Source organism: Echiichthys vipera, assembly GCF_963691815.1.
Source record: "Echiichthys vipera genome assembly, chromosome: 21".
Classification (NCBI taxonomy): Eukaryota; Metazoa; Chordata; class Actinopteri; order Perciformes; family Trachinidae; genus Echiichthys; species Echiichthys vipera.
The window spans coordinates 9,029,314-9,317,671 of NC_139846.1; the positions used below are offsets into that span (position 1 = coordinate 9,029,314).

At 41.9% G+C, this 288,358-nt stretch overlaps 8 protein-coding genes across 12 annotated transcripts in view; 3 read left to right on the forward strand and 5 right to left on the reverse strand.

Annotated features, from left to right (window-relative positions):
* Positions 1-48,422: 48,422 nt before the first annotated feature.
* tmx3b (thioredoxin related transmembrane protein 3b) lies at positions 48,423-85,331 on the reverse strand. Its single transcript, XM_083936463.1, has 16 exons — positions 85,278-85,331; positions 84,962-85,019; positions 83,552-83,591; positions 81,405-81,528; positions 80,213-80,258; positions 77,888-77,968; positions 77,361-77,460; positions 77,046-77,123; positions 76,394-76,460; positions 71,072-71,170; positions 68,101-68,158; positions 67,828-67,881; positions 62,923-62,979; positions 59,283-59,412; positions 57,316-57,384; positions 48,423-51,957 (listed from the first exon to the last, which is right to left on the reverse strand). The coding sequence occupies exons 1-16, from the start codon at positions 85,309-85,311 to the stop codon at positions 51,688-51,690; spliced, it is 1,365 nt and encodes a 454-aa protein (XP_083792589.1). The 5' UTR covers positions 85,312-85,331; the 3' UTR covers positions 48,423-51,687.
* Positions 85,332-86,929: 1,598 nt separating this feature from the next.
* pxdc1b (PX domain containing 1b) lies at positions 86,930-99,908 on the reverse strand. Its single transcript, XM_083936352.1, has 5 exons — positions 99,250-99,908; positions 91,805-91,896; positions 91,521-91,638; positions 91,320-91,431; positions 86,930-90,007 (listed from the first exon to the last, which is right to left on the reverse strand). The coding sequence occupies exons 1-5, from the start codon at positions 99,503-99,505 to the stop codon at positions 89,884-89,886; spliced, it is 702 nt and encodes a 233-aa protein (XP_083792478.1). The 5' UTR covers positions 99,506-99,908; the 3' UTR covers positions 86,930-89,883.
* Positions 99,909-112,541: 12,633 nt separating this feature from the next.
* Positions 112,542-121,769, forward strand: prpf4bb (pre-mRNA processing factor 4Bb). Its single transcript, XM_083935699.1, has 16 exons — positions 112,542-112,623; positions 113,996-114,083; positions 114,519-115,657; positions 115,901-116,077; positions 116,266-116,424; positions 116,956-117,037; positions 117,213-117,414; positions 118,513-118,586; positions 118,778-118,868; positions 119,138-119,285; positions 119,447-119,584; positions 119,700-119,853; positions 119,945-120,059; positions 120,139-120,290; positions 120,388-120,474; positions 120,635-121,769. Exons 1-16 carry the CDS (start codon positions 112,565-112,567, stop codon positions 120,836-120,838), a joined length of 3,069 nt encoding a protein of 1,022 aa, XP_083791825.1. The 5' UTR covers positions 112,542-112,564; the 3' UTR covers positions 120,839-121,769.
* Positions 121,770-122,986: 1,217 nt separating this feature from the next.
* gli3 (GLI family zinc finger 3) lies at positions 122,987-216,047 on the reverse strand. Its single transcript, XM_083936270.1, has 15 exons — positions 215,751-216,047; positions 199,490-199,663; positions 180,485-180,712; positions 165,508-165,613; positions 147,077-147,282; positions 143,920-144,081; positions 140,024-140,225; positions 138,357-138,576; positions 137,176-137,289; positions 136,081-136,221; positions 129,798-129,947; positions 129,537-129,701; positions 129,145-129,432; positions 127,629-128,022; positions 122,987-127,125 (listed from the first exon to the last, which is right to left on the reverse strand). The coding sequence occupies exons 2-15, from the start codon at positions 199,620-199,622 to the stop codon at positions 124,757-124,759; spliced, it is 4,878 nt and encodes a 1,625-aa protein (XP_083792396.1). The 5' UTR covers positions 199,623-199,663; positions 215,751-216,047; the 3' UTR covers positions 122,987-124,756.
* A 13,098-nt stretch (positions 216,048-229,145) lies between these two features.
* On the reverse strand, positions 229,146-231,938 carry LOC310963521 (C-C chemokine receptor type 9-like). The gene is made up of 3 exons (XM_083936383.1): positions 231,865-231,938; positions 231,677-231,735; positions 229,146-230,374 (listed from the first exon to the last, which is right to left on the reverse strand). The coding sequence occupies exons 1-3, from the start codon at positions 231,866-231,868 to the stop codon at positions 229,313-229,315; spliced, it is 1,125 nt and encodes a 374-aa protein (XP_083792509.1). The 5' UTR covers positions 231,869-231,938; the 3' UTR covers positions 229,146-229,312.
* An 8,052-nt stretch (positions 231,939-239,990) lies between these two features.
* Positions 239,991-245,765, reverse strand: lztfl1 (leucine zipper transcription factor-like 1). Its single transcript, XM_083936554.1, has 10 exons — positions 245,606-245,765; positions 245,194-245,318; positions 244,879-245,073; positions 242,511-242,568; positions 241,962-242,033; positions 241,786-241,851; positions 241,625-241,702; positions 241,170-241,346; positions 240,937-241,040; positions 239,991-240,790 (listed from the first exon to the last, which is right to left on the reverse strand). Exons 1-10 carry the CDS (start codon positions 245,606-245,608, stop codon positions 240,772-240,774), a joined length of 897 nt encoding a protein of 298 aa, XP_083792680.1. The 5' UTR covers positions 245,609-245,765; the 3' UTR covers positions 239,991-240,771.
* A 4,119-nt stretch (positions 245,766-249,884) lies between these two features.
* On the forward strand, positions 249,885-278,771 carry dnajc13 (DnaJ heat shock protein family (Hsp40) member C13). Of its 5 annotated transcripts, none has more exons than XM_083936502.1 (57): positions 249,885-250,012; positions 252,842-252,922; positions 257,763-257,838; positions 258,977-259,126; positions 259,557-259,598; positions 259,693-259,893; positions 259,977-260,183; positions 260,377-260,472; positions 260,728-260,819; positions 261,037-261,203; positions 261,573-261,652; positions 261,738-261,907; positions 262,012-262,044; positions 262,788-262,887; positions 262,991-263,098; positions 263,225-263,380; positions 263,949-264,005; positions 264,124-264,245; positions 264,373-264,448; positions 264,569-264,664; positions 264,773-264,913; positions 265,870-265,887; positions 266,670-266,752; positions 266,950-267,103; positions 267,301-267,404; positions 267,506-267,665; positions 267,748-267,810; positions 267,910-268,011; positions 268,154-268,258; positions 268,701-268,903; positions 269,016-269,100; positions 269,217-269,371; positions 269,648-269,693; positions 269,787-269,941; positions 270,075-270,276; positions 270,376-270,491; positions 270,615-270,693; positions 270,784-270,919; positions 271,039-271,223; positions 271,354-271,428; positions 271,514-271,633; positions 271,953-272,348; positions 272,452-272,565; positions 272,773-272,889; positions 273,208-273,385; positions 273,504-273,595; positions 273,676-273,775; positions 273,869-273,943; positions 274,028-274,140; positions 274,439-274,608; positions 274,719-274,761; positions 274,849-275,022; positions 275,146-275,325; positions 275,825-275,965; positions 276,061-276,204; positions 276,321-276,420; positions 277,725-278,771. In XM_083936502.1, exons 2-57 carry the CDS (start codon positions 252,855-252,857, stop codon positions 277,820-277,822), a joined length of 6,819 nt encoding a protein of 2,272 aa, XP_083792628.1. In that variant the 5' UTR covers positions 249,885-250,012; positions 252,842-252,854; the 3' UTR covers positions 277,823-278,771. The 5 variants fall into 5 exon arrangements, with proteins under 5 accessions (XP_083792628.1, XP_083792631.1, XP_083792629.1 ...); XM_083936505.1 differs by lacking the exon at positions 277,725-278,771 and adding an exon at positions 276,720-276,811; XM_083936503.1 differs by lacking the exon at positions 265,870-265,887.
* A 1,698-nt stretch (positions 278,772-280,469) lies between these two features.
* The window catches only part of topbp1 (DNA topoisomerase II binding protein 1), a gene marked incomplete at both ends in the record, with an annotated part of 11,835 nt that continues 3,946 nt past the window's right edge, over positions 280,470-288,358 (forward strand). The window contains 19 exons of the mRNA XM_083935740.1: positions 280,470-280,556; positions 280,666-280,800; positions 280,908-281,051; positions 281,398-281,579; positions 281,790-281,983; positions 282,062-282,238; positions 282,388-282,554; positions 282,657-282,820; positions 283,250-283,494; positions 283,605-283,927; positions 284,358-284,530; positions 284,710-284,921; positions 285,114-285,430; positions 285,539-285,724; positions 285,855-285,976; positions 286,205-286,328; positions 287,018-287,176; positions 287,372-287,468; positions 288,099-288,300. Of these exons, the coding sequence (XP_083791866.1) occupies positions 280,470-280,556; positions 280,666-280,800; positions 280,908-281,051; positions 281,398-281,579; positions 281,790-281,983; positions 282,062-282,238; positions 282,388-282,554; positions 282,657-282,820; positions 283,250-283,494; positions 283,605-283,927; positions 284,358-284,530; positions 284,710-284,921; positions 285,114-285,430; positions 285,539-285,724; positions 285,855-285,976; positions 286,205-286,328; positions 287,018-287,176; positions 287,372-287,468; positions 288,099-288,300 (3,410 nt within the window). The remainder of the gene's footprint in view (positions 280,557-280,665; positions 280,801-280,907; positions 281,052-281,397; positions 281,580-281,789; positions 281,984-282,061; positions 282,239-282,387; positions 282,555-282,656; positions 282,821-283,249; positions 283,495-283,604; positions 283,928-284,357; positions 284,531-284,709; positions 284,922-285,113; positions 285,431-285,538; positions 285,725-285,854; positions 285,977-286,204; positions 286,329-287,017; positions 287,177-287,371; positions 287,469-288,098; positions 288,301-288,358) is intronic.

A 288,358-nucleotide genomic window follows, 5' to 3' on the forward strand; every position in this document is an offset into this window, starting at 1 on the left:
AAAACCAAGCCCCCACCACAGTGACTTCCTGGTTGATCCAATAAGGAAGTTCCAAAAACTGCAGTTCTCAAAGTGCCCAGTAAGAGCAGTTTCCACAATAGAGCAGTTTCTCATTGACCTCCATGTTAAACAGGCCGTTTTCACAGCATAATTAAACCCGTTTAAGGCCTGGTACAAAACAACATTCTGGTCTGTATGTTTAGGTCAACACTGAGGGGGGTGATTTTTTTTGTACCAGGTTAGTTTTTATTTTATTGGAGGTTAAAGTTTATGAATAATTAGACAGCTAGCCTCTGGCCCTCTTCTCCTCGGAGGCTAGTTGTCAGGATTAGCATGCTAACTCCTTCATCTCGACCTGGACTGCGGTCATTTGTGTGTTGGTGTTTCCATAACTGACAAGATGGTTTGCTCTTCGAACAACTGAACCAACAGATGGTTTAGGAACACACCGTGTTAACGTTAGCTCTGTTATGTTAATTAAATTGCGGCACTTGCACAATGACTTGCACTATAGCCTACTGACATACACTAGATACTAATCTGGAGCAGTGGGAGGATCCGGGCTGTGTACTGAGCCGGTGTAATCTCCGCTAGAGACACAGGAAATTAAAAAAAAGACTCCCATTGACTCCCGTTAATCTAGTAACGTGTTCTGTTAGCCTAGCTCCCGGTCGGTGGTGCTAATGTGGCTAATTCAGTAAACGTCAGCCAGATGGACGTATCTCCCTCCCCCCAACGTCACATCAGTGCCCTTTTTTTGGTAATAGGAAATGAGGAGGAGTCAAAGTCTGACAAGATGGCGGCTCCCAGAGGCGAATATGATTGGAACAGGCCCTTGACAGAGAGGATACGTCCATTTTTATACAGTCTATGATGAAAACGTAGACAGTGACAAAATCTGACCTCAGACAGACACCTGGCAAAGTACTCAAATCACTCTGTGGTATATCACGCTACAGTAGAGGTCTCCGGGACTACATTTTGCCATGATGACACTCACCATGTGAAAATAACATCAGTGTCGCTGTCGTTGTCCATAAACACATGACAGACTAGCAGCTATCCTTCGAAGTCAAATCAATATAAGCTTGTCCCCATGTGTCTTATACCAGGATTAATTCCAGTCAGGAGTGAAATGTAAATAAGCTCTTTGCTATTCCAACACAAAAGCCCTTCAGTAGTCTTTACATTTCAAAAGGATATGTTGCTTTGTGTCTTGGTCACTAGGCAATACTGCAGCATGTCATTAAAGAAAAGGTAGCTGCAGGATTGTCTGCTATTCATTGCTGAAGGTGATGAGAGACACACAATAACGGCACTGTTACAGTAAAAGGTCGAGAGCACATTGTGCTGCTGATGGAAATTGTGAGTGTTGGTATAATGCAGGGAGAAGAAAGCTGAGCATATTCACTTCATTAGCAGGTTTACCAGGGCTGGCTCGTTTTCAGATTCAGTAATTACTGGGGACACAGTGATGATTAATGGTAATGAATGTTGCTAATGTGTGGTATCTGTCACATGCATTCTTTAGATCTGAGAAACCTTTCCTCTCCGACTCTGTGTTGACATCTGATCTCCCAACGATGAGTACACTCTTTTGTATTTGCAACGTCGTCCCCTAGAAATTACACTTCTAATCTGAAACAGCAGATATGCTTTGAGAGAGATGTAATGTCAGCTCAATAACATTTTTACAGGTTTTACTGTATGTACACAACCAGCTCAGGACCAAACAACTGACATTCACAGTTCTATCCAGTGAATATAGTGCAGAATTTAGAAGAGTAAATATTGGACTTTCATTCAATTTAAAGTTTAAAACAATACAATTTAAAAAAGCAAAATGAAAGATACAGATATATATTAAAAAAAGAATAAAAAATATTTAAAATAATAATGTATCCGGTAGTTGGTTCCAGCGCTGTGCTGCATAATGAATAAAACCTATCTCTTTGTTTCGATTTTGCCCTGGGCACCACTAACTGTCCACTCCTCAGTGATCTAAGAGGTTTAACTCATGAATTTAGTGCCAATTCCACGTAGCGATTTATAAATTATTAATAAGACTTTAAAATAAATTCTGTTTCTTACTATAAAGAAACTTTCAAGGAGAAAGTTTGAATCTGATGATATACAGTGAGTCAATTAGTGTTTACTTTTTGCTTGCTTTTTTTGCAATCCTGACATCTCTAGAGATTTTTTTTATCTTCCTATTATTCTCAACACAGAAAAAGAAATGATGTAAATCTGAAACTATGAACGCACAGCAAAGAGAATGGAGTTAATGCCACATAGTATTCAGATATGCAAGGAAAATGCTCGTGAATGTATTTTCCCTGTGATGCAATTGCAATGAAACATCCCCAGTCGTGGCAGTGGTGGGTGGTTGACATTTATGTCCATAGTGACGTATGGCGCCATTAACAACAAAAGCTCCACTCTGCCAGGAGAGGCATGACAACAGTATCACCACAGATCTGACGGGAGCACACATCTTTCCAGTGTCATCTCTGACCTCTATATCTCTTAGCTCAAGATGGATGCATTTTTATGCCTGGCTTCAGGCTCTAATAGACCATTGATTCATTCGCAATATGGCCCACAGTCACCCGGGTCCCTGATTATTTATTTTCCTCTCCAAAACCCCCCTCACCCTCTCTCTCTCTCATCTGTCTTATTAAAATGTAATGGCAAACAAAACCCCAGTCTTCCTCTATCTGATGGTGAAGAGAAAAACAATTTTAAGGGATTCGCGACGGTTTATAACCCATGGCTCCAAGTGGAGAAAACACTCAGAGGCCTAAGATGAGATAGACCTCCAAATCAATCACTACCGCCAGAGGAGTCCTCACATTGATGCTGGAGGTGATTGACAGACCTCAGATCTCCTCAGTGCCTGTCAAACACAGGCAGTCTCGCCTTCATGCCCCACTGAGGTGAGGTTAGAGTGAAATCTAAGGTTGTCTACACTACAAAAAATGTGGTAAAAACGAAGATGAGGTTATTATAACATAGAAGTTAGATTAATTAACCAAGCATTGATTGTGGTGCGGGCAAACTTCTGTGAAATATGTGGCCATTTAAGCAAACTTCTTAAACTCCTGTCAGAAAAATTATACTGACTCTTAATTTGTTGTATGGAATCATTTTTTTACCAAGGCCATTTTGGCTTTTTCGTGGAATATTACTTATATACTTGACTGGCATGTGATCTCAGATTTGTAGATGTTTTTTCCAGACTCTACTTGTGCAGCTATTGTTGAAGTTTGGCCTCTTTAGGCCCCTATTCTAGGGGGGACAGCTGACCACATTGTTTGGGGCACACCCTGGCAGTCCTCAAATGACAGATGAGGAAAACCTGTGTCCCCTAATGCCCATCTATCGGTGCGAGAGCTCGCTGGAGGGTGGAAAAAGTTAACTTAATTGAAACCTTTAATTTTGCAGAAAGGAAAAGTTAGAATGCATTGACTTGAAAGTCTGCCCTTTACACAAAGTCGGGAGAGATGTAATGAGAGAGGAATGTGATAGTTTAGCTTCAGAGATACAATATTTTGAATAATTCAGTCGGAAAAATGGGGTCAGTGTTGATTATAACATGTCATTAATCAACAGTTTGTTGAGGTTTTTTCCCCTTTTACAGAAATCTTTGAATCTTTAAATGGGTGCTTTGCAAAACATTCCTACATCCCTTTTATGTACCTGTTACTTATTTAACATAGATTGAACTATAAATTAATTTTGAATTTGTTACTTTTAAGAACATGAACAATAACACGTACGTCACAACACTAGACAATTGTTTAGACAGTTTACACTCATTCTGAGCACACTCGTGTTTAGCAGGTAAAATGTTTATCATGTTGACCATCTGACTTTAGCATGTAACAATACTGACATTTGCTAATAAGCATTGAACACATATTACGGCTGAGACTGATAGGTATGGACAGTATTGGACAAAATGAGATTTTGACCTGATGATGGCACTGAAGGTGAAGTCAATAGATTAAAGTTATTCCAACCCATCCTCTGGGGACCATGAATTTCTGCACTGAATTTCACAGCAATCCACTAATCCAATACTTTTTCTCACAGTTAAAAACTGAAAATGTTGCAATTAATCTAGAGTAAGGGTCATTTAGTTGGCTTTAAATTAACTTTTTGAGGCAGTTAATTTACCTTTTTACTTTACACAAGAATAACTTGTCTGGGTAAAAATAACACACACTTGAAAGCATCCAAATGGAGTCAATATATTAATAAATAACTGTTGTTTTTTTAATTGGTATATCAAACATGAGGGATTATTGCTAAAACTCGGTTCTTTCTTCATCCTTTTTGGCTGCTCCAAGCACCCGTATGCAACATTATAAATAGACAAGCACCAAAACCCAAGCAGCTTTTCGTGTTGTAAACAACGGCTCACTTCACCTCAGCCTGTGGCGGGTGATTATCTGACAGGTGCTGCTCGCTGCCACTGACGTATTGTGGGGAAATAGTGCTGAGTGCTACACAACGTGAAGACACATAATATTTTTCTTTTGTTTTTTACTCTTGATTTGTCCGGTGGGAAAAGTATATTTCTCTTCCACTTGAACTGCAATAAATCCACTTCCACTTGTCCTAGACAGGCGGACAAACCTTATGTCGAGCCGTGAGTGCCATTCTATCTTGTAGATCTTGTTATATTCTAAAAGAGAGAAAAGAAAATGCAATTTCCCAGCTTGGGATCAATAAATTATTTCTATTCTATTCTATTCTAATAAAATATTTCACTGAATAACTGAAAACTTTAACCTGTTTCATGACCAAAGTCAGTAGAACTTAACTTGTATATCTGCAGTAAATTTCATGGCAATATATTCAATAGTTGTCAAAGATATTTCACTCTGAGCCACAAATGGCAGCCTCCTGGTGACACTGAAGTCAGGGGATCACCAAAAGTCATTTCAATTCATACTCTGGGAAGAATAAATGTCATTGCAATCCATCCAGTAGCTGTGGAGATATTTCAGTTTGGACCCAAGTGACATTTCCATCCATGCCACTAGTGTGGTTAAAAATAAGTAGGTTGAGGAACAATGGAGGGCTCGAGGGATTAATTGAATTAAATAAATTAATTAGACAAGGTGTAATATAATCCTTGGTCTCTAAATATGATTCATTATTGTTAAAAGCCCTCCTCTCTGCTGAGAATATCCCACTTTATCTTGATACATGTCAGATGTATGTATGTTGCAACTGTATTGTGTGTATTTGCACATCAAACGTAATTAAGGACTGTTTCAAGATCATTTTACCTAAGCTCCATAACACAGACCATGTCTCTGCGATGCATGATAGCTGTGTTGACATTGCTGCTTTGTTAATAACAGGTTGTCTAATTTATTACAACCAGTAGATTTGTTTTCCAAATGTAGAGCTCATGGGAGGGAGGGCTTCATGCCAAGCCTCAGCATGACATCCACATCTAATAATTCCAGTTTGTGCACCAGCAAAATAATAAACAAAAATAGATCAGAATTCCTACAAAGAAACATCTGATGTTTTGAAATGCAGATGGTTGCTATTGGCAACATAGCAATGGACACCACAGGAAATCCTTTTGAGGGTGGTTTGCTTCCCTTCCAAGAGCTGTTTGGGTTATTTTATGTATAATTGCTGGGCACAGTCATGGGAAAGGATGGTGTATTTTTTTTATCTCTAATTTGATGTAGAAATTGTTTAGATAATATTTACATAAAATACATATTCAATGATTCAACTCGTGAACCAATTCGAGCCAGCCTTGGAGTGATGGAACCAGGAACTGCCTCAGCAACATTCTGAACTAACCCCCACAACTCAATGACTTTATTGCCCTATAAATTCTTTGTGAAGGAGGGGCTCTGTGCTCTTTCTGCCTCGTTGGTTACAGCAACAGCTTGGCTGAAAGTCAAGATGCCTGAGACTTCTGACCCCAGAGAGAGTCCCTGGCCAGGCTGAGGATTCTTTGCTGTGGTTTTTATAATAAACTTTTTCAACTTTAAGAAGTACTCTGCCATCCCTTGAGTAAGAACCCGACACTGTCTATGTGTTTAGCATAATCTGCTGATAACCACTGCCTAGTAACAACTCTGTCAAATGAACCTGACATAATGCTTTATTGGATGATACTCTACAGGGCCCACACAAAAAGACACGGACGGAGTAATAAATGTATTCCTATCAGCCATGAATCTGGGGTTTCCTGTGTTTGTTTATTTGTCTACGACCTGTGAAAAGAAAGGTTAATTGCTGTCCCTGCGAACCAGTCAGAGATGGTTAAGTTGGCCAAACACGCCCCAGAGGCTAGGTCTGAATTAGAAGAGAGAAAAACAACAATAAAAGGCTGTGGATGAGACTGGATAACTTGTATGTTGCATACGTTTAATTACGCTTGTGTCCAAGGCTGCCCACATTTCCCTCCCATAGCAGAAAGACAAAGTAAGCTGTTCCCCCTGCTTTTTCACCCTGCTCACTGTCACCAGCAGAATCAAACTCCTTTAAATCTCACACACAGCAGTTAAGATAATCAACCTCCCCGTCCCCAGCCTCACAGAAACAAATGACCTGGCTATCATACCTGGCTCGTGTGATTGTTAGAAGCCTGGATCACCCCCTGAACCCACACTTCACTCTACACCCATGTGGCCGCAGATACAGGGTGTTAGACTGGAGGAAAGCCAATTTTAAAAGAAGTTTTGTTCCCTCAGCGATCCCAGCGCCAAACAAAAATATGTAGATCATGGCTATGTGCTGTCTATATGTTGTTCTGGGGGTATGTGGGAAGAGGGTCTATCCGTTATTTGTGGGGGGAGGGTGTGTTATCTGTATATGATGTCCATGTGTTGTGCCTTTTTTTCAATGTATGCTGCCATGGAAAAGAGAACTGACTTGTGTGAAAACGATTATCCCCTTGGGGAAAATAAAGAACCTAACCTAACTTACACAGTACTGTCAGGTTTCCACTTGTTGTCACCGCTCCACTCCGCCCTCAGGCTCTGGTGTCCTCTGTTAAAGTCTCATGTTTTGTTGGTTCATCCAACCCCCCCGACCTTGTGGGGTGGATGGATGTCGCCTGACTTCGTCCTTGTCCCTGTCATAATGACTACGACCACTAGAGGGCTTTGTCATTTGAACATAAATATTTAACATTATTAGGCACTTGCTGTAACAACTGATGCTGTCATTCTTCTTGGGACGACACTTCCAATTGCATGCAAGCAAGAACAACAAAATAGGCAACAGTGACGAGGTGATCCAAGTTAGTGAAGTAAGGGTTTTATAAGCAAAAGTGACATACAGTATGTATATGTACTGTTCTTGGCATACCAGTCTCCAGTTAGAGGTCCTACAGGAACAACAAACTGGCACCCCAGTCAAGGTTCAGTTAGCTTATATATCTGAATGTTAGGATGTACTGATGCAAAAATAAAACGAAAAAAAAATAATCCTAAAATATAAAATCACCTTCAGTCTAAAGGGGAAAGTAGCTTTTGGTTTTTGTTATCAGCCTTGCTGCCAGCAGCGAGAATTACAGCTCTCCCTATGAGGCATGCTGCCTGAGGCAAATTCGGTATTCAGGACAGTGTTATGGAGCACAATAGACACAATACATCCATCACTGTAGGCACCTACTCCATATCCAAATTGCATGGTGCAGCCACAGCAAGAGACACCTGTTGCTAAGGACACTGCCCTGCCTTGCAGAGAGCTTTTATGACACCTCAGTATTTTTATAACTGAAGTAAAAAAAGTACCAACACGAAGAAGGACATTCACCTGGGGCCTACTGGGGGAAAGCTTCCAGTAGATGCTGCACTGCCAGTGGGATTTCTTTCTCTCCCAATCAATTCTCTAAACCCTCAGGTGGCCAACAACTAGGTTACAAATGTCCCCAGGCTTTTCTCAGTTAAATGTTTGCAAATTTAGAAAGGAGTTCCCAACACTGTGGATAATTTATTGTGTACAAAAAAAGAGGGCCGTTCATTTAAAGGACAATACAGTTGGCCATTTATCAAAAGGTACACCTGACTGCTCTGCCAGACCTTCCCTTAATGTTAGCCTGAAGCTCAGTCCTGTCAGGGATTTTCTTGGATATTAAGCCTTAAAATTGTTTAGGTTTCGAAGTCCTGCTGAGGGTTATAATTACTACGGCATCATCTCCACAGGAGGTAAATGGGTTAATAACTGAAGGTTAAACCACTTTCCACATGTCTGTGCTTCAGCTGAAAGGGATCAGGAAAAAAATAACCCAAATATGTAGATTATTAAAGATTAAGTCATTCAACATTCTCAAATCCTAATCACCTCCCCATATGGATAAGCTAATGCCAGTCTTCACATGTAACAAAAGACACTCGGATTCTTTCATATGGAAATGCCACTGCCTTTCCCCTGGAATCATTTCCCTCTCTGCACCTCCGTTTTACATTATGCACAAGCTAATTCCAGGGGGATCAGACAGTCCCTTACACTGCAGGAAGACCACTTACTGTAATGACATCATGTGCAAACATAATCTAAAACACAGAGCTAAGCACATCCATAATGTAAACAATTACATTGTTATCAGCCGCAACAAAAGCCATGTTGTTTGCAGTGTTTACATTCATTAAAATGTTCTATATCAAGGAGCTCACTGTCACTGATATCAAATCCATCCCCTGAAAAATGAAAGCTTTTGCTTACAGAATAATTTGTTTGCAGTGGTGGATTATAACTTTGGATGGCTAAACTTTTCAGCAGCGAACGCTAATGACATGCACATATTAAACAATGTACAAAATCTCCAGATAGTTTCCCTTCAATCTAAATGTGATGCCCAGCTTCCAGTCATATATGATGTCAGTGCTGATGCAGAGCACCACACTGCAGTAGATATGAAGTGACAGACAATGCTGACACTCAGACGTCTGTGGTGTGCGGAATTAAGTCATTTTGATTTATATGCAGCAAAATCTGCTAAGATACAAGAAAGGCGGACATAACTACCTTTCTAATATGTCAATAAATCAAATATTAGCCGGTTCATGATCACGATTTTGGCTTCCCACAATTAAATGAACATGATTGACAACCTTATTAACATTTAAAATGCATGCTCGCTTATCGAAACTCCAGATGAAAATCAAATTAATTCCTTCTTCAACTAACAACCAGCCACCAGGGGGCTACTGAGATGTTTTGGCTTCACTTTTAGGGAGTTGCCATGCTGCTGAATGTTGTCGCAGCAGTCAAGAGCTTAAGAGTGATATATGATAGAGAGCAGATTGGCAAAACAAAAATCAAATTTCTATAGAGCAGGAGGAGAAGAGCTGGTCTCTTTTGGATACCATTTTATTAATATTTTGCTTTAGATGCACCTGAATTCCGTTGAGAAATAACTTTATTTTCAGTCTTGTTGTGATGCAAAGATGTGTCCATTAGCAGGAATGCAGGACAGTATGGAAGTGAATGCAGTGCTGTTTATTTAAATTTGAAAGTGCGATAAAAATATTTTGTCCCTAGAATCAATTAATAAAATCTTGTCATCATTAATGTTCATAACTAGATGTGAATGGGTTATTAGAAACAATACATGGCAGCAAAGTGAAGGCAAAGTTCGGCGCAGAGTGACTCGACCTGACGGTAAAAGTGATGTAAGTAAATAAATGTAAATCTCACTGTGATATTCTTATCTTTCTTTGAAGTCATTTGAAATAATGATTTTCTGCACTTTTACAGCACTCAATTTATCCTGCTATCCTTAAATACTTTATAAAAACTTTTTCCATCTGTCCTTATAACAAAAGTCTGTCTTCTCCTGCTCGCAGCACCTGTTGCACACCCACATGCTGAATTAATTACAATTAATTAAAAGCTAACAATTAATGAGCTTGAGCTTTTTTAAAGAAACATGGAATTATTTTATTATTACACTACATCATTACTGAGAAAAAATAAACGGGTTTCAGTTGGGGCACTATTTTGTTGCAACAAATGGGAATCAAATACACTTGTACTTGGGTGTAATTCTGCTCCCAGTAAGTTCAAAGTGTGTGCAAACATGACAGACTCACATTGTGCAAAATGCACATTAACTTATTATAATGACTTAACCCAGGCCTAATTTTTGTTATATACCATGAATATACTGCATATACAAAAATAGTATGACTTCATGAATACTAATGCATGCGGAGGCTTAAGTGTTGAGAAGATTTACAGCACAGGAGGAGCATGCGTTGGTGTAGCCAGGGATATTTTACAAGTCTGTTGATGGACCACCCATAACCTCTAGATTGCCAGAACTACTGCAAAGATTTATTACATTTATCATGACACGTGACTAGAAATGTTCAGGCAAACCTATTTACAAAAAGGCATTCTGGTAAATTCTGGAAATTCACCAAAATCATGAGAGAAATTCTGCACCTTAGAAAAATGCCACTTTCTTGACAATAGCCCTGAAATGCAGCGCTGTTAAAACTACTGTCCTGAAAATACGCTTTCATGGAGGATAATATGTTTTATTCAATTCACTTTGACTATAATCTAAAATGACAAGGCACCTTCCTTGCCTTCACTTTGGTCTCTTGTGACAGTGAAGATTTTGACGGGAGCAACAAAAGGATGGAATGAAACAAGCATCTTTCTATCCATATGTTGTCAACACTGTGGTGTGGGCGGACTCTAAGGTCTGGATCCAGGAAAACCCTCCCTAGCATCAGAAGAAGCTATCCTGCTGCTGTTATCACTGTTAGACCGGCAGGAGGAAGCGGAAGTGCCACAAAGCACTTGTGCGAGCATGAACCCAGCATTGCAGATTCAAGAAGGCATTGAAATTCGGGTTCAGTGGTACAAAGAACAGCTATCAAGAACAGCCATTCAAATGAACCGGTTATTGGAAAATGGGATTACAAAAGGTTCTTATAATATATGCAATATTTGTTCTGACATTATTTCAATCTTATAGATTACATCTTGCTCAATTTTGACTGGTTTCTAGTATTAGAGGAGAAACTAGTTGCTGGGAACAAGTTAGTATGTTGATGCCTATGTAACATGGCTTTCATATAAATCATTTAAAACTTAATGCAAATGCTCAGTTTGTCTGTGCCACTTAACTCTTAAAATGATTCTTAAATGTCTTAGTTGCTCCTCTTTCCCCTCTCCTTGTTACAAAGTAGCAACTTATATGAGTTTTTGGCATCAATGGAAAGCCTTCAGATTTCCCTGTGTTTTCCCAACAGAGCATTGTGAATATTACACAAACTAACATTGGGAAACCAAACCAAAGTAATACCTAAAAAGATGAGGCATTGCTTCTCTAGAACTTTGAATTATAGCCTCTCTCTACAGTTCTGTCAGCTCCTGTTTGACAACCACTTTGAAGTGGCACTTTTTTTAAAAGTCTCTGGTTTGCAGCACATACCAGTTCAGACTTAATTGCGAGCGCCCCAAAGGAAACCACAACACATTTCTGAATCATTTTTATGTGCAAGCTCGTATTTCCGGGGAACCAAATAGGATGAAAAGAATGTGTCTGGTACATTGGTTTACTAATGAATCTTTAATGGGAATTATATTTTCTGTGAATAACTATACTCAGACACCCTATTTGCTGCAAATAACCGTGCTGGGTGGTTTGCACATATTCAGAGTGAACAAAAGAAAAGCTGTTACAGACACAATACTGGGTCCCTCTCATCAAATACACAGCAATCTATCACACTGAGTAATATGATACTTGCTCATTTGCATATTTGATGCTAATGTTTTGTTTGTTTACGGTAATGAGCACTTGTAATTGGATTTTAATTTATTATAAAAGAAATGGACAATTGGTGGAAAATACATTTGCTGTATTTATGTCAGTGAAGGCATCAATCTTAATGTCAGTGTGTTCCTTATGCTGCAAGGTGCCCTGAACTAATCTGATTGCAGCAAATGCAATATCACTTTAAAGAGATGTTTAAGGTTGTCTGTGACTCAGTTCAATCAAATTAAATTGTTAATCTCTCACTTTAAGTGTCTCCCACTTTGTCTTGTGATCCATGCATCATTTGTATGTTCAATGAATCCTCATCTGTCGCTCAATGGATGTAGCTACACAGCTTCCAGCGGCTGCTAGATGAATATCTCTCACCGCTCCCCTCCTCACCACCATAGTTTGACATATTGGATATTAGTTGTTCCTGGTAACTGATGACAAAACTCCAGTTTAAACTCAGATTAGCCATCAAGTCTAAAAGTAAGAAAACACTCAGAAAACAGCCTAAATTTAGCACAATTTAAACTCAACGATTGTCCAAAAAACCCACTGTATATATTATGAGCCGTTTAAAATTGTAAATCATATTTTTAAATAATCAAATTGTCGTTTAAATGCAGGTGAAATCAACAGCTCCCCAGTGTCTGTAGCACAGTTAGCAAAGTGTCACACGAACCCTCTGTAGTGTTACATGAAACGGCAGAGGGGACTGTGGTTAAAGAGGAGTCATGGTTTGGCATCGCTTATACCATTAGTCTCTCTGATTCAGGAGTTTTAATGTGCTGCAGTGCTGGCCAATCAAGTCGATCCAGAGAGAACCAGACCGACTGCCGAAGCCAGCCGCTATTTCAAGAAAGATGAGGTGGTGGCAGGCGGGGGGCCGGGAGTTCAAATCTGGGTGGAAGTGAGCTCAGATCAGCTTCTTGAGAATTTGGCGCTTAAAAGTTGTGTACATAAAAATAAAAAAGGAATTTAGTAATACATTTAACCTACTAGTATTTCTGGTATTTTCCTATTGCTTCCAGGAAAATATGTTGCTGCACAGCAATGTTTACAAACTCTTTCACTATTCATGTCTACAGTAGTAAACTGCTAACCTGACTCTCACCAGATGAATTTCGTTCCGCCTTGACTCCGCCTAGCTCCACTCAACCATCTGGGCTCGCTCGGTAGGAAAGTGATTTCAGTTGGTTGAGCCAATCAGGACCGCCGGGCGGGGTTTTATAGATGTGACGTAGCAGAGAAGCGACTGTTGTGATTCAGACAACAATGGTGGCTCGCATCGAGGAGGTAGGCGTCAACATCGATGCTGATGTTTCATCCGTGTTTCCAATGTAGAGAATATTTCTTCTTTAAAAGAACCAGAGAACGGCTCTGAAGGCTTTTGATGGTAGAAACCATGTCTTCTCCCGTCTCATCTGGAGAGAGTCAGGTTAGATGACTGTTTATTTAGTCTTAGCTATTTTTTCTATGTCTTTAGCTATTTTTTCTGTCTATATGTCTTTTTGGAAACCTCAGACTATTTGTCTTGATAATGCCAAACATCAAACACCTCAGAAAGCTCATCTACAACAGTACATGAGCTCTATGGCAACCTCAGTGTCAGATTTCCTGGCATTTTACCTCCTCTTGTGATCAATTACCTCCTAGTTTTTACATAGTTCTATTGAAAACGGAAACCTAAAAATAACACCTGTATAATCTACTTTAAATGTTGAAAGTACAAACACCAACTGCCTGCAGCTAGAGCAAATTTTTGTCTGACACATCCCGAATGCAGCATGACAAGACTTCAACTTATAATAACTATGTATTGTTGCAATCATAGACTGGTCTCTCCAGGTCAACAGCTACAGCTAACACAAAAATGTGATTAAAAGTAAATGTTTATTGAATGTTAACCGCAAACAGAAACCATTTGTGAGCTTTGTTTATACACTTTCTTTTTACTATATTTATTTATTATATTTTTATTTTATTTTTTTTTGGGGGGGACTGATTCATGACTTAAAAGCAGAATGCTCCAATCAGACAGCAATACCACCCAAAAAGTAGAAAATGTACCTCAATGTTCGCTCTTATTCTGGCACCATCATAGCCACCTTTAAATGATTTTTCCTCATCCTTTTATTTCACTTTCATTATGAGTAAGTATCAATGAAATCTCTCTTTTTCTGGCTTTAAAAGAAAGTCTATATCTTCTCTTAAAGCACAGGTGACATGTCTAGGTTGAAATTGAGTGTTATACCCCTTTAAAACATCTCTAAAAATCTAAGAATCAGCTTATTTACAAAACTCTGCCACCTCTCATAGTTCAGATTATATCTCCTGAAGCCTTGCACACAAAAAAGAAACAATGCTTTTATTCCATTTTTTTCTCCCAGTTACACACAATGGTCTGAACCCCCCATCCTCTTAACAAGAGTAAACTTAGGCTCCTCCGAGTGCAATATCATACTGGCAGCTCACAGCTCATGTTGCCATGGCGATACTGGTAGAATCCAAAGTCTCCCCTTTGCCATGTTGGTAATTCGGTTATTTTAGCGTGAGAAATAGACCTTGTCAGTGATACGGCCGAGCTGCAGGGACCACAATGAAACGGTGAATTAAATTCTAATGATAAATGTGTTCACTCACTACATTCAGCATGATTGAAAGATAGAGAGAGTGTGGAAGTGTAAATGTAAATGACTTAGAAATAACAAATTTCATACTCCATGAATCACCTTCATATCTTCTTATTATCGATGCCCATTCAACATTCTTTGCAAACACAAAACTCACCCCTCTTTACCTCGGATATTTACAGCTATTGAAATTGAAAATGTTGCAATGACCTTCTATATTGTGAACAAAATCATTCATCCTGTCCATCACATCCTTGTTATTTACTACGTATATACTTTCCTTGAGCACAGTAAATTAACCCCTTAACAGTCAGAGGCTGTAGTGGACTCTGGAACCTGAATGAATATGTGGCTATTAGATTAGCTGTACTAATTAAGTACATTTATATCCGTATTAATTTGTTACCTTTTTTAACAGGGCTAAATGTTAGGTGTCGAGCCTGAATCCTTCACTCACATGGCAAAGTATACGCCTCATTCATTCAACAGTAGGATCCGATCGGTATCAGGTACGGGCCGATACGCGCAGCCCAGGTTTCAGTATCTGATTGGATCGGAAATACTGGATCGGTGCATCTCTAGTGGATATCATCTGAAACTAGGAAAGGAATACACTGGTACCAACCCTGACGTGTTTGTCAGGAAGTGGACTAAATAACTCTTCAAAGTCACACCAGAAAAACTGGCATGACTAATTTCCAGTTGGTCCCTTGACCTCTCACCTCAAGTTATATGAATGAAAATGGGTTCTCTTGGTATCCAGGAGTATCCCTTTTACAGACACTTTATGAGTCAATTGAATTCAATTCAATCCAATTTTATTTACAGTGTTGAATCATAACAAAAGTTATCTCAGGACACTTTACAGAGTAGGTATAGACCACACTCTATGACTTAATTATGATTTACATAGACCCAACACTTCCCCCGTAGAGTACGGTGGCAACAAAAAACTTCCCTATTACAGGCAGGAACGTCAGACAGACCCAGCTCCATTTGTCTGCACCGGTTGGGGAGGAAGAAAAGGAGAGAGAAAGACAGAAAGACAGGCAGATGGACAGAGAGATGCAAGGTTAGACACAAAGAGAGAGACATCCAAATGATTACATGATAATCCCAGACACGTGGTCTCAATTATAGCAAATTAGCTACCTGCATCTAATTTCATTATCTTAATAGGAACAATCATAAACACCATCACAAATACAATACTCCATTTTATAAAATCTCCATTCAATGTGTTGTTTTTTTTAAACTTTATATATTATAAGAGGTCATTGCATACAATGTTTCAAATATAGCATATTGCAAATATGAATACTCTAATCATGTCATTTCATGATTTATTACCAAAAATACTTAATTAATTTGCAATTATGCAGAAAATAAAACCTAAGAAAGAGAGTAACTATAGTTAGATAGTGAAATAAAAATGATGTTTTCTAATAACATATGTCCCATTAAAGAAGCTAAAAACACTCTAACTTCTGTCCCACTGACTGTGACATTATTGTGTAATATTCCATACAACAATCACCTGTTCTGGCTGTGCATTTATGTTTAGTTTGTGGTTGAAGAGCCCAGTGATGTTAACAGTTATACTGCATGTTCTCCTGGGCCCCATGCTGTATGGGATGAAGAGCCCCAGCGGAACACCCTACCATATGCTTGGAAAACAAGGAACGCTCATAAATGTTGAATCAGCAAACGCAAAAGTTCAATTTAAAATAAATCAAGCAGCACTGGAGCTCTGCTACCATGTTCCTACAGTACATGTGTAGAATCTAGCTCTCTGGGGGGAAGTGTAGCTCTGTGACCATTGTATGGTTGATCTGTACGTTGGCAAGAAGGGTCAGCATATTGTTTTACTTATTATCCTCGAGTCTTTGCAAGGAGAGCAAAATCGCACTGTAAACATTCTCCATTATGTACAGTACAATAGAAGTCCTGCACTGAAAATGTTGCTTAAGTAAAAGTACATTAACAAATTAGCAATCTGAATTGTAATAAAGTATATAAAGGCACATTCAAGTACAAGTACCTCAAATTTGTAGATATTCATATTTTTCCTTCCTGATATCGCTTCCAAGATCGGAATTCGGCTAGCGGCTAATAACGAGTGCTGATTTGATAACAAGGGGGGGGGGGGACTATATACTATTATTTTTTAACAGCTGTATACTACTAACCCTGGATGTGATTGGATGGCCTGGATCAGGTTAAACCCTTTGTAAGATTATGTGTATAACTTAACCTACACAAATGCTGGCAGTATCTGAGGCATTTCCAAGAATGTAGGTATCCGAAAAGCTCTAAAAATAAGTGTACGACCTCCAACAAAGCAGGTATGGGACACTATCCAAACAGAGGAAATTTAATAGTGACATGCTCCAATGGGAATCACATTGAAGCATGAAACATTAAAGCGCATATTTTAATCATACTTTTTATGTAAGAAAAAGTTAAATACAGTAACTGATCCAAAATGTGCCAGCGCTACCAATAAATTCTTCACATTTCATATTCTTAATTTAAAAAATTACCATTTCTGAGCCAACCACCATCTCTGAACAGCTCTTTCCAATGATGAGGCCCATTAATCTCAGCTCTCCTTTCCAAAAAAAAAAGCTTCCGGATGATTCAGATACAAACTGACAATGCAAACCTTCCAGTCAATATTAAGACATTTATCCATTCAATCTGATTTTAGCTGTATGTACAGAATTGTGGCTAGCCGCCAGACGGGCATTTCATAGCCTTAACTTGGACGGTAATAAATCAAGAAATGACAGCAATGGACTTAGATGTTATCATTAAGGAAGGCTGCAACAAATTCTGAGAAGTAATTCAATTTAAGTGTAAGAGTTCTCGAGAAAGCCTACCATGGTTATATTCCATGACTGATGAAAAGCTGTAAAATAATTATTTTGTTAAGACCTCAACCTTTAGAGACTGCACTCTCACAAAGGCCAGTGAGGAGGCTTGAAGATCAAGCACACTTGATACTTGCCCCCTGCTGCATGCTGTACCGGCTCTGTGAAGGAGGCAGTGATGACAGTCTCCTTTTCCCTGGGTGCACTTAAATCATCTGGCCTGATAAAGCCAGCACTGGATGGAGCCTCATTGGAATTTTAAAACTGCAAGCTCCACAACCATAAACAAGGAGTATGCTACTTTTAGAGGTGGCAGTGGAGACATGGCATGAGCTATTACTCTAGGGTCCACCACTAACTGGCCGGCAGTCCTGTTTCTCCTCAATTATGTTCAACCCTCGCTCCCAGTTGGGAAACAGCAAGAGCATTTTTACCCCATGAAGCTTTACAATACCCCACATGCATAGCTAGCATGTAGAATATTAATGCTTCACAGAAAACAGTTGCACTATTGATACAAGGTGTAACTTTGTGATAGCAAAGAAAAGCGTGGTTAAAAAAAGAAACAGCAAACGTGACAATCTTCATACACAGCTGCCACCTTGACTGCGTGGGATTAATGAGAAATAAATAAATAAAGTCGGTGTTTCGCTTGTAACCTCCCCCCAAGGGACGTTATCAGTGTGACAGGCCTGGCTTCATGTCGCTCTGAAATGTCAGACACGCAGACACCAGTGCTGTGGTCCATTCTTAATGACTGGAGACACTAATCAGGCTTGCTCAGTACATGCCATCTTCATAATTTTCCTCTGAAAACACACAATGGGCAGAGAGCAGATCGTTGCTAGCGGAGGATAAAAAGAGATGGTGTGCTTGTTTCAGAGCTGACATGAAATATCTGGGATACTGCGACCATCTTGCAGACACTCTCAGAGCAAGGAGGCGCAGATGCAAAAACTAGCGCTGTCACATGTTTACGGTCTGCCTCTTCTCTGACATGATACACTTTTACAGCCTAATCTGTGTGGTTTTGAATGTATAAACAGGCAGCATGATGTAGGACTGCTAATTTGGGCAGTGTGTGGCACATCTGGGAGCACGCCATTGTCAGTAATGAGAGCTGTCGTGGATTGACTGAAACTAGGGGATGAAACGTGGGTTTCCAACGCTGTAATCATTCTATTTTGTCAAGATTGAGGTGCATCCTGCGTCTCTTCCTCCTGTCGGCTCCATGACTTGTCTCTAATTCAGGCCCATTGAAGGAAGTGCTCTTAGATGCTATTTCCAACACACTGAGCCTAGAGGCCACAGCAAGTCTCTCTGGTTGAGAACCAGGTGGATGAAATTATGTCACAGTGTTGTCAAAGAGAAAAATGACCAAATTGAGCCTTAAATCTTGAAGCTCTCGGATGACACGTTCTTTGCTCACACCCACACGATAATGTATGCTCCCAGAGGATGCGTAAAGTGGAGAGAGTGGCTGGAAATGTTGGGCCTGCATCAAACAGGGTGACAGGATGTGACCTAGTGATTAAAGGCATAATCAGTAAACCAAAAAAGGGCACCTGCCAGCAAAATTCAAGACTGGTACCTTCCTTGACTCCTAAATTGATATTTTAATACAGGGAGGAACACTTGTTATAAATGCCATTAAAGGAGGACCCAGCAGTATATTATCACACTTCTTTAAATATGGGGGACTGACAAGAGGAAGATTAAATTTATCCTGACTTTGAGTCCCTAGATTTGGTAGGCTAGCTGGAAATATGCTAGATACTTCAATAATTGGATTGGAGACGGGTTAAAGGAAAAGGTTGACATCCCAATAATCTTGCGTTCTTTCCAAGAGTTAGACGAGAAGATCGATACCACTCATATCTAAATATGAATATGAAGCTACCACCAGCAGTCAGTTAGCTTAGCTTAGCTTAGCTTAGCTTAGCACAAAGACTGGAAAGCTAGCCTGACTCTCTAAAAACCATTGATTCACACATTATATCTTGTTTGTTGAATACAAATACAAACCTACAAAAACTGAACTGCCATACTATTTATTTGACCGGGCGCAGTAGTGGAGTTATTTTCTCGAGTCTTGTTGCCAAGCAACAAAAAAAACTCAAGAAATGAACTCCACTCAGATGTTAAACAGTCCCCACCGTCCCAGGCCAAGATAAGATGACACCAAAAAGGATTATTTGATACAAATAAATTAATTTGTAAATTTGCACGGACATGACAGGTAAATTTATCCTTGTGTGTGAAATCAATTAAAAAGGTATATGTTTCAGTTGTGATCATTTGAGCAATAATTAAAATGCAGATTTTTCATCAAAAAGTCAAATTAAACACTATTGCACAAGGGGGTATGCTTTACTGTCATTGTTGGCCCAAGCGCCTCAGTCCTGGCCAAACACTGTCGTGTCAACAGTGATGGAAAAAATACAACAAAATAAGATATATAAGCAAAATGTTAGCGCCTGACCTATATAGGATCCTTGAGACCGATACTGATACTGATCTTAGAGGGAAAATTTCACTGATTTCCAATATACGGTATTATGGTTTAGTGAATTTTTGAATGAAAATACATCTTTTCTACTTCTTTTTGTGCTAATAAAACTCTCCAAAAGTACTCAAGAAGGCTGCTTTGCTGAATCAAATAACTTTATTCAAGTATATCAGATACTGATATGTCTATGATAGGCCAACAAATCGGTCTGGCAGATAACAGCTATGACGTCTAATTCCTCTGCACAATAAGTATCACATCTCCACATCTGAGAAAAAAACGTTACTTTAACAAAGTGATAGGCTAACAAAGTTAGCTATCTAAAACGGCAACATGCACGTGTTGCTGGACATCTATCAAACAGAGAAGCGCGGATTACAACACACACACACACACACACACACACACACACACACACACACACACACAGACACACTAACTTGTTATTTATATTGTTTTATTTTGCGATACTTGATCTTATAGAAGTAATAGCTAAGAGGTATTGTTTGGCCCGACGTGTTGCTTCAATATTCTTTATATCAATGTGTTGAATGGTGCTTTTGAAAAACAAGAAGAGATTCCTTTTTGGCTGAGATCAAGGGCGACTGTTCTGTAGTCGACCCTGATCTGTGCTCTCCCCGGAGGACAAAATGTCTGACTTCTCTGCAACAAGGACTTGATCCAACAAGGCAAATTCAGCTCAACTGACTCAGCTGGTTTTAATGTTTTAAGTAGACTTCAGCTTTACCTGTCAAGACATTCATCGTTACTGATGCCATGATGCTACATATGTCAGAATGACATTCAGATATTCTTGCATTTGCCTGTTATTACCCAAGACAACGCCACATCTTGTTTCAAGCAAACCACTCAGGAGAAATATATATATATATATATTTAGATAAAGCGAGCAATATCTGAAGCTTTGAACATACGATATAAATAAGCAGGATATTTTTGGAAGTCTTCTTCCTCACATCATCCTTTCAGGTGCCCTCAAACAAGAATTACTTGTGAAAGTCAAAGGTACTCTTTGACAGAAGTACAAGGTGAAATGTTCAATGTGCAAGACGGTAAATGTCAGACGACTGTTTATGAGGAAAGTAGCGGCACATCAGTCGTCTAATGCTGCTTTTTCACTGCAGTATTTTTGTGCTGGTACCGAGGGAGTACCGTGGTGATGTTGGCATCAAATGAAGGCCCCTTTTTTAACGTGCATCGTGAATGGCGTATTAGTGACACTTTGTGATCACACACACCTGAGATGCAAAAGACATGAGAGACCTTGACGCTGTTGCCAACTTTTTTCCCTCAAGTGTATTTTCTACATGAGGAGCCATTTCAAGTGTTTATCCCTTAACAATACACAAGTTTGAATATTGTTGGTTGTCTAGAATATGCATTATGCATTATTCTGCCAAAACAGTGCCGCTTTTTTTGTCTTTAGAAGTGACATCCTCAGCTGCAGCACATCTTATCTGATCATTGAAGCTTGAGCAAGTATCACATTTTAAACCCTCACTAAACTGTTTTTTTAATTGTCGTCAAAAAGGTAATTAGTGGTCTTTGTAACAGTATGTAAAGATTAATACCGACATACTTGTTACTGTGGCCTTTTCATTAATCATCCCAGCTCAAAAGAACAAGACAGACATTTGTTCAAATTCTACCTGCAGCACTGGGACAGTGAGAGAAACGTGGGAGTCTTCTCTCTTATGCATAACCTCCATTAACCTCCAAACTGTAAACTGCACTTTCTGCAGATAATGTTTTTCCTACTGGAAAATATGCAAATGTGTGCATTTACAAACAAAAAAACAACCAGATATCTCATATTTCATCTGCCTAAGGTATGTGTATCGAATTCTCTACTGTAGGTCTATCAGCATATAAACACATGGGGGAAATCTTCCTCTCGCAGTATGCAAACACGGAAATAGCTGACATTTCGAGCGCTGTGTTTGCTGTGAAAGTGACAGACTGCAATAAACATCGGAGGGTAAATACTTTCCAATCGCAGAAAGAAATATCTGTTAAGAGCTATTCGTTTTCTTTTCCAGCTCACTCTAAACTTGCTTGCCATGATATCCATTGCTGGCTGAATGCTGTCATCATGATGTCCTCAGGCACCGACACCACAGTTCACCCTTTAAAATACACTACAGTTGACCAGCTGGCCGCAAGATTGTTAGAGTCACTTTTTTTGGCCAAACGAGGCTGTGCTTTACTCTAATCCGCCTGGCCCTTGTGTGTGCTCCTTGGCCTGAAAACTGGGTATGTTATCATTTCTCCTCAGACCGCTGACTAGCTCTGCAGTCCAATTGCAGCAGGATCGCTGGGCCCTACATTGCTCCGAGTAATACCACTAATGAGCATGAGGAGGCTTGGTGACAGGGATCAATGTTGGCAGCTGTGAGTCAGAGAAGCAGCTGACCCAGTCTGACCTGCAGGCTGGTGCCCCTGCATGCACCACAGCCCTGCTGACACCAGCACTGCTGAGACTGTCTGGGTGACTCTGGGCCTATGGGTGTAGATGTTTCCATAATCACTTGTTATCTCTCTCACAGCAGCACCTGAGCCACTGTTACTGTGAACCACTGCACAAGTACTAAAGCAGCTTTCATATACTGCCTTCTCCCCCTGCTTTCATCATAGCCACAATATATTCTGGAACGTTTGCTACAGAAGTACTTAGTAGTTTTATGATACAATGACTAACCTGTACACCTTTTTTTATTATAGCAGTGTGCTTAAGCCATGAGTGCTCTGCTCATTCTTATGTTGCCACACTGCACACCTGAAAGCTACAGTGTCTCTGCTGCCATTTCAAAAGCCCCACCTCCATACCAGCATCCATCCATAGGGTCTGGGTCTATTTTCACCTGGAGGAGAGTTATTAACGTCACTCCCTGCTGTCCTGAACTTGGTGTTTTATTGCAGGGAGTGAGCCTAGACTCAGAAACTATTCTCAACTAGAATATCAACACAGTACGGTACAGCACATACCATACTTTACTGTGCGTTCAGACAGAATGTGACAAAATGGTGTATTTGCATGCTTCAACCTAGCTGACAACCTTCCCAGAGCTTTATGAATCTGTTTTATAATTGCAAAGAGATGAGACCTTACAGTAATCAGTGACACTTACATCAGGTAATCAACCACAAAACAAATTGTTTCAGTTAGATTTGGCAGAAAAAGGCTCTACTTTTTGAGGGAGCTCTTAAAGAAGCCTAGAAATAATTGCACCCTGCAAAACAATACCATAAAACTTGTGCATCTATGCTGCTAGAAACCTGCAACAAGGAGTCATGGCAGAGAGAGAGAAAGAGTATTAAGTGTGGCGTTATGATAACATTAGCTGCACACAGGCAGGCTGATTGACTGATTTCCTTTTGGTGCCAAGACTTCTTCTCTGAAAACCTGAAGTCCTTGATTAGGAATCAATAAGGAATTGATAAAGAATCCGACCGATCGATACCAGTAGCAGAATCAATACCAGTACTGGTATCATTAAATTCCTATCAATTCCCATCTCTACTTAGACGTTTTGTTCAGCAACATAATCGCCACAAGTAAAAACGTTAATGCTAATGTTAGGCTATGAACAAACTTTGTAGTAGTGTACACCACCCACTAGCTTCAAAAGGATTTCACATGTAGACTCATTTAGCCACTTATTAGCAATGGCCTTTTCACATAAAAACTTCAAAATTCACAAGTGGGCTATTTACAACATATTTTATGTTCAAAAATCTAATCAAAAAACCCATTCACTCGGAGACGAGGGATCCAGATGCAAAACTGCTAACTTCAGTTTTGGGACACATTCCTGTAGCATGCAACAAAACTGCAATTACATGACCGAAAAAAGAGTTGAGTTGTTAAACCAAAAAAAGCAAGAAAAAAGAGCTCAAAGAAACATCCAAAAATAAACAACAATCCTTTTGTACAGTATTCTTTCTGAGATGCTGCAATAAGAAAAAAACATGCTTAGCACCATTAGCTTAACGTTCCAGCATCCAGATTCTCCTTGTGGTTGTTTCTAAAGTATGTCTTAAAAGAAATAAATAATGCATTAAATATGAAAACTACTGACATTTCTTCACAAAATCCAATAGCCTTTATATGAAAGTTAGTAATGTGAAAACTTTTAATAAATATGATTGATAGAGTTGTCCTCATAGTTGCATCATTTGTTGTTTAGAGTATTTTGCACAAAGCAAATATCTGACTTTGAACACAGTTTGAAACCATAAACAGACTATTTGTCACGCCACAATGAAAAAAAACTTTTGCATCAGGGACAATTTCACAATGGATTAAGGATCTTTAAGTGCCTCTCCAAAACAGATTGTGATTTCAGTGTGTAGCGCTGCTGAGTCATCGAGCAGTTGAAGCGGCTCACATAAGTGGGTGGACGAGCGCTCCATGAGTGGACTCTCACATGGAAATGAGATAGGGAAGAGAGTGAAGATTGAAATGGTGTGTAGCGATGATTACTCTGTCAGGTCACCTTTGTTCGTGACATCTGTTTAATTGTGTAACATGTGCTTTCACGTCGGTCACAATTGCTAGTGATCACAGCACATAGATCATTAGGCCAATTACAAGAGTAGATAACATATCTAAATACACTGAATCTGTTCTACTAGAAAGTGCCAAAAAGAATTGTTTTCTACCCACATACATCCTCGTGAAAATAATGACAGTTTAGTCATGTTTATAGCAGAAATAATGATGTGTATTACTAGCAGCTATTATAACTTGAATGTAATACACAAAACAATTGATTGATATTAGGGACTTCGATCACTACGGCTCGGAACCTGACTCCGAAATTACAAGATGGTAGCGCCAATATCCCGGATATTTTGATTCACTTTTGTACAGTTTAGTGACGCATCATCCATCTTTATATACAGTCTACAGTCTTACGGCTGACGTAACACCCTTTCAAAATACGATTTCCGGGTCCAAGCGCTCCATTGAAACAGAACAGAGAACAACGGCCGAACATTTGAACAATTACGATCACCTCTTTCGTCAGTTAGACATCTTTTTCATCCATAAGAAAGAGGTAAAATGACAATTACGTTGTTTTTTGAAAACTCAGATCTGTTCAAGCAACGGGGATCACAGCACTGCAGCGTTGTAGAAATATGAGACTCGGACCGACAAGGAAATCATATTTTGAAAGCGTGTTACGTCACGTCTTGACAGCCAGATAGTTATTTACATCAGGAGGAACAATTGTAAACTCCTTTTCTATAGATGGACATTTGCAGCCTATTCATAAAGCTAAATGTCGATTATGAATATCCAACTGTGTAGCCTGGCAAAATTACCCGGAAAAGAGGACAAGATAATTACACTAAAATTATCAACTATAAACAAAAGAGCCAGGGATACGGCAACGGGTGCAGGAAGCATTATTAAGGTGCATTCAGACCGCGATGTACGTGACAAGACTTCATACAAAGTTAACATACAGAAGCGATTATACACAATTTCAAGCCGGGCAATGCGGATCTCGCGTTACACGCAATGTGAAGCACAGTTGAAAGTACTGAACTTTTCAGGCGAATTCGCGTGGCTCTGTGTCGCAATAGCCAATCATACCCGGACTGGATATTGGCTATGATATTGACTATTTAGCTGGTTCGGACACATACACAACAACTTAATTAAGCCATTGTTTTTTGGGGTTTCAGGCAGCTGCTGTATTTTATATTAAATTTTAAAATATCTGTTTGCAGTGCACTTTACATGTAAGTGTTTTAATTTTGTTTTGCTCCTAATGTACACTTTGTTATTTGTTTATAAATAATATTTCATACATATATATCTGTGTTAATTTGTTACCTTTTTTTTAACAGGGCTAAATGTTTATGTCAACCCTGATGCCTTCACTCACATGGACAGGTATACGGTTCATTCATTCAACAGTAGGACCGGATCGGTATCGGGTATGGGCCGAGTCTCAGCCCAGGTATCAGTATCTGATTGGATCGGAAAAAACTGGATCGGTTCATCTCTAGTCTGAAGGCATCCGGAGCTGTACTATCCCTCATTTATATTTCACAGGGTTTACTGTTGTCATCCAGACAGAGTTCCTGTCAGCCATCGCGGATCACCCAATTACACCACCATACACTCTGTATCTTGTATCTATAGTATCTAGATGGAAAAATGTCACAACTATGTCTTCATTTAGCCAGCTGTCCTAGATTTATATCTAGCAGGAGTTTAAAGGGATGGAAAATATAAAAGGGGTTTCGACATCAGTTCACATGAAACAACATGTATCTAGAAAGTGTCCTCTATTGTGGTAACAGCCATGTTAGTTGACATTTCCCATCCATTGATTCCCATCATTGGTCCAACCTTTCCAAGTGCATTGGTCTGACCTACACAGGCTCCACAGGGAGGCACAAGGCCACTGAGCTTCACACAAAGTGGCCTCCTATCGATCAGCCGTTACCTAAAAATAAGGCAGGGCCTTGCAATGACAGAGAGGCAAGCTAAAGCCCTTGTCTGCTAATCAATGGCGACCTAGAATTTTATGCCCTGAATCAATAAATCATGCTTTTCTCCCATGATCTAATGATCTTTTGAATGTTTCGGTCTATGACACTCTTGAGGAGTGTTAGGACAAAATGTCAGGTGGACAATAAGTGTCATTTTTGCTTGTGGGTGTGCTGTATTGGAGAGTGAATTGTTTGTTTTTTGCTGTTGAGCTCACATATAAATGGGTTTAGGGAAGTGTTACTCAAGCTTTCTAATCAATTTTCGAACAGATGTGACCTTTCCAGGCCATGTAAAATGTAATAGGCGCTATTCCGATTTACAATTTTGAGTTGTTAAGTACCTACTGGTCAACTTTTTTTTTTATCTGCTCTTCAATAAATCTCTTTTTACATTGCCTCTCACTTTCCATTTTTCCCAGTTTCTCCCCATCTTCCTCCATCTCGCTCTCTCTCCCTATATTTCACAGCAGGAACCCGGCTCGCTCAAGGCTATGCGCTATCTCCCCATATTTCTCTCTGGTGAATATTTTATCTCTCCTTTCAAGTATCATTTTCTTACTGAAAGAGGGCCCGTGTCCCGCAGTGGTTTTACCCGCACTCTTTACGGTGAAACATCTCTGTTTCAGACAGAGTGACAATCTGTTTGCACATTTCAGGAGAGCTTTTGATCAGAGAATGCAGATCAGGATTATGAATTTTTATCAACAGGGGGCTCATGAAAAGGGATGAAGCCAAACTGTGGTCATCTGGCATAGAGCCACAGATGACAGGCTTACATTTAAATGCTGTTCATATTTACTGAGGCCTTTGTGGCCCTACAGATAGACTACTACGGAAAAACTCATTATTTCTCCATCCGTTCTTTCCATTTCCCTCTCTTACTGTTTCTCTCTGCGCCATTGCCCAGAGTGACAGTGATTTAAGCTGTCAGACATTTCAAGGACCAAAATTCTCGACTTAGTGACTCACATTTAGGATCAGCGGATCCCACTTGTTTGCATTTGACCAATTTATATCCCCAGGCTGCGTTTCCTGAATGCATGATAGTAATAGTCAAATGCATTCTTGCAGATAGCAAAGGGGTGAGATGAAAAAAGAGAGATTGAGAAATATGCTAACGTCAGTGATTATGGAATAATAGGTAAAAGGAAAGGAAGGGAACAAAATCTCAAAGGCAATCTATGGCGTATTCATAGAGTTATATTTAAATAGATATATGTGTTTATTCGCAAATGTTTTATTCATCGGGCCTATTCTCTACGGAAGAGAGAATAAGCAATAACTTGCATTTGCAATGCTGTGGCCTGTGCATTAATTCAGTTTGACACTATCCTGTGCATGTGTGTGTTCGTGTGAGTGCAGGTTCATGTTCATGCCTCCATGAATACATGCTGGGATTGACGTGCGTCAGTATTGTGAGGGAGTAAACGTCACATACCTCCAGTTTCTGATCAGTCGTAAGTGCTCATTCAGATCACATCCCAGAAATTCAGCATGTATCGGAGATAGCCATCAAGTTTTAAATTACACTTCACCGGTTTGACCTCTAAAAGGGGAAGAGACAGAAACCAAAAGAGACAAGAAGAGAAGAAGAGAGAGAAGAGTCAGAAACCCGAGACGGCAGCAGTGACATAAATAAGATTTGGGTTTTTTAAAAAAGGCATAAATCATTTAGTTTCTCCCCACTGCAAGAACTGATAAATCACCCATTCAGCGTTCTGTGCTGTGGCTAGCCAAGGCACCAGATCTGGGTTGGGATTCAGTGGAGACCAAATCTGGGTTAGCAAGAAATTTAGAAATGCTGAAACCACTGGAAATGGGCCTTTGATAGAATCCCATGCTCAGCACCTACTGTGGAGGAACAGGGATACAAACACTGTCTTTGCACAAACTGAAGTCGAACTGAAATTGGTCCTAAAATGTGTCTTTTATTTACTGGCTTAACTGATGCACCCTTGCGTTTTGTTGACATTTGATGTAGGCATCCCACAGACCTCACAACTGTTTTGTGTAAAAGTAATAAATACAAAATCAAACAATTTCCTCCCTTTTCTTCTGACCTTATTAATACATACAAACTTGTGGGGGTATTATTACGGGCGTGAGGCTTGTGCGTATTGGCAATGAGGCTATGCTTCTTTCATAGAAGTGTCACCCAGCCTCCCTGGCTGTCAGCACTGCCAAGACTGTGTAGCAAGTTTCATTGATTATAGTGGAAACACAGCTTTGCAGCAGCTGCTCGCAAATTATTTGCAGATGTAGTAAATTCAATGTAGCCTGCCTGTAAGACTGGCGATTGGATACCCTATCTGCGATCTCGTTTAACCACGATTTGATGATATGAAAATAGAAGCCATCATCCAACCCTACTAGTACAAAATAAAAGACTTTAATTTTGTGAACAAACCGTTCTGAAACTCTAATCTAAATAGTCTTATCTACAGACAAAATACTGTCAACACTGATCACAGAGCATATGAAAATACACGTATTTAACCAGTATTTAGATGACTGACATAAAATTAAGAAAAGTCATGGAAGTATAAACAATGTTTAATATAGTAAATATAACTAGAGACACTGTTGTGATGGGATCACAGTAGCCAAGATGCCAAATTAAGCCTGGGGCATAAAGTGGACACTAACCCCCTACTTGGACCACATCCATCTTTAAACTGGGCCTTCATATTATTGTTAACTACAAACCTGTACATTTTTGTGACTGTATCTTGCACAATTCAGACAGAATTATAAACACTGTGCAAAAAACTCAAAACTGCCTATGGGGTCTATAACACACATATCTGAACTGTTGCTATCTTCAGGACCTCAAACACAAGATACAGGTTCAAATAACATGAACATGCTTTTGATAGAATGACTGCACTTACACTGCAAGTCCCAGAATCCTTCTGTGCTGAAATATGAGTGATTAGGGAGTTATTCAGACCATTTACCTTAATTCAAAAGAAGTAGGAGTACCACATTAAAAATACTAAATTACAAGCCTTGCATTCAAAATGATTTTTAAAGTACATAAATACTGTAATCTAAATGTACTTTAGTATTAAAAGCAGCATTATTCCTTATTCACAATGGCCCTTAGCTGCACTGCATTCTATTTAAGAAAGATGATCACATGTGTTTTGTAATATGCAAACTTCATTTGCTGTAGCTATTAACTGACAAATAGATGTAACCCTAGTGGGGTAAAAAGTACAAAACGAACATTCGTGAAAACTCAGTGTAAGTTAATTACAGAGGTGTTCTTTCTTTCTCGACTTGCTGTAACACTTGTCAGTTCGCCATCAAGGGTGTCCGTATGTGTGACGGTAGCCATGTTTGTTCTGCCAAACAAGGCCAACTTCATGTTTGGTAGTCCTCTCATCGTTCTTAGTAGCAGCAGTTGCTAGAGTTTTTTTTCTTTATTTGCAAATTTTAACAAATATATTACAAACAGAACAGTATGGAATCATGCTTGACAAAGATAGAGGTATGTAAAGACAGTCAGTAAACAATACACATTCAATTATAATGACATTACTTTAGAATACTTAAATACTTAATAAGATACAGAGGTTTAAAAAAAGATAATAAATGAGGAAAAAATAAATACATGGAAAGAACTTAAATTAAGACGTGGGCTATACTGTTATAAATCTTTTAGAAAGTCATGTAACTTATCTGTGGTATAATTACATTTCTTATTATTAATAATCTGGACAGACTCAAAATAGTTACGGAATTCAATTTTGAAGGGATTCAAATTTGGGATTGAGATTTGGAGAATTTAGCTTCATGGATGATATGATGCTTCCCCTGTAGAACTACTAAATTGACATTAATCCACTGTATTGTTTTGTTTTGGTCTTCCTAACATGTAATGACGTCTTTTGCTTTCAATTTAATTAAGTGATTGTACTGAACGCTAAAAAAACTTTCAACTTTTTTCCAGAACTCCAAAGTTACACTGACACTCCAGAATAAATGCATCATAGTTTCATCTTCAATCTTACAAAATTCACATTTGTTGTCCACATCTGCAAACCTTGAAACAAATTTATTGGTGGGGTAAATTTTATAGATTTTATAATGGAATTCTTTCAATTTATTGGGCATAACAAATTTATACGGAAGAATTCGTGTTTTAGAAAAATAAGAATTCCAAACAAATTTCCCCTGGAGTGATTGTCCTTTTGCTGTAGAAGTAATTTCTTTTATGTTTATTAGAACATTTATGGCGGCAAGTTGAACGCATCAAAGCGGCTTTTTTAACCATTAATACTGCTCATGATAGAAGACTTACCAACTGGCCTTGGTACCAGCTCCTCTCATAGTAAAGTCTGTTCAAGTCAATAATCAAATACAATCCAAAAGGAAGGAGCCCGTTGATGCTTTATTCCAGCAAAACACGTAAACGTTGTGGTTTGTGGCAGTTTGGCAACAGTCGGAGGATGGGACAACAGCCGGCGGAGGAGGTCGAGCAGTCTTTGTGTGCAGGAATTTTGTGGTTTGTCTGTGGGTACCATGAGCCCATCAGCACCGAAGAAGAATGTTTAGGAGGAGCTGGTACTGGGGAAAAGTTGGTAAGTCTTTCAAAACACTCTTTTAATAAACTCTGGGTTCACTAACTACGTTGTTGGAGCTTCGGTTAATGTGTAAGGACTCTTCTCATGCTACTGCAGAGGTTTGGTGTTATTTTGAGCAGTATTGGTGGATAAAAATGACGTTTTAATGCATTCAACCTGCTGCCCCAAGCTTATTCGTGTTAGCCGCATTTGGCTGTTAGCGACTGTTAGTTAGTGTCTCGGATTTCTCCGTTAGTAGTTCGTACACAGAATAAATGTCACGATGGCTTATTTGATGACTGCATTTGACGGGATGATTTTACACCAGAATTTCACTTTAAATATAAGTATAAAGTACAAGTCTCAGTTGTTTTGTTACCACTGCTAAATATAAAATAGCCTATAAAAGGATAACCCTTATGATGACTTGTAGCTCCTTTTTCCAAATTAATGTCAATGTTCTGTGTTAAAATGTTTTATTACTTTAAATTAAATCTAATCAAACATATAGCAATTAGAAATAATGTTGCCAGGATAATCTTCATTTAAATAATTATGATCCCTAATAATTCCTTAATTTACTGTCCATACACTGTGCAGCCATCATCTTGCCATGCAGCCATCAGATTTAGTTATGTCCTGTGAATGGAGGTCTTCAGTCACATCGGTCTGATAGCCACTGAGGCTGTGAAAACCATCATCAGTGGCTCCGCACAGACACACAAAGATTACAGCTGATATCTGCTAAAACCTGCTGCTTGACTTGACACAAATCCAATGTTCTGTAACTGTGAGCGTACACTGAAGTCATCAAGGCACCCGGCGGGGCTGACAGCCCACGCCTGATGTTCCCTGGACACACTGTGTGGAACTGGGCTGGACCGGTGATGACAGATGGGCACTGAGATACCAGAGTCGCATTTCCCCCACAGAAAGTGTGCGTTGACAGCAATGAGCCACCTTTAAAGCACAGGGGAGAGGAAGGAGGAGGAGAAGAAGGAGGGACAGGTGGAACAAATGATGTGTAGATGGTACAGTGCTAGGCAACAGGCTTATGGATCACCCAGGGGTAAGTCAGAGAGAAGCTCTGGATGGGAGACGGTGCCAGAGGAGGGGTTCAGCATGACATCCAAATTGGTACCATCTGCAATTTTGACCCCAATTTAACCATCTTTTCATTCTGATCAAGGCTGACTCAATGTTTGACAAAGCTTTTATTCAAAGGTAGATGTTCAGAGCACCCACAGGGAAATCATACTGTGAGGTGACATAATTGGACAATTACTTATGTTGCCCGTGAGGAAAGATATAATGATGGACACAAAGTCAAAGCTGAGGTGTTGATTGCAGTTAGTTGGTGCAGATTATATTGTTATGAAGCTTAGCATAAATTCATTAAGTTGTGAGCTGATCACATTTTTGCATTCAGAGTTAAATCTGTTCTTCTCTCTGCTGCTGTCAGTTGTCATTTCAGGCAACATCGATGTGACCCTCCTCCACACCATTCCCCTCCAGCAGCCAGGGTTCCTCCATCATCAGAATTGCCCTGCTCCACGTCACATCCATCCAGATCTCCAGGCTTTTCCCTCATCCCTTCTTTACCACCACCAGAGTCTAGAGCCCATCAGCGGGGATATTCCTGTCTTCCCATGACTTCTCTAGCCCTTATACATTTTACATAGCGATGAATTGCTAAAGACTCTCGCATTTTCACCTAGTGTGTTAAAAAAATTAAAAAAAAAAAAAAATTTCACTTTTAAATGAAGTCTGTACTTATTGAAATATATTTTTATTGTAGAAAAGCAGGTAAAGCATATGGACGGATTCAAAATTAAAGATTATTTTTGAAGTATGCAATTCTCTCTATTTTTAAAAGCATGTTTCCCTTTTCTTTGTCTCATACATTGCATATCTTCTTAGTCCACACAGGCCAGAGGAATACCCTTGAGTAGTGTGATCTTCAGGGATACACAGTTCTGAATTGAGGCAAATCACTTTAAGAATGTCCGAGGCCACATTTGTAATGTTGAAATAATAAAAAATGAAAAAGAAAATACTCAAGTAAAGTTTCCGCTCCTTAGTACGTCCATATATTTTGACGTTTCAACCACTTTGCTATCCCAGACTCATCTGCAAAACCAGTCAACCCCAAAAGCTTCCAGAGCTGCTTAATGAGTTGTTGCAACTGGCTGGTAATATGTGAATGAAAATGATTTAAAAGACATAATTGCTTTGTGAACACTTTCTCTGCAGCTGCCTACATGCCATTACTGTGCCAAATAAAAACAGAAAGTTGTCAGTATGAATGTAAAATTAAATATTCGTTATTCATTACAAAGTTAACATGGGCATCCTCTGGGTGCTTTTGGGGGTTTAATAAAATTGTCCACTGGCTCTGGAGCAATATGCTTTAAGATGAATGAGGGGGGAAAGAGGAAGTGCAGAGCATCCTAACTCTGCTATTGCAGCTTTTCACATACCAAAGTGTCAGCATATTCACTGTGTTACCTCTATCAGTGTGTTTTATTGCTACAAAAGCTCAAACAGACCTGTGATAGCTTATCATTACACCCCTTGAATGATTTCACAGCTCATAGATTCATTTGCTCCAGTGAATAATGCCACGACGTGTGTGGCGGTGCAAATACAATTCCTGCTGAGGCACACGATCCAACATTAGTGGAGTGGATACAGGAGTCAATCTCTCGTGTGTGTTATGAACTAAGAGGGAGTGAGAGTGTCCTGCTATGATCACAGAAGTGTCGTGGCGTGTCTGTTGCCAATGAGTCATTATTCACACAACAAGCTAAGATGGAGGCCTTCTGATAATGTGCTGTTCAGTGTGAGAGCGGCGTAAGTCAACGGTGAGGGAGCGCTTGTTAGCGAAGACAACAACACTTCATTATCACTGGCTGAGACACTCTCGTATTTGACACCGCAGTGATCATTGTGTTTATCTCCCACAGGCATACTGATGTCTGAATTTCAAAATTCAGAGCAGCAGACATATTGGAGGGGGCTTCATGTTTGAAGGGAAACCGGGCAGTTTACCAGGGCTGCTGCCTCAAGCCTTTCCATCATCAACACTTCCTCAGTTTTTGACAAGTGGAAGTCTAAAACCCAGACAGAAGCTTCACTGGCTGTTCGTCTTTGTCGTCTAAGTTATGAGTAGCAGTTTTTCAGCTCAGGAGCTGAACGGAGACTATTTCAAAGTTTCCACATCACTCAGAACACGCAGGAGTTCACTAAGCTTCGCAATACGTGCGAGACAACAATTCACATGAAAAGCACAATGTTAAAGCTGGGGTAGGCAGTTTATTTTTGGCATTTGGGGAAGAAAATCCATAATAATCTTTCATCATATTGTAATTCATGCGTTGGAGTGAAAACTAGACGTCTACACCTCCTCTTGATTCTCTTTTCAGGCTTTAGAAGAAGTAGACAGGAGACTTTAACCAATCAAAGGTCATTTCAGAAAGAGAGAGAGCGTCATTATATTAGGTAAGAGACTTCGTTGTTATCCATCTACAGTGTAGTACAGTACATAGAGGGACAGAACTGTTGGTGGCCTGCTGCTGGGGTTGGCCTCGCCGCCTCTTCCTGCTGTGTACGTTACCTCTTACTGCGGCTCAGGTGTCTGCTCGGATGGCAGCATTACCCTGCTACAAGGCGGTCATCTCTATGGTACCCGGGTCCTATGTTCCGGAGCAGGGAACATCAGATCCTATTTCCCCAAGAGGGTCCTATGTTCCCCGGTCGCATAAGCCTATGCCTTCGCTGATTTCATTCAGCATTTTGTTAGGGTTAGAGGTTACAGTTAGGGTCAGGCTTCGGGAGTAGTGTTGGAGTCTACATAGGCCTATTTGCCGTGGAACTCAGAACTGATAACAGGCCGGGGAACATGGGACACAGGACTGTGAAAAGTGGGGAACATTTTCTTTCTTTAAAAAAGGGTCCTATGTTCCCCCGGTCACATACAAAGCGGGGAACATAGGACTCGGGAAACATAGGTACACAAGAACCAAAGGCCAAAGCCACGGCTGCTACCTACTGCTGCCATCTGAATGAGGAGAGTCTGAGCGGAAACATAAACACGGCAGAGGAGCCGGGGTTCACGGTGCGCTAAAGGCTAACCCCAGCCGCACTGCTTCTCAATGAGAGTGGCTTCAAGATCCTAAATTCCAGCAATGTCTGATGGATTTTAACAATCAATAATCATTAATAAAATAACAATCAACATTTATCACAAAGTTTTGAGACCGGAAGTGACTGCTGCATACATGCAGGCTTCTCCGTGAGCCAACAGGTAGCAGGCTAAAACATTATTACACTTTGCCAGTACTGACACATTTATTGTCAGATTCTGAAAGAGGGTCTGTTAGAAAACAGAGTCTCACAAACCCAATAAAACAACAGACTATAAAATAGATCAAAACAAGTGACAATATCAGTGTTTCATAGGTGGGTATAAAATGTTGCTAATAGTTTAGATCTACAGACTCAGGTCAGATAGTGGAGCACATAGTGCAAACTAGACATTGTGAAGCAGCATTTAGCTGTGATGCTGCACACGACTGGAGAAGACTACCAGCAGATCTGAAATCAGCCCAAACTGTGAGCACTTTTAAATCCAGGTTAAAAATATTTTTTGAGCTCTTTTTAATGATTTTAAACTTTATTTTCTTTTATGTTACTTTTTTGTTCTTCTTAGTTGTGTCTATGTCTTCATGTAAAGCACATTGAGTTGCCTATGAAATGTGCCATATAAATAAAGATGCCTTGCCTAGCCTAGCCTTCTGCTAACCATAAGCAGAGGCTCATGTCTGTGGCTAATTCAAGGAAGAGGTCTCGCTCTACTTCACATTCTGGCCTTTTTTTTTGGCATTCTGCCTCCTGCAGCTTTAAAGTGTCTGTAATCAGTATACTGATATTAACAACTGTTGGTGAGTAGTGAACTAAATGTAATTAAACTTATAGATTGATTACATTGTGCAGTAGCTTGATGTCAGTTCAGCTATATACTGAAACAACACACTATTCATTTGGACCATAACAGGAAAGGATATTTTTATTACATAGGCTACAGTATATACTAAATAGGTTTAGTTTATGTTCATACTTGGTTACACTACATATTGACCATAAGAGAAGCCTGTACAACAATGCTGAAGGTCAAACATGCAGTGCTGCAGCAGCAGGACTGATGCTCACCAACATGAGGAGTTGAACACGGTTGAAGGTTATCACTGTTAAGTGTGTCACCCAGCTGCCTAAAGTACCTACTGTATTCTCGTGAGATAAAAATAAACACTTATATCTGCCCTTTAAAATGGAATCACAAAGTGTTAATCAGTGTAACCTTTTAATCGGTGATCCTCTGGAGATTCATTCAGTTTTAATAACTGTTTATTCACATGCAAAAATATGGTGTCCCTCCTGCATGCTAATAGGCAAAGAATAGCAACTTTTCAGATTAATTTTGACATCAAATGCCGCTGAAAAGAGAGAGTGTTTTTCTCTCTGCACCTGTGCATCATGAGTGGGTTTGGGGTAATTTGAATTGCTTTTTGATAAGCAGTTTGGAAGTCAAAGAAGACAAGGTTATTTCTGCATGTGTAACAGGAAGCTGTGTGTGTGTGTGTGTGTGTGTGTGTGTGTGTGTGTGTGTGTGTGTGTGTGTGTGTGTGTGTGTGTGTGTGTGTGTGTGTGTGTGTGTGTGTGTGTGTGTGTGTGTGTGTGTGAGTGTGTGTGTGTGTGTGTGTGTGTGTGTGTGTGTGTGCGCGTCAGGGGATAGTAAGTGTTAAAACAAGTATAAAGTGGATGTGTCACCATAAACCAAAGAGAAGTCCCAGTTGCCTCGGGTTTTTTGTTGTACCCATGTGAATAAGGAAGTGGAAGTGCTTTCTCATACCTGCATAGACGTAGTTATGGGTTTCTCAGCACTCTTCCATTTCCCTTCACACTTCCTGGAGTCAAACCATAAAACATAGCACCTAAACAGGATTGATGCATGTCTGCAAAGATATTTTTAAGAGCAGCAAAACCTGGTGGAAAAAATAATTAGGTAAATGACCATTCACTAAAGCCCATACCCAAACAGTGATTGTCCAATCACAGCTTAGCAACCATTACTATAGATTCAGTGGGCCATCCACAGAAATAGAATGAGTAGAAGGGATATTCCCATTCAAATAAATGTAGCAGGATGGTTAGAGCGGGCGCCATTTCTATGTGAGCCGTTGCCATTGCAACAGTCTAAACTCCGTGGTAAGAGGCGATGTTTTGCAGTAACGGCCAATCGAGCAGCGGCCTCTTTTCTATGAACGGTGTGACATGGAGGCATGGTGGAGATAGCCAGCCTGCTAACTAACTAGCCAGCCTTTGCCTTGTTGGCTTATTGGCCCGTTGGCTCCTTAGCTCGTTGGCAACAACAATCTCCATGTTGTTTTGTGCTAGTCAAATTACCACAGCTCAATGTCCTTTCAACCAAATTTGATTTCCATGGGACCTTTCTCCACCTTTCATCTATGTTGAGTTTCGCCTCTTTCACTTCGCTAAAGGATTTAATCTGCAATGCGTTGGATGTATGTGTCACTTTTTTCCCTCAGTGGCACCTCCTGGGTGCTCTGTACTTTCATTTTGAGGTTTAAATTAGAGTTTAACATTCTAGCTGATCAAATATGCAAGGCAATGAGAGTTTAATTATAGGCCTATAGCACATTTCAGCAACAAGGCAAAGTGCTTTACATAAAACATTAAAAGGACATTTCAAAACAATAAAAACAGTAATTAAAGAGAAAAGACAATAGAACAAGCTAAACAGAATAAGACAAGGATACAAAAAAAAAGGTCACAGTGTAAAAAAAAGAATATTATTTGATTGAATAAGAGGCAGCGTCAAACAGAAATGTCTTCAGCTTTGTAGCTGTTTTCTGGGACTTTGTTCCAGATATGTGGTGCATAAAATCTGCTTCTCCATGTTCAGTTTTGACAAAAATGCAAGTGACACTTGTCATTTCAGCTGACACTGATGGAACACAGCTTCAAAACAGAAGCGGCTTCTTATTTCTAGAAGCTTTTGTTGACTTCTGAGTGAAATTTAAAGACCAAAGGGATTCAAAAATGACTACAAATTTCAAAAGAGAATCCTATAAGTCAAAGTGATCCGTACCTCTAAAAGAAGGCATTGGATTCTGAAGGTTCTTGTTTGTGATAAAGCATTGTTGTTATTAATAGCTAACTAACCAACCACCAAACTGTTAATGATACTTAATCATATTCAGGAGGGCTTAGGCCATCCAGCGCTATGGATAGTCGGACCTGCCCCATTTGGTCATGTATCATGATGAAGCAGCCATCTTGGATCAAACAGGAGCTTGAGCTGAGCTTTACGCAGCCGCTGCTGCTGAGCCATCATCTGTTTGGAGACCACTAACAATGAAACATGCACATTTAGATAAAAAAAACATCAGTCAATCACGTAATGTGTTATTTTTCATTTTGTTGAAACATTTTTCAGTCAAAGGTTAACAGATGTGATGGGCCACCCCATTGACTTCAGTAGAACTGTCACCATAGCAACATTCTATATTTTATTTTTTCTTGACGCTAACTAAGGTAATGGGCTAAGTGAAGCGTTAATTATTTAAGACGTTCTCTACCTAAACTTCCATGTCAATATTTAGTATGATTTCATATTAATATGCATTATATTGTATCTAGCCATCTGATTCTCATCAGCAGCAGAACTGAAAGATTTAAATGGCCTGTTTCTCTAGTTCAGTGATTCTCTGTGTTTAAGGTTTGCTTAACACAGAGAGACACGTTTGTTATTCAAATTAGCCCTTTTCTCTTGGTTTATGTTTTATTATTGAATCAATATCAGTTGCATTATTTGATGGGCATTTTGTGTGAAGATGGAGCAAATATGTTTAATACCTGTGTAATCTCTCTCTTCTTCTTTTGTTCTTTCACATAACTAAGATTAAGTATAAGAAATGGGCGTACATGATGGGGGCACTACCGGTATATTCTTCATGTTGTAAGGGGTCCGGCTGAAAATAACAATTGAGAACCTACGCTCTAGTTGATGGAGAGGGGAGAAAATATCAAAGCAAAAAAAAAAAAAGTGTAATCTACAAAGAAAGATAAATGGATCAAGCAAAAGAGCAGGAGCATCAGCATTCATCATTTTGTAAGATTGTCATCTTAATTGTATTCTGGTTTATTCCACATCACAGAGAAACGTACAGCTCAGCAGTACCAGGCTCTTCTTTTTGTTTTGTGACTTTGTCTTGTTCCGAGAGATGAATAAAACATCACTGTAAAGCAGATTCTACACAAAGAATATAAGTTGCAGATGTAAAAATTATGCTTTTTATTGCTTTGTAAAATAACCATTTGCAGTAGCCACCATTTGAAAACATACTCAAACAACATGATTCAAGATTCAAAACTTCATATTTACATGACTGGAATTTGTCTTACTTAAAAAAAGACAGAGAAAGACAATAAAAAAACAGTGATGCCACTGACTCACAGAGCACATTATGCATTAAACAGTATAAAACAGGTAATAAGTAAAATTAAAGGAAATGTCTTTATCTCTGATTCTGAAGTGTTTCAGGTGCACAATAATTCCCAGACAAATGAGACTTTGTAAAGAAACCTCTTGATAAGAAAGGAGATTGCAAACTGTCCCTCTCTCATCGATGACTGCTGATGTCATGTGCACTTTTTTTAAAGGCTGGGACAGTTGGCATCTGTTTCTCTTACTGTCTCATGCTGCTGTCAGAGGACAAGCTGATTGATACAAACTGGTGCAGCAGAGGACTCTCTAACAGGTAACGCCGCCTGCTCGCTCCCCGTTCTTTGCTCATGACAAATGCAGCTTCTAAGTGGCTGTGGCAGGCTGTGATCCTGCAGGACCCTTCATGTTGCGTATGAGCGTTACATTTTTTTCATTAACTCCAGGTGCACTATCCCATCTTTCCCCCCTCTGTCATCATTGGTCAGAACTGCACATCCAACTTCAAGCAGCGCTTTACTTTCCGCTCTGTTTAAACCAAGTCCAGATAGGCGGAAATACATGACAGACAATCTCTGCCCTACTTGCAGCTACACCACATGGGCACGCACATCATACACACGGAGAGAGACACACGTAGACGTGAAGCCACAGAAGACAGCCCACTTCGGGAAAAAACAGGGCTGAGGGCCAGTTCTGAATCTGCCTCTGGCTGTCCTTGACAAACCTCCGGGCCAGATCCTCCTGGGTGGTCTAAAGCAGCGCGGAGCTCTGAGACGATTTATCTGGATAGTTGACAACTTCTGCAGCAATCATCCAGGCTGCTCGTGTCCCCACAGAGAGCACATGTCACTGCCTTAAAAGCAATGTTGCTTTACAATGACATTGTGGGGTTGTTTTTATGTGGTATTCACTTTATTTGGGAGCAGTTCTGGGGAAGGTTTGAGGAGGCTCAGTTTGAGGTTTTTATTTGTTTGCTAGTATGATTACAGAGATATTCCTATTGAAACTTTGTAGGCTACTGTTAGTCCATAGCTGCTGTGTCACATAAAAAATGCACATAATGATAAAACAAACACTACACACACACACACACAAACCACAGTTACATGATGAAAACACTCAATAGCTACTGATATTTACATCCCATATTGTAAAAAATTTAAAAGTAAAACAATAGAAAGTATCAAAATGTTCAATCCACAGAGAAATGCACACAGCCCGTAATGAGAAACAATGTCTTTAAACAAACTGTCATGACTTCCTGTACAGTTGTGATGTCACAACCCGACTATGCTGACCAATCAGAGCAGACTGGGGTTTTTCAGGAGAGCTTCTTAAAGAGACAGGCACTAAAATGGAGCGTTTCAGTCAGAGGGTGAATACAGCTATATTCAGGCAGACAGTGAGAAAAATGATATTTTTTTGAACATTACAATATGTAAACGTTCGACCATAAATGCAAAATATAGGTATGAACCTGAAATTTAGCATCATGTCCCCTTCAGAATGACATGATATCCATATAATTTACAATATAACATTACAACATTACACTGTAAAACATCATGAATGAATTTAGCGGAACGAAAACCAAATACAGTATTTGTTTAACGTTAAATATCAATACTGTTATGTGTATCAATACATCAATACTAAAAGGGCAAAAAGTACAATATATATTAGGCTTTGATATTTTTAAATCAAACAAATAAATGGACTACATTTTCAACCTGTTCTCATCCCATCTAGTCATGTTTTGTTAGGGGCCTTTGATATAACTCGTCACTGCCCTCAGCAGCTCTCTGTGTCAAAAGCATGATGCTCCCAGTCACTGTTTTTAACAAGCGGTTAACATGTTGTTTATGTTATTACTCACATAAAACTACGTGGTAAAGTTTAAGCAACAAAACAAATTAGTTAAGGTAAGGAAAAGATTGTTGGCACTGTTAAAATAAGTGGTTTTGTAACGTTACTACAGTGATGCATGGGAAATGAACAGGACACCTCAGAGTTTAGCGATGTTAAACCTGAGCTTCTTATATCACCGCATACTAGTTAACATCTAAAAGCCATGACAAACCAATGGTATTTGATAACCAGGGAAAAAGAACGGGCTGGCATTTTTTATTATCCAAAGCACTTTTTAGCCTCTCATTCACGGAAACACGTTACCACAAAAGGTCCTAGCTGACCACCATCGGGAGCAAGTTGGCATTCAGTGCCTTGCCCTTCCACATGTGGACAGGAGGAGTCAGGGATCTAACCACCAACCCTGCAATCAGTGGACAACCCGCTCTACCTCCTGAGCCACAGTCTCCACTACAACCATACAGCAATTAAGACAAAACTCTCTTTTTAACTTCATCTGGGTCATCTTGCCCTCATGAAAATGAATAAGCATCACTGTATGTGTACTACCATATCTAAAAATGTAGTATAGCAGAATGAAAGCTACCTAAGTAGCACTTCCCAACCCATAACTGACATTACTAACAATAAAATGTAGTGAATATGCCAGGACAACCACTGTAGAAGAAACATGTTGTGGATACACTTGATTGTCAGTTAACTTTTGACTGAACTTGTGCCTATTTTTTGAAGTGGCAGCAGATGTTGATAACAGGAAAATGACATTTAGCTGTCTTAGGGAATGTCTTATTATTTTCATTTAAATTTATTGTATTCTTGAGTGAAGCTGTGTACCAAACAAGAGCTATTCAGGTGTATTTGAATGTGTGTTTCCTCTTGCCCGCAGTGAACACATATTAAAGACACTTTTCAGTGCAGTCTAATGCAATTACAATAAATCAGTGCACCAACCAGTGTAGTATTATTACAGCACAGAACGTTTCTATCAGAAGTATCAACAGAAAGCCCAGAGGAGTCTGTTAGACTTGGTGCCGACAAACAGAAACAGGCCTCCAGCCTCATTATTGCTTGTTTTTAAATATGTTCCTGGACCATCTACTATCAATAAGAATGTATTTTAAGAGATCAGTTTGCACCTCTGGGTCGTTTTAAACCAAATAACTGCTCACAATTATGTTTTCCTAATTATGATTATTTCATGATTACATTACAAAGCTCCCTAGCCACAGCAAACACCACACGGTCTCCAGGCTATTGAGGGAGTTGAGGTGACGGTGTCACTGAAAGCAATTAAAAAGCTATCAGAGGCTGCTGAAAAGAAAACATTTCCTATAGATTGCACAGTTAACTACTGACCTGAGCCAAATGTGGCCACAGGAGCACTAAGATGTTATTACTCTCTGCAGGCGCTGTGCTGTTATTCCTCCGTGGTGTTGGATGCTAAATTGGGCTCAGTAATGACCACAAACAGCACTTTGCACCGCTGTTTCAAAGAATAGCACATCAGGAGCGATTGTCTCCACTCGACTTGTCATTGTTCACATGAACCCTCAAAGTCATCTGGTAAATTTTAGATGCGTTGTTTCACTCCAGTGTAGGGGTGCAGGGGTGTCTGCAAAAGGGGGTAAAAGTGGGATTATCATGGGACCCTGCATCATTCCTATATAATATTCTTAATACCTGTCCCCCGGTCCCACTCTAAGCAAAATCAGACAAAGCGATTTACAGCACGCAGGTTCACCAGAAACTCCTTCAGCACAGGCTCCAGCCCAGGCTCCAGCAGCGACCAGTCCGCCAAAGACAGACCCAGATCCAGCTTTGCCGCCTCATTCAGCCTGCAGTCAGAGCTCCAGCAGCTGCTCAAGGCAGCAGCAGCTCCTCCTCTAGCCTGGAGCAGCTGGTCCCCGCTGATCCAGACAGGACCAGCCAAAAACAAGGGGGTGGTCCAGGACAACCTGTTCAACGACTCTGGCAGAAAATACTGCTGCGTGTGCCGCTGGCTAGACACAGGCTGCAGCGGGGCCGCAGTGTTTGTCCGTGGCTGCAGGACCTGGAGTTCACAGTCCTCTTGCTGGGATCCAACACCACCAAGGCTGTTTTACTGGGCCTACAGAAGGGAAGGAAAGTACGAGAGAACCTGGAGCAGGATTGAGGTATTTTTCTGTTATGTCCTTGTAGGGAACACATCAGGAGAGTGGTTTAAGTGATCGGATTGCGTTGCGTTTACATTTGCATTTAGTACTGTCCACTTGTGATCCGATCGCTGAAGATGCAATTTAAAACCAATTGCTTGTTTTCGATTCTCTGTGTACACAGTATTAGTAGAGATATTTCAGCTAATGATTATAAGTGTGTCTGTGTCCCTCTTTGGATTGAATCTGTTTTTTTATTCAATTCAATTCAATTCAATTTTATTTACAGTGCCAAATCATAACAAAAGTTATCTCAGGACACTTTACAGAGTAGGTATAGACCACACTCTATGACTTATTTATGATTTACATAGACCCAACAATTCCCCCGTAGAGTACGGTGGCAAAGAAAACCTTCACTATAACAGGCAGGAACGTGGGACAGACCCAGCTCTGTGGAGGACGGACATCTGTCTGCACCGGTTGGGGAAGAAGAAAAGGAGAGAGAAAGAGAGAAAAGACAGACAGATGGACAGAGAGAGACAGAGACAGATACAAAGACAGAGACAGACACACTTCCAGTAACTATAATAATATCTATAGTAATGTGAATATGACTTACATGTTAAGGCAGTTAATACAGCAGAATAGTAGAAACAAGCACAGCTAAGGTGACAGATTATAATAGTAGCAGGAAGCATCATGCAGGACCACGGCAGCAGGCACCACCACGATTTATGATGTTAATACTTCTTTTCTTGTGTTGTTGATACTTGGAAGTGTGTTTTTTTGTATGTTTAGAACAGAATCAAACCAGAACAAATCATTTACAAACATAATAAGAAGACTGACGCTAAAAAACTGCAGAAGAGTAGATAGTAATAAAAGGAAAATATCAGACATTAAACAAGCAATGTATAATTTGATGCACCAGTGTGGGTCCAAACCCTAATTAAGCCTAAATGCCTCACATACTCTTTTAGCTACATGTATATTATTAAAGAAGTCTATTAATAGTTTAAGACCTGCGTCAAGGAGATGAATTGATCTGATTTCCCGCTCTCTACAACGAGCCAATCTTGAATCCTGTTTGTGTTTCCGTACGGATTCAATATAAAGGTCATGTGTTTATGTAGACTCTTTTATATTGACTCTATATAACTACAGGCCTCTCTTCTGAGCTTGTGACCCCACCCATGAAAGGATTATTGTGCAAAAGCTCTTCACTTAAATAAATCCCACTTTCTTCACAGAATATTGCGCTCAGCTCCTCGTGCCCCAGTAGTATTTCCTGAGATATCCCGTTTTTAGGGGTTAAAGGGATTCAGTTCCCACAAGCTCCCACTTCTACACTTATTTGCCTGAGCAGCAAAAGGCCCTCACTTCAACTGTGTGTGTGTACAATATAAGTGTGTATGGGTGTACGTACTGTAAGTGTTGTTACTTTAGCAACATTAAAACCCAGCTGGCTACAGTCACTGGGGGGTTTCGGGGTAAGCTCTGGACCCAGCAGGCCAGTCACGTAACGTCCCTGAACATCTGTGTGAAGACTGAGGACCAGATTAAACACATAAGGCTGTAACACACACACACATGTACATACACTGCAAAACCCTGGTCCATGTGTTGACGCACCTAATGTCTTCCTTGACAGCTGATTTTTAAGCTCTTTGGGTAATCAGGTTGGAGGGTAGAAACAGCCCTGCGGGCAAGTGGATGACGGCGTCGGCAGCTGCGCTTGGGCACGTCACCTCCTCCAGAAACCGTCGCTTCTCAGGTATTGTAAGTCACCCTGACCTCCCCGAGGGGACAGGTCCATTCAGTAAATGATCGCGACCCGGGCAACATCATTAGGTAGCAGCTCCTTGGCAGAGTGATAAGCAGAAACACTCCAGTGGGAAATGCTTACAGTGCACTTAGAGGTTGACAGGGATAATATGGGCCACGCTCTTGTTATTCTTTGCAGAGCTGTGCATCATTTGTACGCTTCAGCTAGAAATACAGATTAGTCACAAACCGAGATATGGAGCAGATGAGGCGCTGAGCTGCGGCCGTGCGGAATTTTATGATTTCTTATTGTCCATTTCTTAACCTCTCACCCGGACAGTGATTGTCCAATCATAGCTCAGCAACGGAGGCATGGGGGAGGGGGCTGTGTTGGGAGGGTTACTTTTTTAATTTATTCCACTACTAGATTACTGAATACATGCCCTAAAAAGTAATTTGTAACATATTCCATTTGATTACTCAAATTACATAAAGTATTCTAAATACTTTGGATTAGTTCAAAATGATCTTGCTGAGCTAATTTGTCCTGGTCTTATATTTCCATGCAAACCAAAATCTTCTCTGACATTGTCATGTGGCAGGTGCACAAATTTGTTGCATTTTAAAAGATGATGTTGTTGGCATGTGTCTACTATATATTTGACAGCAAAACTTAACATTGACAGGAAAGGGGGGAGAGAGAGAGAGCAAGACATGCAGGAACCCGAGGCCACTGCAGCACAGACTCAGGCCCTTTGCATATGGGTTGCACGCTCTACCAGTTGAGCTGGGCTGCACCCTAAACTATTGCACCTAAAAAAAATGTTTATGAGAACTTTGTTTGTCGTGAATTTTAGAGAAAATAGAGCAGAAAAACTAAATAAAAGGGCACTTGGAGAACGCAGACCTCCACAAAAGGCCATGCCGCATCTCGCAACGTTTATGAAAGTGAAAACTCATTTGTAAGTCCTCCCTGTAATCTGGATCTGCTCCAAAATTGAATGGGTTCTTCTTTGGCTCAGGATATACAAGAACACAACCTCCGTGGTTATGTTCTACTTTAAAAGACAGTAACAATATTTAATACACCAATAATTGGAACTGGAACAAAATACAGTGACTGGGCGATGCCACAAAACTTGGTTTCCAGAGAGAGAAATATGTTGTGATTTATGAGGCTATTTCTGAATACAGTTTAATCAACACTAAATAATTTGCCACAACAACAGGAGGAATTTCTTTGTAATATTCTCTGTTAATTACTTAATCACATGCATGTTTAAACACAAGACAGTTTTCGATTATAAATAAATGAACTAAAGAGGTGATCTGAGCTCACAAGCACACAGTAACAGCAGCGGCAGAGATGTAAATATTGCATCTAAGCAACAGTAGTAAATCTGTGCTTTTATTGTAGACTCCATGTGTCCCATGAGAGAATGGAAAGCATTAAGCATACAATCGGGGGGGATGGATGAACGGTAATAGATGCTATCTGCAGATGTGATTGAACGCTATGTTGATTTGTGGTGACCCTTAATCATGTGTAATCACAGGGGAGCACTAATGGAGAGTTTGCGGTTACATAACACTGCATCAAAACCAAAGTTGTCCAAAAAACTGTCTATTGTTTGTTTTTCTTATGGAAATAATTCTAAATGCAATTGAGAATTATAGAATTTCACTTTCAGAAACTGTGTGTTTGAGTCTTGTGTTGGTTTTCTCAGCTTTCCTACTGTTCGTGTGTATAAATCTGTTTATACAGACACATTGTGGGGACTCACAACATTTTAAGGTTAGGGTTATGCAAGCAGCGGTTTGGATTACAGTAAGTCCCAAGGAAATGAATGTAAGTCAATGTTATGTCCTCTGAAGTGATGGAAACACAAATGTGTGTGTGTGTGTGTTTGAGGAATTTGCGTTCAGCTTTGATGGGCATCTTTGCACACAGTCATTTTCACACAAGCCTGAAGAAAGGTTTTCCAAAATGTCGGGTCAAAACAACAGCAACAAGTGAGCCCCATCAATTGACTGACGAGCTGACAAGCGTCTATTAAACCCATTTGAACTGGTGACGTGAAGGCACAGCACTAAAAATAGTCTGACAGGGGCTACGGTAAGTTATCTTACTGCTGCTGATGCAAAAGCACACAGGAGGCGTTTGTGGAGGGGAGGTGACATCTCAGACAGGGCAAATTTGCCGACATTGCTCGTGTGATTAGGCAATGAGGTATTTCTGGCAGCAAACAGATGGATTTTAGCAGCTACCGCCATTTATCAGCCGTAATGTAAAAAAACACTGCTTTTCTAATGGGATCTGCAAACACTCGCTGTGTGGGTTGGTTTCCATGGTGAGGAAAGCTAATCAGCCATTTCTCATCTTGAGTGACACAAACGGCGCTTAGAATACCCCTGAAATAGAGGCTTGAAGCATCCACTGTACCATACATCTCTCTACCTTGACCCCTCATGCGACCCCATAACATTAAACACCGCCTGTGTGAGTCAGAAGCGAGAAGATTACCATCTCACCTTATTACGCCATTTAAACGAGGCAGACGTCAGAATGAGCAGCAGTGTTTAACTGCCCTTGTATAGAGCGCAAGATTGTTGGTTCTCTTAAAGAATAGAGACAGCCGGCCTTCATTTGCCACGAGATGAAACTCATTCTCAGAGTATATATAGCGAGGTAATTGAGCGTTGAATTACTTTTTGCATCAGCACCACTCAATGACACTGATTCTGATGTAGTAATATATTATCTCCCTCTTTGCGGTAATTTATCCCCAAAATGACACCTAATGGAGAGTGAACATTCTCCTTTATCTTGAAAAACAACCTATCAAACTTGTTAAAAGCAACAAAAAAAAAAAATTCTTTCTCTAACCATGTGAGGGTCAGGACTTCAGAAAGCCTGCCGTGACATTGTGCTTTTTCATTATGTAAAGTCACGTCTCCCGAGTTTGACTTCTGAGCGTTGCCATTCCCTATAGAAATGAAATAAATGAGTTTCACATCAAGTAATGCAATGAGCCGCGGTTATATGTAGATCTCCAAAAATTTGATTACATCTGCTATAATTGAGTTGACACCTCTACCTTGGATTATACTGCAGAGAAAGAAGAAAAAACACATTAACAGGCTACTCGTGATGACTGGAGAAAGATGGAGCAATAGATGTCTAAACGGAAGACGGACAGATTACATCAAATGGAAAAACAGATGCCAGTCAACGAGAAAGAAAAAAAAGAGGACAATCTTTATTTCAATCTTTCAAACCTGTAATAAAGTGTGAGAATGCAACTACAAAGACCAGAAGGCAAGGCGAGGGCACGGTTTCCTTCAGTGCAGATTCACAGTAAAGACACAGATAACCTCTGCATTTGAAAAACAACCGGTGTGCTTAGGTTGAGGTGCCTAAGTCCATCAAATGACAAGATTCACTGAGCTACAGAAGCACGATGAAATGAAGAAAAAACAATCTTATTACTCAGTTACACTTTGTTTAAAATAAGAAAGGGTGACAGAATAGGGAGGAAGGATGACACAATAGCATGAACAGCTCAAAACATTTGAGTCCACTTAGTATCTTAGTGGTTTGCTCAGTTGTCATGGAGTTGGCTCAGCTGCCACTACAGTACGTGAGATGTGACTGAAAGCAAGTAAAAGTTTGGATGTGTAAGAGTTTGTTGGGTGTGTTCCAATAGGCGTACTAACATACTATTTCATATGCCAGAAAAATGATAAATATGTTCGCATTTTGCAGTTTGCAAGCCAGCGTGCTTTTCTGGCTATTCGGACCCACAATCCTCTGCACAGCGGAAGATGCGTCATATTGACTGAGCCACCGAGAAAGTACTACGAACTGCGACAGATGTGTAAGCAAGAGGGTCAAAGTTCAAAGAACAATGTTATGAGAGTATTTTGCATGCATGCAAGGGTACGTACTTTGTAAGGGCAGCTGCAGTACGGAAGTATTAGATACGGAACGCAGCATTTATCAGACTACTCCTCCCAAGGTCAAGCATGAGCTCGAGGCTCATTCATCACCGTGTGTTGGAAGTTCCCTCGAGAATAAACCTGTTTCAAAACCTTTCATTGCTCATTTCAAACTCATAATTACTCTGCAGCTCTGTACGTTAAATATAAGGCATGAGTGTTTCGGATGAATAATAATCCACTCTAGAGGAATAGTTTAATATATTGGAAAGTTTGCTTATTCTGGATTCCTGCTGAGAGTTAAATGCAGCCAATTAGCTTAGCTTAGCATGAGGACTGGAAGCAGGGGGAAACAGCTAGCAGGGCAGTGTTCAAAGAACATCCACTGATGTACGTTATATCTTGTTAGTTTAATCCGTACGAGAATGTGTAAAAACAACGTGTTCTGGCACCAGCTTCATATTTTCCCTTCAGCCATGAGTCAGCTTTTTCATCTAACGCTTGGGAAGAAAGTGAATAAGCGAAAGTCCCAAAATGTCAAACTCTTGCCAACATGTTGTCACTTTTATCTGCCATCCTGGTTAGTTAAGATTTAATACAGTATTTGTGTTTGTTCTGTGCTCTCCCCATATGTTTGAAGTGGGTGGGGCTGCATTGGGAAAAAGATGATTGAGTAAGAATTCACAGTTGAAGAAAAATGTGCTTTTGTTGCCAGGGAAACACCACTGTAAATCAAATCTCAAAATTTCACCCTAGGTTTTTGAGTGTTAACGTTTTGACCTTTATTTTTTTTCTTTCTTTTGTCACAACTATTACATTTACACTAAATAATAATAATGAAACATGTTCTCAGGTGCTTTAACATGCCTCAAATCTAACAATGTTGTCGCAATTGTGCATCTTTCATATAAACGGCATTACACTTGGCTGTAGCAAATTTTAGGAACACTTGCTCTATTTATGTACTAACTCAGAAGAAGCCACGACCCCTGCTTGATGGAAGCGATTACACGCAAGTCACGAGGTATGAAAACAGGAGATAGATGGATTTCTACTTGAGAAAACTTACAATAGGACGTTTTATGACAGAGAAAGGGGATGAAACTAAGTAGTGGAAGACTGGCTTTTTTTTTAAAGCTCAGTGTAAGTCTCAGTGCATTGGGACTTAAACTTCAACCTGCCTTCTGAATTCAATATTGCAACCAGTGATGGAGGATAGATTGAAATATGGAAACAGACAGAGCCAGTCTATCTGAGGAATAGGAGTTGTTAAAAGCTGCAGGAACTACTGAAGCATGTTATGGGTGTCTGCTGCACAGGTGCAACACATCTATAATAGGAATTTTGAGCAGGTTGGTCATGAAATGAAAAAATAAATATATGCATTTGCCATATTCCAGGATCAGACGGACTGATACCATTTACATTCCAGCTCTTTTCATCAAGCCTCCTCATAAACGGACACTTAAAGAAATACGCTGAAATGCATGACCGTCTCGGCACTTTGCACCTCTTCTAAAAGAAGAAGAAACATTTTCAGGCATTAACGTACAACACAAAAAGCACAATTCATTTATGGCAGATTTTCCTTCTCGGGCACTTCCTTTGCTTTCAACACATCAATCACTATCAGGGGGTGTCACGATCCTCCAAATCCATCCAATTTCATTTGAATCGTTAAGGTGATCGTAAGGTCACGATCGATGGCTATGCCACAATAAGAGCCACGACTTGGCAGAGGGGTACTTTATCTCAACATTTTGAGTTTCTCAGAGTTTACGGGGGGCACCTGAACTCATCACAAAGTCCCATCAGGAACCTCATTCTTTACCCTTAATTGTTTGTTTATATAACAGGAAGGCAAAATGTTCTTCTCACTGCAGCAGTGGCCATGGTGTCCAGAGAAGTGAAGCTGCAGGCAACTGGTAAGCTAACGTTACTCTTTAGCTGCATGCTTCCGGCCAGTAAGCTACGCTGTTTCTTTTGTGAATTTCTGATCCTGCTTTTCATACGATGATCGTGACACCCCTAATCCCTATGCATGATAAGCCTACACTTTGTGTTCAGGGTAGAGGTGAACAAAATATCTCAAAAAATGTTGTATTTAGTCTGAAGGCAAGATTTGGGATATCACAGTAAACTGGAATAAAAAATAGAAGAGATTGGGATACGACAAAAAAAAAAAGATATAATGGGGGAATTTAAGTGGTTACAAAACAATGAGAGAAAGGGTCACACGTTACATTGAATAAACCACTGGTTGGTTCAAAATCACAATAAATAAGCGGTGTGTTTGGTTCACAGCCATCCCTCGTTCTCTTGAACATTATGTGTTCGCACTCCGTCATTTAAAAAAGCTGTTTGTCTGAAACGTGACTCAGTGGCTTCACTGAGCAGCTGACCTTTAACACAGAAAGATGGGGGAACAGTCTGTGCTCGAGGGGCTTTGAGGGGAAGTGATATGAAAGACAAAGAAGCAGAATAGTAATACATTGATATGTCTTTGAGTTTCATGTCACTGCATTTGACTAGGCCTATCATCCTCTATCCGGTGGGAGCCCCTCTGTTAATCGGTTTTCTTCTCCTCAGGATCCTTCTCCCCAACATCGTCTTCCTCGTTCTCGCCCTCTTCAGGGCCCTCCAGCTCAGCGGCGTGTTGCCTCTCCTCCTCCTCTTCCTCCTCTTCATCAGTCAGGCCCTCCCTCTTGAGCGCATCTATGTCATCCGAACCATCATCCGACTCAGCTGTGCAGATGCCATAGCACATCAGGCTAATTACCCCCAGCGGTAGGCCGAACAGGAAGCAGCCCAGCAGCGGAGAGCTGCGAAACACCGACTGATGTGGGGAAGAGAGACAGCAAAAGATTAAAAGAAGACTAAGCAGGGGTAGTGGGAGGGAGAATATGGAGACAAAAGTAACGAGATCCAAGTGGGTTGAGGGAAATAATGGAGTAAATGAGAATAGCAAGAAAGGACAGAAAGTAGAACGATATATGACTTTTCTTTCACAATTAAGTATTTTGCATTAGAAACTCAGTCTTATGCTCTCCACTTGTCTTAAAGCCACCATCCTCTTGATAAACATATAAATACAATTTAAAAAAAAAATCCATCTACAAACATCAACATCACTCAGAATCCCTTTCAAGACCTCCTTTTTTCTTGTTCTATTCAAGTGTGGATTACCAACGGGGGGAAAGTGGGCAACTGCCCAGCAGGACGCCAGGGCCGGATTATTATCTTTGTGGTAATTTGATTAATTGCAAACTTGCTCAGAAGAAAGCAAGTGAATAAGTATTGATGAGGGCCAGAAGGGGGATCCCAGCAAGAGTAACTTCATGTGGCTGAAGCAAGCTGCAACCTCTGGGGCTGGAAAATTAAGCAAATGTGGAAGCCTGTGAATATTCTCATTTGTCCAGGTCATCGTTATCCCCAAAGCAATTTCAGTCAAAAGCAACAGGACTTGGTCAAATAACCAAGTCCAGTTGCTTTTGACTGAAATTGCTTTGGGGAAAGCAAATGTGGAAGTACCAAGAACTATAGTTCCTCCAACGGCCACTCGAGTCTGGCTCCAAAACTGAGTTAATCCCCATAGACCCACATGGTAAAATGCCCAACTTTACAGCTGAAATAAACATGTTTACAGCCTGGCACAAAACAATCTTTTCTCCTTAGCTAATTTCCCCATTCATGACAACTGTAAGAGAGGTGAGGTTTTATAGAACTCACCCGTTCAAATTATATTAAGACTTAAAGTTCTGCATAATTCAAATATGTATAAATATGTCTGGTGTGAAACCACCGTCTCTGATCTCTGTAGAGGTTATTGTTGGTCACTTTAGAGAAATAAAGGAAACTCCTACATCTGAATATTCACTTAACTACACATTGTAAACACGACCGCAACTTCTGCGTCAACGGAAAATGAAGTGGGTCGAACGATATGTCACTTAGCAACACAACAAAATCATCCACCATCCACACCCTCGGACCGAAATCCACTAACATGGAAACCACAAACTGGGGTAAGGGGTAGTATTCCAGCAAAGCAGTACTGGCTCTTGGCAGAACACAAAAAAGGTGCATGATGTGTAGTCTGCCATGTGCACTGTCCATGATGTGTACTTAAAGGCAAAAAGGATGCATGCACTAGTGGGGTTCAGTAGGGTCCACCAAATGGGTTAATCCGGCTCGATTCACACATAAAAACTACAAACACACTAATGATGAACCTCTTTCTTTCATTCTTCTCCAGTACAGTACAGTACCGATGTGGAATGGGTATCTGTCCGTTTAAGAAAAGTGTTTACATCTCTCTCACAGCCAGTGTTTGCATAATAACAGTAAAGAGCCTCTCATTAGCTATTAGGTAGAATGAATTCCTATTTACAGATCCCAAAAATATTTTTGAGGAAAATTGCACACACGCTTTTCATGTTTTAAGCGGAGACGCTGCAGTTTTATTCATTCATGTATTCGTTCATTTGCATTATGCCATTAAGGTTTGAGAGTGTGTTTAGAAGGCAGGTCACAAATCATTTGCAGGAACCTGACGCTGCCTTTAATATTTTAGTATTAATTACATTTCTGTCATGTAGCTTCAGGATGTCTGTACTATATTATACTGTTTGTTTCTATCTTTTAATGTGTCGTCCTGTTTGTTTTGTTTTACACTGATGGCAATATTGGAGAGTTTTTACCCTTTTATCTATAATCCTTTGGGTTTCTTGTACTTTTCAGATTGTGAACTGAAATAAAGAAAGAAATGTCAAACTTCAAACACAAGTAACGGTCCACCTTTACACACAAGTCTGTCTGAAAATATTTTCTGTTCCTTTTCTGGCTTCCTATAATAGGCTCAACTCCCATGACTACACACTGATGTGCGCAAACAAACTGAAACACATAAGCCCTTTTCACACTTGCACTGCAGACCTGAAATTTTCTACAGATTACCAGACAGAAGAACGCAAATGTCACGTGTTATATATATCTGTGTAATGTCCGATTGAGCTCCTGCGTGAATAGAGCAGGTCATTGTGCACACAATGATGATGTTTCTATCATGTGGTTATCATGCAAAACCATGACTGTATGAAAAATGGACGTATCATATCAGTCGGGTTCCGTTCTCTCAACTTGATCCAATCGTCCTCGCCTACGGGAGTCGCCATCTTGACTTTGACTCCGCCTCATTTCCTCTTAACAAAAAAGGCATGTATGTGACGATGTGGGGAGGGAGATACGTCCATCTGGCTGACATTTACCTCCAAGGAGAAGTGTGGGCCAGGGGCTAACTAACTGTTCATAAACTTTAACCTCCAATAAAATAAAAAACTAGCCTGGTACAAAAAAAAATCCAACCCCCTCAGTGTTGTCATGGATATATGACCTAAACATACAGACTAGAATGTCTGTATGTTTAACAGGTTTAATTATGCTGTGAAAACGGCCTGTTTAACATGGGGGTCAATGAGAAACTGCTCTATTATGCAAACTACGCCTAGTGGACACTCGGAAAACTGCAGTTTTTGGCACTTCCGTATTGGATCAACCATCTCCACACTCAACCATCGATCGCCTCGGGATCCCCCAGTTAGAGCTGGTTAATGTGGCCCGGGAAAGGGAAGTTTGGGGTCCCCTGCCAAAGCTGCTGCCCCCGCGACCTGACCCCGGATAAACGGTTGAAGATTAGATGAGGAAGTCGCTGTGGTGTGGGCTTGTGCAAAACAGGAAGAAAAACAAACATTCACAAAGTCACCAGCGACAATGTTTAAATGGAGCGATGAAGAGATTCAGGAACTTCTGTCCTCATTGGGCCGATCTCGAAATCAGACAAATTCAAGGAACGACAAGAGACCAAAAGGTAATTCATGGCCAAATAACAAACCAGGCTATGCGAGCGCTCTGTAATCCATATCCATGTCCTGCCTCCTGCCTGCTCTACACAGGCACCACCCCTCGCTAAACTAAACAGTATGTGTGCAAAAGGCTGCATGCACACACATGCCGTCATGTTTTTTGAGAGTGATTTACAACTTAATTTTTCTTGCAATGCTGCAGTTAAACTTTTCTTTCTCAGTTTATTTTTCAGTTCCACTTCATTTACTACCTGTAGATTGTAGATCAAATATATTTTGTGGCAGACTCTCCAAGGCCTCTAACTGACAGAAAACGGCACATTTTGGTAAATGTAAGTGTCAGTGCATTGATCCCTCCAAAACTTCCTTCACATCCATGCCCTGAACCTGCATGTAAAATTGGAACATTTTTGTGACACGTACTACTCCACTCCTGCAAAACACGATCCCTGCGGGCACAACAATGCCTGAGTCACTGAAGGAGAACTTCTTCTTTAAATGATCTCGGTGACAAATGAGTCATTTGGCCTTAATATAGCAGGATACATCAGAGACAATGTACCTAGCAGGGAGTAGTCGGTCACAACTTCTGTCAGCCACTGAGCTGAGAAATATTCATGCTCCCTCCAGTCACTGCCACAGGAAGAGGGATGGTAATTGCCGGTGCTGTGTGATGCTAGATGAGGTAGAGATGGGTATGCTTTGCTAACACAGCTGGCTATGAGTCATTGGGCCTAATGTGGCTGGTTCCCCGTGCTCCTGTCAGACGTGCATTTAGATGGGCTCTCCGGGGGCAAGGTGATGGCTGCTGCCTATCTGCCTCGTATCATATCATGTCAGCGTAAGCAAGACTAGCCGTGGTGAAGCATACGGCTCGCTAAATTTAGGCAAGCAAGAAGAAAATTGCTTTTCCTTTTTCTTACAGTCGTTAAATAAGCCTTTCACTCACAGATTCTAGGTTTGTGCCGTTACTAATGAGAAACAAATAAAATACTACACACTTTGTTCTTACACGGCCCAAAGAAAGAATTGTTGTTATTGTTTTTTTTGTATTTCTGGCAGGTTTTATTCTCCCACTGATTTAGAACTGTCAAACCAGACCTGACAGCTAAAATGGTAAACCTTCAAATAAAAAGTGATTCTACAAGCCTTTCTTCTTACCTCAAGGTTAACTTCCAGTCCTGACTATACCTGAATAACATTCCTGAAAAAAATCCATGAATTCCCTTTTGGAGTTCTCTACATCTCTCTAAGAACAGCGTTGATCTTTCACTGTGGTTACAGTACAACTGGAACATTACAACACAGCTGTATTTACATTCCAATCTCACCCGGGGTAAAATAAGCACCCGTTACCCTTACAGAACCAACTAGTTAGAGTAAAAGTGGGAGGGGAAAGCAAGTTCAGCCTCCTGACCCTGTTTACTCCTTCACCACCTCCTCCTGTTCCTGCTGGTGCTGCTGCCGGTTTCTCTTTCCACATACCGTGTTTACCGCTTGCATTGCATATTCTCACTTGAACTCCCTGTCTTGTTGTGTGAATGTTGTTTTTCTCCCACAGGGAAAGAGCAGGGCACTTGGGCATGGGTTTTACAGTATTAATGAACTCGGTGCAGGTTTTCAGGTCTTTTAAATGGTGGTTTATGTGAACGATGGACAAATGATCATCTGCAGTGCGAGAGGTCACGGACGAATTATCATCCCAATCTTGTTCCTCACAACTCCATACTAAAGGACCCTTCTTATGCTCATGTTCAGGTTCATACTTGCATTTTGTGTTTCTACTAGAACATGTTTATTTGCTTTAATGTTCAAAAATACATTGTTTTTCTCTTATTGTCTGAATAAACCTGTATTCACCCTCTGTCTGAAACGCTCCCTTTGAGCCCCTGTCTCTTCAAGTCCTCCTCCTGGAAAAGCCCAGTCTGCTCTGATTTGTCAGTGTTTCCAGGTATTATTCTGCATCTACGCTCTCGGTGTCTCTGCACCACCACTGCAGTCGGAGAAAGACTGTAACTGCACTGAAACAGCACTTTCGACCTATTTATAGTAAAGTTGTGACGGTGAGTGTTTTTATGTTTTCACAGTCTTTATATAGCACCTCGATCTGCTTTACAAAAAAAAGAAAAGACGTGGAAAATTATCTTTTTAAAATGTGTGACCTAAATCTTCAACCAATTCAGCACACTTATTGTGCTAATTACTTTATTATTTATTTTGAACAATTTATTAATTCGACACATTTGAGCATTGTGAACATCAACAACATTGTGCTTGGGAAATATTCTGACTATTTAAATGAAGCAGCTTTCAGTGAACTCCCACCAACTTACCATAATGGTGGATTTGGCATCAAAAGCCACACGTTTGATCCTCTGAATGAAGCCGTCACCTCCATACGCCTGCAGGGGGACAGATCAGTTAATAGAGACAGATGAGCTGCTGTGTCTAGTCTTGTCCAATTCTTTACAATTCCTTGGAGGCCAACCCGTAAATACCAAAACAATTATGAATCATTTTGTAAAAACTTCTCATCTTACTCACAAAGTAACACACAGAGTTATCCAAGTCTCAGGTATCCCGTCATCTGGTCAGTACATCCCAGACATTTAAAATATTGGTTAATTATCCGCTTCTCTGCACAAACGATCAGAAGTGCGACTCTAGTTTGTTCACTGCCCAGCAGCTCTACTCCGTCTGCTTCTCGTTTGTTGGCAACGGCACCTGCGCGGCGAATGAGTGATCTGTCCTGGCACTAATTCATCAGGACGGCCAATTAGTGAGCTCTGACTGAGCAGGAGTTCTGTGAAGGGGCGGGAGGTGGGCACGGGAGGATTTTGTGGAAACAGCTGTTGCACAGACTTATGCTCATGCTGCGTGAGGACTGCATAAGTAGTTTGAGAAGTTTTTACAAACATTTTTGGAAGCATGTTGTGGGATTCTTAGGGTAGAGGACGGAGACTGATGTCAGCATATGTGCTACAAGAGCAGTGAGTGGGGAGACGCCTGCCAACTCTAACCTCCAATGAAGCATAGCCGAGGACAGACGCGTTGGCTGTGTTCTTTAAAGGTCTCAAATCATGCTCATGTTCAGGTTCATACTTGTATTTTGTGTTTCTACTAGAACATGTTTACAGGCTTTGGTGTTCAAAAAACACATTCTTTTTTTCATACTGGCCACGGCTGCTTTACCTGTATTCACCCTGTTTGAAGCACCAAAAAACCCAGTCTGCAGCTCACAGCCAACCCAATTTAATTAGATTTATATTAAGGCAGACTTTGTGACATCAGTAAATATCGTTTTGTTGTCCAAAGAATTATTATAATATCATATCCTGATTTACACCCCTAACATACAGTATACCTCATTATTTGAAACTTTGGATATGTTTAATGTGAACATCTGATATTGTAACATTATAGGTATGTCAGAAAAGAAGCGACAGCACAATAGGTCCCCTTTAACGGTCATGCTTTTTATGAAAAACACTAAAAAAATCAAGAATTTTATTCATGCCATGGGGAGAAAATCCGCTCTCCAAACCCCCGAAAAAGGAAAAAAATATAAGAAGAAAAACAACCTTTCTAACCAACAGCAACTATTAGTGTTTTTGCACTATCATCTGCAATAACTTAAATAGAATTATTGCTTTCAACGCACATTACTCTGCATATTTCTGCATGAAATGAGAGCCAGCCTTGAGACAACTCATGACACATCGTGAGGCTGACGCTGAAACTGTCCAGGCTTTGGCTGCAGCTATACTGCAGAAACATGGAGGTTTCTGTTGCTGCTTATTTGGTGAGAGGTGGTTTGTTTTGCCCAGCAAAAAATAGCCCAGAACTCTCATGGAGAGAAAAAAAAAAAAAAAAGGGAGGACAGGACCTCTGGCTGTTTGGCTTATGGTTTCATACATCTGGTGACTTTAGTGTAGTGCAGAGCCGAGGCTTTGGCGTTTCTCTTCCAGATTAGTGTGCACACTCTAATACAGAGTCATGTAGTAATCTCACCGTTTGACTTGTAAAAGAAATTATTGTCGATAATCCATTCAGGATTCAGGACAGCAATATGAAATCTAAACATGCAAAAGGGAGATTGCAAAAATACCTCATCTGCTGAAAATATTTTCCAGGGAAGACTTAAAAATGCAAGGCAACATAGTTGATTAATGAAGACTACTGGTGTGATTACAATGGTACAACACAAGGGGATGGGAGGGGGAAAAGGCTACACTGAGCTGAATGTATAAACAGGAAGCAGGAGAGGGAGAGGAGGGAGGGAAGAGGAGAAGATTTGGACCTGTGCAGAACCGTTCAAAACACCGGTGATGAATTGGACCAGCTGCTCCGTGGTCTCAATCGGCTCACTGGGCAGGAAGTACTGCTCGTTGGATGTGTTGAGGATGATAACGGATGGCACTGTCACTTCCCTGAGAAAAACAGGAAACAGATTTTTAATCTTCTTGACCTCAGCACCTGGACTGCCATTTTCAAAGTGCATCATTAGATCGGGAGCAAATTGTGGTTTTCTTTAAGAACAAATTGTAACAAAGAACAAAATAGCAAGATAAACAAACCCTTTGTACTTTGGAGCAACCTAACTTTTCCCATGGGCATTATTTCAAAGGGGATTTTTTCCGTCTGAGGAAAAAAGGAGATGCGGCATGGCCTATTTCAGAGTGGCATTTCTTCTATCTTTTATGCATACAGTGTGCAACTCAGGGGCTTTATGGGTCTGTGCCAGTCACATTTAAAGAGACCTTTACAAATTACAGCTGACAAGTGAATCGCAGAGAGTTCAAAAGAAAGAAAGTCTGTATCCACGCCGAGAAAACCTATACAAAGAAGCCCAGCAGTCCAGCGCCAGAGACATAGATGCTGCACGCTCTCCAGCCCACTTATTTCAGCGGAGGAATTACAGAACTCAGCGAGATAACGAACAAGGTCATATAAACAAGGCGATCCCTCTATCGCACGTCTCGCACAGCACCAAACCCAGGCTTAGATAAAGTATCTTAGTGATTAGACACACACATACACACGTACACATACACATACAGTCCATCACGGCACTGCCACCTCACATCCCTGCAGTGTTACTCAACGCGGCAAGAAATTGCACACACGTATCCATCACTGTCCCAATCCACCACCCAGCTGAGACCAGGAATTCAAACACACACACACAAATGTGCTTGTGCGGTAGAGTTGTCAACGCCTCACTACTCTGTCCAGCTGAGAACTGCAATCACATGTACACGCAGACACACATGGAGTGTGTAGTCCATCTGACATCCAGCCTACTCCAACAGATGGCACCCATTTAAAATAAATATGGATTAGCCTATCCACCTCTGTGAGCAGAGACTACCGGGGGTTTGCGGCCCATAATGAGGGGTCATATACTGTACTCTGTAGAATTAGAGCTGGCAGAAAACACACATTTAAGTCATTTCCCTTTCCGCTGCCAAAAACGGCTTCACAGTCTGTATAATTAGGGCTAATTCCTTTTTTCATTATGTATATGTGTTCATGTTTATTTAGATTATTAATAGTTTTACATTTTAATAAATACACTTACTTATTGTTAGACGAGAAATGTAATACAACTCTCATATGTGTGGTTTAAGAATGATTCATTTAAGAAAAAAAAAAGAAGTGCCTAAAGAACAGTTCAACATTTATGGAAAATATGATTATTTGCCTTCTTACAGAGTCATATGACATCACTCTCATGCTATGCATTTACTATGGAGGAGGAATATTAAAATGACATCCTCCTAAAATAACACAAACATGAACACAACTTTTTTTAAAGAGACCTTTTATCTTATATTTATTTCTTCTTGATTTAAAACGTACTATTATTATTAGTATTATTATTTTGTTCTGTCTTTGTTGTTTAATAGGAAAAAGAACACATATGTTTTAATATTCAAATATCTATTTTTGCACATTATGTCCATAAGAGGGCAAACTTGCACAAAGGGAGATATACTGTAGCTACTTGTACAGGTATACTTATTTCAACATAAACATGTATTTTAAAAGAGCTCCATACCAAACATTACAAAATAAAATGTCATATAACATAAAAAAAATCAGGCAGGACATGATGCAGTAAATTGGTCAAAAACAACCAAGTTTCATAGAAATTGGGCCAGTAGTTTTCCTTTAATTTGGCTGATCAACAAACAAACAGAGAAACTGAGGCGAAAACATAAACACCTTAGTGGAGTTCTGTTTTTTTTTTTAAACTTACTCAGTGGGACTCTAGCTCATTATCAGCAGTTCATTAGTATGTCTTCCCCAAGTTTTCTTCTCACTTTCTGTTACCAGAGGCATTTCTTGAGCTTTAATTAATGCACGAGGTCTTAATTAACAAACCTAACTGTAAACTGAGATAATTACTATCACAGTGAGTCCAGGAAAGACACATTTTGGACGCTTGGGGACATACAACCTGGCTGAAATCAATCTGCCCCTTTAAAACAAACAAACAAACTGGTATTTGTCGGGGAAAAAAAATCATTAAAAACTGTAAAATCGTAGAACTTAATTGGAAATCAACTCTATTTGTGTGTGAGCTGAGACTTGCCATTGGCACACTTGGAAATGGCATCCATGATATACAGCGTACCATATATTTATTTGAAGTTTCTCAAAAACCATCTTTAGTCCAAAAAAATGAAATCAATTTCTTTTCACACCCTTTTCAGGCACCTCACGTCTCTTTTTCAAAGCCTAGAACGTATTCCCTATTAGCGGTTAGCTATAATCCCACGTTTAAAAAAGAAAAAGGAAGCCTCGGGGTAGGAGTGGTGCTCATGTTGTATGTGTGTGTATTCATGTGCGTCTATGTTTCTCTGGTGAAAGCAGGGGGAAGCCTTACGCCAGACAGGCCGCTGCCAGAACACAGTAATCGCTGTGATGACAGAACGAGGCATGAAAAGCCATCAGATTTATTTCCATGGCTCTCCCAAGGGAGAGAATTAGTGGACATTGACAGGCCAGGATTTCATTCCTCAAAAGGAGGGCAATTAATCCCTAGCTACAGCGGCCAAAGTCCCGTAAAACCCAGTGAATACATACTGTATCTACTCATACAAATTAAGGAAGGCTAATCACCTCTTTTATACTTAAATATAAACACTTCCTGTCTAATATCAACCACGTACCAGGAGTCTATTGTTTGAACGTCGTCATCTTTCCAATATGACTTCTGCTGTACTACTGACACACTTTTAATTACACAGGACTTTAGAGACCATGTCTTCTATAATCTCATACAAACAATAAGATGCTCAAATTAAAATAACATCCTGCAGCGGCCTATTACGCTCGGAGTTTCTCACACAAACACACGTAATTAGACACTGTACGTTGGTAGATACAAAAACAGACCCACTGACTGCTTCAGCCCTGATGGCCTGTAACACTAGCGAGGTTCTGTCTAATTAAAAGTGTGGGATGTCAGTCGCGGGGGCCTCTCCCGAGCATGACACACTGACAGTCGGCCCCGGTGCAGAAAGCTCCTGCAGTAGGCCTCTCTGCATCATTAACACTGCTCTTTGACCATTAAAAACACATGAACGCTATAGATTTAATCCGTGCATGGCCTTATCCGTAAATTCCTCATATATTCCTCTTCGTATCATGCACTCTTGCAAGCAGATTTGCAAGAGCTTGTGTGCTCTTTTCGCAGGCGTGTGTCTGTCTGAGGGGGGGGGGGGGGGGGGATTTCCAAGTGCACTAAAAAAGAAATGACAGTCTGTCTGTGTAATTGACTTCTCCACAAGAGAGCATCTTTAATGGCAGAGGCTGGCATTACAAGTCAGTCCAGACCTGGATAAGGAGCTGACAGAAGGTAATATGAGGCAGAGTAAGAGGAGGATGACATGATGAGAGAGAGAGAGGTAGGTTGGATTTGGGACACTCACCCCATAATAAGGCTGTTAATGTAGTCATTCCCGTCCATGTGGCCAAACTGGAAGTCTCTGGAAGATGCAAGACAAATCAGTGTCATGAGAAAATTAAACAGTACATCAAACATAACACACAAAAGAACAAAATGAGCATTTTTTTTCTCTTCTCCTGTCTCAGTGGACTGCATAAAACTGGGACGCCAACTTTCCTGCACAGATATGACAAACGCATTGAATGGAATTGCATGTTTTTCACTACGGAAAACTGAGATTTTGTCATTGCAGAAAATAAAATGAGAAAAAAATCTATCCCCACGTCCTGTGCTGTCTCCTGTTTCTCCTCATCTTTTACCACCACAGAAAAGACTCAGGTGATTTATCTAAACGATAAGGCACAAGGAGGAATTCAATTTGTATCTCATTGTGCTGCACTATGTCTGAGCAGAAGGTATTGTGGGTAGACCAGGGAAAGAGGGAAGGGGGGAGTGGGGGTTGGGGGGTGGGCACAAGTCCAGGAAAGCCCGTGACTTCCACTGAATGACTGATTATGGGAGCCGCTACATATATATTATATTCATATTGAATCATGGCTACATCTTGCACGCTTGTCCCCCTGGGTGCTACACAATGAGGCCCGCGCTTACATCAATGACATGATTATGAAGAGACTGAACTATATAACAAATCCACAGGATGCAATCCAAACTCAGTCTGTGTTAGTGGTAATATTGCTGACAATAGTGGGCCAAACTGGGAATAAAGCTCATCAAAAGGTGTGTCTGAATACTCTGAAAGCTGCAGCAGTGAGAGTTCTGGATCACACGTAGCTGGAAGAAAGAACTACATGTATCGAGATTAAGGATCATAATCCCTTTGTTGTTGTGTATAATTTTAATATGTAGAAGTCTGTTTCCCATGTGTGGCCATCTTCCCACTCCCGCTGACACTTCTTGGCTGGACGGCTGAGCAGACCGGCCAAGAGGGGTGAGTAAGACACTCGTGTGTGCATGTGTGAGAGGATTATTTCTGCTAAATACTCTCAGATTTGTCCATAAGAGGCGGATACTTGAGCTGTTCACTTAAATGTTCCCTTTGGAAATGTGTACATGTCTGTGCATTCATTCAACTTGAAGACATTTTAGAACTGAAGGTGATATTGATTGACGCACCCTTATCAACAGGAGGCTTTAAGCTCTCAGAGATAAACATTAAAACACAGGGGCCCTCATTTATGAATCATGCGTGAAAACGGGCGCAGATCTGAATGCAGAATTGGCCGTATGACAGGACCCACGTGTGATTTATGAAACATTCGTATCCGACCAATCTCAGCGTAGGAATGAGCGGGCCTTGATAAATGCGGCGGCTGAATTCGATCGTCTTTAACATGTTACGCCCTTAAATATTCCTGGTTCAGAGGCCTCGCCCACTGAGGTCAAACATGGAGAGGAGAAACGCTGGTACGAAAAGAAACTTTTCCGACACACAGATCGGCATCCTGACATCCAAGATTGACAAAAAGCACGTCCTTATTTTGCTCCATCTTAAGAGTGGAATAAAAGGGGCCCATAAAAACGCTGTATGGAAAAGAATAACGGAGGCAGTCAACCCGAAGCAGCGCTCCACTGTGACCCGTGTGCGCCTGTGCGCACTGTTGGACAGGTGTGCCGTATTCAGCACCCCTGCCGTGAAATGCACCCCCTCGCATTATAGGTGATATTCTGGATCAGAAGGCTGTTGTTTCGACCTATAGGAGTAGCTTATTTACAGGTAACCCAATTAAAAGCACACACTTTTGAACCTATTAATTGCAAGAAAAACTGGGATTATATTTAGGAAACGCCGAGTCAAATACATTCAACTTGCTCAAAAGATCCATTTCATTCATCTGTAATTATGGCTGCAGTATATTTCCACAGAACATACAAAAAGGTGTTGTTTTGCGTTCGCTATTATCCAAGTTTGTGATTTTAAACTCTTTAAAATAGTTTAAAGACTGTAAGTAACCAATGTTCTGACCGTTGTGGGTTAGCTGTATATAAACTACTCCTATAGGTCGAAACAACAGCCTTCTGATCCAGAATATCACCTATAATGCGAGGGGGTGCATTTCACGGCAGGGGTGCTGAATACGGCACAACACCATCGCTATTGCTCTGTAGCGGGGTTTTTAGGTATTCCGTAAGAGGATACCTTTGTCACCTAGAACCATACCAAGATGTTAATCATCTGATACCTTGTTTGATTTAATGCAATTTATCGACGGTAGCCACTAACCGAGGAGATGACTTTGGCTCTGCAGTGCGTCTTGCTGCAGCCACGCGCCAACACATTCGTCCATTAATTCATCTTCAACCGCTTGTCCCTGTCGGGGTCGCGGGGGGCTGGAGCCGAACTGTTTTGATATTTAAAAGAATTGTGTGTGTCCCCCCCTGGCCACCTGGCCACCACGTTTAAAAGCAACAGCTTGGCATCACAAACCACCTGTACATTTATCGAGTAGTAGTTTTGGCGATTGATGAGTGCGTAATCATTCATGGATGGTGCCTTCAGACGCACATGAGTACAATCAATTGCTCCAACCACAATTTTAATTTTTTTTATCCGTTTTAAGAATCCGTTTTGATCTGTTCTTAATATGTGACTGCTCATGCTTAATGACAGCTGAGGTTTGATCATTATTTTCAGACAGATTTTGCTGTGCTGCACCGCAAATCCACAGGCTCAAATGTGCGTACACGATCTCAGACCTGACGTGAGATTTGATCGTAGCTCCCGCTCACGTCCAAATTGATAAATGCCAAAGTTTGCCAGGAAATGGTCGTATGCACGTTTTTCTGCCGTACGTTCGTTTGATAAATGAGGGCCAGGGTGTCTATGCGGACAGGAATTATTGAACAACCAGTCATCATATAAAAAAACCTATGTGGATCTGAACTGGATTTAAATCACAGATTACCCCAGCAACACTCTAGAATATTTTTTGTGATTTAAGCATTTTCAAGTTATTCAGATTGCAAATGGCTCTTTGGCTGCTCAATTTTGCAGGCATTATACAGTGGTGGAGGTGGTTTGTTTGTTGCTTAAAACTGCTGTCTAGAAGCAGTGGGCGGTGAAACAGAACCAAAACGGTTAAGTTGCAGACCACAAAACCAAAACAACGAGCTGAAATCCACTATTTTATACACACCATCTATTGCGTGACTGTCTGTCCAGGAGAGATATCCCTCCTCAGTTGCTTTTCCTGAGGGCTCGTGCATCATTTTTCCCTGTTAAAGATTTTTTGGGAGGCGAGGGAGTCCGATGCAAGGGTATAAGGACAGAGGGTGTCGATATTGGACTGCATAAATAAAAATTGACTTGCTATGAAGCTCTGTAGAGTTGAGGTGAACTGCAGAATTGAGTGATAAGCCAACTACAAATGACAATTTTCACATTATATATTTGATTGATTATTTATATATATAATATTGATTAGAACAGCTTTAAGATGTCCTCAAATAATGCAAATGTTGCTCAACATCTAGATGCCTCTGGGACAATTTATGGACAGAAAGTCTGTGAAGAAGCCATTTGTGACGAGACTTGTCGGTTCTTGTTACACCAACATTCTGTGCACATAAAACTGACACATAAAAGACAATAATGACTGGTGCAGAATTATAGCACAGCACACCCACTACCAGACTTTCCCACAAGTGCAATTTGAGTGCAATTTGAGCACATGTAGGCATGCCCCCCCTCCGCTTACAAATGGTGGGCGAGCTGAACACCCCGACATTTATGACTGCATCAAACAGCATCACAAAGTCAGCCATCACCTAAAATATGATCTGTTGACTCTGTGCGCTTCCGCCGCCCACCTTCGGGGGCGTCACTCCAGCCTGCGACTTGTAATTACAAGTACCATTTAGGTGTGTCAGAACACTGCAGGCAGCTCTGATCCCGATGGGGATTCTCAGAATAAAAAGTCTTCAAAAAAAAAAACAGCAGTACAGTAGCGTGATAGTAGTCCGATTGATGATAGGGATCTGTGTAATTCAATCAGTCCTAATGGGGATGCCTGGAGAGGGAGAAGGAGAATCACTTTGATCGTGGCGGTATGAGATACACCTCTTCAATGAACAGCAGAAATCTATCTGATGAAGCAAGATGGTCAATGATGGGGCGCAGTGAGCAACTTTAACATGCCGTAATGATGAGAACTCTTTTTTTATTAATCGTTTTGAGGAAATCTTCTCTGGCGCCTAGCCGCCCTGCTGAGATGATCAGTGGTAAGGGCCTTCTACAGAACAGCGGCCTTAGAGCACATCTGAATTCATGCCACTTCAGTAAAGCCTGTTTGCTTTAACCTGGGTCCTGCAGCTGAAGGATGACCAACCATCTGTACTCACTAAATCATCCAGCTGCACACCACAGCATTTGTTCCAGGAGCCCTACATTAAACATTTGTGCGCTTGTATCATCTGCTTTCCACCATCTTTCTTTCGCGACCTTTACAGGCCACTGAATAACAATAACACTGTTTTGAAATTAGACATTTTATTTTGTATTCACTGTCTTGTTTAATTGATTCCTCTCCAGTAAAAGAACAGCTTGGAAAAGGCGGTACGTAATAAAAAAACATCCCATTTCCAGTTGTCATTGCATAATTGGAGCGGGAGAAAACAGAAATTTATGCATTAACACAAACCTGAGCTGAGGTTTTTGACTGACAGCTGAAAAGAACACCTATATTTGGCAGCTGACATTTTGCATAATTACCGTTCTACTGAACCCCAACGAAAACAGACGTGCCCTGACAAAGGCATAAACTTGCTTGTGAATAGGCGGGCGGCGCTCCCCGGTGAGAGAACCATCCTAGAATAAATGTATAAATTGGATATTCATCTCTGACCTCATCGCGTGTCCGTGCCTTACCTGTTAAAATGTTCTCTGTATTCCTTCGACACCCTCTGAATCAAGGCCTTCAATCTAAAAGCAAATGAGAAGAGAGTGAAACACCACATGAGTCGGAGTCTAACCTTTTTTTCAGACCGAAGCCTATAATTTGTGGGAAGATCTAAACAATAACACAAAGTCTTATCTTCATTTCAGAGCCGTGCACTTGAGCACAACTATAGTGGTAAGTGTGGGAGTATGTGGGAGTAATTTATATAAAACCATGCTTTTTAATTTCAGTGTTCTTTGTACCTGCCACTTTCCTCTGTGGGGTCCTTCTCATCGATGACTGCTATCGCCACCAATTTGCCTGGAGGTGGAAGGCAGGGATTACAAATCACAATCACACACAAAAAGAGGGTGAGAAGACAATGGCAGGCAGATAAGAGGCTCTGGAGGAGACGAATCACCTCTCAACGCCGGGAGAGAAAGAAAGAGGCACCGAGAGCGCTTTAGTCATTCATCCCTCAAACATTAAGCTAGCTTAGGCTTTCTACTTGGTTGAACAGGAAACAAGTGGTCAGTTTCTGGTTGAACAGCCATGTCGGTGCCATTCAAAACTCCAACCCACGACACGACAAATAGATCTACTTTAAAAAAAAAAAAACTGTTACACAACTTAAAAGGTTTGTTATTCATACTTGTATTGGTTTGAGGCCAGAAACCCTTTGTTGCTTGGATGAGAGTACCAGCCTGCCCCCTGGTGGTCATTGATGGTGGTTATGTGTCAGGGTTGTAAAGGCAAGTGGGCAAGCTCGGTGTCATGAAAAGGAAGAATATTTCCTATGCAGATACAGGCTGTGGTGTAAGATGTAGAAGATGGAGAGTAAGTTAAGTCACAGAAACTTTTTTTAAATGTATAAATGTGTCGGAGGGTCAGTCTTACTGTATATGAGAACACTTGCAGTCTTTCCATGTGCAATATCCACCTCAATATGGCATTCTCAAAATACCTTTGAGCATTGTTCTGTGGCTGTCTTAAAAAAAAGAATGCATGTAACAATAGTTTATGTATGGTTTACTTTTTTCAATACAATACTTCCAACCTGCTGAAATGTGCATAATTAAGTCACTGTAGTGCCTAACTAGAATCTGTTGGTGTAGCTGCCTCGTTCATTCATATATTGTCAGAAAATGTAGATGTATTCTGCGATGTTGCTAAATCACATTGCCTCTGATGGCAAGTTCCCACTGCAAGACATTCAAAGTCGTCGGTTTGCTGCACAGTTTACAGTACAACAACATTTGGCTTATGTGAAACAACGGAATAAAAAGCAATCTCAACAATCTCAGCTTCAAACGGTGCACTTTCTCTCAAGTCACAGTTTATGAGTTGCAATTAAAGGCTTAACATTTTTTTGTTGTTGGCATTTTGGCCTTCATTTAAAGAAATTAACTCAGGAGTACCCCAAGGCTGTGCTTTGAGCCTCCTGCTGTACTCCCTGCTCACACACGACTGTGTTGCCACTTTCAAATCCAACACCATCATCAAGTTTGTTGATGACACAGCTGTGGTGATCACAGACAAGGAAATTATCACCTCAAACACTGAGGAGTTTCTACTCATGTACCTAGAGCGACAGGAACGTCACTGCCTGCTACGGACGCAGCACTCAACAGGACTGCGAGGCCCCGCAAAGAGTGGTTCTTTCGGCTTAACATACAATAGGTGGTGCCCCACGCTGTCTAAAGACATTTACACCAGGTGCTGCAACAATAACGCTAGGTAAATCATTAAAGATCATAACCATCCGGGTTACAGCCTTTTCTTCCTGTTGAGGTTGGGAAGAAGGTACCGGATACACCAGGCCAGCACTGAGAGGCTTAGGAAGAGCTTCTACCCTCAGGCCACTAGGATCCTAAATGAGGTCACTGAGGTAGAACTAAAAATAAAAAGGTACGAGATACAAGGTACCATTCCCAATTTTTGCTGATGGAAAAGCAAAAAAAGAGCGAGTCAAGTCGTACCATGCAGTCAGAAGTTTAATGTTTTTGGTAAAAATTTTGAGAAATGCATGAGGAAAGAAAGAATTTTCTTTAAATTTTGGTGTGGTTATGACAATTTTTAACTGTACATCTGTACAAAAGTGTGGTTTAAGATGATGCTAAAACTCTGCCATGCAGTGTCTCTTTTAAAGGAGTTTGGTTATCAGACATTCTATCCACTGTGCCGCTAAAGAACAAATGTTTGAATGTTCCTGTACTTATCTTTGCCTCTGTCTGGGTTCTGCCCCTGAACAATAACTACATCTAAATTACAGCTTTGTGCTATTCATTGATTTTGGTCACACTGGTATTTAAACATGGGGACATAGATTTGTGTGGGATGAGGCTTTTGGAGCATTAAAATGTCACTTCACCACCCCACAATAAGCCCAAGGGCATGGAACTTGAAACTTGATTGAAAAGCCTTTGGAAACAAGGCTGGATGGTTCTATACTGTTTTCACGAATTGACTTGGAACAGACTGAAGCCACAGACTGTGCCATCTTTAATCAGTTAGTGATTATCCAATTAAAGTTCTTTGGAGACTAGTTTGTGCTCAGAACTAGAAACTGCAAATTTGATATAAATGGGTTAAAAACTGACGTAAGCAGCAACAAATGTAAGCAAAAACCAACCGCTGAGCATCTCTGATCTCAGCAAACTGCACATAAAGAGGTAAAATGCTGTATCTAATATTAGAAAGCAGAGAGCATCAATTTAGTGCAGTTTAAGAGACAGTTTGTGTTTCACTCTTGAGCTTAAATTTCATGTGGGAGAGAAAGTGGTGTACATCTGAGCAAGTAGAGCAACAAAATCGAGTCCTGGCACACAATTAACATGGATATAAATTTACAAGGAACCTTTAACAAGAGAAGCTCTGCTTTTTATTTGGGGATGGGGAGCTAAATATTTGGGATATTAGTGTGAAATGACATTAAAGAGATGAGATGCACTTCAAATTATATGGGCTGGTAATTATCCTTTAATCAAAAATGTTGACTTTTGACTTTGGATCCATAATCAATAGAAAAAAAGGGTAGGAAAATAAAACCTACACAAAATATAATAATTTATATTTCCAAATAATATAAAGCTGAGAAATAATACATGAGTTAATGATAGGATACTTTGTTGACTACTATATAAAGATGTTATTTGGAATAAGTCATGAGTAGATTAAATGCTAATTTGGGAGTGAAGAACAGATGATGGATGACACATTTTATGCATACGCCACCTGTTTCTCCGAGTTCATACAGTGTGAAGCCATCAATCTGAAGGTATCCTTGGAAGCGCTCCTTGTTCACCCACGATGACAAACTAGCATCTTTGTACTCTGCAACACAGACACAGAATCGACATTCAGCACACAAACTGCTTTTGTTAAAAACAAAAGCACAACAGCGATGCCTGGTATTGTGAGATTTACCACCTGTACGCTTTCTCTTAGGAATAAAGAGCGGGACACAAGCTGAGCATTGTGGACAAGAGGTCCGTTAAACATTGGTCAGGAATCGTTACAGCAGGGGGGTTAAGTAGTCGGGGAGGATATTTTTGGTCTGAAACAGCCTAAATGGATTGTGAGTCAGAGCGAGCAGATTGGGAATCAATCCAGAGGTAAACAATGAAACGTATCGAGACATACATGAAAGAACATTTCGTTTTGTCTGGATTGTCACCAACAAGCCTTCATGTACTATTTATCAAATAAGTGGTTGTCAGGGTATCAAAAAAAATAAAAATGTACTACTTCATTCACAATAGATGTTTTATTTCAGGGATGCTGGCTCACCTAACCTCATTTTCACAGCTATTATGCCTTTCTGTCTTTATGGGAGGGAAAAAAAGCACATTTGGTTTGTAAATGATTCTCCACACATACATACATTCATTTTAAGGACACAGTTTTGGCAGATTTTTTACACATTTGCAATGAATGCATAATTCATCAGATGCATTAGGCAAGAAAAAAAAAACAACTAAAACCTGCAACAAAACAAAAAGATAAAGTGCAACACATAAATAAAGTGAAGCAAAATAAAGGATTGCTTCCTGAATGTGAACCACATGTTGTTGCTACCCTAACATCTGGAGGCAACATGCAAACGGCAACCACAGTGTGTCCCTGGAGGGTATAAATAGGGTGAAGTGAAGCTGCTTCAACAACAGTTTTCTCTGGCTGAAAGAGGCTACAGGATGCTCATAATTGATGTCAAATGTAGCTGGGACCTCATTATGACATGTTAATAAGTTATCATGACCTTTCTGCTGCTATTACAGCAACTACAACACCGCCGATGACTTCAACAAGGTTCTGTAGCTGCTCCCCAAACGAGCTGGGTGCACAATACTGAACATGACAACCTTAAACCTGAACACGCTTCTTAACTCCTCGAGGTCTTCGCTTTTACCAGGCTCAAAATTACCTTAATGCAATGCAATCTATTCCACTGCTACTGGTGGGCAAAGGCAGATATGTTCTTAAAGCTGCTGAGTCAGTCATCTGGTAGACATTCCAGAGAGTTCTTTCCACGGATGTTCTGGCTTTATAGACAGCATGCAGCTGCTCGACTACCAGAAGTTACTGAGAGAGCTGAAGGCCCCACGCTGGGATCGAACAGCCCGATGAACCTCTTACACAGACTGAATCTGCTTCACCTTGAAAAACAAATTAGAGCTGCTCTCTTCCTGGGCGCCCACCTCACAATCTCCATGCAGGCCCTACAGGAGCCTGTCAGCCCAGAGTTCACACAGCGGGAGACAAGAGAGAAGAGATGAGGGGCAAGAGGCGGAATAAAAGCAGACAGAGGGTGGAGTGAAGATGATCCAGTGTCAGGGTTTTGAGCACAGGGAGGAGGCAGCTCTGACACGTTTCAAGGATGAAGGTTAATAGCACAGAGGACCTCCAAGACAATGCAAATAGCGCAGAAACAAAACCAGAGGGAGAAACATAGAGGAGAGGGAGAGGGAGGAAGGAAAATATCAAAGAAGATTCCAACAGGGCGAGAAACAGAAGGGAGCCAAGGATGAAAAGATGGATGAAAGAAAGCTCAGCGAAATGACAGCACAACACGTCTTGCACTCTTACTATATAGACAAAAGAAATCCTTAAAGACAAACAATGAAAATGCTTTAGCTAGTTGCCAAAATGGGAACAGTAAGGGATGGGAAGCAGCTCGGTTGTGGAATCAGTTACTTGAAATGGAGGAAAGCAGGCTGGTTGTTTATCCCGTTCTCCAGCTTACTTTAGCATGGGCAGTATGATAGATCAAGGGGTCTGTACAACATTTCATGGCAATCAGCCAAATGTTTGCTGAGGTATTTCACTCAAAACCTCAAATGTCAACCTCATGAAATGGCGCTAGAGGAAAAGTCAGGGGATAGCTTACGTCAGTAAAGTTGTTTTCCGACATGAACTTCGGACATTGTTTAGAGAAAGCAGGTCCGGTCATTGTCCGAAGTTGCCCTGTCTCACATCGATACGGTACGATATGACTTTATTGTCAAAATGAGTCTGAAATTTGTTTTGCATCATAGACGCTCCATTTACAGCATCACAGATAAGACATACAAGAAGAGAAAAGACAAGCATCAAGAAAATGCATACATTCAACATAACATTACAGTATCAGGAGACAACATTTAAAGGCCCCTCAGAGTGCATTTGACATGTAGCACAAGCCAGGAGAATGTCCTTTTAAGACACATGCTCACCTACTGGAAATACTCTGTTTGGTTTAGGCGAAGGGTGGCGTGCAGGAGGTAAGACATGACGCATAAACATCATAAACAACTGAGTCTCCTGCTGTTCTTTGAATTTGTCCGGTGATTTCTGCCTCAACCCTTCCCAACAGAAGTTTCAAATGTTGTCGTCTCTCCAGTTAGACATTTATGTTGTCATCTTCCTGCAAATGGACCTTCGTTTGTATTCTTCTGGTTGACACGTTATTAACGCTCTCACTCGCTCTCTGAATTCTCCGCAAAAGCAAAACTTTTCATCCACACATGGGCTCAATCGCACATTACACAGACTTTTTTACTATTGGGATGGTGGGGTAAAGTCTGTTTACTGTCTGATCCAACCGATTTGAACGTTTGCGTTCACATACAGCTTCTCCTCGTAATGTTCAGGGTTGCAGTGCATGTGTGAAAGGGGCTTAAGATTCATCCTTTGGAGACTGTGAATGTTTCAAAGACAATCCATCAAAGAGATCCTAAAATATTTTAGTCTAGATCAAAGTCGTGGACTAACAGGCCAATACTTAAGCTAACTAACCAACAACACAGCTGCATTATGATAGAGCGGGGATGTTACATGTGTGAATAACACGGTCGCCGTGTCATCTGCACTGACCTTGTCTTTGCCTATTCAAATAACCGATGGCGTGAATGCGCTCCGCGTGCACCTTCACAAAATGTCATCAGTGCGTTATCACCTTTTTAAGTGTGATCTCCTCTTAACGTTGCATTCATAGACTGTTAATAATTCTGACACTTAAGTGCTACCAATAAACACATTCAAAATAGTGACACCTCCCAGCTGGCTGCGTTATGTGCCTTTCTATACAAGCAGTGGCGAGGACAAACCCTTAACCACTGAAAGAGACTAACAGAGAGCCAGAGATGCTGAGCATTAATGTGTATTAAACACGTTTGAAAAAACAAACAGCATACTGTGTAGAATAAGATGCATCCTAATTATATTTCCCTGTCTTCTTAGAGCATTAACGTGTAGCCTAGTAGATTCCACTGCTCACATGCGATGATCAAAACCATTTGGCCCTTGAAGCAGAATAACAGTGCAGACCTGTACTGAGGATTTGAGTTATTAAATATGTATGAGCCGCTCTGCTGTACTATATTTTAACACTGTTCATCAAAAGGGATGCTGCTGTTTGTGATGTCTCCTAAAACCAATCAATGCTCAGCGAAAAATGTCAAGTATCATTTTTACACAAAGTGAGAGGCTGTGTTTGGACAGTGCGGCTTCGCTCAATGGCACCTATTGTTTGAAAAGAGCAACGCAGGAAGAAGAGTAAATGCACTCTGAATTTGTAATGAGTATTTTGAATCTGAATCACAAAGTACATACAAAAACATACACGAGTGGAGGGCGAAGATGATAAAGTGGTATATTCTGAGAATATAAAAATCATCTGTAGCTGGTAGATAAACAATACAGACAATAAAAATAGAATATGTGCGTTATTCATCCGCACATAAACGTCACAGTCGGCCATAAAACAGTGTGACTGGTTGCCTATGCAAAAGTTTAGCCAGATAACGTTCAATAAAACATCTGACAGAACATAATGCAAAGTGAGTGTGAACGAAAACCACATGAAGTTCCTTAATCCAACTTCTAGTCAGCGGACTTTGTGTTGGACCAGGCCCCTGGAAAACACTGCTGGAAAGAAACCATATGTCCAAGACCGCAGATGGTAAAAAAACTACTTTCTCTAATGCATAGTGGGATCATTTCTTTTTTTTGCTGTCAATGTAGGTAAGAGCTTAATGGGCTTTACTCCCATTATTTCTTATCCATTTTTACCTGCAATAACCAATACAAATTACAGCGCTTTTCTTCAACAATTTCCAGAGGCTTGAAAAGGGGAGGAAGGGAAGGACGTGTACGTGTCATTTTGCCATGCTGCTTCCCAGTCTCAGTCCTTGACTAGCTTAATATGCCGTCACCATGGCAATGCTAGACATTCACCAAATCCTCCGCATCAAGGTCCTGGAGGAGTCTGCAGAGTGTGGAGTTTTCATCATCTGCGTCTGCTGCGGCGAGCCTCTCCTGCTGCGGTTCTTGTGCAGTAAGCCCCCCTTCCGGAACGGTCAGGTGGAGCAGATGGATGTGAACTTGCGGTCGGCGGCCGAGGTGGATTTTATTCTCCGGGTGCTAAACCGTGCCCCGAACCTGCCTAACAGCCACTACTGGGGCCCCTTTGTGTTGTCATTGTGCCTTGATGCTCTCCCCTTCCGTTTCCGCCTCCCAGCTCCGGCCCCAAACGGCAGCGAAATAAAAGACATCATGGAGAAATGTGGCGAGCTCACTTTGTTGCGGTGAGAAGCTTGGAATTGGGAAACAGAAAAAAAAAAAAAGCAGTTCCTCTGAACCTCATGTAACATGATTCTCTTTCAGAGACTCGACGGCTGCTTCGGTGATTCACTCCTTGGCTTTAAATGACTGTATATACAGGAAGAGCTTTGCACTGTTTTCTCTGGCCTAAACTGTGGTCTCTCACGCCCTTCCACCCTGGCCTGCTATGCATGTCCGCCCAAAGACTAAACCGCCACAACATGACTGGCCTCACCGCGCACACAATAGTGGGCAGCGCCCTGGGTGCTTTATGATGGGCCAGGCACACCATAACTCAATGTGGTGAGGAAGATGAAAGAACAGCAGCAGAGAACGGAAAACTAGAGGAACACAGTCGGAGAAAACAAGGATCGCAGCGAAGGAGAGAGGAATACGAGTGAATTCTACCGGCACCTTAAACTCAACAAAAAAGCCTCAACACAACAATTTATGAAGACAAGGTAACACAATACTCACCATCATAGGAAAAGTAGGCGCCATCCTTAAAGACGACGACCGCAGGAAGCTCTGGCAAAGTTACTGACTATTCAAAACACAAAGGATATTCAAAATCAAGTTCCATGAAACATATTTCTGAATCATTTTTACCTACAATAAACAATAATAATAATAATAACAGCGCTTTTCTTCAACCATTTCCAGAGGCTTGCAAAGGGGAGGAAGGGAAGGACGTGTACGTGTCATTTTGCCATGCTGCTATTAGGTTTGTGGGATTCCATCGAAAACGAGTTGGTACAACTCAAGGGCTTTATCCCAACAAATGAATACATTTCAAACTTATTTTACTCTATAAATGTGTTTGCACCTGCTAAATGCTGGTGCTGTTGATAGTAGAGCTTTGCAGCAAATTGTGAAACTTATACTGTTTTGCATCAAACATACACCGGATGCAAGCCTGGTGTCTGAATAAGCAGTTGTGGGAGGATAACTAAGCTAAAAGAATGTAATGATTTATTTTAATCTTAAGAGCGACAACAGAAGGAAAAATCAACTGGATGCACAATACTCAAAGAGTATCAATAATATATGATGACAAATATATGGAAGTCTCCACAAGGAAGTTCAGTATTTTTCTGAAATTCAAAGGGAGGCCAATTCAAAGAGTTACCTCTGGAAAGACTTCCTCTGAAGCGGAGAAGAAATAAGTGTAGACAATGAGCTCAGAGGCGACGTCGTTGTACTTCTCCTGAAATGGCAAACCAGTCTTTCAGCATGTAACCAATAGATTTCAAAGAGATCAGTGTCTAAGTTGTAAAGGCTGAGTCATTACAAGGTGTTACACACAACTTGTTCTTTGTTCAAATGTATTACAGCAGCAGCTTCTATCATTCAATCAATACACAGTTTTGGCATTGTGGTAGCTCTGAATCAGGTGGGTGCTCAGGATCCTGCTGCATGTGTGGCTGACATAAATGGTGCTTACTTTGAGAGGAGACTCCCCACCGACATACACAAAAAGCACATCATGTCGTTTCATCATGTGCTCGAACATTTGCTTGCTGGGAAGTGCCCTGACGGCTGGTCTGGAGAGGGGAAAAAAAACCCACGCGGGTTAGTTCATTTTAATGAATAAAAACCTAGTATGTACAAAACTGGCACACAAATGCAATAACTGACAAACTCTTAACAATGTTGTTCTGGATTGCTGTGCTGGTGGCACCACCCAGTGGAGGTCCCACAACTTGCAGCCATGAAGTCTGAGCCAAGCTTTTGATCAAACCCCTCTGCTACGGATCTAGCCTGATTTCCCTCAAGGAGGGGAAAATCTGTCAGGCACAGTTGATACAGTGGCTTAAAGTGGAGCATCAGAGGGGAAACCCACTGAGCTATGCTACAAATATGGCCTGCATTGATAAGCTTTCTTGGGTGGTGCCTATTAGCACAGCTTTGAAATAAAGCAACGCATATATGAAATCTGATGTCATTTTGAAGTGGCGTTTGAAGGCTTACCCTGCCACCCTGTTGGCAAACTCGACGATATCATCTTTTGTCCTGGGTCCCTTGTAGTTATAGGCAAGATCCCCCTTCAGCCTGAGAATGGGAGACAGGAGGAAAACAGGAGTGAGAGGCTGATAATTGTAAATGTAAAATCCTTCAATACCATTCATTGTTTTGTGCTAATCGTTTGCCACTTAGTGAAGACATTCGTGTGAAAGTGAAATGGAAATCAATTATGCGGCGGTGAAATTTGCATTCAGGATATTGTATTGTCAGGGAAACCCTCATTCAGTGAGCAAAAGGGAAATTAAATAGTTTGATCAGTCAATGGACAAAAAAATTAACCCGCCACTATTTTGCTATTTGATTAATTGTTTTTGTTAAATGAAGCAAAGATGGCAAATATATGTTAATCCCAGCTTCTGAAAATGTGATGCTTTACTCCCTTTTATACACTCTTTGGACACTTTCTTCAGTAATGCTTTCTAATACTGGGTAGATATCAGATTCCTCTTTGCATCCAAAACTGAATTATTTCGTAGCATGGATAGAAACACATCCTAAAGGTGCTCTGTTTGACCACTAACAAATGAAAAACTAATGACTTAACAGTTCATAAAAAGTCAAACAAAATTAAATAAAAACACACAGATAACATTTACATGCCCCAGATTTACCGTCCCTCTCCCACTGACTTTCTCTCGATGTACGAGCACGAACGCAGCTGTTGCCGTTTGGCTGGAATAGTGTTGTGAAACTGTTATTTACAGAGCCAAGGCTTTGTATGAACGTCAGACTGTGAGGAGATCTTTGCTGAATTTGACAAAACTGTAGTGGATAAGGACGGCAGACTCCAGCTTTGATCGATACTGAAAATAATCATTCCTTGCAGCCCTACTTTAGTCCATTAAAGGCAGCACCCGTCTTTGGCACAATTAAAGTCTCAGCCTGACATCGGAGCACGGCAATGACAAGCTGTCTCTTACAAGGTGAGCTGATGAAACAGCAAATCACTGAGGAAGAAAGCTCCTTCATCACAAAAGGTCAACTTAATCTAAATCCTCTCGCCTCCAATGACAAACAAAAACAAATGCCCCTAATTGAGTTCCAGCCAAAGGAAACAAGCTCCTACAACAAGCAGAATGCATTAAGGATTTCTACGGTTGCATCAGCCCCACAGAGCTTAATGAACTCAGGGGGAAACAGGACTCTAAATCAAGTCTCCTTCTGTCACCGAGGGAGGTATCTTGGGTTCTTCGATGGATGTTTCATCACTTGCTCGGTTTAATGTTTTGAACCCTGCCGTGATCCTGTGGCAACTTCCCAAATGAGCTTGATGAAACTAAATGGGGAGCCCATTATGGCAGCATGCAGATAAATGACTCTGTATGAAATACATGGAGGAAAGTGTGCGATGTAGGATCATTATTCCTCTCAAGTCAACATGAGTTCTGCTGTTGAGCAGCTGGTGTCTACCTAAACTCATTCATTTTATTTAATTTATTTTTTTAATTTCACTTGCACGTCAAGAAAAATTAAAAAGTTGATGTAGTTCACAAGTGGAAATAGTACCAAACACTTTTGATTTGTTCAGCAATAAATCATAAGATCAGTTTAAGTGATTTGGGACATCCCTGAGAAAAGATCATTTTAAACAGTTTACCTCCCAAGAAATGAATAATTAACAGCATCCAGGAGCGAAGCTAATACAATTTCAGATTAAGAAATTTGAAAAAGTGTGAACAGGGTTTGTCACTTAGTTATGCTTTAGGGAAGCAGCAACAACACCTTGATCCCTGCTGAATAAGTCATCTAACGGCATCTCAACAGGCCAAACCTCAAGAGAAAAAGACAATCGTAAGGTGAAAAGATCCTGATAGTAACACAATAAAACCTTACGTTAATACACTTACATAATAAAATATATAACAATACCAAATTACAGCCTCAGGGATGACTGTAAGGTTGAATGAGTGCCTCTCTGACACAAGCTTAACGGATACGTAACACCAGAGGCTTCACAGAAAGTGTAATCTGCAGATATATTAGACTAATTATCATACTGTGTCCAGGCCCTGTAGGTCCATACAAAATTCAATAAGCCTTTTAATCTCATATGGATTTTCTTTGGGCGGCACTGACTGGTTAAGAAAATTTCAGCAATTAGCTAAAAAGGTTAAACGTGTGTGTGTAATTTCATATATAATTACGTTTTGAATCAAAGTAAAGTCAACTGTGGCGTTTAAGTTCAAAATGATGTTAACAAAAGTTGAATTTAAAGTTCAGAAAGTGGAGGTTGGGAAGAATCTGTTGTAAAAAGCTTAGAGAGTCACTTACAGCTTTATTGTGGGGTAACCACGGACACCGAACTCTGAAGCCATTCCTGCAACACAGAAAACAAATGAAGCACCTCATCCTGAGAATCTTCTTCCTCTTCACAGGTCTTAAGTCCTATTATCCTCTATTTCAGACAACTGTAGATCAGGAAAATTATTTATGATTAAAGATAGAATAGTTTGACATTTCAGGATAAAAGCATATTCTCTCTTGTGACCTGATGACCTCACTTTGCTACAGAAAATATGATGCCAGACTAAGCAGCTGTAGTCTTGTATTTTAGTATTTCAGTACTTATTTAGCAGTAAAATGTGTAAAAACATATGGATTTATGTTAAATATATTTTGTTGCGTTGTGTACTTGCATTATACTAAATGTTCCCAACAATTTTCAAACCAGAGAAATCTGTCATTTCACTCCACGGTCCGTTACATTTGCTCACCTGTCAATGGCGTCGTTTACCTTTTGCACATGTCAGCGCTTGGTTATTAAATACTGTTTTAAACCAAATTTTTAGGATGCTTTTACATTTACAACTTTTTAGATTTTAGTATGGATCATGAGTTGTCAGAGAAACAAAATGACCAAACATTAGCAGCAGCCCGGCTCGCCCCCCCTCTGAGAAGTCGTGTCCACCAAAGAAACACTGATTTTTAACGTTAAACTGCCGTAAAAACCTCCTGAATAAACACTGAAGGAATCCTAACCCACATAAGCTGACCCGATGATCCCACATTACTTCATGTTAGCCGCCTAGCAACAGAAAATGACACATTTAACATTGTTTAACAGATAGATAGTGAGAGTTTAACCATCTTATAAGTTTCCCAAAATGTTGAACTATTCATTTAAAAGCCCTGCGGAATATAAATGACATGTGTCCATGTATTCCTCCTATGGCACAGTTTTGTCATACTATAATAATGGATTATTGTAATCTGACCCAAAGAACTCATCTTTCATTGTATTATTATTGCATGTGGTATTGAGATAGAATGATAATGTCACAATAAAAAGACTGAATCCATCTCAAACACTGTTAATGGTGTGCCCTGAAAGCCTTTAGCATGCAGGGCCCCATCATGTTGTTGAACAACACAGTCAATTAGTTTGATCTATCTTTGTCCCTCCATCACCTGGGGACCGACGGGCTTCAGGGGAAGACCTTGAAGTGTTTCATCGTTTACTCACCAGAGTAAGCAGTGGCATCCATCTTTCCCACGCGGACCGGCGACCCGGAGCTCTTCAGCTCCGCTCCCACATCGTACCATATTGGCTCGAGTTTTTTACAGTAGCCGCACCATGGCGCATAGAACTGAAATTAACAGGAGAAGGAAGCAAATTTTTAGATTGTGTGCAACATTGGGTTTAGTCCTGCAAAATATAATGTTATCTATTCCGTAAACAACCAAATCTCTATTCAATATTCTCTTATAATCACACGTCTTTGTACATTACTGCCGAATACTGCTGAATTTTAAGTGTGTCATGGCTGATTTTTAAAAATGTCATCTTACACCAGAGAAAATACTACATTGATCAAACTTAGTTTAAATGTATTTAACAGTGTGACTTTTATAAGCACAACAACCAGATGAAATTATTGGTAGTGGTGTTGTTTAATGTCGTGTGCTTCTGCTGAAATCAATTTAAGACTGTCTTGCCTTTTTGTGTATACGACCTTGTTTGTGTTGTATTGTACCTACACACTACCTGCTGATGTGTATGACTTCTTTAGGCACAAAACAACAACACTGGGAACACTGGAGACTAAAATAATGGTCACCGCAGCAGCTGTGTTTATTTTGAATGCACTGCTGATAATTAGGACCAGATGAAGGGCTTATAAAGACACGTCTTAAACATGTAAAACTGACCTGGGGCAGCAGAAACAAGTTGCGAACACAACATCGACCCCTTTTGGGTTGGTGAACATGTCAGTTGTTTATTTACACACCCAGCAGTTACCGTGTAGGTTGTCCAACTGACAGATCTAAGTCCAAAATGTTTGAGGGAAACATTTGCCTCTTTAGATGCTAATGCCCGACTGTGCTCACCAGGTGCTGTTTGGTGCTGAGCAGGTAGTGTTTAGTGAGTTTATTCTCTATTGTTTTGCCGCAAACAGCTGACGGCTTCTGCTGGTAACAGGACTGACAGCAGCGGGGAGACTAAACCGTATAGTTTATGTGCTATAAAACCAGAACCATTAGCTAAACAAGGCTGATGCACAGATGTCCGCAGAGCAGGCTGATGATTCAGTAGGGGTGGGATTTTTACACAAACGGCATCATTGATTCTGCTTTTGCCTCCAGTTCTTTATCGATTCTCTTTTTATTCTTCTGATCACACTTTTCTCTACATTTTTTCTTTGAATTATAATTCTACATAAATGACAAGCTGAGCACTCCTGTCATCAATAATTATTTAATGAAGTCAAACTTTGGAACATTTCTTCCTCTTCCCCATGACTCCTTCTTGTTGCAAGCTTTCAGCAGTGCAGATGCATGAGTTTTGCAGCGTGCAGGAAAAAACATGCAGACATCAATAAAAGGAATTGATAAGCTCGGAGGCTTACGATTCCGATTCAAAGTCGTTACCGGTTCTCAGCTGGAACTCGTTCTCGGCTCCCATCTGTATAATCCACAATGCCTTGTACATTCCGTGAGACATTTGATTCATTGTTGTTAAAAAAATGCTGATGCTGAAGAAAACGCTTATACAGTATGTAACCGGCAATAATTCAGGCCAAATAATAAAATTCAGTTCAACATAAGTTCTTCATTCCCCAACAAATTTATTTTCTAGTGGATGAAGTTCCAATTTGAACTTTGTGAATTTAGTTGCAAAATATTCCAGAATTACTCAGTTCTGAACAGAGATTTAGTGACAACCATAAAATCCGTTAACACGGTATTGAACATTTCCTGCAGCCAGAACGGGCAGTGAAGGCAGCTTTGGGTGATAAATTTTGGATTTGCTTACACGGACCCACAAACTCTGATATAAACCCCTCCGAGCCCCCTGGCTTTGCCCGGCATGCATGACTTCTCATTCTCTAATCACAAACACAGAGGACAGTGTGCACACACCCTCCGGCCCCCGCCCTTCTGTGTCCCACCCCGACCGCCGCCACTTCCGTAAGGGATGATCCGGACAGTGGCGTACTGGATATGAAGTAAAGCATAGCTGAATGGACCCAGACTGGTGTGTGTGTGTGTGTGTGTGTGTGTGTGTGTGTGTGTGTGTGTGTGTGTGTGTGTGTGTGTGTGTGTGTGTGCGTGTGTGCGCGTGTGTGCGTGTGTGTGTGTGTGTGTGTGTGTGTGTATAATGTCACTCACATCAACCAGCCAGACATCGTTCACTCTGGTGTCTTTAAATCTGTCAAAAAGAAGAATGACTGTTAGCTAAAGTTCATCATAGGCTTTACACACCGTAAACTTAAAATCTCAGTTATAAATAGAGATGCACCGATCGGACATCGCATAAATGAGGTCGATCCAGCATTCCGATCCAGTCATTTCTCTTTATTAATATCATACAAAGCAATACAGTTACAGCGATTTAATCACTTACATAGATTTATTCTAATTACACACTTACACAGTACACTTTACACGGAAGTGTTATCTATTAATTTTTGCTGCTAATGTACACTTTGTTATTTGTTAATAAATAATATTCAGTATGTTTATATCTGTGTCAATTTGTTACCTTTTTTTTTAACAAGGCTAAATGTTTATGTCAACCCTGATGCCTTCACTCACGGGGAGGATCACATCGGGTATCGGCCGCTCAGCCAAGGTACCATTATCTGATTGGATCGGAAAAAAACTGGATCGGTGCATCTCTAGTTGTTAACCTCAGCATCTATATATATATTTGTTTTACTGTACATAGTTACTCCGTATCTCTTTTTATACACATTCTTTAGTTTAATAATAGTATAGTGTTACTAAACTCTGTAGCTCCCATAAGGTTAGGCCAAGGTGTTTTATTCATGTGTGCTGAACAAGCTGTAGAAGATGTGTTCTGATTTGCATTGTTTCATTTGGCATAAAATTTTCCCTTTTTAGTGCTAATCAAATATGACGACTTATAGACCAGGTCAAAATGCTTTTACATTGTAACCAATGCGTTTACATTGGTACAAACAAGCACATTTTTCTGAAAGGAGAAGAGGTTACCTTTCAAATGAAGCCTCACATGTGCCTTTTAAGCCGTATAATTCTTCTGTTATAAGCCTTTCTATGAGGGTATGCCAAATAGGTGAATATTCACAGAAGGTGGGTGTTAAAAGGTTAAAAGAAAAAGAAAACGACAGATAGAAAAACAATCACTATTCAAATTATGTGGATGTGAGAGATAATTCAACAAAAAAAAAGAAAGTTGCACAAAATGCCTCCCAATTAAATAAAAAACACACTGATCCACAAAAGACAAAACTCTCTACAGATTTCCCACTGCAGGCATCCAATTAAAAAGCACCGTGCAACTATGCTAGAAACCAGAGATAAATGCTTTTTCCTGCTTTAAACAGCCCTCTTTTGTTTATGCAAATGTGATCCACGCTTGAAAACATGGTGAAATTGCATTAAAAAAACGCACAAGTTAGAAAAATGCCATTCTTGTCCTCTAACACAGAAGAAGTCAGCACTGAACCCCCATCAAGGCTGTTACTCGGAAGATGCATTCAGGGGCAAGTCATAATGTCAGAAAGGTGAAACACTGAGGCTGGGCGCATCACTTACGTGTCATCTAGATCTTCAACAAATGCAAGTACTGCTGAAGCCAGGAAAGCCGCAATAACTGTAGCATTAAAACAGACAAAAAGAACATTTAAGCTAAACGTTAACAGGAGCTTTATCCTGCAGCAGCCCTCCAGCCCTCCAGCCCTGAAACCTCATGACTGAAGCATCACCAGCTACAGCTCGTCCCCAGCGAAACCGGAGCATCCATTTACCCTCTCGGTTTCGACAGCAGGAGCAGTAAGGGTCGTTCGGACAGAAGCTGAGGTAACATAGACACTGCAGCGTTAAATGTACATGAATTAAAGAGTGAACTTACCGCCAGAAATCAGGGAAGCTTTCACTTCTGCCATCGCATCGACTGGAAACAGTAAGCAGGAAATACAGCGGCTAAATGAGCCGCTCTGCGCATGCGCGGGGTCACGCAGACTCCTGACGGGCCCAACGGCCAAACGGCTGCACATCAGTGTAAACTTGTGATTATTTATCCTACATGTTAAACACATAATGCAAACTTACCGCCAATTTCACTGGATTGTTATGGGAATTTAAATAATATACTCAAACTTCCAAACGCTAAAAAAAACAAACAAAGAATACAATTGAAGGTGGTTTTTTTCCATGACAATTTCAGTTATTTACAAATGTGATTCTATTTTTTATCACAATATTACGTTTAATCACGTAAAAACAATCACGTCAAATGTATATTCGTGTTTCTCTATATCATTATGTTGAGTAGCCTACATGTCTGCAGTGTTTGTATATTTGAATGTTTTTTTAAATAAAGATTGGGGAAAAAACAGCTGCATATAATTTATTTTTAAGTCTTATATTTAAAAAAGAGAATGTAAAATGTAAATATATATATATATATATATATATATATATATATATATATATATATATATATATATATTTAACTGGTGCGTTATAATATATACACCCAAGAAAGCATATATATATATATATATATAGTGTGTGTGTGTGTGTGTGTGTGTACTATATATTGTATTCTTTTTTTAGCGTTTGGATGTTTGAGTGTCCTGATATATTGTTTAAATTCACATAAAAACCCAGTGAAATTGGCGGTCTTTTTGCATTATGTATTTACAATAAGTTCACATTGATGTGCAGCTGTTGGTGCCCTCTGTGCCCTCTGTGCCCTGGCACTCCAATGTTTGACTCCAGAGATAAACAGACCTTCATAATACTTTGCTTTCTTGTGTGCATTTAATAATATTATATTTATAAAACAATAGGTGGTATTAAACTTATACGTTTTGACAAAATGATACTGCTGTTGAGTATCAGTTTTACCACAAGGTGGCGCTCTAAGATAATTAAAACAGGCAACAAGCCAAGCCTCCGCTGCCTGTGTCCTTCACTTACTGTAGGTAGGCTAAATGTAATACTACAGTATACAAATACTACATTACAAGTACAGTCCTGCATTCAAACTGATCAGCAGAATGTGCTATGTGTTAATTAAAGGACTCAGTGTTGTGTTCAGAAGCATTTTTTTACTCTTTCACCCATCCCTGTCTTATGATTTGGTCTGTTTTCATTTTGTCTATCTCTCATTGTGCTGCATATTTCAATTTGACCCTTCTTTTTTACTTTTTCTATTTAATTTTCGTGTCTGTATGTGAATTACTTTGTAACTGTGTTTTAAAAAGTGCAGTATAAATAAAGCTTTACCTACTGACTTACTGTACTTACATGCAGTGTTTTATCATTACATATAACTATTTATATCAATATTTCATTAGTGATCAACACCACATTTTATATATATATATCATTTATATATTTATTTTATGTTCTACTGTAAATTACTCGGCAGATGTAGTGGGAAAATATTTCTCTTTGAAACAGAGCGAGAAAATACTCCATGATATGGAAATTCTAAAATGAACTTTGCAATTGCACTCAAATAAAATATTGTGCAAATCAATTCCACACAAAACATCACATGAACATGTCTTTTATTGGAAACATATTTGTTTTGAGAAACTTTTGGGAATAATCATTTGTATATAATACTGTCTGAACAGCTTTAAAGTTATCAAACATGTTACCACTATAACTTCATTTTCAAAAGGTTATAATTAAGATTCATTCATTCCTTTTGACGTATTTACACGCAAAAACACCTCACAACACACGAGCCCGCAAAAACATAATTAAATTACAAGGCATAGAATGGTTAGGGTCACAGAGCGTAGCTGAAGATGACAAAATAAATAAAGTCTTTTGAGTCATTTTATTTTTATATTATCTGTCGGGCTGTTGTCTGAGTCCTCACAACCATGACACTGATATGTTTCACACCTCAGCTGAGTACCGTTTTAGAACCCGATAGAAAGAGGTCTTAATAGATATGTGATCTTTAAATATGAACTCACACAGCATTTAATAAACATTAAGCTGCTCTTTGAAAAAGAGAGAATATCTATCCTGGGTATGAACATTTAAATCAGAGGTTCCAGTTTATTTTTTTAATCTTTTTTATGAAGTCATATCAATCATCACTATAATGTATGCTGGGACTTTTTCCAACAGACACTTTCATGTTCGAAGAATATCCTTCAAATCATTCTTGGGGAAAAGAAAGGAACAAAGCATGAAATAGTTTTACATCGTGAGAAAGAGCTGTACTTTCTCATGGGGTGAATGGTGATCATGACTGTGTTACTAAATAGACTCATGCGGAGGATCGTCCTGCTGAAGCCCCCGCGTGCCAAGTTTGTGAGGGTTGAATGCCTTTTGTGTTTGGAGGGGCAAGAAAGTGGACACAAGCTGTTAAGTCTACATTGTAAGGTCACAATGACTTCTGCATTGACAAGACTGTCAAAACAGTGAATATAGATGGACTTCCTTACAGTTAACCCAACAAAGACATACATTATTTGCCTTTCAGTTGCATTCACAGCGTATTTAACGCTCCTTTGAGTTTCATAAAATGCCTTATGAGACGTGAAAGTAACCCAAAAACATACAAAAAACATGACTTTTAATTATTTCACACGACTTTTTCAATAGAAAGCTTTAGTACAGCAAGGTTGTTTGTCTTCTTAAGATGAAGAGAGGACTTGTTCCCCCATGGCAGGCCGAGCTGCAGACTCCCACATTCAGCTGTCCGACTGAACCCACACACGTCATCTTACAGAACGGGTCAGATGTGACCTCAGCTGACCCATAAAACAAAGCTTTCTTTGCCTTTTTTTAATCACTCATCTCATGGCAACAACAAAGCAGTGAGGTGATTCAGCAACACTTCATCTCCACTCTGATATATCAAATGATTTAGTCTCTAAACACAAAATAAGCAGCGTTACAAGCTACATTACAAACATATCACATTCTAATTTATTATTCAGACAAAACTTCATTAAACATTTCTCACAGACGTTTCAAAAAGGCAGCATGATGTTCTCACTTTGGAAAGTTGTAACAAAATGTACACTTAGCATTTCTTTTATAATCTTTAATTTGATAGTAATTGAAGAACCAAGTGAAACATACTGTATGTTTTAAGCCTATTTGCATAAATGCTTATTCTTGCTCAAGTTGCAACATGTCAATGACTCCCAAAACCACATATATGACCGTTTTAAGTTTAGGTAACAAAAATACTAGGTAAGGTTCAGAAAAAGATCATGGACTAGCTTAAATGAGTCACGGACGTAACTACGCCACACATTTACGTCTGTCACAAAGTTGGGTGACTTAAAAGAAGTTGACTTTTGCTTTAACGCAGGGCACAAACAGCAGTCTCCTGGGTGAGAGTCCTGTTTGTTTGACCATGATCCCTCCACCCCGCCGACCTTCCTCCCTTCGTGGACTTACGCTACGTCAACTTCCTCGTTTGTCCCTGCGCTAGTTACAACAGCCACTAGAGGGCTCAGTCACACAACAAATGTAAATGTTTTTTTAGTTAGGACAGTCTGTCAATTTACTATAAAGTTTTTGTTTTACTGCGTGCTAAAACAGGAAGACTTTGGATGAAATTTGCACCAATGACTTTTATTCCTTTACCTTAGCTGGTAGCTAAACATCACACTTGGATCTTAGATTACTTCCAGGCCAAAGAACCGACCGACTGCATATCACAGCAACAAAACAGGAATCACCTCATTAGTTTCAAGCTGGTATTATAACAAAAAACATAAGAAGTTCCTACATGCTGGTGGAAATCGCACCATAAACAAATACATCATACATAAAGCTTTGTGACAGCACCCAACAGGAATAAACCACCAGAGTGGTGACTCATACTGCACGTAGCGGTTTACATGAGAAGACAATCTGCAGTTGTATCACATAACAAACAACAGAGATAGAAAAAGAAAGAGTGCTGGTCAATTCAGCTACGTTTTCAAGTAACAGCGAGCTCAATATTGTCATTTGTCTCCACATTAAGGTCGCCGTGTGGCCCTCTCCCCTCTGGTTGTACTCCCACGCCAAACCACAGACAATGATGTGTTTGATGACTTCTTTTGAAGTGGTCGAGCTGCATGTTTTGAAATCCCTCCAGCCGTTTGCATCTGCCTCGGGACTGAAGACAACCTCCATTGCTGTTTCCACAGGTTGTGTTACAACACCTGGAAGCCCTCTGTAGACAGCAGACGGACGGTCCTGTCATGTTTCTTCTTCACACACTCGAGTAAGGCTCTGAATGAGGCACACTGGTGACGTCGCTTAAAGTGGAAAAAAATGTGGTGCTGCTGTTGCTTTCTTACAATATTTTGGCGCATACTGTAAATCTGCCCAACTCCAAAATGGGCTACATGCAACTCTGTAGAGTTTTCTAGAATACGCAGCATTTACTCGGAGCAGCCATGTGCAGCGTTGCATAGCTAGGTTCCATTTAAAAGTACTCCTCGATGATAGCATCATCCATCACCAGGCATCAGTTTTTTTCACTCAAGGATGTCAGTCTCAAATGGGACCAGATGGTAGTAGGAAAGATTGGTGACATATGCTTCTGTCTCCTCATCACACAAGTCTGATTCCATTGGCAAAAACTCTGTTCCATCCTCATACCTGGCAACAAAATGAAAGACAAATTAAATTACCCCAAGGACAGAATGGGCCTGTTATAAGTATTTAAGGCCCTGTGTGGATTTTCTACATAGTGTACACCCATGGAGCCTGTATTTGCTAGTACAAGTGAAAAAAAGCAGAGTTACGTAAAGTTGTTTTGTGTGAAGTACCAAGAGGAATGTGTTCCTCTTTTGTTTCCTACACACACACCCAGGGAAGGAAGAGGTGCACAGACACACTTCCTGCGGGGGTGGAGGGTCCTGGGGTTGGGTCACATTCAAGGACTTCCACAGTCACTAACTGTACACTCGAGAGCAAACATGGAATTCCTAATATTTGTGAGAAATCAAGCAGGTAATTTGTGTAATCAAGTAATATGGATTTACACACTACTGATTATAATCAGGCTTATGGCATGTTTTTTTGAAATATGGCCAACATCTTCTAACCTGATATAAGCCATTTAATATCTTGATATTAATAGATAGTGTGTTTGGTATATTGTGGTATATCACTGGTGATTTAATAAATAAAGTCTATATGAAGTAATCCCATGGTCAAGCCTATTTGTGTATACTCCTGCACAAATCAAATACTTCATCAAAACCAATAGAAAAGTATTTTTTTCAGATCATAAAGTTTAGTGCAAGAATCATAACATAAAGCATCATCCAAATGACATAAATATTTTTTTGGCTGCTGGTTTTTCACCATGTCTTTAGAAACAATTAGGGTTGAACCAGAATATTCGACTATTCAGATATTTGTTCGTTGGGTAGCTATTCAGTTTTCCATTTTTCAGATTCGGATATTCGTTTTACTTTAAACTGTAGAATAACAGAATCCTTAAAAAACAGTGCTGTACTTTTTTCCCATTCCAGCTCAGTGTGAGAAACTTTTTGCGCTTGGTTGTCATTTACGGTCACTTTTCTCTCCTCTCCTGCACCTCAGCAGTCAGCAGTGAACTTCGTGCATGCAGGCTGAAATTCACTGCAGCATTCTGAGCAGAGGGAGTCCGCTAGCTGCTAATTTATTAATTCCTGAGACTGAAAGACTCTGTGAATGTAAAAATGTTTGGCTGAGTAGCACATTATAACCCAGCAGTCTGCTGTGTGTAGAGAAGTGTATGGTTATACTGTAGCAGTTGTTTTCAGGCGATTTAATGAAGATCAACACAGTTTACGGCCACGCGTTATGTCAGTGCGCGCAGAGCTGGCTGGATGGCTGGCTTTCACTACATCAATTCTATTGAAAGACAATAAATTCTCATGTTAAATTATCCCCCAGCGCTAGGAGTGGTTTTAATACTCACGTATGTTCCACAGAGTCGGTGGATGAAGGTCTCTCTTTTTCTTCGGGGAGACTGTGATCAAATACGATGGTCTCTGTATTGGCCAGACAGAATCCATTTGAGCGCATGATTTCTGAAAGGTACAGAGTGTCTGCTCAGTCATCATGACTTTAGTCAACAGTGGCTCTCTCTTTGTGTTACAACAAAATACTAGATAAAAACCTGATATCTTGATTGGACTTTGAAAGCACGGCTGGATTCGGTGGACTTTGTCATTCCTGAGCACCTGGTCCAGCGGTGATCGCTCAAAGAAAGTCAGCATCACCTCTGACCTGGAATACTGTGGAGACACGTTTTTAAGTCTACATAGTTAAATTCCCAAACATCTACCTTTTAACCCCAAGCATGGAAACCGTCTAATGCACAGTAAACATGCTAATAAAGCACTGATATGAGGTATTATTTAATTTTAATTTTAATTTATTTGTAATTGATAAATGACTGACCTTGCACGGCATGTTGATGGCATTCTTCAGTAGACGTTCCACCTCATTCAATTTCTCCTCAATGTCGTTTGCCTCCTTTATTTTGACCAGACCTGAAACAAATAAATGTGAACATCTGAAATCATCAGCTCTAGTGTGAAGATTTACCACAGTTTATTGTATCCACCTGTGCAATCGTATGTAACTCAACAAAGGAACTGCAATAATCCTCTTGTGAAGCTTATAACCTGCAGAATTTACATGTTAATGTCGGAGTGTGTCTCAAGTATATGGTGTTTGTTTTTCCAACCCCCAAAACAATACAATAGCATCAATAACTACAACCTAGAGAAAAGCATAAAATATCTTAAAATATATAAACAATCAAATCTGAAGTACAGAGTTTGTAAGACCAACCAAAATGTTCTAACTATTAAGGTGCCTGTGTGAAAAAAAATAGGGCCACTGCTTTGATGTTTCCTGTCACCAGACTCTTATCTGACAACACAAAGAGCCCGACAGGTCATGAAAAGGTTGCCACGAATGCAAGTAAAAAGGTAGTAGTCTGTTTAATACTGTAACCTTTATATTAACAATGCCATGATATTTACCCTAAATTAAAAGGAGGGAAAAAATTGACTTTTTAATCATTGTCTTTAGAACAAGAAGACAGCGTGACGCTGTAAAACTGCCAGTGTAATTGCAAACATTTGTACAATAGCAGTAATAACAGAGGTCGAGAGAAAAGCTACACAATAACATTAATCCTGCATAACACTGGGAATGCAATCTAAGTAGCAGTGGGAGTGTAAAATCAGCACTTTTAGCAACACAAGGTTACCGCCCATGTGAGCGAACAGTCAGCAAAGCATCATTTACGGCCATGCTGACAAAGGGATGTGGTGAGGAGAATAATGATGAAGGCCTCAGCCACACTGATGAGTCTCTGTCTCATGTAAGTGCTACAAACGTAGTCACACAGCGCTTACTGTTACATGGAAGTACTGAGTAAGAGAGCCTAAAGGAACACTGTGCACAGTCACAGTCTCATCCATTTATAATGGCCAGCAGTGATGACATCATACCCAGGGGGATGTGAAGACTGGCTTGGCGGTTAAATCATCACTAGGAACCAAGTGAGACTACCACCCAGTCTGAACCTCACACCGCCTCCGGTTCATTTGAGACTTGTTTGCCAGTTTCCGCTGTATATGTGACAAATGTTTAAGGCTCATACTGAGTAAGGCTGCAACCAGTCTGGGAACCCAGCGGCTATCTGTCTGACGACAATTGGCAAAGGCTAATATTTCAGCTTTGGCTAGCGGATATCCAGGCCAAGACTTAGAGGCAGTTATTGTTTACAGCCCGATTAGCAACTTGAGACACGATTATGGAGTCGGAGTTGAGAAAGGGTCTCTCTATAAACAGATTTCTGCATATGAATGCATTTAAATAATAACATGAAGCCAATGAAAAGCTAAATATTCTGTCTCGTTTGCTCTCCACACAGTTTATCTGTATTCAACCAAAGCCCGCTCAAACCTGAATACTACTCGGAAACCTATCAGCGGAAACCAGGGCGCTTCTGCTCCCCAAATCCCATTGCTTACAGGTTGTACATTCCTATTAAGAATGTGTTTATAGAGATTAGGCTGCAACTAACAATTATTTTTCATTAGCGATTTTTCGATAGTCGATATTTATTGTGATAGTTTGGTCTATGAAATGTGTCCAAAGTGATGTCTATAAATGTCTTGTTTTGTCGGTCCAAAACCCAAAGATATTCAGATTTAGCGCCTGTCTCTTTAAGCCCCCTTTCCTGAAAAAGCACAGTCTGCTCTGATTGATCAGTGTTTCTGAGTTTTCAGCATCTGTGCTCTGGGCGTCTCTGCACTGTCTTTGCATTAGGGGATTGACTGTAGCAGCACTTTCTACCTCTATATAGCAGGGGTGGGGAACCCTGCTCCTGGAGGGCCACTGTCCTGCATGTTTTAGGTTTCCCCACCCATGCTATATATTATAGTTGTGACATCATAAAAGCTCAGAAGTCCTGACAGTTCGATTAAAGGCACAGTTTCTGAATACAGTGTGCATTTCTCTTTGGATTGAGTATTTTAATACTTTCACTTATAATTATATTATATTTTGATTATAACGCAGGTTGAGAAGCTCCTCAACCTGCGTTATAATCAAAAGAAGACTAGGAAATCTCACTTTTTACAATATGAAACCTTTAACACAACTCCAGTTCATAACTTGGACTGGGAATCATCTATTTTTATTACATTAGTTTAATTTATGTTGTGACAGTGCACAATTCTTGTGGTTGAGAGATTTAACAGCAGTTAACATTTTAAATAGAAACAAAGTCTGGATGGTAACTTCACTGCAGAGACTTTCAACCACAGCCAGTCTGGTTAGCTGATAAAACAGATTCATAGAGTAGATGTACTGGCGTGTAGGGCGCTAATGTCAAAAATCAAGTGCACATTATCTATTATTAGGTGCAGGCACACAGTCCACCCAGGGTGCACTTGGAAACAGGGTGGAACTAGGAAGAACATTTTATAATATTAGAGTGTGTGAGAGACTGTTAACAATCATCACACATCTTCTCGTCCCCTTGAAAAACTTTCCTCCTCCATAACCCAACAAAAGCTCAGTGTGGTTGGTCAACATTTAAATGTGGTAACCACAGTGGATCTGGTGTGTGTGGCAAATATTTGATGATGCACACCTCTCCAATGAGAGACAACAGATTCAACACATACCTGCAGCTATGAGAAAGATATAGGATGGATGTTAATCAGCGGAAAGACTTTCATATACGTAAACTGTTGTTGGTAACAGATGATGGTTAGAATAATTTATAAATATTTATTCTGCCTCCAAGCATCACTACCATGACCATAATAAAACACTTATTTTTTGCAGTTACACACGTTGAAGAATCTTTCATGAGGGTAATACAGCAAATAAAAGTATGTGGGTGATTTTGGAGACGTTATTGTGGGCTCCATCCATCAACTTGAGTGTAAGAAAATGCAAAAAAACTGTACGACTTGGTCTGAGCAGGAGGGCGGCACAAAACTCAATGGATCTCGACACCAAAATTGCAGTGTGCCCATGGATTGGTGGTGACACCCCTTGCTACTGCACCTCCCTTCCCACTGGGGCAACAAATCACCAAAATACCAAACAGCCACAGTGAGCTTCATCTCCAAAAACTTTGAAATATTCATATGTGTATATCTCAACTCAGATTTGCTGTGTTTATGACAATTACAGGGACAATCTTCTGAAAAATGTCTTTAAAGACACAACACTAAATGTAGCTATGTTTTTTTTTACAAGTATTTCCTCTAATTTATTCTGAAATAGTTTATTTCCTGCGTGGGCTTCCTGCAGTGGTCTTCTTTCTGAGATTATATAAGTCTATTTGGGTGGTTTCTTTTTAGAAGATCAGCTTGTGGCAGCGTTTATCTTCTTAGTGCAACAAGTTAGTAAAATGTAACTAAAGAGATACTATATGAAATTTTAGTGTATGCAACGACCCACCTCATAGTTTTTGTAATTACGCACTAAAGTTACCCGCGTGTTAGTTGCCGTGTTGACAAGTTCCTTCATCTAATAGCTGAAATAACGCAGAAGTAGATGCACAACAGGAACACATTATCTAAACAGTCATCAGGTGTTGTAAGCACCAGCTATTTCACAGCTATCTTCTGCATGGATCCGATAAGCACATGTCAGCAGCCTAACGCTTTATCATCCAACCACTAACTCTCAACATGTTATTTCTGGACGCCTCAGTCAACTAACAGAGGACATTAGTGAACATCCGGACACCTATTGTACATGGTGTTTACAAGTAGGCCTACCAATATTATCTGTGGAAGTGTGTCTAAAATCACAAACCTAGTGCACTTTATTTACTTAATGACATTTTGTTTAAGTTTGCATATTCTGATAAAATCCATACTATTTTACAATGGTCACATTCCCAAAACGCATGTGAGTAATAACATGACAATATTGGCTGCCCACTTACCAAACCAACCAATATCACACGTATAAAGTTGAAACTTAAAGATTGATACCACGCTCATATCTGTCGGTTAAATGTAAGGCTATAGCCAGTTAGCTTAGCTTCGCATAAAACTAACTAAACGCCAGACACACCAACCCAACGTCAAAGAACCAGTGGTGGCAAAGGCCGTGTTTTTGAACACACTGCAAAGACTTCAGCTGACGGCCAACTAGCATGAACATTCTGCGCCTGTGTGAGAGGAAATAACTCTCATAGCAGCAGGTGGCAGTAGTATGTATCCACCATTCAAAGGGGGAAACCGGGAGACTGCCTGGATAGATTCAAGACCGTAGTTAGCTAATACATTAAAAACCCAACCCGATGTTAGGTGCGAGCAAATAAGAACGTAGAAACAATCAGGAACCGTTTCTGCTTAAAGGCATGATGGCTAAAAGATTAATGTTCCCTGATAAAACAAGTTTGTTCTTAATCTCACGGACTGTTGGTTTCAGCCGTTTCTTATTTCCTCATTTCTGTTCCTCTTCTTGTGACAGCTGACTGTCGGCCTGGTGTGCCATGGTTCATACACTGGTTTTTGGACTGGTAACGTTGTTTAATCGTACCGTACAAAAACCGACGTGTACCAAAATATGTTTTATGGGAGGTACTATTTCTTTCTATTTCTATTAAGATATGCTTAATAGAAATATGCTTAATAGAAATATGCTTAATTGGCTTTAGAAAGGCAAGTAGTACTCATATAAAAATGAAAAGCAAAGGACGTACCTTACATGAATTAGGCCAAAATGTCAACATGACGTTTTTTATGACTTTTTTGTACTGATTGAACGAATGCCATAATATTAAGTCAAGTTAGATAAGCTGTACATTATTTAAATCCATCTATCCCATAATTCTGTAAACAAGTCCAGAATGTTTACACTTCAAAAAACATTATCCAGAGCCCCTACTTTGATAGATCTGTGAATTGGCGACAACCAACTCCAAGAACTACGTAATATCCAGAAATACACTCGTGAATATGAGTTAGTGAATGAGCGTGAGAGGGAGTTTGTGATTTCAAAAACAGTGTGAGGAATCTGTCTTACAAGGAATGTGAGCCATGTCTTCCCGTCTGTGTTCACTCTGGGGTCACATGTAAGGTAAGTGTTAAGAAGCCTTCGCAGACCAGAGGGACTAAATATGGGAAGTCGACTCCTCTCTCTCCCCCTCATCATGACATCAGTCTGAAAGCTCTGCACGCCTTCCCTGTTGCTTAGACGCAGCACAGAAACGGGAAAACATGAGTGGAGCTAGAAACTGGAGCAAAGTGGACTGAGAAAGGCCAAAGCTACAGTTTTTCACAGGGACTTTTAATCTGAGTGGAAATTAAAGGGGATGCAAACTTAATATTGTAGCAGAGGTAGGAATTACCTAAAGGCCATTAGGGGAATGTTATTAAGACCGTGGCTTGCCATCCATCCATTAAATTGTCAAACCAGCTGGACTCACTAAAGTAACACCGATGTCTCCTTCAGTGCTTATATCACAGCTCTATTTATTTTTAGGTGTAATCAGGATATAAAGGTGGCAGAGAGTAAGAAAAGAAGTGAGTCATGAGGTCCAAAATTTCTCTTCCCAAAATGCTCTGCAGACTGCGCTGGCAGCGTCAGAGCAGCGAGCTGTCAACAAGCTCGTCAGTGATTTCGGGCAGGAAGAGAAGCGCTCCAGTCGCCACTAAGGGGATGTTTCCAAAATATTCGTATAGGCTCAGTGGGTAGAGACAAAAGGAAAGTGCCAAGGAACAAGGAGAAGCAGGGAGCTCTGCCAAACCTGTTGGCAGTGTCACAGCACCACAGTGTCACAGATCCAAACCCCAAGGGCCATAGGTTTGGGCTACATATGGCAGAAGAGTGCTCTTTTCGAAAGCCTGTCTAAAAATTTGCTGTAGAAAGGTCACAACACGTTTTTATAGCCTCTAAACTATTTTTTCATGGATGGTAATGCTAATTCATGTTTCCTAAACTCAAAGTAAAACGGCACTGGACAGATTAAATTTAATTTAAAAAAGGCAAATCAGGCAACTTAAACTTAAAAAAACACATTTCAAATTCAATACCCCTAAATACAAAGAATGTATCACATGGACGCCATCCCGTGAAGCTCAATGTGTTTTGTGTTTTTATTGTCATTTGTCTATTCTTTATGTTTCTTGATTTTTACAGCACTGTCCTTTAATTTTGTTTTGTTGTTTATTGTATGCAACAAACACCTGGCAACTGTCCCCTCACTGTGGCCTCAGAACAGTTTTTGGTTCCCTCTAAAGACTTGTTATTCTCCCATAGGAAATCCAACTTTTAGGCCACAAAGAGGTGAAAATGCACCTTACATATCTAACAGCTTTTTAGCGCCATTATATTGAGCAGAGTTGGTCTTGTGGTCTCCGGGCTGTGATAGGTCTGCTAATGTGACACCCGAAAGTGGACTTTGTTAAATATTAACCTGTCCAAACAAAAGGATGTGAATGTAGACTATGAGGCAGTTTAGTTCAGATTAGCTCTAAAGCCCTTAATGATTACATCAACTATGTTTTCCTGCTTTGATTTTGCTGCTCTAAACATTTATAATCCAATCATCTTCGTAGTTAAGCCCTATATTGAAGTGATGACTGAATCCAAATGTCCAGGGTCGCAGGCTTGATAACTTTGCAGGCACTTTTCCCAGGAAGTCCAAATCCACAATTCATCCAGTCCTCAAGGGACCTCGAGCGTCCACTTGGGGTGCAGACTTCACTAGACTTCACTAATTTAATTTCTGTAATAAACTGCAATGTGGATGTGACATTGCAGTCTTTCCAATTTCCAATTAGAGAAAAACAAGAGCACACACAAACACACACACACACACACACACAAAAGGGGCGACCGATGGTTCAGTAGTTAGAGCAGTCACCCCATGTTAAGAGAGGCAGCGGCTGTGGGATTGACTCCGACCTGCGGTCCTTTGCTGCATGCCCCCCCCGTCTGTCCTTTATAATAAAGGTGTGGAAAAAATGCCCAAAAAACACAATTATGAGTGTGTGAGACAATTGACAAAAAGACAACTTGAGTCCGGCAAAGATGCAAAACCTTAACTTTACAATAAATTTTAAAAAAGATGCGTCATGATTAAGGTGCTGTATTAAGGAGCGTTTATGGTGCAGCGCAGTTGAGATGGAGTTTTAGTGATGAGCTATCAATTGATTTAAGTCGTTCATTGCAGCCCTATAAAACTAAAAAAAACTAAAATATAGAGAAAATAAAGAAAAGGCTGGGAGGACGTGCAGCCACCCCCTGGCCCCATAATTTGCAGCTACGTTCCTGATCAGATTTGAAAAAACTATTAGCCTGACATTTAGATTATTTGTGATCAGCTGTCAGCCTCCCGCGGGACCCACCTTCTATCAGTGGAGACTTGGAGAGCTCCCTTCTGTCCTCAGGAAAGGACTCCGTCAGTCTATGAAACAGCCGCCCCAGATCGGAATAACTCCGATGCAAGTATAAAATGTTCCGGTCAGACCACTCCGTCCTTATCTCGAAGAACTCCTCTTCCTCCCCCCGCTGGCTGATGATGAGTCTCCGGATCCCGTTGACCCAGCAGTCCCGGACAAACATGTTGACCAGCGACGTGCCTTCAAACACAGCCGATGCCATTCCTCAGACTGTCAGTCCAGCATGCTGGGGCAGGGCCGGCGGAGCGCAGCAGGGTGACGGGCAGAAGGAGCCGATGCCACAGCGGGATGTGGGGATTAAAAAGAGATCCGCAAAGACAACTTCGGCAACTTTTTGGACTGTCTGCAGCGGTGTTTTACGCAGGAGGAGGAGGATGGTTGTGCTCAGACCGTCACAGGCGGGATCTCAAACGTGGCATCTGGGTTTAAAAAAACAAAAAACAGACTTTGGAGTCATAGACAACGCCCCCGCAAAAATTGATTCGTCTATCGATCCAGCAACAGTTTCTTTTTCATGTCATCCTCGGGAAGACGCCGACAACATCAGAATACAAAGTCCAAAGATTTGTTAAAGTAGCTCGGGCTTTAATAAAGCGCTGCTGCCTCCTCCTCCAGTCTGCCGTTAGTTTCCTAAATCCACAGCGCGTCACTTCACACTGTCTGGATCAGCTTTTCTTTCAGCACAGTTTCCTCCCCTCTCCTTCCTCCCCTCCTTCCTTCCTCCCTCCTTGACAACAGGGTATTATTATGCAAAGAATGCAAAGGGCCGCAAAAACAAAACTGTCCATCTCCTCATTGATTTGAAGAAATAGCTTGTTTTGCCCCTTTTTCTTTCAGTCAAACAGCTTCCCATGGATTAGACTGTGGGGGCAGAAAAACATGAATTGTCCTCTGTATTTTCAGACTTCTGCACATTTTAGATTCACATCTAAAAAGAAATGATTGAAATGGTGGAAAAAATAATGTTTGGCAAATATATTTCTAACTCCACATTGCATCTCTGGCCTCCACTATAAATGAACTGGTAGTTTCTTACACGGACGCTGATGATCAGCAGGCTTTAAAAACAAAGGGCTTTATATTTTTATACTCAGCCACATCAATGAATCATGCACAAAGTAGTACCATACACTGGGAGCAAAGGGAGATGGTGAGAAGAACTGGGGATGAGTAGACATTAAATGCCAGAGAACCTGAAAATGATGATTTCTTAATGTAGAAACAGTTGAGTAAGATCACACAGATCACTTTTGTTTCCCTCCCACTCCTGACATCGGATATGCACCCCGGATTTGAAGCCATGCGCCACGTCTTTCCTCAAATCAGTACAGTGTACACTTAATCTTGAAATTAGATGTTTGGAAATAACCACAGGAAAAAAAACATTCAAAAACTCAAATCCAGCCGCTCGTGTGCCAGCTAAGGAATTTGCCTTTGCAAGAGTCCCCCATTTCTATCCTCATATAACTCAGACTCATATTTTTTTGCCAAAAAGTCTCCTGTCAGAAAATGTGCAGTTCCTCAGCACACTTAATGTTTCACCGGTGCAAAGAGCTTTACAGGAAGTGGTGGCCTTGTCATGAAGATTCAGCTGTAATTACCTACAGCGATGTTTGCGAATGGTTCTGGTGAAAGCAATTCATAGCAATACGAGTACAGGAAGTAGGCTAGCGTGTTAATTGCAAGTAAAAGCAAGCCGCATGAATCAGTCATGACCCGACACGCACATGCACATAGATCTGGTTTCTGAGAAGTGATTGTACTGCTGTAATGTGCACAGTACCTACATTTTGTGAGACAGCAGATGATTGCTGCAAAACAATCTGTATTCATGCCCCTCTCGGGCTGTGAGCGTTTCAGTTTGCAAAGGGGAAATGCAGCCAGTCAGGAAAATATAAAGTTTCAATCTGACCAAACAACTATCCTTCACATGTCACAGCTTCATATTCAGCTCATGTTCAGTCCCTTGCTGTGTTGTAGCGAGGAGACATATCGGATGGTGATGGTGATGCTGTCACACTGTCTGCATTTAATATATGTTGCTATAGAAAATAGGGGAATATATACGTACACAAGGAATATTCTGAAGCTCTAAACTAAGTCAGAGATCTCTGCAAGTTGAACACTGCCAACCACAAATACAGTTTTCTTATTTCCCCGTTGTTCTTTACATTTGTTTGTTTAGAAATGTAAACCACTTACTTACAAGTGTTTTAAAATACACTATTGCTGAACTGTGTCTTCATTTTCATACATCGATTAGGAATTAATTAAATCTTGCTTCATGGGAATAATATCTGAAGTAACATGCATAGCTAATACTAAACATACAATCATTTAGTGGTAGATAAATTAATGACATTTACATTTTCAAACTCTTGGCCATGCACTCGGATCCCCATTGCGCTCCATGAGCTGTTGTATGTTTTAAATATTAAAAGGGAAAGAAGGCTGTGTAGCAAAATGATATGATCAGTCATCTCAGTGTTTGTTTGCACAGCAGAATCATATTTGCCTACATAAACTCCTGTGGTCCGTCCACACAGTAACCTGTGTCATTACAACACAGCAGAAATGATACAGTGGGGTAGACAATAACTATGTGATGCACTGTAATGATAAAGTAGCTGTTGTTGAATAGTCATGTGGTGGTGATGCTGTTTTATACAAAAACAGAGGCTGAGCCGATTCATCCTGAAAAGTGTCCATCTGCTATCGGCTAGTCTTTGGTTAAAAAAAACACTAACCATTAAAAGGTAGATGGGTCATGGGGAAGTACAGATTTGTATATATATATGTATGTATGTATTTAATATTGTAGTGATATTTAAAAGATTGCTGTTACAGTCAGACCCAGAACCAAACCACACGACACTTGACAATCCTACGTGTGTGTTGGTGTGTTTACTCGCCTGTTTTAGAGACATTGGCGAAGCAAGTTAAAGTGAAATTCCGACGTAAAATCATCCCAGGGTCTTTTTTGGCAAATGCAGTCATCAAATAAGCCATCGAGACCATTTTTTTTGTAAATGTACTATTAACGGAGAAATCCTGAGAGTCGCTAACAGCCGGACGTGGCTAACACTGATTAGCTCGGGGCAGCAAGGTGAATGCATTAAAACGTCTTTTTTAACCACTAATACTGCTCGAAATAACTCCAAAACTCTGCAGCAGCATGATAAGAGTCCCTACACATTAAACGAAGCACCAACAACGTAGTTAGTGAACCCAGAGTTTATTAAAAGAGTGTTTTAAAATCTTACCTACTGGCCCCTGTACCAGCTTCTCTCATAGTAAAGCCCATTCAAGTTGTTTACCAAAGTCAATCCAAAAAGAAAAAGCCCATTGATGATTTCTTTAGGAATCAGTCACCTCTTCCAATTTATTCAGGGGACATGGAAAAAAGTGTCCAGTACAGTTCGGCTGATGAGGGATGGGGAATCCTCCGTAGCAGTCACACAGCGTGTTGCGATATTCAATTATTCCATGCAACGGCGATAAATGTCCCTCTGTTGGCATCATAAACATTCTTCTTGGGGGCCCATTTGCCCACAGGACCCACAGGCACCATAAAATCATTTTGTACAATTACATTAATAAAGGTTTTTGTGAAGTTTTCTGGATTTGGGTGTTACTGTTTACTATGTTTTTCCTCCTGTGTTCCTGCGCTGCCTCTACCTTCTTTGCCATCACACACCTGCTCTGAATTAGCCTCCTTAGTCTGAGTTTTTCCCAGCCAATCGACTGTTGTCCTGCTTAATTACCTCACTCCCCTCACCTGAGCTTCTCTGCCTATCTTTCCACCTGCATTTCATCCCCTCATCAGATTAGTTTGTATTTGAGTCCTGGTTTTCACTTCAGTCTCTGTTTGCTCCTTGGTTATTGAGATATTGCACTAAAAAAACAACAACTATAATGTCATCCTCATGGTTAAAAAAGAAGAGTCATTTCAATATGGATCAAAGTGGTGGACAGGGCATCAGACAGCCCATCCAAAACATTTAAATGTTAGAAAAACAATGAAGCATGTACAACTGTGAAATAATCACCTCCTTACTGACACTATAGTTACGTCTCAAGAACAGAGATGCTGTAGGCTGCACATTTAACTTTAAGCATGAATGATTAGAGAAGGAATGTATCGCACAGAGAAACCACCTCAGTATTTATCTGAAAACCCCTTCTCCCCATGTAATAATAGGATCTGTCTGTTTTGAAACGGGCTTCAATCTGTGGTTCAGCCACATTTACAGAGTCAGCACATTCTGCCACAATACCTCAATCCAGTATAATTCCTCTGAAAGAGTAAACTTTAAATGGAAAAATCCACTTCTGCCCAATCATTCTTAGACGCTTTCTTGTGCAGAATTCTCAACACATTTGTCTCTTGTTGCAACAGAGCAGAGGCCAAAACTCTGTTGGGGGGGGGGGGGGGGGTAAGAGAGCAAAGGGATTGTTGAGGGTTGGTTTGTTTGAGAGACTGATGTGTTCACAAGATAGAGGACAGTTTGTTTGTGTGATAGAAAGATATGAAAAAAACATTCAAAATGAGGAGGCATCCTGCCACTCTGCACTTTTTCAAATAAGACCTTGGAGTTGTCTCAGCATAAGGATTACTTCAGTAGAATTGTATATGAATAAATGTATAAATGTAGGAGTTTTAGTGTAGAGTTCGCAACATCTGCGATCTACATTTAAGCTTTAAAGGAACAGTTTTCATTTTGGAAACATTCACTTCCTCGATGAGAAAATTGATACCACTCTCACATCTGTATGTTAAATATGAACACAGAGCCTGGAGACAGTTAGCTTAGCATAAAGACTGGAAACAGGGAAATCATGAGTCTGTCTATATCCAAAGGTAAAAAAAGTCAGCCAGAAGACTACTTATCAAAGAAAGCAACGGAAGAAATGGTAAATGGACTGGTGAATGGACTTGTACTTATATAGCGCCTTTCTAGTTTTCTGACTACTCAAGGCGCTTTCACGCTACTTGTCACATTCACCCATTCACACGGAAATTCACACTGATGGCAGTGGACATCTACATACCATCTAATCTTACCATTCACATCACATTCACACACACACAAGCAGCACAGGGAGCAACTTGGGGTTCATGTCTTCCCCAAGAACACTTCGACATGCGGACCAGAGGAGTCGGGGATCAAACCACAGATCTCTCGAATCGAGCGCTACCTCCGAGCCACAGCCATCCCCAGAAGAAACACTGACAGCAAATCGGCTTATTCTGTTTTAACATAAAAACCTTGCATTGCAAACCCATTCTCACTCCCAACTTGTCAAATACAGCAGCTTGGTCACTGACCCTTAGCCTCTGTACGATGCACAAAGCATCCTTTAGTTTCTGTATGAGACACACAGGCCTTCCAGCCTCTTTACCGCGGTTCAGTGAGGTGACGTAGTATAAAGACTGACAAAGTCCGGGTAGCGAGGAGGTTGCGGTGGATACATTGGTCAAACAGAGTTGTTCCAATACCAGGATTGGAAATTCTTCAGATACTGCCTGAAATGCTGGTATCTGTGGGTACACGGGCCTAGTACTGATCTGATACCATGTAATATAGCCCAGGAAAAAAATCTGCATTAAAGTTGTTTGATTATCATCTTTTTCTGATAAAAAAGATAAAAAAAGTTTTATGGCTATCATTCTCTGTCTGTGTTGTGGTGATTCTGTTTTATAGAAACAGACCTAGATAACTCCTTTCCTAACCGGAATTACATAACCGAACATCTTAGCTGGATTATCACTGGGTTTCTCGTCTGCGCATGCTCCCCACTCTGCAGCAGTGGCTTTTGACCCTGAAATAGAATAAACCAGGAAGCAATGGCGCCGAAAACACATGAAAAAAAAACAACAATAATGGAGCGTAAACTTTAAACCGAGGGATGACTTCACAACGGCAAGTAACATCACTACCATGAAGACCCCTTTATGTCATAATTCTGTCCAAAAGTCGCCGTTTGTGATTTTGACAAAGGTAAACCGGAAAAAAAGCAGTATTCAGTCCATCGTTGGCAGAGAGCCATCCACTGTACTGGAGGTCAAGATACTCTGTCATTCTCCCATTCAACCCTCTGGCATGTAAACGAGGGGAACTTCAATAATCCGATCATTCCCTTAACCGAGGTAACTGGTGTTCATGTAAACGCACTGAATGATAGCAATCCTTTACCTTGTAAACTGAGTAGTGGACCTACAGCATAGTTAAAAGCTGACATTTGGAGCCTTGATTATCACTCTAGTAAAATTTTACTCCCATGTTTAATTATGCAGTTAAGAGGAGAGATGATGGCTCCTACAGCTCCTGTTTACTAATTTGTCACTCCCTCAATGCCAGACTTGAAACTGCCACACCCTAGACCTGCGTGGATTGACACAGATGTCTTCAATCAAGCTCCAAATGATAACCCAGCCTGCCCCAAATTAAAAGAACTTCTGTCCATTTAAAATCACCTGTGATGACAACAGAGAAATGATCGCCAGTTTCAAAGTCACTCTGCTCCAGAACTTTGCTTACAAGCCATGACAAACCTGCTTCCTCATCCCTTCACTTGAAGGAAACATAAATTTCAAACTCCCAACAAGGCCATATGCTTTGGTTGTCCTCCCAAACCTGCTGCCTTGCCCTTGTAAATCTTATACCAGCCCCCTGTTCTTTCAGAAAATCAGACATCAGATGCTCATAAACCAAAATTGTTCGAAGGAGGAGAAAATAAAGAAAAACATGAAATGGACACATCTGTCAGGGAACAAAGAACATCTGCGGTGATGGAAACAGGCGTTCCCTTTTCATTGAGAACCATTGTGAGCTTCACTCTGAGTCAGTCATTCTGAGCCGTAACTCTGTCCTCGTCCACACCATGCAGACAAAACCCAATATAGAGTGCAGGAGCGAGGGGTGAAAGTGGATTAGCGAACTGCCGGAGTGTTTTTAACAGGCTGTATAATGGACTGTGGTTGTCTTCACGGAGCATCTGTTGGACCTCGTGTTTTATGGCCTCATCCTTATTGTGTCTCCAATGAAGCTTGGAGAGCAGAGGCCCTGAGAGTCAAGGCAGACTGAACGTCTGTTTGCTTTATTTCCTCTCTATAGAGATCCAAGTTCCAACTACAAGTCGTAAATTGGTTTTGTGGGTTAGGGGCATATACAAGTGTGTGTGTGTGTGTGTGTGTGTGTGTGTGTGTGTGTGTGTGTGTGTGTGTGTGTGTGTGTGTGTGTGTGTGTGTGTGTGTGTGTGTGTGTGTGTGTGTGTGTGTGTGTGTGTGTGTGTGTGTGTTCATTCTTGTTTCAACACTTTATGTTTACTTTAGTTATGCTAGACAATGGAAATATCCTAGATGTCTTGCACATCGATTTTATACACGTTTCACCTAAACCTTGGCCTGATATACATGGCACATGGGATCTGCATCTTCTATTTAAAATAAGGTTTTGTGTGTTTAATACACAAAATGACTTTGTAATGATAAACCCACCAATGGACTCCCTATAGCTTGAGAACGATGAGGAAGAATTGTGACAATTTGGGGGTAAGGATGGTTATTTTAGCTCAGCATAAAGACTGGAAAATGAGCCTCACATCTATTCTAGGAGGGGCTAATCATAGTTATACAGTAGGCTTTATCACAAAACTACCACCCCACTGGTGTGAATTGTTCCTCTCATTAAAACAAAAGCAACCGTCTTACTTACCACATTATAGTTTTAGTTTGAATCCATACAAAAACCAAAGTGGAAAAACTCCAAGTCATGGTTTTTATGGGGATTTATGTGCCAGATTATTTCTTGGTTGGGAGCAGATACTTCCAGGAGTCTCCACTGGTTGCATGGCAACCTCACATTGACAGCATGACTCCAGTCCAGGCTAAGTGTCCCCGTACGTCCCCGTCCCCCCGGCTGTATCTGAAATCGCACATGCAATACATACTTACTATGTATCATCTAACAGTGTGTAATGGCAATCAATATCTCTATTGAAAAGATAAATTATTATATATTGCATGATTGTATTAGTTTTTTTTGGTTCCTGTAAACTTAATTTACACAGATTGAAAAGCTTTTAGTGAGGTAGTTGTTTCCTTGTTTAATCCTTGTGCTGTTTTATTTTCTAGCACATCTGAATTATGCCAGGTTATGGCTATTTAACATTGGAATGAGGATACTCATTACAAGTTACAGTCAGTATGTGTGTGTGTGTGTGTGTGTGTGTGTGTGTGTGTGTGTGTGTGTGTGTGTGTGTGTGTGTGTGTGTGTGTGTGTCTGTGTCTGTGTGTGTGTGTGTGTGTGTGTGTGTGTGTGTGTGTGTGTGTGTGTGTGTGTGTGTGTGTGTGTGTGTGTTAAAGAGGCAGTACTAAGACTCCATGCACTTTGTTATACATTGTTTCATGTAATTTGTTCAATTATGCAAAGCTGACACCACAATGCCGTGAATAAATACATAATGTCGTGATACTATCGTGGGCAACGTATCATGATAATATTGTGTCGTGAGCTACTCCCACAACTGCATTGTGGGATATTTCTGCTGGTGTAGTGTCCAGTCTGTGCATACTGTCGTACTTTACTGGAAATAGCACGCAAGTCATGTACTTTTGGATTCATACTAAGGTTTCTGACATACAAAAAAACTCACATACCTACTCAATAGCATGTTAGTGTGGACCTTTGGATGCCACGATGTCTCCAGCTTCCTACTTAAAGTGAAACTCCAGGGTAAAATCATCCCAGGGTCTTTTTTGGCAAATACACTCATCAATTAAGCCATCGAGACATTTTTTTCCGTGTAACAACTATTAACGGAGAAATCCCGGACAATCGCTAACAGCGAATGCGGCTAACATTGGTTAGCATCGGGGCAGCACGGTGAAGGCATTAAAACGGCTTTTTTAACTTCTAATACTGCTCATGATAACACCAAACCTCGTCAGTAGCATGATAAGAGTCCTCAAACATTAACAGAAGCATCAATGGGCTCCTTCCTTTGGATTGCATTTGGTAATCGACTTGAATGGACTTTACTATGAGAGAAGCTGGTACCAAGGCCAGTAGGTAAGACTTCAAAACACTCTTTTAATAAACTCCGGGTTCACTTACTACGTTGTTGGTTCTGTGGTTAATGTGTAAGGACTCTTATCATGCTACTGTAGAGGTTTGGTTTTATCTTGAGCAGTAATAGTGGTTCAAAAAGCTGTTTTAATGTGTTCATCGTGCTGCCCCGAGCTAATCAATGTTAGCCGTATTCGGCTGTTAGCAACTGTTAGCGACTGTCCGGGATTTCTCCGTTAATAGTTGTTACACGGAAAGAATTGTCTCGATGGCTTATTTGATGACTGTGTTTGCCGAAAAAGACCCTGGGAAGATTTTACGCCAGAATTTCACTTTAAGGGAAAGACATGATAGTGGTATCAATCCTCTCATGTCACTAGGCAAGAGAGTGAATAAGCTCATTTCCTAAAATGTCAAACTATTGCACTATGACTACTTTAACTGCCAAGTTATTTGATGTGTTGCCTTTTGCTGTCTACTAAGTTAATACAGTAAAAACATAACACAAGAAGGAGAAAAGGAATATTGTACAAACATAAGAGAACAAGCATCTTAACAAACTGGTCATGCAACATAATAAATCATAAACTGTATGACACATACAGTCAGACAGCAGCACACAACATTAACCACATACGGTAAAGGTCTGTGATTTACAGGGCACACTGGGACAGTGGTCTCAACTAATGGAATATCTAATGTCTCCATGACCGACACTTTAATCTGTGGCAGGACCTCCAGCTGGCAACTTTATATAAATCTGAGATGCAGTGTAGAGCCCAGACTGTGAGTTACAGCCTAGACCCTCTGTGCATTCACACACACCAGAGGCCCTTTGTAATAGAGTCTTATATCAATTAAAACCTAATCAAAGGAAACATTTTAACATCTTATGTCTAGCCTACAAAAAGAAAGATTTTATTAAAACACATAATGATAATGATAACACCTGCAGGACTGCCATCTGCCAGAAGCCCTTATCCCATCTGCCAGGATGTCAACATTTATGCTGCTATATCTCCCGCCTCCGCTACTTTCACACGGCTGTGAATAAGCAACCACAGGTGCCTCACAATAACACGATTTACTGCTTCATATAAAACTGTCAAGTGTGGATAATAACCATCCCTTGAATGCTTTTGCATCCTTGAATTGCATGCCATTTCACTGAGCTGTGCTGGAAGCAAGATTTTACATATTTGCAGCTTTGACATTGCAGCATGATGATGTCTCAGATCGGTCTGGTTATGTTTTCAATTTTAATACGAGGCACAATCAGATGTGCCTTTGGTATTTTTAGCCTTTCCAGTTAACGATCACATTTTGTGGTTTCCCTTCTGAGAAGGATTAACATATCTGATAATGGACTTTGCATGTGCACATCTTAGGAGTTCTGATGAGTATTTTAAGGCAGAGACTGCAAACACTTGCAGCATATGCCAGAAATGTAACTTGCATATCTCATTGAGTGCCGTGCAAATTAAAAGTCGTCTTACTGTTACAAATAACTAAATTCTTTCAGAGCTAAGTATTAGGTTTCTTCTCTTCTGATGCTTGTTTTTGCAGCATGAAAAACTGAATTTCATCTTTAAAATCTGAGATATCCGTACACCATTTGTCTCATGCACAACTTAAATAAACTGCATCAGTTTTACAGCAGTAAATGTAATAAAGGACAGAAAAATCTGTTCCAGCCAAAAATTAAACTCCTACAACTAAAATTTTAGAAAAGTGCTTATTTCTTTCCAGACAATGCTGCTTAATTAATCATGGGGGATAAATGGGATGTAATATTGCAGTATCAACAAACCCAAATACTTTTTTTCTTTATCAATCAGACAACTTAAGAATCAGAATTATAAATACTTTAATAATCCCAGGGGGAAATTGTTTTCATTTCAAAGTCCAGCTATACAAAAAGCATATTTAACAATAAAAGTATTATACAGATAACATATATTTATAAAAACAGAAATATAAAACTATATATATATATAAAATATCAAAATGGCAATGGTACTGTTTACAGATCAAAAGTACTGTAATATCATACAAAGTACAGTAAAAATGTGCAAAGAACAGATTGTTTATGATTGAGTCCGTATTAAAGAGAGGGGGTGACAGACTCTCCTAGGGATGCGTTGTATAGTTTAATGACCACAGGCAGGAAAGATTTCCTGTGGCGCTCTGTGGTGCATCTGGGTGCAAGGAGTCTTCTGCTGAAGGTGCTCCTCTGCTGGGCCAGTGTGTCGTAGCGAGGGTGGGAGACATTGTCCAGGATAGACCAGAGCCTGGACAGCATCCTCCTCTCTGCCACGGTCGTCAGGGTGTCCAGCTCCTCCCCCACAACATCACCGGCCCTCCTGATTAGTTTGTTCAGTCTGTTGGTGTCTGCGACCTTTAGTCCACTGCCCCAGCATGTGACAGAGAAGAAGATCGCACTGGTCACAACAGACTTTGGCCGTTTTCGTAGACAGCCTAGGCGTTTCTAGTCCAGTTCAACTTATTATTGAAGTACACCCCCAGGTACTTCTACTCCTCTACCGTGTCCACAGGGACCCCCTGGATGGAGACAGGGGTCACAAGTGTTTTCACCCTCCTCAGATCCACTACGAGCTCCTTTGTTTTAGTCATGTTGAGCTGTCAATGATTAAGCTCACTCCAAGTGACACAGTTGCCCACAACAGTCCTGTATTCACTTAAGGTCCTGTACTGACTTCTTTTAAGTCATAGTTAAGTGCCCTACAATTAAGGCAACAGGAAAGTTTAATGTTTTACACAAGAAATGGGCTAAAGAAATACAGATAGTATGGGTAAAAAATATACATGCTGCAAGATAAATTCCACAGAACAGAATTAGAACATTTTACATTTTTACTGTGCCATCATAACAGTGCAAACTACTGTAAAGTGCAAAAAAGAAATGATCTTTTCGGATTATAATATTTCAAATCACCTTGAAATATATTCTTCTGGAGGAGATACTTTGTCAAATGTGCTGCTGTTACAATACTGAGGGAAGAAATTAAAATCAAGCACTCATGTTGCATTTTTGTTGAGCATACCAACGGGACAGTGAGGAGCACAACCCCCCTGGGGCTCTCAAAACCACATGATCCACTAATTGACTTCCAGGGCCATCCTGTGGTACAAGCAACCTATGCAACCCCCAGTGTCTCTCTCTTTTTTTGTAACATTTTTGGCTGACTCTCAAAGGCTGCACCAAGGCTCCGGATGGTGTGATAGTTACGTGTTTAACACTATACAGCACTGCATGCTTAAAGATAAACTCTAAAAACTCAAGTGAGATCTGAACAATCTATCGGTTATGTGTTACTTTCCATAGAAATACTAGGATTAATTGTGATGCTAAAACATCTCTTTCCCCCAGTCCAGGGGTCTGCAACCCGCGCCTCTCGGGCCTCATGCGGCTCTTCAGTCCCTTTTCAGTGGCTCCCTGTAACTTTGCCAAAAAATAACATGGAAACAAATGATGTGTGTTTTGCAGAGTGGACAATCTTTCAAAGGGAGCACCTGTTATCTTGGAGTTCAAGGGGATTTAAAAAAAAATATTATGTTGTTATGCTAATCTTGAGTTTCTGACCTACACTGTCAGTATACTAAACAGGGATACATTCTTTATTTTTGTTCAATAATTTCATAAATGCAATTTTCGCATATATCATATAACTATATATACAACTTTATAAGCTGTGAGATCAAATATGTTTTGCGGCTCCAAAGACATTTAACTTGGTGAAGAGGGGGCAAAACGGCTCTTTTGACAGTAAAGGTTGCAGACCCCTGCCCCAGTCCAATAACATGGATCACCGTGGAAGGTTTAGAAACCCACCATAACCAAAACCTACTAAAGACAAGATATTGGAATCAGTAGAACCATGTTTCTGTGTTAATAATTAACAGGAAATAACAAAATAGGTTGTTTCTGTCTTGTTGTGTTAAAGTATTGACGCCAATTATGTTGTTGTTGTTGTTGTTGTTTTATGTATGCTGGCCTGAAAACTTGAGGTTACACAAGCACACCCCCTGGTGGACAAAAAGACAAACACGCACGAATCCGGATTGCAGTGAGGGCGCCAGCGCAACAGAGGGCACTACACTATTTTGATATCGTGTTACTTTCGTAGTCAAAATAATCGAGGAAGACAAGGCCCCCTCGGCTGAGCAAAATGGCCGACGTTGAGATGGACATCTCGTCCAGTAGAATGAATAATGGCAACGAACACGTGTAAGTCATTAAATTGAATATAAGACGCTCATAGCAATAATGTGTAAGTGCACTTTCCGTCGGATATCAAAAGGGTTGTGTTCTGTAAGTTATGGCTGCGGGGATGAACAGAATAGCGGCTTTACGTTGTTGCCGGGGCTACCTAAATTACTTACCAACGGCTAGCAAACGTTCTTACCAACGGCTGGCTAACGTTCTTCCCAACGGACGTCCTTACCAACGAACGTTCTTCCCAACGGACGTCCTTACCAACGGCTGACTAACGTTCCTACCAACGGCTTTCTAACGTTGCTACCATCGGCTAGCTAACGTCTTACAAACGACTGGCTAACGTTATTACCAACAGCTAGCTAACGTTCTTAGCCAACTAGCTAACGTTCTTTAGCACACTTAGCATTAAGTTTCGCTAAACATATAGCATATAAGAAGTGCACTTCTACAGCACGATTGTGTATTCACTTTCATAATATGAACATACCACACCATATGCAGTCAAACACTGGCATTTGCTCACGGGCGTCGATCATCTAATGTTACAGTTAGCGTAGCCAGAAGCTACCAGAAGATAAAGCTCGCTAGTTAGCCCAAAGAACGGGTTAGCTATCCGAGCTAACGAGAGAAAAATGTCTTGGCGGTCGTGCTCACAGTGATTATCGGACAGTTCAAGTGTACACGGTGACAAACGAGTGAAGTTGATGAAGTAATAAACCGTATTATGTCACTAAAAGTTGCGGCCATTATTCTTAGCGTAACTGCTCGGTGTTTCTGCAGTATTATCGCTAAATTCAGCACGTTACGTAACCACGGTTTATCTAACGTTAACTGCTTAGCCAACGTGTGCTTGCAGTGATGTTAAGGCTGATTGCTTTAACTTTATTTCAAACTTGTTAAAATGACTAAGACAATAGATTTATATCACAACATACTTATTTTAATGAAAAAAGTCGCTTTCACCCCGGCACAATAAGTTGGGATTTCCATGATATAAAATGATGGCTCTCCCTTGTGTCCAGGTTGCCAATGGTTACTAGTGTTGGGGCAACAACAGCTTTGGGGCCAGCTCGATGCCCTCAGTGTTTATTAAGGCTACATCAGGGGATTATTGTCATATCAGTTAATACATAAGACCCCCCCACACACACAGTCATTGTTTATATGGTATTATAGAAACCATATTTATTATTTACAGTGTATGTTGTGGCAGGTACCTGATCTGCTTAATAAGACCTAGGTTTGCATCAGCCCTGAATTTCTTCCAAATTTTTGACAATGAATCCTGTCAATCACTATATTCTGATTAACTGACTGGTCATTTTAGTACCACTGCGCATTGTAGACTTATAGTATTTAATATTATTCTCTTTTTAAACAGGAAGCAAGATCTGGAGAGCCATGAAAAAAGTGCAAATGAGGACAGCGGAGACATGTCTGAGGAGGAGGAGGAAGAAGAGGAGGAAGAGGTAGGGGTGGACAACAGCAAGACCTAAATATCTTCAGTGGTATGCTGCCATGATTATGATATAAACTTTCTACCTTAACCTTTTTTTTAAATAACTAACATAAGCAGTCTAAATCTTGTTTGGCTCAAACTTTAAAGGGAATGGTGACTCATCTCATAATATTCTAACATTTTTTTAATAAATGACTACAACATCACAAACGCACAGGGACGAATATGCATAAAAAAACTAGCATATACACAGAGAAAAAAAATCCTAATTTAAATTATACCCATTTTCATGCTGTTATGATCACGTTTCGTCTTGTCATATTTTATACCATATCAAATAGATCAAATATTAAAGCTATGTTCACAACATATCTATACATTTAAATAATAATGAGATGGACGACATCTGAATGAGTTGTCAAACTGATATTTTGTCTTGACCTAGGAGGAGGCAGAGACTAATGGTGAGAAGACGGAAGTGGGGCCCAAACATCACAGCAGCAGCGGTAAACACAAGAGGAAAAAGCATAAGCATCGTAGTAAGCACAAAAAACACAAGCATGCCTCTGATGAGGACAAGGACCGCAAACGAAAGCATCGTCACAAACACAGGAAACACAAACGCAAAGAGGGCTCCTCTCCCTCTGGTGCTGCTCTCTTTCCCCCCTCCGGCCACAGAAAAGTTGAGTCATCTCCCTCCTCTGGAAATCCAAGTCTGGATGACAGGGCCTTGCTGGAAGATTTGGAGAAACAGAGGGCCATGATCAAAGCTGAGCTGGACAGCCAGTTGATGGAGGGAAAGGTCCAGTCAGGCATGGGCCTGATCCTTCAGGGTTATAACTCTGGGTCTGAAGAAGATGGAGAGGCTAGGATCAGAAATGGAGAACAGCGTCAAAGGGGAAGCTCAGGTAAACCCATATCTCCCAGAGGGGGAAAAGGTGGGAAATCTAGACGGGACTCAACAGAAGGCAGTAAGTCCAGCACCAAGCGTCGGAGTAAGTCTGCGGACAGGCTAGGACAGGCCAAGGAGTCTAAGCAGGAAAAGGTGACCAAAACCACTAAGGACACAGCTGTTAAAGACAGAGGCCACGGCAGAAGCAGGTCAAAAGACAGAAAGAATTCCGACAGCACTGATAGGTCCAAGGAGAGAACCAGGAAGTCCAGCTCCCCCACCAGCTGGAGAGGAGAGCAGAAAAGCAGCCGCACTGATAAACGTCCCTCTCCACAGCGGGATTACAGACCAAACCAGGAGAGAACGGGCCGACGGTCGAGATCACCTGGACGAGAACGACCAAGTCGCTCGGATGCTGACAGGGACAAACGGCCAGCCAAGTCCCCATCCAAGGACGCTTCTTCGGGAAAAGAGAACCGCTCTCCTCATAGACGTGGACTTCACAGCCCCATGAGGAAACGCAGTGCTTCCCCTCGCCACAGAGATCCCCACCACCCCCCGGCAGGTGCCTCAGACAGGACATCGAAACCGAGCCACTCTCCATCCAGAACAAGGTCCCCACCCAGGAGAGCCCGCAGCCGCTCGCCGGACGTCAGGAGGAGGGATGTTGACAGGCAGGACTCACCGATGAGGTTGGTCAACAGAGCTGTTTTGACTTTTCTAACTTTTCTTACAAATATGGCTTGACTCAGACAGATGAGTCAGTCAGATTCCAAAAGATGTGCAGGGATCAAATATTTGACGGTTCATTTATGAAATTTAGGACTTGGAGTGGCTTTGTGAAACATCAAAAGTCTTCATAGATAATGCACCGTAGCACTTTTGTTCAAATTACTAGAATGTAGAACGTCATGTTCAGTTTTTCTGTTCTACAGGAAGCGCCCCCGGCCAGATTTAGGGTCAGGCAGAGGAGAGAGGTCACGAGAAACCAGTCCCAGATCAGCCGCTCGCCGCAGGATGAGTCGCTCCCCTCTGAGACGGAGGTCCCCATCACTACCACGACGCTCCCGCTCTTCCCCCCGCAGACGGAGCAGGTCTCCTCTGGGACACAGGTGATGGCACTTTTTCCACTTTCTCCACTTTTATTTACATTTTGTCTCGTCTTAAATCCTATGTTAGTGTTTCTCTCTGCAACTGGAATCTGGAACTGAGTGTCTTGCTGTGTTGTGGTAAGACCTTTTTCAGGTTGAATAATTTACGAGGAAATAAACCATCCCTCCTTGACATCTTGGCCTTGCAGGTCTGGGGAGAGAGACAGGTATGGTAGGCTCAGACAGTACCGACGCTCAATGTCCCGCGATCGGGGGAGGAGAAGACGTCGCAGCAGAGACGAGGACAAGTTCAAGGGCAGCCTTTCAGAGGGCATGAAAGTTGACCAGGAATCCTCAGAGGAAGAAGTGTGAGTAACAGAAGACATTGGCTTTTTTTTGTTTCCCTGAAGGTCAAACATAAGAGGCAAACCACAGGCATCTACTATACATATGGAGGCTGTTATTTTAATATTGCTTTAAAGAAATTACAAATGAGGAAAGAGGTCATTATCATTAAAGTCACAGTATGTCATGTAGGGTGCTGATCTGATCATTTACAATTAACAGCGTACCATGAATGCTAGCAAGCTGTCTAACGTTGGATAAAGCTTGTTCATAGCAAGTGCTTTTGATTTTATATTGTATTACTAGTAGGGCTGTGACGAGACATCGTCCCACGAGATCTTGCGATGTTAAAATGTGACGATATTTCTCATCGAGTTGAAAAGTTAAAGATATAAATATGGAAACAGCAATGGACCCCCACAGCTTCTATTGAAAGTTAATAATTTGTGTTAAAATTTCATCTCGTTCTCATGAACTCAATATTGTGTATGGTCTCGTCACACTCTTAATTAATAGCCAGGAAAAGACTCTGAAAACCTTGTTTGTGTTTGCAGGTTAGAAGACTTTGATGGAGAGGAGGTAGATGAAGAAGCTCTCATCGAACAGCGCCGCCAGCAGCGCTTGGCCATTGTCCAGGTCTGTTTAGATCTTTACTGAACCAAATCTGCTGTTTTTTTTAGTTACCATATTGGTTTAATATTAGTGAAGAAGCTATAAATTATGCACATGATATAGTTGTCTGTCTATCTGTCAATTACTTTCTATGTTTGAAACGTATTCTTATGGACACTCAATTATTGTCATTGTACAGAAATACAAGGTTGGGAATGAAGACACCAACATGGTGTCAGAGCCCAGCAGCCCTCAGAGCAGCACACGCAGCCGCTCACCCTCCCCTGACGACATCTTGGAGCGAGTAGCCGCAGACGTGAAGGAGTATGAACGCGAGAACCTCAACACCTTTGAGGCCAGCATCAAAGCCAAGCACAACCTCATCGCCCAGGAGAAAGACGGTAATGTCTTGGTCAAAATGATCACATCTGTTGGTATACAAGGCCAACTGAATGAACAACACGGTCAGGCGTGTGCACTCTGTAGTTAACTACGAGTGTCAACATGCAATTAATTTTTCTAAACATATTTGTGGAATATTGCGACAAAAATATCTCTTTGATAAATGCACAGGAACAGATTTATATGTAAGTTGGCACCCACATCATTCATTAACACTTTTAGAAGGGATGCTTCCTCATGTGGTGGACACTGTTTCTCTCACCGTCACCAATCAGTGCCTGTTCCTCCATCTGCTGGCCAGAAGTATGATCACATTAGTTTCATTCATGCTTGAAATCTCAGATAAAATGAGAAAAGGAATAGACCGAGCACAAAAGCAGCTCCAAGTATGCTCTCTGTGACAGAATGGGGTTAGCTCAACCCAGGTAACTATAGAATATTGCATTCTATCCTCCTGCTCCAGCTTCACCAGCCAACCACTTAAACCTTTGAAATCTAGCTGAAGAAAAGAGACATGGGTCACCTTCATCACTGAAGAGCTCTGTCTTCTCTGAACATGAGATCAGAACGTATGCAGCGAAAAGCACAATCAAGGATAGCAATCACTTTGAATAGTCTCTTCTCAATTTTCTGTCTTTGATTTTTGTAGGAAGCCAAATGGCAGTTTTTTTGTGCTCAAAGTCCAAATAACAGAAGTGAAATCTGATTGGTAGCATTTTGCACAACTTTAAATTCATTGAACTATATAAGTGCATTATTATTTGCATTTTGCTTGACTTTGGCCTATTTCCCACTGTGGACAGGCCCGTAGACAGGCCAAAGATGGTCGGCCTATACAAATCGAACATTTGGTGGCTTGATTTGTGTGAGAAATGCAGAGTTGTGAAATGCAGGGATTGTAATTTTGTGTCTTTCTGTCATGTGTTCATTCAGTTGCTGGCTTGTAATCCAAAGCGTGGGTGTCTCTGCCACCTGCAGCATGTTTTGATCTCTGCAGAGTATGTGAATCAGACACATGTTCCACATATTCTGTTTTACAACTTGGTGTATGACTAGAAACTCATGCTGTGTTGGTTTATTGTTTTTGTTTGTTTCAGGAGCCAACCCAAAGAAGCCTTCAGCCCCTGACATGTTTACAGAGTCAGACGATATGTTTGCCGCTGACTTTGATGTGAGTACTTTCTGTTGGGAACTAGGAAAATTAAACGTCAAATTTGGCAGTGCGTTTGAGCGTTACTCTTCTCCTCTGCGTTTTAGTGTGTACATAATTTTCCCTAGCTTTGGCTGCAGTTTCAGGAGCCAGTAAGATTGTAATAGAAAACACTTCAAGAATCTGACCTCATTTTTGTGCCATTTCTGCAGAGTGCCAGGATGAGAGCAGCAGGTGTAGGGAAAGACTTCAAGGAGAACCCCAACCTCAGGGATAACTGGACTGATGCCGAGGGTTACTACCGTAAGTGCTGCCTCTCTAATCCTTTTATTTTCTCAGACAGGTGTTGTCTGGAGGCAATACTCTGATGGACTGTGCCCTATCAGTGTAAACACTCATCAGTGATTGCTCTAGGTCATGGCAGTGTTCCTTTACAACTAAGTACAGGCGGTGTCTCTTGTCAAGGCCTGTCCTTATAGTGGTTGCAGTGCCTTAATCGCACACATCTACTTGTACATTTGTTACAGCCTTTCTTCTTCTAACAATTGTGTGGATTGGATTGTGTTATTTAGGGGTGAACATTGGGGAGACACTGGACAAGCGCTATGATGTTTATGGCTACACTGGCCAGGGTGTATTCAGCAACGTGATCAGAGCCAGGGACACTGCCAGGGCCGGCCAGGAGGTGGCAGTCAAGATCATTCGAAACAATGAGCTCATGTGAGTCATACCTTCTTTACTTTTTTTTTTGACTTTTTCATACATTTTTCCATTCCATGTATATCCAGATAAGTATAGTCCGAACAACACTCAACAACAATCCAATGGATGTTTCACTGATTTTGTGTTGATGAACAGTACATATGATTTTTGGTTAACAGGCAGAAGACCGGGTTGAAAGAGTTAGAATTCCTCAAGAAGCTGAATGATGCTGATCCTGATGACAAGTTTCACTGCCTTCGCCTCTTCAGGCACTTCTACCACAAGCAGCATCTTTGTCTGGTGTTTGAGCCGCTCAGGTACTGAAAAAGGAAACACCACTTCTTACTTTTCATGGTTTGACATCCACTGCGGTTTGTAGCATTCATGTAATGGCCTTCGCTTCCTGATCACCTGTTCTGTTCTCATCCATAGTATGAATTTACGAGAGGTGCTGAAGAAATACGGTAAAGACGTCGGGCTCCACATCAAGGCTGTGCGCTCCTACAGTCAGCAGCTTTTCTTGGCCCTCAAGCTGCTCAAACGCTGTAACATACTCCACGCTGACATCAAGCCAGACAATATCCTGGTATGCACCGATCTTAGAATCAAGTTCATTCAGGTCATAAAATGATCAAAATGGCATGATCTTATGTGTTCTATATTTTTGTCCTTAAAAGGTGAATGAGTCAAAGACTATTTTGAAGTTGTGTGACTTCGGTTCTGCATCTCATGTTGCTGACAATGATATCACCCCTTACCTGGTCAGCAGATTCTACAGAGCTCCTGAAATCAGTGAGTTGCATTGATCGTATTAATCACTAATCTCACCTGTTTCAAACTGGACCTTGCTGACAATTTCTTTCTGTCTCAGTCATAGGAAAGCCATATGACTATGGGATTGACATGTGGTCTGTTGGCTGCACTTTATATGAGCTTTACACTGGCAAAATCCTGTTTCCTGGATCTTCCAACAATCACATGATCAAACTAGCCATGGACCTCAAGGGCAAGATGCCCAACAAGGTAAAATTGCATCATATTAATGTTGCTGTCGTGTTGCTGCTCCTCGCAGTGTTTAAGAAGTTATGGCTGATGCAACATTGTGGCTTTCTTTCCTCAGATGATCCGCAAAGGCTTGTTCAAAGACCAGCACTTTGATCAGAATTTGAACTTCTTGTACATTGAAGTAGACAAAGTGACAGAAAGGGTAAAGAGCATTTTCACCTGATGAACATTATTTTTTTAATAACAAGTATGAAATGTGATTTTATTGGCTGTTCAGATCTTACAATAATAGTATTTAATCAAAAAAATGTCCAGTAGTTGAATTAATCTCCTGTCACTTCTCCCTTTCTCTGCACCATCAGGAGAAGGTGACGGTGATGAGCACCATCAACCCCACCAAAGACCTGCTGGTAGACATGATTGGAGGCCAGCGACTACCTGAGGACCAGAGGAAGAAAGTGATGCAGCAGAAGGACCTGCTGGATGGCACCCTGATGCTGGACCCAGCCAAACGCATCAGCATCAACCAGGCCCTGCAGCACCCCTTTATCCAGGAGAAGATCTGACACCCTGAACGCCAGGCACTCCCAGAGCAGACAGAACCAACCACTAAACCAGCTCTGACAGGAACTCTGCGGTGAAGCAGCCAGCCCACACACAGGACTTTTGTTCTTCCTCAACATTATTTTCTTTATGGATACATACTTGTGTTTTATTGTAAATAGATCATTGAAATGGTAGCCATTCTTGAAGACATTGATTTTGTGATTTATCACTGTAAACTCATACCCGGCAATGCAGTTATGAACTTTTTTTTTTATTTAACTGGCATTGGAGTGACAGATGTTTAAAAGAAAAAATATAATTCCTGTAAATACTGTATGTCTATTGCATTAACAATCTCGAGCAGCAGACAGTTGAGTTGTGCCGTAGTTGCAGATTACTAAATACATCAGTACTTTTTTAACCACAATTGTCATTGTGGGGCGATGCATGCTTCTGAATGTGCACCCTTTGTGCTCTAGATTTCTGTGGTGCAGGCCTGTGTAAATGCTCTGTATGTACATCAGTGTCCACATGCGACAGCAACCCACCCCCACCCACGTCTTCAGGCCTCGAGGTCTGAGCTGAAGGAATATGTACTCCATTGACAAGTTTTTTTTTTCTAAGCAGTTAGTCATTGTTTTCTGTTGCTGGACATTTCAATGTTTTTTACCTTCCTCCCCCTCCAGCACTCTGGCTTAGGTCCTGGCTCTTAAGGCTCTCACATTCAAGTGCCTCCTGTGTGAGCCTGATTTGTTAAAACACCCAACAATGCGGGCCTGTTGAAGTCACACCTGTGACCCTCCTCTCCCATTGTTGTATATAGTCCATAGTTACTGTCATTTCATGTGTGATTCATTTGTTTTGTTTTTTTCTCCATTAAGTGGTAAAAACAGCAATTTGTGATTTCAATAAAGAATAGTTGTGGAAACGCTGCTGAAAGAGCACCTTCAGTATAAGACAACTTTTAGTAATAAAATGTTTCCTATTGTATACCAAACGCCCTTTCTTCATTTTATCCCCAACATCTCTGCATGATGAATGACACGATGTCCTGTGCCTAGTCTTAAATGTTGGCTGTACAGATTTCACACCTGGATGCTCGCTGTCCAAGAAATGGTCTCTCTTGATCCTTGTGCTCCACTAAGTGTAGTCTGAAGATGACGAGAGTGAAAGGGCATATTGCGGCAGCCTCAGAACATTGAAAGTAAGAACGGTCTATCTTGTATCCACTTGGTACAATTTACGGCTCTCATGCTCCATCTCTGCAGCGGAAAGTCTAACGGTTCCCTTCATTTCCGTCCCATGATTGTGCTTGTGTTGAGCTGCTATACAGCGTAATGGGAGACTCGCTTAGAAAGGATCCCCATATTTCTCTCTGGGAAGTTAGGAAATGATGCAGGAGCTCTCTGCTTGCACGAGAAGCACTAAAAGGACTTCTGATATGAGCTGATGGTCTGTCACCATGGAAATACACGATGACTAACCACAGTGGAATAAGCACTGGTAAAGATGTCAGTATGAATGAGTAGGGATACTAATACATACTGGCTTTAATCTTTAAAGAGACGAGGGCTTTTAATGTGAATATGTAACCAAACAGATCATTTGTAATCATGCTACAAAATTCATCCATCCATCTTCAACCGCTTATCCCTATCGGGGTTGCGGGGGGGCTGGAGCCAATCCCAGCTGCTATCAAAGTCATGAGGATGGAATTCAAACACTGCATAGCTCACACACCATATGATGCAGTTGTAATTTCTTGAGATGATCAGAAGAGGGCATCAGAAGCACAACGTATTCTCCATGAATGAAGTGACTGATCTTGAAACTCTGATTTTTTTAATAACAGGAGTATGTTCCCGAACAAACGTGTGAGCTGTTTGGTACAGTTAAGTTGCATAACATAGTTTCTTTGGATGTGGTTCGACGAGGTAACCAGTTTGATTTATATAAAAATAAGGAGTGTGTGCACAATTACAGAAGTAGTGATACTGGTTATCCTTCATCTTGAATTGTTGTCTATAGAAACAAAACCATAACTCAAACCACTATGTTTCGTTTATTATCAAATCCAGCAAGCGAAGAAGAAAAGAGACTTAAAATATAATTTCTTTTTAATTTCTTTTGTCATTTTTATTAAAACCATACAAACATTTGTAGTCAGTTATAAAAGAGCAAAGTGGCTCTTCCGGCAGAGGGGCAGTGCTGGGCACTTGAAGCTCCGCTCTGAGCCAGATCTGTCTGGCCTCTACCCAGGGCCTGGGAATCCCTGCTTTAAAGTCAATTCTTTATTGGCCCCAGGATACGCCCCATTTCGTCTGCTAAACCTACAGAAAGAGTATTGTATTTACACATTATATATATAAAAAAAGCACAATAAATGTGAAAACTTAAAAAAAAAAAAAATCAAAGAAAAGTAGAATGCATTTCGCAAATCTTAACTTTTCTGATAGTCAGACTTTTCTTATATAAATGTTCTGTCATTTTATCTTTTTTCCTCACTTTACATGTTTATTTTTCATTTTTTTCATAATTCACAATGGAAGATTGGCAGTGATCTTTCTCTTTACTGACAGGACGTATAAGGCACATACCTCAATGTTATTTCCTTCTTTCAAAGGAAATGATTTCTACTTCTTTGAAGAAAAAAAAACCCCACCATCAATACACAGCTACAAAAATGACAAAAGTACCAAAGAACAATAAAACAATTTGTACCTCATTGCTTTGATGCTGAATAAAAGGTAAACTACTCAAATGTCTGTTCAGTCACATCAGACTGCAAGGCAATACTAACACTGTTGACAAAGTCACTGCAATACTCGATGGCAGTACACATTCTGAATTTAAGAGCTTTGGAGAAAACAATACAGGTGATTTCCTATCAAACTAAAACACACCACTTTACAGCATTTATCATCATGAGAGGGAAATTCATGTGCTGAGGACCACTGTTGGGTCATTAAAAACATGAAGTACTCATATCTATTTATGTAAGCATACATAAAGCACCAAATGGGACCTTTTGATCATTAAGGAGAAAATATCCAATTCCATATCAGCTCCGAACAACCGTGCAATCCGACGTCAATAATCATTATCACAAACAGAATATAAAAACACTGTTATATACACCATTGTGAGTACCTTACCAGACTAACTAAATCAAACAATTTAGATACTGTATCAAGGAAACGACTTATCTACGGTGCCTTGAAGACTTGGATGTTTGATACTCTGACAAAAAAACACCACTTGGTAAATCAAAGTAGAAGCACTGAAACATTTACAGATTCACAAAAGTAACACGCAAACAAAATGACAACAAATGTAAATACGCCACTTGTTAAAACCTATCATATATAAAGTTATCATCAGGGGCCTGTTAAATTAATGACCCATGTCTGACCTGCTGTAACAAGAATGGATTTTAGCGTCTTTGTACCTGTGGGAGCAGAACGGTAGATACTTGGCACACGGGCTTGTCTATGTACTCGTATGGACAGAGTTCATGTTTAACCTTGAATACATGCATTTTTACTGACAGTGTGTACAGCAAAAACAGTGATGATACACAGAATACTGTTTTGAAGAAGTGAACTTTTGTCCACCATCACATAGAAATACAAAGAGAAAGAGCTTCCAAAAATAGCCTACATTCCAGAAAAGGAATATAACTATTTATCTGTACATAATTTTGACACATCCCATTTCTGTGTAGGATGACATTTTTACAAAATAAATGGGTTTGGCAACTGTCTGTTCCAGAACACTTTTAAGTACATAATAAAGTTCTCATAATTGCCACTTTGGTCTTAATCTTCACATACACCAGAGTTTTTCTCTTCCTTTTTTTCCTTGTTTCCTAAGGGAGGAGAAAGCAGAGAGAGAGAGAGAGAGAGAGAGAGAGAGAGAGAGAGAGAGAGAGAGAGCAGCTACTGCATGATAGCCAGGAACTTGCTCTCCTCAGCCAGTGTGGTGAGGAGAGAGCTCATGTCTCCGATCGCCATGTTGTTCAGGCCGGGGGCAACACTCTGGAAGGTCGCGGATGCTCGAGGGGTGGTGAGGCGTGATGAGGTCCTGGACAAACCCTGGAAGATGGAGGGACTCAACACCCCTGAGACCAGGCTACCCTGGTCATAGCCATCCTCCAGCATAACACCAAAGTCCAGAGTTACCCCCTCATCTAATATACCAGGCACATTCCCATTCACTGTGCTGGTCACCTGGTCTGCACCAGGGGAGAGAAGGGCAACAGAGTTCCCGTTGCCCACAGACTCAGCCATGGAGTCCAGCAAGCACTGGTCCTCCAGGACAGGGAACGATGAGGCCTTGAGATCTGCTGGTTCGTAAGACAGACAGTCACCAAAGCCCTGCTCTAAGTATCCATGGTTTGGGGCCTCCAGTTTCAGCCCAGATACCTGATGTGCAAGGGAACAGTGGTCCCCGCTTCTCTGTAGTTGCTGTTGCTGGTTGAGACTAGCCTGGATTTCACCGGAGTTATCAGGACTGAGATACTGCTGGGACCTGACCGAGTTTCTGTAACTGTTCGGTGGGCGAGGGACATGGACCTGCCGATTGTGAAGGAGAGCAGTTCCTTGGGGGAGGTCGGGGAGGTTGTCCATAGAGGCCCTGCTAAGGATTAGGTAGTTCCCGATCTGGCAAGAGGTGCTACCGTTGTGGTTCTGCTGGAAGTAGCTCTGCTTTTGAGGTCCGTTGGAGGCCTGCTGTTTGAAGCCCTGAGGGTGATGCCCTTCGATGATCTGCGAGAAGTTAGGCCTTCCAAACGGGTTTGTAACATTGTGAGCAGTACTTCTCATCTCCATGCAGGAGTTCGGCGATGTCTCAAGCTTCACCCCAGGATTGACGCAGCAAGCACTTTGAGACTGATTAGCCTGGGCACAGCTGTTTTGGAAATCAAGGGGCACTTGCTGCTGAACCACCATGTTTCCAAACTGGCCAAAAGGCGTAGATACAGGTCCATGTTCTGTACCCGACCACCTTCCACACTGTGTTTGGTGATTTTGTTCCCTATGAGGAGACCTCTCAGCACTCCCGGAGCTCACTTCATTCCACTGGATGGGAAGCTTACTCGGGCTTGTTCGCTCTGCTATCTGCTGCGGCTGGAGACTGTGGGATCCAGGGAAGGCCATGTTCAACCCTGAAGTCTGGATCTGTTCTATCTCCTCCAAAGATGGATTGGAGGTGTCCCTTTGGCTAGAAGCTATTTGGTCCTCAATGTGCATGTAGGAACCACCATTCACCTGAACCTGGGAGTGGAGATACTGCACCAGGTCATCTGGTAACATATCCTCATCCCCAAGCAACAGGCCAGCCTCCGCATCGTCCTCCATGGCCAGTGCTTCTAAGGCTGCATGTTCTGCGATGCTAGGAGTGTAAGGTGAGTGCTGCAGGCCTCTCTGCAGGTTTCCCTCTGAGCGTGTGTAGTTCTGTAGGCTAAAGCTGCGGGTTTCAGGTGTAGAATGATGGGACAGAGGTGGAAGTGGGTGGAGGTTGTTAAGGCTATTGAAGCGTTGCACTGGGGGCAGACTGCAAATGTCACGAGCCTGTGTCCGCACTGGGTCGCTTGCCCTCCGGTTCCCATTTAGCGGTCCCTCGCCAGGATAGAGGACCCTCCTCCTGTGACCTGCATGTCCCATGTACCCATTGGTGTACCCGTTGGTGCCATCACCGCAGCAATGTGGCCTGACAAGAGGCGGCAAAGAGTGGTTGCTTCCACCCTCATCCATCATGGCCATGCGAGTCTTCAAGCTCATGCGCTCCATGTTGGGAAGAGGCGTGGGAGGTGGGCCGCCAGTTGCTGCTGCGTACTTGGCTTTCAGGTGGTAGTGCTGTGCTGGGGTTAACGTTAGCATCCCCCGTGACCCCCCTCCTCCTCCGATACCTACTCCTCCTATACCTCCACAGCCCCCACCTGATAGTATCCCTCCACCCCCTCCTCCCATCCCACCTCCATACTGGCTTGCCTCACTGGACCTGCGGGAGGCGTCAGTGGAGATGGGATCATAAGAGTCAGTAGAGCTAAGGTTGTGGAGGCGGCGGTGGTGGGTGGCTGCCATCGTGCCCTCGCTCTGGGAAGCCTGGCTTGAACGCCGACTGGAGAAGCAGGGGGAGATGCCTGAGGAGCGCCGACTGCTGCTCAGGTAGGCTGAACTGGTGGCACTACCACTGCTGTCACGCCGGTCTCGGAGCAAATTGAGCACTGTTAGCTCTGTGCTGCCCAGCTCAGAATGAGCAGGTGGCTGAGGAGCAGATACCCCCCACTGTCTGCCCAGACAGGATCCTGGGAAACACGAAACATAGAAAAAAAGGAATGAGGCAAGTTTGGACAGATATTATGTTATGAAAAGGAGATTACAGGAGAAAATGCCAAATAAGTTAAGCGCAAATGCGGAGAGATCCCTCAAACAGATGTTACCATAGACAGCAGGCAGCATTTGGCCTTGAAACAGTGTTACATGCTATTTTCTCCGATATGATATAAGACTTGATATGGTTCTGATATAATTTACAGCGTAACAGTAAATTTTAAGCTTTTGTTTTGCCTGAATGCTTCAGCCAAAATGGGCAAGATAGAATTCAGGACAATTTATTTCTCAAAGCCTGAATCAAACAGGCATTTGTGGTGATGTGAAAGTTCTGAGTACAGGTGCTTTTAAACCCACATGAGCTCAACCACATGTCAAAATAAGCAAACTACATGCTGAGGATTGTGGTAAAGCATTTTAAGGACCTCAAATTCAAGGATTTTCGAACAAAATAAAAGTTTAAAAAAGTTAAACCTACCCTTCCCCAGGATGTTGGGTAGTGTGGAACCTTTTGGGGGCGGTGTAGGGGACAGGGGCCCCAGCCTGGGCAGCGCTCCATTCACCTGCTTCAGCCTCTCCATCTTGATGTGCTCCATCCAGCGCAGGGGGCGGCCGACACATCGCCTCGCCTGCAGGGTCAGCATGGCCGCGGTTGCCGTGGAGACCGTGGAGTCCATGATGGGGGCTGGCTCACCCTCACACTCCTCCTCCACCTCCTCTTCGTTTTCCTCTTTCCCCTCATCCTCCTCCAGCCCCTCCCCTGGCGAGCGTCCGGCGCTCACAGCAAGCTGGACTCCACTGCTGGGATAGGTGCTGAAGGGGGACTGGTCACTGCTGCATGTAGACTGACCGCCAGGGCTTGGCTGAGACGTCTGACGGACAGATCAGGGAAGGAGAAAAGATTGATAGAAGGGAGGAAAGAAAAGAAATAATCATCAAGTTTATTTAAGGAAACACAATATATGGTATACACTGTCATATGTCACAAACAATGATACAATGTAATCTTTTGAAGGATGTATTCCCTATAACATCAGGCAATGATCATAAAAAATGAAAGAATGTTTTGAAAGATACTTCTATTCATAAGCTCATATAACCGTCTTGCATAACAATTGCAGTTTGACCCGGTTGTCCAAACCACAGAACCAAATGCTGCATTTATTCTGTTACTAAAAGAAAAAAAAGGGAAGTTTGGAAGACATTGCTTTGTACATTATTGGGGCATGAGTAATACCTCCCCCTCTGAGCCAGTCAGGACAAACACAAAAAAAAGAGAAATCATGTTTTGGGTTGGTTGTTGGGACAGGCAAATAGGATAAAGGCCTCTTTTGAGACCAGCTAGAGCCTAATTAGGTTGTTTACTGAATTTTAGGAAATATGTTGCACTGAGGAATAATGGAATTACTTTTTTTGGCATCAAGCGTCAACAGTGTTTAGAGGGTATTCACTCTGTTTACTGTTGAATGAATTTGGCTGCATAATGGAGCCCTGGGCAGTGTCAGGCATATTTTCAACGCCCTCAGAGTTCTGTCCAAAGGCATAGACATTGTTCGGTAAATATCATTGTCCACTCCATAAAGTGTTTAAATGTTTATGAATGTGAGGGATGATGGAAACCTACAATGAGTACAAATCAGCTGTTTTGGGTGAAGGTCAAGCAGTTGTGATGGGATGAGAAAAGACAAGCCAGACGGTAAACGTGAGACTTATATTTTACAAATGCAATGTGAAGGGATACCTATCTCACCTGATTACCCACTGTCCTTAGAAAGGGAGGGAGAGAAATGCCGAAGCATTGGATAGGAAGAAAAAGTTCACTTATTAGAAGAATTCAATGTTAAATGAGCATGCCGCCAATTCAATGCTAAATCACACAATAATCTAAATACTAGGCATTTGAATTACTATGTTAAAGTGAAGGAATAAGTAGTAAAAGTATTAGAAAAGAAAATACTGTTAAAGGTGTGTGATTGCCTTGAATAAAGTCTCACCATAGGCTTCTCTGTCTTGATGGACTTGACCTGCAGACATTCATCCTGTTTTGAGGTAGCATGGTTGTACTCCCTTTGGTCTGTGTACCCACCCAGGGGCAGCTGCCCTGGTGACCGACCCTGGCTGTTGCCCCCAGGCTCCCGTTGTGGCGGAGGGCGAGGGTAATCTCCACGCTGTTTCTTGGTGACGTGCGCCTCTGGTCCATGCACTGTTTTTACGTGTTTGCGTAAGGAGCTAGGGTCTGTGTAGCGTTTGGTGCAGCCTGGGATTTTACACACATATGGTTTCTGAAAAGAGAAAAGATGAGCTGTGAGAAAAACATCTGCTTGTGAACACCACGCTCAAGCAGCAAAGTCAAAGGAGCATAACATGAAATTACGTTTGTCAGTACCTCATTTGAGTGTGTGCGATTCTGATGTTTCGCCCTGTCTGAGGCGTTTGAAAAGGCCTTGTTGCAGCCTTCGTGTTCACAAACATAAGGTTTCTCTCCGGTGTGTGAGCGTAAGTGAGTTTTAAGGTTTTCCAGACGGGAGTAGGCCTTGGCACAGCCCTCGAACTGCAGGGACAGAGAAGAGGAAGAGATGCAGGTTAAAAGTAGAATAGCCTGTCATCTGCAAATAAATGCAGTCAACTGTGCAAAAAGTTTCCTTACTGTGCACTTGTGGGGCTTTTCCCCAGTATGTCTGCGCATGTGGACCACCAGCATGTACTGTGCCTTGAAGGGCTTCTGCTCTCGAGAACATTCCTCCCACCGACACACAAACTCCTTCTTCTCCCCATGGATGTGGTCATTGTTGATGTGCTAGAAAAGAAGATCAAAGAATTTTAACCGTAGCAGTTGATGCAATTATTATAAGCTCTGTTAAATGTCATTCTGCCTCAAATTGATTTTGTTGTTCAGCTTGAGGAATTTTGCGCTGCAGCATAACAGGCAAATATAACATTCTTTCCTGTTTTCCATTTCTTTTCATGTGTGCTTTCTCAATTTAATTTATTACGTCTCATCTTGTGTAATTATTTCCTTTCTTTTCCTCTTTCTCTACCTCACTCTGTTCACTTGTGAGTCTCAGTGTCCTGATCTGGACAGGATTTTCAAATAAAACCCTGTCACTTCACATCACATTGGGGCCCTCGCCCCTTCATGACAAGTGCTGACAGTTGTGCTGCCGTGGCAACTTCCAGTCTGAGGCTTAGGAGGGGATGTGGGAGAGGAGGTGAGGAGATAGGGCACAAAATCAAAACTTCAGTCGTGGCATCTGAAATGCAAGGGCTTTACAACTCCAGCCAAGCATTATATCTGTGAGCACCACCTTTCTCCTGCTCCCTCCACTCCACTCTTGTTTCTACTTTACTCATCGACTGTCATAATACACTGGGTAAGTGGTGGAGGTTACAGAGGAATGAAGGAGGCAAGGATGAAAAAAAAAAAGTCATGCAGACCCTCTGGGGACGAGGTCAACATCTGGCTCTCTCTTTCAGAGACAACACTGTGGTGGCCTCTGAATTGCCTTTCAGGGAGCAATTTAAACTCAGGGAGACAGACAATATCCTGACCAAAAGGAACCGGTATTATTACATTCCTGGGCAGCGGAGAAGAGTCTTTTTACCTCAGGGCTAAATGAAGAGGGACAGATGGAAACGGTAGAAAAGGGAAGGGAGATAAATAAAGACTTGACTTTGAATGCTCCTAAATGTCTGGGGAAAACGTGCTTTCTTTGAGCATTTACTTGCAAGACTGTCGAGCTATAAAACATGCAGGACCAAAGCAAATAAAGCATCCAGGGTCAGTTCTCCTCCAGGCATGACAGTGCTCTGACAATGGCATCTTTGTATTCTTCCCGTGTCATTGGACCCCAGTCATGACCCCACATATAACCAGAACCATTAAATCCAACAGAAAACACCCTTATTTTTTTATTCTTTCTTCAAGACATTTTGACCCTAAAGTCGGCCACTGCACTCACTTCCCAGCAACACTAAAGGGGGAGTATCGACAAATGAGTCAGAGCAGTAACAGCACAGTGCGACAGCAAAAGCAAAGAGCAAAATTGACATTAATATATCCGCAAGGGACCTCCATTATTCTTACTTGACATTTTTTAATTCTAAAGTGACAAAACAAGACTAATTCCACAGAAAATGATTGGGGACTGGATGACCACAGACGTTAGTGAAGTTTTCCCAAGATTGATCTCCACCACACCTCGGCCTGAGCCTCAAAAAATCGGACTCGTCTTTTCTTTTTCTCCCTTTCTGCGAGGGAATCCCTGTGGCAAGCAATCGGTCTGTTGCAAGCAGCATTCAATATCCCCCAGCTGAGAGCGATGGGAGAGCGCCATGGTGTTGGATCATGCGGGTGGCTGGCACAACACGAGCGCATGCATGCACTTACACACACAGACGGATACACACTCGCACCCTGTTTGTACAAATGAAGGAGGCCGTTGACGGGGGTGATGCATGAGCCTCTGAGCTGACAGAGAGGGGGACAGACAGCACGGGGAGAGGGGCCGCCGAGAAACCTAATGGCATGATCTAATGGCAATTCTTATTGAATCAATAATCTCCATGCTGAGCAGACAGGCCGGCTAAATCGACAAACAGGTGCTGATAGCGGCGGCGCGGCAGGTTATTCATCTTCCCCCTGCCAGCTTATCGGCCAACAACTGTAAAAACGCCACCAAGATGGATTTAGGAGGGAGTCGCACGACAGGGAGCGCCGGGGACACGGACACAGGGGACAGTGAAGCCGTCTGTGACGTATGAGAGGAGCACACACACACACACACACACACAGGTGCAGGGGCTGTTTTCTTGGTGCAGACCCCTGCTGCTTGGGTGCATGGTAAAAAGATCCATAAACAAATAGCACTAAATCATACAATTGTACACTTTGATTTAAAAAAATAAAGCCTTTGATTTCAGATTTTGTCCCTCTATGCAAATGCACAAACCTGTGCATACACATGACTGTAATACACAGAATGGGGTTTTTTTATGTGCTATTTCTCAGCATTTGCCCACTTCAGTATCCATCTCCATGTCCCCTTATCAAACTCTCTCTGGGACACAGCCCTCATGCATTAGAATGCAAGCGTGCATAAAAAGAGGGCCTGTTTACAAGGCAATTTCACTAAGCTGTGGGACCCGCAACACCGTTTAGCTTTATCAAACACCGCCTAATAAATCATATGCTCTTTTGTGATGTCAGTTGCTGAAGTGCTTTGTGTAAAGAGAGGGGAGAAAAAGAGCATGAAAAAGGCAAGAAGGGAGGGAAGGAGGAGGGGAGGAAGTAAAGGGGGGGGGGTTGAGTGAGCGAGGGAAGGAGGGAGGATGAGAGTAAGTGAGTGAACGAGCAGGGGGCAGGGAGCCAGAATTGGCATGTGTAATTCAGCACAGTCTTTTCATCTTAGAGTAAGATACTCTTGACAGATAAGGGGCCTAATCCTTCTCCTGATCAAAAAAAATCTGCATTTTACCAATTAAAAGCCTGCGCCAGCAGCCAGAGAGGGGGGCTGCCTTCAGACTGCGCCCGCATTTATCTCCCTTTACCACGGAGGAGGCACACAGCAGCCGACTCAACAAGGCTGCACACAGGGAGAGCCAGCACCCCCATCTAAGAACAAGGACATCACAGCGCCACCTATGTAGATGACCTGAAACAGTACGATAGACTGTGGAGGGCGGGAAAGACCTGATGAGCAGAGAGAACACACACAAGAAGACCACAACCCCATCAGACGACCCCCATATACTGTCTAAAATATCCTTGGAAATCAGTCTGTTAGCAGGCCGACAATGACAAGACAGAACCCGAACTCAGCTTACACACGAGATTGCACATTTCTTGTAAGTAGTCAAGGAGATATTTTTCAAATATTACTAAAGAATAATAACTGCTTCTCCACACAGAGGACAATATGCATGCATGTTTTTCATCATACAAGGGCCCTGAAAATGCATAGCTCCATGGCAAAGTATCAGTAATAGATCAATCAGAAAATAATAAAAAGATTGTTGAGCAAGGCCATATTAGGGAGTTATGGGAGAGTGGGGTTGGCATCTCCGGCGACAAAACGGAGTGAAAAAGCCCACTTCAAGAGAGACATTAAAGAAGCCACAAGGCCTTATCTTTAAAAGTACTCCCTTCAAGGGGGGAGGGAGAGAAAATGAAAGAGAAAATGAGAGAGGGAGAGGTTTGTGCGCAAAAATGGGGAAGCAAAAGAATGTAAAGCCGAGTGGAAAGAGAGAGAGAGGGGTATAAAGAATTGAAATGTAATAAATGAAATAAATACAGCAAACTAAAATTGACACCCGCCTAGCTTTTGCTGACTGGGTAGGCTAGATAAGTGAGCTAAATTGCATAGATCTGATGTTTATCTTATCGGCTGCACCGAGAGCGCTTAAACGCAGATGATAAAGGAACGCCGCGGCACGTCATGGTGAGAGCATGCTTGAAAGTGTAAAAAATATGCATGAAGAGCGCGACAGGAGTGCTTTTGAACAAGGTGGAAAGCGATCAGGGTGGTGTGAAGGCTTATTTCTAAATTTAGGCCAGCCACAAAGGAAAAGGGGATATTTGGATCAGTGCAGCTGTTACTTTTAATTCTTCAGAAAAACATTTATTTTCATGATCTGTATGCACACTGTGTTTTGAGTCACCGAATATGAATCTATGTACAAACTTTGTGTAGAAGCTGGTGGTTAAATTGGTTACAATCAAGGAGAAACTGGTACTTTTTTTCCTCCTCATGTCGTCCCCCCCGAAGCCATTTCAGAAGACAAGTACAAGGGGGAAGGGACGCTCCATTGTTTGGTTATATGGAAATCCCCCCACCCCCAAACCCCTCCCAGTGAGTGAGGAGAGCCACTGTGGTCCAAATACTGTACTTATCCTATTACTGAGGGGGGTGGGGGTACGGAGAGATAAGAGCATTTTCTCGTCCGCTCTGCTGAATTAGAGGGCATGGATTCTGTATGCGAGGACTTTTTATTGGCATCTCTCTGCATATCTGCCTGTGCACAGAAAATTAGAAATAAAATCAGAAAGTCAAATGGCAGAGAAAAAAAAGAAAAAACAATTCCAAGATGGAGATATTGGAAAAACTAATAAGGATTTTGTTGGTGTCTGTCGACACGGCAATCTGATAATAAGAGCAGCTTGGCAAGGTTAGACTGGATGGTGTGTGTGGAGGGATGAGAGGACATTGTTTTGCTCAGATGGCCACCTGGTGTGACTACAGTACAGGGGGAGGATGAGAGCAAGCTTTTCCTCTATTAAGAAGCCATCCTCCCTTCCTCGCCCACCACCCCTAACTCATCCCGCCCCCTGAAACAGGGGCAAGAAGTTGTCAAGATTCTCAACCTTTGAGCCGAGCCCTTCAAATACGGGAGGCAGCCCATTCCGCGCTGAGGATATCAATTATAGATAGGGGTTACCACCGCGGCTGAGGATTGCAATGTCAAGACGGCAAATAGACAGCTGTGGAGAGCTGAGGATCTTTCTATCAGATGTGTGGTGATGTGTGTTTTGTGTGTGTGTGTGTGTGTGTGTGTGTGTGTGTGTGTGTGTGTGTGTGTGTACACTTCTGCGTCCCTTGTTCACAGCATCATATTGGTGTATTTTCACCACTTCTCCAACTTCAGTGTGCTCTCTCAGTTGGCTGACGGGTGAGCAGTTCACAGGCCGCAGCAGAGCTAATAGTGTCAGTAAGTAGCGGGGGGTGACGCGACCGTAATGTCATTAATATTTAGCTTAATAGTGAACCCTCTGGCACGCTACGATGAAAGCCATCCATCTCCCGGGCTGTGTGAGAGTTCTGATAACAGACAGGAGGAGGAAAAAGGCCGGCCCAGTGTTGTACACAAAGCTCACATCCCGACTCTGGGAGGCTTAACCCGCCAAATCAGTTAGCACCGTTCAGCTGTGCGATGTGCTCTCCAGCTTCTGAGCCCATTACCACCGTCCCTGGATCCAATCAGGAATCCAGCAGCAGTATCAGTCAATGCCTGCAGCTCTGACTCTACTGTAGGTTTGCTGCTGCACAGGGGTTGTGGCCTGATAGGAGGCATTGTGCAGAATAGCACAGCTGCAGATGATGTTGCTCTGCTCTACTGAGCTCCAGGAAAGAAACACTGAAAAACTCTCACAGCAAACAGAGAGACATGGTAGTTTGGGTGTGTGTTTTATGCGCTCTTTTCTGTACTTTTTCACCCATCTTACAGTCCTTAACACCCTGTTGGTACTCCATGTTTCCCTGCAAGAAACTCTGGTCCTGGAGAACAACTCGGTTGTGAAGAAGTGTGAACACTTCTCTGCCCACAGGAAAGAGTGAAATGCATCCAAGATCAGCACGCAAACATTCGGTTCAGAGATGCCTTTCTTGTTTATTTTTCTTAACTTAACTTAACTGTTTATATCAGAACTCTTCAATGCTTTTTAGACGCAGCAGAGACCCCTTACTACATATGTTGTATAACCTTGAGCTGGGCAATTATGGTGCATAAAATAAGCTTTTAAAAATACTAATTATTGACATTCAGATATGTATACATTATGTTTTTAATGTTAAACAGTGTATCCTTAACTATCTGTGGATAGCTTTGGGCAGTAAGCATATGGTCAATGTTGTTTTTATTCTTTTTACAAAATAGAATTTATCTTGATTTTTTTATCTAAAAAAAAAAACCTCTATAATTTGGTGACCCCCTGCAGTAACTCTGAGGACCCCCCAGAGGTCACGGACTGCCTGTTAAAGACCTCCGTTTTTTCTCTCTTTAAAATTTAACATTCTGTACAATTTACTGACACCATTACAGGATGTCTGGATATTCTCGGATGCCATTTGGAGTTGTACAGAAATGTGGAAAGCATTCTGTGCTGGACTTTAAATAAGCAGCTTGTGCCACTGTTTCAGTTAATGTGCAATACTCACTTGTACTAGCTGCTCCTGCGTGTCAAACTCGCGGCAACAGTTCTCCCAGTGGCAATTTGTCTCATAAACCACCTCTGGCTCCTGTTTGCTCTCATCCTTGTCCCCTTCCTCTTTCACCAGGGTCATCCCATCCGGATGGTCCTGAGAAACAACAGTGGGGGAAAAGCACTCGTTCAACAACTAAGCATGTTAAAATAATGTGAATAAATGTGCCTAATACCAGGCTTGATGCAAAGTGTAAAAGCTACAGGAACCGCCTTCCTCTCCCCGACATCAGTCCATCCAAATCTGTGGTGAAAGTATTTTTTTTATGGCCCTGCTGGTTTACATCTAAGACACAGCCAAAAGTGATTTGGTCACAGGTCTAAGCCACAGTGCCCCTGTGAATCTGGCCTTGTTTGGCTGCCTGGGAGAAAAGTGCACACAGCGGAAATGTAGCGCTGAAAGCCCCGCTCTGTATTTGGGGGTTGTTATACGACAGGACCGGGGCGAGTATTTGAGGAATCTAACCCCCTTTTCCTGCTGTAGGTTGCTCTATTAGCTCAGACATATTTCACTGTCACAGTTAGGAGAATGAGTGGAAGCAGAGAGCTGGTGTGGGCTAATGCAGGAGAGAGTGGACTTCCACCACACACCTCAGGCTGAATCTGCTGCAGCTGCCGCCTGAATATCGACTCTGATAAGGTTTTTCCTGCAGATACAAACACTTGCTGTTCTCTTTCCTTTTTCCAGCCACTTAAAAGTCTGATTAAACAAAAGCAAAAACAATTTCCTTCTAGTCTCTGAAAGATCAATGAAATGTTTCGCTTCGGAAACAGCGACTGATAAGAGGAGGGTTGGAAACACAGAGAAACAGCCGAATAAATACAAACTGTGGCTGGTAAGCTTGTCTATTGTTGGAGCCACTTTGGCAGGTGACCAGTCATTACACAGGCTTCCTATTCTAGAGAAAAAAATCTAAAAATAAAAAACAGGCTGGTGGATTCTAGGATTGACCAACCAGTCGTATGGTACTTTTCTGCCATAAAGATATCCAATGGAGCCAGTGAGTGAAAATGTATTTTTATGTTGCTGATAAATGTAGAGCATCCTGACCTGCACGCTCACTGCGCCCGGGCTCGGCAGCTCCTCCTCTGGTTTCATTTTGGAGCGTTTGTGGTGCATTGGGTCTCCTGTGCTGCTCACTGCAGATTCACTCGTTGGTTTAGTCTGTGGAAACAAAATATTTTTCATTGTTTCGAGCTTCCTGTGACATGGATATAGCTGTATAGATGATTTAATGTCTCATTTTGCAATGTATTTTTATGTTATCCTGTATAGAATCATTAAAAATACATGTGATGCTTATAAGTCAATCCATCATTTACCTAATCAAGCAAGAAGAAACAACTGGGGTTGAACAATAATGATTTCCGTGTGCTGTGCAAATGAAAAACTATGCAATTCACTGTATCACATTAGCTTCTCTAATCACAGCAATTAAAACAAACTCATGGCCCAATTCAATGAACCATTCACTTAATCAATGCATGACCTGACTTTGGCCCTGGTTTAAATTCGCCCTTGGGGGAATTCTTGCTACATATCAAGCTCACAAGAATAAAAGAGTTAACATGTAGATTCTGGAAAAGGAAGTTTCCCTGTTTGTTCCTCTAATGTGGCTGTTTTTTCCCCCTGCCTCTCAGTCTTGTTGTGATCCTGTCAGTCTCTGTAACATGTTACTATCTTCACTGAAACATATCAGACTCAGCCATGGTCCCCAAAGCAATATGCTGTTCATTCAGCAGAAGGAAAAGACAATTTTGCCATGCCCAATTTGAAGGAGGCCTCATTTTGATGACACAAAATTCGAGCGATGGAAAACAGCAGGGAGGACGGAGTAATAAACATTGAATATTTACTTCAAATGTGGGCCCGCACATAGAGTAAAGGTTGAGAATGGAGAAAAAAAAGCCCCTTCGGATCCATCCATCCATGTCAATATTCCCTCTCCATATCCTTGTTCTCTCTCTAGTGATTAATGGAGTCAGCAGTGGGATTCTATGCTAACAAGCCCCTTGTTGTTTGCTGCAGGCACGTTCTGTGGCGTGCGCGGCAGTCTTCAAACAGGAGACAACACAAGTAGGAGGAAACTCCCAGGAGATGAGCGCGTGGAGGGGGGGTCCTGCCTGTACCGTGTTAGCTCGCTGCGTTTCCGCTGAGATGTGGCGGGCGTGTGACGCAGCCATCTATTACCTGTGATGATGAATCGCACAGGCGCCTGCTGCTGTTCTCACCTGTGAGGAGTCGTTGGAGAGGGCTGAGCGCTCGCTGGCGCTGAGCCCAGAGGGGGGGATGCCAGGTATGGGCCTCTGGGTAGCGAAGGCTGGCGACGGGTGGATGAGGGGCGGACTGTGGCCAAAGGCGGAGCCCACAAGGCCCGGTTGACGGCCAATCAGCTGCTGGTGCACGTGCAGAGCCACCGGGGTCGGAGGGTAGGCGAAGCTTAACGCTGGGCTGGAGAGAGCAGAAGGGTAGAATAATCAAAAACTTTACTAAGACATCAGTTCAGAGGCAAAAAAAGGGAGAGACAGTGAATAAATGGATTGTTCTGGATAGGCTCTCCTCCCTGAGGACAATTTGACAGGAGATGGTGTGGTAATGCTGGAACCAATGCAAATCCCTGCCAATGAATGTTCAGCTTGTTAACACACTGTGAATTATCATGTGGTCTGTGTAAGGCAGTATGTCATTATTCCACTGGGCAAATGATACAGATGATAAACAATCTGGAGTGTGTCGTACAGCCATGCAAATAGAGTTAAATTATTTCCCTGTTACCTCAACCTGAGCTAACTTTGTTTACCCTAAAATATCCCAGAAGCCACCAAACCTCCTCTGGGGTCTGCATTGACCACAGGTGAACCACCAGATAAACACAGCTCTGTGTGGCTCGACTGCAGCGGCCTCCATTCATCCTGAGCTCTGACGCTTCGCTCTCGCCGCGACCCATATGTCTGCTGATCTTATTACGAGCCGAGTGGAAATCAATGGGCCAAGACACATTTGGGGGCCCCTTCGCTTGTCATATCACTCATCAGTCTGTTGGCTCTGGCTATTTGGGTCCTGTCACCGGGACAGTGGCCGAGCATGCGGCGTGATTGATCAGGCTCCTCTTGCAGATCGCTGATCAATGGCTGTGGGTGGGGCGATGGATCTTTCCTTTCCCCTTCTCTTTCTTTTCTTTTGCTTCCCCTTTGCTTGCCTCTGGTACCGGGGCGTGATGTATGTGATGTTTCCACGAGGTGTACCGGATGACTGACACGAGCCGCCGGGGAGGCAGGCTGACTTGCTGGCTGGGAGATCGTCACCCACATGGGGGTTTGACATGGACGATACACACGTACTTTCTTTCTCTCATACAGAGTGCCTTTTAACTACAGTGATGCAGTGGTGCTGTATGTAAAATACTAATCAATGATGAAAAAAATAAATTACAGTGTCATTCCCCTCACGAAGATGCTCCCATTTGTGTAATCATCGGCAAATTTTGGTCCCTGAATGAGCGGCAGTCAATCAAAGCTCCTGAAAGACGTCTTGACAGCATAGGAGTTGATTTAAAGAATTTTAAAGGGGTAATCCAGGGATTTTTTAATGCGCTTTCATAACATTTAGGATCAGATTTTTAAAAAAAGAATTGAAACCAAAGCAGCAAATGCTGAAATATTGTGATTTTTAGTCCATAATATGGATACTATGGGGAAAACTGGATATTACATTTCCCCTAATACAACTAAATGTCTTTCATTACACCTCCTACATAACTCCTCAAAGCTCACTTCTTTAAAACCCCACACTTTCAGTTTGTAATGCAAACTTTCTGTCAAAGAATTTACATCTCAAGCCCAATTAGAGATACATATGTAATAGATAATAAGCAGAATAATCATTTTCAGTCAGCTACCTGATGGCTCCAGCAGAGAGGTGACCGTAGGAGCCACTGGTGGAGGAGCTGGAGCGAGAGTTGTTGAGCATGGTGACGAGAGAGTTGGGCGAGTTGCGGATCATGGTCTGCAGGTCAAAGCTGTGCTCAGACAGGGGCGAGATGGGCAGGGGACGCTTCCTGCTGGGCCGCGACGGCAGTCTTGGGCTCGAGAAACGAGAGTCTGCAGGATGAGGAGGGAGGAGATCAGAGGAAGGTACTGGAAAAGAATGACTGTGAAAGGTTAAAATGATGTTTAAAACTGACAATTAAACACTTATATGTGTCCGCATTCAATGATTTTGGAGAAGAGCATCTACTGAATTTATACAAATGGATCAAATAAGAGCATTTGCTGGTTTATACGTGATTTCTGTTTGACTTCATCCAAACTCTAACCTAATCTAACCCTAACAGATGACATTTTTGTCAATCATCATACAAAGGGCTCATCTGAATGAGTGTTCAGCTGTCACTTGATGCACTGCTTGCATTTCATCCATGAGAAAACATGCCTTTTATGTTGGAGAAATGCTCTGACTGTGTATGGTAATATTTAATCAAGTCCAATTTGACTCGTTATTCAAATGCAATCAGTGTTGACTGGAAATACTAAAAAGGGGGTTTGAAAAGGTAAAAGGCGGAAACGGCACAACCATTCTCTCTGCACATACAATGAGCCACGGGTAGAGATTAAAACATGACTTTTGTTGTCTTTTCACATGGAGATGTCACAAACAAGACAGGGAAAAACAGAGGGAGATGGAGGGAGGGGGGAAAGCGCTGAGGGGATGTCGTGCTTTGTGCGTGAACTGACACAATGACTTTGTGACTCAAGACTTGGAAATAAAACATTTTGAGTTATTTTATAAAGGCAAACAAAACCAGCTTACGCAGCCCCAATAACCCCCCTCCATATTTGCGTCCCCCACAATCCATCCATCTCCCAAACGTAAATGCTCCATCTCTCATTTGACACATCCAACGATTACAGAGCGCTCCATTCACATGGTAATCGGAGTGTGTGGATGTGAATGTGTGTGGATGCCTCTGTGGTGGCAGCGGTGGTGTTCTGGCATACACAGGCCTGAGTTTCGACTACCGCGTGAAGCTGTATGGAGAGCAACGCCCCCTTTACATTGTCATTGTATGGGAAATCTGTCTTTTTTTATGTCTTAGTGAAGGGGGTGTTAGAGAGGTGGCACACATACATACATACATACAAATCCCTGAGCGCACACAATTGCTAAATACAATGCAGTTTGTCACATGATGCTCCTCGACATGTCTGATTTTTCACTATTTCCTTCAGCTTGAACCCAACGTATAATCCTGCAAAATCAAAAAATCCTTTCTCCTCCTGCTTTTAGCAAAATTTGACACACCTGCACTTTTTCAACAAGCCAAATCCAAGTGCATTCTCCTAATTCACCACAAGTGAGAGAAGAGTACTGCCGTGGAGCAGGGCCAGCGTCCCACCACAGCACAGCCTCATGGGAGTGGTGTTTATTAATGCACAGCCCAAATGATAAATTGGCCAACCGGGGGAAACGGAGAGAGGAGCATCCTGGCTCGTAGCAGGACTGTCCCTCTAATTTCCTCTTGATTTATGGACGGGATGGCTGGTTACGTGCCGCGTCATTAATTCTTGTGGCCAGGGAGGGTTCAGACACGCAGGACTGACGGAGTAGGAAATAAAAACTGGCTCCAAAACTGAGGTTGAACCCTCGCCGACACACTTTGGGGCCAACTGAGTGGGACGCTATGACAGAGGAGGACTGAAGTTGGAGTATGAGATCGGATAGATTTTTTCGCTACTCATAATTAATTTTTCCATAAAAAGACTGTGTCACTTTTTGGCATTTAAGTAAATTTTGCCAAACAGAGACAACTATTGGCTCTACTTTTATTACAGCACCAAAAATTGTAATCAACAATTACAATTAAATGGTTTGTTTGTGTCAAATCCAACTTCAAAGTGTGACTAAAAGCAAACCTATGATTGCAAAAAGCACCATATCAGTAGACAAAATAGAAAGGTAATTAAAACCAACTAATAAAGACCACAAATGCAGACTTTAGTATAGCGATCTATGAGAGCTAAGGCACTAATTAGGCAGCAGGAACACAGACAATGGCCCATTAAATCACAAATAGGCAGGACAGGCCCATTGTTTCATTAACACAACTCTCTCTGAAGGTAATTACACTGATGTGAAATAGACTAAAATAGCCGCAGTAACATGGTAGCCCAGATTATCAGCGAAAGCCTCTTGATAGACTCTTCTCTTTGTATGTTTTTTTTTCTGAACTCCAACAAAGCTTTAAAGTGTTAATTTTTCCGCCGTTGGAACACACATTGTTGAAACATGATGAGTTATTACCAGCAATGATCACAGGCGTTTTTTTAAGTGAGGACCGTCGCATCTCCACTTAAATTTGCCCCTAATTGTTTTGTTTCAGTCTATTAATCTTAAAAAGTGACACAGAAGAAAGGATTTCTCCAGTGATGAATGGCGGGACATTCCAATTCCCACTTAATAGCAATTAATTTTCTGATACCCGCACAAGTTTGGCTAGTTTTAATTAGTTTGTTCAGAGGAATGGAGGAACTTCACCCCGGATTTCCATGAAAGCGGCGTCTGCCTGACTAAATACATTCTCATCAAAGGGAGCGGGGTGAGGCTGTCTGACCTTTCTAAGATTCACAGTGCGTTTAATTTCCTATTTACACTTTAAAATAACTCATTAGTATAAGTCCTCTGCACACAGTCCTGAGCCCAACACATTAAGACAATAGCTCATTTAAATGATGTCAAAGTAAAGTTGCAGGTCCCTCCTCGCCGTCGTTGAGCTATAGCTTCAGCTATATATAGCAGGTGTGTTGTAAAGGTGCACTTTAGAGATGGAATTCCCACTGGGGCCACCCATGCTATAATGTGCAGGTATGCACTCATAATACTTAAAGGTGTAATCCCAGGAGGCACGGATCTGGTGGGTGTCTTTTCACCAGCTGCTTGAAAAATTCTGTTCTTTAGCTGTCTATGTTATCTAAAACTGAATAAACATAACTTCAGTGACTACAGTATAACGTGTAGTTAGAATATGCTACATATTGCATGTTGCTGTTGGTCGGAAACCTGGTACGTCCAAAACCGTAGTTTTTCAGGAATGTAAGGTTTTGCTGAGAGTTTGAGGATCCAATGGTTTTACACAATTAAGTCAAAAGCTCGTTTTAAAAACTTTATAGAACTCTCACACACAGTGACCTATAGCACTGATTTATGAGGGAAAATAAAAATGACCAAATATGGAGGTACAAGGTTTCCGCTAGACAGCGACAATACTGAAATACAGTGATATAAATGCTGTTGTTGCCTTTTTGTTTTGTTTTTTCAGAAATTGTTTTTTTTATATCAATGCTTCATTTATACATAAAAGAATAAAACAAATACAAATCAAGAGACATTTCTCCTACCTCTTACGTCAATGAATCATTTACCCTTTTTGTTATCATCTGAAATATGCATTATCACAAAGCTGAAAACAGGGCAAGGTTGACCATTTGGAGATATGTGGTTCTGTGACAACAAGGCTGGCCACTATAAATAAGAAAATTGAACGTTATCATAATATTCATCCACCTTGGTTGGGAAGAACTGATGCATAAATTTGAACTTGTCATCATCGAGGTTAAGTTCAGAAAACTCCCATGGTCTGTAAATCTCACAAACAAACAGCTGAACCTGGACCTCATGTCTGTGGAAAGTAACCAGTCCTCCTGGATCAGCAGTCCTGAGACGCTTAAAAACAGGCTTGTGTGCGTGTCATAAACGGTCATCATATCAGGCGTGAGTCATGTGTGAGATCAGACTTACTTTCCATTGCCTGCAGATATTCCATGTGCAGAGCGCTGGCACTGGTGGCTCCGGCTGTGGACGCCACAGAGGGGAGCAGGTCGGTCGCGTAAGGGCTACGGTGGCCCGCCAGCAGAGCCATCTGGTGGTAGTACTCGGCCGTGGTCAGACCTGTGTGAGGGGCTGGAGCGGGAGAACAATGGGGTCAGCGAAGAGGAAACGAGGTAGAGGGGCAGAAGGAAGACAAAATGTAGTGCATTACACAACCCTGCGTTCATTTACATTAGATGATAATCAGCTCAGCAGAACAGTAATGAGCACATTAGCAACACCATCAAGTTAAGCAAAACAGCTGCACAGGGAGCATCACCTGAAGTGGAGAGCCTCACTGGGGATTACCGGATGCTTGCTCAGAGATTACAGTGAGGTTGCATTAGTGTTTGATTGATGCACAGTATAACTGAACGTGTTACAATACAATTCTTTAACAGCCTCTTCTCTTCTTCTCACTGTTCCTTGATCACTTTGGAGAGACTGTGTATGCCTGTGCGTGTGTGTGTGTGTGTGTGTGTGTGTGGTAAGAGTATGTGGGCCGACACATCTTTTGCCAGAGATGGTGCCCGTGTGTTGTACACATCAGGGCTGCAGTCTGCAGATATGCAACCTGCTCCTCGACTGTGCTCCTTTAAACTCTACAGGAAGACAAAAGGCCTAAAACGTATCTGCATGCACAAAGACACCGCAAACGATTCTGCCTCCACTTCACTTTCTCTCTTTTTTTTCTCAAAATGCCTCTCTTTTCCAAGTCCTTCCCTTAGTTATAGAGTGTAAGTCCTTGAACTGGAGCCTAAAAATAAACATCTGGTGGTGGGCTTCCTTATGCAAATATCCTAAGAAAGAGAGAGGAAAAGACTAACACTGTGGTTTTGGATGCAAATAGAGAATCGGTTCAGACCCACAGAGTGCTGAAGCTCTTTTTTCCCCTCACTGAAGAAATAAAGAGAAAATAAATAAAGAAACGCTGTATGAGGAGATTTCCTCTTAAGGTCTGTATGCCTGCAATATGCATCCATGATTGGTTGAATGAATGTTAGAAAAAAAAATCTAAATTAATTCGATCTGGGTATTATGTCTTCAGTAGAAGGGGGGAGTTTCTTAATTGTCTCTGCTGTTCCGCCTTAGCTTTGCTTTTGCATTCAACCGTAATATGGCCCATTCATTATCCAACACGCACAGAAAAAGGGCTTTGCAGAATTTCTAAATCAGAAATGTTGGCATCTGAGATCGATCCTGAGGGCAAAAAGAGGGAGTGGGGGCAGGCTGTCAGTGTGGCACTCGGGCAGAGATGTGCCTCAGGACTTGGTGAGCCACCGGGTGCTCTTCAGCATTACAATAGGATCAGGGGCAAGCTTACCTCTGAACCCCACCTCACATAGAAAAGAGAGAAATATTGTGTAAGGAAAGAGGGAGGGGGAAAAAAAGATGTGAAAGAAAATGTGTGGCAGCAAGAGGGTGGCACTAAATCCCACCCACTTTTAAATCTCCATTAGATTCTGTTAATTAATTCATCATTATTCAAATGTACATTTTGGTAGAGAAAAAAAAAATTGCATATTGAAGACGGAGGCTCCCTGTTAGCGCGGTGATATACTAACAACACAAAAGCTGATGGGTTAATTAATCACTGGATTGATTAAAGGAGTAATTAGGTGCCTCATTCACAATTCACAGCATTATGAGCTGAAAAGGGGGATCGTGTGGTAGGTTGGAGAAACTATTTTCATTTAAAGCAAGCCGAGACTGGTGCACATTATGTTGTGGTAATGGAAAAATTGGAGGGTAGAGAGTTTGAGTATATACAGCACTTCCTGTTTGAAAAGAGCGATGTTGGAGAGCAGGAGGGCAGGAAAGGAGTTGAGTGAGACTCTTGGTCTTCACTCAGCTTTTAACAGACCTGGATGAGATGAAGTCGAGTGCTCTGGTGGAGGGGAGATGCGCCCTGCTATCTGCGTTTCACAAATACACTTCAACAGAAGGTGGGGAGCTACAGTAAAGTGGGTCTCTGTTGCTGAAGTGCAGGAAAGGTTGACGGCTGATGACATGTGGGCCAAAACAGGTCATCGGGCTATTTCAAGACCTTTAAGGTGAATGTAGAATTAAGCTTACTTTTACCTCTGGCTGGTACTTTGTTTTGCAGCTTTGTTATTCTCATTCTTGATTATTCTGTCACATATTTCTGCAATCACACATTTAATTATCTAGTCCATACAATGTCTAAAAAACAGGGAAAATGCCAAAGACAAATTCCAGAGGCCAAAGCAAAGTTTTAAAACTGCTTGTTTTGTCCCTCTAGCAGTCTACATTTGTATATAATAGAAAAGAGCAACATTTGCAAAGCTTTTTTTTCCTCAATATATGATCTAATCATTTCCTAAATTCCCACAATCTAAATGCTATCATTTCATTACACGACACTAACTTGCTAAATGTTTGTTTATATTTTTAAATCATCATTTTAAATAACTGAACTGATTTTGGTGTCAACTTTAATCTATTTCTCAGTCCAAATCCATCTTGAGATCTCAGGAAACAAACGCTCCCTGTAGGACGCCACAGCATATCTCCCTCCCGCCCTGAACTTGAATCCGACCCTCCCTCTGTGTGAGCGCTGTAACTGTACGTGACCCTGCCGCTCACTGATGCATCCTCCTGAGGTCTCTGACATGACTCACAGATCAAAAGGATTAGCCTCCCTCCAACCTGCACCCCCACCCACACGGATCGCTCCATGCTCATAATACTCCCATCCACCACCTCCCTCGCTCAGATAACATCTCACCAACCCCTAGGTCTTAATAGAGATGGATCTAGTTGCCTCTCACCTGACCTCTTCTGATCTCAAACAGGAATTAAAACTGATACAGAGAATCCAGATTCCCTCTAATAGCGATCGAACCTCACTAATCAATTTCAACAATCATTTTTAAGGGTTGTTGTCACCCATTTCTGCTCCACTGGGGTTGTGTGCAGACATGTGTGTGTGTGTGCGTGCGTGCGTGCGTGCGTGTGTGCGTGCGTGCGTGCGTGCGTGCGTGCGTGCGTGCGTGTGTGTGTGTGTGTGTGTGTGTGTGTGTGTGTGAGAGTGCTTGCATCATGGTGTATGTTTCACTTTATTCACCATCTGCAGGGCTGAGGCCCCGTGTGGCCGACAGAACCGAGATGGAGGGGCTGCTGTGAAGCGAGCGGATGTAGTCCATGTATGGGTTGATGTAGGGGTGCGGAGGGTGAAAGGGCGACTCCGCCCCCACAGAGGGGTTCCGCTGCGGTGAGATCCGGATGAGGGAGATGTCGGAGAAAGCTGGACTGCCCGCCAGCCCAGGAGGCCTACGGAGACACACAGAGAAGAAAATATAGAAAGAACATGAATACATATTTATTCAAAGTCGAAGTTTGAGTAAAACTTGTGTCTTGATTTTAGGATGCCACTTTACATCTGACCACGGACAACAAACGAAAACTAGCTTCTTTGCTAATTTTGGCATATTTACGGCAATGTTCATCAATATGCACTGTCCCTGACAAATAAAATGAATAAATAAATAAACTTACAGCATTCACACGCATTGACTGAGGGAAATGAGTGTGAATGCTGTCAACATTGATGCTCATAGGACATATATTTGGATGATAATAGATTGAAAACTTGCTGTTTGATAAAGTTTGATTGAGACTAATTAAGTCACCACATGTGGGATAATAAGATCTTCTGATTTGATTCAGCTCTTATGACACAAACATCAACAAGTCTTTGATCAATGATTCCACAATTTCAACATCATGCTTATTTCATTAGGCCTGACAGGCTCTCCTCATCCAGATTTTACTACCGTGGGTGGACTGGCAGCGGCAGAGCCAGACAAATGCACTGTGACACTATCTCTCTCCCTCCATCTGCAAGGCAGAGAGGAGAGCGCTGCATTCCAACTGCTCCCTACGCAGACATTTCCTCAGATCAAAGGCAGCTTTCACCACGGTGTCTTAATCAGAGGGAAACGTTAGACCGAACTCACCGCTGGCCAGCGCCAGACAAGCAACGCTACACCACTTTACTCAGATGACTTCAAACTTGGCTTTGAGCAGAAACCGTGTACAGGATTGCACATGACGGATACAATGTTGTACAAAATCTATCAGCAAGTCTCAAACAATCTTTTTCTTAAAATAGAAAATACGATCAGGCTATTTTTCTTTTCTTTTTTATCAAGAACCTTTACTGTGAATCGTTTCTGTGGCATGAGATGTGAAATAAAGTTGAGAACAATCAAGAAAACTTTTTAAGGAGCCAAGTTTGAGATGAACTAATTTGTCTCCCTTCTTATAATTGGCTAGGAGGGCAAGGAAACTTCATAATGATGGCCTTCACCACAAAGGCCTTCCCCCGAGGATGTGGAGAAATCCACATATCAGCCAGACATTAACAGGCTAAGAGATTAGACTGAATTAGCCCCTCCACTTCTCTGTGGCTCCCCAGTGGACCAGTCTACTGTGACAAAAGACCCCAGGAGAAGGAGAGGATGAGCGGAGGAGGGAGGGAGAGAAAAAGTAGGGGGTGGGGGTTGAGAAGGAGGTGAAGGAGGGTGGGAAAAGATGAGAGAAAGGGGAAGTAAGAGTGAGAGAGACCTGGCCCAGAGTTTGTCTCACGGTGACCTTGAGCAAGGCCGGGGGAGTGGAACAGCCCAATTACGACCTCCGCCCTGTCCCTTGATCCCCTACCAGCCCCTCTGTCCCTCCACCTCACAGCCCCCCTAATGAAAGAGCTCAGGCCAGGACAAATAATGAGCACTGAGGAGCGGAAACAACACACACACACACACACACGGACAGACATGTGTACACAGGCATTCACACATACAAACTTTCTGTAATGAGCCCAAAGGGACAATGGGACAATAGTTTAAAGGCTTTCACAAGTGTGTGACAACATGTCTCAGTGATGCTGAAGCAGGTGTATATGGAAAAGGACAGTCGCTCTCAGGAGGGGAAGTCTCATTGGTAAAGAGTGCAAAGGTGACAGATTAAGGGGTCGTATCTGACAATGCAACACAATAGTCCCGGAATTTTTTTTCTTTTTTCCATTTGATCGTTGTTTCTGCACGTCTGCTGTCAGAAAATCCACCAGAGATTTTTTTTTACTTCCTCCACACCTTCAGCAGCAAGTCACGCAGAGGGCAAATGATGCACCTCCAAACAGGTGTGTGTGTGTGAAAGAGTGTGTGTTTATGATAAGTGAGTCATGTGCCCACACACCACCATTACATGCCTCATTTACACACATCAACAACACAGCTGCAGAGTGACGCTCACTTTGATGTCACATGGTTGACCATGCATCTCACACGCACACGCTCATGCCGCTGAGGGAGGACACAAAACAGAACATGCTTTGTCATTGATGACATAGGGGCACAAATGAAATGTGAAATGCATTTCAAATCTTGTAATTCCCAGATGTACAGGGGTCCATTTAATGGCAAAGTGCAAGGGACAATTTTTATTTCTGTGTCCCTGAATATGACGTTTTAGAATTTTTTAATGTTGAAAAAAGACCCAAGAAGAGAAGGTAGAAAAGTTTTATGACTTCTTTTCCTTGTCTGGCCCTCCAAATGCGTCTTTGAGGAGAGCCAGACGCCCACTGTGGCTGCCGTGACACTCATTAACCCTGTCATGCATTGGCTGCATCTCCCTACACACTGACCCTGGCTAAATGCCTCTGCTTGGCTTGTTTTTCTAATTAACTTAGCGAATAAGAGAAGAGGCCTGGAGTACTGAAAAAAAAGAGAGGTGGTTAGAAAACAAAAGAGCACACATGTTGATTGGTAGGCAGATGATGGCGCGGGGGAACAGGAAGAAATCAGCCTGATGAAAGGTGAAAAGGGAAAGAAAAGAGAAAAGAGGTGTGGAGAGAGACTATAAGGGAGGGAAGACAGTTAGAGCGTGAACAGTAGTCTGGAGAAGAAGGAGGGAGAGTGTGAATATATGGACTATGAACTGGGAGGGAAGGGCGGACAGAAGACTGAGGGAGAAAGGGGGAGCCGGTGAAGGAAGAGGAAAAAAGAGGTCTCCAGGGGTGCAGAGCCAGGTGTGTGGGGGATTTGAGGAGGACAGCAGAGAGATGGATTGTTAAGAAGGAGTGCGGTGCGTCTCTGTACTTGAGAGAGAGAAAAAACAAGTGTCCGATCCTCCGCGTTCAGCCGCGATCGCCTTAGCAACTGCCAGTACGCATTAATCAACATGACGAAAGGAAGTAATCTGACATTGTGCCGTGTGTGTGCAGGAATGTTCACCCTGTGTGTGTGTGTGCTGAGAGAGGTGGCGTCTTAGTTACACCTGATTTAAGATTTACATCAAAGCCGTACCGCAGGCTTTCGCTGCCTTACCAGAGAGAAAACTTTTCCCTTCACTCCTCTACTTCACTTCATAGTTTTATAATTCCTAGTAGCCCTCAAAGAAGACATCCTGCAAACAGGGCACAAGGAAAGACTGAGCTCCAGACATATGGAAGCCATTTCCTTTCACGTGGCCTCGCTTAAACCAGCCAGAGCCTCTTTAAGACATCGCATGTTTACACGGGGGCGGTCTGTGGATTTTAAACTGTCGTCTCATTTCACCGGATGAATACACACTTGCCAAGTGTAAATATGCCCCCAAAAGATTTTGAGGTTTTGTGGAGTTGTGTGTGTTCATGTAAACAGGCCTTGAATCTTTGTTTGGAACAAGGTTATATCAACACTAATATTTTTTCGGGGGTGAAAGCTTCAGTAGAAACATACAGTTGCGGGGAAGGTTGACGACTTTACTTAGGACAGAAGGTATCATTGTGGTGCGGCAGTTAGACCTGGTGGTATTGACACAGCGGTCCGCTAAAACAGGATCCGCGCTTTGCAAAAATACTTTTAGCATGAGCATGAAATAGTTGCACATGAAATGAAAATCAGAGTTTCTTGATGTGTGCTTCACAGAAGGGTACAGGAAATTGGTGAGGCCAAATCCAATAATCCAGCAACTGTGAATGTTCATAGACCATCATTGTTTCATCCACAGCTGCCAGGAGTGGTCCAAGAAGGAAATTTGAAAAGGAAAAACAAATGCTGGGGAGTCACGATACCAACCAAAGTGCAACATTAGAAATCGCCATTAAGAATCACCAAGACAACTAAGAGTGGAAGGCAATGGAAAAACTTCCAACATCTTTATTTTGGACTAAACAAAAGGAAGCATTAGAAATGGGAAGTGAGGTTTTTCATTTGGGAAACAATCACAATTCCCAACCATGTCTCCTAGAAAATGAAGTTTCCAAACAACAAAAACTGCATTCGCAATTGTGTTTTTTGGGAAACTTATTTTCAAGGGGACATTTTGAAAACTTACTGGTTAGGTTTAAAAAGAAAAAAAAGATGATGGTTTACGTTAAAATAATCATGTTGTGTATGTTACTTAGAAAAGTTAACGTTGACTTTTAGTTCAACAGGGGACACTAACCAACCGCCACCCTACACAGACCCTCACAAACTTTGTAATCCGGGCCAATATATGTTTTTTCATTGTTTGGGAACGTAATTTTAAGGAGATAGGGCTTAAATTGACACCTGCGTTACATACCATCAATAAATACTTTGACTTGATCCCATTTGTTCACAACAACCAGGTATATAGGTATATAAAATAACATGCCATCAGACTTTTTGTGAAGTTTTTTGCTTTGGGGTTTTCTAGGTACTGTGTTATTCCTCCGTTGTTCCTGCCTTTCCCTCCTTTGCCCATCTACACACCTGCTCTCAATCAGCCTCCTTAATCCTCCCCACCTCTCAGGGTTTTTCCCGGCCAATCAGCTCCCTGACCCGCCCCCCCTTTCCCTAATGACTTCATTTCCATCACCTGAGCGTCTCCCCCTATCTTTCCACCTGCACGACATCCCCTCATTTGATTACTTTGTATTTAAGTCTTGTCGGATCCTTGGTTTTTGTTCTGTTATGATCAGTTGAAGAGTTACTTCTTCCTGTTGCCTACTGCGTTTGGGTTCAGCTTCTCCACTCTTTGTGACAGAATAGTTATGTCACAGGCCCCCTTACTAACTAATGTTTACAGCCAATTACTTCACTGGCACTTTTGTTGTGTCAATTGTTGCTAAAGATGCTGTTTAAGCCTTTAACCATGGCTTTTTGAGTTGGTGAATTACACACTCAAGTTAACTTGGTCATATGCAGGTGATGTCCCCCATATTTTTACATTGGTCAAAAGTGAAAATGATGGGGGACCGCCCATTAGTCTGACAACAAAAGACCTGCTCCGAAGTCCCTCCAAGGTCCCTGGGATCTGTTGATTTTTTTTTTTTTCACAAAAAAGTCACTACTATGAATGGGAACTTCCATAAATAAAACATTCACAAACGCAAATCATAGTATTTATTTTTATTGTAGGAGTTTTATTGTAAGAAGTCAAGCTAAGTCCTTGGTTGACAAATTCATGCTATTGCAGTGAGGTTGCACTATATTTCAAGGTGATGATTTTGTACTGGAAGGATGTGCATCTTCACATATATGAAATCTACAGAAAGAAAAGGTTGTGCAACAATACAACCTATGTAGACCTGTCTTGACACATTACACCTGTGGCCACAAGGGGCTGAGCGAGTTGGGAACTGGGGTTTAGGAGGAAGCTGGGATCAGTCAGGTGTCAGGTCCTCTCCTGACCGAGGCTGACAGCATCACACACACTCATTCCTGCTCCAACCTCAGCTCGTTCTCACCACCTCATAGAAACCTGTGCCCCCCCTCTGCTCCCCTCCCCCCTGACCCACCCAGCCACAGCACAAGGCTGCCACCGCTCTGAAAGCCTAAACCAGAGAGGAGCAAGAGAGGGGGCTCCTGACAGCGGAAACAGAAGCACTTTAAAGCTCCAAACCTTTTCACTGAGATCAAAGGGCCACAGGAACAGAGCCAGCTGAGACCCAAGGAGAGAGAAAAGGGAGCTGAGACACAAACAGAGGAAGGTAGAGATATATTCTGGGTTCCTAATGCTTAGATGGGAAAGTCATTCCAATGATTTCATTTTATTCAAACCACTGATTAAAATTGTGGTTTGATCACCACTGGATCTGGCTGCTTTGGCAAATAATTAATGAACATGGCGCTACAAAAAGTGGATACATATTGTACAGGCTGTCACACAATACAGGTGCTGCCACTGACATGTTCTCTCTTGTCAAATAGAGTGCTGCAGCGTTAGCATCACCCTGCTTCCTCCCAACAAGAAAGCTAACGTTTCGGCTCAGGGCTGTCGTCAAGATCAACTCCAAGTCCAAAGGCAGTCAAGACCAAGTAAAGACTGAGTCCAGAGCAAATCCAGTCCTGTTCAAGAATTTTATAGACAATAGGCTCTTTTTTATTCTAATATAGTAGTTAAGGACTTTGGAGGGATCTATAAACAAGATAACATCAAACTAATCAATGCAGAGGATTTAGGCAATGTTTTGTACAACTGATCCTGAATCAACAGCCAGGAACAACCCGACCAGTTCTCTATAGCCGAGTCCAAGACCATTCAAGAGTCCGGACGCAAGCACTACAACCCTGGTTAGGTCATAAACAAACTACACCACAGTCACGACCGCAGGATTCCAAATGATTTCACAAGTTCGGCATGGTGAAACCACACGTTAGCAACCGGCTTTTTAAAAGACCCATAAAAGCTTCAAAAATTAACAATTGGGGTACAAATTCTATGCCTTTAGAACTAAACGTTAAAATCTCAGACGTTAATTCAGGCATCCAACCAAAATCCCAACAATGACTTTAAGACACGGCAACAGGAAAATGCAAAAATGGGAACTCATGTTCGCGTTTTAGGACTCATTCCTGTAGTTCTCTATAGGCTACTGATTTGGGTTTCAACGTGAGAGCTCACCAAGGCTTTTGCCAAGGACTGAGCCTACACACATTCTACCCAGTGAGCTAGAAGCCGCCCCCTAAAGCCTCAAGTCACTGTTACCCACAAGGTAGGTTTACTTTCTTGTAGCTATAGAGCTCCCACACATGTCCAATGGTCTTAATCAGCGGATGTTGTGCGACTTTAAGCGTCAAAACTTTGTCATTTTTCTGAACCCTTTTTAGGATCTGGCATCCATGCTGACCGCTCTTAAGAGTTGAGCTTGACCGTTGGATTTATGGTTACCGCAGTCCCTCCACTAATATCTGCAGCTCAGGTTTGGATTTATAGTTCACTGATAGATCTCACCCGTTGATAGCACCACAGTAACACTAGAGGGATGTGTTGTAGATGTTGGGTGCCTTTAATTATATTCCAAACACATAACTGTGTTTCATTCACTCACGAGGAACGGTGAACGGTCCGCCTCGTTTCATTTAGAATATGACCCTATTCAATGCAGTCTCCACATTTACAGTACGTTGTTTCATTCATTGTAACAGAGAGTTTGGGGTCATAAGCAGCCTTCATGATGGGGTCAGTTATCTCTACCGACCTCATTAACTTCTAAAAGAAAATACGTAGAATAGAGAAAAGTAGCTGACCAATCAGTTTTTAGCGGTTCAGGCTCTATAGCTGCGTCGTAACCCTTCACACACATAACGAATGAAGATTTAGCTTTGCCCCATTAAAGTTAAAGTAAAAAGGATGTTAAAGGATGAAGTGACGCTTTAACATATTGTCTTGGCATTCCAGCACCAGCATCAGACTTTTATAAAACACACGTGACACATTTTTGATGCTTACAAAAACACACAGGATGCAGTTAATGTATTTAGGCTTTCACCTTGTTAGAGCAAACCAAAAAAAGTAACATCACAGCTGTTGCAGATATCTAATCTGTCAATTTATGGCTGCATATTTGTAATCAACTTTTTCCAATTCTTAGAACTCAATTTGTATATTTCTGGAACTTTTTTTCATGTGATCTGAGTTTCCTCCCTCTCTGGCTTGGCGGAGCAGACCACGGGGCCGTGCCATGGCTCAGTGAGGTTGCCAGGCGTTCAGGGTAACTATGCTCCCCCCGGAGCTGCGAGGGCTCTGTGTGACCCCCTGACATCAAAGGCCTGGGTGGGTTCAGGGAGGTGGGGATGTGCTTTCTATTCATGGTCACATCAAGCAGGATTCCCTCTCTGTGGGATACTTCTGGAGGCGTGCCAGACATTCCCATACACTGCACAGTCAGTTCACACACATAGTCTCTCACTGTCCGGTTGAATACCCACGACTCTCCTTCAGTTTCCCCGTCTCCGCCCCTCTGTGTGTTTCAGTCCCACTCACATTGTCTACATATAAGCACACAGTACATCCCCTTAGGCACGTATCATTTCCACGCCGCTGGAGTGATAACGTGTTTATCATCAGGAGTCAGCGAGTGTGACAAGCTCAAGTCATAACAAACGGGTCCAGGTGTCGTGAACCCGCTGAAGGTGTGTCACACATGAACACCGCTTAGATCAAGGCTCGTTGGCCCTCCTTACACAGAGTCATGGGATTGTGCTTTATCAAACACATCTTTTCACCACTTGCGTTGGTTCCAAATCATGAGCGCAATCGTCCTTTTAGAAAAGTTTATGTTTGCCTTTGCCACGCAGCTGGAGTCTTTTTTTTCCCCAGCAGACTGTTTCGAAAACCATTTTTCCACACTGCAATTAAATGTAATTTCAGCCATCGAGATAAGAATGTCTACCAAAACGAATCAGCAGAGTGTATAGCGAGGGAATGAAAACATGAAAGTGAAATTACACAAAATGAGGGCTGCCTTTTTTCCTGTAATTTCAAGGAGGGCCTGAATCAGGGAACAAACATTAAACACAAAAAAAAAACATTTTCATGTTCCTTTTTGTTTCTCTCCCATGCTTGATTTTGCACTTTTACAATCAGTAATTGTTTTGCATGTACCGTTCCACCTTCATCTCCACTTCAGACTTGATTGCTGCTTTTTTTTTTCAAAGCAGGTTGAATTAACGCTGCTCTCAGTCAGTGTTTTGAGTTCCTCTGGCATGCCCCGGGCTAGAGAGAAGACAGGAGGGGACTCCTGGGTGTTGAAGTGTTAAACTTGTGAAAACAGGGTTGAAGCACATCCATCTTTCCTTTTCCACTCAAGTAATGTCTCCATAGCCCGGATGCCTTTACACGAAAACTCAGCTGACGCCTGCAGCTAAACAGGGTTCAGGTTCCACGCCCCACCGCCTCCGCTACCCCAACAAGTCTAGGTAATGAGCGTGCGCGTCTTTGTGCGTACACAGTCAATCTCAGGTGAGGAGAATGAGTGTGGCCCAGGCTTGCGAGGAGCAGCATGGATCCCCCTCCTCAATTCACCACATCACGCTGGGCTGCTGAAATGAGCAGCCGCACGGATGGGCCTGAAAGAATCACAAACAATACACAGCTCTACAAGACAGCAGAGACACACTGCTGGAGATGGTTAATCCTTCAGACGGAGATCTGAGGTTGAACAACAGAAAAAAGAGAGGAGGGGAAGGAGGGAGTGGTGAGACACAGAGGGAGGAGAACAGGAGCATCAGGTACAAGGAAATATAGGTTTCCTTTTCTGCGCTGAAAAACTCCTTTTTCAGAATGAAATCCATCACGTTTTCCTAATACATACTTCGTGTAGAGGAAAGGAAATCCGGACAGAAGAAAGGCAAGTGCTGGTGGGAAAGTGAAAAGACACAGCCTACTTTATTCTGGCCATTTCATCCATCTTGTTGGACTAATAAAATGTCATGTGGAGTTCCTTGATATTTAATCATGAAAGGCTGAGTGCGTGGTGGTGCCAAGCTCAGGCTTGATGAAGCTTTGGGAGGCTTAAACACAGCCCCCTGTACATTTTAGATGTACCCAATGGAGGACGTTTCACAAACCTGCTACAGAGGGGACACAAAACTGATACGAAGAGGAAGGAATTCCTAATAAGCCTGCACTGGGAAACTTTATCTCTTACTTCAGCTAGGAACAACTTTATTTAAAAAGCACAATATGTAAATGTCTGCCACTAAATATGATAATAAAAAACACCAAGGTTAGTGTTCCTTCAGCATTCTTTGTTCAGGAGGTTTTCACCAGGAGTTGAATTTACCGTCTCCTCCACTCCAAATGTAACGGTTACGTAGCATGTACTCAACTCAAATTAGAGATTTCTTTGGGTTTGAAAAGTGTTCGAATCATTTGGGATAATGTAAGTACACAATTCAAGAAAATATATAAAATGGGTCTAGTTGTTTTTAGACATTTGTACGCTTGAATCCCTTTAAACAAACTTTCGTTCCTAACGTAGCCAAATCACTCACACGGAAATGTCAAAAAGAAATGGACACAAACAAAAAGCTGTGATCGCACGCATTACTGCACATATTTATGGTGCTCCCGACGGACACTCACGAGAGGGGGGGAAAACAAAAAAAAAAGTATCGTGGGATCCAGAAGTATAGCGGAGGGTTTCTTTTTGGCTCGCTCCACATGACATTATTAGATGATACTATCACACTATCAGATGTAATGGACGCCACATCTGATAAGTGAGATAACGAAGGGCTGAGAGAATAGAATCCCTTTATGTGATATGAATTAATTTGCATTGGTGGGGAGAGTGTAAAAAGAGTGAAATTCTCTGTGACTTGGAAGATAAACAAATAGAAAAAGGGAGAAGAGGAGGTGCAGAAGCAGTAAGGGAGGCGATGAACTGTAAACTGAAAACTGTAATTGGTCTTTCGCCCGACTTCAGATGGACTAGAGGCTTTTTTAAACATGTGGCCATATTTTACATCTTTGCGTTTTAGGTTTCTTAAATCATATATTGAAGGCCTAACTAGGAAAGATGGGGAGAGGGAGGAAAGGAAAGGAAAAGGGAGGGACAGAGGGAGGGAGGATGGAAAATGAGGAGAGCTGGAGAGGATTTATGGCCCTGTTCCCCTGGTCTCGTTACTTGCTGTAACCGGCCCCCAGAGTGGGATCGCAGGGTCTGGAGCCCACAGCCCACAGCCTGGGGATCAGAGTAATGGAAAGTCCACATTTCTACACAGCTACAGCATGACGTCTGTAGGGCAAAGTAAAAAAAAAAAGTAAATTCAAAGAGTCTAAAACAAAAACAGATAATTGCGCATTAGGTAGGCAGCAAAATATTCCCTTTCCAAAATCTACGTGAGGCTCGGTTTTTTATAAAGTATCTGTGAAGAGAAGCAGACGTGAGGGCAGCGGCCGCCTGAGGTTGTGGAGATGATGTGAGGCGGCGTGCTGCCAGTGCTGGGTAATATCTTGACAGTCACTGCTGTTCTCTAATAGCTCCCCACCAATGAGAGGAGGGACTTTCTTTTACAAAGCCATATAAGAACCGGCACGGCTCGTAAAAAGTGACAGCCTGCCACACCCATTGAAAAAAGAACCAGCGAAACGACTTGAGGCGTAGAATGGAATGCATCACAGAAATGAAATGTTGTTCATAAAGTTGATCTAGTGTTGGTGCCCATGAAATCTGGAATCAAAGCTGTAAAATTAGACCGATTCATTAATTGACATTAAATTAGTCAGCAAGTATTTTCACAATCAGTTAATTATTTGTTATTTTTTAAGTTTAAAATCAGAACATTATCTGGTTCCAGCATCTTCTATGTGAGGATTTAATACTTCCTTTGGAGAAGAAAAAGCATTATAAATACATCACACTGGACATTGTTCATTATACACTGCTGACACTTTATAAACAGAATGATTAATCCAGAAAATAACGGATTGAGTAGCGGATTTAGTGATTATAAAAAAATATTCTTAGTTTCAATCCTATTTATAATGTATATTATGATTATTCAAATTCTAAATTTTGCAAACTATACAATATAAAATGTCTGTGATGAAAAATACAGTCTGACCTGTAAGAGGAAAATGAATATGCAGTTGAATGTGTTTCATATTTGAGAGGATAATAAAAGGTGAAGGATTGCAAACAAAAAATAAAAATGAATAGATCAACAGACGCGGAAGAGAAAATATTTCAAACGTGTGTGTGTGTGTGTGTAAGCACGGGTGCACACACACACCCACACACACACACACATTAGCGCAGAGCTGTTGGCACCTGCCTGTTATCTCTTCCCCTCAGACCTGGTTTTCCATTGTGCTCCATGGGAGAGCTACAAATTGAGATCTCAAACATGAAGAGGGGGCAAATGACTCGAGTATAGAAAATCAAATCCAACTAATGTGTTACATGTGCAAATTCACAGGCCGCGTATTAGAGATTAATGTATTCTTCTTTTATCAAAAATGTACCTTTTACAAAGACATTTACAATGGAGCCTTAAAATGAAATTCAACCAAAGGACCAACGGCGAAGACATTACCATGAACAGGAAATATTTGTCGAGCGAATAATCAGGCTTTGCATGAATAAAAGTGTTATGTAATGTAATGTAAAAATCAATTGCAGAAATAGTGTGAATTTGCTTCTTTAGTTGAGATTACCATTTGCCGTTAGGACATCCTAAATCAGTCATAAACCATTTAGCAAGGAGCGCAAAATAAAAACATTAAAAATGCATGTGATATTTAATAACTAGGGAGAAATACAAATATACACACAGCGGCAGGAGCAGCCTCAGCGTAGGCAATCCTAGCTGGGTAAGTAGAGGTTTGGAACATGTCTTAACAGATCTCCACGGGTAATGAGTCAACCCTAAAACCTTTACAGGCCTTGTCAAATATCTGCTGTGCCAAAGTCTTTTTTTTTCCACCCAACCTGCAGGATCCATCATTCTCAAAATACACAGGTGCCTCCAAAATATCAGGGCCCTGTGCACCAGCTAAAAAGGAAAAAGACTACACTGCCCATTTAGGCTTCTGAAACTGGTGTATTACAAAAAAATAGATATACTGTAACTTCAATCTGCCCACATTTCTGCTTAGGCATTTATCTCCTTTCTCTCTAAATCCTGAAATTGCCTCAGAAGAAAAAAGAGGGGAGAGATACTTTCCCCCCCTCTTCTCACATTTTCAGAGTGGTGCACAACTTTCTTTCTTCCCTTTTTTTCTCCAGTGAAAATTGAAGAGGCTTTATGTCAAATACGGCTAAAGCCAGCCTCTCCATATCAAACAACGCAGCGCGAAAATTACTGTGGCGATGATAAGGCTGCCAGATAGAGTGGGAGAGGAGAGCGAGGGGGGAGAAAACTGAAAGGAAGTGACTCTACTCAATTATACTGCAAAATTGGTATGACTGAATATTTTTCATTCAGGTGACTGATAGTATCAGTGAAACTGCAATGCAGATAAATAAAGGAGCCTTCTGTCAAGAATAAACACCATTAATCATGAAGCCAGCTACTGCGTGACCGCCTGTCCCCCCGACTTACTCCATAGAGAAAGTATTAAAGAGGGGGGAGGAAATGGCGGAGGGAGGGAGGCAGGGAGGAGGCAAAGCAGTGACTGCACCAGAGACGGGTGACCTATGAAGTCACACAGAATGGGTTTTGGACAGTTGGAGAGGAGGATGAAAAAGTGGCCTTCGTCTCCCTCCCCTGCCTTTTCCATGACAGCAGCCATATCTGGACACAAATTATCAGATGCGATTACGAAATAATAAACATCAATTGGTAATGTAATTTATGGCTCCACTTCACATTCTCTTTTAGTCTAGACGATATTCAAATGTAAATATTATTAGCAAGTCGTCAGGCAGGCTGTGGTTTTTTTATAATCTTTTTTTTTTTTTACAAAGAGAAAATTGCAAATAACATTCACATCACACAAATGTAATGAAAAGTCCAGCTACTGTGTTACATGTTTGACTAAAAAGTGCGTTCAAGGACGGCCTTTAAACTGAAATCTTAACTCTTAACTCAGATCTTTACAAAGCAAAGTTAAATCACAACATAGACATCCTCTGGTAAAGCTGCACAATCACAGAGCATGTTTCCTCTAGCTTCTATAAAACATACAATTCAGACCCTTTTTGTCATTCTATTGTTTTGCATTGTGTGTGTGTGTGTGTGTGTGTGTGTGTGTGTGTGTGTGTGTGTGTGTGTGTGTGTGTGTGTGTGTGTGTGTGTTGCAATGCTCGGCCTCGTCCCATCTGGAAGGAGGTGTTGCGATAAGACCGCGGTCTTTATGCTAAGCAACACGCCGCTCCTCTATGCCCAGATTGGGCGCTCTGACAACAGTTTATGTAAATAACAAAAACAACACAGCGCACATCTTCTTTTTTTTTTTTTTTCTTTCTCAAAACTCTCTCCAAAGGCAGGGGACGGTGAGGGAGGGTTGGTGTACGGAAACAGTGTGAAATTGGTGAGAATCTCTGGTGCCTTCAGAAAATAAAATCTAGAGGTTAACATAAAAGGTGATTCACTCAGGTTTTTTGGTGCAATCGTTGCATGAAAAGCGGCAGCCTTAAGTCAATTAACTCCTTCCTGGTTCATCGTTTCAGAGCTGAGGTTGTGCTGCGTTGACAGAGACGTGCAGCAGCTCTCTCTCTCTCTCTCTCTCTCTCTCTCTCTCTCTCTCTCTCTCTCTCTCTCTCTCTCTCTCTCTCTCTCTCTCTCTCTCTCTCTCTCTCTCTCTCTCTCTCTCTCTCTCTCTCTCTCTCTCTCTCTCTCTCTCTCTCTCTCTCCCTCTCCCTCTCTCTCCCCTGGTACCTTTCAGAATACCTTCCAGTCAGGCCGGAGCCCACAGCTGAACAAACACACTCCTGAATGAAATAACCACACAGGCTGGGAAACACACCCTGACAGCCCCCAGCTGCACGCTACCTCCACACTGACAGAAAATACAGGCCGTAACTTTATTCATGAGTCACACACTGAGATTTCTTTTCTATAAAATCTCTTCTTTTTCAGGCATCTTTAGTCTTAGCTTGTTGCATTTTTCTAAATCCCTTCAAATATTCTTAATGCAGTTCTGAAAAAATGGCAATTTTTGCATCAGATGTTTTCAATATAAATTTTAAGACAGAAGAAATATGCAGTATTTAAATAAACATGTGTGTATATATATATATATGTGTGTGTATGTATATGCATATATATATGTGTGTGTGTGTGTGTATGTATGTATATATACATACATATATATATCTTCTTGATTTTGTGGTTGTAAGTCATTTGAAACATTTGCTTAAAAGTTCAGATGTTTCAACAAATTCTTTTGATATTTAGTATATATATATAGTTGTATTTTATAGATTTCATCACAAAACCACAATCAAATTGAAAAACAAAAGTTAAAGCTGAAGTCTATTTGCTTTAAAACTTCTCACACTCCTAAATGAACTCTGTCTGACTAACTCTTTCCTAAATCCACATACGGTAACTGCGAGAAAAGGTTGTGAGTCAATTGCTTATCCCATTAGACTGTTTTGTTGTTTTAGTGGCCCCATTCACAGCACGAGGGCCCGGGCACTCCAGAGTAAACTCTGATGCTGATAATTGACTTGTGACGAATACCTCTGTTTGTTCTGAGCGGTCTCCGGGTGACGGAGAGCCGGTGCTGAGCCGCGTGAGAGGGCTGTTTTGTTTTGCTTGTGTACCGTGGTCAGGCAATAAAGCTGCAATGAAAGGAGCGGTCTCTTCTCTTGGCCCCGACCTCCCACCCCCAAACTCCCATTAAGCCAGTCCCTGACAATGGTGGTGGCAGAGGGGACCAGAGCTCCCATGGAGCGCCTGTTCTTCACCGATCAATGTGTTTATTTAAGCAGGAAGCATCTTCTCTGGAGCACGAAGCACTCTTTCTCCTTTTCGGTTGAAGCTGGAGGTCAGACGTTTCCAGAGTAAAAAAGCACTAGCTTCAGGACAGCAAAGACTTCTGCTGGTCCTGGATCAGTTCAGGAGTTATGTTGGAAGGTTATGGAAACTCGTAAAAAGAGTGTTGGCATTGGTTTCTTTTCAAACTGGGGTTGTTGAAACTCTCTTCCATGTGAATATACGAGTTCCTCAGTAAAGCAGGCACCCACAAGAAAGGACCCCCACCCCCCTCCTGACCCTGCGGCTTTAATATTGAATGGCACATTGGTACCTTCCCCACAAGAATTCATAAACTAAACGATTAGCCTCTGTCTGTAATTGCGCTCTCCCTTGCCTAATAGGGGAGGTGAGGTAAAGACGGAAAAAAACAAAGGACAGTTAATTTGTGATTTCCTCTGCTCATTTGAAGGCAAATTAAGTGTCAAACAGCTAATATGGAGCATATTTCATTTTATGAGCTTTTAATTTAATTCTACTGCCTCATATCGCTCGAGCCCGTTAGCTGCGCTGCTAACGCACGCTCCTCGCCTGAAAACGGGGGCCATAAATAAACATGTTTCAATTAGGTCCTTCACAGTAATAGGATATGATTCTGTTCATTTGCCACGAATGGATGGTGGATGTGTCATTCTGGCGGAGAGGAAACAAGCTGCTGGGCGTTCGCCGTGTTTTTCTCTGGACACAGACGCCCAGTGCTGACTGGCTTGTGTGCGTGGCGGAGGGGGAAGCTGGCTGGATTGATGGAACTGCCGCAGGGCCAACCCAACTGTAATTACAGGCCGTAATGAGAGGCTGCATGGGGAAGTACTGCAATAATAGTCCCTGTGTACTTAGGCATATCTTTGAGAGGGTTAATAACGATTAATTCTGCTCACCGAGGAGAACTTGTCTTAAAACAATTCAATATTTCTCCATAAGCCGCCTCCTGTCCTCCATTTCCCTGAAGCGACAGCTATACGTTGACTGCCTCTGTTTGCTCGGTCTGGCTACAAGCAACATTACTGAGCCGAATGCATCACCTTTAAATCCTGGCTGTAGTGCTACGTTCGTAAAGTTTAGAAAGCTTGCACAAAGTCTGGAAGTGTAATTAACTCTAATTTGCCATCAGGTGGTTAGACCCAGATGTAATACCGCAACTGATGAGTGGTTCTTCTCACTGAGGAATTCAGTGCTGCTTTTTTAATCAAGCAGGCAATATTGTTGCTTCCCTGTGCAAAGATTTATAGTTTCTGCATAAAACCCACGTAAGTTGGTAGATAACACGTGTGACAGTGACTTCACAGATTTAAATAAGGTTGGCCACTAAACAGCTGTCTTATAATAATGACAAATAGCTTCCCTCAGTGTAATGTCATATTAAACAGCTCTATGCTTAATGGCTTGGATAAATAGGCCATAAGTAGCGTGGCAGAGCACGCCCGTGTTTCCACTGACAGCAAACCAAGCGCACAGATAACGCCTGTCCGGACAGAGTGACTGAAGACACCGGCGCTACGTAACTTCTCCCCCTTAATTCAATTCCCCGGCTCCGTGTTGTCCCTCCACCCCCTCCTCATTTCTTTCCTCCCCCTCCTCTAACCTGTGCTCCAGATCGTACCAAAGCACTCCTGACGGATAACAAGCCAGGCTGTTTGTTCGAGCCTGTGTTGCCGGTGCGTGTTCGCCCCATTATCTCTGCATAAGCTAAATGCTAAATTATATTTGCCATTTTGTTTGCAGTGACACGGGACATCAATCACCTCCCTTTTTTATTTCCTCCCCTCTCCCCTTTTTTTTCTTCCCTCTGCTGCAGCCCCTGAGCAGGAGATGAGGGGTTGAGAGGTAGGGTGGGCCGGAGGTGGGGATGCGAGGGGGGGGGCATAAAAAATTCATTACGCTTAGTGGCACATCAGCGAGGGAGAGATATGACTCCTGAGGAGGAGAAGGGGGGGAGTTGATAATGATGAAGAATATCAAACATAATGCGGCCCAAGTAGCTGCCCCATCCAATTTGTCCTCGTCGCGCCATGATCGCTTCCTTCATGTCTGCGGGTAGGGAAACAAGCGCCGCAAGGACGGTGAAGCATCTCCTGGTGGTGCTCACTGTTTGGACGCGGAGAATACAAATGATGGAGAAAGTAAAAGAGACAGAAAGAGGGTGACTAAAAAGTGTAGAGAAAAAGTAATTTGTCCGTGAGTGTAAGTGAGTGAGCTAAGGGAATGCTTTGAAGTTCTCTGCTGACCTGGCCAGCACCGACAGAAGCACTCCAGGGAAATACGAGACTACTGTAATAAGACTTCCCCTGCTTATAAATACTTACCACTTTCTCTTACGAGGCATGACACCATGTTTTACTTTACTTCATACTTGATAGCCTGTGCGTGTATGTGATTGGATGAGGCGGGGCGGTTAGCAGTATAGGGTTTACATGTCAGGAGCCCATCTGTGTCTGTCAGAGACGCATAGATGTCAGCAGAGGCAGTCCTTCCTTCTCTTGACAAGGCTTGATCACTGCTCTTACGAGACTCGCTCGCTCCCAGGCTCTCCCTCGCCCTACTCTCGTTTCCGCGTCTCTGACACATGTTCATTTGCGTGTCTCTGACATGCGGATCATGTTGCGCATGTACAGGGCCGTGGCCTTTTGATCCTGAAAGGCAAAGAGAGGCGCCCCGGCAACCACGAGGAAGATGCTCCACGCCCACAGGCGGAAGGAAGTTCAGGAGCTTGATTCGTATCACCATTAGGAGAGTTGAAGAGCTCGCCAGTGACGCGTGTGATGCAGCTGAATCAAATGCGTTCTCAGTGATGATCGGCGGTATTTTGGTTGAGTGTGTGCGTGCCACTGCTTCGACTTACACATGAAGAGGGGGCACAGGAGAAGGCTCGTAGATGTACCGTCCCTGGGTATGTCTGTCGTCGATTGGCACAGGAGGATGGAAGGTCGGGAAGAACTGCGGTGAATCTGTTAAGGATAACAGGAAGAGAAAATAAATACAAGTTATATTTCTTTACGCTTTGTAAGATCCTCTAAAACTTATCGTCTTGTGAATTTATTCTCTCCTCAGCTAATCTAAATAGCAGCTATAATGAAAGGCAGCGGTTGATGGCTATCTTTCTGCAGACCCACCCAAATGAGACTTCATTAAATGCACTCAACTAAAAGCTGCACCGCTCCAAAATGTTCGCTAAGGAAGTCACTGTAAAATGTCTCAAGGCTGATAGAACCCAAAAATAAACAGCGGCAAATAACCTTAAGAAAAGCAGCCAAATGGCACGTTTCTCACCATACCGAGCATAATGTGGTTGTGTACAAAGGATAACGTTGAAGTATAACCAATGAAATGTACAAAAAAAGAACAAAAACACCTATTATTCTGTTTCAATGTTTTGTCACAACTGCCAGAGAGAATCGAAAGGCTTCTATTTTTTTCCTCTCCCTCCAGATAAAACATTAAAACATTTGCATAATATGTTCTTCCAAGCCTTTCTCTATTTTTACCCCTGAAATTGAAACTGTTGACTAGATGCAGTCATGCAGTCATCTTCCAACCTTAACTGCACTCCACACCATAATCTTCAAAAACTAAAGCTGGAATTTTGTGCTGCAACTGTACATCCATTGTTGGACAAGTTGCGACGAGCAAACCGTGAGTGGGAATCTTGCTGAAATGCTGAGGGTCGAGTTGTGAAACTGGAATGGGTTAAAACTTGTAAAGAAACACAGAAACTGCAAATGACGAACATACACACACACGCACACACCCACACACACACACGCGTCCATAAAGCAACAAATCACTTCATTCACATACAGTACTATATGAACACATGTCACTTTATTGCCTGTTACTGAGACCATTGCCAAGTCGCCTATCACCACCCTGAGGCGAAGCATGTGTCAACATCTGCATACCTTCACGCAGCAAGTCTCTGAGGCTGCTGGCTATGTGTTTTTTTTGCTTGTAAACATTTGGAAGTGTGTGCCAAGAGGGCAGATGGCCAAACGGTGGGGTGCCCGACAGCTCTGCGAGAGTCGCTCCATGCCAAACGCAGCTGCATCGCCAGGCGAACGCAGCAGGTGTTGATCCCCCAGCACCTCTCAGGTCTGCTTACCTCATTACACATTCATTCAATGGGATCACTGCCAGCTTGGGCCAACACAGCAACAATTAAGAGGGGATCAGTTTGGCGTTGTTTGTAATCCTACAGTCTTAAAGAGGTACTCTGAGGATTTAGTATTGCTTTTCCATAAAGTTGAGAGACAAAACAGAATTGTCAAAATTGAAGAAGCCGAGGCCAGAATACCCTGACTTTTAGAGACTTTGGAAAGCTCTCTCTTAAGCCAAAGTTAACATTATACAGCTGTTTTCACCGTATTCCCCATGACATGAATATTGACTTTGACATGCTGGTGGAGAGCCTCATTAAGTCTAAACACTGGCACCCCATACAACGTGCATACAGACAGCAAGCCTCACACAAACCTGCTAAAGAGGTGGACATGCAACAGCCGACGCCTTATTTTCCTGTGTTGATATCCCCAGAAAAGCAGCTTTTTCTGATGCAATCTACTGAATGAGGACTTCTTCTCCTGTGATGTGATGGCACATATTTCGAGGTCTTGTAGCAGTGACAATGAATAAAGGAGAAGTTGAAGTAGAAAAAGTCTAGAGGACTCAAGTGAAATAGAGCGCTGCAGGAATGAGCTCTAAAACTCTCAGAGTGCTTTTTGAATGGGTTTTTGGTTTGATTGGTTTGTTCTATGACATAAAATACGTATGTAAATATCCCACTCTTGAATTATGATGCTCGTACACGTCTTAAGTAGTGGCTAACACGTTAAATCAGGTGGAAGCTAGCGAAGCTTCATGAGATCGGGATGTTGTTCGTTTATAGCTTTTTACTTTTGCCGATTGCATTTATACTCAAGATGATCATCTTGCTGAACAGAAAGTATCATAAACTTGAACTTAACACGAAACTTATTTACTGCAAAAATCCAATGGATGGTATTTTCTCGAGGGAACCGGGGTTATGCTAACTTCTCCGTTAGCCTACAACAATATTTCATCCCCGCAGCAATTCACTGTTGACTTTTGAATACATTTTTATGGTGTTATATTCCCAAATACACCCTGAAAATCACTGAATATTAGAGCACATTAGGGGTTTGCTTAGTGTGAGTAAAACAGAAAACTTCTAGAACAAATACAAGGGTTTTCATCCTGTTTTCACAATAGCAAAGATAAGTGGTAAAAGGCTCTGGCATGTATCTGACCACTCAGTCTCTGTCTGTTTGATAGTTTTCTCCTGATGACTCAGTTTTGGCTTGGCTCACCTCGGCTGATTCCAGAGTTACCGAGGGAGGCGGGGGGGAGAAGAAGAGAGGTTTCTGGGATAGAGCGATGTGCTGGTGGTAGACAAGGGCAGAATCTGCTTTGTTTACTCTCCACAGCTTCGCTTCTGGGCTGTCGGCCCTTGGCTGTCAGACTCGGAAACGAACCTTCATTTTACCGAGGTCTACAGTATGTACTGTGTTCTGGCTCAATGGTAGCACATCTGATCTTACCGATCCCCGCCCACATGACTTGAACTTTACACTAACTGTCCTGTTGGGTAATGAGGGATGACTGTAGAGATTACAAACTGTGAAATCATTTTTAAAAGACCCCACCCTTTCACCCCCACAGAGGACACCTCCATTCCCACATCCGCTACTCCTTATTGAATTACCCAGATCTCCACTGTGTTTATGTCTCTGGAGCTCCTCACTCAGCACAGCCATGTGCCTAGACTGGACGCCTTTTTTTTTCTTGCTCCTTCATCACTCTTTCCTTCCCTCCCTCCGCTTCGCTCGCTGTGGCTGCATGGCAAACCGTTCCGCTGAGGTTTATTTAAATTCAACTCCAAAGTTTACTTTACCATGGCCCTATCTAAATAGAGCCTGCCACCTCTTTTACGCCAGCGCGGCTCTCCATTAGCGAGGCAAACAGCCCTGTGTCACTGGAGGGAATGTATACAGTCGCAAAAGAACAGAGGGCGAAGGAGAGAGGGGGGAGAGACTCCATCCTGCAATCCATCTCCAGTGTTTCCTGTAGGGACTCTTTACTGTTTACTCCGGGACTAAATTGCCCCTGCTCTTCTGGATATTCAGGGGTATTCTCATCTCTCTAATACAGAATACAGCTGGAAGGCACATAGAAAGCAGACACACGCGTCACAATTTTTTTACCTTCCCACTGCGGCCACACACCACAGCAGCTCCAGCATTCCTAAAGACAGTGTAATCACAACGGTTTTGTCCTGATTGCATTTGGTAAACCGCCGCTGGCAATAAAGCACCAATCAAACACTGAAAGTCAGGAACACATCATATCAAAGTTTGCAAAGTTTTTGGAGACGCATCTATTGAAACATAGAACTTTTTTTTCCTACCAATTCATCAGCTCTTCAGAACTCTTCTCAAACATTTTAATGACTCCAGAGCAGCAGTATTCACTTTTATTACCTTTTTTTTATTATTCTTTTAGGAAAAGGGATGGAAGTCATTAAGACATGATTACAAATGGGTCTCAATGAAAGGGCAATTAGAGACAAACTTTGACCAGGCTCATTAATTCTAATTCAACACAAACACACCATGCTCAGGACCAAAAGCCAGCTTCCCCTTCATTAAAGAGAGGATGGTAATTGCCTTGTCCTTTATTGGACACTTGAATCATTTCAAAAGAAGGGGGAGGACAAAGGAGGATAAAGCCTAAAGCACATCATTTGCAATATCCTCATTGGTTAATCTCCTTTTCATAATGGCAGTTTTACCACAAAGGATGGTCACTGTGCTTTGGAACGCATGTGATGTGATACTTTAGGAGAATTTGAGCTGTCACTCACAATTCTGATTTGGGTTTTTGATAATACACAAACAATTTCTCATCTTTCTCTTTTGTTGTCATCTCAGCATTGTGAGTTCATTGTCTTGACTGCTTAAACCTGGGCTCCTCCTCTGCTCTGGCAAAGGGTTCACTGACTCCGCACTAACAGTGTCACCCTGAAGCCGAGGACCAAACGCTCTTCCGTAAACACCACACTTCTCATCGACGCTCTGCTGCGAGAGCACAAAGAGCCAGTGACAGATTGTCATAAGCGACTAAGGCGGAGTGAGAAAAGGGATGCCGGGGCCCGCTCCAGAGGTTTGTGAATTGCTAATGTGGAACATATGAAGCCTGTGCCGGGGCTGCGACTGCCAGATTTCATTATGCCACCTCTCTCCCCACTCATGATCTCACTGCTCAGGCACGCTCGTCTGCAGCGAGGCCCCGTAGTTACACCATAACTGTGCAACACTTCGCAGAACGTGTGAAAGATGCTACAGACTTTTGCTGTTTGCGTGTTTGCGAGTGTGCAACTTGTGACGCTCGTTTCTGGGAGAGAACACAAGAACATGTACATGACTTTACTGTAAAAAACCCAGGACAATGCAGTTCGGGGTGTATTTTGTTGCTGGTGTTTTTTTTACCTACTCCTGGAGATGTCACCTTGAGATATTTATACTAGTGGTCCCAAACTGTTTACCCAATTAAAAAAACAGATAGTCACCCCACAACTCGAATACTGCAGATTGGTCAGGAGCCCTTGGTGTCACTTTTTAACACACCCTGGGTACGTCACTGTTGTCATTATTCATATGTTAGGTTTAGGAAAAGATTTTTGGGTTAAAATACGCATGTTTTTAGGTGACTTCTGTATGTGATGGTATTTACGTAACTTCAAATAAGTCAACGCTGACTTTAGGTCTCACACAGGACGGGAACATTCGTCTCCTGGGTCAAAGTCCTGTGTTTGTTTGACCCATCCCTCCAACCCCACTTCCTTCCTACGGGTACTTTGGCACTGTTTGCTTGGCTGACTTTCGTCGCTCTTTACACAACTACTGTGTGTCTCAGTCAGATGCTAAGAGGCACTGACCAAGCTGCCGTATTTGATGAGGTGCGAGTGAGAACAGGTTGTAAAATTAACATCGGCACACTTTGCATATGACCATGACATATCCATGAAAACTATTTTAATATTCCATGAAAAAGCAAATATTCAACTCCATGCTGGGAATAGCTAATGTACAGCAGTTAAGTTCATCATTAAGCTTAGCCTTTCCCCCTCTACGACATCTGTTAGCATCGGGTTTTTGATCAAAGTTGTGGAAAATCAAAACACAAGAGTTTTCTCCAGGATGCAGTATTTTATAACAAATATATACAAGCATAGATAAAGGAATCAATTCATCATAAAAATGAATTACACTTGGGCTTTTTATCTTTTAGTAAACACAGATGTATAAGACAGATATGACAGCTAAGACTATGAGTGTTTAGCATGTGCCTACTTTGCTACAAGTATCTGGCTGATAAGCAAAGGAGATGCAACGCCACCATTCAGACTGTGAGTAGAAATAGTTTGGATGCTGGCTCTCTTCTTTTTCTTTTTCTCCCCCTCTGATCAATCCCTTCACACCCCGTCTCTCATCATGTTTGCTTACACTGGGACCTCAAGCTGTTTGGACATGTAAATAACACTTTCGGAGACTGTTTAGCTAAGCTCAATGGGAGTTGCTGTTGACTTTTGAAGCGCTTTGCTTTAATTACAGGTCCCAGATTGTTTCAGGTCTAATGGCCTAATTACCGCTGTATAAATTAGCCTAATGTTCTTGCTGTGCGGAGCTTTCTCTACTGTATCCGATGCTTGGGAGCTAGAACAGAAAAAAGCTTTTATTCAGAGAGGTTAAATAACAGAGGAATGTTAAGTGTTGCTTTGCCAATCTCTCTGCCATTCATCATATACACAAAGCTGACAGTTCACACTCTGTGCTGTTCCTCCGTCAATCAATAGATTTGTTTCTCTCCTCCGCTGTGTTCTCCTCCGCTTTTCGCTTTCTCCGTCTCTCTCTGCTCAATTGCTCTCACACCCTTAAACATAAACATTCTTTATAATTAACATAGTGGAAAAGAAAAACAGAAGAGAGAGTGATTGGTTAAAAAAAGAGAGAAACGCCAGCCATGCACGATAACAGACTCTCTGTTCATGTATACATTCCATCGCTACTCGCTGTCAGAAGTAATTTGTTTGTCTAGACTGAACAAGTCGGTAAATGCCCATCGTTTCTCTTCGTGGTTCTACAAGTCTGTGCATATTTGCACTGGGACCTAATGTTCAAGCAGGTTATCGCTTTGTGCCAATATTTACAAAGTTAACTTCAGAATCATTTTTCCTCCCACCAGTACAGCATCCACTTGACGTGCAACAATTGCCTGCCAAACTTAATCTAAAAATTTAAACAGATGAATGTCCCCTGCAAAATATGCATCCATTTGCAGGATATTTTCGGAAATAAGATACAAAAGCCTGATTTCGGCGACCAGCTTGATGAAGATAAAGATGTAGGCTTTCCTCCAAAGATCTCTTCTACCTCCTCCCTTCTCCATAAGTCACGCAAACATCTTGATGGAACTCAAGCATCTGTAAGACATTTACCAAACTGAGTGCATCTTAACAAATTGCACGCCAGCATGAGGAACCTTGCCTTGTTATATAGACTGGAGCTACGCACGCACACAACTATTCCAGGGGCCCCCAGCACCATCCAACCCCCAGTTATGCCCCCTTTTTTTCCTTCCCTTCCCTTCCCCGCCTCCCATTCCTCCCTGTATCCCAGTGTGGATCAGGGAGTGAAGGTTATTTCACGAGGCCTCTGTGGAGCACCAATCTATCTCCTACATTTGGTGAATTTCTCCAGATTGGGATAAGCTGGGGAGCAGAACAAAGCGCAATGCGTTGGTCCCCCCCCTTCCCCCCAACACCATCTCTACCCTACCTCATCCTCCAGCCTCCTCTCCCCCACCCAGCCGGGGAGAGATTTACACAGCAGTTTAGTAGCTGAAACACTGAGCTACACTTCTTTCCCTTTCTCTGTCTTTATCTCTCACATCTGTCTATCTCCTCCTCTCCAAACAGTGATACCTCTCAGAGAGAAGGGAGTTGATTCAAACCTCAGGTTAACTCACCAGGACTTTGCTACATTTATTTTGCTTCAGTTCCCCCCCTGTGTGATTCATTCTACTCAGATACAAGGCCGCTTTAGGGTTTGATCCTTTTTGAGATCTTTATTTAGGAATTGGAGTCACAGGAGAAATGAAAAGATGTATTTTGCCCACAATCTGTTTTTTAAAGCTCCTATAAATGTATTATCATTTATTCTGATCCATATATGAGCCAAGGTCATATCAGTGACAGTGGTTATGATTGCCACAGCTGTATCAGGCTACCTTGTGACAGACTGACCCTCTATAGTCTTGTGTCACAGCTCCTCCCTGGTTCCCTGTGCAGGTGATACTAAAACTGCATGCGGCTGTGTGATAGCGACTGTGAGGCTAATACACCTGCATTATAATAACACACTGGACTGGACACCGTTTGGGGAAACAGGACAGATTCTCAATTTTGAATCATAGTGAGAGGTCACTGTCATTTTTAATGTAATTTTGCTTACAAATTACATTTTCACATAGCCATTGTTCTCAATTCATAGCGTGTGCTATGAATGTCAACTTGCAGGGACTTGGTTCTTGGTTAACAGTGGTAATCCATCACAGGGTGCATTTTGTCACCTTTATTTTGATGTCAAAATTGTGTATTATCGAATGGTAATGTGGTTCACAGAAGTAGACGTTTTAGAAATTCTCCTCAGTGGTTCATTCAAGGGCAAAGCAACGCATTAATGTTGCATTGAAGTGAAGAGATGTGGATGTTGCATGTTGGCTCTCGCATTATAATAGTTGCGGTTTGAGAACACCCTCTGGAATCTACATCATCTATCTCAAGTAGGGTTGCAAGCTGATTTTCATGTGGTAAAAATTAGTGGAAACCAGCACTGCCTGGAAGGCGAGAAATCCATCCAAGAACATATTGTATCCTTTGGAATATCATGCATAGGTGATTCTACAAGCTTAACATTCAAAACCACCGGTGCAGTTTTTAATATGTTTTACACTCAAATGGCATTTCCCCCTGTACTGTAAGTCCATGCCTCTATTTTCCACCAAACCCATACAGACATTAGACAAAGTCTGTGCAGGCCTCTAGAGGTACGTGGCCATTATTTGGGCTAATGGAGGAAACTGTGTGTCACAGAGCAAAGACAAAGCCCGGTGTCACAGCAATCAGACAAATGGCTGCTGGGCTCTGCAGGGCCAGACAGGGGTCGACGCTTCTGGACCAATTATGTCTTATGAGTGCAACAACAGCTGGAACTCTCCTTTTCACTCTGGGTTCTCTGCGTTGCTGTCACCTTAGCCTCTCTTTCACCCTCTCTCGCACTCTTGCATCGTCTTCCTAATTCTTTCAGTTAATCCTGCTATGTCTCTCTCTTTTTCTTTGCCTCTCTCATTATTCAAAGTGCGTCCTCCTGATCTTTCCTCTTTCCCTCCTCACAGCATCCCAAAAACAAGGACAAAGTTGTAATCCGTTTACCGCATCCCCGTCAACATATTCCACCCAAATAATCCTAAAAGACTTACAACCAGGCCTAGGTACTATCAAGGGAAGGGGAGTAAAGAAGAGAAGAGGCAGGATGCACAGGGGAAGGCAAGTGAGAGCCATAGAGGAAGAGGGAAGAGAGAGGGAAGAGAGAGGGAAGAGAGAGGAAAGCATACAAGCGGAGTGGAGGAGTGAGGCAACAGACGGAGGGAACTTGTGTCACAGTGATTTGGGTCTTTGTCACGCAGGTGGCGCCCAGGGGTTCCCTCAGCCTGGGCAGAGAGACAAACTGGGGCCCATGTAAACCTTAAAGAGGATTAACCCTGCCGGAGCGCTTTAATGAGACCTGAAAGTGCCGGGCATCGGAGAGCCCCACTGATTGAGCTGCGCTCGAGTCGGCTCCCAACGGTCCGCTGGCCCAGTGGCCCAGCAGCGCTGCTGCAGCCCCGTGGCCTACAGCTGCCCGCTCACACTGAGCCACATCAAAGCAGCCTGTCTGGGAGAACCCCGAGATGGGAGGAAGGGGAGGCGGGTGGGCATAAGGGAGGTGGAGAGCGTGAGTGAAGGAGAGGTGGGAGGAGGAGGGAGATGAGGGTGCCTGGATGGAGGAATCCCTTATCTCCTCCTGAGAGGATGCTGCTCTGTGGTGCGAGATTGTCTGGAGCTGCCACCTGTCCCAGGCATCTTTAAAGGCAACACTAAAGCCTGTGATGGGCCTGACCTCCTTGAGCTCCCATTCTTTTATGTCTCTCTTCATTTTCTGCTTTGTTACACCCCCCCCCCCCCCTTCTTCTTCTTCTCCACTCTCTCTGGCTCTTCTCTTTTTTTCTGATGCCTCTGTCTCACTTATACCCTCAGACTCAGCCCTGACTCTCTTCCTCTTTCCCCTTTTCTCCAGTGATATCTCACATTTCACCAGGCTACTAGAAACATTTTAATTACACTGTGTTCATCAGCCTCCACTCCGTGTAGAACAATATATACTTGCGACCCTCCAGAGACGAGAGCAAGATACGGGTTGTTGGCTGAAGGGATAAGGGCGCTTATCTTTGCCACTATGTGAGAGGAATGCAAATACATAAAAGGAGTGATGAGATTTGGATACACAGGAAGCAAACATGAAGGCATGAAATAACTGATTCTCCTGTAGCACACAGAGGTGATTATCCTACTGGAGGGTAACTTAAGGAGGAGAGAAAAAGCTCAAGCTGAAGGGAAGCCCCCATGAGCATTCAGTCTTTCAGTCTCTCAGTTTTTCATTCTCTCAGTTTTTATGGTATAGTGCTTAGTGTTATTGTTGCCAGTGGTGTTTGCTGCAGTTGATTCTCCTTTTGGATGGACAAGATGCAGCCAATCTTCATTTTAAGCCTTCACAGCATCAGCAAAGTGCTATTGTTCCTGCTTGCCTCTCTGTGACTCGACTGATTAACCAATCTCATTTGAAAAGGAAGTAAAAACACAGTGACAGATGTTGTGACGATGATACCAAGAAGTGCTGAGTATTCTTCTTTGAACATCTTAAGTTCTCCGGAAATTCTTCTAAATTCTTCTCAGCCCCTTCGCATTTAATCTTGTCATTGTTAATAAGAACTGCCATTATTCCCAGATATTCTGTTCACACGCTTCAGCTTTGTGGCGAGAGCACCACATGACCTTAAGATGGTATGAAAATGCATTCTTGAAGCACTTCAAACTCTGCTTAACCCCCTTAAATCATCATGCGCTACAAAGGGGCACATGCATGTGAGAATATGGCCTATCTTACAGCATGAGATGCCTCTAATAAGCTGTATAAAAGGGGATCATCTGATTATCCCTTGTGTGCTGGACCAAGGGGCCACAGCAGAGCGCAGGCCCATGTTGTTCTTTCTTGATGAAAGGCAGTGGGTGGAAGGGATCCCTCTCCATTGCCTGCAGTGTGCCCCAGGCTTCTCTGCGCCGGCACACCGCTGGGGGACTACATCGTGCCACTACGCTCAAAAAGCCAATATTGAAACAATCACAAAGACAAACACTTACCCTTGAAAGAGGCACGTGTCTTCTCACCCCGGGCTCTACTCTGTACTCCCCAGTTCTTTTGGGGGGGATGTTTGAACCTGTACCCCAGCCAGAACACCAACAAGAGGCCAGAAAGTTTACTCTTTGAGTGCAATTTCAGAAGAGTGCGCTCTCTGTAACTTTTTTTTTCACCTACATTGCAAACACATACTTTATTAATTGCTCTTTCTTACTCTCTTGCTCTTTCAAGATGTATGGAAAGGTCCGATGCAGTCCATATGAACTGAAACCACTGTAATTAAATCTGGAGAGTAGAGAGGCCATTGTTGTGCCGATCACGTTCAGTTTGGTGACAGCTAGCTCATTCAGTTCAGTGGTCAGCTGCATTTTGATATTGAGGCAGACAGACTGACGCCGGGTGCAGCGGCTGGCGTGCTACGGCCCAGTAGACCTGAGATCAGCCTGCCGCAGCAGTTTAGAGTTTAACCCCTGTGACTGGACACCCACACCACCCCCACCACATCATAAAACCCCCGGACGGGTTTTTTATGCAGTGGCTCAGTGTTCACGCTAGCTTTCCAAGAAACACAGGGCCAGCATGATCCAGGTAGCAGTCACCTTTGGTCAGGCTCAGAGAGCAGCGTTACTGTTGTACATGTGAAGGAATCCTTCAGCTGAGAGATCCATACCTCCACTGCCTCTAGCTTAGCAGGAATGGTTTCTGAGATCAGTCAAGGACAGCTAGGCTTTGGTGTGGGGATTAGGCCCAGCAGCCAGATCTGTGCTCGATCTTTTTAAGGAGCTAACCCAAAGACTATTGCACTGATAGGGAGTCATTACAGCCTGGGAACACACTTAATGTATAATGTCTACTCCAGTAAACTATTGTATTGCATATACAGTACAGCCAGCTTGTACACTTCAGTGACGATCTACTTAAGCATTGTCTGTAAGTTGGCATATTTACTTTCCTCCACTTGTCTTCCTTTCACTAGACATTCTCGGGTGTTTCAGAGCAGTTTTAACATTTGCAAGAAAGCCATTGAAAAAGGATGTGCTTTAAGTCCTTCCACGGATGTGTTTAGTTTGGCAGAGAAGGGCAAGTGTTTAAGAAAGAGACACTTTAGAAGAAGATCCCCTCAGAGGAAGCAGAGATGCTTCGCCAGCAAGTGGGCTCACTGTTGCTGCAGGACCACTGACCGGCTAATCAGCACACAATGTAAACAGATGTCGGCGCTGCGCATCCCATTCACACTTCTACACAATTAAGATCTTTAAAAAAAAGACTTCTCCATCATTAATCCTCATCTCAATCCTTTTTTCTTATCCCACGGCAAAGCCCCATGTATTAGTGTCGTGGTAAGAAGGATGTGGACTCTTATCCAGTGTTTGCCCAAGAAAAGCGGCTAAGACTCAGGCATCACCACAATTAGCTAATGCTAACAATGGCAATGTTTCCTTAGTGCTTCTTCCTTTCTGCACTGAAGTGGGAGTAAAAACCAGAGTAAACACAGTCTTAGGCCGCGGACGTGAGGGGAGTGGGAGATCACAAGTCTGGGTGAATAGCAGAGATTTACCAGACCCCTGAAGATAAACCCCCCTTGCTCTCTTCTTGTTGTTCACCTCCCACGCCTCCCAGAGCTTCGCCACCACGTTAACGACCCAGCGACCAGGTGTGGGGAGACTGCAGGTGCCGTTGCATTTAGGCACATTAAGCACTGACACACACCGACGCTAAGAGTAATCGGATTTACCTGGCTGTCTGCTGCCTGGCGTGGCACACTATGCAAGCGCAGCACAAAGGCTTAGGGCCCCCTCTCCATCACAAACACACACACACACACACACACACACCTGGGATGAATTTAGGAGGTGACAAAGCCCTCATAGAGAGAAACTACTGCTGGTGGATTTGTGTGTGTGTGTGTGTGTGTGTGTGTGTGTGTGTGTGTGTGTGTGTGTGTGTGTGTGTGTGTGTGTGTGTGTGTGTGTGTGTGTTCACATGTGTATGGAACCAGAAACCAGAAAAGGAGCCAGTGGCTTTCCACACCTTGTGGCGCAGGAGTGTCGACAGACACTACAGGCTTCTGGTTCAAAGCAGCAGAGGGAGGGAGGGAGGGGAAGTGGAGGTTTTAGGGGAACCCTTTCGTTCTGCTGACCCTCAGACCGCTGGAGCTCATGGGGATAGAGCTCTGGTACTGGGTTCAATCAGACAGAATGGGACCGCCGCCTTTAGGGACACCCCATGTTCTCAACACCTGGGGCCAGACGGAGGTGTTTTACACACCAATGCTCTCATCTCAGATCATAAGTCTTCCTGAGCAAAGTCAGGATCAGAGAAGTGACATCAATGAAAAACACAAGAAGCTTTTCAGTGTTTTTTAAGTCAGAATCTGTTATTATCCATCTTCATCCGTGTTATTTCTCCTTAAAAGTCTTAACTTTTTGTGCATTATTCTTAGATATTGATTCACTATAGGGCTGAAAGTAACAATGATATTCATTATTGATTAATCTGCCAATCATTTTCTTGATTAACCGATTTTTTTTTTTGTATTTTTTTGTCTATAAAATGACAGAAAATAGTGAAACATGTCAAAGTCCAAAGAGATGTCTTGTTTTCAGTCCAAACCCAAAATGCATTCAATTGAATATGATAGAAAGCAGGAAAGGTCCATATTCCAGAGGCTGATTACAGTATTTCCTGCCATTTTTGACAATGAGGCTGAAACTTTGAAGTTGAAGCCCTTAAGATAATCAGTTCACAGTGCTATCAAGAAGAGAGAAGCTGTGCACTCTCATATTTAAGATTAAAGATCCTTTTAAACCTTTAAACCATTTAACCTTTTAAAATCAAATTATTGCAGATACGTTGATCCACTTTTTATTTTAGCACTAACAATAAAAACTTGTTATACACAAACGTGGAAGAAGCAGTGCAGAAGGAAGATCAAATCTATGTCCATCATGCCTGCAGCTGCCCAGCGAGCATCACTCTGCTCTCCTCCACTCTGCCTCGTATGATTGCAAGTCTTCCCGCCTCTTGAGCCCTGATGCACAAAGAAAAGCCTCTTGAAGCTCTACGGCCCTTTTGACTTTTCCTGCTGCTTTTGAACTCTCCATTTCAGACTGTGACTTTTCCACATGACCCAAAGCCTCAGAGTGACCCCCCTTCTCTCTCTCTTTCTCTCTCTCTCCTGACTCCTACCCCCAAGGCTTCAGTGATCTGGAACCTGCAGAGCTCCTTCACACATACCCACACACATACATGAAATGAGAAGTGGCAGTGTTGCTGAGTTAGGTCAGGATGTAATGGCCAGTGTTCTGCCCCTGAGGGCCCTGTCCACAGAACCATTGCCTGCTTTTGAGTAACCTTTCCCTTAAAGAGGCACCTTCGTGACTCTCGGGCACCCAAGCATGATGGAGCATTAGCTAATGAAGTGGCGGAATAAATAGAGTTACAGTATACGGTAGGGGTCCGCTGGACCTTTCATTACTGCCACTGGATTAAAATCGCTCTGTCCCACTCCGTCTGCCCCAATTCAGGGCCAATTTAACCAAACTAAACAAGCTATCACATCAAATCCTTGTCTGCAGGCTAAGTCCTGGCTACAGTGGCCACCAAATTAACCTCCTAATCAGCCTCTTACTCCCCAATCATCCATCTCCTGTTCTCTCTTTGCACATACACACACAGCTTCACTTTCATCTAACTACTACTGTCTATCTCACCTTTTCCTTTCAAATTATCTGCAGTATCTCACTCAAGCCACATCTTTCCCTTCACCTCAATCTCTCAGGCTTCATCTCTATTAGTCTCTCTCACCGTCTTTCTCTCACACAGTCTCTGAGTCCCAGGGAGAAAAAGAGAGAGGGGGGGGGGGGGGGGGGTCAGAGTAGGAGGTGGTGAGGTTTGACACGGTACTGCTGTGGGGCTTTGAAGTGTGTGTTGATGAGGGAAAGCAGAATACTGTGTTCAGACAGGCCCCTAATGAGGGAATTAAGAAGCTACGCTGGCCGTTCCCCATACTAACTTCCCAGGCACAAAACAAGACAAGTGTGCGTGCATGTGTTCACATAAGTGTGTGTGTGTGTGTGGAGGCAAGAGTAAGCACAAGAGAGAGGGAGAGGCTAATCTGTCAGACTTCATCTGGCAGTCCTGCCTCTCACCCACAGTAAAGAGACAAACTTGGCCTCAGTGCTCAGGGTGCTACAAACATGTCCTTGAGCCGTGTACTTTCTTAACTTAACAAAATCAACAAGTTTTCCACTTTAAAAATAAATAATACCAACTACTTTGCGGACTTACGATAGTGTGGTTCTAGGTAGCCGTTGCGGGGGTCCATGGCAAACAGAGTGCCTCGGTACGGCAGGGCATGGTCAGCCAAGTGGGGCAGGGAAGCATGCAGCTCCTTCTTGAGCAGAGAGGGACGTTCTTCTGTGGAGGTGGAGGGCTCCTCGCCGGCGGGCGTCGGGGCCTGGGAGCTGATGGCATTGCGCCTCTCGCGGTGGTAAGGCGTGCCTGAACTCTCGTCCTCTGCAAGGGTAGACAGATAGAAAGAGAGGATCTGATGTTAAAACTCTGGAGGAGGATAAAACAATGAGCTACAGAGTTACGATGAGGTGATATAAGAATAGAAGTTGGGAGCAGATGTGAGAATATCTCTCCCACCATGGTGGTGTTACATGTACACACACACACACACACACACACACACACATGTTCTGAACACCCTTACACATGGAGAGGAAGTCAGTTCACATAGAAAGGCGCGGGGGAATGAAGGAGATGGGGATCAGCTTTGTACAAATAAAACCTACTGGGCATTATGGGTGTAAATCTGCCTGGATCTGCCAGATGTGGGAGTTCAGAGGCAGACGGTGTTTGAGCAAATGGACACCATGGATGAAAAAATCCCAACCTCTTTCTTTTGCACAGTTTTGAAAGTCTTAAATTCAACTCTGTCTGTTCTTTTTTATATATAAAGAAATAGATTCCCATGGAGAAGGCAATGCAGGCTTCTCTGTCTGCATTCCAAGCTGCCCATTAACCAGCGCCATGAGTTGTATCAACCCCACCCTCCCTCATTCTCTTGTTTTCTCCTCATCCCCACTCTCTCTCTCTGTTCTCAAACTAAATCTGTCTTACTCTGAGGGCAAAATTAAGAGGAGTGGGGTTTCTGGAGAAAGCTTCCTGGCATGCTGGGTAAAAAGGATAAATGTGGAGTTGAGTTCGAAGGGCTGAGCTCGACCAGAAAGACATGACCCTTGACCCTTGGCCTGATCTGTGAAGTGACATGCATTGGGGTCAGCTAGCCTCCTGACCTGGTATTAGCCTTTTCTGTAGTATGATACTATACAGACTAACTCTGGCACTCATGAAGGCTAAAAAATAAGAAAAATGTTTTGTACTATTAGTTTGATCATTTGCAGAGTGTGATGCTTTACTTGTTGTGCTCCTTCACTCCGATCGAGACAGTTTGGTCTAGTCTATCCAAATCCTGACTTATTCATCAGCTGCTGCAGTAAATGTTCTTCAAGTTCAGCCCCGGTTATATGCAATTATTTTTTCACCATTAAGAGGTCATCAGTTTACTCCCTTTTAGCTTTACTGCATTAATGTTGCTCGCTGAAACCTGGCAAAATGCCGTTGTACTGGCGCCAGCGGTTCTGCAGTATTAGCAGCCTAACAGTGCAAGGCTCCCAACTATGCACTTCAACCAAACAGCATCCAACTGCCAATTAAGAACAGAGGAGAGGGCCATATTAAAGAGCACTACCTTAAGCACTGAAGAGGGCCGCCATAATGCTGTACCACTTCACAGAAGAAAAGAAGCGATGAGAAAAGGGGGATGTTAAGAGAGAGGAGCAGATTGAGAGAGGCGAAGAAGAAGAGACCAGGAGTAGCAACCCACGGGTTCCTCTTTTATTCCCCTCACTCTCTCACATCCATTACTAGCGTTCGGGCCAGCCGTACCTCAGCGCAACACTGGCAGCAGATTCAAGGATTCTTAACGCGGAACTGACAGCCAGAGAGGCAAGCTAGTCTCATCCACGGGAAATGACAGTGTCAGTTATGATATAAGTATTTAATCCTATACTGCACAGCCAGTGATCTTATTAAGGGAATAATGGCACTTATACGGTTAAAGCTGGATTAATAGGTCTGCTCTTGCAAAGCGCAATATTAACATAAAGGGATTTCAGAATTGGGTTCATCTCCTGACAAGGATTGAAAGAAGTCGAGACTGTAAACTATGCTGGGAGCAAGCACTGCTAAGGGTAGAGCATGGAGCTGTGTGCTTCCAGCGTGTACTCTTCCACATCCAGAAGATCGAGCATTACATCTGGGAAAGTAAAAACGATGTCTGGATTTATGAGATTTTTTTCATACAGATATTTGATGTTTTATGTATACTAAACTACTTAGGAGACTCAAATGCTGACTTTAGAAGATATATTATGCATTCTTATTTTTGAACTATTTTAACTTGTCATGTTCACTTTCTTTCCCGCTTGAGCCCATTTCACACATGCACTGAGAACCTGAACGTATCTACTCAGACGTATCTACTCAAATGTCTGAATCAGTTGGATCAGACATTAAACAGACTTTACCCTGCCAGCTCCCTAGTATGAAGTCTTTGAAATGTCTTATTGAGCCCATGTGTAAATAGAGCAAGTGGACATGTTGATGAAGCGGCTCATGCGAAACTGGAAGAAAACAATCATCCAAGGGTGAAGAAGAAGGAACAAAAATCTCTAACTGGAGAGACGACGAGATCCGGGAACTTCTGTCAGTAACGGCCAACGCCCAAATCTTTAGACAAATTCCCGGCACAGCAAGAGACTCGGTTGTTTATGACTAAATTATGAACCAGGTTCATGGCCGTGGTGTAATTCGCACAATGTCCTGCCTCTATACAGTCGCCACCCCTTGCCTAAACCAAACAGATTAATTACAGTAAGTTAGAACGTGTCTGATACACAGTGCGTTTACATGCACATCAGTAACCTGAAAATGGCTGTACCTCGGTTAAGGGAATAATTAGATTATTGAAGTTCCCACAGTATACATGAGAGGGGGTTGAATTGGAAAATGACGGGAGTAACTCGACCTCCGGTACAGTAGGTGACGCTCCGCCAACATACAGCTGCTCGGAATGCGGCTTTATTTTCCGGTTCACCTTTGTCAAAATCACAAGCTGGGGGAAAATGGACGACTTTGGGACAGAATTACGACAGAAACGGGTCTTCTTGGTAGTGATGTTACTTGCCATGGTGAAATCCTCCCTCGGTTTAAAGGTAATGCTCTATTTTTGTTGTTTTTTTTCCCATTGTCTTCGGCGCAGTTGCTTCCTGGTTTATTCCATTTCCAGGTCAAAAGCCACTGCCGCGGAGTGGGGAGGAGGGAGTTCTATCCCTGGCACATGCGCAGACGATAAACCCGATAATAATCCGGGTAAAGCGTTTATATGCCAGAGAACTCCGGTTACTAAAGGAGTTATCTAGGTTTGTTAACCTGGGTATGAGAACTCAGATTTTACCCAGGGTATGGTGTTTGGGTGGTGTTTGAAAAACCAGAGTACGCCCTAAACTTTAAACTGCATGTAAACGCACTGAGAGAGAATCTCCTGTTGTGTCTTCCATGTGTTAAAGGGTAACTTCGGATAATGTCCAGACCTGATTCATCGGACATTGTCCAGAGTTCATATGAGAAAATGGCTTTTTTCTTCCTTCTCTTTCTTCTCCTTCTGCAGTGACCCCCACCGCTATTTAGATATGTCTCTCTGCTCCAAGGGAGGTCAAGCGACTAATAGTTCAATCACAGCAGTGTCACAGTCCCACCATCCCCCTCCAGTCACCATGGAAAGCCCACAATGGGGGTTCATCATTCTACCGTATAGCACCTTAAGGGGGTTCATTACTTCACTTTATAGCACCTTAAATGGTTAAACAAACACTCAGCAGCGCAAGGGTCAACTGACTCCTGGGACTACTGGAAGAGAACCAGGAATCTCAAGTAAGGTTTCTCTTCTTCTACCTGCTGGTGGAAACTTTTTGTTTCCTTACAACATGTCAGCCGTGTCAAAAAAATGGACTAATGAAGACAGAGCAGACGAAAGTAAACATGCAACTTTGAAAAGTTCAACCCTGCAACACTTCTCTAACTCTGACCATCCGCCCAGCAGACCGTTTCCCCTTTTCCCTCCCTCATTTTTTATTCCTCTTTTATTTTCTCCTCTTTTCCCATGGTTGCCGCATCCAGTCCTCCACCAGTTTGCAGGTCTATTCAGCCCAATACAAAAGCAGCAGGCCGGTCCTCTGTGGACCAGAGGAAAGCATGCCTCTCAAAAAAACAGAAAAAAGAAGTATCCCGCTCTCTCTCTATGGTGATTGAATTTCTTAACATCTTTTCAAAAAGCGCTTAAATGCCTGGAGGCGAGAGGAAGAAACAAGCTAATGGTGGATGGGGAGCACTGAACAAATTTCAGAGCCCTTTCCTGCTCGCGTTTGAGGTTGAAAGCAAGCTCCTGCCTTTCAAGTTTCAAAGTCCTCCTTCCTCCCGCAGTGTCACTGAAGGATTTGAAAAGAAGGTAATTGTGCTCACTGCCGTCCTGATCAGAGCACACGCCCCAGCTCTTGTATTTCAGGAGCTTTCTCTGCCACTATTATGGTACCTGGTGTTCCATTCCTGCATTCTTCCTCCTTTACTACTCTTTCTCCTCTCTCCCTCTCTCTCTAACCCTCTACAAATGCACTCTCTCTTGCTCTCTATCCTTCTTTCACCCCCAGCATGCCACTCATTAAATCCTAAAGCCCAGGTCTCTCCCTTTTTCCCCCTTGTCTGGGGTCTCCATTGTAAAAGTGGTGCGAATACCTTCAGAGAAAAACCCTATGCATGGCCTTTAATATGGCGGCATAAAAGAGAGCTTGGATGCAATGACAAAATGAAATTTTAAAAGAGATAATGAGATATGGAATGGGGCCAATTTCCTCTGAGAGTTGGGCTCTGGGACAAGAGGGGGGCTGAAGTTAAGGGTGCACAGCCAATTCAAAGAAATGAAAAGTGAAACAAAACCCTTGGCTTGTTGTTTGCGAAGGCATTTTTAAGAGGCTGAGGTTAAAAACAAGGATTGCTGTTCCTCCACATGCCAATCTGTCCTTGACTCCCGAGCATCTGATTTGCCCTCCGGCCTGCGCTCAGTCAGTCAGACTCTCTAAAGCTGGGACACGTATGTTTCAGGGCTGCACAAAGGGCCATTGCACATTGCTACTCTTTTCCCCCTTACTGCCTTTTCCTAAAAGCCTCAACATCAGAGGTGTTGTTGTACCTCTGAGCCGAAGCCAGACATACGCTGTGTTCCACCTTCAAACTTCTCAAAGCACCGTTGTCAGAGACACAAACACGTTTTGGCTGGGGAGCACATGGAGAACAAGGAGGAGAGGAGTGGAGGATATACAGTGAAAACACAAAACACTTCTTCAAAGCTCCTCTCCTCCTGTGCAATAATCTCTTGCTCCTTTTTTCTTTCTCTTGCAAATCAGCTCCCGGGAAAGACTCAAGACTCCCCAATTAACAATGAGAGGGGGAAGGAAAATTCCAGCAGCTGGCTAGAGTTTAATAAGAGCACCTCTCCAAGCGGCTTAGGCTTATGTACCTGATTCACCGGCCCTGGCATTGGCGCTATAGACAGAAGGAATAATTCACGATTAGCGCAGGCTGAAAGACGAGGGAGAGGGGAGAGAATGCTCAAACTCCACCAAACCCAAGACAACAAGAGCACAGGGGATTACCGCAATTGTGTGAGGTATTTTTCTGATCAACTTCTTGTCTGACGGGCTCAGTGACACCAAGGGCTGCGTGCCTTCCCCCACAACAGAGATCAGTTTGGAATTATGTGAAGGTTACCAAGTCCTGATGGAGCTTCCTGTATCTGCCTTAAAAAAGGGTGACATTTGAGAAACTCCTTGACAAACAAATCTTCAAAATGTCAGAAGGCAGAATCAGGTCATTACTCTGATATCTGTGGGCAGGGTAGTTAGCAATCCCCAGTCAAACAATTTGACATAGCTCTGGAGAACTTCAGCATACATAAAGTTCACTCCTTTTAACTTCGCGCTCATGTTTGATTCTGTCTCTGCAGAGTGAATCCGTAGTGGTACATTATTTAACCATCAGCGTGTGACTGATGTTCGGTATGAATTGCAGAGAGAGGCACGGGCAGGTCAGGATGCTCCCTCTCCTGGTTAGCAGTCTATTGTCAGCTGCTGATTTCCCACACAGCACTGGCAAATGCCCTCTTCAATATTCATCCAGCAAAATTCAACAACTCCCACATCTCAATTTGGCTCTCGGCAGCCTCACGCCCCAATCCCTTGCTCCACATCCCGCAGCTGATCTCTCTGCCGTCAGGGGTCTGCTGGGACGCACCCAGAGCTCAGCATCTCGCAGTCCCAGCCTCCAAGCCTCCAGCCTCCAGCCCCAGGGCAGGGGAGGGGCAAATCAAAGCCTGCTTGGCGCCTTCCCTCCTTCCAGCGCTCACCTCAAATCAGACTCACAGCAGGGTTGTGTCATGCCAAGCCTCTGCCTGCCCCTAGCTACCCCGTATTCACCCATTAGGGGCACAGGCCCACCATAGAGCAGAGCTGAAACCCCACTACCATTTCATCAGGGCCACATTGTGAGGGAGCAATGAGCATTGCAGTCAGGGAGCTGAAAGCCCTGCACATTGATGCGTTTTGACCATGGATAGTTATGGCTTTTAAGGTTTTTCACTCAAAGGGCACCTTGGCCTGCATTCTTTGAGGAATCAAACACCAAGAGATGCATTTGATCCAGGCTTCAAAGCAAAAAAAAAGCCATTTGGTGCTCTGATTGGCTTATAGACTGTATTACCGTAGCATAGCTTAAGATAGTCACAAGTCTGCTATGATCATCCATAACCTGTTAGTAATTCATACTGTGCTCTGTAACAATATAAAATGATTGTGTGCTAGGGCAGACTAGGGCAGAACTATGTCCGTTTGGGATAGTGGGTCTTTTAGGGTGAATCTGGGCACAATGCCCACCAGACTAGAGTGGGCCAGCTTTCCACAGGGCCCTCAGCATTGGAATCCCACTTCTGACACCAGTGATCCGGACCAAGTCTGTGGCACTCAGATTAGCAACGGCTGGCCAAGAGAAATGGATATCCAGCAAAGCAAAGAAACACAGAGCCAACAGTTTGGATAAAATAGAGAAAATAATGCAGTAATTTCAAGCACATCAAATACGATTCAAAATGCCAATGTGGATGTTTCCCACCTTACAGTAAAGAATCAGAAAGTTTCTTCCACTTAACTTTTAACAGTTCAAACTTCACATTTGTTCCCCAAATACTTGTATGTCAACAACGATTTTGCCTGTGTAAAAATGCACATTCACACATTCTGTTACATGTAATCAAGTGCATAACTGTGCACTGCATTGAGGCGTAGAGGCCCCCATTAAGATAGTTAGCCAGCACTTACTAGAGCTGGATAATTAGCCACTTCAAAGGCACCTGCCCGCCATCCCAGAGGGGGCAGGAATCGCAGGGCCCCCGCCCCGTTTAAAAGCATGTTAAGTCCTATCTGAGGCTAGCAGGCTAATTTAACTCTTGACATTTGATATCTAAGGAATGAGAGGGATCAGCATTTAGCTGGAACAGGATTACCCCCCCACACACACCATCCCTCCTCCTCCTCTTCCTCTCCCTCAAACCCCCCCCATCTCCCAGTCGGGCCGGATTCATTAATTTTCCTGCTGCTAAGCACTTTATCAATGACTGGTGAACGTCTAAGTCCAGAGTGGAGTCTCTCTCTCTCTCTCTCTCTCTCTCTCTCTCTCTCTCTCTCTCTCTCTCTCTCTCTCTTCTCTCTCTCTCTCCTCTCTCTCTCTCTCTCTCTCTCTCTCTCCTCTCTCTCTCCTCTCTCTCTCTCTCTCTCTCTCTCTCATTCTCTCTCTCTCAATCTCTCTCTCTCTCTCTCTCTCTCTCTCCTCTCTCTCTCTCTCTCTCTCTCTCTCTCCCCCTGTGGTGATTAGGTCTGTGGATGTTCAGATCTGTCTGTCTAATTCACTGCCTGCTCTGTTGCTGCTCATCTATTCCTGCACCTGCTATGCAGCTCAGGAAAAGAGCTGTGTTTGAACAACACTTCGGCCGCACTAAGGTTCACTTTGAAAATGCTGTACAAAGTGTGAAAGCCAGAAAAACATTTCCAGATCATTTAATTAAAGGTCTCTGTTTAATTGGAAAAGCCTAAACCATAGGAAAACTCTTTCTTCATCATATTTCAGTCAGCAAAGAATGACTTTGGTTTGTTGGATTGGCTTCTTAACTGACACTCCCTGACCAGGTTTGACCATTCACATTGAAAATGCATGCCACTTTCATACCTATACACTCAGGACAACCATTTTTGAATATCAAATATGTCACAAGAAAGAGCATAATATATTTATTGTAAACCCGTATAAATGTCCAGCAATAACAGCACCCCCAGCCAAACATATTCAGCTATTGTAAGTAACCTTTGACATATCACAGGTAGAGAGGTGCCGGGAGTTAATTCGCATCCCATAACTCTACATTAGTCTCAGTCTATGCCTTCTGCTGAATGTCTACATTACAGGTGAATCAGGGGCTACACATGAGTGTGACGGATCTGGTTTAAATGAACAGCATGCACAGGCCTTTGATGCTGCAGCTGGTAATGCTTACAGTTTCTAACCCGTCACATTTGGACATAAGGTCTTTTACCAGAGAGCATGACAATCAGAATTCCAACTACAAGCCAATGCCATAAAAATAACACAACTCAACTGACTCCTTCACTCTGCTTCCACAATGAGGGCTGTTCTTTACACACATTATGTCACCTAGTGTTAAAAAAACACAAATTTAATCACTTTTTTTTGCCTTTACAGCTTGTCAGTTTAATTATCTACAAAATAATATTAGTTCATTTTTCCACATTTCTTTTTCCATTAAGGGCTAAAAAAAGGTCCCAAACAAGGAACCCTTTATGAACCTTTCAATCAACATTTGCCTTCCAAACATGCTATCATCATTACGGCTGACGGATGAAAATCCCAGACCTGACCCTCACCCGCCCCCAGCATGTGATATGAATGGGAGTGCCCGCTTAATAAAACAGGGTGTAATTCACCCCACTCCCCCTTAAAATACAGGTGAGACCTGGACCCCTTCATTACAGTGTCTGCAGCAGGCAGGGAAAGCTCTGCAGATTAGAGGATCTGCTATGTTGGCAAACAGACTTAACCGCTGTCTGCTGGAGGGGCTGGAGGTGAGTTGGGGGAAAGGAAAAGGCATCAGACTTTCTATATGATTAGATTGTAGTGCAAAAAAGACAACAATTCAGGGTGAAAGTTAAGGTTTTGGACGATATGATGGACATCACAGGTTAGATCACTAAGTTCCAACACGCTCACTAAAGTACCTTTCACACATGCACTGCAAACCTGAAATTATTTAAACAGCAAGCAGGGCAGTATGTGAGAACGCAACTGTGTAAAGTCTGATTGAGCCCATATGTGAATAGAACAGGTCATAGTCTGGGGAATTTACAGCAAGTAAGTGGGTGCGTTGACGACATTTCTATTATGCAGCTTACGCAAAAACGGTAGAAAACAAAGACAAGAAAAAGGGCCATTTACACAAAGACGAAAATGTGTAACTGGAGAAACGCTTAGATTCAGTAAAGGCGCTCTCCAAACTTGTTTATCACCAAATTTCAAACCGACTACATAACAGTAGTGTTAACCATGTCATGTCCTTCCTCCGGCACGCTCTACCCAGGTGCAACCCCTCGCCCAGTCCGGCTCAATGGATATACAGTGCTTTGTCCCTCCCTTTGCTCCCCTTCTGCTATCTGCATGTTGCAATTCTTGAATCCCCTTTGCTACAGGAAACAAAAACAACCGCAGAGCTAGAAACCCACATTGATCATGTCTGTATTGAATCTGAGGTTGTATTTGCAGGACTAAAACAACTCGTGAACATGACTGGGAAAAGGCCAGACTCCACTTCGCAGGACACTCATGCCCAATGTTTACTCTGGCATGCACCATTGACATTGACTTGACCAGTGTACTGATCTGCTCCACTTCACTCAAGCTTCTGTGATAATGGTTTAATGCATTTCTGCGAGAGCTAGCATATCATCTGTGGTTTTAATAAGTCCAGTGAAGCCGAACTTTATTTGTCTTTTCCTTTAGCAAGTCTCACAACAACCGATATACGTCTTTAACATCTTTAGTGGTATTTTGCAGGGAATGATTCATTTTAAAAGAAAGCTTTTGATGCAGGTTTATGGTTAAAGTTTCACCTTTACCAGCCCATACATGGGACACGTTCCTCTATCTGCCCACATTTTGTGTAGCTTCCTAAATCACCTATTAACCTTTGTTTTTCCATCTTCCATCCATCACATCTCCTGCTTCAACACCTTCTGCTTCCCTTACTCCCCCCATCTCTTTGCCTCCTGTTGCTGTCCCGTCTCAGTAATGAGCTCTCCTCATGTATGACCTCTCCTGTCACTCCCACCAGTCCAATCCTCTCCCGCTCCACTCTCGCCTCTTTCTTTAATCTCTGCATTACTTTGCCATTAATCCCACATTCCACATAAGGATGGCTGGTGCAGCTCAGATGACATGTTGCCTTCGTAATCTGGTTCATATTGAGTCAGTCGGATGGAAGGAGAGTAGTGTTTAAAATGATTATCTAGAGGCTACTTTAGGATTCACCTATAGCATTCCCTTCCCTCTCCATCCTTCATTCCCACTCTTATACATCCCAGCTTCTGCATCTCATTCACACTTTCTTCTAGCTAATCTCTTGTTACTCACTCCAGGTTTTCTGATATCATCCCTCATTCTCCCAGTTCCCATGTCTTTCCCAAATCTCCTCAATCTCCCCCTCAACCCTATTCCTGCACATTCCCTCCCTCTCTCCATCCACTACCTCCCTCCATCCATCCACCCTCCCCTCCAGAGCCGCAGTGGGACTGTTGGACTCACGCAGCCCCATGCTGAGCTGCTCCAGAGCCAAGCCAGAACAAAGAACCCATTGAGCCGAGCGGAGACATAATGTGGGCCGCCTCTGACAGCACTGAAGATGAAGTCATGAGGTCGCCAAACAGTTAATAATGCTGGCCCATCCTCCAGCTGCACCAAGTGTGTGTGTGTGTTTGTGTGTGTGTACAGTTTAGTGCAGTCAAGTAAAGTGAGAGAAAATGAGAGATTGTGTGTCTGTATGCATGCATGACTGGGTATCTACAATATGCAAAAGCATGTGTACATATCTCAGAACATGTCGATGGATAAAAAGCTTTTAGGAGCGTAATGAGATACTCCATGACACTCAGAAATGCGCTCAATCACTTTGTAAATACCACAGAGGAAAAACAAAACCTTCAGAGAATTGCACTTTTAGTTTTGGCTTTGCTCCAGCTGCTTTGAAGAACACCCACCCCACCCCACCAGCGCCCCTCTTTCCTTATTGGAGTCTGTCTGGCGCAAAGTCTGACATGAGACACATCTCCCCGGGACTGGAGCTGTCGCTGCAAGGCCCACTCTCCGAACATCATTAGACTCACAGCTCCAGGTGAGATCAGGCAGGGTAGGAAAGACAGAAAGAGGTGCATGTATTTGTGTCTCTGCACAAAAGCATGTGGGAGATTGGGTTCAAGTATTAATCTCAATGCCTCTGAATGGACATGGCCTATTAAAATGCCTTTACAGGACCACTTGCTTGTCAAGAGGCCTCCAGGCTGAGTTGGGCTCAGGACAGGGGGAGGAGGAGGAGGGGGAGGCGCGGAGAGAATGGTGAAAGACAGCTATGCAATTGATTAACATTAGAAGGACTTGCTCAAGTTCAAATTGCACGGCCCCTCTGCTGTAAGCTACAGACATTTGTTTCCCCGCAAGTAGAATGTTTCTTTTAAACCCTGTCTCTGCTACACATCTGAGTTCAATTCTCCGCATGCCCTCTCTCCGAAAATCAATTCCTCCTCCTCTCCTCTGCTCTTTTCCTCCAGCTCTGCGAGCAGACCAGGACGAGGGGATTACACTGTCCCTCCCCAGATCCGAGCAAGACAACAAATGGTTCTTATCAACGGACACCCCCCCTGCCATCGAGGAGGAAGAGGCAGGAAAAACTGGCCCGGGCCGCCCCGGCACGGATGCGTTTGTGGGCTCTGTCTGCCAATCGTGGCAACTCTTTTCACACTTAAAGCCTGAGCTATTTACGAGAGCCCCGGGAGAATGCGGACGCAGCACCAGAGGGTGGGAAGAATAGAAGGGTGAGAGCTGCTGCTTCTCAACCTCTGCTTCTAATCAATCACCAAAAATCACTGCCATGGTTTATGGCCTTTGATCCTAGCTCCTCTTTCGCACTGCAAAAGAGAGAGAGAGAGAGAGAGAGAGAGAGAGAGAGAGAGAGAGAGAGAGAGAGAGAGAGAGAGTCAGGGCGGGGAAAGGGGAAAGGGGAAAGGGGAGGGGGATCAGGGAGAAGGGTGCGAGTCAAGGCCCAGAGGGTGTAGAGGTCAGGGAAGAGAGATTAGGGGGTATAGAGGCTTTTTTGCTCTCTCCAACCTGAAAGCATGTCTTGATTTAATCCAGTGAGTTTGTAGCAGAGAGCAGAAAGTGGCCCGAAACATACAGGCTGCTTTCAGACAGAAAATAAATGCCAGGCTCCAGATTTTTAAAAAATGCGTTGTTTAACTCAACATCAACCAAAATGTTCAGGTTCACATGCTGTCTCTTTAAAACTATAATGCATGCTATTTCATTTTATTTCACTCAATGACTTCTTTAAAAATGACACTTCTATCTATTTATCATTTTAAATTAGGGAGAATGCAAAAACAGGCATAAACTGCTGTCATATTTTTTGTAATGTACACATAGAACATGTGTATGCAAATTAATGATGCATTTGTTTAGCGCAAGGAGATCCAACTGTTCACAAGCTAGGGCATAGATTGTTTTTCATGACCTTACCACTTATATGTTAAACAAGATCTTAATGTGCGTAATACAATTCATATTTGTTGATAACAGTATCTTGAACAGAATGCACAAGATCATCTCTCTAGTAGTCTTTCATATAAACTCCAACCCTGGTGGCAAAGCCACTAGTTGCTGCTTCATCCCATTTAACAAGAATCCCACTGTGGTAAGGAGGAATGAGCGAGCGGACAAAACAGAGAGGACGCGGAAAAGAACACACCACAATAAATCCTCCTGGCAGGGTCAGGACACCCCTGCTTTGTTCCTCCTGGCAGGAGGGAGGCCGCTGATGCCTTCCGACAAATGGACGGAGTGGTAGAATAATCAACTACTGTTTCCCCACTTTATGTGTTTATGAGTTTATGAGGCCCTCTGTCGCCCCTGCGCCTCCCTCTCTGAGAGGAGATCGAGCAGGGGCGCAGTGCTGAAGAGGATGCAGCGGGGCTAGGCTGGTCGATCAGATGACTGATTTTCTTTTTGAGGCTGGTTGTCGGCTCAGAGACTTGTCTCTGACCCCGTGACCTCTGACCCCAAGGCCATTCTGGCTCTCAGCGTGTCAGTGAAAATGATCTCAGGTTCTTCTGAGGAGCCATTGTGATGGTCAGCATGAAATATCACAACATATTAGAACGAGAAATATACGGCCGAGATGTCAAATTGAGATTGCCTGAATTAATTAAACCCAAATTAAAAGGAAAATTAACTTACATCGTACAACTTGGGTTGTATTTTTTGTAATACCACTATACGGTAATACCATTAATACCACTATACAGACCAAGTTAATTGTCAGGATCTGGTCCAAACAAGGGACACACTCATACAGGCTTTTGACTCCCTGGCTGCTAAACTTGGTTAGAAGAGAAAAGCAAGACGATCAGTACCTTTACCACCCATCCATCACAGATTACAGACTGCAGTCCTGGTTTACCTTTGACCTGCTGTTTTAAGTTGTGTATCTGTCCAGTTATCCTGTGCACCAAAGGACTGACTCACTTTGGGTTTTATCCATCCAAATGAAATGGTTTAAATAATCTTATTTACAACATATCTGATTGTCTGACTGCTCATGTTTCTTGTCCTGTCTAACTTCATTGAAGCAATGTGTTCATAGATATCACATGCCTTGTTGAGTCCAATGTTATCGTAGCTGATTAGAAATGCTGCTCCAAAACTACAAGTTGCAATAAATCTGAATTTCTTTCAAGGGCTTATTTTGAGGTTCAAAGCTATAGGTCTTGCTACACCCACCGGGGCAAACAAGTAGCATGATCACTGACCAAAAAAACAAAGATGCAATTCCACTACAGCTAAATTCTGGCTGCATCTCCACAGCGTGCAAAAAGTCTCGAGGCAGTGGCTTATATGCGTCTTCCAGCAGTGAAGGAGCAGTGGAGCTCCAGCACGCGGATCTTGGCATGCGGAAGTGTGCCAGACAAGACAGAGGCCAGGGCTGGGCTTGACTGGGCCGGGCAGCTGAGGTTACCCTCCGCCCCGAATAGCAGCAAGGCTAAGCTAATCCTGCGCCCCGGGCCCCTATGAGATGGCTCTGCCAAAGTCTGTCCCCCTGCTGCTGCTGGAAATTGCCTTCAGTGCAGAGGTCCATGAAATGGCTATGGCTCACCAGTGAAGGCAGAGCACATCCACAGTGTGCACATGGGGCCAGTGTGACTTTACAAACTCAAATCTACAGGTAGATTTTATATTTGAATCTTATATATCTCTAAAACCATCAAGATGTGTTGTCATATTGTGGATAAATGTGTTTTTTTCACTGTATTTCAGCTTCTATAACAAGTTTGATGTATTTTATGTATTATTTATGTACCATACAGAGGTCTTTTGACACTAAAAGCCAGTTTTCCTGTGTGGGGTTGTGTGTCAGGCTCTATAACGCCTCCTCCATTGTGCTGTTTGACCTGTGGGCCAGCCCGAGCTCCCATGAGGTCCCTTATCCCTCCATCAGTCCTCTCATTAGCCCCCACAGGCAGAGCCCAGAGTAGGGTAACACAGAGGGGCCCCTGCTTCCTCCTCTGGTCCCCATGAAATACATACAGCACAAATACAGATGACAGAGATCACCTTATAGCAGCAGCAAGCCCATTTCTCAAAATTACTAACAACTTGTTTCCCATTAAGAGGAAAAAATGCCAGTTTAAGGAAGTAAACATATTTCCTGTCATTTTTAAATCCCCATCAGATCTCGTCATGATGAATCACTTGTCAGCATTTATTGTCAGGCAGCGTCTGGGTGTTCTTGTTAATTGTATGTGTTTATTAATCATTTCGATCTTTGGTAAGATAAAAAAACAACAATTTTTTAGGGGGGATAAAACCGGGATTAAAAAAAGGAAAGGCGAGGTGGCAGCATGAGGAGGGAGGAGGAGGAGGAGGAGGAGATGGGGCAGGACACAGTGGAGAAACAGTTGATTATGAGTCCCATCAAGTGATCAATGATTTCATTAATAAGACGGATCACGCAGCTGTCATGGCTGTGACACGGGCTGAGGGATGATCGGCTCCCAATGCTCCATTTCCCCCAAGCCTCCCTCCTTCCCTTCTCCCTCCCTTCTCCCTCCCTGTCCTTCCAATATTGCCTCCCTCCGCCAACGACAAGGGAACGCCAAGGAAAAAAAAAAGGAGATGGAGCTGGGTGTTGACGGGGGTGGAGGTGGAGGGGGGGAGGTTAGTCATGAGGGAGGGAGGGAGGGAGGGGAGGAGGGTTGGAAGAAAAGTGAAAATCCATTTTGAAACCCATTTTCAATTAGGGGTCCACAAGCTGTTATCACAGGTGTCCCAGAATGGGGGCCCGTAAGTGAAAATGTCTCCTATCCGTTTCTGAAATGAAACCTTATCTGGGAGGCACAAAGATGGCGGGGACAGCGTATCTGTAAATTACTTTCCATCCCCGCTGTTAACGGGAACTTTATTTCTGTCAGATGACATTGCCTTTCTATTTACTGTTGATCATTTAAATGGCTGCCTAAAAAGGAGGTGGCCCCTTTACTCTTCCTCTATCTCCCCCCGCTCTCTCTCTATCATTCTTCCTTCTATTCCCATCAGCAGATTCTTCTTCAAAAGCAGTCAAGTGGTTCTTTTTCTTCTTTAGCCACGCTCTCCATTTGCTTAGGGATTTCTCTGGTAACCTACATGAAAGCCTAACATTTGTTGCCCTTTAAGGCTTAGCCTCTTTGCCTCTGAGACCCTTGCTCTTGCCCTTTTGATGCATGACCATTAAAAGGTCCCAACTTCCTAACCTGCTTTACATGGGCTGTGTCATGTTAAAACAACACTCAACACTGAGTTGTGTCCAGGTGTTCTGCTCCCCATTTTACAATTCTCATCCTATTACTTACACTAACTCCCTCTCTTTCCTCAAATCAGCAGCAATACCAGAAACTTTTCCCCTTTCTTTTTCTCCTTTGCAAATAACCAATCCTTCAGCCTCCACCCTCTGTTTTTTCTCTCTTTTTTATTAGCAAATTATCCCATGACGACAGGATTTATTCAGCCAAGAAGCATGGACATCTTTTTTTTTTCTTTTTTTTTTTTTTTTTAGCTCAGGGCCCAACAAAAGAATCAGGGGACTTTGTGGTCCACCTGCCTGCCGAATGATGAGGGTGGGAGGGGAGAGCAACCCCCCCGAACCACTCCTAAAGAGCACCAATCACAGCATTGTTGTGGCACAGTCGGCTCTTTTGAGCTGTCAGTGCAAGAGGAGGGGGCACAGAGATGAATGGCACACAGGATGAAGCCACCATTTAGCCAACCATGTGGGAACGCTCTACCAAGGACTCAATAATTACTCTGGGCCTGCTCAACTTGGACGAAACTTACAGGGGCAGTTCTGTAGTGGACATAAAGTGGAGCTTTTAGAGCTAAATTTGCTAATCCCTGATCTGATCAAATACCTGTTTGTAAGCTGATCCCTGTACTTCTAGGTCTCACAGATCGATTTGGAAGCTAAACATCCGCCATGACTCCTCCACTTCTCTACTTGTTTTCCAATTTTCGCAACTTATCGTAGTACGTTGTTGCCGGGTGCAACCACTGGGTTTCCACTGCGCTGAGATCAGGGGCTGCTGCGCTGCTTGACGGGGGGAAATATTTCGCCAGGACCTTCCTAAGAAGAACCAGTCACTGGGGTTCCACAGCTGCTCACAATTACCTTTTGTTTGGATGGAGGCGGCGGGGTTGAGGGCTACGGGGGTTAAAGTTGAGGCGAGTATAGGGTTACACCTGATAAGAGGTTATGAGTTCTGGGGGCGACTTGGGAATGTGCCGTAATTATAAAAACACAAAGAATGTGTAAGCTATCTTCTGATTCCAAGAGCGAGATTGGCATCTAAAAGGGACCTTTCTGTGCAGATAAGTATCATCCCTCCCTTCGTCAAGTGAATTCTGAGCCTACTGTATTTTAGGGAGTGCACCGTCGTTCAGAGCTGTAGTGTGCCTTGTGACGTAGCTGAGTCGGTGTAGGAGACGAACCTTATGCTGTACGGAGCTGTAATTACCAACACATTACGAAGAAAAATCCACAATCACGGAGCCAAATTACAGCCATGCTTTTTCCACAACAAACCTTTTTTTCCCTTTAATTAATAAAACTGGCCATCTGGGAATGAGTAAGAGTGAAAGCGTTCCCAAGATGTTTAAGAATGCATTACCTTACCCACTTCCTGCGCTCACTCCCATATGGGGAGCAAGTCACAGCAACTTATTTACCCTTTCTTGGATTGTTTGTCTCCTCTTCACACTTGAGGATGATCAGATTTGACATGAACAGAGCCAAAGCGGTGACAGAAAACTCCCTAACAGGCCACCAGCTCCAGCAACTAGAGCCAATCCCTCCATACCCAAAAAAAAATCCAAATCCTCTCACTGCTAATGAGCACAGCTGCAGCTTATGCCGCGGTGATCTCAACTCCGGTTTTGTTATGACTTCAGTTTGATGCTCCAAGGCTTTTCCAGCCAAACAAGAAAAAAAATCGGCATCTAATATTCCTCTCTCCAGCATCTGAATTAAGAATGAAAAGCCGAATGACGACAGGGTTGATGAACTGTAAGCTCCGCGCAGCTTTTAATAGCATGTGTTGAAGACATTGCTGTGTAAACATGCCAAAGTTTTGCTACCAGTTAGGGTTGTATGCGACTCACCAGGAGAATAGGGGTAAAGTAAACTGAGTAACGTGAGCGAGGATCTGTGCGTGTCTAAATCTTTAAATCATGCTTTTGGGAGTTGGTTAGTTTCATCTTAATGTAATGACAACACAGGCAAAACTAACATTTCTGGGTCACCAGTAGGTCAGTGGCCCTGATGCTCAAATATGTTGCTAAGAAAGGTAGCCACACCTCAGTCTCTAGCTCACAGAGATCTGGAAAACATACAAAAAATGCTTGATAATGAGATGCTGCAAAACTTTTGACTAAATTTGGGATTAAAGTGGATGAAACCTGGGATTCAGTGGCAAGTTTATGCTCAATTTAAGGCCTTTGCACGTATTTTTGTCCAAAATTGTCACACATTTAATCACATTGTTAATCACATTTGCTTTCAACTTTCACCCATCATGATCATCATCCAAAATGGCGTCTGATAAGCTCATTCACTTCCGTCACAAAGTTCTTTACATCAAACAAAGAATAAAGAGGTGTGGGATTTAAAAATAGATTATGGGAGGTAGCAGGGAATCGGAAAAGATCACAAAACAAAGGATGTACGAAAGATTAGTCAGAAGTGATTCTGCTCTCGGCAGCTAAACGATAGCTTCTTGCTAATGTCATTCATTCATCAGACCCGTTTGGGACTAGCACTATCCATTGCAATCATGTAATTCATTCAATTGCTAGCACGCTTTGACCATTTTCTCTTGCATTGCAAACGTTCGCAACAAATACAACAATAAAACACCTCAAACTCTGTGTGCAAAGTGCGTAACGATTTTTGATATGTGGATGGATTTAAAAAACATCCGAAAAATACGGACTCAAGGTGCAAAAGCTGGGAGGGATTAAGTTTCCTTCCCAGATGTAACCGATTTTACAAAAATAAAGTTGTGGCTGGATATAAAAAAAATGTGAATGTATTATTTACCCGGTTTATTTTTGAAACTGTCTCAGGTGAAAAAGCACCTGGATGTCAGCTGTGTAGTGGTTTTTACCTGTGTCTAAACTCTTGACTAATGGACCAGTCACTCCAAAAGTGGGTGTTTTCAATATAAGACCGAAATTATATCTACGTTAACCACAGTGTTCATGTACCGTTTGAGGTTGTGCTGGAGGCCACTGCCTTCTCGCTGATGTCATTGCGCGCTGATGAGCCCTTGGTCGCCACAATGGTCTCCACCCTCTTCTTCTTCTCAGCTGCTGAACTGGCCTGGGACTGGGTTTCCATGGCGATTGCTCATTCCTCAACACCTCATTGAGACGGGATAACTGGTGGAGAAGAAGAAGAAGAAGAAAGGACGGGTGAATATAAGACACAAAAGACCATTTTTTTGTTGGTTTCTCAACTTCAGATCCAATCCTCCCTTTTCATGATGCCCAGAGCAGACCATGGGTCAATCCACCAGCTCACCCTGATTTATTTCAACTCAAACCTGCTGGGCTCTGATCTGCTTGTCAGGACACTGATCTCCTTCACCGCCAACTGTGGTTAAATATCCAAAAACCTTACTTACCTTACTTTCAACTATGTCATACTAAACTTCTGACTCCGTGTCAAAAAAAACCTGCTATAAACACAGCAAGTCAGGACATCCTGACTAGGTTTTATATCTCCGAATAGGAGTAAAGGCAGCTTGTGGATAAACTGATAATCCTGCTCTAGCAGTCTTTCCAGAGAGAAAGCAGAAACCTTAAGGGGATACCACAGAGAGAGCAACATTCACAGTCCTGAAAAAACAAGGGTTGTTTGAAGGCCCTTTTGGGAATATCATGGTGCCGGGCAATTTTTCTTTCAAAGAATAAAGGTGGTTCAAGTTAATACTGTCTGTGGGTTGAGAAGGGGTTCAGCCAACAGTCTAGCAGACATGCTGCTCAGTTCAGCACCTCAGAGGCTGTCTACAAACTCAACTCTATCTAGGTCATGGAGGTCTCTGATTATGGAGACAACATGGTGATACACCACAACCACTCATTTACACAAAGTACAGGACAGCTTCATACGGTCCAATACAAAGCCTTTACTTAGACTCCATAATTCATGGATAATTACTGGAAATATTTAGTCTGACTAACATTTTCGTTCCAATAAACACTGGCTAATTACCCGACTGTACTATTTAATTGTCCTCCACCCTATAAACATACATGGATATAAAAGCCAGCAGTAAAGTCAGCTATAATGCAAACACAGGAGTGCTGCTGAAACTATAAGAGAAGGAAGGAGGGGGCTGATTTTTACCAACTCCCCTAGGAGAGAAGGCGAGGGGGAAGTGGTGAGGGGTAAACTTCAGACAAACACTGCGTGCTTTGTTTGTTTTTTTTCCCAACCCCCTGAAAAACCAGTCTGTCATCCATTCTGACCCGACAACAACATCTGTAAGCGATTGCTGGCTTACAAAAAAAAGAGATGGGGGAAAAAAAACACAATGCAATTACTCCCTTACCAATCAAAACAGAATTTAACAAGAGCTCGTCCTCTAATCACTCCCACATGAATACATGTGTAGCCATCATCCCCAACCAAAGACACTTTTTGTCCTACTTGCACAGATATCATCTCAAATCACTGCTGCGTGTTTGATAGGGTGAATGCTTTTATTTCTTTGCAGCACTAGCGAGTTAATAGTCTGCGGGCGCATGTACGTCTGCGCATTTTAAGTTCCTATTGTGATAACTGATCATAGGTGCCACTCATTCACTTTCATCGGCAGAAACCGAAGCAAGGGCGCGATCAAAGAAAACTTTTCAGTCTGCTTCTTTGAGACTGTGATTACATCATTCTAATGACTGAACTTGAGCAAAAACAGGGGAAAGAACAGGGAGAGATCCTCCTGTACGGTTGTAACTGAATAGCTCCCAACATGCTTTGCCTGAGGAGTGAGCATACGTGTGTGTGTGTGTGTGTGTGTGTGTGTGTGTGTGTGTGTGTGTGTGTGTGTGTGTGTGTGTGTGTGTGTGTGTGTGTGTGTGTGTGTGTGTGTGTGTGTGTGAGTGTGTGTGTGTGTGTGTGTGTGTGTGTCTGTGTGTCTGTGTGTCTTCCTGTCACCCCCCCAGGTGAGTCAGACCAGAGCTATAAAAAAAAGAGCTGTAAGTGCAGCGAATAGGAGGGTCAGGATTGGAGTTTGTAGGGGAGGTGAGGAGAAAGCGGGGCATTCCACTGGTGGGGCAAATATTCACAAGTCCGAGCCACTGAAGCGTGTCTGACCGGCCTTTTGTGTTCCACCAGGCAGGCCACAGTTCCAAAGCAGCAATTAAAAGCAGGACCTTTTCACCCATAATCCCTCTGACCTGGACGCCCACACCCAGTCCTGCAGATGTCCCCGTCTCTGCTTTTGCCTCTCGTGTTGCTCATTTTCACCCCTGTCCAACTCTCTGAAAATACTCCCCAGCACCAAGACACTTTGTATGTTTATATCAAGATATTGTGGGGGGGCGAGTTTCTTGATGTAAAAAGTTAGATTTATGCGTTTATCCTTCTAAAATCTGAGGACAGAGATCTTCATTTAGCACTTTGAACCTTCACTGAAGAAACCCAAGTCAGATGCGAATGAGATTATTATTTACATTTACACAGCAGAGAAATAAGCATCTGTATGGGGGCTACCTTACAGACCCTGCATCAGTGGTGTGTCCCAGAGGCCTGGCACAAAAAGAAGGAATTACAACTAGGCATCCATCGCTGTTGTTACTCAAAATAAATGTTAATTTCATATTAATGTCTTTCCCATGAAATGTCTGTCCTACACCCAATTAGAGAAGAGAGACAGAGGGTGTATCTTTATTTGTGCTCAACTGTAATCCTTCCACACAGAAAGGGAGGCGATTAAACAGGTTTAAAATACCACAATTCAGACTGTTCCCTCTGAAAAAAAAAAACATTCTTATTTTATAAGCACATTAAGCAAATCAATTTAACATAAATTATACGCCTTGGTGACAAAGGCACTGAGTTGAAAGTCATCGGCAAATTGTACACATCAAAGTGAAACACTAAAATAAACTTTTGCCTTTGATAAAAAGAAAACATGTTTTTTTTTCATCATGCAAGCTTAAACGAAGGCTAACGCTATCAAAAATCACTGCCTTCTGTTATTTAAAGGCTCCATCTATACAAGCTTAATTCTATGAAACTGCTTAAGGTGTGCCTCCCATTCCACTGCATTCTGTCATTAGGAGCACAGTTGCAAATGCATCACACACACACACACACACACACACACACACACACTCTCTCTCTGAAAGTGAGGGACATTTTTATATAAACTCTTGAAGTGTCTTCTTAGATTTGGCAACCCCCCCTCACACATGGTGTACTGTATTTGTGTTCATTTCATTAGGGCGACTGTTCAGTGTCGAGGGCCCCCCGAGGGGGGAGACTGGCAGCGCCGCAGCATTCATCATCATTACATCAGCGACCACCGAGATCTACTATCTTAGGCTTATCAACGCGGCACAAACGCACCACAGCGCAGCGAGTTAGAGGGGAGGGGAGAGATGGGAGATGGAGACGATTGAAGGAGATTGTGAGCAAAAGTGGGATAAGAGGGGGAGAAAATGAACGGAGGAAGGGAGAAGCATGAGACTGTGTGTGTGTGTGTGTGTGTGTTTGTGTGTGTGTGTGTGTGTGTGTGTGTGCACCTCACTGTGCCCCTGCATGCCTGCACATGTTTTCCTGTGTGTACAATGTGTGTTTTTGCACATTTCCCAGCTATGCCAACAACATTAAGGGCTCCTGCACAGCTGGAATAACTAAAACACTGAGGGGCAGAGAGGAAGGAGGAGCCGAAGCCCTTCGGCGAGATTAGCTGAATCTAGCAATAAAACAGAATGCGCTGGCTCAGGCTGCATGTGTTTGCATTGGATAAGGTCAGTGAGGGGATGGGGCCCCTTAAGGAGACAGTGGAAGTGTTTGCTGGTGGTAAGCGGACCTGCCATGGGGTCAAAATCCCGACTGAGGAGGTGTTCCTAAAACTCAATGGCTCTCAGAGGAAACCACATACTTGGGTTTCCATGCTGTGTTCAACACTGCACTTATGGCTTGCCCTTGGCCCTCGAAGGCAAAGGGGAAGGGGGGAGATTGGGGATTTTGTGGTTGTGGCTCCCATTCACCAGTGAAACTTAACATTGTGCCCAGATGGCACTAAGTCTGGCCTACAGCTGATGGGGACCAGCCCCTCAAGTAAGGGCCATTTAGCAGGAATTAGTCACACCCCGCCACACACATACACACACATATCAAATCCCAGATATGCACATCCAAACTGGTTTAGTGCTCGGCCTTCTGCGACATGGTTGAGCTATTCACATTGTCAGTCATTTACATGTTTCTGTATCATTGCTTTTTACTGCTACACTGTAAAGTTGATACATTTATTGAAATGATTTATTGGTTCATTTTTTTGAATCAGTAAATAAACATTTTTTATGCATTTTTTGCATTAAGGTTTTACAAAAGACCGACTTTTCTTTAATTTGTCTTTACACCTGAGGTACAACGTCATATTCGCATTCCATCAGCAAACAATCTGGCTGCTATCACAATTGCACTGCACAAGATTTGAATAGGAGAAGCTTGTGCAAATGAGGAGTGTTTATATTTTTTTGTCAAGGACAAACAGTGTAACAACACAGCCCATCAGTAGCTTTCAGCAGAGCTAATAAGATTATCCTCGCGTGCGTCTTGGTCCTCTCCTCCTGAGATGCTTTGGAGGGCTGGTGAGGGACCCTGTGTGTTGCACAGCAGAATGAGCTGAGTGCATCTTACATTCCTGGGTAACAAACCCACACGATGTAATCGTAATGCTTACACGATGCTTCTTTTGCGCTCACTACCCAGTAGATAAGGGGCAAATAAAGCATGCGCCACAATGGAAATCTTGAGTGTTTTCCCCACAGCCCCCTGCTTATTAGACTGTTTATTTATTTTGACTTTGCATTTGTTCGTCAGCCACTTATGTCAGAGCAAGAAGGGCTGTGTGGAATGAGACAATGGATAATGCAGGCAGCTTTGTTGCACTGGTGGCCCAGTTATGGAGTATTGGTTTCCCCTGCTCTCTCCACTTTATTCATTTACTTCCCATGCTGAAACGTAGGGCCTTTGTTTGATCAGACACTTTTCCTGATTCTTGAGGAGAGGGGAAAAGATGCTTGTTCAGCCATTTACTGGAGGCCGGAGCAAACAATGCAACCTATTACTTCAGCAAAATACCATGACAGACTTTGGGAAGAAAAGAAAAACATTGTTCTTTCTATATGCAAAAGTTTTTGGACTTTGCAGAGATTAAGATTAGCATGATTACAAATACTTTCCCTACTTTTGTAACCACAGGGCCAGATGAAATTCTGTTGATTCTAAAAATCAGTTGTTGCAGTTGCAGCCACGTGCTCTAAAGCTAAGGCTCCCACTAGAGTGGTCCCTGCACATGGCACCCACTGTAAAGAGTGAGGTCTGTATCCTGTCAGTGGGCCTCTCATCTCCAATGAAAACCAACTTGTGTTTGTGGAGGAATTCTTCATACAAGGTTTTAGAACGCACTGTGATGCCACAACCAGAGCGTGTCAACAACATCCTTCACTGTGCTTCACAGTGAAGCAGTACATATTACACACACGGTGAGCTGCGTTGTTTTAGAGTGCAGTTCCTATGTAATGTGTGTGTGTGTGTGTGTGTACATGGCACAGGTAGGAAGAGGGACTTTGTTTGAGAGTGTGTGTGCCATGCAGCATGATGCTGTGTTGGTATAGGGGTTGGATGCACCAGGTGCTCTATACGCCTTCTCAGTATGCAAGTGCGATCACTGTGTGCAGAACATAAATAAGAAAGGGGACCCCAGGGAGGGGATGAGTGGAGGAAGAGAAACTCCTGTAGCGATGAAAACCTCACACACTACTCTCAGTGCCTCCTCCTCCTCCTCACACATGCACTCAGAGAAGGATCAAGCACGTGGCTGGTCCTCTGTGAGTGTAGTGACAGCAGGTATGGCTTTGACAGAAGAGTAAAACAAAGAGTATCGGAGGCGACTGAGAGCAATGCGGATGCTGTGGAGCCACAGGTTACGGAGTCATCGTGAGACTGCTCTGCCCACTCCTGTTCCTCCTTACTTATTGCATGCAAACATTTTCTCTTCCTCTCAATATTTCGCCGCTCCTTTCTTTCTCCCTTTCCTTCATTCCTTTGTGTCATTGGGATAAGTGTTGAAGCGGAGTGAGTCAGTGCTGCCATGTGATTAATGATGGGCCCTGGCGTCTCCGGGGCCGAACGCTAACAACAGCCAGGGGGCAGCGCGATAATGCACAATAATAAAGCCAGCAGATGAACAGCCAGGCAGCGCAAGGCCTATTAGCTAGCCCCATCAGGACGGCTAAGTGAGAAATTAGCCCTTCCCAAGCTCCGCCACAATTCATCAAGTGCTGCCCCTGAATCCCCCCTCAAGAAGTCATAATGTTTACTTAAAGACTGGCCTCGATGCTCTAGCGGCGAGCTTTATTGGCTCTTATTAATTCCCGTTCTGGCCCTCACGGCCACGCCATTTAAACCGAATTAAAGGGTTGAAAATTGGATGAGATGAAGTTGTCTTTGTTGTGTTTGGCTCCCGCATGATAAAGCTGGACCTAAACAGAAGGAGACTAGGAAAAAAAAATAAGAGGGGAGGGCAAACGAATCAGCATGTAAAGGAATGCTGAATGAAGCTGTCCTAAAATGTGCCGCAGTCAGTCAGAGGAATGCATGGAGAGAGGGGGGGGGGGGGGAGAAAAGGGAGAAATGGCATCGCTTTAATGTTAGACTTCCTGTGTGGATGGGAACAGATCCAAAAGGGTAACACTGGGTCACGCATTCCACAGATGCAGAAACCAAATGATTCTGTTGTATCTTCCCATTCTCCTTATCTTTCATCAGAAGGGTTGAAAAATACCATAAAATAAGGTCACTCTATCAGCACTCCAACCTTATTTCAACACGTCAGTGATGGACAGGAGACTCAACACACAGTACATGCCTTTAATAAGGCATGTACTGTGCTGGACTTAAAATGAAAGCACGATGAATCACACTTTTAAAAAAAATAATCTTAAAATGGGCCTTTATTCATCAGCCTGGTCAAATTACCCATTATTTAGAGCGTTGATATAATCTAGTGTTGAACACGTTTAGTTTATTAGTTGAATCAGTCATTTATCAGGAAAAAAATGCTAAACATTTGCTTGCTCCAGCTCCTATAAAATGAATGTCCCACTTAGTTAACATCTTTAGGTTATGGACAGTAAGACAGAAAAAAATGAGTTATTTCAAGACACCATGGGGCTTTGGGAACATCAAATGGGCACTTTTCATTCATTTGTGTCACTTTATTCCCTTAAGGATTTAATGATTAATACAATAATAATAATAATAATAACAGTCACCAGATTAACATATAATGCATATAGTCTTTTTGCAGTTGGTGTTTGAAAAGTTTTCATCCCTCTTTGTTATATAAGTAGTGTTTTCATAGGAAACCACAACAGTGTGAGCAGGTTCACTGGCCCTGGTGCAGGGCTGTTAGTGGAGCATACAAGTAAAGAGTCTCATCCATGTGAACTGTGGGTCTGTGTTGCAAGAGTGTGCTCTATAGAGTAGTATGGAGTATACGGCAGTGGTGGTGTGAGATCAAAGACAGCTGAAGCTCAGAGGGAGTCCCGTAGACTTCTAGCTCCCTGACGGCAGCGTCGGGAGACAACTCTCTCCCTTCACTTTCATATCAGCCACAGAGCCCCCCTATCCCTCTGCACACACACACATTCGCACGCACAGGAAGTCTCGGAGGATTTGGCAGTGCTGCAAAACCTGCACCCCACCTACAGTACAGCATCACTAGACACACACACAAACACACACACACGCTGTTGCTCATTCAGAAACACACAGCTGAATACTTTGGATTTTGAAAGGCTGAGTTCGGAAGAAACTCACTCACTCTCCCAGTGAAAAAAAAGACTCACGCAAGTCAAACACAGAGATGATATCCCCACCACACAACACTGGAATGAGACGCCATAAACCTCACAGCGCTGCCAAGTGTTCAACAAAAAACTTCCCATAAACTCCAAAGAGCGCAGTCACAAAATGGCCCCCTGAAAATCCCCGCCATAAAGAGCGAGGAACAGGACTGTCATTAGACAGCCAGCCCCCTCGGGCTCGTCGACATGATCGCGAGGAAGCCAAACATCTGGGTGTGTTTACTCGTTTCAGCTGTTTGCAACCCCGCCTCGAATAAATCTGGGAGCTGTAACACCATTGCTTAGGACAGCTCCTAAACAAACACGCTCGACGCTTGCCGTTTCACTCACTCACTTCTCTCTGCACGCTCGAGTGTTCCAACCGAGAGCCGGGGCCGGCTAACGCAGGCGAATACATTTATGGAGGAGGAGGAGGCCTTAATTGGAGCGTTTGACGGGTGCCTGGGGTTAATTGGGAAGCATGGAGAGCAGCTGGCTCCACGGTGGAAGTTGAGACAGGGATAATAAGTTCACTCTTTGCAGGAGAGACAGTTAGTGATGAATCAGATCAGAGGAACGGTGTACAGTGTAATCATCCTCACATCTCCCCTCCTCCACCCTGCTCTCCTGACAAGCAGACACAACCTGGCTCCCAGCTATGCAATCTGGCACCTATCACACAGGACTGGCAGTCAGAGTGGAAGAGATCACCCGGCGATGGTTCACACACGTTCATTCAGCTAATCACTCGCACACACAATCATTCTTACCTCTAGGACACGGAACCTAGTTTATCAGTTCGCCGGTCGATGTATGTAAATCTCTCGAACAATGTGTGTGCTAATGGCTTATTACCCTGCGTTAGCTGGTTTGCATTGATCTCTACGTCTTGAGGGAGATGGGGAAACTAGAGCAGTTCTCTGCTCATATGTACTGAGCAGGACTATAATCACATCCCAGCTTGTTTCAATAAAAGCAACATTAGCATAAACCATCTCAAACACACTAAAACCTTCACCCCAGCTCTGTCCGTGCAAGAAAAAGGGGAAAAAAACTTTCCTGGATTACAGTGTAATCAGGGCCATATGGGATGGGCTGGGATAACTTTGTGTGTCTCTCTGAAGTGTGTAGATTGTCTCCACAGATTACAACTTTCTAAATGAGAACTGTTTTTTTCCAGAGGAGCACATCTTAAGCCAGTGTATATATATATATACTGTATACATCTCTTTATATATATATATATATATATATATATATATATATATATATATATATATATATATATATATAAGAGAGAGAGAGAGAGAGAGAGAGAGAGAGAGAGAGAGAGAGAGAGAAAAGAAAGTGATTCTCTCGGGAAACTAGTAGCTGCAAAGGGTTTAGCTATAACACCAAACTCAGTTCCTTGTGCTGGGAGGGTGGCTGAGGGAGCATTTGGGGGCTGAAGGAAGCCCAGGTAGAGTCATAGGCAGTAATGGGAGGAGACAGGGACTTAGAGCGCCACACAAAAGCCAGGCTTTATAAATAATTCCAAAAGCTAACAGGATCCCTTGTATGTGTGAATCTGTGAAATACATTCACAGATGAATGCACACACACACACACGCCCCGTCACCAGGGGGAATAAGTTATTCACACTCCTCCACTTGGGGCTGTTGAAAGTCTGACCTGCCTAGATTGGTAAATTTGGGTGAATATCTTTCTTGCATAGAGGATGCAAAAAAGAAAACAAGTCCTGGTTGAAAAAAAGGTCCATTTCAGCAACACACACTCACTCACTCACTCACTCACTTACTCACTCACTCATAATGCAGGGCAGCAAAGCACACCGGAGACCTGTCTTGTAAATCTCTTTGTGAAAGCAGCTTTGGGGGGTAGACAGGGGCTTACATACTGAGCCCTGAGGTAGAGCTACAGACTCCACTCCCTCTAACCCCCCCATCGTCTTCCTCCCTCTCCCACACACATACTCTGCACTCTCCTCTTCTCTCTTCTTCACTTTTCTGTCCACCAACATTTCCTCCTCCTTTCTTGCCCTCCTCTCACCTTATCCCTCCCTCCATTCTTCCCTCTCCCCTCTCTCCCCTCCCCTATGTCCCAGCCCAGGCTCCAGAGCACTGGTCCTTAGCCCTGCAGGCTCCCGTGGTGTTGCGGTGACTAATGTCCTGCCTTTGCTCAGACAATGAGTTTGAGACAGAGCCGGGAAAGTGTTGAGGAGGGAAAAAGACTCCAGCACCTTTTGACAAATGGAACCCTTCGAACTCCCGTGCCCACTGAGGAAAGCTTTACAATGTCGCGCTCCACGCTCCACGTCCTCCGAGGGACGACTGCAACCCGCAAAGCCGCATCTGGGGGAACATAATGAATTCTTTGGGAAGTCTAACCTGGCTTTCTTCATGAATAAGATATATTTCCAAAGCATGTCGACCCCTCTTAATAAAAACACCAGTCTGGCAGGAATAGCCAAAGCCGTTTTAGGGCCCCATGTACACGTTAATATTTCTGTTTCTCTATAAATTTTCTCGGGCCCTCTTCTTTCCAGGCCTGTCACTGCAAGGCCAGCCCTGCATTTCCCCTGGAAGGTGGAGAAGCCATGATGACAAACTGTCATCAAAAACGGCCCTCTCTTTCAAGGAACTCAAACTCTTGGATGCTCCCTCCTCTTCCCCACACACCCTACCCCCCATGTAACCCTGAAAGGAACTGGGCTTTGTCTGAGGAGCAAAGGAGAGAGGAATCCCCCCTCCCCTCAATCCTACCTCCCCTCCCCGAACCCTGTTCCTCACTCCCTGCGGAGTATTGTTAAAACACAGCCCCCTCTCTTTCCGTGGCCCGGCCTCTTAAAACAGCGTGCTTTGCATGAGAAAAAACGATTAGTCTTCAAATGCTGTGCTGTCAAAGGAGGGCTCTTTCAGGTTGGGGTAGAAATTTGCTCAGATAGTAGAGTTCCCCTTTTGTTTTTCTAAAATGAGGCATTATTAGAGCCAGGGTCGGTTAGCATTCATTGCTGAGAAGAACACACTAGAGGGGTTTATACGGGATGCCCCCCCCCCCCCCCCTTTCCAACTTGCCCCAAGTCCGCAGCAGAAGGAAATGAAGGAGCAGAGTGGGGGAAGAGGTACTCATCTAAACATGTTTGGAGAGGAGAGAGAATGCCTGGGCATGTGCTTCTTTCAGGTATTAACCTTGGGATTTACATTTGACATTCAAACAATAGACCCCTCCTTGACCTCCACTCCAGGATGCAGCAATACTCAGGGATAACTCCCACTGAAAGACAGCTACAAGCAGCATGGGATTGCAAACACATGGGGTTCACATTGTTCACATTATTGCATGACAATGCATAACTTAATTACTGGTGTAAGAAAAGGAGTTTGTTTAGAAAATGCATAGTTAACAATATCTTGCTCAGTTGAAATAATTTGGAGAGGGAAAAAAAGTGTGGATGTACTGCTCTCTTGGAGGAGACAGAGCCTGACTCATGGCTTCACACATCAAGAGGCAGGGGTAAGTGACAGATCATTGTTCACAGCAAGCGGCCAGTTCATCTGTCCCCCAATCACAACCCCGCCAGAGAAAGCACAGACCCCCTCACTGATGCCACAACCGGCTCCCGTCAAAGCTGACACAATGCCACATCTGCAATAACAGCCCCGGCCCCGGAAAACTGTGTCTTTAGGCGCTCAACTTTACACGCAGCCCACAAGCAAATGGGCCCCAAACCAAAGCACTTCACCTCTTGCTGCTATACTTCACACCGCAGACTTAAAGACATTTTTACGGTGCCTACAGCAAACACAGGAGGGGATGAGCGGCGCCCACATGCAGGCGTGACCTGTCCTGTTTCTCCTCAAGTGTGTGAGAAAAGAAAACAGCCGCTAGCTGGCACACTCTGCATTCTCGCACACAAACCAGCATATTTGCAATAAAATTTTACCATGACCCACAACGGGGCTTATGTTAAGCTGTCAAACACAACTTAATCGATCATAAATTTAAATCACTTTATTCAAATTTACTTTACTGTTTTCACCCTTTTTTTCTTCCTTTTTTATAGCCGTCTTCGGTGCCTCACTCTGGGAGAGCAGTTGACCAGACTAATTGTCAGGTCCAGTTGGAGTTTCCACAGCCATGGAAAACAAACCAGCCCTCTCTCAGCCCCTGCTAAGGCAACTTGAGCTCCCACTTTTTTTTCCCTCCCATTTCTTATTTCTTCAGACAAATGTAAAAAGGTTGCTTCCCCAAGAGAGGGGGAAAGGAAAAGAGACTAAATAAAAGCTAAACACGTATGCCTGTGTATGAGTGAGCGGATGAGAAACGGAGAACGAGCGGTGAATGAGCAGCAGATTGCATGTACATGCATGCAGTTGGAGTGCAGCGAGGTGTATGAATGTTGTGTCAGTATGCTGTTTGCAAAAGCCTCAAGTGTATTAAGATTCCTGAATGTGTGTAATATACATATCTAAAATTACAGTGCGATATCTCCAGTCTCACACCCTCTTCATCGCCACTTTCCCCCTCATCTTACGCATGCCTTATCCAAAGACATCACCCGGCTTGAAAGGTGCCTTTAGCAGGCTCCTTGAAGCGGGGAGCGGGGGTCCCGCTCTGGGACAATGATGGTTGAGGTGGAGGGGAGTCGGGGGAGCAGGAACACATAGCATAATAAATCTGCTGGCGGAGCTGGGTCGTCCGTGCGGAGAGCCAGAGAGCCAGATCTGAGGCATGCCCTGAAGGGATGGCTGGGCCTGGGGATTAGGAGGCCAAGGAGAAGCCCTTGCGCACCCGAAGACCCCTTCTTGTCTCTGCTCGCACGCAAATGCATCCAGACGTTTTGACGCTTCTCAGGTTTGCCATCTCAGCCCAACTTTTCCTTGCACTCGCACACCACACTAGTGAAGAAACACGCACACACACACACACACACACACACCCGCTCTCATGCACAGACTTTTTTTTCCCTCAATCACTACCTCTGTCTGACTTGTCCTCTTTCTTTCCCCACTGTGTCTGTTTCATTTGATGTCAACATATCAAAGTACCAAACCATCAAAGTGAGAGATTTCTTTTGGGGGGCATCTACTCAACTACGCGAGTTACATGCAAGGGAAGCAACAGCCAATCAAATTATACAGGGAATTACACCAAACTTTCACTGGTCAGGCGCTTTCTGTGTATTTTAAAATCTTGTAATAATTGTCATTCACACCTCTGTGTGGTTCCTGTAACCTCCCACGTAACAGGATAAAATCAGAAAACACCTGCAGGGGGAAAAACCTGCAAAACAAGTGAGCTAACGCTAAAAATAAACTACAGTCCTCATTATCTTCAGGATAATCAACTTCCTTCACATTATCCTCATTTTAACAAAACATTTGCCACCTCTTTGAGGGCTTCAGGTCGCAGCATTAGCACAACAACACAGCTCATTAGGGCCACTTGCATACAAAACCTGATAACAGGTATTCTTCCTGCAGGGTGTAAAAGGCCTGAGGAGAGAAGCTGCCTTTAGCGAACATAAGGCCCTTAAAAAGAGGAGAGGGCCATACCTCAAAAGATAATAGCATGTCATCTCCCTGCATTAACATGACAGCCCATATTCTGCCAGGTCGCCAGGTCACGGGTGTACCGAGCCAGTGTCGCTATGCATAATTTTACTCAAAGGAGTGCTTAAAGTTGAGATAAAAAAGGGTACGCTGCTGCTATCTGACGGACTGACTCCTGCAGAGGGACGCGATATCCGCCTGTTCCTCACGCGTGGAGCTGGAGGAGCAGAAAGCGGCTATGATACATCTTTGCTGGCTACAGTAAGCGAGTGGCTCCGGCTTGTGCATCTCATTCCAGCAGATTAGCATCTTAAACACTGCTGCATTCATCACTGCTGCTGCATCATAATGAAGTCTTTTTTGTGTGTAAAGGTGCACCTGTTTGACATCACTATCCCCCTTGGTATAAAATGGAATAGTACAAAAAATATTAAGTGTACTCATATAATATTCATACATATTTATTATTGGAGTGGGGTTTTTTTCATAATATGCATCTGTTTTATTGTATATCTTTTTTTAATTGCTGACACCCATGAGTGTAAAAATAGAAATTAAACACAGTTATGTTTAAAGAAAAAAAAGTCACAAATTTCTTTTAATTTGATCACATTTAATTTAAAGCTTCTGAAAAATGTATCATATCTTCTATTTCATTTGAATACAATCAGATGCCATCATAATTTTGGCCTCATAATAATAATAATTATATGGTGCTTTTAAATATTAGTTATATTCCAAAATGTTTTACAAGTCACAAGCAACAAAAAGCTCAACATATAGGGAGAAATGTACAGCCATGTTGGTTTAATCTTGATAAAGAAATTTAGAATTACAAGTGATTCTCACGATGTAATTTAAAAATATAAAATATTAAATTCTGAGTGGTTTAAGGCCTGATCCGTCTGCTCTTTCTTTTCCATGTTAACTGAGCTGAATAGACACGACAGGGATTCATTTCCTGCTTGTAAGCACTGTGAAATGTTATTTTGTTATCATCAATAAAAAAGGGGGAGATATTAAATGACAGTTTATGTGACAGTCCCCCTTTTGTTTTATTAGACAAATGTAACCAAGACCTGCTGCTCAAAGCCAAATCCACAGACAGGATGAATGATGGAACAGCCTCATAAAACAGCTAAAAGGAGATTTTTATCTGTGTGAACTTGCGCTGTTAAACATCTTATTTGGTGTGTTCACTCACTCCCTCCGTCTCAAGGCGGCCAGAACCCCCGTTAATAATTTGCCAAGTGTCAAAAAAAAAGGAGGATTTGAGCTGCACCGCATGGCTGAGCACCTTGGACCCTCGTCGTCTGAAACCCGAGAGCAGACAAGCAGACAAAATGTGGAACAGCTGGCGAAGGACAGGAGGGAAAGTTTCAAACAAATATCCGCACATGTGGAGGCTCGGGGGCTCTCAAACGTTTTCATGTCCTGGACCCCCCAAAAGAAGACTTCCCTTTGGAGAGGTTTCTTTTCTCAAGTCCATATGACAGTTTTTTTTTTAGTGTTTTGTTTTTAAATTAAGGCCTGTAATTGTTTTCTTGTCCATTTAAATTGTGATAAATCCAGTGAATTCTACAGTGACTTTACAGCATTTCTAATTTTGCTCGGGGCCCCATAAAACTCCCCACATGTCATGGACCCCTGCAGGGCCACAGACCCCACTGTAATGGGCTTAAATGTCTCAGAGCACATGCCTTCAAACACACTATGATGTGTGCTTTTTTGTATTTAAGGTGAAGCAAATGATAATTTCAGAACTGCTTAATGCAAATCAAATTGCCAGATTGAAATGAAAATATGTCCTGCTTCTGAATGTTTTGACTCAGATACTGATACTTTAAAAATAATAAATAAAATGAAAGAGAAGAAAAAAAGAGTAACACACTGCAATTTTCAAAAAAAAGAAATGCAAAAATGTGAAACTGTAAATGAGTTCTTCATTTTTTTTGCAGTGCAAATATTTCTTGTGTATCCAACAAAGGCCTCGAATTCACTTTGAAGTTTTGAAAATACTATAAAAACCAGTGAGGTGGAAACATTTGAGGTGTAATGTTATAAAAGGAAATGTTAAAAAGGTCAAGGGGTCAGTCACAACCCTGGTTAGATTTAAAAAAAAAAAAAAAAAAACCCGAGCATGTGCACGTTACTGTTCCAATGAGTCTGCAGACTCTAACAGGAGAAACCGAATCAATAACAGACACTGAAATGTGATCACACATGCACATAAATATGCATGCCCCCCCCCCCCCACCCCTCACCCTCTCCCCACGCGCGTTTCTTTACGCAAAAGTCCAATAAAGTTTCATGTCTGCGAAGAAAAATCGGAAAGTTTCAGTTGAAAAAAACTCTCCAACATAATTACACGTGTTTCTTCTAACACATCAAAGATCCAAAAAAAGAAAAGAAAAAAAAACAACTTTCCCATGATTACCAAAACTTTACGCAGCTTCCAAACTAGTTTCAAAATGCACATCTGCGTGTCGGATACTTGTTAAGTGTGCCATCCGGGGCTTTCTAACAACCAACACTTATTTCACAGAGCATAAATCACACACCCTGTCCAAGTGTAACACAAGTCTGGGCTGCGTTTCCCTGCTGTTTCTGGGATCCCACATCGCAGCTTTTTCATCGCTGTTTAAAGAAGAAAAAGCTGGTGTTTTTATACCAGTGTTTCCTCTGCCAGTGTCTACATCTGAACCTGTTCGAAAGTCCACCGATGTGAAATGTGAAACCTCCCCGGCTTCACAAACTGCCTCCCCAAAACTTTAAAAGTGGACAAATAGGCGCAACAATGTCCAGACATTTTGGAATAGATTACTTACTTCGTTCTGGGTGATTCCCCCCTTAAATTATTGACTTAATTTATCTTCACAGGAAAAAAAAATAAAGATGTGTCTTCTTTCTTCAGCTTCTTCTCTTCCTAAGTTGCAGATGTGCCTCTGGAGTTGCCTGGGACTTTTTTTTTTTTTTTTACGCTGCAACTCCAACTCCAAAGCGGTGCTGCCAGAGTTTTTCCTCTTGCCTGTCTTTCTCCTCCTTCTCACAGTTTGCTGTGTCCAACCACCGCCGGACTAACACCATCAGCCTGCCGATAATCTCTGCCGATAGCAGACCGCAGATGTGCGTAAAACCAACATAAGCGTCAGAGAAGCGCATGGAGAGTTGTTATTACATTTAGTGCGCTTTTTCGAGGAGAAGAGAGAGGGCGAAGTGTGGGACTCCAGCTGCTCCTTCCCTCGCTTGACTCCTCCCTTCGGATTGCTCCCTCCTTTACTCACTGCCTCCCTCCTTTTTTATTTTCTGTTCCCCCTTCTTTTTTTCCTTTTTTCTTTCTTAAAACCAACAATACAAATAAAAAAAACAACAAGTTTAATCCTATTTAGTCCTGATATTACAATGTTTGGAGCATAAACCAGCATTAAACTGAGTTTACCCCCCTTCCTCTTTCTCATAGGCCTGTGTGACACATTTGGAAGTTTACAACTGAACCAAAGTTTAACAGGAAAGTTAGATTTTGATCATCTTTGCTGTTTCATTCCTGTTTCTTCTTGTGTGTCCATGTAACTTTCTTAAGAGTGTTCCACTGTCCCTGGGTCAATAAGGCTGCAGCTAATGATTATTTGAATTATTGATTCATCCATCGACCATTTTCTCAATCTAATTGATCAGTTGTTTGGTCCGTGTCAGAAAATGTCGATCATGGTTTCCTGAAGCCCAAAGAGACGTCCTCAGATGTCAAGTTGTTTTGTCCACAGTTAAAAAACGTTCCATTTGATGTCACAGAGGAGGAAAGAAACCTGAAAACGTTCACGTTTGAGAAGCTGAAATCAGAAAATGAAGAGATTAATCAATTATCAAGATGAGTTAGCGATTACTTTAATGGTTGACAAATACTATATGAATCACTGCATCTCTAAAATGGAACACATGATGGACTCTAATGGACTCTGCTTTATAAAAGATGTGATTTTCACAGGCTAAAACTGCTACTTTTCATAAAAGTTTAAAGGACAGCATCAAATATATTGCCCTATAATTAAACTCTAAAGGGGACACATGACACAATACATTTGGCATGATGTCAACCTGCGTAACTCTAAAAACATTCACATCAAATGGAACATGTTTATTTTTAAATTGCATTGCCAAAAATAAAAGTCCTGCACCACATGACAACAGGTAGATATTTGTTATAATGTAATTACTAATTACATAATGTCATCAGTTATTACATTAAACTGCAAGCCCATGCAGGTTTTTTTGAATAGGACTTTTCTCAAACATCCACCATTTAAAAAACAAATTTACATTATGGAGCCCACATATTGGAAGCTGTGGATTTATGAGAGCTAAACTCGTCTCCTGGGCTCAGCCCTTCAGAGTGATACCTAATGCTGCGCTAAAGCAGAGGGAAGCCTTCCTGTAGGGTTAGGTTATAATCAATATACATAATCAATATACAGGGAAATTATGTGGTAAGAGAGGTCTTTAGGGTGCTGTCTCAATCAATGAAGAGGTCGGAGTTTGGAGAGGAAAAATCACCAGTTAATCGTTTAACCAGGATTTGAATGTGTGTGGCCGAGAGGTCAAGTCCATCAAGACTCAGTTAGTGTATTTACCTGGATAATAACTGGTTAGCTACAGCAAATAAAGACCTCTATGATTCAAAGGAAGTTCTTTTTTTTAAAGGATGCTTTATGATCTCTTTTCTGATTCTTATTATGCAAATAAGGTCTGCATTAACTAATTACTGCCTTGATCAATCAGAGCCCCAGATCTCCTGTCACAGCTGTCAACATCTCTGTCATCAATAAAGCCCCAAATGTTTGATTCTGATTTCGTCAGAATATGAAGATGGATTATGAATGACAAAAAAATGGACTATGATTAGTCTTTGTGGAGCTATTTTAAATATTGGAGTGCTTCAAAAGTGTCTCTTACAATCATTAATAAATCGACAGCATGCATTTTCTCCTTATGGTCCATAAGATGTCAAAATAACAGCACGTGTTTAAACTTGATGATTTTAAATCCAAATGCAGACATATTAATTCAGGTTTTGAGTTTAAAAAACAGAAAGGCTGCAGATGCCCAATGATAGACAATGAGCTGTGGTATGAATCAGTGTCATTAAAATTAAAAACCCTTGTGTCCGTGACAACAGGAAGTCAGGCAGCGAGAGAGGAGACAGTCAAAGGTGCTCTGTAAGACACGACTAATTCTCCTGTCAGTTTGTCAGGCGGTGCTCATCTGGCCTGGACTACACAGAGATAAAGTCCTTGTTATGAATCTCTCAAAGAGAATCTGAGGAACGTGGAGGTGGGGGAGAACATGAGGGTAAAGGAGGAGGGAGGGGGTTGCACATGGGCATCAGTAGGGTTAGCGGCTCCCGAAAGTATTTCATCAAAGAGGGCCAGGATCCTGGGGATTGAGATTCTGCCTGGAGGCAAGTAACCAATGGTCTCCCAAGAACATATTCCAAAGTAAGGCTTGCAGAGCCAAAGCACACATCAAAAGCACCTCTGTAGCCAAAGCGATTCTGGAGGAGAAAAAAAGGGGTTCGGGTCCCTTCTTGGCCCCCTTAAAGCCCCAGATCTCACCCCAATTAAGAAGGAACTACTGTTTGTTCCAGACCCTGAGATCTACAGACAGGGAGGTGCACTCACTAAGGCATGCTCACAAACACACGGACACACACAATCACATATTGTCACTTTTCCTCAGAGCTAAATCTAAAAAGAAAACTCTGTGCCACTGAAGATCAACATCTGTGTCTTGGGCTTATTTTTAATGACCAACTGACAGAGCGTGTGTTTCCAGCGTCGGCCATGATCTCACTGAAATAATATGTAAGTGCTCTGTGTGTCCACGTATGTTACATGAGTAACAGTAAATCAATACTTGGCCGAATGTTGTGTAGGCATTTGGATTTTTGCCTTTAATTCTGCGCTGCTGGACAGATGTCACTGTGAAATGGATACGGCAGAATAAGCATATTATATCCACACAGATGTGACTGCTGGAAATGCACTGGCTGCATGAACAGGGGAGTGACACAGGCTCCTGTGTCTTTCACTGCAGAAAGGCAGTATTTTAAGATAAAGGAATATTTGAAGTGCTTTCACTTGGTATTGAGGTCTTTTATTTCATTTAAAGCAGCATTGCAGCGTGGAAATACTCAAGTAACAGCACTGCATTTACTTGAGGATAGAAGTATTAGGAGGAAAATGCACTTTGAGTATCAAAAGGAATAATACTCATGCCGCCGTGAGTGTTATGTTTATCATATTAATGAGTTTCTCTTTTGTGTAAGCAGTATTTTATGTAATAATGTTTCCCCCTTTATAAAATAATCACACAGAGGTTTTATATGTAAAATCCTACAGCTGTCAAGTGTGTGAGTATACAGTATATTGTAGTGGAGTAAATGGGGTACTCAAGTACAAGTAGAACAAGTAGCTCAAAATAGTACTTAAGAACATAATCTTGCTCTGAGTTGTATCCCCGTCACTTCCCATGTTTCCTGTCTGTTACTCTTAAAAGGAGTAACACTTGTTCCTGATGAAATGGATCTCAAAACCAGGGCAAATAAAAACAAAATGTATGTCTTGATATCTCAATGAATATTTCTTAAATTTGCACTGCAAGTTTTTTGTCTGAAAGCTTCCCACGTTTAAATATAAATATGATCTCATGCTGTGTCCATCGCGTCTACGCACCGACTCTGAAACTTCCTTCTGTTTCAGATTTGAGTTTTTTCACATCTGTCAAAAGTCTTTACTCAGCGCCACCGTACATGCAAAACGTCATCATTGAAAATAACATATGATAAGCCAATTCACTTCTTCCCCCAACACAACCCAAGTAATAGTAACACAGAGATGTGGAATTTAAAGACAGATCGTGGCAAGTGATTGTAGAACAACTTTGAATCGGGGACGGTAACGTAAGTTACTGATTACAAAACAAAGGATGTACCAAAGGTAAGACAGATTGGGATCTAGGCAGCTAATTGTAGCTTCTTGCTTATGATTAATCATTCATTAGCTCTGTTTGGATTAGCACTATGCAAATGACGAAGTGAGAGGACCACAAAATCCTCCTCACTGCAAAGGCTGTCTCGTTCTGCCAATATCTGCAAGCAATCAGTTCGTCTCACATGCACTACTTTCATACTCTGGAAGTTATAAAGCTCCTTTCTACTCTAGGCCCTGTTACACCAACCACCAACCGCACAAGGTGCCATCTGCTCATCAGGGTCTAATGTAATCATTCAGACGCACATTCACACACTGATGTCACAGCCTTTGGGAGAAATTTAGGGTGCAGTGTCTTGCAGTCTGGAGGAGCCAGAGATTGAGTATCGTGATGGGGGTGCCACCAACCGTGGACGACCGCTCTATCTCCACAATAACAATATTAACTTTAACAGTTTTTGATCTTGATCTGGTGTTAGAGTCACTGTCCTTTTAAAAAACAAAACAAGTAACTCTTTTAGCTTTTTTGGTGATGCATTTTCAGATAATTCAATGTGTTTTTAAATAGTAACTTTAGCTTAAGAAGCAGGAGAACTTCTCAAAATTTACAGCAATCGGCTACAGTGCAAATACAAGACCAGGGGACTCTGTTGCTTGTTCTCCCTCTAACTCCGCGTGACTATCTGTATCTAATAAAGACCTGGTGGGATTTACTTAATGTTTGTCTTGCTCCTAAACTACAAGTGCAAGTGTGTCAACAATCAACAAACGATTACAACCACCTGACACTGGGCCTGTTTGCCAGGGACCAGAGATTTGGGATTACACAAACACAACACAAAGGCAAGCTTCAGTGACCTCTAGTCCACTGTCAAATATAGGAGTCTGTTAGAGAGTCATCCATCCTTACGCTGTGTACACAGAGTTCAAAAAGTCTCCCTTCCCTGGTTAAATTAGTTTCCTTTTTCTCACATGTACTGTACCTGTACACACTCGTACATTCAGGACACTAAACACAGCACTCCCCTCTTCTCCTCTCATCATCCTTCCTCCCCCCCCTGCCCTGCCGGAGGTATCGGGTGACTTGAGTGGGCCCATTAGTGTGAATGACTGATAAGACTCTCAGCCCCCCAATAATCAGAAAAGGATATTTGCAGTTATTTTGAATCCGTCAGAAATAATAAACGCCAAACTATATCCACTTGGGCTATTTAAGCAATTTCCCCACGATAACATCCCGTGGGGATTTCATGTGGATTCCAAATGACGACATAATAAAACCACAACGCCTGCACACCCTTATCAGGCTGGATTAAAAGGGAATAATGAAACAGAGAGGGTTTGGAGCCTTGTGTGGTATGAATATGATTATCTAATGGACTCCAATGGAAAGGCATGTTAATTCCACTTTAACGCGAGACCTTTCCCAGACTATCTCCTGCCCCTGGCTCCTCCTAAGACCCCTCCTTCCTCCCCCCGCCTCCCCGTCGACCCGTTTCTCTGCCTCTTTCTCCCCTTCCTTTAAGTTGAAATAATCGTTCTGCTATTTTTTTCCACAGAAGTCATTATGCCCGCCCTCTATCTCTGTGTATGAACGTGAGCATGGGAGAGTGATAAATCCCCCTCTCGTCTCTTCACACTCTTTTCCGGTCTGATTGGAGTGTTGGCCTCTTAACTTTCAGACAAAAGCACTCTGGGCAATTATCAATATTCAGATTTTTTTTTTCTTGCTCGGAGAGCATTGTTGCTTGAAGAATGTGGGTCACTCATGGAAACTCAAATCAAAGTTTCTGAGCAGCCATTTGAAATCATATTACATGGTCTGATACTGGGCTTTAACAAGGCCTTCATATTTGAATACTGGGCCAAAAAAGCATCACTGAAGAGTCACTTTAAACGTGTGTATGTTTATTTATTTGTTAGGTTTTAGTTTGAAAGTTGTCTGTGCGCTTAAAACGTCAAACATCAAATTAACTGATAAGTCAGGGCATTTTTATTTGTATATTGGGTGAGCTAAATTAACCTTGATAAATGTCCTTAAAGGGTTTCCCCAGTATGTATCTGTTAACGTACACAGCATGCATGCTGAAAGCTGTTGCACCTTTGTTTCAAGGGCAAACAATTACCCATCCAACACCAAATAAAGATTTAAGTCATGTGCAGGCTCTGCTGTCAAGATCCTGTAAAGATGTTATCATACTCACATCACTTGTGTGTGTATTTTTCAATAGATGCTGATTGATTAAAAGTACCTCTTCTTTTGATCAACCATAAAAAAAAAGTCCCGGAGAGATACAGGCCTCGAATGGGGGGTTATCATTAGGCCCATTAGGACCGATAAGACTCCTTGAGCTGCGTAGACAAGTCCATTCTCATCTATTGAGGCACGGAGCAGTATTGTGCATCAGCGCACACATCCTGAGAGCAGACTGAGCTCCCACAGGACACAGTTAAAAAAAAAAGCATCAATATTTCATCAAACTACTCTCTCTTTCTGGTCCAGATCAAAGCCTCGACTCCCACAGTCCTACAGGTAGAGATGGCTCTTTTGTTTTTGCTCCTCAGGTAGAGCAGCAGTCAGACTCTGTTCGCTTTTGGTAACCTTGCAACGCTCACCCCATCCATCTCACAGCTTACTGCCTCGTTTTGGAAGACGAGTTAAAAAAAGGAAGGCTTGAGACTGTGAGGGTGAAATCCTGTTCCAGGGATGTCCAGAGTTTGAACTTCATGGCCTGGTAGTGCTGTATTATTTCCTGTTTTTCTTTCCCAGGTTGGCCCATAGCGAGACTAATGGTAAACTGAGGCTCTAGTCATTTTTCTTTGAAAAACTGAAATTGTGTTTGCAAAACTTCATTCCTGACTGTCATCTGCATTATCATCATCATTACTACCGGTTTAATATGTTTGCTGCCTCCTGTGATTAGGCTCATTTGAAGTTCCTGTCATGCCAGAGCTCAGGAAGTAAGGTTCAACCATGGGCTGGTTTTTCAGCATTGTTCATCGGGTGAGCTGGAAATGCATGAGTGTAGGTGCACAGCTTTGCTGCAAGCCAAACACACTTCTAATACAGATTGAAGACAGGAGATTGCCTTTGAAGTTTTTACTGAAATCTTGTCAAACTGTGAAAACAGAATTATAGTGATTACAAATCAGAAAACAGTGAGATTCCATAAACACTTGGCTTGACTTGGATGAAAGATATAGGGAACGGGAATCGTGGCCCTCTCTCGACAGACGTCTTCATTTATCTTCAGCAGCTTGTCCCTAAGGGTAGCAGGGGCTGATGCCGATCCCAGCTGGCATTGGGCGTGAGGGGCACAGGACGCCAGTCTATTGCAGGGCACATGGCGGCAAACAGAGACAGACAACCATTCACACCTACGGGTAATTTTAGAGTAATCCAGATTCAAACCAGGAACCCTCTTGCTCTGAGGCGACGGTGCTAACCACCACATCACCGTGCCGCCATGCATGATATCGTAAAAAAACTGAATTGACTTGACAGTTTGCCACCAAGCGGCAAAATCCGGTGCTGAAAAATGAAGTCACCGCGGAACGACACTGCGGTTCCTTGAATGGCCACTTGAGGCTGCCTCCAAAAGTGAGTCAATCCCCATAGACTGCCATGTGAAAATGCCCAACTTTACAGCAGAAATAAACATGTTTACAGTCTATATAGGTAACTTCTCCATTCATAAAAACTGCACAGGGTGAATTTCACATTCTTCACCCCTAAAGCTCTGCATACTTTAGGGAAAGAAAGAAATAAGAGAAGGAAACAAAGAAAGAAAGAGGTTAGTGCCATCATGGTGACTGTTGACTTAATCCGGCCTCAGCTCAATCCATGCTCCACCTTTTTGCCCATTTTTAAATTAGACTAGATTATTAGGCAACTTCAGGCACTGCCAAGATGGCGACTGCCATAGCCATCCATTTTGAGCTTCCTTTTGGCTCTTCAGAAACCTATGGGTGACATGACGTAGACTACATCCTTATTTTATACGGTCTACCCCCCTTACTGTTTTAGTAGTCCAGGTGTTGGCAGTTACTGCTGATTGCATCAGTTACACATTTTGCATGGACGAGCTTTCCAAGGACCAGCAACATGGAAACTCTAAAGAAAGAAAAGCATATGAATGCAACCTTGAAGTGGTCTAAAGTGTTTATTTCTGGTTACTTCATCAGACATCATTTCAGCAGAATGAGCTTTCAAATATCTTGGAGGCACGGTAGCTGTGGTTTGCATGTCTCTACACGCTGTGTTAGTAATAGATGAGGTCATGATTATTACAATGGTATTTACAGCTGATTTATGAAAATGAATGTAAAAGTTGTGATGTAAAAAATGGAAAAATCTTTTTATACTGGTCTGTATATCCAAGGAGTTTGATATGATCACTGCCGTTATGATGAACATTTAATCCACAACTAAACTTTTGTATTTACAGCTAAATCCACTTTTATACTTTAAACTATTACTCGAGTTGCCTACATAGATCATGGATGATATCACAGTTGTGGTTTTGGAGCAATCACTTAAAAATGGGGGCAGCGTTTTATTTTGTCCAATAATTTCAAATAATTTCCTCAAAAGTAAACTGACATTTAACTGTACATTTATAGGGTAGTTCCTTGTAATGTGGTACATATTATAGGTATGCATTCGAAAATTTGACATTTGCCTACAAACAAACAGAAAACAAAATTTAAAACTGTTATAACTTTGTCTTTCTTGTCCCTGTAATAAATAGAAAACAACATTGTTCTTTACTGGAAACTACCTAGGAAATGGGCCCAATAGGTGTTAATTGATCCTACTAATGTATCACCAATGTAACAGAATTTTAAGATGAAATATATAGATGTTGTATGTAATAGGAACTAAACACATTATTGCATATTAGTAAGGCATGTGATCCGTCATGTCCCATGATTATGTCACTACAAAGAAAGAATGCCTTCTTTTTAAATCCACCTTGAAGTGTTGCTATGTTTGTGCATGGCATTGTGTTTTGTGTGTGTGAGTGTGTGTGTGTGTGTGTGTGTGTGTGTGTGTGTGTGTGTGAGAGAGAGAGAGATAGAGTGTGTGTGTGTGTGTGTGTGTGTGTGTGTGTGTGTGTGTGTGTGTGTGTGTGTGTGTGTGGGTGTGTGTGTGTGTGTGTGTGTGTGTGTGTGTGTGTGTGTGTGTGTGTGTGTGTGTGTGTGAGTAAATCTTTTCCCTCCCCCCTACATCAACCCTGGTTTTCTGTTGTCCCTGAACACACCGTGCCTCTCCTCCTCTCGTCATCAGCGTCAATCTGTGGCTGTCACTCGGAGCTGGACAGTGACTAACGACACTCCCAGTCAGTCAAACACTTATCACCACACAGGTAACACACAGGCCTGGAAATGACTGACAGGAAATGGAAACGTCTCTCATTCTGTGGGCCCGGGAGCTGAAGTGAAATATTAGCTGTGGGAGCGATGGCGGATGATAAGAGGCTCCCTGTTTGGGCTGGAATTGTGGAGGTCCAAGTTCTATTACGTTTCTTTTTACGGCGAAGAGTGGTATGAAGATGCTGTTTTGCTTGGATAAAGGATAGCTTTTCTTTTTTTCCCATTTCCTTTCCTATATTCATCATTTCCCTGTGTTCTCCACAACACGCTCTACATTTACTGATGAGCCACACTCTAACTTTCATGATGAGCTATTTGTGACTTGTTATTATAGTAAATGGTGCTGTCCTTTTTGACAAGCCATCGTCCCTGAGGCCTTCTGTGGTCCACAGAACCAGACCATAGGCCAGCTGAAGCCACTGCAGCCCTCTCAGTGTCAGTGGGTCACATAGGCTTACTTTGTCTCCCCTATTACTCATGGACTCCAACATGTCCTCCCTTTATCCCTCTTTTTCTTCATCTCCTTCATGCACAGACACACACACACAATTCCCCCGTGCAGAAAGATGGATGGGATGTTCCCAAACCACAGGTGCTGCTCTACTTGTGAGTCTTTCACATTCTTCACCACACAGTCCAGACCTGCTCTTTTTTTTAATTTATTTTTTTACTTTTTACCATTTTCCCCAGTGGTGATTACTATGGTACTTCAGTTGTGGGATAATGAGGAACATGGAATATTAGTAATACAGTATACGATCAATCTGCCTGTCTATTAGCATCTCTTTGGGAATGAGATGCTTTTGCAGTAACAAGACAAACTTCATGAACTTGAAGCTTGATGCTCAATGCTACTCCCCCAGACATGGCCTCCCATTTCAGATCGCCACTAGATGGGGTTCAGTTCCAACTTGTGTGTTTGCTGGTAACTCACTGAACCTTAAACCACAGGCTTACTCCGCTGTGCGAGCTACGCCACCTTGTGGTGGATATTATCACACTGACACATTCTGGTTGATGTTTTTTAACAGTGAGGTGTAAAAATGACCCCACAATATGAGGCAGTGATGCCCAAGCAGGGGTATCTTTACCCCAGGGTTTATATGGAAAGGTTGTGCAGTAGTTAATTTGTAGAAATAGAAATTATGATTTGATGGTATTCATCCTTATATTTGTTTTTAGGAGGAACATACAGTGCTGGAATTTAACTGAGGACAAATTTGAGGTACCACTAAACTACATTTACTATTTATTCCATTGCATTTATTTAACAGCTGTCGCTACATTTCAAAAACATGGGACAAACTAATAAAATTCAACATCTTGTTAAGATTTTAAACCAGTGGTTCCAAGTCTTTTGGATATAATGATACCTTATAAAATGCAGTGTCTACTTGGGGCCCCTTGTCATTTTTCAGATGTCTGTGAGTTGTTTTCATTTTCAAAACTTCTCTGATGGCTGAATTTAAATAAGACCCAAAGAGGTCACATTATCCAATATTTCACAGGAAAAAGCCAAGATTAAAGAAAAGTCCAAGCCCTGTACCTGAAGTAGTTCAAAGGTTAAATTAGTGGCAGCAATTACTGATGTAGTGCTTTCTCCACGTGCATTTAATTCAACAACAACCAACTCTGGTGGACTTCGTCTTGGACACTAACATACAGTAAGTCCGTTGTAGCACCTTAGCATTAAGGGTTGTGATTGTGTGTGCCACCAAAAACCTAAAAAGTAATGGATTGATGGTTGACTCATCCAGTTTCTATCGCTCCAAATGGTGGTAGTAGTATATAAATGCAATCTAGACTTAATACTGAGGAAAAGAAAAATAGACATCAAGCTTAAACATCAACAATTTCAGGAGCACTATATCTTGCATAGATTGACATCAATGACTTAATACAGTCATAATGTTTCTCTGCAGTAAAATACTATCAAACTATTCATAAAGGGAATAGATAGGTGAGATACATCAGACAAAATCGTTTTGGAAGCACTGAAGTGATGCCACAGCGTTTTTGGTGTGTTACCTAATTGTATCACACCTCATTTGATACAGACCCCAACTAATCTGTTTACTTGCATCATCAAGTTTTGAAACAAGAAGATAAATTGCATTTTGCGATAGAATATAACACATTTTTTCAAAGCAGCGTGAGAAGCACTTCTCCCTGCTACACTCAAGATGAACTGAGGGATCTGCTCTACATGAGCCTTTGAATATTAAACTGGCGTACACAACCTTATTCTGAATACACTAAAACTACAGTGGTGGTAACGTTGCCATTAACGTTGTCCAGTCGAGTACAATTCAAAACATGTGCCAGGGGTCTCCACGGACATCCACGGTGAGGCCTCAGCTCTGCAGTTATGCCAGGAGCACATTGTTATTGACTTGACTGATGGTTTCCTGTCGTGAGAGGAAGAAGCAGCAGTACATGAAAGAATGTGTCTGTGGTCTCACCTGAATACAGCAGGTAGGCTGCAGTTGTCTGGGGCCAACCTCAGTGACCACAATAACACACCGTTTTTTGTTTTTTACACACAGTGTGCTCGCTGGTATGTACTTTGTGATGCTCCTCTCTTTTTCTTCCTCCATCTGTCTTTTCTCCTCATCTTTCTACATGTCAGTAGACATGCAGTGGTATTTGATAGAGATGGAATTTAATTTTCCAGCTCTAAACCAACTATACAACCGAATCGAACCCTAGATCTGAGAACGCAATTACAATCCTTTAAATTTGGGTCCTTGATCTTGTAATGTATTAATACAGACAGTGGTGGTAGGGCGAAAAATAATTTAAAAAAGGGCACCCTCTCGCAGAAAAGTTTCTGGCAAAGGGCAGCCTGTTAATCTCCTCTATGGTCACCTTAAAATTCCGAACACTTTATGATGTTTTCTCCAAAGGAAGGGCACCCTAGAGTTGGTTTATCTGCCATAGGGATCACCCAAGAGAGCACTGGATCGGGTTGATTTGCGTCACTGAGCTGAGCCATAATGCCAGCCTCAAATCTCAGCTTTGCTTTGTATTGCCTAATGTCAGATTTGTATCAGATTGCTACCAGTGGTTTCATTAATGAAACTGTGGTTACCAACCCACCATTTTGACTTGTATTAGGCTTTCATGTTTTTGATGGCACAGGTCAGGCAAGTAATGACGTCTGCTAGATTGTGGATTGTATTTCATGCAGATTGCGTGGTTTCAACTTAAAACACATCCAAGCATTCAGTTTACCTTTTTTGGAAGTCGTTTGAAACTGTGCTTCGAAAGTTGTGGCTGAATATGGAAAGTTTCTCAGGCAATGACATCCGTCTGCCAGCCAACCGTTGTGAGGTGACTGTTGGAAACCTCTTTCATGCCAGTTGGAATGGGCACTCGTTAGCATCCGCAGTGAAACCGTCAAGTCATAGCCAGACATGGTTCAACAGTCAAGAGTGTCAGACTCAGAGGAGCGCACAGACTGTCAACAGGAGGCTGTCTAGTCAGACTGAAAGTATTGTGGATTGAACGGACCACATTTAAGTAATACGTTAGACCAGTGAAAGCTCTCAAATGCTTTCCCATGTATAGTAGATATGAAGTGTTGATGTCATCACTTACTGCTGTCTTCATATACAGTATGTACAGTTGTAACTGTGGGGGACAGAATACCAAAGAAGAAAACTACAGCGTGATTTCGATTTTTCTCATTTTTAATGTTGAAAATCTAAATTGTAATTGAGTATTTATTCAGTTACGGCAGCACACAACAAATACACAACGTAACAAATGTAGGAATACAAACACTAACACAAAAAACAGTATTTACACAAATGTACAGTTTATACAGTGTCTCCAGAAAAAAATGCTTGTGACTGTCAGAATATGAATGTAATGGACAATATTCTAAAAGAGTATTTTTGCTTTAGAAGTTGAAACTGTTATCATTGCTCTGCTGGTAGAAAGTAATGCATGTGAACAACATGAAAACTACAGTCAGTTAAATTATAGGCTCAGGTCTCAGGTTTAGGATTTTAGTAAAAAATGTGCATTTATATGGAAAGGGCAGGGGTAGTATCAGTGTCTGACATGACAGAGGGGCGTTTGGGAACTGGCTGCATTTTACTGAGCCCTCCTTTGCCCAGACCACCAGCACACATCTTAACAATCCTCAGGAGGTCTTGTCTGAACCGCACCCCAATGAAGACGTACAGGAATGGGTTCAGGCAGGCGTGAGTATACGCCAAGCTCTTGGCAACCTGTCCAGCTATATCAAAACCAGTTATAGTTTTACAATCAGTGATAGTAGTATTAGCTGCTTGCGTGGCCTCCATTATCAGCAGACCATTGTGAGGCAGCTGAGAGAGAACAAACACAAACACCACAGCGAAGATGACACGTAGGGCCTTGTGCTTTTCAAAGCTCTTGGCCTGCAGAAGTGTGCGAATGATGACTGAGTAACAAAAGACCATAACAATTAGAGGAAGGAAGAAGCCCACGCAGATCTGCAGGGACAAAACCAGGATCTTAGTCCGGTTGTACGCATTGTTCCAGTAGACCATAGTACAGCTGGATGACCCACTCCGGTCCATCTTCACCTGGGCGAAGATAAACTCAGGGAGGGCCAGGAGAGTGGAGACCAACCAGACACCCAGGCAGGCAAGTTTGCTGTAGAGCAGCCTCTGTCTTTTCTTCAGGTTCTGGGCCTTGGTGACTTGTACAATAGCAATGTAGCGGTCCACACTAATGCAGGTGAGCAGGAGCATGCCGCTGAAGAAGTTGATTTTATAGACCGCTGACACTATTTTGCAGAAGGGGATGCCAAAATCCCAGCCCTTAGTGGCATCCACAGCCCAGAAGGGCAGCATGCACAGGAAGAGGAGGTCAGCCACAGCCAGGTTCAGCAGGTACACGTCGGTCATTGTTTTCAGGCGGTTGCGCACAGTGGTGTAGATCCAAACCACCATGAGGTTGCCCACAGCGCCGAGGATGAAGATGATCCAGAAGAGAGGTGGTTCGTACTGCCCGCGAAAGTCCCTGACCCAGCCTCTTCCACATATGCCTGAGTTTTCAGTGGGCTCTGAACCATAGTCATCTGGGTAATCAGAAGGATCCTGCAATCAAACACAGAGAAACTGATTATCTACACATGCACATGTACAATGGTGAGGTAGTTGTGCTTGCCTTGAGTATTTCCATTTTCTGCTTTACATGTAAATATAGTGGATACCTCTACTCCACTATATTTGTGATACCTTTATTTACTAGTTAGTTTGCAGATTAGGGTTACAGATGCAAAATATAATCAACAAATAAATATGACGTATTATTATGGATAAAGATAAATCCTAATTAAACCATTGCTGAAATTCACAAGCTGCAACATTGAAGTAATGAACACATTAATGCATCAATAATTATTATCCTGTAATATGACCTACATTATTCTGAAATGGGCCATACTGCTTGATGAGTAGCCTACTTTTTGTACTTTAAGTTTATTTTGATGCCGATACTTTCATACTTTTACTGTATTGTATTAAATGTGTGACTTTTATTTGTAACAGAGTATTTCTACACTGGGGTACTTTTACTTAAATAAAAGATCTGAGTAGTTCTTCCACCACTGGCAACATACTGAATATACTTTGTTCCTCAACTCACAAACTGCTGTCAGGGCTTCACAGCATATCATGCTTCTAGTGGGGCCACAGTGATGTGGCATCAAGCGCTGTCGGTGACGTACAAGCTAACCAGAGCGTACAAAAAAAAAAAACTGCTGTCAGGTGCAGGTGTTGTATCTGTGCAGGAGAAACCACACTACTGCACAACTTCCTGCTGCTATCCATGCCTGGGGGGGAGGGTGGGGGGTAAAACGATCTTGGGGGGCTCCAGAAAGGGGCCCCGCAGCAGAACTCAGTACCCCAGAAGCATCAAGATTTAGGGCAGAGATAAAAAAAAAAAAGCAAGGTGAAAACGAGACTTAGGCTTTCACAAACAATGGAAAATGTGATGTTGATGCTAATGCTGATGTGGCTGTGACTGTGGTATTTGAGTATCCTACAGATGTCTACTTTAGATAAATCTACTGTTACTAGACCATGAAATCAAAAACATAAACACGTCAACATAAAGAACATCAAATATATCATATTGCACAAAGAGCAAGGCTTTGTTCACACAGCAGCCTGAGTTTTACTGTGCTGTATTCTTTAAAATCATACTTTAAATACCACAACATAAAGAAACATTGAGACACACATGCACTAAAAACACAGAAGTGGACGTTTGTTTCCCTATCTGTGAGGGAAGTATTCAGCACTAACAGTCTTTTTGACCTACTCAATAAGACATACATCAATATTTTCTTCCTTGTTTATCACTGCTACAGATAATTATTTCAAATGAATACTTACAGTCGCAAAATAATCAGTTCCTGTGGTCATATACGTTGTCAGTTCATAGTCCATGTTATCTACAAAGAACCAGATGATTATATTAATATAAAAATAAAAATGTAACATGGATCAAATACATATCGGGGAAATTGAGGTCAAATAGAAAATGCCCTGTAAAGCTTGTAGCAGTGCAACAATTCACTTACCCATTCAGTGATGAGATGTAGAGAGCGACCTCTCTCAGTCACAGTTCAGTTTCTTTGTTCGGGTAGTACTACTGGTAACATTAACAACCAGGCTCATCTTCACTTGCTTATATGGTTTCCCTTTAACCACAGGATGACGTGTTGATATAACGCAATCTCCCCCTCTATCTGCAGAGAAAGAAACAATACACAACCCTAAGTGCTGCTGATTTATTTCCCTAAATACAGATATATAGAAAAAATATGCATCAAATTAAAACAGTTTTCAAATGTGTATCTTTGAACATTGGCATGCCAGTTTCACAGAGAAGCTGTGAATTTTAGATATAATCCCACTGAACAATGGCCGTCAAACCAGAACAAAAACAATACACCCACATTCTTTTCACAGCCGATTAAGTTTTATCAAGTCGCAGCACTTTTTTGACACACTTTGTATACACAGGTGGAGCACTTAACACCACAGATGAGTGATGCATGAAACCGAAAACCGTGAGGTGTGATTAAAGATCAAAACTGGAAGAGGTAGTTGATGCTGAGATGTTGTAAGCCCCAGTGCTTCATAGCACTCCAAGCTGTCTAAAACTCAAAATGATTGTCCAAGCAACCATTATCTCTTCTTTTAAAATGTCAACAACATGAGGGAAGTGTTTTTAGGAGGTTTTGATTTCCTGGGAATTTCTCTTTCAAGTCAGCAGTGATGAAATATGCCTCGGACTTCTTTAAAAAAACAAAAAAAACATCCCCTTTTATCATATAAAGTGACTTTTTGAAGCCAACTTTTAAGAGTTAGATGAAAATAGAAAAACCACTCTCACGGTATATGAATGAGGATCCCAAAGGGGAATCACTCCTATTTTCACAGGGTCCTAATTGTAAAAAAATTAGTAAAGACCCACTTTGCAGTTCAAATGGTCAATGAAGGAATACTGACATTTTAAATGTAGTTTAAATGGTAAAAATCTGTTCAGTCACTGTGGAGAAAACTCCCTTGCCTGTAACATCAGTAGGCTGTAAGCTGTGGCTGGGTGATTACAACATGTTGACCCAGGGAAACAGGATCTGAACCCAGGAGGTGGTTAGCTTATTCTAGATCTTCTTCTCTAGGTTTTAGAGAGAGACTAGATATACATATTTCCCAAAATATAGAACTGGGCCTTTAAAGTTATAATAATTGTCTGTTAAGTAACTATCTATCAAAGAGTGAGTTAAAACAATGGTGATTGATCATATGACCCACTAATGAGAGCATTTCAAATGACGATTTGAGCTGTGGCTCAGTGGTGGAGTGGATCGTTCTCCATTTGAGAGATCAGCGGTTTGATCCCCAGCTCCCCCGGTCCACATGTCTGAGAGTTCTTGGGCAAGACATTGAACCCTGAATTGCTCCTCGTGCTGTGCATGGGTGTGAATGGTTAGATTGGATGGTATGTAGATGTCCACTGCCATCTGTGTGAATGTCAGTGTGAATGGGTGAATGTGACAAGTAGTATGAAAGTGCCTTGAGTAGTCAGAAGACTAGAAAGGCGCTATATAAGTACAAGTCCATTTACCATTTGTATTTGCTGCTTTGCCGAGAAATACCATCTGACTGTCAATGGTGACTTTCCTGCACTAAAATTAAAAGCCCCACACAGTTAGTGACGCTTTTTACATTGTTCACCTTCTCTCTTCAAATCTCCTGTCAGTGTGGAGCATGTTAAGGCAACACGCTACGTTGTGCAGTTGAGAGCTACGAATCTACAGACATCATACAGTCGACACTGTTCAGTCCCAGAGACGCTCCTGCAATTACATCTTTCCTCCAAAGCGGCCACTAGAAACGACGCATCTCAATTGTAATGGATTACAACTTTAACAGGATTATCTGCACTGCACTATGAAAAACAACACGTGCGTTCCCGTGTCAGTTGCTCCCAAGTAAAATGATATTCATGTGACATGTTCTGCAAAAAACACAAAGTTCATTGGTATTGCCAAGAGTAAAGGGAAATGAACAACATGACAAATAGTCACATAGCTGACCACACTGGTATAAAACATGACAAAGTAGAAAGTCCCTGTCATGCCAACTGCGTCACCTGAACCCCAAACAAAGCTGATAGTGAACAATAAACTAACTCATCTCAAGAACAAGAAAGGGATAAATAAAGCAGCAAAATAAGTCTGAGTTTAAAAAGTCATTGATGTCATGGTTTTGAAATGAATCAAGGGATGTGTTAAAATCAGTTTTGCTGGCTGTGTTTCCTGTGAGCGTGTCTTACTCTTGTGGGTCTGTTTTGGCCCTTTTGAAGCCCTCTGTAAGGCACAAGTGAGGTGCTATCTTCTCACAGTTTCATTTCCTGGCCTGACATATTGTTAACGCTCGATGCAGAGCGTGTGCCTCTTCAGAATTTACCAAATTCTGGTTGCATTTCTCGGTTTTGATCACGATGAGACGAAGGGAAATGGCTGCGTCGTGATCAGATGAGTGTTTTACTTCTGGGAAAGAGCTATTGAAGAAAGTGAGGTTTCACTCACACAACATCACAAACTGCAAACTGTACAGCTAGTTGACTTGACATTAATGGAAGACCTGGCTGTTATGCAAGGACAGAGCAAATGGCAGTGAAACATGAGTTTTAATACATGCAATGCATTTGACTAAGCACTTGCGATCTCACAGTCACATATAAATATTATAGAAGCCTTAATTACAGTCGTCTGCTACAGAGAATCACAATCACAAGGTCACAAAACACATTTTACATTATATGATATACAACTTTAATTTTGACATGCATACGGATTTTGAAATATGTAATCATTTCACTCAACGTGGAGCTTCCTCTATGCTGTTAAAAATAGTCTGAATAATGTGACATGTGACCCGACAGCTCTCTTCTCTGCTGGGATAGTAAAAAAAAAAAGGACATTTAATGATGAGAAAATGTTGAGAAGCCATGAATTAGTCACCGGTATAATGGTTTTAGCTCTGTAAAGGGTTTCAGTGCATGACAACAAAGGGGAAAAACCTTAGTCTGTGTAGTTTTAGCTAAGTCATCAAGGTGAATAGTGCAGTTACAATAGGAAATACAGTGATGATGCATTGTTTTAATTTTGATCCAAAATGAAGGGAACACTGGGTAGACAGAGAGGTTTTCGTGATTTGCATATGAACTCTCTGAGGTGAGAATATGCTGACTCAAAGCTGAAACCAGGGAGACATATGTCCACATCGTACAGTGCTTATTTGAGATACTAGTAAGGCCATTAATGTTCATAACGCTGGCATCTTTCCAGTTTAATCTCATGTCGCCACAAACAACAGACCACACAACTCATTCAGCAGTTTTTAATCACATGCTAGTCATACAGAGTTCTGTGTTATAGCATCATAGAGCTCTATGACACAGTAGATATGATTGAGTAAGACAGAGTTTATCTATATAGCACCTTTTAAAGCACACAGCTTTAAGAAGCACACATAATCTATAAACAGAAAGGACGCATATATGACACAGATAGATTACATTACAGTCACTATACAGGGAAGGCAAGTTGGTAGAGATGGGTTTTGAGAATTTCTTTTTAACCAATTTATGCACTATGGAGAGTTCCAGAGGGACGGGCCCTGGCTGCAGCATTTTGGACCAGTTTGCAGGTTGGACAGGACTGCTTGACTGAGACAGGAGAAGAGGAACTTGCAATAGTCTAGGCCTTGATGAGTGTTGCATCATTTTCTGATGAAAACATATAACTTAGATAATGCTGTTTCCAAATGATCTATCAACAAGATGGAAACAAACACATTGAGCAATCATTTTCTGTGACTAAAATGTGCATCTGATATCTGTTGATCTCTGTCTGTGCCACCTCAGCGATACTGTGGCTCTGATAGTTGAGGACTCATTTAACCTTTTACAGCCTTAATCACTTCCTAAAGACTGGCATGGGCCCTCTTAAGCACATTGAGAGAGATGGAGGCAGATGCAAAAGATCTGTGGAGAGAAAATAAATCACTAGTATTATATCTATTCGTGCTTTGCAGTTCACCCTTGACCTTGGAAACAGCAGTCGACGGATCAATCACAACTAAAAGCTCGTACTTGTTTCAGAACTGTGGTCTGCATCACAAAGTCTTCATGCTCCTTTTGGATTAAAGACGTACAAAGGTGTAATACTGGTACTGTGGTCACTGGAGACATAACATTGGATGAATAGCATCCTCAGTGGGCTCACTCTATGTGAATAAGTGCAATTCCCTCTCCGCTCTTTTATTTATTTATTTGTGGTTTATTTGAAAGGGACAGGTGCAATATACATAGACAGAGTGAAAACAGTAATCTAATGCAAAAAGCATATGGTTTATAGCATTCTAGTTTGTAAGTGCAGGAAATTGAAAAGGTATTTAGCCAGGCAAATTTTGGATCCTCAACAAAAATTTGGGCGCACTTTAAAAAAGAAAGGTAATTAGTGCATACAGTTGAAGTTGTTTACATGTGACATGAATTCAATTCAATTCAATTTTTTTTACAGTGTCAAATCAACAAAATAATTTCCCAGTCTGGGATCATTAAAGTAATTCTATTCTATTCAATAACAAAAGTTATCTCAGAACACTTTACAGAGTAGGTAAAGACCACACTCTATGACTTATTTATGATTTACATAGACCCAACCATTCCTTCCTAGAGTACGGTGGCAACGAAAACCTTTCCTATAACAGACAGGAACGTCAGACAGACCCAGCTCTGTGGAGGACGGACAGCTGTCTGCACCGGTTGGGGAGGAAGAAAAGGAGAGAATAAGAGAGAAAAGACGGACAGAGAGAGACAAAGACAGACACAAAGACAGACACACTTCCAGTAACTATAATAATATCATAGTAATGTGAATATGACTAACATGTTAAGGCAGTTAATACAGCAGAATAGTAGAAACAAGAACAGCTAAGGTGATAGATTATAATAGCAGCAGGAAGCATCATGCAGGACCACGGCAGCAGGCACCACCACGATCAGCAGAGACCTGCGAGACGACAAAGCACGCACAACTCCGGGGAAGAAGTGAATTAGTAACATGCATTGATGAGACATGAATGATACAGACAGAGAGGAGAGAAGCTCAGAGGATCAGGAAAAGTATTATCCCATGAGACCATAAAAAAATACAGACAGTAATCACATAGTTGTGGAGGTTTTTTTTGCCCCTCAGTTGCTTTTTAGGCGCATTCTGAGATTCCTTGGCATTTCTGCCCTTTGCTCCTCTTAATTTCTGGTTTGTAAAATCCCTCCCTATAAGGGTCTTTCTTTCTCTATAAACTGTGTCTAACGGCTATTCAAGGAAATATTCAAACCCAAGGTGACCTCAGCGTTAAGGCCACGGAGAGATTAAAACTATCTGCTGTTCCTCTAAAAAAAACAAAAACACCATCATTGTTTTTAAATACCATACAACCTTCTGGACATCACCTTACATTCAGAAACGTATTTATCTGTCATTTCTCGCAGGCAAACGTCTGCTTGGTGATTCTGGAGAAAAACCAAACAGAAGCTCTTGTCTTGCTAGTGAAACTGAGAAAACCCCTTTGATGCCTTGTCAGGGAGCAGGAAGCTCCTGTGAACGGGTACACCGCTCTGACATGTATTAACAGTGGGCCCCATATTGAGGGAAAGTACTGTCAGTGTTGCTGCTGTCAGCAGTGCGAGAAATTGAGTTTGAGTACCGAGAGACACTCGTCACCACTTCCTGTGTATACCTTCTTGCTGTGATTTATTTCATGCACTGATAGACAACTGTTCAGCGTCTGCATCCTATCTGAGATTATCAGCAGTTCTCCCATGACGGTTTCTCTTCAGCTGCTTCTGAGAGAAAACAGATGCACCCACGTAAATGTAAATTCATACGTATAAACAAACAGATGCAACACAGTCATACCCCCCCCCACCGTATATTTACTTCGGTATAGGAATAAACAGGCAGACAATGTTATGTTTTGACAGCAGAACAAAAAGGCATTAAAGAATGTTGTTTTTAGTGCTGAATATTGCCACATGTGTTAGTGCCCCTGTCCCCGCCCCTTTCTTCTGCACCTAAAGCCTTTAGGACACGCACTGCACATGATGCAAGAAACAACAGCATGAGTTTAAATCAGGACAAACTGTGGCTTGAAGAGTTTCACTGAAAACAACCGATGGGGGTTTGGTTGACTGGCTGGTGACCACTTTGTTGCTCAATCTACTTTGGTTGACACAACCAAGGCCAAAACAATGACTTTAATGTTGAATTGGTTCTTACTGGCGCTTTATAAGTGCAAGTCCATTTACCGAAATGGTTCATCCCTCTGATTCAGAATTAAAGGTCCCATATTATTTTACTAATTTCCAGGTTCATAATTGTATTTTGGGTTTCTACTAGAAGCTGTTTACCTCCTTTAATGTTTAAAAAAAAACCCTGTATGCTCATATTGTCTGTCTTAATGTACCTGTATTCACCCTCTGTCTGAAACGCTTAGTTTTTGGCACCTGTATCTTTAAGCCCCCCTCCCTCCAGAAGAAGCTGAGTCTGCTCTGATTGGTCGGTGTTTCCAGGTCTTCCACATCTGCGCTCTTGATGCACCGTCATTGCAGCCGGCGGAGAATGACTGTAACTGTAGAGCGCCATTTTCTACCTTTACATAGTTGTGACATCACAGCTGTACAGAAGTCCTGCTGGCTGGTTTAAAGACACAGTTTCGTAATACAGACTGTGCATTTCTCTGTAGATTGAGCATTTTATCAGTATTTATATAGATCTTTTATCTGCTTTATAATAAAAAACATGGAACTCTCATTTTTTTTTACAATATGGGACCTTTAAGTTATGCAGAACCAATACCATCATAGTACTGTAGCCCTGCTTCCTGTAGTAAACATGTATACAGTCTTACCTGATAGGCCTGGCCCTGTCGGCTTAGACACACATAACTTAAAATGTAATATAAGTTAGTGTGCTGGTGGGGCAGTAACAGCAGATTTCCCAGTCTAACCCTTGATGACAGTTATTGCATAGTATCTCCTTTCTGTCTCTGCACACACATCCTATATACTGTAATAAAGGAAAACATACCATAAAAACATCTTACCTTGAGTCTGATACAAATATCTCCCCCTGCATTGCTGAAGTAACCATTCATATTCCACTCCACACTGTTATCATGCTGATAAATTCATCAGGGGCATCATGGAGGTTCAGTGACCTAAGCCATCCTCAGTCCCAATGTGGACGTAAATGCCTGCTTTCTCCTCATGAGCTCCAGCCCATCAGGCAGAAGTGACTCAAATGTTGTTGTTTTTTCAGAGAGACTGGAATTCTAAATGTAAATGTATTGGCCTGTAAACCATACATGATTAACACATGAAGCAACACTGCATCAAAATCGTATCACGTGCTTTGTATACATTCACAGTAATTGAGGCCACATTTAGATACTAAGATCACACACTCCCATGTGAGCTTTTCCAGGTTTATGAAGAGAGGGCTATACGCTGTAGTGATCTGTGCATTATTGCAGTCTGGCGCCCCCTTGTTTAGTCAGTCAGTTCCAGTCACTGATGTGTATAAATTAAATCTATCAGAATTCATTCTTCCATCGTCTTATTGTTTACAGTGTCACAACACCCTGAAGCTTATCCCAGCATGCTTTGGGCCAAATGCGGGAGACAACCTGAACCAGTCCTTCAGAGGGCATAATTACCATCTGATATTTACATAAGAGCATGTAGCATATCTAAATATTAGAATACAATCATAGGTGGGAAAGCCATCTTCAATGTTCACTGAATTCCCTTGGTGTTTACATGATTAAATATTCCCTTCACTTAAAGTGAAAAAAAACATGTGATTATGACCAACTACAATGACCACATACTGTATATTTGTTAACAGCTTTTATTACCCCATACTTTTCACAATACAAACAAATGCACATCTAGTGTAATATAGGGTAGATGTATCATACTCTACAAGAGCATTACTTCATGAACATCATGTATATATTCATTTTTTTTCCTTTTACACTCCATCACCCACAGCAATGCAAAAAAGTACACAGTTAAAGATTCCAGACAAACGTACTCTCTATGTCCTTTGTGTAGGGGAGCAGGGAACTCCTTCTAGATCACTATCCATGTCTTTCAATATGCAAGAGCAGAAAAAAACAAATGCAATGGTATATTTTCAATGATCGGCCTTTCACAGAATGTCAGATCATTGAAAATATATTTGTGTGAAATGCTATTAAATCTCTAGGTAACAAATGAAAGCAGAGTTGACCTCAGAAGGTCATGAAACATTATTTTGAAGCTGTTTTCTATGAATGAAAGTGGTTTGGATCTAACTCAAAAAATAAAAAGAGTTTGGTTACAAAAGGGGCTGCTAAAATTAAGACTGATCAGGAAAACATCTATACTCAATCAAACATTACCCGATGCTGGAAAGCTAAATAACACCTCTAACCATCTGATTGATAAGACTGCAATGCTTCAGGCAGACAGTGCGTATCTGTCTAATTCAGCAAATGGACAAGGCCTCTTCAAACAGGGACATAGTAGTAGATAGTAATTGCATAGAGCACTGAGGGAAGTCTGCTCGCTGCTGTAAGTGGGCTCCAAAACTGAGATGTAGTATAAAAAAAAAGCACAGCTGAAGAAGGCTATCATATCGTCACGTCAGGTGTGTGTTCTGTGACCTCTCGTTCACACTCTCTACTAAAGCCAATAACTTTTGAAGATGCCAGATAAAGCATGAATAAAAAGGTGTTCTTTTTCTGTCTCTCTTGTCTTACAGCAGTGGAACGAATCGTTTCTTGTCCAAAGCCACAGTCAAAACATTTTGGTCCCGTCTTACACTCTGGACACCTGTTTAAACAGCTGTCTTGGGTCGAACTCATTCATTGGGCTCGTATCTGAAACAGACAAGCAATAACAGCGTTAATAAACCTAAAATTTCTAACCCTACCAAATGCTCCAATTGCATTTTTTCAGGCAGCCATTCCTCTTAACAAATGGTTAAATCAGAAGGGACACCTGATGATGATTGCACTGTGCTCACCTCTGCAATCGTTTTCTAATGTCTTTGATCTGCTCATTTTTCTTGGTCAGGATCTCCTTCATGTTGCGGTAGGCCGCAGTTTGCTGGAACTTCCTGTCCAACTCCTGCACACCACACATAGATACATACATACACACATGAAAACAACTGCACAGAGGCTGGATGCACTCATCCCAAACCGTCTCAATAACAAATGTTAAGTGCAGATGCATGTAAACACTGCAGTGATGTACCTTCTCTGCCAAGGACAGCTGCTCCTGCACTCGCAGAAGCTCATGTTTGGCAGATATCAGGTTCTCCTGCAAATCCTTCTTGGAGGCAGAGTTGACACTAAGAGACTTTTCATAGTCCTCCCTCAGAGCTGCCACTGTGTCCTCGAGACTGCTGATCTCCTGGGATTGAGCAGCGAGCTTGAAAGACAAAAGTAACAACATACAAGTTCACGTGGAATGAATTCATATTACATTTTCAAACTACAGAATCTAAACCCTATTCCTATACACAGTGACAGACAAAAAGCAACACTTTGGCCAGCTGGATACATACCATTCGAGGTCCAGGTTAGCAGATAAAACCGAGATGACAGCAAATGTTTGTATGCAATAAAATAAAGAAAAAATAAAAGAAAGCAAACTCAATGTGTCACCAAAGAAGATGCACGATTTGTAAGCCGAACTCCTGACGGTACCTGCTGTTCACCTTGCACCTTCTGAATGTCTTTCAGAGCTCTTTCTGCCTTGGTTTTCTCATCCAGTGCACTCATTGCCTGAGAGAATTAATCAGAGCAGAGCGTTAACAACGTAAACTAGTGCATTAATTATAAAAAAGATGCGCAGCGGATTGTTATACCTGGGATTCTAAAGTCCGCAGCCTGGCTTTGAGTTTATTATTTTCCTCCTGTAGTCTTGCGATCTCCTGAAGACATATTTAAGATAAGTGTGAGGGAGTGTATACATATGATAATAACGGCACAGCTTTCTACAATTCCTCTGCATTTGTTGTTCATGCAATGTTTTTTTTCTTACCTTGTTGAGAAGTTCAGACACCCCACCTTCATTCAGTGGTGCTAGCTTGGGTTTGCTTGTTTCCTGGTTTATCTAGGAATAAAGTCAACACTTTAGACAGTTCTTATTTCTTATTCTAAAACGTGTTGGCTATACACCTTCTTACTGCATGAGATGTAACGGTAAAAGTTAGACATTTTTTTATCCGGCTTTTTTTTAGAAATGTGAAGATGATTAGTGTCTACCTTTTGAGAAAGGTGTGAATAGCTGAACCCATGAAAGAGCGTTGAGCACAGAGAGTATTGCATTACAAAGTTGATTTGTTTTTCTTAAGCTGTGCATCATGAAACCACACGTCGACCTCAGTGATGTGTGACTTCTAAACCGCACGGCACGACATGTGACGGGCAGGTGGCCTGACACATAAAACAACTCAATGTGCACAGGAACGCTTCAAGCTACTGAGTTCCATGTGGGTGTAAATATCCTTTGAACACGTGATTAATGACAACTATTATTGATGGTGCTATTAAAAGCTCTACATGGGATAGAGCTGCACATTACACTCACCTTATCAGTGGTTTTAAAGTCGGTCTTCTCAAATTCAGCTACTTGTTCTAACAGCTCCCTATACGGATAGAGAAAAGCAAAAAGTTGGGTCATGGAATAATGAAGAAAATTACATAGAAAGGAGTACAAAAAGCTTGAAATTTTATCAAATATCTTAAGAATAAATGAAACCTTTGTCTATAAAATACACGTATATATACACAGTATATATATATATATACATATACTGTATATATATACATATATAAGGTCAATGCAATAATGAATGTACATCTTACACATTATAATACACCGTAAACAACACAAAATAGGACATCATAAGACAAAGACATAACACAGGGTTAAACTGATCTGATAATATCTCCTTAGGCAACTGTCAACTTGCCACCACAATGTTTTTTGATAATAATCTTCTATTTGGCCGTTTTCTATCTTTAGCAGGGAAAATAAACACCCATAACTTGATGGCAGTTAGCACTTATGTTAGAAGACATATGCTTGTGGTGACTAGAACAGCTCTCTGAAAAGCTTAAATGTGGTTTTTAAAAAGCAGCTGAAGACACGTAGACTGTGACAGTGGGGCGTACTCCTTGCTTTACATGCCGTATCAGTCACGTAGGGCTGAGCCTTGTGAAAAAAAACAACGTATTTATCCACCCATAAGAAGAACTTTTCCAAAACATGCTCAGAGTTTTTAACAAGGTGAAAAGGATACAGAGGTCAAAGGTTCATGAAGTTCACCTGATTAGCAGAAGTAGTTTAAATTATCAACAAGCGCATGTACTTTTGGCTTTACAATGAAGAGTTTATAACACGTTAAGAACCAATAGTTGAGAATTTCATGACATTTTGCTCAGATACTGAGGATCAGATCAGATAATGTGGAGGTAGTGAACATGGAAAATCCTTGCTTCCTCAATCTCACTTGCAAAAAGCGGAACAGGATTGCGTGTGCTGTGGACTTTAGTTTGACATTCAAATTTGTAAACAAAATTTGACTTAATATTTCATAAATTCTGAATAGATTATTCTAAATTGCTGCACTGTTTGCAGCAGTTAATCTATTTAATATTCTGACTACATCTGTGCCAAAAGGCCTTAATACATCATTTGCCAAAAGATCAAGAGTGCAAAGCACATTCTAAGAACAGTTTTAACAGGATTTATCTTTACTACTGGTATCACATAAACATGCCTGCATTGCTCTATGCTCAGGTTTCATATATGTAGAGGCCAACCTGGCAACCCTGTTTAGTAACATGAGCAAGTTTTAACTTTTTTTATCACCCATGGACTCAAACTTTGTGCAACTTTGCCACTTCAAACGTATGCACTCATAAAACATGACCTACTGATAATCATTGACCAAAAAAATTGTATATTTACTTTAGAAAAAGAAACTAGTTCATTTTTAATTGTTGTAAATTTGTAACAATGTTAATTTGAAATAATACATTTAATATTTTGTAGTAAGTGTAAGAATCAAAGATTTAGTTCACCAAAATTACAAAAGACGCATTTTCATTCACGCTTAGTGTTCTGCACTACAGGCAATGCAGAAAGTTTGACTTTTAGTTGGACTTTAAGATGACTGCTGCTGAAACTTCTGTAGTTTTAATTTTTTTAAGAGACTGCAAGACACCAAAATTGTATTTGGTAAAAAATGTTTCTGGATTGTAGTTCATTAGTGCTTGTGATGCATTAACATTCACCGCCATTCTGCAAAAGTCTCAAAATATAATATTTTGTAATTTAGGTTAACTGACATTAAAATGTAGTGAGAATGTGGCAGAAGTTGTGGTTTTCAGGCTAACTAAATGTCACTGCAAAAAGGAAAACCATTGAGTTAAATTCAGGTAATGACCTTTTGTGCCTGTCATATACTGTACTGTAACATATCACAAGGTACACCTAAACACTGCTGAGGAGGAAGTGGTACAAAGTGGAGGAGCTGTTCTCATGAACATGAAGGTGTATTGCCTGTCAAGAGGCCTTACTTTAGTATGGCACTCTCTTTGATCTTGAACCGTCACATCATTTCAAATTATTTTAATTTTGAAAAGTTTTTTCACAGATAATATAATGTGGACGGATCATAAAGTGAGAATATTCACAGGCTGATCAGAGATGCGGTTTTACAGTGCATACAAGATCCATATATTGTATATACACAAATGTGAAAAAAAGATATACATTTGTGCACACTTAAAAAGAAAATATTATCTTTCAGGACTCGGGGAGGCGCTGTATATTATATAATATCTGAATTTGAACATTATGTACTCGTGTGGGAGCAAATCTGACTGTCATCTTTTGTCAAATGTTTGCTGGGTGGGCCTGAGTGCTTCCTTTCCTTCTCACTGCTCACCTATTCTCTAGCTCCGAAATATCACTCTGCAGTCGAAGGTAAAACTTCTCAGCCTGTGAGAAGAGCTGCCTGAGCAGCAGCACGTTGGTGTGAGCTGTGTTGATGAGCTCCATCTCCACCTCCCCATGCACCACCGCCTGCAGCCCGTCCAGCATCTCCTTCACCTCGTCCACCGTAAAGGTTTCCTCCACCAGCCTTCAGAGAGAAACATACAAACACAATACAGTTCCTCCAACTGAAAATGAGTTAAGTTCAATTAAATAAAGTTGAATATAGATACAAAATGATACCAAAAACGTAAGTGAGACCAGTCACCTGCTATCTTTGAGTTCTTCAAAGCATGAGTCAATAGTCTTTAGTCTCAGGACCATCTTTGAACGTGCAAATCGCATGTAATTGATGACTTCATTCTGATGATGTTCATTAAACCCAAATTCAGCCTACATGGAGACAAGAATGGAGAAACTAGTATGAACAGAGGGAGGCTGTCATGGAAACCACAACTATACTAGCTTATAAGCTAAGTAAAAGAGGATTTCCCCCTGCTAATATCTGACGGCCTATTCGCATGAGCTTGCACATACAACGTGATATATCTGGGGGTGCATGCTAACTGACTAACTAACTAAAAAACTATCGAACTAACTAACTAACAGATATGCTATTATTAGCCTGCAAAAAGAGTGCTCTGGCTACCCATAAACAGCAAATTATCACAGCTACTCACCATGGTGGCTGTGCAGCTCACGTTAACGTTACTAAGTTCGCTAGCTTGTTGACTGAGGTGATCCAAAATAAAAACGGATGTTTCAGCAACTAATATAGGCCACACAGCGAACCGACAGACGCTTATGGTAATATACTGGAGACGAGGGTTCAAGTGAACTATGTTGTTCTTATTGTCTAAGTCGGGGAAGAGGCTAAACGGGGGTTATATCAAAGCTGTAAGATTATCTGGCAGGTTGGCTAGCCTAGCTCTGCAGCTAGTGTTTGCCTTGAGAATGCCTTGGTAACGGAGAAAAGCGTCATTGCCTTGGTTACCAGAGGTGCGTTCAACGGCGCTACGTACAACATGAAACAACGAGTTATATGGTGAAATGACTGCTAAAATGTCCCCTTAAAATTACATTTCAGAATTATTTTGAGTATTAACAATAAGAAAAGTATTTATACAGCTGGTAAACTATAAGATTTTATTCAAATGTGATTATATTGCCTACCTTTCATTCTTGTTTTTTAATGTACTCTGTACGCTCTATAGTTTTATTTTCTACTCCTTTTTTATTGTGTGTTTAAGTATTCTCTCTTCTTAGGTTCAATTACGTTACGTCATCATAATATAAGATCGTTATGTTCATTGAAAGCAAAAAGTGCCTGATCATTTAAAAAGTATAATAACATGATGTTTGTAAGGATTTGCAAATAATGTTGTAAAAAATGTTTTACGGTATGTTAAGAAAACGACATTGCCATAAAAGCCAAATTGCATATAAATAAATAGGCATTTAATTGCTATTATAAGCTTTTAAGACTGTATACAAAACAAAGCTGTTACTTATACATGTATTGATTGTTTCACTCTGAAACGGACTGTTATAGCCATATACATTGTTATAGTTTCCTTTTGTAATATATTCTGTTTTCATTTTTCGCAACATATTTTTTTGAAAAGCTGAATCAAGTTACATGAGAATGGTTATTCTTTACAGTTTAGATTTTAAACAGAGAGAAAAAAACAAAAACTTACAAACAGGCAAAAAAGAGCACAGAACACAACAAATTTAACATTAAAATAAATAAAAGAACTATTCTGTTTTCTATAGAATTATATTCTATTCGAGCCAATATTTTTTTCTATTTGTTAGTTGCTTTCTGAAGCTAGGCACAAAACATTAATTATGACATTATATCCCTGTTTTATGTTTATTCTATGTCATGTCATTTTCCTATTAGGCACATTGTGCTGCATTTCTTGTATGACAGGTGCTAAAATTATACTTTTGTTTTAGATCATTCTTCTTCAAAAGGTGCATCTGTTTTTTGTCAGGACATGATAACCACCAGGCCTATAGATTTTCTTCAGTTATTAATGTTACAGGTTATTGGTACAAGAAGGCTAAGAATATTTAACCTAAATGTACACTGTGTATATCGTGTCACCAAACTGATGATTGGGTTTGTTTGTCGGTCTAGAGTATTAAGCAGTAGATGGCAGTATTGAGATAGAAGTGTTTAGGCCTCTACTCCTCATCAGCAGTTTGCACAGATAATGTACACTCCCTCATATGGCTTTTTTCCCCCTGTGGCACGTACATCACATGTATATGTTTTAGCAGCGGGTCCTAGTTTGATTTAATAGTTACATAGTAAAGCTTTGGAATCGGGATCTTAAGATCTAGAGCTGCTGGTTAGAACAAGAGGACATATTGCATCTCTCAGGCATGTCAAACCACTGCCAGTTTGTTTTGAAGAGTTATTATTTTTATACTGTATCTTCAAACATTTTTTATTGTTGATCATGTAGCAGCCATATTTTTTTAAATGTATAATGGAGATAATGCTGTTTGGGACGCTAGTTGTAGCATATTGCAGTGTTTTTTATTATAGTATAATAATTACCCATTAGTAATTATTAGTATTCATGTTTCAATGGCTTAAATGGCGGGACTCATCATGGCTGCTTCTGCATGTGAACAAAATCAAAAACACACAGATCCTGTTGCACTACACTGAGCCAAAACGACGTGTCCATTTTAAGGAGGTTGAAAAAAGGAAGTTTTTTTTCCCTCATGTCTCTCTAGTTATAATTCAATTAGACTAACAGGCAGCACATGGTTGGTCACCTAATTAGATGCCTCAAAATGTGACCACACAGTGCTGTCCCGCTCGAGTTCACTGTGCAACATTAGTCAGCCACAGAGACCAAGATGTTTCCCCTTTACCTTCAATCACGGTGAGTCGATACAAGTCATAGATTACTCTTCTCAGTTTTTGTTAGAGTCCCATTTGTTTGTGCTGCTGTTCTACGGTGCTCGGTCAGACCATGATGGTTGCTTTTCATTATTCACATAGCTCTTGTGGCAGAACCAAAATGAGTGAGTGTTGATGTCATATCTGCAGCTGGTCTATGAACTACTTAGATATTAGATTGGAGAGGAATGGTTCATTGATAAAGTATGCAAAAAAATTGAATAAGAGCACAGAAATGTTATGTAGTTAAGAATAAAGCAATATAATGATTGGCTAATAAAACATTAGCAGTTGACAGTAGAATACAATACAAATATTTACATATATTTGGTAGTAAAAGTATAAGACGGTTAAGTATATGAAGGTCTCAGGTGCTATCTAAATCAGTTTTCTACAGAACTGACCATATTTGATACATGTTGTGCTAAATGGGGAAGTTCAGGAAAAAGATTTTTCAAAGGAGACGATATTTCTGCATATGCCTGTATCATATATGTAATACATACAGTATAATGTGCGTGCGTGTGCGTGTGCGTGTGCGTGTGCGTGTGTGCGTGTGTGCGTGTGTGCGTGTGTGCGTGTGTGCGTGTGTGTGTGTGTGTGTGTGTGTGTGTGTGTGCGTGTGTGCGTGTGTGCGTGTGTGTGTGTGTGTTCTCAATCTTAACTGAAGTATTATACAGAAGTATTGATGCATTAGTGGGGCTGTGTCCCTAGAGGGCACAATAATCCATCTTTCTAGCAGGCTACTGATATCTTGAAACCTGCAAAAGTAAAAAACAAAATAACAGGTTGAATTGGTCTTATAACGGGTGTTTTTCCGATTTCCTTTAAATGATCAAGACGTGAATAACGCAGATATGTGCATGTCGAAATAGAGTAGTGTAATTCAGTTTCCATCTCATCAAATCCATTTAGAAATATTACTTAGAAGGTCAATTTTAGCAACATTTAGTCTGTATTTGAGTCTGTGGTGCATGGAAAATCAATTTGATATAAAGTATAGTTTTAACACGCTCTTTTATTCATTCTTCAGTTTCATATAGCTGTATACAGTCTTTGGTTTCAAGTAAGCACAAACGGAAACTTTTTTACTTTATTGAAAATGTACAAAATACATATGGCAACATATATACATAACATTGAATAATGGTAGTGCAGCATTGTAATCAAAGACAGACATATAGTAATACAGGATTAAGAACTGATTACAAAGGAAGTTTGATTTCAGTTAGTTGGCCCAGTGGGGAAGTGTTTTAGAATATCATACAACTCTATTTTCTTCCATTTACCAATAGAATCTAAATATTTTACTAGATAAGAAATAAGAAATAACATAGTAAACATGCATGCAATATCTCCCTTCAATGCTTATAAGGAGCTGTTTGAAGAAAACTATTAATCTCTATATATAAATTAAATACTTGCTTTATATTAATATAAATACTTAATACTTTTAGAGTTTATACATTTGAGAGACCTGTGCAAATGAAATTTACCATATAAAAGCATCAAGTTAACAACAGATTCAAAATACAGAATTACATTTCTACATTTCATTCTTACAAGGCAAAGCAAGGCAAGGCAAGTTTATTTGTATAGCACAATTCAACAACAAGGCAATTCAAAGTGCTTCACGTAAAACATTGAAAGCATTTGGAGAAATAACAAATAAAACATGTACATTTAAAAGACATAAAAGGTCATTTACATTATAGAAAATATTTAAAACGCATAAAAGGTCGTTTTTAAAACATGGTTCATTCTGACAGTTCATTTTACAAAATACACAACGTGACAAACACAGCCAGCATCATCCCCGAACGATAACCCTTTCTGAGGTCAGTTTGGGCTGCCTGTATCAATACAAACACTAAAGGAAGTTCTTTCATAAAAACTGATCTCGGGTCTGCATCTCGATGAGTCCACGTTCCGACAAACCAATCAGCTGACAGCCGCATGACAGGCAGGCCTCGCGCATGCGCAGTGGCTCGCTTTATGGTATCAGGGAATATGGCAGCGTCCTGAGCCCTGTTAGGGGAAATACGGCGTTAAACTGAGCACCTTCAGCATCACTGTGGGAAAACTGAGAAGCACCGGCGGCACTCAGAGGAGGGTGGGGGGCTGAGGGACGGCTACCGTTAATACCCGTTAGTGATTTTTACAGGTAAATACACCCGCTTCCACCTGCCACTGTCTTCAAGCCATCTTCCTCTCCATGTTTGCTTGATTGAACCTCGCTGCTAACGCGACTAGCTTAGCTCTGCTGCAAAACATGAGCGATGTGCTAGTTAGCTTGCTAGCTAGCTTGTGTGTGCTAACCCAACATTAGCCTGTGCCACAGCCCCTTATTTTGCATTGGCAAACAAACGCTGATAACATAAGTGTCTGAACTATTTGTTATTCTAGTAAGGAGGAGGAGGAGGAGAAGTGTCAACGTCGTCGTGCTTGTTTTTTAGCCCAGACAGTTAACCAGTGTAGGCCCGCTGCAATGAAGCTGAGTTTGGTTAAGCGCTTGAAAGCCAGGTAATAACGTTAATGCTGCTTGTGATGGATTTACTTGTCATATCGGGACCCAGCAAACAGCCTCAAATGGACTTAACAATTCGTGTAACTTCTATCTTTACCATGCATATCTGCGAGTTTATTATTATATTTTGAGAGAGGGCTTCATGATGTCCTTACAGAGCCATGTAAGGATGAAGGAGAGTAAGTTCCTTGAGAAATTGCTTCATATAAATTGGCAAATAAAGGGAGGACATTGCAACACGTTTTCTGTGCATAAAGGCTTTCAAGAAGGAAACTATATTGTAAAAAAACAGCATGATATTCGTGTGAAGTTTATGTCAAGAGAATATTCTTATGTGATTCTGTAGGTCCAGATGTCCCCTGTAGATGTTTTTTTATTGGCCGTTGCTCTGCTTTTATTGTACTGTCAGATGATCTTTTGACCCTTGCACCCACACTGATGCTTAAGCAGTTTTCCTATTCTTTATGTTGTACTTTTCAAAAGAAAGCAGCTGATGCAACCTTTTTCCCCCCCAACAGCTGCAAGGAACAGGTTAAAAAACACACTTTAATAGGCAGAGCAAAAGAGCTGTTTACATAGTGTTACATGTTAATTGTCATGGCAGTATTACCTGTGGCTGTAGTCTAGTTAGTCGGTAACTACTAATGTTTTCAGTTGTTCAGAAAGGTCCCATTCAGAGGTTTGATACAATCCTATTAGCAGCACGCACCAGTATTCACCATGGGATTGTACTGACTCTCACGGCTATGTTAGCAATTATCAAAAGCTGCGTTTGTTAACGTTTCTGAAAAGTTGTGAGACCTGTCTGGAACAAGTTATCATGTAAATGTTGTGCTTTGGGGCCCAGTTTGGTTTATATTTACTTCTCCTGTTTACTCTTTTTTCTCGCTCTCTCTTTTTTTTTTTTTTTTTTTTTTTTTTTTTTTTTTACCAAACTCACTCAAGAATATCCCATGGATTTGCTGTAAATCTGCATACAGGCAGGAAGTGGTGGGAAGGGTAATCACATGACACTTTTACATTCATCACAACGCTCTCAACCCAGTAATGTAATAAAAAGTGCACTGGCCTCTGCAGCAGCATAAAGCACGCTGTGCACTGCTTGCTGCTAACATCTCCTATTGTGCATTCCCTCAGCCCCCCGCTTTGGATTAGATTCATTATGCAGCTCCATGAATGCATGCTTGGAAAACAAACTGTTGATGCAAAACTTGGCTCTTGACTGTTCCCTGCATAGACATCAATTATTGAGATTGCTAATTTTTTTTTAAAGGTCCCCCATCCACTGTTGTGGCCCCTGAAAGTAGCTTGTATTTGCATCCTGTTCTCTCTGAACACCACGATTGTCCCATCTGTGAATTGTTGATTATATGATTTGTGGTTATTTTGCTGTTCCCTGCTTCAGTCGCACTCTGACATGGAGAGGAAGGAAAACTGGAGTCAGATTTTTTTCCAGGATCCTGGCAGAGTGCTGACACAGGTTCCCCTTGTCACAGCGCAGCCACTAGCAAATTATTGCACTAAGGATAGGAGAGAGAGAGTTATTCCCCCAATTTGCTCTATGCTGTTTTTTTTGTCTTTGATTCCTTATTTGTCTTTAATTAGTTTGAAACAATTACTACTGCACAGATGCTTTGTGGTTTGCACTAATTGGAAAAGGAAACTCTTCCCTGACAACAACATGGATCCTAGTAAATATATTGTCCAGGTTTGAGAGTGTCTAGCTGTGTTAAAGTTAGATTACAAGGATTTTCATTCAGATAATGCACTGGGCCTAACCCCTGTTTATCTAAAGCGATCAATAGGCCAGGCTGGCTTTGCACCAGACTTTATTGACACATGCTCAGCTGGTGCACTGTTGTGTTTTGTGCCGATGATAACAGGGTGGAATGAAAGACCTTTACTTCCTCGCTTTTTTTTGCTAAGCAGGTCTTATCCCGGTGATTCCTTATGTTTGCCCCTCTTCACAGTGAGCCTGTCAAAATGCACTCGTGTAGGAGAGAGTGAGGATGTCAAAGAGTGGTTTATGATGAATTGGAAGTCATGTGCTATCAGCTGCATTGATGCTACGGTTCACGGCTGAGCTAACGACAGTGAAGAATCGGTCAATCACAGAGGGATGTGCTACTCTGTCATTGCATAATCACTATTTACTCTGTATTAGTTCTGTAGCAGAGGGAGTGTCTGGTGGGAGTCTCTCCCTTTAAGCTGCAAAATGTTGAATGGCTGTGTGAAGTGTGTGTGTGTGTGTGTGTGTTGCAGTATGTTGGAATGTGTACATAAACTTGATGTAGTACTGACTTGTGAATGTGCAGGTTATTTGGGGACTTCTTATGGAGCTGACATCAACTGAGACATGGAGAGCCATTGGTTATCATTCTTCTCCTGAATATCTTCCACCTATTTATTTTCTGAACCCTTTTCTGTTTTTGATCCTTGTCACAATAACTTTTATCTGTTTTGTAGGGCCTGTGAAAAGATGAATGTCGTCAAAGAAAACAAAGACCTGGCCTGTTTCTACACCACCAAACACTCCTGGAGGGGAAAGTAAGGCCCACAACTTGTTTTTTATCCTCCACCGATAGGATTTTAGGGCTGGTGCCATTGTCTACTTCACATTCTTTGTACTGGTTCACAAGGCAACATTAAACTATTCCCTTCATCACCTTGTAAAGACAGTCTATGAAAATCCTAAAGTCCTGACTCAGTTTTTCCATTGTGTTGACTTCCTTATCCTAGCCAGGGATACTGTCAGAGGTCTGCAGACCACTGTCAGCAGCCACTCATCAGCACTTATGGTGTGTGTTTTGTGGAGCTGCACTGTCTCATGAAATGAGAAAACCCAAACACACTGATACGGGCAGTGAACACATCGTCATGACGTTCATACTGATGTTCATGTATTGATATGAAAAACGTGAAACACTGCTTGATGCAACGGTACAGATATGCTTTCTCCTATCTCTTACTATTTTCATAAAAGGTACAGTAGGTGGCAGACTGATTGTTATAAACACTGAATTACATGTGCAATTTTCAGTTTGAGCAGCGAGCCAGGGGGATCATATAACCAATACCTGCTTTCTAAATGTCTTTGTCCCATTAAGGCCTGCTGCCATTGACTTTGGTAACTTAAGCAGGGCTGCAGAGCAATAGCCATCGTCAGAGCTTCATCCTGCTAATGCCTCCTGAAGTGTCCATCAGAGACTAGCGTTGATGCATGTGTGGTGGACACAGTGGAGGCCGATATCCCCGTTCAGAAAGACACAGTGGCGCAGTTAAAACCCACGTAGATGGTTGATCCAAATGGGTCGACATGTGTTTTGGTGAACAGGCAGACATTAACATTTGAAGGTCATTTAACTGACTCTCTGAAGAGAAAGAGACAGAAATATGAGAGAGCGCGGGACAATACGAGTGAGTGGGCAGCCATGAGAGAGCAAGTGAGCAGAGAGAAATTAAACTGTTCTGTAATATAATTCTCTGGTTGGTTTATCAGTGAAGCGTAACAAGAGTTGCAGACATAAGCATCTGGATGCTGACAACCATTCACTTTTGACAGCATGCTTATATGAATAGGTCAAATGCATTTCAGTAGATCGTCATCATTTGCCTGTCTTCTATGAAAAGGGCACACAGAGCTTTAATAAGCCAACTGAAAGAGAGGGTGTCGTGTCAGGTCCATGTTACACCCTTCCACCAAGTGTAATGAAAATCATGCCAGTAGTTTTTTCTGTAATCTTGCTGACAGCCCTCCTTGGCAGAGATAAAAATGCTTCTAATCGTTAGTAACATACATTTGTCAAATGTTCAAGAATTGAACGTTATGGAAGATTGTTCAGCAGATGGGGATAGTATTGCTCATGTGTTGTGCAGGGAGTTGACAGGAAATTAAAAAAAGATCTTGTTGCTTTGTAGTTTCCACAATTTTCTGTCTGGTGTTCTTCTTGCGTGTCTGAAACAAGTGTTTCTATTGTGACATAACCAGATTCATGAAAATCACTGGATGTCTAAGAGACTGAGTTTCCCTCCCATCCTGCCCCAGACATTATTTTACAATAGTTAAAATTACAGTAGATGTAAACAGTTGTAGTTTTAGCTTCAGCGCAGCAGCATTTTCTCTCCATCTGTGCCCGTGATCATGTTTAATTCAAGTCTTGTGACTCGAGCTTGTAGAGAATATTAGATTTGTCTGAGTCTGCATGTGTCCTCCAAATGGAGGGCATTTTTTGACACAAATTGATTATCTTAGATTGTTCTGTGTCATGTAAGGGTTTCAAACACAGAACTTCTCTACATGATTTCAGAGCATGAATATGCAAATCACAAACTCCTTTGAAATTATCTGCCACTTGCTGTTTTTCATACCAGTATGGAGGATTTTCTGTAACTAGCTTTTTGTTCCTCATATTATATATATATATATTATATTAAAGTCTTTTCAGTTGTGCAGTGGCTCTGTTGCTCATACATGTAATGCATCTCTGAAATGTGTTTGTTTAGTCTTGTAAAGGAGATTATGTAGTGTTGTCTGTCCTTTTTTTATTTGGTAAAAACAAACCTTCAGCTCAGCCTTCTTTTTGAGAAGTTTGGTTTAAAGAGGAGACGCAGTTGTTAAGAGAGTTTAGTTAGATAACAGGAAGTTGCTTAATATGACATTAACATTATGAAACTCTTGAAGTGGAAGGAAAAGCTCTCAAGACATGCTGTACAATCCTACTGAATAAGGAGTAACCGTTTTAAACTATATCTGTGCTGTAAACTACCCGCAAATGTGCTCTTTTCTCCTCATATATCAAGGACTATACCACTGTTTGTGGTACAAATTGTACATATATTTATTACATTGGTACTGACCAGCTTTAAAAGCATACCGTACTAGAGTAATTTAGATTTTTCTTGAAAATCATGTCTGCTCTTTATGCCATGGCACTTATCTTTCCCAAGCTTGTTTCAAGTAGTTGATTTTCATATCTTTGTATAAATGGAAATCTGAACCACAGCAGCATGAGTTGTGAAATGTTCATCAGTAATGAAGTATATACAAGTATACGTGATTTGTTATAGCCAAAACATGGAAAATCACTTGTTAGGTTGTTAAATTCCTAGAGTTTCTAATACAATTTCATACTACAATTTACTCCCCCAATGTCACTTCTCATCCCATCTTCCTACATGCAGGTATTACTTTTTTTATAATAGTAAATATGTCTTCTAAGCCTAAAGACAAAGCTCCAGCTCCTCTGTACTTCACTGCAGCACTTGGTTATGGAGAGCCACTAAGCACATTTCTTCTTATTGAAATTGGCATGCTTCAGCCAGAAAATCTGTTTTAGCAATCTCTCTAGTTATCTTTCAAAGGAATGTTCCTCGTGGTCATCTGTATGCTGTTAAGCATGCTTTCATTATGTTCAGAGTCGAACTCTGCGTCTATTCAATCTTTAAAATTATAATATAGTATTTATGAAGAGCCAGAAATACAGTAGTTTATTAATTGTTCAAACTGAAGACATAGCCAAACCTGTTCACAACTATGTAAAATGCATCTACAATGTCGAGAAGTACAGTAAAAATGTAAGGTGATGCACGGGTAGCCTTACAAACAAACACACACATGCAGTGAGGGTTGGATATTGCCTTTGTACCAAGATGGAATGAAATCAGCCCACAGAGAATGAATAATTAACTAAGTTTGTGTTGTCACTCAGTTAAACCAGCCATTAAGCACCAAGGTCAAGACATGTAGAGAGACAGCACCCTGAGATCAGGACAGAGTCTGAGTCAAACTTTGTGGCCCAAGATGACGGAAACCGAGAAGAGTGGAAAGGAAGTGGGAGGACAGATTCCATACATTGGGACATGCTTTCTAATAGGGAAGGGTCACAAAAAGGACACATTTGTATAATTGTGAAAAAGCAAGCTGACTGAACCTAATACTCCTTGCCTCAGGCCGCTGCCTGATCTGTCTGTTGATGTTAGTCAATGTCACGTACGCTGTATACAAGTCCGAGTGCATTATGCGGAAGTAACCTCTCAATTTGACTTCCTTTTACTCCGCTTTTCGATAGGACTGGCTGAGAACTTCACCAGTCCCCTTAATAGTATCCGATCCTGATGAGGATGTGCAAGAAAAGAAAAGGAGCCTAGTCAGCATGTTCCATGTGTGCAGGCTAATAGTGCTATGGAGGTGTGAAAAGAACATGATGGACGTAGACGAACATACATGTATACCAGAAACAAATAAACACAATTTAAACACAACAAACCTAAAAACCTCACCAAACTTGGTTTTCACAAGACCCTCAAGTGACCCATTTTCATGCAGAATGTCATGAATGGGGCACACACACACACACACACACACACACACACACACACACACACACACTCTCAGAGTTACACTTCCTTCCTACTATGTGAGAAAACCCCACTCATCACATTTCCGATGAATTCGTTAAATATTTCAGAGACAAAAAGTGACTCATTAACGGTTACAGTACGATAGGTTGTCACTTTTCATTTTAAAGTTGACCTTTTATGCTTTTTTGTCATATATATAATGTAACAGTGTCAGATGTTCATATTAAACATGACCTAAGCTTTAAATATGTTATGTAAAAGTAATCCCTGTGAGCAAAAACCTAAGATTACATCAAGTCGTGCCAGATTTCTCTATATGGTCATCTTCTCCAGCAGTGTTTACATTACATACACTGCTACTACATGTTGCTACATGCTAACGTCAAGGGAAAGCTGTCATCTTTATTGTGGATGTTGTTAATTTCTCTACAATTTCAGATCACATTCCCGCTGGAACATGTCAGGTTGTGTAATTTTTGGTTTAGAAGATTTTATTGTTTTTTTGCGGTAGAATGTGACACTATATGCCGCTACAGTACGTCCCCGCCAGAGATGGCGAGCGCACAGATGCAGAGAGATGTTGAGAATTAAGGCTACATCTTAATGACTTTCAATCCGGCTGACTGTCTTGTTTTGAAAGTGGCAGTCAGTGATCATCTTTCACTCTCTCTGTGCCTTATCTCAACCATTATCTCATAAAAAAATATCTGGAAACTGACGTAACAAACCTGTATGTGGATGATATCACTGAGCCCCAGTGATGTCACCTGTCCTTGACTCACCAATCGCTTACAGAGGGCTACAACATCCACCGTCCTGCTGATACAATGGAGCTTTATTTATGTGATGAGATGTATTTTGCACTCTTGTGATCACAGGCTGAATGGATCCTTTTGAAAGACCGACACACATTCGGCCTTCTTTTCCCACATTCACTGCTAATGTGATGCGACTGTAGGTGTTGCTGCCGTGTGCTGTCGGTGATGGCTAGTCCCTCTTTCTGACTCATCCCATCTCTGTGTTCCAGGTACAAGCGAGTCTTCTCAGTGGGGACGCATGGCATTACCACGTATAACCCTACCACGCTAGAAGTAACAAATCAGGTCAGTGTGTGTGCGCAGCCGGTCGTACAGGAACTCCAGTGTCCTTCAGGAGCTTCTTCTTCCCCGTAGCTATCAGTGCCTCACAGGCCCCTGTGGGATGTGCTGTTCATGTGACTATTGAAAATCCATTTGAAACACATTTCTCTTTCGCTAAAAGCTGAAACACACTATTTTTAACTTGTTGTGCCTTTAAATGCTCAAAGCTTTCAGCACTGGGGTGAATGTGCAACAGCATGTCTTTACACTGACTAGAACATGAAACATGTTCATAATCAATACCCATTAGACATGACAACTTACTCAGTCATGGAAATGGCTGGACAGAAAATAGCATCGTGGTTGTTTTAAAGGAATAACTGTAAAAATAACATAGTCCCCTTGTTTAGCTTTGATATGCACACAGTATATAAACGTTAAATGAATGTTATTCATTGTCAAGTTATTTATTGTCATTGGCACATTAATTATAGAAGAGGCTCACTCCAACAATGCTCATAAAATATGTATAAAATGAGAATGTAAGACATAAAATAGTGCAGAACTTAAAATAGAGGGATCAAATATAACATGTAAAAATATATAATTTTTTGGTTTAAGAGGTTAATGTAGAGTAAATGTAGTAAATGTATATGTATAATGAGAAGTAATACATTTATTATACAGAGTGGTAAACCATTAAACAGTAGAAATTAACAGTAAACCAGTAAATCATGACATAAAGTGACATTATAATACAATATAAAATGTAAAATATTATAAACTATAATGTGGTTGTACACAGCCAGAAGGACATTTTAGGTGTTTATTAATGGACAATATTTGTCAGAAATTATAACTTCTCTTATAAAGACATATTATTATTATTATTGTTATTATTATTATTATTATTATTATTGTTAAAACAGCTTTTTTTTAATATATTGTCCTTGATTATCTCGTTATACAGCAGCTTCCTCTTCCAGGTGCCCACAGGAGAAGTTACATGGTTAACGAATACATTAAACAATTGTATCCACTTACAATGTAACTATGATAATGTGTTATAAACCACTTATTAAATGTTTTTATACTGCTGATTATTTGCTTGTCTGTGATTATAACAATGTTTTCTCTGTGCTGTTGCTGTTTATGGTGCCAGTGGCCTTATGGGGACATCTGTGGCATTGGTCCAGTAGGAAAAGGTCAGGGAACAGAGTTCAACCTCACATTTCGCAAAGGCAGCGGCAAGAAGTCTGAAACGCTCAAGTTCTCAACAGAGCACCGGACAGAGCTGCTCACAGAAGCACTGGTGAGGACAAACACTTCACTTCCATCATTCACAACGACCGAACAGACTCTCGTGCATGTATTTATAACACATGTATTAAATCACAGCTGCAAATTTTGCTGTGTTGTTGCAGAAAAGTCAGTTAATGTACGATGCACTGTTGTTGGGAATGCAGTGCTTGCAAATCACCGGCCCTTTGACTCGCTGTAGGTGTTATTCACAAACGTGAATCAGCGGGTATTTGTTGCTGTGAAGAAAGTAACTCATTATGCTGAGGTGTGTTGAAACAGCAGCCAGGAGGAGGAGTATTTCCCAATAGAACTAATTAAATCTATTTGTAATTCTGCAATGAAGACAACACTTCATTAGTGTTCAACAAGGAGGATTTCACAGATAGTTGTGTGTGTTGACTCTAAAATGAAATACCTTTCGTTTCTTGTCTTTTTAACAGAGATTCCGAACAGAGTTTTCAGAGGGAAAAATAACTGGCAGGGTAAGTACTGAGATCTATAAAGGAAAAACCGTCCATTTGATTATATGTTTGACACCAAATTGAATGTATTTCAACACATGCTAAATCCTTCCAGCGTTACAACTGCTACAAGCACCACTGGAGTGACACACGGAAGCCAGTGAGTTTAGAGGTGACACCGGGCGGCATCGACCAGATCGACCCGCACACCAACCGGGTGGTTTGCTCCTACGACTATCGTAACGTAGAGGGCTTCGTCGAGGTCTCCGATTACCAGGGAGGATTCTGCATCCTTTATGGGGGATTCAGCAGGCTGGTATGCATGCATACAATGTATGTGTGTTTATGTCTGTGCATCTGTCATGTGTTGTCTTAACATTAACCTTTTTTTTCTCTCAGCACCTGTTTGCCTCGGAGCACCGGGATGACATCATCCGCTGCGCCATAGAGCACGCCGGGAACTTCATCGGTATTACGCTACGACTGAGGAAGGAGGCGTTGACCTTCGAGGATTTTGTGACGGACAGGTTGGGGAAGTACAGCTCAGACGAGAGCATCACTTCGCTGGCCGAGTTCGTGGTGCAGAAGATCACCCCTCGACAACCGGTCAGAACGCTCTGCTCTTCCTTGTTCCTCGTTGTGTTAGGTCAGGGCTCTCGAACCAGAACAGTAGATTGCTAAGGGGTCTACTTGAAATATGTGTAGCAGGAAGTTATTGTTATTATTTATTTCTTCAAGTAATAAATATTTAATGTTTTTTGTAAGTATTATGACTTATCGTTGTACGGTCCTTCCTTAGGAGCCTGTTAAGCGTATACTGGCCCTGACAGAGACATGTCTCGTGGAGAGAGACCCGGCTTCATACAACATAGTCACCATCAAACCCTTCGGAGAGGTGAGCACTCAGAAACTGAAGTCATACAAAATTCATGCGCAGACATTTACGCTCAAACCATTTTGTCTTGTCTAGTTGTACTTCTGTGAAAACATGTTAATTGAAGTGCCTGTCTTTGTTTCATTATGTATGAATCGCATCACTGCTAAGTCAACAGCTTGGGTAAAACCACTTTAGCCTTTGTAATGTAAGTAAACTCTCACGCTCCCTCTTCTCCATTTTCTCACTCTTGTCCTGTGTCTCATCTCCCTTCAGGTATTTGCTCTCATCTGTGACGTAGACAACCCTCAGGTGTTTACAGTCGAATTCATCAGAGGTCAGATCAGAAAGTTTTCCTCCACAGAAAGGTACACAGACATACACTCGTCTTTTATTTATGTAGTGACGCTGGAGGCCCTGACGATACAAATGTTTTCTGTACTGTTGGCCTCATTTACAAGATGACTCATTTGCTCGCGTGCATGTGTCTGCCACATATTAACTCTCTCCCGTCAAGGTGTTCTCACTGTTCACCCTCCAGTTGTAATGCATTTAGCTGAGTCTGTTTGTATGTGCCGTCTGTAGGGACTCCCTGTTAGCCAGCCTACTTGATGGAGTCCGCGCTTCAGGCAACAGGGACGTATGCGTCAAGATGGCCCCTACGCAGCGAGGGCAGCGATGGGGTCTACTGAGCATGCCTGTGGATGAGGAGGTGGAGAGTTTGCATCTCAAATTCCTGGCAGCACCTCCTAGTGAGTCCAAGCCCTTCATCTCATCTCATGAGATTCATGAACTTGAATTGGATTTTATATAATTTTGACAGTAGCATCTGCCAGAGGTGTACTTTGTGTTTGGTGCTTGGGAAACGGTTTAAAAATATTTTATTTTTCAATTGTGCAGCAGAGTGAATAAAATCTTTTGTTAATTTAGATGGTTATTAGAGGGTTTGATTATCCTGGAAATGCCTTTAGAATGGATTTTGTTATTTGACACCCCATTCTCTGTTGTTGTTTGGAGTTACAAGAGGTACGACGTGGGGGTACACTGACCTTACGTAAAGTGTCACAGGGTCTCTTCTTGTTCTTGTTTTTAATTGTTCCATCGCTCCTTCCTTTGCTTAGACGGAAACTTTGCAGATGCAGTGTTCAGATTCAACGCCAACATATCCTACAGTGGAGTGCTGCATGCAGTAACCCAAGATGTGAGTGTGTTCAGTTCATGTGATTTATGTCTGTGTAACGGCCTAAGCTGGATTCACACTTTAATCCCATCTCTCTACTCTTCAGGGTCTTTTCTCTGAGAACAAAGAGAAGCTCATCAACAACGCCATCCTGGCTCTGTTATCCCAGGAGGCCGAGCTGCCGGCTCTTAACGCTGAGCTGGAGAGCCATTTTCAGGCCATTCGCCGCTTGGTGGCCTCCAAGGCTGGCTTCCAGGCTTTCACCCAACTGCCTAAGTAAGAATGCAACAGTTATCCTTGTGTTACGTTCCTGCTTTTATTTTGTTAAAGTGTAATTTTTTGTTGAGCTGCTGGTAACAGGCATGCTCTGTCATTCCAAGGTCTGGTCAAGGGTCTGGAGTCACAGATGCAACGTAAATATCAATCCATACATCTCAGTCTGCCCTTTTGCCTGTCTCTGCTTTTTATCCTTCTTGCTCTTTTCCAAAGTCTTTCTCAACTGTCTGTCGATCAGCCCTTCTCTCTTTTATGTTTGATCTGCTTTCATCTCAGGCTTTTAGACAGGCACTTCAGAAGGGAGGTTATGTCACCTCACTGTGTTCAGTCGAGCTGTCCGGCTCGATTTGTCTTGACCTTCCTCTCTGGACATCTCATACTCTTTATTTTTTTGTGCCGCCATTTCTCTCCCTTTATCTGCTTTGCCCATTCTATCCTCCAGATTTCTATACATCACAATATTTAAGAACCCCGTAGTGTTTCCGGGTCACTGAGATGTATGAGAGGAACTGTATTTACTGTTTATTTGTTCCTGTGAAGCAAATGAGAATCGGTTTTATCCTCAAAGATTCATTGCTGGAGTAGCTTGGTGTTTCCCCTCGCACAACAACAAGACAGATCACAATAAATACTGTTTATCTTTGCTTCAAGGAAATCCTCTTTTAACTTCTTACACTTAATGGTTCAGTAGAAGACGTGACACTTTGAGCAAAAGAAACAACAACTTCTGAAGCAATGAATTCTTTGTGTATCCAACCCCAGACCTCTTTTTAAATAATACAGTATTTGTATGGTTTATATTCTGTTTATGATCCTCATGGTTTTTAAGTTTGGTTTAGTGGCATCCGTTGCTTTATGGATGTTTGTTTGTGTCTTCTAGGTTCCGGGAAAAGTTGGGAGTAAAAACGGTTAAAGCTTTAAAAAGGAACAACAACGGTGTGACACATGCTGCTGTAGACATGCTCTGTGCCCTTATGTGTGTAAGTATCACTTCAATATCTAGTTCAAAATGCATACATAAACATTAATTTATCATATTTGTCTCTGTTTGTCTGAGACCTCCTCTGTCATGTTTCTCTGCAGCCGATGCACGATGACTATGACCTGAGGCAGGAGCAGCTCAACAAGGCCTCACTGCTCTCCTCCAAGAAGTTCCTGGAAAACCTCCTTGAAAAATTCATCACTAATGTGGTACATTTCTTTTTGTTGTCAGCAAGCTGCGTGTGGAATTGTGAAATTTAGAAGTAGTTGTATGGTATAGTTTCATAAACCTCATGTTTCCAAAATCTTACTTCTCATTTTTCTTTTTGTTTCCAGGACCATGGGACAGGAGCTCTGGTCATCAGCTCCTTACTGGACTTCTTAACATTCGCCCTCTGCGCCCCCTACAGTGAAACCACAGAGTCGCAGCAGTTTGACATGCTGCTTGAGATGGTTGCCGCCGATGGACGCACTTTGTTCAAACTTTTCCAGGTAGTTGACTAGTGTGAATAAACCTTCCCACTTTAGTTACCATGGGTGTTTAAATTGTCTTAAATTAGAGTTTCAGAATGTAAGGTTAAAAAAAAGTCTCTCTCTCTCTTTAAAAATGGTTTGGTCTTTGTCCAGCTGTTTCTTTATCTTGTAATGTTTCTCAGGGTTATTACTTTTTTTTTTACACAAATACAATCATACATCCTGATAAAATGCAAGACTGCAAATAAACATTTCCATGCAAAATGTTATTTAAATTCATAAAATTAAATTTAAAGCATAATAGTGGGACACAGTTTATTACATTTGCCAATAAAATAAAAAATAATTATATGACTGAGATTTTTACATGATTGTTATAAGGAGATACAAAAATATCCCTATTAATATTTTCAGGTTGATTTTAAAACAAAGCTCAGACCTAATGTGCATTTGTTTGCTGTGGAAAGAGGATTGAATTTTCAGACGACAGTCTTAAAAAGCATTTAATCTTAAACCCTGTAATTATATGACTGATATAAATTCAGAAGATGCTCGTGTGTTGAGTTCTGTTGTCCTTGTCCCGTAGCATCCCTCTATGGCAATAGTGAAGGGAGCAGGCCTGGTGATGAAGGCCATTATTGAGGTAAGCTTTTCTGTGGGTTGGGTGCTTTACAATATCAATCATTTCGTGATTGGATTGTCTTTAGTGTTCATGTTTTATGAGAATTACCTACCGGTGTTTTTATTATATTTTGATTTAGGAGGGAGACAAGGAAATAGCCACCAAGATGCAGGACCTGGCCTTGAGTGAAGGAGCTCTTCCGAGACATCTGCACACTTCTTTGTTCACTGTCAGTGCAGATCAACGGATGCTTACCAACAGGTCTAAGCCTCTTAACCAGAGAAACACCCATTGCATATAACAGTAGACAAAGATTCAGTTCCTACAGTGGATCAGCAAGAATATTTTTCCTCTTAAAAAAAACTCATGTGTGATTTTTGTTTTTCAGGCAGCTGAGTCGTCACCTGGTGGGACTTTGGACCGCAGAAAACCCAGTTGCCATGAACCTCCTGAAAAGGATACTGGTAAGGCTTCAAAGCAACCCAGTTCAGACTTCAAAATATTTGATGACTGTCCGATACTCTGCACATTATGCATACTGTTTTAAGTTTTAACCCATTTCACTGTGTTTCGTGCCCTCACAGCCAACAGGCTTGCTGGCTTACCTGGACAGTACTGACCCAGTCCCAGAGAAAGATATGGACCGAATGCACATCCGGGACAACTTGAAAATTGCCACGGTATCTGGAGAAACGCATCACATCTGTACAATTTTGCAGAGTGAACAAACGGCTCAATAAGAAAGCATTTGCCATCTGTAATAGTTGTTTTCTATTTGTTTCCCGCAGGACCAGCTAAATCGAAACAAGGTACCCGATTGGCAGCGGATAGCCGGCAAAGCAGCCAAGGAAGTGGAGAAGTTTGCCAAGGAGAAGGCTGATATAGTGTTGATGCACTGGAGGGATAAAATGGGCATAGCCCAGAAGGAGGTGAGGATATATTTTCATTTGCAAATATGCTGACTTCCTGTTATTTATCAGATTAGCTACTGCTACTGCTGCTGGCTGTCCGCTCAGGTGTCTCTAACTGTTGTTGCTCCTCCTGCTGAAGCTGAACAGTACTGCAGAATCCAGAGGCAAACTCAATAACACACTTTTCAGCTGCTGCTGCTGCTTTTATTTAGCATGCAGAGCGGTGCCAGTGATGCTGCCTGACCCTGGAGAAACAGTACATGTCAAGATGCGTTTGATTTTTCTGCACCTCGCATATCTGCTGTTCAAAATGCTCATGCACATTTGCATACGTGTTTAACAGATATTTTCTCTCCAGCTACGACAAACATTTTCCATTACAGGCGTGTCTGAATGTGACCAAAGTGTCTTAATTGTTGATGTAAGGCATTTCAGACTGAACCTGTGTGGGTCATTCTTATAGAAAGTGTGGATGGGTTGAGGTTTGTTGGTCTCATCTAAACTCTTGAATAACACTTTGGGCCTGCTCTTTGATGTTTCTATGAAACTGAAATCAAATCTTCTTCAACTGAAACCTCTAAACTTACTTCACCTGAATGTCACTCAGCTCTCTTTTCTACACCTTGTTTTGAATGACTCACAATGGCTGATCAAGTACATATTTTGATTTGCTTGCTTTTACTGTATTTTCACCCGATCACATGTCATGTCTGCAACACATGCTCCATGTATAACTGTTGTTAGCGAGTAGTCTTTGGAAATATATGAATCTAGTTAAGTAAATGGTCAGCTTATACATTTGAAGGATTAAGTAATAGTTTTGTATGTCAATCTCTTACTACGATGTACTCTCGTTACCTGTGACCCTTTCAGTTTCGATTCATCTCTTTTTTGACGTACAATAATCTCTCTGTGTTGTATCTGCCCCACCCTCCCCTTGTCTTGTGTGGTTTGTCTACTGTCAAACAATGCAGCAGGACAGAAATAACCTGGTAAGTAGGACTGGCCAATGGGATCCATGCTGTTTTTCTTTCCATCTTCTTTCTCTTGACCAAACCATTTTTCCATCTTCATGTGACATATTGGGGGTGCTTTTTAAATTCAGCCTGGGATTGACACTTGTGACACAGTAGACAATCTATTCTTAGACCTTTGCCCCTAGAACAGTATTTTACATCGCTCAAACCCTCTTTAATCATGCAGGACATTTGCTGTATTTCTTTATGGCACCAAAGAGAAAAATGTTTACCCTGCAATGAATTATTCATATGCAAATTGAGGCTGTAAGGCTTTAGTAACAAATAATCATAGATCATAACTTTGTGTCGCCCAGCAAGAGTTAAAGAACACACCTGATTATGGGATCCCACTTTGGTTTTTCTGTTTCATAGCCTTGTTGTCTATGTTGGTGCAATGATGATATTGTCATGGTTTTTTTTATTGTCTCATTGTTCTAATATCTTTCTCCATTCTCATTTTTGTTACATACTTCTCTACACTGGTGCCGTTTATTTAATTTCTGGTGTCCTTGTTTAAAATGTTGCTCACTTTGTTGCCATTTTTATTTCACAACTGTCTTGATGTCATAAGTTGGAAAAGGAACAATATTGAATGCTGTTAAAGACTTGACCCTCAAAATTATTGTTCACCTCATGTAACCTTTTGACTTTTGAAAAAAAAAAACGTGTTTTTCTTGAGGGTGAAGTATTCATTTAAGGATGTTGAATTGACTTAAGCGGCTTCTCAAAGTTTTGAATCTTTCCTTTGCTCTCAGAACCCCAACCAAAAGCCTGTCATCCTGAGGAAGAGACGGCAGAGAATTAAGATTGAAGTCAACTGGGAGCTTTTCTACTACAGGTACAATATGGCATCATAGAGATATCGAGTCATATTCTAGCTATTATCCCACTGTCTGGCACATTTGTGGTGCTCAACATGACTTCATTATAGCGCAAAGTCCACTTTTCTTAGGGTTTAGGATTATTGCCTTTGAGTCTTGCTTTAAAGCCTAAAAACGTGAAAAGCGTAAAAACCTTACCTGTTCTTTTGTCAAGATTCCAGCTCGACCACGCACGGTCCAACCTTATCTGGAACCTGAGGACGAGAGAGGAGCTGCGGGATGCTCTGGAGGGGGAGATGCGCGCCTTCAGCGTGGACCGGGAGCTCGGCAGCGCCACCGTCATCTCCTGGAACCACCAGGAGTTTGAGGTTGGTGCTTAGCTGGAGTATGTTACACTTGCGGCTGCCTGGGTCTTGTGGCTCTCATTTGATTATTACCATCGATAGCTGCAAAGTTTAAGTCAGGCCAGTATATAGTGATACTTGAATCCCACAAAGAAATACAGTGTTGTACATAAATCTAATACATAAACTGAGAGTAAAATGTGCTATGGTTTTATTTGCAGGTTAAATATGAGTGCCTTTCAGATGAGATAAAGATCGGGGATTATTACCTGCGTCTGCTGCTTGAGGAGGATGAAAATGAAGAATCAAATGCCATCAAGAGATCGTAAGACTACAACAAAACAGCCCATCCAGCTGCACTAATGTTGTCATTACTTACTGAATCCATAAAAAATGATTCATGCTTCACCCTCTCTCTGCTCTTAGATATGAGTTCTTCAATGAACTCTACCATCGCTTTCTGCTTACACCCAAAGTTACGATGAAGTGCCTGTGCCTGCAGGCACTCGCTATAGTCTACGGGAAGTGCTCTGAAGAGATTGGCCCCTTCACAGACACAAAATACATTGTGGGCATGCTGGACCGAGTGAGTACAAACTGTCCCTGTAAGAACTTACTAAAGTGTTTTAATTCATCTTACAATCCTAAATACTCCTCTGTGGTTACAGTGTACAGACAAACTGGAAAGAGACAGACTCATCATCTTCCTCAACAAACTCATTCTCAACAAGGTAAGCTATTAAATGTAACAGTGCCTCCCAGATTTGCAGTTCATTTGTACGTTTCCATCTGTCTCTCATGGGACATAATTCAATTTTTTCGTTCTGCAGAAAAATGTGAAGGAGGTGATGGACTCAAATGGAGTGCGTATATTGGTGGATCTGCTCACCATGGCCCATCTGCATACCAGCAGAGCGACTGTGCCCCTGCAGGTAAAAACAAAAGCTTTAAGGTTTATTTACATGACACTAGATCGTTGCAATTCTCTATGAGCCATAGATGAGATTTTATTCACCCTTGACCCATGTGTGAAAATATGGAGTATCAAACAGAGGCCCTTCTTAATTTCCACAGAGCAACGTGCTGGAGGCGTCACCGGACATGAAGAGGGAGAGTGAGAAAGAGTGGTACTTTGGTAACGCAGACAAGGAAAGAAGAGGACCATTCAGTTTTGAAGAGGTATGGGATCTTCTTAAAATGAAAGCACTGGGATTTCTTCAGTTTTCACTGTTAAATCAATTTGAAAACAGAGTTAAATGTAATACCTGTTAAAAACAACTCATCAAAAAGTAATAAAATAAAAATGATCCTAAATTATAATATATTGCTGATGAGAAACGACTTGTTTGTACAGATAATTTAATCATCTATTAATTTTATTTGATTTTACATTGGCAAAAGTCAAACTGTTTGTCCTTTTTTATCATGTCTCTATCTTTATAATGGAGTACACATGAGCAGTTAATGTAATTTGATGTTCTGATCTAGAAAGAAATCCTTTCATCCTCCCATTTTCATTTTTGGTTGTCTCTTGCAGTGGCTGTGGTTTAGTGTTGCTTTATACTTTCTTGTGCAGCAGCCCGCCCATACTTACCTTTGTTTTTGTGTTTTCCTTCTCCAGATGCAGGAGTTCTGGAGCACAGGTGTCCTGACGGCAAAGACGCGCTGCTGGGCTCAGGGGATGGATGGCTGGCGCCCGCTGCAGGCCATTCCCCAGCTGAAGTGGTGCCTCCTGGCCACCGGACAGGCAGTGATGAACGAGTCCGACCTGGCTACACTGATCCTTAACATGCTGATAACCATGTGCTCCTACTACCCCAGCAGGTGGGTAGAACAGGAAATACCTCTGTGGTTGTATGTTCAGAAAATACATTTTGGAGATGTTGTGTTGAAACATTAGGTCACAACTTTATCTGTTAATTTACTTTTTACTCAGGGACCAAGATAATGCCATTATCCGTCCTTTACCAAAGATCAAGAGGATGATCAGTGACAATGCTTGCCTCCCTCACATCGTCCAGGTATCTGCGCAATCTTTGTTTTTCTGACAGATATCATATCCACTTTGGTGAATTTCTGATTTAACTAAAATGTTTTTGTTGATGGTCTTCCAATTGTTTAACTTTGTCCACTCCAGCTGCTGTTGACCTTTGACCCCATCCTGGTGGAAAAGGTGGCCAACGTTCTGTACCTGGTGATGCAGGACAACCCTAATCTGCAGCGCCTCTATTTAACTGGGATCTTCTTCTTCATCATGATGTACACAGGCTCCAACGTGCTTCCTGTAGCAAGGTGAAAACATGCAAAATATAACCCCAGAAATGTTTGTCATGAACTCATGCTAGCTGATACTTTATCACCACACTGACTAAAAACCTAAATGTATGTCCTTGTTCTACATAATAGTGATTATTTTATTGAAATTATTTTTCATTAGGTTGATCTTGTCTTCTCTAAAAGAGCTTCAGAATAATATGGATATGATGGAAAATTAGAAATAAAACACATTGAATCTAGTACCATGCACTGTTGATATTGACCTCTGATGCATCCTTGTGGTTTCTTAAGGTTCCTGAAGTACACACATCTGAAACAAGCCTTTAAATCAGAGGAGGTAAAGTTGATATTTTTTACACGCAGGTTTTTAGCATATAAATTGTACAGATTGTATCTTTCTGATCCAATCTCTGTTGTGCTTCCTCCTCAGTCTAAGGGTCAGGACATAGTGCAGCGTAGTGTTCTGGGACCAGTACTGCCCGAGGCCATGGTGTGTTATCTGGAGAACTACGAGGCTGAGCGCTTTTCTGAGATATTCCTCGGAGAATTTGACACACCTGAGGCCATTTGGAGCAGCGAGATGAGGTAGGTATCAGTCTGTCGTGTCTAATTAGTGTCATCTGAAAGGCAAAGTAGAGATATGTAGAAGTGCAGCAGTGAAAGTCAGCAGGTGGTTTATAGGAATTTTAATAAATAGCGATTGCACTCTCTGTTTCAGGCGCATGATGATCGAGAAGATTGCTGCCCACATAGCTGACTTTAGCCCCAGGCTGCAGAGCAACACACGCGCCCTCTACCAGTACTGCCCCATCCCCGTGGTCAGCTTCCCTCAGCTGGACAACGAGCTCTTCTGCAACATCTACTACCTCAGACATCTGTGTGACACCATCCGCTTCCCCAACTGGCCCATTCGAGATGCTGTACGTCCCTTATTTTTCCAAGCTTCTTTTCAATATCCTGCTTGTGTTTTCTAAGAAAGTTTTCTTTAACGTTGTGATCCACCGCCATTATCCTGACAGGTGAAGCTGCTAAAAGACACCCTTGAAGCCTGGAAGAGGGAGGTGGAGAAAAAGCCTCCCTCGATGTCTGTAGATGATGCATACGAAGTCCTCAACCTGCCTAAAGGACAGGGGCAGTGAGTGGCCTTTGATTTGTTATCACTTGTTCTAGTATCCTTACTCATCTTTAGTTGAAATAAATGCTGATGTCGTATGATTTAGATATTAGGAATGAAGAAATGTTGGCATTTTGTTTTCAGGCATGAGGAGAGCAAAATCAGGAAAGCTTACTTCAGACTGGCGCAGAAGTACCATCCTGACAAGAACCCAGAGGGCAGGGTGTGTATCCCAATCATTACTGATATGACATGTGTGTAAAGGCTTACACAGCTTCATCCGCATATTTTTATTTCAACTTCAATCTTTCAGGACATGTTTGAGAAAGTCAACAAAGCCTACGAGTTCCTTTGCACAAAGTCTGCCCGATTCCTTGATGGCCCTGACCCAGAAAACATCATCCTCATCCTCAAAGCTCAGAGCATCCTGTTCAACCGGCACAAACAAGGTATGGATCCACTTTCTTTCATGTTTGCTGTTTCTACCTATACATTTGAAAAGAAACATGTTCAGGCTCTTTTTTCTGATACAATACTGCTGCTCCTCCTCTAAAATGTCTATAAACAGAACTGGAACCCTACAAATACGCCGGTTACCCCATGCTCATCAAAACAATCACAATGGAAACAGACGACGAGCTGCTGTTCTCCAAAACCTCCCCTCTCCTCCCGGCTGCTGCTGAACTGGCCTTCCACACCGTCAACTGCTCGGCTCTTAATGCGGAGGAGCTGCGCCGCGACAATGGCATTGAGGTGTGAATACAAACATGAAACATCAACCAGTCTAAATAAAAACATTATGGCTGTCCATCTACATGTGGACTGGTGCACTGTGGGGAACTGTAATTGAATAAATGATTAATTGTTTCTTGTATTTCGTCAGGTGTTGCTGGAGGCTCTCTCTCGGTGTGTGGCTGTATTAACTGCATCCAGCAAGCCCGGTGACATGGCTGTACAGGTAAAATGAGACTTTAATTACCATGTCTCTCTGTGCACTTCTTCTTTTCTATAGCACTTTTTTTTAATACTTGAATGTGGCGCAGGTGTGCGGGCACATCTGTAAGTGCTACAGTGTTGCAGCGCAGTTTGAGGAATGCAGGGAAAAGATCGTCGAACTGCCGAACATCATCAGGGACATCTGTCACATCTTGTTCTATGGGAAGGTGAGAACATTTTCTGTCTATCATTAGAAATAAAACTCTCACATCAGTATCTTATTGTAAGATTTTCTGTGAGATCTTAAACCACATAGAAATGATGCCAGTAGCATTTTAGAGTCTGCACTAATACTTCCTCCAACATCTTCCATTTTAAGAAGCAGAATTAAAATATTTTAGATACAGTTCTTAACAGTTTGAGGTCTCATTTGTTAAAAATGCTACTTGCACTTATTATTATAGCTTTATACTTGCTCTGCAACCAGACAGCTTCTTAAAGTATTTACGAAGATGTATTGATGTTCTCTCTCTTGTCTCCTCTCAGGGTCTCCCAAAAACTGCCGCCCTGGCAGTGCAGTGTGTGAGCTCCTTTGCAGTTGATTACTTCCTACAGACCCATCTGTACCATGCCGGTGTGCTCTGGCACCTGCTTGTCCACCTCTTCAACTATGACTACACTCTGGAGGAGAGCGGCGTGCAGGCGAGCCAGGACACAAACCAGCAGGAGGTGGCAAACAGCCTGGCCAAGCTCAGCCTGGTTGCTCTCAGCCGTCTTGGAGGCTTCACCCAGATACCACACAACCCAGACGGGAACAATCCTGTTTCAGAGACCAACGGTATTGAGGGCATACCTCCAGAAAACCCCACCATTCGCAAGAGCTTAGCAGCTATGCTGACACCGTACATCTCAAGGAAGCTGGGAACAGGATATCCTCCTGAGGTATGTTGTACAGGCGGATAGGACTGTTGTGTTAAGCTTTTACATACGTAAACCCCAACAGGAAGCTCAGTTCTGCATTTTGATCCTGTTGTCATGCATTCAGGTCTTGAAGCTGCTGAATAGCAACTCAGAGAACCCGTACTTGATCTGGAACAATGGCACAAGAGCCGAGCTGCTGGAGTTCTTGGAGGGTCAGCAGGAGGGAAACATCAAGAGGGTATGACATGTATAATATCATGAATTGATATTTGTATATAGTAGAGCTATGACCATACATGGACCCGCATACCCGAACCCAAGTCCACTGTAAAAAAAGAAATAGAGGTATATACTGTATGTTTATTTTTTAGTATTAATAAATGTATTAATATCTCAAGTCAACTGAGTGAGTCAGTCATGTATCCTCTCTATGGTCTCTTTAAAGGGAGAAAATGATAAAAGCTTTGGTGCAGAGTTTGTGTTCAGCGATCACAGCAAAGAGCTGATCGTTGGGGAGATCTTTGTCCGGGTCTACAATGAGCAACCGTCTTTCCCTCTTGAGGTGAGAAGCACAAGATAGTGTTACAAACACATTCAAACTGCTTTTTTTATTGTCTGCCTCGGTTTTATTCCATTTCATGCAACTTCCTCTTTTATTGCTTTTACTTTGACTTTATCACATTAGTTGTTTTGTATTACAAGTTGTGTTATTGCTTGTTATATATCTTCTATTTCTTAATTGTTGTATTGATTATTGAGGCAGATCTTAGCCCATGTGCCTCAACTGGAAAGCACTTCGGGTCAACTCTGATTTTTGCAGTATAAAATAGATTCCAAACCTTTTTGTAATGCTATAATGTTTCACCATCTCTGTTTTTAGTACCCTAAAGCGTTTGCAGCCAGTCTTCTGGACTACGTAGGCTCCCAGGCCCAATACCTCCACACTCTGCTGGCTATGAGTCAGAGCAACAAAGTAGAGTCTCAGCAGCATGCTGAGAGACTCCGCTTCGCTGAGATGGCTTTAGAGGCTCTCCGCAATGTCATCAAGAACAACCCCGGTGAGATATGACACTTCCTCCAATTCTACTTTTTCTGGAGATCACATTGTTTTTGAGTTGTTTTATTTAGATGTCTTAATTTAGGCCTTTCTAAGCAGTTATCTTTGTATGATTTCAGGTTCGGAGTCAGAGTGCATCGGCCATTTCAAACTGCTCTTCTCTTTGTTGCGGGTTCATGGAGCTGGCAGAGTACAGCAGCTGGTTTTGGAGGTAGAGGTTCCTGCTCCTGATATCTAATTACTCTGGTTCCCAATGTCCCTGCATTTCACTCATATTTGTTTCCTCTACAGGTTGTGAATACTGTGACATCAAACCAAGAATGCGTTAGCAACATTGCAGAGTCGCTGGTGTTGTCCAACCTTCTGTTGCTGCTGCACTCGCTCCCATCCAGTAAGAAGACAAAGCAGGCTCCTTACTGCCTTTTCCATAATTATTGCAGTGTTGTATCTGTGGACTAAAACGTATATTTTTTGCATCATTTAGGCAGGCAAATTGTGCTGGAAACCTTGTATGCACTGACGTCTAACACAAAGATAGTCAAAGAGGCTATGGCCAAAGGTCAGTGTAATTCTATTTTTACTTTTCCACGTTTTTGAGGATTGTATGCACACATATGCTCATGTTAATCTGTTATTCCCCCAGGTGCTCTGATCTACTTGCTTGACCTCTTTTGTAACTGCACACATCCCCAAGTTCGCACACAGACAGCGGAGCTCTTCTCCAAGATGACCTCAGACAAGCTGGTCGGGCCAAAGGTCAGTCTGGACACACATGAGTAGAAACATTCACTGCCACTTTACATTTTTTTACTCTTTGTATATTTTTATTATTTTTATTCTGTTTTATATATAAAATTGTTAATTCTTTAGTCTATTTTTATTTTTAATTATTAATATGCCGATTGCACTGGGTCTGAGAGGACTGTAATTTCATTTTTTGCATATTGCAATTTTTGACAATAAAACTGACTTGACATGACTTGATTCAAAAGCTACATAATTCCTGTCCTCCCATTCGTTGTCGTGCATCATCATTTATCTCCATCTCTGTCAGGTGCGTCTAACGCTGATCCGTTTCCTTCCCGGTGTGTTCATGGACGCCATGCGAGACAACGCCGAGGCGGCAGTGCACATATTCGAGGGAACGCACGAGAACCCTGAACTCATCTGGAATGACAACTCAAGGGAGAAAGTGTCCACCACTGTCCGGGAGATGATGCTCGAGTATGTCATGAGCCCAGTTCAATAGCCTGTGTAATTAGATATATTAGAGTATCCTAACTGTCCAACACGATCCTTAATATCATGTTCTTTTCTTCCTTAAATGTGTCCAGGCACTTTAAACAGCAGAAGGATAATCCTGATGTGAACTGGAAAGTAAGTAATAATATATTACTTACAAAACAATAGTGATATGTTGTGTTTGATTTAACGTGACCTTAAATTCTTTTGTTGTGTGCTCAGTTGCCAGAGGACTTCACAGTGGCTTATGGAGCAGGACAGGGCGAGCTAGAAGTTGGTGGAGTCTTCCTGCGTATCTTTATTGCTCAGCCAGGCTGGGTGCTACGCAAGCCTCGAGAGTTCCTGGTGTCCCTCCTTGAGACCCTGACTGAGCTGCTGGAGAAGAACAACCCAAATGTAAACTGCCTTTCTAAGAAACACACAGACACAGACACACACACACACACACACACACACATATATTTTCACTTACTCTGTTCTTACACTAGCAATTTCACTTCTTCCTGTGATGTCCTGCAGGGTGAGGCCCTGGAGACGGTTACCACGGCAGCAGTATGTCTGTTCAGCACACAGGTCCAGCTGGCAGACCAGGTTCCTCCTCTGGGTCACCTGCCTCGCGTCCTGGCAGCGCTCAACCACAGGAACAACGCCGTGCCCAAGAGCTCCATTCGCCTCATCCACGTTTTATCAGACAATGAGGTGAGGAGCCAAATATACATTTTTTAGCTTTCAGGACCCACTACACCTCATTTCACAGCTCATTTTCGTATTAGATTCATTTTTACTTGTCACAAGGAGTACGACTCAGCCTCTGATAACAGATGTCATCAGGGTTATTTCAGATCAGACTTGAAGTTGACACATTTGTAACCCCAAGGCTTACAAGCTGTAGGTGTGAAGCTTGAAAGATGTTGCCATTTGCCAGGTCTGCGGAAAGATTCTGAGATGCATTATGGGAATTGTATTTATATTTGGAGCTTGTACCAGACTAGGGACTATGCTGCATTCACATAGTCTCAGGCAGACGGTAGACATCAACCCAGATATCATTTTAGAGGACAAGAGCAGGATGGTAGAGGCCGGCAGAGAATACTGGCATCTGTAACGCTAACCATCCTTCGTGACAGAATTAATAACCATCCCCCTTACACAACTCTTTGACTCCTTTATGACGCACTATAATTGTTGTTTTTTGCAGCTGTGTGTACGCTCCATGGCTTCTCTGGAGACTATCGGCCCCCTCATGACTGGGATGAGAGCTCGGGCAGACATGGCCGGATTAGCTTGTGAAGCTCTCAACCGCATGTTCCAGAAGGAGCAGACTGAACTAGTATCCCAGGTAAACTGTCACCATTACTATTTGTTTTACTTGGTTGTGTACATCATGTTTGATGACCATGTGAAATTAATGTATTTTATTAATGAACTGAACAGGCTCTCAGAGTGGAGCTGGTCCCATACCTCCTGAAGCTACTGGAGGGCATCGGCCTGGAGACATTAGATAACCCTTCAGCTACCAAGGCCCAGATAGTGAAGGCTCTTAAGTCGATGACTCGCAGTCTGCAGTTTGGTGAACAGGTATGATAGGAATACATGAACAGCAGGACTATCAATCAAAACCACTGAATAATTGTTCAAGATTACATCGTAATGTTTATCATATTTGAAACTCTTTTCCAATCACCACTTTTCAGGTGAATGAGATTCTAGCAAAGTCCTCAGTGTGGAGTGCCTTCAAAGACCAGAAACATGATCTTTTCATCTCAGAGTCTCAGACCGCAGGCTACCTGACTGGTAAAGTATTTCTATAAACCTAACATGCTAATGAACACCCAGCACCTGACATTTTCTTAACAAGCAAAGTCGTTGAAATTATTTTTCTGCCTTTGTTTTAAAAGGTAAGTCTCGAGTGCCTTTCTCTGAGCTGATGTTGAATCTTACTTTTAATCTTAATGCTTTGCTTTATCCTAAAAACCACCTTGTGGCTGACTCCTCACTTGTGCTTAAACCCAGAGACCCTTTCTGTCTCCACGTCCTATAACTTCCTGGCTCTGCCCTACCCTTCCTCTTTGTCCTCCACGTTTCCTCCTCAGGGGTATCCACTCCTTCTCTCCTGGCCGCCAGTAGCCCACTGCGAGGTGGGCTCTAGACTCCTAAGCTGGGCCCTCACAGCCCTCCTCTCTCTTGCTCTGATGCAGGTAGACTTTGACCTCGCTCCTCCTCGTCTCTTAACCTCCATCTTTGAGCCACACTTCATTTTCCAGTCCCACCTTTCCATCGTCAAACAACGTCATTACCATCTTCATCCCCCATCCACCAACTCTTCATCACACTTCATTTTCAGGAATTAACAAAAATCCCCCTGCAAGTTAAAAATGAAAAAGCTTGACCCTTATGCATCACCAGAAACTTTTTTGACTTTTTATGTTTTTGTATTTGGCATACATTTTGACAAGGGTGTGAGTTTTTATTTGATTTACTCAGCTCCTATAATACATCTATAATAAACGCTGCAGCCAAAATACAGACACTGACATCCTTAAGAACAATGTCCCCATTGAAACCTATTAAAACTACAATTTAATTTCAGCATAAAAATCATGCATTCTATTATATCAGGCTTTTAGTCTGTTTTCCACCAGCTTGAGCCATTTTCTCATGTTTGCCCTAAGAGGCAAATGCATACTATTTTCATGGTTTCCTCTCAGGGAAGTGAATGTTGGTTAAAATTTAATTAAGCCTTCATTTTTTTTTAATTTGGAAAACAGAAAATGCCCCCTAGCATTCAGTATGAATGTGAATATGAATATTTGTTAATTACGATCACCACTGAAGTTGGTTAAAAGAGTTATCTCGGCTGAAAGTGGAAAATAATATTGAGATATATATATTTATGGCAGTAGACATTCATCAGAGCAACTTTTTAAAGGGCTGCAAAAGAGTTAAAATACTACAGTCAATCTGATCACTCCTCCTTACATACAGCTGCTGATGTCTTTTAGTTTAGTACGTCATTGTAGCTCACCACCATTGTGCTCCAGCTCCCTCCTGCTGTCACACCTGGGTTGAGTCTTTATCTCTCTTCCTGTCCCCTGTAGGTCCAGGAGTAGCAGGTTACCTTACAGCAGGAACTAGCACCTCGGTGATGCCCAACGTCCCACCACCTGTGGACAACGACATTGGAGACCAAGGCTGATGGACACTCACAGTCACGCTCAGGCACCCAGACTGCCCTGCAGCCTCACGGCCGCAGCTCAGAGAGGGACTGTTCAGCTCCCAGACGAGGGGATGGAGAGAAAGAACGACGGAGGAGAGCGGGCCGTCATTGACCGTCACCAAAATCTCTGCAACACCTCCTCCAGTATCACTCTCCTCTCCCCTTTTACAAATGGCACTCGAGTCTTCATAAACACTTTGAAATTGTTTTAACGGATGACCACATTTGTTTTCTTTCTGTGCTTCTTTTCTTGTTTCTTCCCAATGACACACAGAAGAGTTTACTTTTTGTATGAATATATTTTTTACTCTAGATTTTGTTTTTTTCATGAGAACGACATTGGAAGAGTTGTATTATAGGTTATCTGCCTCCTCTGTGTTGTCTTATTCCTCTCGCCATATCCTGATTGGCTACACTTAAACGAAATACTGAACAGAAGATACTTGGCCTTGTTTGTGACACATTTGTGCACATAACCTATCCATCGTTTACATAAACATGAAATTTACTAGTCAGTAAATGGTTTCTCTTGTGGAAAAAGATAAAAAGAATATCAGAAAATACCAAATCCCTTGGAGTGATGCTGACCTCTTGTCTGGTTTGGTCAGATCCAGTTCGATCTACTCACAGATCTGCTCTCCAAATGTCCAGCCTCTTATTCCTCTGATCTTAATTCATAGTTCACTCTACTCTCTTTGAAGGCTGCCCTTTCTGCCTCACACTTTTCTGAAGTAAACCCCCCACCCCCAGAATGCAAAAAGCACTAGAATATTTATAAGTGAATAATAACCACCGGAAATGAGCTTCTGCTAAGACATGACGAATGACGTTGACTATGATTATGAATCTATGTGAAAGACTAGTGCAATTTGTGAAATGTTCAATGTAATATTACGTATATAAACTTTCTATATTGAATGTACATTAAAAAAAAGAAATCAGTCGCACTTGTACATAAAATTTTAAGAATAAAAGGGAACTCACAGTGTTGTTCTTCTGTATTTACATTTGTCTTTGTCAGATTTCGACAGAATGAGAGGTTTGTTTGCTGATGTTTGAAAAGCAGGAATCAAAAGTATTTCTTCTTGGAAATTGATTGCTTTTATCCAAAGCGTCATTCACACACACACACACTGACAGCAAGATATCATGCAAGCTGCTGGACAACCATCTGGAGCAATAACCCTAACCCATAATCATCTTAGTATTGTTTTGAAATTCACATGTCACTCCAAGTTAACTCATCAGATTTCTACCTGTAAGTTAAATACAAGACTTAATGAAGCCAAAGGTACCACTGAGGTCTTCTTGAATTTGTTTTTGTAGGAATTTGTCAATTTTAGCACTTAAACACGCTTCAATAAATAATGGGCAGATTCTAGTTCTTTTTAGTCTCCTAATATTTACATTTTACAACTTAAAAGTCAAGAGAATGATTGAATAAATCTATAAATAAAGGATTTCTCCACTGGGGCCTTGTGACATAATTCTCACCTTTATGTTGGGGGGGGGGGGGGGGGGGGCACAATTTATTTAATAAATAATCATTAATTGTTATTTTTATTATTTCTGTGTAGGTTTTATAGACCTTTTCAAAGATGTAAACAAACATTCCAAAACAGTCCTAGTTTGTTTCCTGTTGCAGTGTACGTGGATGACATCGACTGACAGGAAGTTAAAAAGGAACAAGGCCGTTGCCTAGCAATGGAATTCCGTTGAAAAGGTTTATAGATTAGGATTTTGGTATTTTCAACGGATAATTAATTTCACATTTAGACTAAGGCTGTTCCTTAGAGAGAGAGAAAATGAAATAGTCTAGACATGGCTTTTAGTTTAGGGTCATATGATTAACATCCAATGTGGGATCAGAATTTGATGCAATGTCGTTAAGACTATAAACCTTTTCAACGGAATTCCATTGCTAGGCAACAGCCTTGGTCCTTGTTAACTACCTGTCAGCTGATGTTCACATACACTGCAACAGGAAATAAACTAGGACTGTTTTGGAATGTTTATGTTTACATCTTTGAAAGTTGTGAACTTAATTCTGGCGCATTTTTATAATAACACTCATAAGTTGAATACATACTGTATAAAAAAGATTTAGTTGCTACGGATCTTTACAACACTGGAGTCTGACGTTCCACACGGTCGAGTTAGAAGGTGACGCCGGAAGTTACGCATTTGGCGCGAATAACAACAACAACTAGAAAAGCTGATATTTTAATATTGCCAAGCGATTATCATTAAAACATCGTAAAATGGATATTCATTTCTTAAATAGCGTAGAGACTAATAACCGCGAGTTGACGATGATATGAATATTAGTTGTATTTGAAGCTTTTTAACGTTATTTCCGCTTATTTGAACGCTAACGTCACTAGCCGGTTCCTGTAAAGTAACATTAAACTCGCCTGCGCTGTCTGTACAGTCGTAAAAGAAGCTGTTGTATTTTGAGGAGTTTCTTGATAACAAGCAATATTAACGCTAACCTTGTTCCCCATGAGTTTTTGACAGTTCACCAATTGGAGGTAAGTTGTCGATTTATGTTTACATTACCGTGAAGGACTGTTTAAAGTTAACAGCCAATCGTTGTGTCTTCCCACTAGTCCTTATTCAGCTGACCATGTCCAAAGGAGACAGGGAAGGCTTCATTGTGAAGTTTGTGGAAAGCAGAGGACAAAAAACAGAGTATGCTGTCAAAGCTTATGAGGTGATTTTCACATTATCAAACATTTTTATTGATGATGACAGTTTTGCTCCTGCTCTAACTGTCTCTTTGTTTGCTGTGGATGATGATGATGTTTGTGTTATACACACAGGCTATTTTGGAGCTGCAGTCTGACAAGTACTTGAAAAACATCGATGAAGATGCAGTTTTACAGATGGACCAGAAGGACAAGTCTCTGTTTGTCTTCAGCAGCTTCACCACACCGGCCTTTTTGCACTGCAAAAAGGTTCCACTCTATTATTTAAATCTGAATTGAACAGGAATTGTTGAAACCCTGGCTGTCATGTAGAGTCATTCTTTTTTTTCTCACTCTTTGTTATTTGTCATGTATAGCTTGGCTGCCGAGTGGTGAGTCCACTGGTGGTGTTGTACTGCCTGCAGCAGCAGCATTGTGTTCCCAAAGCTGAGAAGCCCATCTATAACATGGCCATGGCTGACATCACTATTTCCTGCACCAGTCTAGATAAAGCAGCACGGGTCAGTTCACTGCGTCTGTTGCTTTGAAGGTTGTTGGGATATCTGTTCTCAACCCCCTTTTCAAAGGTGCTGTCTCAGGCAGGGTGGTGATGATGTGGATATATGTTCGGTGTCTGTTTCAATATATATAATTACACAATTTTAGGTAACATAGAATGGAGCTAGTAGGAAATAGGAATATGTTAATTAATGCAGCCTAATCACTGTTGTTTTCACTTAATTGTAAAAGTCTGAAAAGGACAAATTCATGTGAAATTATCCTATCCCAAAATACATACAAAGAATACGCACAGGACATAGCACAATGTCTTCTAAAGTGTGTCTGTCTGTCTGTCTCTCTTTACAGACAGAGGTGATGGATTTGGTGCAACTCATGGGTGGACGGGTCTATCTTGACTTAAATGTATCTGTCACACACCTGATAGCAGGAGAAGTGGGCAGCAAGAAATACTTGGTAGCTGCCAGCCTGGGTAAACCCATACTGCTGCCCACATGGGTCACAGCCTGCTGGGAGAAGTCTCAGGACAGGTATGTGCCCTTATTAAAGCTGACATCTATTACAAAAATATATAAACTGATTTTTGTTATGTTTCCTTTGCCAAATAAACTCTTTCCCACACTAAGGATTAATAGTCAATACTACCATAATTAGTGCATCAAATTATACAACTTTTATTAGAATACTCGTAATAAAAAAAACGTTAGATGATAATTAACATGTTGTTCTGCTTCCTTTAGTCTTTTCAGGTATACTGATCTCCCTATTGAGGACCATCTGTGCCCTGTGCTGCGTGGCTGTACTGTTTGTGTGACAGGCCTCTCCAGCACAGAGCGTAAAGAGGTCCAGCGGCTCTGTGATCAACATGGAGCCAAGTACACTGGTCAGCTCAAAATGAATGAATGTACACACCTCATCGTTAGTGAGCCGACAGGTCAGGCACGAGCAATTCCTCCACAATGGGTTCCTTTTTGTTGCCAGTATCATTGTAAGTATTTGTATTTGTTTGCAGGTCAGAAGTACGAGTGCGCGAGGAAGTGGAATGTGTATTGCGTGTCTCTGCACTGGCTGTTTGACAGCATAGAAAAGGGCTTTTGTCAAGACGAGAGCAGGTACACTGTGGAGCGCAACGCATCAAAGACCACTCGGCCGAAAACTTCCACTCCCACTGGCACCAGCAAAAAGCAGGGTGAGCCACAGACCGATAGTGCACTGCATTTAAGAATGTTACTCTTCATTCTCATGGTGTGATAGGGATTAAGCGCAACATTTAATATGTTGATTAATAGTGTTAGTCTGTAATGTATTCTAATCAAGAATCATGTATTTTAACTCCAGAGGGTCCATCTCTATTGGGCTTGAGCCACATCTCTGTCAATGCTAGCATGACAATAAATGACACCGCCCTCACCAACGGCACCATCAGCCACCTGGAAGCTCCAGACCCCATGGATACTCTGGATCTCACCGTCTGCCCAGCTGATGATATACTGGATGGCTGTAAGGTAAATAGAAGAATGTTCCTTTTCATATAGAATGGATATTTGTTGTTTAATTTGTTTGATAATGTGAAAGATAAAGTTGAGGCTTTACTTCATCACACGCAGCTGTATCTGTGTGGCCTGCCGGGGAAGAAGCTTGAGAAGCTGCGGCGTCTTGTGAATGCTGCAGGAGGTCTGCGCTTCAACCAGCCCAGTGACGAACTCACACATGTGGTCATGGGAGAGCTGGACCAGGACCTCAAGACATTTCTATCCAAAGCAACACACAGGTCTGGACTGCAAATTGTATTACTTTACATAGTATTTATTGCATCCTCACTTATAGTAAGACCATGTCAATTTTAACTTTTCAGCTTACTAAACTATAAAAAGTAGTGAATCATAAGGTCTATAAACAGGAAATATTTTGAGCTGAATTACCCCAAAATGTACATTAAACAATCTGATTGTATTTGACTGTTTCACCCAATGTAATGAAAAATAAGGAGCTACGTAACAAAGTCGCAAAGTGCTGAAAAAAAAAAAAAAGTCCTGTCTAAATGAAAGTCAAGGACATCCTTTCTTAATCTCAAATGTGTTTTGCAACATGAAATATGGTCACAAAGTAAAATATACAGAATCCTGCTCAAAGAATACTGTTGCAACTTAGTTTAGTACCCTTGAGATGAATTAATTCATACATGTTTGTTACTTCCCAGACCCCATGTTGTAACAGTGCAGTGGCTGCTGGACAGTTTCACCAAAGGCAGTCAACTCCCAGAAGCAGGTTACCTCCACCCTGACTGTCTGCCCCCATCTTCTGCTGCTGTATTCATGCCCGCTCATCACACTCCCACGTCCCGGCAGTCAGCTGGTCCCCCTGCAGCCAGTCCAAGCACTCCCAGGCAAACAAGAGCAGAGGAAGCTCTGCTTTCTCAGTACATGGATGATGACCCTACAATAGGTAAGTATCTGTTGTTGAAGAATTAGTTTAGTTTAATTGGACGCCGTTAAGATATTTTACAAAATATAGTTTTATATTGCACCATATTAATCTCACCTTTAATCATCCAGTGGACATGCCCCCACCAGCAGAAGGCAGCAGCAGGAAGTCTGTCAGTACATTTGCTGAACCTTGGGCACCAAACCACACCAGAGGCCCAGAGCCAGACTCAACTCTGCAGGAAGCGAGCGAGGCAGGCCTGTTTTTTGGGAAATGTTTTCTGCTTGTGGGCTTTGGCAGTGAATCTGAGGCCCAGCTCTCTATGCTGGTGTCAGAAAATGGAGGAAGGGTGCTGATGGGCCGCACACGTGTTGTGGCAGATTATGCAGTTGTCCCACTGTTGGGCTGCTCAGTGGAGGCCACAGTGGACGAGGTAGTCACTGATAGCTGGCTGGTAAGTTCATAGAGACCCTGTTTTAATTATGTTATTAAATCTGTTTATGGAGCGGGGTTTGGATTTCACTGCCATCTGTTGATTGGTCAGCTGGTCCAACAAAGGGGCAATTATTTTGTTTTTTGTAAATCTTCTTTTGATAGAGGGGTTCTTTGTGTTGCTTCTCTCATTTTTGAGGCACTACCCTCAGTTAATCTATCAACAAAAATAAAATCAACAAATTGCTGCTTTCCTCTGTTGCTTTTCCTCTTAAATTGAATATGTTGCACAAACACTTTTTTTTAAACAATTGGGCAGAGCAATAATTTTCAGCATTAAAGAATTATATTGCATTGATTTGAAATGCATATTTGTTAAGTTTTGTGTGCTATGATGATGTTTCGTAAGCTTGATACCTGACAGGTATGCTTTGCTCTTGTTGATTTTTTAGGCTATGTGTGTGGAGAAGGAGTGTGTTCTGCAGCTGTCCTCCAACCCTTTGTTCACACCCGTTCCTGTGATGGACGGACGTTTTCCTCTCAAAGGTTGCGTTCTCTCTGTCAGCCAGTTCACCGGAGCAGAGAGGGAGTCTTTGGTGGATTTGGCCAAGCACCTTGGAGCCAAGTACGCTTACATTGATGCCTGACCACGCATGCTGTTTTACTTTTAGGCAACATTTTCTAAATGTTCAGAGCTGCAGGAGTGTTTACCCCTTCTAAATCGATGTGGATGTGTAATTTGGTCCAAGAGCCTAAGGCAAAGGCAAATACCATCTCATATTTTATTTTTTTTCCCTCCTGCAGTGTCCAAGATTACTTTGTGCGCCTGGCCAACCAGAAGAAAGGGATGCTGGCCAGCACTCATCTGGTTCTGCAGAGCCCTGAAGGCACAAAGTACCAGGCAGCAAAGAAATGGGGGCTTCCAGCCATCACCATGCACTGGATACTAGAGTCTGCTCGGACCGGCCAGATGGCAGAGGAGGGACGTTTTCTAGTTGACCTGCCACCCTCCCCAGGTTAGAAAAGTGTCTCGATTAAAACCTTTATGTTTGTTTTTTGCATTGGCTGGATAGACAATATGATGGAGAGTAATTATAGTAAATTATCAATGTTTTTTTTTTTTATCTGCGAGATTATTCAAAAGGTGATTTGGTGAGGCCTTTTTGACTATATATTTGATCCTATGCTTTTTTTCCCTTCATCTACAGAGAGGGATGATGAGAGTTTTGTCGGTGGCTCCCAGAAGCCAGTCATGCCTCCACCGGCATCTTCGTCTCCAGAGATCCCTCTGCTGGGTCCCCAGAGCGGTAAAGCCGTTACCCCGCTGGATTTAGGTCGCTTCCAGAGCAAAGTGTTCCGCTCTGTGTTGGACGAAATGAAACCCAAACAGGACGTCAGCACCCCCAAACCAAACCAGGAGGGCGGTAGAAGAAACCCCCTTCAGAAGGACCCCTCCCTGCAGCTGGACACCCCCTCTCGTTTCCTCAGCAGAGACCAGCTGTTCAGGCCCTCCTTCAACGTCAAGGTTGGGACCTGAGACTAGAAACATTATGTTATTGGCTTGTAGCATTAAATTGTGCATTGATATTTGATAGATAATCCTGTAAATACATGGACTGTTCCTTTTGGTAAGGATGCACTGGGAGCCTTGGAGACTCCAGGGGGGAGATCCAAACCAGGAGAGAGGGCGGAGACTCCACTGACTGATGTCATCAACAGGAACCTGAAGGTGGCACTCGCCAATAGCACCAGAAATAACACCTCAGATGCGCAAGCTATCTCTGCTAGCCCCCAATTTACCAAGAAGACTGAGAAGGAGGTAAACTAAAATATATTTTAATACAGTATGCATGTTTGTATGAATGATCTCTATTAATCCCAGAAACCTTAATTGTCATCCTATTATATTTTATTATATTTATATTTTATTTATCAAATTTGTGTTTAAGGTCCCAGAAAAAGAAAAAGAAGCTGGCCCTCTGACTGGTGTTGTGATTTGTGTGGGAAAGAAGCTGAGCAAAACGCAGGGCGAACTCAACGCCACCGCTGCCTCGCTAGGAGCTGATTTCAGGTATTCAACACATTATTTACAAACTTCAATTTAAGGATGGGTTAATATTTTGTCAAGTCATAAAATAATCCCCACATATCCATATGTACCGACGCCTCAGCAACCTGTAAGCAATTAATGTTCTTACGGGCGTGTCAGGAAGGTTTTTAGAAAGGCTTCAGTAAATATTGATGCAATTAATACAGACAACTCGTTATCAACATGTTGTTATTATTAACTTGTTTTTAGGTGGGCCTGTGACGATACAGTGACACACTACATCTACCAAGGCCGTGTGGGGGACAACACCCGGGAATACAGAGGAGTGAAGGAGAGAGGACTGCATGTGGTCTCCCAGTGCTGGCTGCAGGCTGTACGTCCCAGTAGCAATAGAACCCGTACTCCACTATATTAGTGAACTTTTTAAAATGCACCCCATAGGAAGATGGTAAAACTTTTTACTTTTAGTTAGGACACGAAGTGATGACTGTTTTCAGTTTTTATTCATCATCTGGTAACTTTGTGAATTTATTGATTAATAATTTAGCATTTTTGCTTGAAGAAATGAGCCGTTAATTAATTGTTTCAGCTCTAAAATTAATGAATGAATGAAAAGTACAAACAATGTGTCAGACTGTGACAAACTCATTCATAAACCACAAAGGAAAAGATAAGAGCAAAAGATTGAAGCTCAGTCCTCAGGTAAAATATTTCTGCTGACATTGGTTTTACAAGCTTGTAAAGAATGTCTTTAAGGATATAGATAAAATGATTTTAAGATACACTTGATTTAATTTGGGATCTTATTTTCATGGTGGTAGGCACTGCTTTGTATCTCCCTGTTACCATCCAGTATTCACTCAGCGCATTTCACCTGGGGGGAATAATTATCATCCCATCATCAACAACGGAATATTTAATCAAAAACAGCTTTGATGTTGTAATTTGCGGACAGATGGGAGTTTCAGCTATGTTTCAGTTCATCATCATTTTATTCAATTAACTCTTGTGACAGCTTTAATAAACTCCTATATTATAACAGATATTTACTTTCTTTTGCAGTGTGCTGAGGAGCAGAGGCATGTCCCGGAGTCTCTGTATCCTTTCACCTACAACCCCAAGATGAGCTTAAACCTCAGCCAGGTGCCGAACACTTCTCAGAGGTCTCCACCTTTCACACGAACCCAACTCAAAGATATCGCGGAGGTAAAAGGTGACAAGGTGGGTCTAACTATGTAAATTCACCTCTTTGGCCATGTGTATTGGGTCTGTAAGATCACGTTTTTGTGAGACAGTAGCCACTGTTCTGCAGGAATCAATATTTGATGTTATTAGAAACGTCTAATAAAGAGGTACCTCGTTAATGTCTTGTGTGATTATCTTTCAGTCTAATTTTGTGTTTAATCTTTCCCTCAGTGTGAACACGCTGCCACAGAAGAAGCTGCAACGTTGCGTCGTGTAAGCGATGGAAGCGCAGATCAAGAAGAGATGAATGATGCTGCAGAAAGAAGTGGTGGGTGTCTTTTTGTTTTTTATTACCACAAAGCTTCAGCGTATTATTGTTTTAAATATAATTTGTGTATTTTTCCCCTTTTATTACAACACAAAAATGACAAGACGAGACAGAGTAGACAAAATAGAGCAACCGTGAACTCACAGAAAACGTGCATATTTGATTTTCAGTTTGGTTGATGCCCTAAATGTTAGTGCCCATGTTGACACCTCCCCCTCTTAATATGTTCAATAAAGGGTCCCTAGATATTAAGAAACCTCGGGTGGGCGTTGGACAGAATATACTGAATTTCCTCAAGGTATAGACAGGAAACCATATCATTTAGCCATTTTTTAAAGCAAGGAGGGGAAACTGATTTCCACTCTCTCAGAATAGCTCTTTAAGCTGTGATCATACCAAACATGAGGGCTTGTTGTAATGCTGGAGGAAGAGTCAAAGAAAACCTGGAGCAACACAGTAACAAAGAAGGGCAATCAGGAATTAGTCTGCTGTATGTCGCTGTACAAATGAAAGATGTCATCCCTGAAACTCCAGATGTCCCGGTTCCTGTCACTCCACTTTTACTTATCACAGGTGCTTCTGCATGTTCTTGATAGAACCAATCTTGTGGGTGATATCTCTTGTGTCCAGATATGTCAGAGACTCTAGAAATGAGAGAGAACCTGCAAAGACAGCTCCAGGAGATCATGTCAGCCACCAAAATGACGACAGGGAGGCGCACTTCAGTACGACTCAGTAGGATGGGATCAGGAGGGGCCGACTCGGGCCCCAACACACCTGATGCGAGCCGGTTCGGGCGCTGTGGGGGTAGGCGTACACTGGAAGCGCTGAGGTAAGGAAGCCGTGTGGTGAGAAGATAATTAGTTTGTGTTGAAACTTTTAACACTTGT

Excerpts from the sequence above, each read along its gene's own strand:
- tmx3b (XM_083936463.1), bottom strand. The coding sequence starts at position 85,311 with ATGGCAGAAGTGAAAGCTTCCCTGATTTCTGGCG. Across the intron at positions 76,461-77,045 it reads CAGAGGAAGTCTTTCCAGAG|TCAGTAACTTTGCCAGAGCT; the intron begins GTAACTCTTTGA and ends TGTTTTGAATAG. Across the intron at positions 51,958-57,315 it reads ATGCCAAATCCACCATTATG|TCGGTGTTTCGCAGCTCTCC; the intron begins GTAAGTTGGTGG and ends TCCCCACATCAG.
- pxdc1b (XM_083936352.1), bottom strand. The coding sequence starts at position 99,505 with ATGGCATCGGCTGTGTTTGAAGGCACGTCGCTGGTCAACATGTTTGTC. Across the intron at positions 91,639-91,804 it reads CCATCAACATGCCGTGCAAG|TATTCCAGGTCAGAGGTGAT; the intron begins GTCAGTCATTTA and ends GTGTCTCCACAG. Across the intron at positions 91,432-91,520 it reads AAGTCCAATCAAGATATCAG|AAATCATGCGCTCAAATGGA; the intron begins GTTTTTATCTAG and ends TGTACCTTTCAG.
- prpf4bb (XM_083935699.1), top strand. The coding sequence starts at position 112,565 with ATGGCCGACGTTGAGATGGACATCTCGTCCAGTAGAATGAATAATGGC. Across the intron at positions 114,084-114,518 it reads AGGAAGAAGAGGAGGAAGAG|GAGGAGGCAGAGACTAATGG; the intron begins GTAGGGGTGGAC and ends GTCTTGACCTAG. Across the intron at positions 120,475-120,634 it reads TAGACAAAGTGACAGAAAGG|GAGAAGGTGACGGTGATGAG; the intron begins GTAAAGAGCATT and ends CTGCACCATCAG.
- gli3 (XM_083936270.1), bottom strand. The coding sequence starts at position 199,622 with ATGGAAACCCAGTCCCAGGCCAGTTCAGCAGCTGAGAAGAAGAAGAGG. Across the intron at positions 165,614-180,484 it reads CTACCTAGAACCACACTATC|ATTCACCGCAGTTCTTCCCG; the intron begins GTAAGTCCGCAA and ends TATCCTTAACAG. Across the intron at positions 128,023-129,144 it reads TCAAGACAGAGAAGCCTATG|ACGTCTCAGCCAAGCCCTGG; the intron begins GTGAGACTTTAT and ends TCTGTCCGTCAG.
- LOC310963521 (XM_083936383.1), bottom strand. Across the intron at positions 230,375-231,676 it reads GAACTGATTATTTTGCGACT|GATCCTTCTGATTACCCAGA; the intron begins GTAAGTATTCAT and ends GTTTGATTGCAG.
- lztfl1 (XM_083936554.1), bottom strand. Across the intron at positions 245,074-245,193 it reads GAAGAACTCAAAGATAGCAG|GCTGGTGGAGGAAACCTTTA; the intron begins GTGACTGGTCTC and ends TTCTCTCTGAAG. Across the intron at positions 241,852-241,961 it reads TGTCTGAACTTCTCAACAAG|GAGATCGCAAGACTACAGGA; the intron begins GTAAGAAAAAAA and ends ATATGTCTTCAG.
- dnajc13 (XM_083936502.1), top strand. The coding sequence starts at position 252,855 with ATGAATGTCGTCAAAGAAAACAAAGACCTGGCCTGTTTCTACACCACC. Across the intron at positions 267,811-267,909 it reads ACAAACTCATTCTCAACAAG|AAAAATGTGAAGGAGGTGAT; the intron begins GTAAGCTATTAA and ends TTCGTTCTGCAG. Across the intron at positions 274,762-274,848 it reads ATCCTGATGTGAACTGGAAA|TTGCCAGAGGACTTCACAGT; the intron begins GTAAGTAATAAT and ends TTGTGTGCTCAG.